Source organism: Lineus longissimus, chromosome 7 (assembly GCF_910592395.1).
Source record: "Lineus longissimus chromosome 7, tnLinLong1.2, whole genome shotgun sequence".
Taxonomy (NCBI): domain Eukaryota; kingdom Metazoa; phylum Nemertea; class Pilidiophora; order Heteronemertea; family Lineidae; genus Lineus; species Lineus longissimus.
Genome location: NC_088314.1, coordinates 17,003,570 through 17,291,927, shown reverse-complemented (window position 1 = coordinate 17,291,927; position 288,358 = coordinate 17,003,570). Strand labels below are relative to the sequence as shown.

General features: G+C 40.8%; 21 protein-coding genes and 1 long non-coding RNA gene across 37 annotated transcripts; 6 read left to right on the top strand and 16 right to left on the bottom strand.

The window, feature by feature from the left end:
* Positions 1–8,564: 8,564 nt before the first annotated feature.
* Positions 8,565–12,697, bottom strand: LOC135491256 (uncharacterized). The gene is made up of 6 exons (XM_064776996.1): positions 12,485–12,697; positions 11,968–11,989; positions 11,468–11,623; positions 10,766–10,999; positions 9,935–9,998; positions 8,565–9,392 (listed from the first exon to the last, which is right to left on the bottom strand). The coding sequence occupies exons 1-5, from the start codon at positions 12,590–12,592 to the stop codon at positions 9,940–9,942; spliced, it is 579 nt and encodes a 192-aa protein (XP_064633066.1). The 5' UTR covers positions 12,593–12,697; the 3' UTR covers positions 8,565–9,392; positions 9,935–9,939.
* A 6,817-nt stretch (positions 12,698–19,514) lies between these two features.
* On the bottom strand, positions 19,515–20,564 carry LOC135491627 (tigger transposable element-derived protein 6-like). The gene has a single exon (XM_064777599.1). The coding sequence runs from the start codon at positions 20,562–20,564 to the stop codon at positions 19,515–19,517; it is 1,050 nt and encodes a 349-aa protein (XP_064633669.1).
* Positions 20,565–29,867: 9,303 nt separating this feature from the next.
* Positions 29,868–40,230, bottom strand: LOC135491517 (serine/threonine-protein phosphatase 6 regulatory ankyrin repeat subunit B-like). Its single transcript, XM_064777459.1, has 10 exons — positions 40,086–40,230; positions 39,114–39,312; positions 37,564–38,836; positions 36,693–36,875; positions 36,101–36,229; positions 34,305–34,620; positions 32,663–33,630; positions 31,761–32,065; positions 31,071–31,310; positions 29,868–30,710 (listed from the first exon to the last, which is right to left on the bottom strand). The coding sequence occupies exons 2-10, from the start codon at positions 39,303–39,305 to the stop codon at positions 30,498–30,500; spliced, it is 3,819 nt and encodes a 1,272-aa protein (XP_064633529.1). The 5' UTR covers positions 39,306–39,312; positions 40,086–40,230; the 3' UTR covers positions 29,868–30,497.
* Positions 40,231–43,595: 3,365 nt separating this feature from the next.
* On the bottom strand, positions 43,596–47,073 carry LOC135491704 (putative deoxyribonuclease TATDN2). The gene is made up of 5 exons (XM_064777727.1): positions 46,928–47,073; positions 46,418–46,586; positions 45,518–45,647; positions 44,760–44,972; positions 43,596–44,007 (listed from the first exon to the last, which is right to left on the bottom strand). Exons 1-5 carry the CDS (start codon positions 47,016–47,018, stop codon positions 43,867–43,869), a joined length of 744 nt encoding a protein of 247 aa, XP_064633797.1. The 5' UTR covers positions 47,019–47,073; the 3' UTR covers positions 43,596–43,866.
* Positions 47,074–59,224: 12,151 nt separating this feature from the next.
* Positions 59,225–71,333, bottom strand: LOC135491174 (caveolin-3-like). 2 transcript variants are annotated; one of them, XM_064776875.1, is made up of 3 exons: positions 71,102–71,333; positions 63,119–63,196; positions 59,225–59,862 (listed from the first exon to the last, which is right to left on the bottom strand). In XM_064776875.1, the coding sequence occupies exons 1-3, from the start codon at positions 71,222–71,224 to the stop codon at positions 59,599–59,601; spliced, it is 465 nt and encodes a 154-aa protein (XP_064632945.1). In that variant the 5' UTR covers positions 71,225–71,333; the 3' UTR covers positions 59,225–59,598. The 2 variants fall into 2 exon arrangements, with proteins under 2 accessions (XP_064632945.1, XP_064632944.1); XM_064776874.1 differs by having other exon boundaries at positions 59,729–62,492.
* LOC135491175 (caveolin-3-like) lies at positions 68,288–77,144 on the bottom strand. Of its 2 annotated transcripts, XR_010447784.1 has the most exons (4): positions 76,934–77,144; positions 74,477–74,554; positions 72,983–73,792; positions 68,288–68,398 (listed from the first exon to the last, which is right to left on the bottom strand). XR_010447784.1 is itself a non-coding variant. In XM_064776876.1 (3 exons), the coding sequence occupies exons 1-3, from the start codon at positions 77,045–77,047 to the stop codon at positions 73,529–73,531; spliced, it is 456 nt and encodes a 151-aa protein (XP_064632946.1). In that variant the 5' UTR covers positions 77,048–77,144; the 3' UTR covers positions 72,139–73,528. The 2 variants fall into 2 exon arrangements, 1 of the variants encoding a protein (XP_064632946.1); XM_064776876.1 differs by lacking the exon at positions 68,288–68,398 and having other exon boundaries at positions 72,139–73,792.
* A 1,782-nt stretch (positions 77,145–78,926) lies between these two features.
* On the top strand, positions 78,927–81,343 carry LOC135491064 (uncharacterized). The gene is made up of 3 exons (XR_010447772.1): positions 78,927–79,085; positions 79,915–80,011; positions 80,512–81,343. It is a non-coding gene; the product is annotated as an uncharacterized LOC135491064 (long non-coding RNA).
* Positions 81,316–85,402, bottom strand: LOC135491063 (uncharacterized). Its single transcript, XM_064776710.1, has 2 exons — positions 85,311–85,402; positions 81,316–84,044 (listed from the first exon to the last, which is right to left on the bottom strand). Exon 2 carries the CDS (start codon positions 84,025–84,027, stop codon positions 82,072–82,074), a length of 1,956 nt encoding a protein of 651 aa, XP_064632780.1. The 5' UTR covers positions 84,028–84,044; positions 85,311–85,402; the 3' UTR covers positions 81,316–82,071.
* Positions 85,403–86,809: 1,407 nt separating this feature from the next.
* LOC135491135 (large ribosomal subunit protein uL2m-like) lies at positions 86,810–92,073 on the top strand. The gene is made up of 5 exons (XM_064776809.1): positions 86,810–86,904; positions 87,312–87,432; positions 88,409–88,521; positions 90,088–90,333; positions 90,998–92,073. Exons 2-5 carry the CDS (start codon positions 87,323–87,325, stop codon positions 91,444–91,446), a joined length of 918 nt encoding a protein of 305 aa, XP_064632879.1. The 5' UTR covers positions 86,810–86,904; positions 87,312–87,322; the 3' UTR covers positions 91,447–92,073.
* Positions 92,074–92,892: 819 nt separating this feature from the next.
* Positions 92,893–100,492, bottom strand: LOC135490997 (U3 small nucleolar ribonucleoprotein protein IMP4-like). The gene is made up of 9 exons (XM_064776611.1): positions 100,226–100,492; positions 99,106–99,214; positions 98,570–98,653; positions 97,956–98,059; positions 97,360–97,492; positions 96,527–96,681; positions 94,872–94,966; positions 94,250–94,326; positions 92,893–93,749 (listed from the first exon to the last, which is right to left on the bottom strand). The coding sequence occupies exons 1-9, from the start codon at positions 100,226–100,228 to the stop codon at positions 93,637–93,639; spliced, it is 873 nt and encodes a 290-aa protein (XP_064632681.1). The 5' UTR covers positions 100,229–100,492; the 3' UTR covers positions 92,893–93,636.
* Positions 100,493–103,398: 2,906 nt separating this feature from the next.
* On the bottom strand, positions 103,399–186,101 carry LOC135491447 (uncharacterized). Of its 2 annotated transcripts, none has more exons than XM_064777339.1 (4): positions 186,010–186,101; positions 111,171–111,357; positions 109,822–110,097; positions 103,399–108,495 (listed from the first exon to the last, which is right to left on the bottom strand). In XM_064777339.1, exons 2-4 carry the CDS (start codon positions 111,313–111,315, stop codon positions 108,449–108,451), a joined length of 468 nt encoding a protein of 155 aa, XP_064633409.1. In that variant the 5' UTR covers positions 111,316–111,357; positions 186,010–186,101; the 3' UTR covers positions 103,399–108,448. The 2 variants fall into 2 exon arrangements, with proteins under 2 accessions (XP_064633409.1, XP_064633410.1); XM_064777340.1 differs by having other exon boundaries at positions 111,171–111,354; positions 186,010–186,051.
* LOC135491626 (uncharacterized) lies at positions 143,165–145,891 on the bottom strand. The gene has a single exon (XM_064777598.1). It carries the CDS (start codon positions 145,889–145,891, stop codon positions 143,165–143,167), a length of 2,727 nt encoding a protein of 908 aa, XP_064633668.1.
* LOC135491625 (uncharacterized) lies at positions 146,965–149,787 on the bottom strand. The gene has a single exon (XM_064777597.1). The coding sequence runs from the start codon at positions 149,785–149,787 to the stop codon at positions 146,965–146,967; it is 2,823 nt and encodes a 940-aa protein (XP_064633667.1).
* Positions 150,542–151,453, top strand: LOC135491624 (uncharacterized). The gene has a single exon (XM_064777596.1). It carries the CDS (start codon positions 150,542–150,544, stop codon positions 151,451–151,453), a length of 912 nt encoding a protein of 303 aa, XP_064633666.1.
* Positions 151,487–155,302, top strand: LOC135491623 (uncharacterized). Its single transcript, XM_064777595.1, has one exon. It carries the CDS (start codon positions 151,487–151,489, stop codon positions 155,300–155,302), a length of 3,816 nt encoding a protein of 1,271 aa, XP_064633665.1.
* A 4,247-nt stretch (positions 186,102–190,348) lies between the features above and the next one.
* Positions 190,349–193,259, top strand: LOC135491622 (uncharacterized). The gene is made up of 4 exons (XM_064777593.1): positions 190,349–190,392; positions 191,452–191,724; positions 191,896–192,138; positions 192,515–193,259. Exons 2-4 carry the CDS (start codon positions 191,459–191,461, stop codon positions 193,257–193,259), a joined length of 1,254 nt encoding a protein of 417 aa, XP_064633663.1. The 5' UTR covers positions 190,349–190,392; positions 191,452–191,458.
* Positions 193,260–203,982: 10,723 nt separating this feature from the next.
* Positions 203,983–222,976, bottom strand: LOC135490750 (uncharacterized). Of its 5 annotated transcripts, none has more exons than XM_064776192.1 (5): positions 222,891–222,976; positions 221,562–221,748; positions 208,301–208,543; positions 206,770–206,949; positions 203,983–206,411 (listed from the first exon to the last, which is right to left on the bottom strand). In XM_064776192.1, exons 2-5 carry the CDS (start codon positions 221,704–221,706, stop codon positions 206,068–206,070), a joined length of 912 nt encoding a protein of 303 aa, XP_064632262.1. In that variant the 5' UTR covers positions 221,707–221,748; positions 222,891–222,976; the 3' UTR covers positions 203,983–206,067. The 5 variants fall into 5 exon arrangements, with proteins under 5 accessions (XP_064632262.1, XP_064632264.1, XP_064632263.1 ...); XM_064776194.1 differs by having other exon boundaries at positions 221,562–221,714; positions 222,891–222,954; XM_064776190.1 differs by lacking the exons at positions 221,562–221,748; positions 222,891–222,976 and adding exons at positions 209,347–209,533; positions 210,659–210,734 and having other exon boundaries at positions 203,986–206,411.
* Positions 222,977–226,467: 3,491 nt separating this feature from the next.
* On the bottom strand, positions 226,468–237,427 carry LOC135490751 (uncharacterized). Of its 4 annotated transcripts, none has more exons than XM_064776197.1 (5): positions 237,302–237,427; positions 234,128–234,284; positions 232,361–232,627; positions 228,158–228,322; positions 226,468–227,810 (listed from the first exon to the last, which is right to left on the bottom strand). In XM_064776197.1, exons 2-5 carry the CDS (start codon positions 234,240–234,242, stop codon positions 227,749–227,751), a joined length of 609 nt encoding a protein of 202 aa, XP_064632267.1. In that variant the 5' UTR covers positions 234,243–234,284; positions 237,302–237,427; the 3' UTR covers positions 226,468–227,748. The 4 variants fall into 4 exon arrangements, with proteins under 4 accessions (XP_064632267.1, XP_064632268.1, XP_064632266.1 ...); XM_064776198.1 differs by having other exon boundaries at positions 237,314–237,427; XM_064776196.1 differs by lacking the exon at positions 237,302–237,427 and adding an exon at positions 237,193–237,285.
* A 2,481-nt stretch (positions 237,428–239,908) lies between these two features.
* LOC135491029 (uncharacterized) lies at positions 239,909–256,121 on the bottom strand. Of its 5 annotated transcripts, none has more exons than XM_064776662.1 (5): positions 256,028–256,121; positions 249,348–249,504; positions 247,575–247,850; positions 241,623–241,787; positions 239,909–241,276 (listed from the first exon to the last, which is right to left on the bottom strand). In XM_064776662.1, exons 2-5 carry the CDS (start codon positions 249,460–249,462, stop codon positions 241,110–241,112), a joined length of 723 nt encoding a protein of 240 aa, XP_064632732.1. In that variant the 5' UTR covers positions 249,463–249,504; positions 256,028–256,121; the 3' UTR covers positions 239,909–241,109. The 5 variants fall into 5 exon arrangements, with proteins under 5 accessions (XP_064632732.1, XP_064632730.1, XP_064632729.1 ...); XM_064776660.1 differs by having other exon boundaries at positions 256,016–256,117; XM_064776659.1 differs by lacking the exon at positions 256,028–256,121 and adding an exon at positions 255,907–255,988.
* A 2,612-nt stretch (positions 256,122–258,733) lies between these two features.
* On the bottom strand, positions 258,734–264,557 carry LOC135491544 (uncharacterized). 2 transcript variants are annotated; one of them, XM_064777516.1, is made up of 5 exons: positions 264,446–264,557; positions 263,117–263,269; positions 261,801–262,055; positions 260,429–260,593; positions 258,734–260,082 (listed from the first exon to the last, which is right to left on the bottom strand). In XM_064777516.1, the coding sequence occupies exons 2-5, from the start codon at positions 263,259–263,261 to the stop codon at positions 260,021–260,023; spliced, it is 627 nt and encodes a 208-aa protein (XP_064633586.1). In that variant the 5' UTR covers positions 263,262–263,269; positions 264,446–264,557; the 3' UTR covers positions 258,734–260,020. The 2 variants fall into 2 exon arrangements, with proteins under 2 accessions (XP_064633586.1, XP_064633585.1); XM_064777515.1 differs by having other exon boundaries at positions 263,117–263,303; positions 264,446–264,531.
* Positions 264,558–269,219: 4,662 nt separating this feature from the next.
* LOC135491354 (dnaJ homolog subfamily C member 2-like) lies at positions 269,220–278,829 on the bottom strand. The gene is made up of 17 exons (XM_064777161.1): positions 278,682–278,829; positions 277,554–277,741; positions 277,064–277,139; positions 276,487–276,585; positions 276,027–276,171; positions 275,424–275,504; positions 275,126–275,191; positions 274,911–275,002; positions 274,216–274,337; positions 273,640–273,708; positions 273,158–273,238; positions 272,455–272,613; positions 272,044–272,213; positions 271,170–271,264; positions 270,876–270,998; positions 270,524–270,702; positions 269,220–270,172 (listed from the first exon to the last, which is right to left on the bottom strand). Exons 1-17 carry the CDS (start codon positions 278,722–278,724, stop codon positions 270,104–270,106), a joined length of 1,857 nt encoding a protein of 618 aa, XP_064633231.1. The 5' UTR covers positions 278,725–278,829; the 3' UTR covers positions 269,220–270,103.
* A 260-nt stretch (positions 278,830–279,089) lies between these two features.
* LOC135491096 (RNA polymerase II-associated protein 3-like) lies at positions 279,090–285,651 on the top strand. The gene is made up of 10 exons (XM_064776751.1): positions 279,090–279,364; positions 279,766–279,936; positions 280,227–280,352; positions 280,857–280,984; positions 281,187–281,379; positions 281,860–281,952; positions 282,359–282,787; positions 283,677–283,774; positions 284,378–284,472; positions 285,001–285,651. Exons 1-10 carry the CDS (start codon positions 279,209–279,211, stop codon positions 285,090–285,092), a joined length of 1,581 nt encoding a protein of 526 aa, XP_064632821.1. The 5' UTR covers positions 279,090–279,208; the 3' UTR covers positions 285,093–285,651.
* The last annotated feature ends 2,707 nt before the right edge of the window (positions 285,652–288,358 follow it).

Here is a 288,358-nt window from a genome sequence, read left to right as displayed (position 1 = left end):
GTATAAAACATAGCTCGTTGTTGTCGGACTCGTGTTGCAAAAGCATTGGTCTGTGTTTCCTATTCGTAACTTGTCGAACAGATGGTGACGTACACTGACCCTGTTCTGCCCGCTCCGGAGTCTAAAGGCGGTAACTTGCTATTATAACTCTTCCGTCGGTCATGGTACGGTCCGGTTGAATCTGCTTCCATGCCTTTGTATGGTGCTTAGGTACATTTGGCTTTCTTAAAAGACAGGGTATGCTTACCTCATGATAGAGCATGCTTACCACATTGGATAAGGTATGTTTACCTCATAAGATAACATATAAGATAGGGTATGTTTACCTCATATGATAGCGTATGTTTTCCTCATAAGATAGAATATGCTTACCTCATATGATAGAATTTGTTAACCTCATGGGATACGGCATGCTTACCACAGTCATGTCACTCATCGGATAGGATATGTTTACCTCATATGATAGGGTATGTTTACCTCAAAAGATCATAGCGCATGTTTACTAGAATTCATATCATGCCAGGCCAGAATAAGACTCACCTACACAGTGCGCCTCGACTCGACAGCGGGCGCAGTTCTTCACCTGGCATTCAGTGGTGCCATCAGGAAGAGTTGATAGAACAACATCAGACGTAGGATATACACTTCTCCAACTGAAATAACGAAATGACCAACTGCTCCTGAAACATGTCAGATGAAAAGAAGACGCTGCTGATGCCATTTTTTATTCCTCATGGGATGTGAGGGAAGAAACTGCATATCATCGTCTTTGTTAAAGGAATGGATACTGTATTTGCCTTGTGCATATTGTGGTTGTGGGATCCGGGAACGAGCCAAAGCTGGTAGCTTGTGGATAAAATGGCGTTAATAATGACAATGGTCCTTTAAGAAAAAACGAACTTTGAAGATACCACTCCACGTAGCTTTGTCACCGCGGCTCAAAAGGACGTGGATATTACTTCTAAAAAAGCCTATGGGTCTATCTTATTCAAGCATTATCCTTCTGAGATTCATTAAAAATAAGCACAAAGAAAAACTTTGCCTCAAATACCTCAAAACTGCTAACTAGGACTTTAACATGTACATGTTGCAATCTACCAGTCATTTACTGCATTATCAAGGCGCTTACAGTGAATACAGGTTACATCCGAACATTTGAGTCCCGGATGGACATCTCGCGACTGGATTCGCCACGTCAGAATTCTCCCCAGTTGTGGGGTGACTCGAGTTTAGTTTTCCGTCTGTGAAGATGCAAAAGGTACGGCTCTATGAAATGAGACAAAATGTAATACGATTATCAATGTGTAGTTTCATTTGTAATTTTCACAATGTATAGTATTATCATCATAAAGAGTTACTCAAATATTTTGTAAACAGGATGCTATGGCTACTAAGTTAGTAATAGTGTAAAATATGCTGTAAGCTCACAATATGTAGTACATTCTTTGAAAAAGCTGTAGAGCTAAAACGAAACAGAGGCTTCTTTTTTGTCGTCGTCAGCGTTCGCTCTGCACTGGGCGGTGATTTTCTCCAGGGAGTATATTCCTCTTCCAAGGCGGGATGAGCGTTATGCGTGAGACTACACGTATGCGCCAATCGGGTTAATTGGCCTCATGAATCCGACTTCAGTGAGAGGTTGAGTCCACGCAAGCTACTCATTTTTCTCACTTGGTGGGGTCTGTAACCTGCGCTGGGATAGAAACCAGATACAAGGAACCTCGGTTTTAAGTCTCATTCTAAGGACTGTGAAGAGCCAGGAATTTTAGTTCCTTGACAGCCACGCCGGTTCATCCAGAAATAATATTTTGAGTTCGCCCCGGGATCGGCCCTTTTGTGTGGTAGCCAGCAGTATTAACTAGGCTATGAAACTCCCTACGCTGATGCTACCAATCTCGGTCTCCTCGTATTGCATATACACATATTTAACGGAAATTAAACATGACATACATTAACAGTTCCAGTTGCCCCGCCTTTTTTCTTGGCGACGCATCTTCCATCCGTCAGTAGATAGGATCCATCTGCATGGCCTAGGTATAGACAATGAACTAGTGTATATTTCGGCGGGCATTGTGGCGAGATTGAGGGAGAGTCATCAGCTGTGCCTGAGTCTGGGCCAGTCAGGACATGGAAGGCCGGAATACCTAGAGACAGGATGCATCATGAATAGCTTAAAATCTACAGTCCCCGATCGGAAATGACGTAGTCTGATCGCAGTTAACTATAAATTCTCTAAACAATGGCACTTAATATTTCGTCAATTGATGACCTTTTTGGGGTGTGACCGCCGATTATGAACTCGCTTCGTGAATATCGTGTATGACCATCTAAATTAGTCTTCACATGTGAACTTTAAAAGACTTTGTTTTCATAATATAAAGAGATTTTGATTCAAAATCTACTTTTATTGTTTTGAAGTACCGTGTGCAAAGAGGTGCGCATGCGCACAACATTGAAAAGAGTAAAGGTGGCCATAAAGTGCCTCAGGTATATTCAGTAAAGGTTACAATTCACTAATTAAGCGTGTGAGACTACAAGACTGGGTTGTGTAGAAAAAATTGAATTTGAATTTCTGAAACATGGTCTCAGTCACCAGTATGGATGTATTTCCAAAAAAAGATATTTTATGAATGGTGACATTCCTCTGTCTAAAAGGAAGAAATGATGATGTTTTATTTCAGTAGCCCAAACAAATCGGTCTCAGGTGTCAAATTAACCCGTCGCAGCCGAAAAGTCGATTCACCGGTCAAAAAATGGTCCAAAATGACACCCAAACCCAGATGATATCGCGGTCAACCCACAACGATAATTATATGGTTTAAAGAACTACCATAGGTTTATTAGACCTCCGGGTATAACTACATTCGAATGTCTGGGTAAGAAGTATGACCGGCAAGATGACGCCAATTTAACAGGTCAATGCATTGGCGGGCGGGCCTGGTCCTTCAATGCAAGATACGCCGAGTGCACATATACCTTAAGTACAATTTACCTAAAGAAATCCACTTACTTGCAACTTTCCAACTGTATCTAGATAAAATGATAAAACAGAATATAATAACCGATAGAAAGAGACGTGTCTCCATGCTTGATACTCCGGACATTAAAAATCTACTGACCAACGATAACTATATCTCATTTATTATTAGTGTGTTTTTCTGCTGTTTCTAAGGAAACCAAAATAAAAATGGCAATCGTTTACTGATTTCAATAGCAACAAATGAGTGTTTTCTTTACTGCAAGTCAATAAATGTTGCACTGGAATTAGGAATAACGCTCCATGTAATTTACGATGGGTTGAGGGCATCGAAGACCTACTTCGTCCTTGGGAAAGATTAAAGGCACACTCCGTTCATTCAAATGTTGGAAAATTGTACTTAAATTAGAAAGTTTCCAATTGTGTAAATACGTACTAAACAGCAGTTGTTTCGACTAGTTATATGTACTATAAATCCTAAGTTTTAGTAAGTCGCATGCAAAATAATAAACCATGTTACAGTCCGTAACGAATGGCTCTTTTACTATGCATTGCCCATGTGATAGTAAATCAAGGCTGATTGGATTATATTTTAACCAACTTTATCAAGTAATGATATTTACCAGAAAGCTTTCATTTCCTCCTGGGAATTTCATCAGTCCGGTGGGTTCCAACCAGTGATCAATTGATGACTTTGAAGAGCATGTTGCCCAGGGCTGAGTTTCCGCACCACGTCCATCGTAATAATAAACATATTCCAGCGCAGTGATAGTAGTGTGATGAGGCGGTCCTACTTTAGACCGGCCTGGCCCGTCCCACTGCAGGAGTACAGCGGATCGGAGTAGAGGTCATTGAAATTTCAAGTCGTGGTAAATACATGGTTGGGATCGATCAGAGTGGAATAAATTCTCACTCTGTGGTTGAGCCTAAATCTACAGAGTCAGGCCATCACAGAAATATGCCTTTTTATAATATATATACCGGTCGATTTAGAACTTGTATTTTAATCGGGCCATATCAATGCACGAGTGACGATTTGACGGATATGCTGTACAGAAGTATTTTTTCTCAAGCATTTGGTATCGGAATCTTGTAAAATTCTATCATGATATTGGTAAAGGGTTCTTCTTAACACATTTGAGACTTGGTGAGGATTGATTGGCCTGTATAGTACCCCCAGGTATATGGCACGGCTTAACCCGCCGACCATGAGGGAATTCCTTTATGGCCCAGTGGTTGGTGCGTTGGCCCCCAGAGCGGAAGTTAAGCAACGCTGAGCGCGGTCAACCTTTGGATCGGTGACCGGCGCGTACAATACATCTGGCGACCTATGTGCAGCAATGTACACATAATGTACACAGTGTCTAATGCAGCCTACTGCTTGAATTGGCCGCCCGTGATTGAATCCGAATGTACTGAAATCGCTTATCAACGTAACTATTGAATTTGCTGTGCCTTTTTTCATTTCAAAAATTCATAAAAGGTTGTCATAATTATTGCATTTCAAGTCCGTCTCCGAAATACTTTCTCCTAAGTGATTTGTGGTGGTTTTATGAGGACTATTTTTGTAGCATATGGAATATTGCGGTGTGATATGGATTCTTCGTGCAGACAAAGATTTGAAGCAAGGTGTGTTTTGGCCCTTGAACAATTTTGATCGGCTCAAAACAATAACAAATAGGGTTACATTACAGTAAACTCGAATATTTTTTATACTATCGTCACTTTTGCGCCTTTCGTTCGAGCATTCTTGCTGCGTACATTTGTGCACATCATACATCCGCATTGAATACAGTGTAATGGACGCAAATACTTAAACAGAGAATATGCCTGAATATTATGCTTGGCGAGTTGATTAATCATAGGTCCACTCATCACAGCATTCAGGATGTCATTTTGTCCTCAAAAGCGCAATATGAACAAATGGATATTATTTTAGCACCACGGAATCTCTTTCCGTCCAACATAGTATGATTTGTTATGTCTTTTCATTACAACAATTATTGGTCATTGTGCTCAGCTAGACCTGTTCCTACTGGAAACGGGAATCAGTTTGGCACAGCCCACGAAAACTCTTCTTTGAGGACCATTTGAATCGGGCAGCGGGAATTTCATACCCTTACGCGGTATTACTGTAAACGTGTTGGTTAATTAATAATTGTTACGGTTTTATCATTACAGAATAAAGTTTAAAGTACGTTATTTCAAAAATTATTCGCCACCATGAAACGCATTTAAAATCAGCACCAACATTATTAAATTTGCACAATACATGATAAATATTAGAGTAGGCGAGTCTCCGTAATTGGTGCCACGGTATACGTCCGTCCCTAGGGCTCATGGTGAAGGACGCCTGATAGAATCAACCATGGCTTACATGATGACAGCAAGGACCATCATCGGACTTATCTCTTTGGCAATGACTTCTGTTGAATTCACCTCGACGACAATGACATGTTGCAAACGAATGGCATTCTACGGTGTCACTAAGTACGGGTTCGAAAACTATGGCGGGAGAAAGGATCCACATGATAACATGGGGATAGTCTTCCTCGGCAAGAACTACACCATTTCTCTGCCGGGATGCCTGGTTGGCTGGTACTATTACACCATTAAACGAAACGCCAAGTTTTACCTTGACGTGTTTCGTTCGAACTCCGACAACACACAATTGATGTTGGTGAACAAAACGCTAGTACACCAGCCTTTTGCAGGCGAATGGAAGCTGTGGCAGTTTGGGGACCCAATACAGGTAAGACACGTGGGTCAGTATCGAGGAATTTTGACCAAAACCTTTTCTTCTCAATATAATACGTAATGCATTTTATACCATAGTTTTATACACGTAGTGATCCAGCACATGCCAGGTTCGTAAAAGGGATGTGTAACCCAAGGCCCACGACCAATGACATGCTTTTCTACAAAGACTGAAAATTGATGTTCCAGGTGAAAGCTAACGATGCACTCGGAGTTCACGCAGTATCAAAAAAATCGCATATCCAGATTGCATACAAACCTGTCGTGCCCGTGACCGGCTGGAAAATAGCCTTATTGGACACATTCGACCAAGGCCTGATTGATAACGGAAATCAAGTCACAAATCAACCCACCTCTCGAGGTCGAATGGAGGTATTTGGAGCGTATGTTATGACGAATTTCAGAAAATTAGGTAGGCGAATGTTGTAAATGACCTCTCTAAATCAGGGTGTGAGGAGAGTTAGGAAAATAGAAATTGCAAATCAAGTCTTACTTTGGGGTCGAATCTAAAAATTGGCTCAATAATTATCTTGCACTTGGCTGTGAGAAGCCTCAGAGACACAGGATTGGTCTCGGACCGAAAACCAAGTTTCCGAGAATGACATTTTTTGTGTATGACGTCATCAGTTTAAGGGCTAGTCAGCGGACACCGTGAATCAGGCCGGAGAACCTGTTGGCTCTATGGTCTGAATGCAATAGGGAGTTTTCGCAAAGACCCGAAACGCCCAGGTGAACGCTTATCCCATTGTTCAACTTCCTCACCACGATTCCGAAGAATGTGGTAGGCGTTGGGGTTTCGGAGGCTTTGCGAAAACTCCCTATCAACCTATCCTTGAACTCTAGTGTATATACAATAATCGAAAACTGTATTATTTGTGCGAGACCAACAACACATGTCTGCTATTCACACAACGCTCAAGACTGTTCGATACAATCTCAGCCATTCACAAATCTTGGCACTGCACATACATACAGCGTATACACCTTTCCAGAAATGGGGCGCTGAGTGTCCGAAATAGTGATGTCATAAGGGGAAACTAGGCCTTATAATGGAGGGACAAAAGAGATAGTCATTGTTGACCAACACACTTGAATGCCTTTAATGACGGACAAGGGGGAAAAGTTAGTTCCAATGCAAGCACATGCTTCCCGAAATTGGTGGCTTGCGTTGTACATGCCTCCCGAAATTGGTGGCTTGCATTGGAACTAACTTTTTCCCCCTTGTCCGTCATTAAAGGCATTCAAGTGTGTTGGTCAACCATGACTATCTCCTTGTCCCTCCACCATAAGGCCTAGTTTCCCCTTATGACATCACTATTTTGGACACTCAGCGCCCCATTTCTGGAAAGGTGTATAGGGGATACGCTGCAGGCCATGCGTACTGGTCATTTGAATTTAGTAAGTGCTGACATCTGGCGTTTTCAAAAGTTATCTTTAACTTGCCAGGCTACGGCTTGGTTTGTCCAATAGTATCGCTTTAAGTAACATTGTTATTGGGACTAGATTCACTCCGGTAATAATTGTATGATTTCTGGCGTGGAGCTTCACGTGACCGTCTACGCAACATGCTAATTACTTGTTTCGCTAATTGCTTCAGCATCAGTGGGACATAGTGAAATTGATGCCTGCTTACTTTAGTTTTTAGGGGCTTCGATCAGGACGTCAATAAGCTTCTACCAAATTACATTGTGTTCCAAAGAAACACGACAAAGCGCCGGTGTAGAAGTTTAAAATGTCCTAGGATAAAATGTCCGGGAACAAAGGATTCTATTATGCGCTTCAATCTCTGAGCTATTGACGGTCAGGGTCTCTATAGAACCATAGAACTATAGAACCATATTGCAGAATACAATAGGGCCGGACACTTTTTCCAGGGGGACACTTTTTACTTTTACACCGGTGTGACAGCGGATATAGTCCCCCTGGAGTCATAGTCCGGTAGCATTGTATTTGACCAATTGAGCAGTATGATCTATTATACCGCTAACCCTAACCAAAACATTTAGCAATGCGGGCTATTGTTACACGGACTATCAGCCCTAGGACTACTATCCCTTGCACACCGGACCAACTCACACTGCGTAGTCTGTCGCAGATGTCCTCATACTGATCTTATGAAAACGGAACATTTTAATCTACTTTTCAGTTGACTGTTCGGGTTGTTCCATCACCTTCGAACAGCACACGGCGCTTGTCAAATTTCGGGCGTTCTACTCGGAAACGCGCACTGGAACAACGGACATGGAATGTGGAAGATTCTGCCTGAGACATGACACGTGCACGACATACACTTTCAAATCAACAGGAGGAGAATGCAAACTGTACTCGGAGCCGACAGTCGTCGATATTTCGGTTATTCCCGAAGTCACCCTCGGCACCGACAGCAAACTCTACAAATGCATTGCAGTTGCTAATTAGTGGGAAGGTTCCGATGTGGTTTCATCAGTCAGTCGTTGTAATCGGAGCCGACAGTCGTCAATGTTTTACTTGTCATGGGCGATATAAGTTAACTAAAAGCATTTGCTCTATCATCGCTTGCCCTCTCATTGGCACTATAACTAAATTCATGTCCACGAATTATGGATTGCACTAATCATAGGCACTTATATTTTGTATCATGGGCACTGTTACTACATGTACCAAATGCGTGTGCACCAATTATAGATTGCACTAATCATCGTCGCTGCACCTAAACAGATGTGCCGCCATTTTTAGTTGCATTAGTCGGGGAATCGTGTCTGAAGCACCTAAAATTATGTTATCATATCCGTAACAACTTCTGTTAGTATCAGTCATTAACAGATCCAATACAAAACAACACAAAGATGGAATATGATGCTACATTTCGTCGATGATTTAACAAAGTGACCAGTCCACAATATTTCTGAAATTGAGATAACAGCGCCATCTGAGATGTACTAGCCATGTCGACTTTCACACCAATTATCATGGTGATATTCAAAGTCATGTCAATTCTATGTGTATACCTTTCTACCCTCTATTCATGCATTTTGTGCCATTATACTCTTGCATATGTAATGCACAGAGTCATTCAAACGATACGGAATTTTTGAGTGAGTTTTCTCAAAATGCAAAGTTTGTTGATTGTTTACTTGGTAAAATCATTGACGATTTATCAAACAGGGATGTGTACAAGGTTGCCTTTGCCACAGGGCTAATAGGATCGTTTAAGTATTAGAATAGTAGGCGTAAACGTTGATGTTAATTTAGGACTGTGTAACGATGTCACTGAAACTCGTTCCAGCTCAGAAGAAGGACTTTTTTACGCGAATCGTAGTTGCAGCATCCTGAAAGTGGGATAGTAAACGTTGCATCCAGGTGTTTTTACTTGTTTTAACAGGCCTGAACAAATTAATGCAATCGTCATCAATTGGACATGATAGGATTTCAATGGTTTTGAAATGACCCAATTGATATTGTAGTATAGTTCTATCGTTCAATTATTTTAGTTGTGACTATGAGTTTCTGTAACTGACAAAACAAGTTGACAATATTTTCAGGTATTTTGAAGCTTTAAAAATCAAATTAACCATTGGCATCGCCAGCCCACATTCGACAACAGGTTCAGGGTCGTCTGCCATCAAGGTCAAGGTCGTCGAGCCAAGGTCATCCATATTAGATATTGTTGCTATCAAGATGTCTGAAAATAGCAAAATGAGATTTATTACAATATCAGTTGGTTCTACGTGATTAATTTGTGAATCCTTTATACTGGTCAAAGAAAGTTTTTTACTGGGTAAGTTCCACTGTATGACAACTCCTTACTTTCTGGCCCCAATGGGACAACTTGGACAACGTGGGATTGAGGTGGCCAGGAGGATAATGCGCATAATTGCCACCATGTGCCACCACCTGTACCGTCATACTAGGAGACGAGGACATATGTCATTATGCTCTAGTGCGCAGTAATTTTAATTCCTAATGATGATCTTTACCAGTGTCGCCAGGAGTTTCTGGACATGGCTTGCAAATTTCAGGTAAACCTAGTTTTATTCTGTTCAACTTATAGCTGTTTGATGATCTTTCAATGATCTGGTTCGGAGAAGTCACGGTCCAGCAGGAAGCCATTTCTGGAAGCCAATAATCTCATGTCCAAGTTGTCCCCGTGCAGTTGTGAGCACATGAGAACGCCATAATCGTTAGATAGGCAGCTACAAATCGACTTAAGAGCTGATGACTCACACTAATTATTGTGGAGCTGTTGGTAGGTTTAGGGAAGTGGTCAGGAGAAATCTCAAAAAGATTTCTGAAATAGAAAATACAAATATATCATTTCGTTATATTCAGAGGTACATGTGAGCGAATTTCAAAAAGTGAATTGAATTTGACATTTTTCTTTCAACACTTAAATGAATCTGTTCCACTGAAATCTTTGAATGTTGTGTTATATGTAATTTATGCGTTAGAACAGACACAAATGTTTTGATCCTATTGTACCTGTTATAATTTTAACTCTTACAATTATACCTTCAGATATAGCAACCCTCTCTCTTCATGTGTCATGCCTAAAGGTGTAACTCGATCAACTTTTCTGTGCAATAATTCATTTCAAATAACTGTACATGTGTATAGTCGTCATGCCTAATTCGGCAAAACATATTTGTGTCATTTCTCATTTCATTTTAATCATTTATTTCATTTCATTTTAATCATTTATTGAATTTCATTTTTGCTTTTCATTTCCTACTTTCATTTCATTTTATTTTGCATTTCGTTACGTTTCAATTCAGTTCATTTCTTTTTATGTTACGTAGAGCTTTACAACAAACTTTTGGTTGGTTGGAACAGAACAACAGAATTTCCCGAAAACATGAGGACTTTTTAAAAAATCATTGGTTTTCGCAAGAGCAACGCACAATCATTGAAATTACATGTACTTGAATTTTTTTTGGGGGGGGGCAAATTTTTGATGTTGTCGGCCATGTGCGTGACAACACATCAGAAAAATATGTCAGCTTTTGAAAATGACTCTGGTTTTCTCTGTACCATCGCCGGTTTCTAATGTATATTTACCGTGTCGCTTAAGTTTTTCTCCCTCAGAGGCAGCATCAATAGCCTCCTTTAGCCACTGAGGTGTTTCAACCTTGTGATCTTCGATTTCCTTAGCAGAAATTGCTTCGTCATCGTTTGTATCAATATCTTTGAACATGCCATCCATCTTGGTCCATTGGTCGTGAAAATAGCCCATTTTCTTCACGAAATTTTCCTTCGTTATTTGTTGCTCATTGCCGGCAACACGTCCGTCACCTTGAATACAAAACGTATACAAAATTTGACCATAGCTTTAACGGGAGTCTATAGGCAGGATCTGGTACACGCAGAGCAGGTAAAGTTACACAAAGTATGCGAAACTATTCATAATGCAGAATCTAACACAACCCACCCACTATCTGTGCTCATCAGATGACCAATTTGATCGATGCCGTAGCTCCTGCCACGGCTGTATGTAGTCTCCATTGCATTCAAAAGAGGCAATTTCTTTTTTGACTTTTAACCAGAGCTGGTCGCCTCTTAAGATTATTTCTTGATATAAGTGCCACCACACTATTCCAGTGTATCGGCGGACTGCCCGCCCTGCTAGAAGTAGGACGGGAAGTGGCCTCGAACGGTTGCGTTACATTAGCCAGGCCGAAAGTAAACAACATCATCACGTCAATTATTTCGACTAGACGCCTAACAAAGACCGGCGCTGGCAGTGGGCAGTGGCGGACATACCATCGGCATCCATCAGATATTTTCCAATATTTGACAGGGTATTCATCGCATCTGCCGATGTTGCAAATTTCAAAAATGCATTGAAAAGTTCACCAGATGTCACGACCCCTCCATCATTTTTATCAGTGTCGATCATGTCGAAGAGTCTGCCGAGTGCTGTAGAAAGAAAACAGTTTCCGTTAAAGGGAATTTCGCACAACAAACGCTTTAACCAACTTTTTATCTTTTCACCGCCCGAAAAAATTTCAATAGGGTGGATAAAAAGTCCAGCGTGAGAATGTCATCTGCTCAATACCATGTCTCTTAATTTGTCATGCCTCAGTCTGTGCTAAAAATAGGATGAATGAAACAGTCCCAAATTGATGCATGAGTCATCGCTATGAAATTCCACAGTTTTTTTCCTATTCAGTTTCTATATTCGGCCAATAGACCTTGCTTCACAATATCGGCTCAGAGGCCAATTTCACATGTCATAGAAGAGGACTATGGTCAGTACTCACAGTTGTTCATTCTTTCGTCCGCCTGAAAAAAAGTCACTCCATCATTGTACACTCATATACAGGTTATGCTTGCCTATAACGTCTTCTGTACCTTCTTGTACAACTGAAGATGTACATGTACCATGCATTTAATTAGGCCCACAAAGGGGTATCACTAGGAGTGGGTGTGAATACTCAAGAAATCGCCAAGAGAATGATTTTCCCCGTCTACAGACCGTGCAAGTCTGGCGTAAGAACATTTGACCAATATCGTTGGTTTTCATAACCATGTGACACGACATAGTCAGGCCTACACATAATCAGTTTTAATTGCTTTATGATCACAAGTTCTAGCCAAAATGGCGGTACCTATGGTTAACCCTTAACAAGGGTGTGGTCCAAACTGGCGGAAACCTAAGTAAGTCTGCAAAAAATCAAAATATTTCTTGCCAGCATCCACACCATATAAGTACATGTATGCATTTGGCTGGATCATGGACAGGTGACTGAGATTTTCTGTCGAAGGAGATCTACTCACCATTTTATCTTCACGGTCTTTATTGGTCTTGCGCTGGGTAGGTGGTCTGTTCTCCTGGAAGGTCAGGGTGTGATGTGCTTCGCAAAGAATGCGGTGAAGTGAACCCATGAACTGATTACGTTTTTAATGCCCATTGGACAAAATGTTGAACGTAATTCTAACAATTTTGATCGTCCTTGGTTCATGCCAGTTTAATCGTCCTATTGAATATCATTCGTGCGTGAGGCTCATATCTTGACCTTTACATGGATCAACCAAGGACAAGCTGTTCTTGGTGTAGAAGTTTCACCAGTGCCTTGTCGCTCTTAAACCATTCGGGGGGGGGGGGTCAGTCATGCCACGCTCTGCTCTACCTGTATTCACCCATTTATTGCATGGGCTGTGTTGTGAAGCATGTAGAATAGGAAGATTTGATTATAAGCGCTTGGCTCAAAGTATTCAATAAAGTGACTTAAAATGCAAAAATATACGGCAGACTGTCCGCTATGGTTACCTCTGTGCACCTGTGTGACAGTCCGCTATGGTTTCACCACAAACATGGCGGACAGTCATGACAGTGTCCATACGTAACCATAGTGGACAGTATACCAGCTATATAGCTGCATTTTAAGTCACGTTATGAACTACTTGAGCCAAGTGATTGTTATCACATCTTCCTATTCTGGTTTACACGCTACACAACACAGCACGTGCGATGATAATCACAACTTAGTTCTGAACAATTCTACATTTTAAACTGTGTCGGTCCACTACTTGCAGATGCACAGAAAGATGTTGTGATTGAAAATTCTTTGAATACAATTTCTATGACATAATCCCTGCGTCAATTCCATTGGCCAAATAATTACCAATAAAGGGTTCGACAAATTCATTCAATCATAATGGCCAATTGAAATCAAAATAACATTCCCCCCTTCTTAACTTTCTTGCCCCACCCATTTCAAAAAGATTACTCCCTCCCTGGCCAACAACCAAAGCTTTTGATTGAACTAAGATGCACCAGAACTCAAGATTGCCATGATTGACACATCACAACTAGATTCTTTGGTAAACAAGGGTAATATGAAGGTCCTCCCAGGCACTATTTACTTACTTTGGCACACAATTAGAGAAACTTTGAATTTTAACAGAAGTCCAACATGTTTAAAATTTTGCCTATTACTGTAAAACAATACAGTGTACAAAGTTTTGAATAATATTTTAGGAAGTGACTATTTGGCAAGCCCGGCTCACCAAACAGCGCCTTTTTTCTGCCCCAGATGGAGAGCCGAACTCATGCATATTCAACCATCCAGGAGCTCATTATCATTCGTGGCAACACGGTCAGCAACACTGGAGTTACAGTGAAACGCCTTTAGAAATGCACACTAATGCATTTAACATGCTTATCAGTTAAATCACGTTTATGACTTTTATGGAAATCCATACAGTCATGTACATGTACATGCTTCTTCATGGATTATTGACCAAAACCCGAGTTTAGTAACAGAAATTGAATCGAGAGCGGGAGGTCGGCCATTGTTAAATATGCGCATATAAATTCGAATATGACGTCACTGCTCTCTGATTGGCCAACATGTTGTAACCTCTCCGGCTCGCCAAAGAGGGTAGTATTTTTGCCCTGTTTGGCAAGCCCGGCTTGCCGAACAGGGTGGCTTTTTAGTGTGTTTGGCAAGCGGCTCTCCAAACACGACAAAAAAAGATGCCTGTTCGGCGAGCAATTGTTTGGTGAGCCGGGCTTGCCAAATAGTCACTTCCTAAAATATTATTCAAAACTTTGTACACTGTATTGTTTTACAGTAATTAGCAAAATTTTAAACATGTTGGACTTCTGTTAAAATTCAAAGTTTCTCTAATTGTGTGCCAAAGTAAGTAAATAGTGCCTGGGAGGACCTTCATATTACCCTTGTTTACCAAAGAATCTAGTTGTGATGTGTCAATAATCATGGCAATCTTGAGTTCTGGTGCATCTTAGTTCAATCAAAAGCTTTGCTAATTACTCCAAAACAATAGAATGTACAAAGTTTTGAATGATATTTTTTATACCTACCACATGCATAGATTCCCATGCTGCATGAATTTCGCCCCCAAATCATGTACTTTTTTAATTGCAGCACCGGTCGATTCATTGGCCAAGTCACTTTACTTTCCCCTTAAACCCAGGCGTTATATTTCAGAATTTCCTACTCCATCACGTGGTCTTCCTAGTTTACTTGAATCCCGAAAATGGCAGGTGAGAATGGAAAGTGATACTATGGTGTGATTTACAACTTTGCGGAAATACGTCCGTTTTTAATTGTTGATCACAAATGTAAAGCTCAAATTTTCCATTTTTGATTAGATTTATTATAAAATCGCTGAATGTAAACCACCGCGACCGCGAAAATGTTCATGTGTGACGTCATCAACGAAAACGTCGTCGAAGTGAGCCGTCCGGGTCGGATTAAACCATCAATTTCTAGAAAATGTGCATTTCGATTCGAAAACTTTACCGATTTATGAGAAAGTGACGTAGTCATTTGTCAAAAACAGCTAAAACATTATGTGGTGAAATTTGACACGAGTTACCCTTTAAAAGTGCAGTGAATGTGCCAATCGGAAAAATGTCATATCTTATTTGATATAATATTTGATCAAATCATTAGCGCTTAAAGTGAATAGCGCTCCATAAAATGTCCCATTTTTGTCTTTTGATTATGAAAAATATTTGAAAGGACATTTATGCTTGGAAATGGTTCGAAGGAGTTGTTATTTCAGCAATAACACAATCTACCTTGTTTTTGTACAGTTTATTAATTGTTAGCTTGAATTGTTTACATTTCATTTAAATAATTTAAAGACGTCTTTCAATCCGCGAACTCGAACGACATCAATGACGCTGATGATTACGCGACATTTGCTCAGCTAGTGAACAACTATGAAGAATACGGCGACAAGAGGCTCCAGAAGTTCTCCGAGAGGAAGTATGTGTCTGATCACAGCCCCGAGATGGTGAAGTGCCTATTCCACGGTAAGGTCGGAACCGATCGTATAAGAATTTTGTGCCGTATTCGACCAGTTGTTGTTCACGAACGTGCTAAGAATAGGACTGTTTGCACGGGACAGAAACCAAACCAGACCATATCGGATCAGATCACATCACTCACCATAATTATCGGATCAGACCACATCGCTCACGACGTCATGAATGACGTTATTCAGCGAACCAGACCAGAACACATTCGTGCGCAATTACACGGCAGACTAACCTAGCCCGATCCGGATCGATCGAGATCTGTTTGGTCCCGAGTAAACGGCCCTATTAAATGGGAACCATTCCATAGATCTCAACGCAAAATCCGTGCTCTCCCGGAATGAGCGTTTTCACAAAACCTCTGAAACGTATTGAAATATTTAGGCCAGTGTGATCGACTTTCTACGTGTAAGTAGATCAAGGTCACAACATCCTCTTTGTGGGATATATGAAGAAAAGCTTCAATACGTGATATTCAAATATGTCATTGATTACTCTGAACAAGCTTAAGACTGTGCTAGAAGTATTTTGACCTTGACTTAATTTCACAGGGCACAGAGGTCAAACTCAAATATTTCAGAGATAGTGCACGATTCGTCATATTTTGTTCTCAACTCTTTAAATTTATGCAGCCACCTATTAGGAATGCATTAAGGCATCTCTACATGTTGGCCGAGATATTACTTTTCAGGAATAAATGGGTCAACATCACAAAATCCTAGGCGAAGCGTCGTAAAAGGTTGGCAGGTTGCAACTGCTTTCTTGCTGATATGAGTAAAACATGCTTGTCACGGTCGTAAAGTGTACTCTGTAATCTTTATCAGGCAAATACATGATGCGGTGGTGTGACGTGCCGATATTGAAGGGACCCACCGAGTTGATTACATACCAACAGATGCTACGGGATATCCGCCCCTGCACTATCATTGAGACTGGCTCGTGGCTTGGGGCCAGTGCTGCTTGGTTTGGTGACATGGCGAAGGTAAGGTAGACGGCCGGCCTGGCCTGTCTCACAGTCAGCTCATTTCGTCAGCCTCGGCGGACTAAAGACAAGAGAACCCAGAAGAATCAGCACCACATTTCCCGAGGTCGTGACTCGGTTCGGCTAGGTTCGAGGTAGCATTTCATGGAAATCTCTGCACCAAAATCAGCCGTCAGAAAATGAGAAAATACTTTATTACTTTTGAGATTTTGTTTCTGCCGCTTCACAGTAACCATACCAGTTAACCTGATGAAAATTGACAGACAGGGTATATTGGTGAAGGCTACACATCCGCACAGTAAAAACATATTCAATGTGTTTTTCAAAAATCTTAAATGCCAAAAATTTCAGATTTTAAGCGAACGGCGTACATGTAGGTTAAACGCCCGTAACTCGCTTTTTGTCAAGGGGCAGCACCTCTTTTCCTCCCTTGGGTCAGCCAACATCTGCGTGAAAAACACGTTTTTAGTGACACTACGGCCCGCTATAGGCCCAACCTAACGTAATGAATTAGCTGTATTTTTTCGTCAGATTTTCGGACTTAATTGCCGTGTTTATTCGATTGACATCATGAACCCAGATGCCGTAGACAAGAAGTCTCATCGCGATAATGTCATATTTCTACATGGAGATAGCAATAAGTTGGAAGACACACTAGCACCAGAGCTGATGAAGGTTAGTTAATTGTTTAATTATTCTGGTTCAAAATGTAATCTACAAGACCTTTGGGGGAATTTGTTTATTTGGTATTATGTACACATAGACGTAATTGAATAAGATCTTTACTAATTTCTTCCAAAATATAAGAATCTTACCGGGTATTTCGATCTGGGGTATTGTTAACAGTAGGCCTACACTTCATGAGTTCTACAAATTTAAGCTTCATCGAGCCTCTGATGTTGAAACAGGGAACGCGTGTGACTATGGTCAGTTTGGTCTATCTCTGGATCTCTGCGGTCGTCATCTTTAGCAGTGGCCGCAAGTGTCACCATGCATCACGAGGTAACACCACTGTCGAGAATATCTACCGGATAGACCAAACTGTTCGATAAACTTTGTTGAGGTTGGTAGAGCTACGGGATATATAGTTCTTCAATTTGTACTTAGACGGCGCTGGAAATATCCGGAAGTATAGTCCAAATGTCCAGTTGTGGGTATAGACTTTATCAGGGGGTGTATATCAAGATGAAGAAAAATTTTAAACAAAAACGTAAACAATAGAAAACCCGGCCTCACCATTGTTCCTTTAGAAGTATTCTATTGTGATCTCTAATGCCAGAGTGATGTTTTTTATTTAAGACCTTTTCATGCAGCATCCTAATACTGTATCCGTACTCTCTGGCTCGGACAGAAAATTCTTGTCAGTCTATGACGACACTTAAGCGCAATCTTAGTAAGAACCTGGCTCCTAGCTCTACCAATTAACATGAATCAGAAGCTCACTTCACTTTGAAGTAATGAGTTTTTGCAGGAATCGACAAAGTTCCCCGACAAGATGAGGTGCTCCATCTTTGCAGTCTCTTCCCCACCCTTGGCTCGTCGTTGAAGATGCGCACGTGAACGTCGTTGCAATCATGGAACATTTTACCGCTTACATGCTCCCCGGCGACTACCTAGTGATGGAAGACGTTACTCCCGACATGCCCAACAAGTGTGGTATGGGGTTGATAAAGGACAGAGGGTGGCAGCCGACCAGATTTAATCCCCACAAAAACCTAGAAGAGTTCATGAAGCGGAATGATGACAAATATCTGGTTGATCGCTATTATTGCGATATGTTCGGGTAGGTTTGTCTCGCTGTTTAAAGTGATACTATGATGTGATTTACAACTTTGCGGAAATACCGTTTTTAATTGTTGATCACAAATGTAAAGCTCAAATTTTCCATTTTTGATTAGATTTATTACAAAATCGCTGAATGTAAACCACCGCGACCGCGAAAATGTTCATGTTGTGACGTCATCAACGAAAACGGCATCGAAGCGAGCCGTCCGGGCGGGATTAAACCATCAATTTCTAGAAAATGTGCATTTCGATTCGAAAACCTTACCGATTTATGAGAAAGTGACGTAGTCATTTGTCAAAAACAGCTAAAACATTATATGGTGAAATTTGACACGAGTTACCCTTTTAAAAGTATTATATAAGTACATTTGTTGGCGCCGTTTCCACTGGAAAAAAAATTAAGAGCTCACCAACCCCCGCGTTGACAGTTGATTACGTGAAACGTCTGAGCGCTTAGATCATTTCGTTAACGAAAACAGAAGCTCTGAAATCTTGGCGTGGAGATTTCCAAGTTCAATTATCTGTGGAAAGACTTATTAGGTACTAACGCAGTTCATGAGGCCACAGACAATTTTGTGGGCAATTTTTGAATTGTGAATCCGTAATATAGAATCTGTATAGGACGGAGTTGCACTCTCTGTATTCTACCATCAATTGTCCCTTTTGGTAATAATTTCTGTGTCAGTTATTGAATAAGTTTGAATGTTATTTCCTAGCTGAAATATATTGATGCCATTGCATGAACATACAAATGTATATGTACAGTACAACCTCTCTATTGCGGACACCCATGGGACTGGGCCCAGGTGTCCTTAATAGAGAGGTATCCTTAATAGGGAGGTTATGCCATAATCGACCAACAGGTGGAGTCCTTCGAGTACTGAAGTATTGAACTCATTTCCATTCAGGAGGGAATGTTTTTATAGAGAGAATGAAATAAAATATGACAAACAAATATATTGGAACAATTCGTGTTTTATTTCAAACATTATTGTACGTGTTTATTTTACATGGACAGTGTAGAGCCTTAATTACTTACATTAATTACACTAGACTTTATTAGCACAATGGGACAAACAACTCAAATTGCAATTAATGTCATAACATAGCTTTGCATTGTGTAGTTTAATTAAGCACATGCACATTAAGGCCCAGTCATGCATAGGCCTAGGCACTCTAAATACATTGAATATCATTCAACATCATGTAACCTGTACCGGTAGATGATTGCAAAGTTTATGTCTAAAGCACTAATGCCGAAAGAAACTGTCCAATGTTGTCTGCTTAGCATTCCGTTTCGAATCTAAAATGCGTTCTTGTAGTGAGGTCTCAGATTTCAGAATGTTCTCTAACACGTCACCATAGTCCCGATCTAAGCAGAATAGGCGAAGTTGCGATGCATAGTGAAGAGCCATTGCGTTGGAGTTGATCTCGCATTCTGGCTCAGCCGTTTTATTTTCGTCATCGTCAGCGATTTCGGCAGTGCGTACTTGATCGTCAACAAATGCGTTTGCAGTTGCGGCTGGCGTGCGAAGCTGCTCGTATCCTTCCTTGTTGTGTTCCCATGCGATTGGCAGGTGGCGCTTGGAAAGATTTCGAAAACATCTCGGGTTGGCCGACTTTCCAATGATGAGAGTCTGTTCAAAATCACCCTCGAGGTTGACGCATAATGACGCTTTGATGCGGTCTTTAGATTTCTTGCCTCCCTTGCATTCGTCACCCCGTACCCTCAGCGTTTTACAGGGCAAGGCGCGGTAGAATAGGCCACTCTCGTCCATGTTAAGAATGTCTTTCGGGTCGTAGCCGGCAACCAGTTCAGGCAGTTTCTTCTTCCATTCATCAACCACATTGTCGTCGACACTCTCACTTTCGCCGCAAATTGTCGCTTGGTTTATGTTGTGCCGGATCTTCCACTTTTCTAGCCAACCATTCGATGCCTTGAAGTCTTTCTTGTCTAAACCAAGGGCGAACTGTCTGGCTTTCTCTTGGATCATCGGGCCGGATACTGGGAGGCTGTGGGACCTTGCTTGCTGGAACCATTTCCAAGTCAGATCGTCAACACCTTGCAACTCTGATGACACCTTGAGCCTCTTCCTCTCTGTTGGTGCATTTTCTTCATATGCATCGAGATATTCGGCCTTCCTCTTCAAGATTGTCGAAACTTGGGTCTTCCCGATGTCAAACATCTCAGCAAGTTGACGACATGACTTCCCCTCGCTGTCCATGGCCTTTATCAACTTGATCTTGTCTTGCAGTTGAAGTTCCCGTCTTGCTTGCCTTGGTTTGCTCTGTGTCGGCATCTTGCGTTGAAATTTCGAACTTGTAAACTGATCGGTGTTGCGTTGAATGACGTGACTTCTTTGGTATTCGGAGAGTGAATGATTTCTAGAGTAAAATGCGCCCTTTTTATTGCAAAATCTCAACAGTACGCCACGATGTGTGAAAAAACCGTGCAATTTTAGTTCATCAGCCACCTTTGATCAACAATTAATATTTTTGAAATTTCTCTACTCACGCTTATTCGCCGCAGCAATGACAACACCGCGTGGATTTGTGAGCCGACACTGTCAGGTGACAATGAGTGATAAGCTGAGAAGATGAGTAAACAAATGCCGCGGCTTGATTAGGATACAAAAGCAAGGTGTCACGGGGTAATTACCTTGATTAATTGCGCAAACATCTCACCTGTCAGGCCTATCTGATTATCCACGCGCACACAGGAAGCTATTGATTTTGCCGACTGTCCGTAATTGGGAGGGAATCGGGCCAAAAAATGACCGTCGCCCTGTCCGCAATTCGGAATAGAGGTGTCCGCCCTACAGAGGTTTTTGTTATTGGAAATGACTTAGTAAAAATCGGGACTGGGCGTAATGTAGAGGTCTCCGCCTGGCAGAGGTCTCCGCAGGGGGAGGTTGTAGGTAGTAAGCGCGCAGCGCCTTTAGGTTGGGGGGAAACCCCCCCAAACCCCCTGGTTGGGAACCTGCTATAGTTCCTTCCGCCATTTTTTTTGATAGACAGTTTTCTCCGTGTATCTCTTTAGAAGTAACTCAACTCCATCATCATTAATAGCCGGCAAAGAAATGGAAAATGTCCCCCCCCCCCGAAAGGTGTCCGGACTAGATAGTCTGGCACTCTGGCAGATTCTAATGTAAAGTGCAAGCTCTATTGAACTCACGCAACTGTCGACGTGGAGTTTATTGGATTTATTGAAATCTCAAAATAATTTTTTTTTCTCGAAACGCCTGCCCGTCTTTTGCTTCATTATTTCGGGATTATATCCATTTTAAGCATCTTTTGGATAATATTATCAGTGCAGTGCCCTAGTAAGCGCGCAGCGCCTTTAGGTTGGGGGGAAACTCAACTCCATCGTCATAATAGCCGGCAAAGAAATGGAAAATGTCCCCCCCCCCCCCGAAAGGTGTCCAGACTATTCTGGGACTCTGGCAGATTCTAATGTAAAGTGCAAGCTCTATTGAACTCGCGCAACTGTCGCCATGGAGAGCCCCTCCCCCCCAACCCCCGTCCTTCTGACATGTTTTAGCCAGTGCATTGGGGGGAAGGCCCCTCAAACCCCCTATTGGCCTCTCAATAAGTCCTTTCGAGCTGCTTACCCTGGGACGCTCGAGTGGAACCCCCAAACCTCCATGATGGTGCAGTCCTTTGACAGGTTTAACCCAGAGCGAGGAAGAGGTACTCCTTCGATGGTACCCTAACTGCAACCCTCAACCATCATTACCCTTCCTTTTCACTGGCATGATATTGGCAAGACTACCAAGAGGTCGTACTGGTGGCTTCCTTGAGACAATTGCTTGTGGTCGTACCTGGGCAACCAATTCAAGGGGTCAGGGATCAGGTTTTTCCCCACCAACATGTTGCCGAATGGTTAATGCATAAAATATTGGTTGGAAAGGGTTTTTGCAGGCCAAGAGACTGGAAGACACTTGACTCTTGAGGAACACCAGACTGATGAACAAAGAACCTGAGGAACATAGAACCCTCTTCATACCTGGGAGCATAAAAAGCCTGCTAGCGAATATTGATTATTCTTTAGAAAAAACCAGAAGATCTGTAAAACCAATGGTACCCCATAAAAACATACATTCCTCCTTAAGGTGTCTTCGAATCCCACCACGGCCCATGTGGAATTCGTTCAAAAGGTTTATTGAAATCTCAAAATAAAATTTTTTTTTCTCGAACGCCTGCCCGTCTTTTGCTTCATTATTTTGGGATTATATCCATTTTAGGCCTAAGCATCTTTTGGATACTGTTACTAAAGTATCAAAAATCAAAACACATATGTCGGGGGTTAAACCCCCAGAAATTGAAGTTTGATTAAAAAACAGTGAGAATAATCGTGTGGTTCTCTCTCGGAGCTCAGAATAGTCGAGTTGCTACTTTCGCGCGTTTATCTCTTCTGGCGGCCATTTTAAGTCAAATTTAAGCCATTTGAAACGAATCCATGGACTTGAGAAACATTTAAATTGTTTACATTGGATACGTCGTATGCACGTTAACCACAGTAGCGCTTATCAACTTACTGCTCCGAGAGAGAACCACATGAATATTCACACTGTTTTTTAATCACACTTCAATTCCAGGGGGTTTACCCCTCGACATATGTGTTTTGGTTTTTGATACTTTAGTGATAATATCCAAAAGATGCTTAAAATGGATATAATCCCGAAATAATGAAGCAAAAGACGGGCAGGCGTTTCGAGAAAAAAAATATTTTGATATTTCAATAAACCTTTTGAACGAATTCCACATGGGCCGTGGTGGGATCCGAAGACACCTTAAGGAGGAATGTATGTTTTTTTGGGGTACCATTGGTTTTACAGATCTTCTGGTTTTTTCTAAAGAATAATCAATATTCGCTAGCAGAATTTTTATGCTCCCAGGTGTGAAGAGGGTTCTATGTTCCTCAGGTTCTTTGTTCATCAGTCTGGTGTTCCTCAAGAGTCAAGTGTCTTCAAGTCTCTTGGCCTGCAAAAACCCTTGCCAACCAATTTTTTATGCATTAACCATTCGGCAACATGTTGGTGGGGAAAAACCTGATCCCTGACCCCTTGAATTGGTTGCCCAGGTACGACCACAAGCATTTGTCTTAAGGAAGCCACCAGTACGACCTCTTGGTAGTCTTGCCAATATCATGCCAGTGAAAAGGAAGCCTTGGTTGAGGGTTGCAGTAAGGGTACCATCAAAGGAGTACCTCTTCCTCGCTCTGGGTTAAACGTGTCAAAGGACTGCACCATCATGAAGGTTTGGAGGTTCCACTCAAGCACCCCGGGGTAAGCAGCTCAGAAGGACTTATTGAGAGGCCAATAGAGGGGTTGAGGGGCCTTTCCCCCAATGCACTAGCTAAAACATGTCAGAAGGACGGGGGTTGGGGGGGGGGGGGGGCTCTCCATATCGACAGTTGCGTGAGTTCAATAGAGCTTGCACTTTACATTAGAATCTGCCAGAGTGCCAGACTACGATAGTCCGGACACCTTTCGGGGGGGGGACATTTTCCATTTCTTTGCCGGCTATTATGATGATGGAGTTGAGTTACTGCTAAAGCGATACACAGAGAAAACTGTCTATCAGAACAAAAAATTGGCAGAAGGAACTATAGCAGGTTCCCAACCAGGGGGTTTGGGGGTTCCCCCCCCCCCCAACCTAAAGGCGCTGCGCGCTAGGCACTGCACTGATAATATTAAAGCTTCGTTAGGATTATACCATAAATTAACCAATCTAACAGAATATGAATTTTGAAGAATGAAATCAATGTGAGATTTTTCTCTTTCAGCTACAACGGCAACAGTAATTGGAATGCATACCTCAAGAGAATCTGATGTTGACCCAGCATCGTTTCCCCTAATATGGACCAGCTGTTTGTTATTGATGAAAAACTGCCAGAAGGTTCCTGAAAAAGTCCATGCAGGCTACTAAGAACTCTCTCATGAACAGTATTACATTTGCTCTGATAAAGCAATTACAATTTATCAGATGGAAAACCGCTCCGAGTCCAGTCTAGAGTAGTTGCACGTGACGTCATCAACGGCCATGTCGGAGGGACAGACAAAAGAAAGCAAGCCCAATGACAGCATTTGATTCAGTTACTGTTAGGTCAGGCATGACAAATCATTGTTCTGCCCTCCAACATGGCTGACTGTGAAGCACTCTATTCATAGGTTAATTACGACCCTCCCTTCGACTTCCAGCTTTGTGAGTAATGACCAATTTGAGTCATCTTAAGAGGCGAACGTTTCACAATAGGGAGTTATTGCTAATCCCCGAACCACCAACGTAAATGCCTGTCCTATTGTTCGACATCGTTATCATAGCTCGAACAATGAGTAGACGTTGACGTTTCGGGGCCTTTGCGAAAACTCCCTATTGATAAACTCTGTACCAGCACAATTATTGAAATTACGGATCGGACCTGTGCATCAGGCGGGAATGTTGAAGTTGTTTTCAGTTACCCCAACCGGTGATTTGACCTCGTTACCTTCATCTGCGCAATAGGAAAATAAATATAAGGACAAACATATTTAACTCCAGAATATTTAAAACTTCCTAATTTATAATGAACCGCAGTTTAAAGTGTAAATGCACTATGCGCCTACGAAGACTCGTTTTGAATTCAGGGGTTATTGTTAGGCAACCGAAACCGCTTGGGTTGGATCAAAATACGGAAGCAGTCAAAAAACATTGAAAATCGAATTTTGAGATCTTACAATAGAAATGTATGCCGAACTGGAGGTATTCCGCGAGGGTGGAGCTAAAATTTTGGTCAAAACCTCTGCTCCGGCTCGGTTTTGGTCGACTTGCTCCACCCTTGCGGTTTTAGTGAGACAACCAATACCTCCAGTCCGGTATCAATTCCTAAAAGTCAAATCATGACTTTAAAGTAAACAGGAGAGGCCCATTCATAACCATGGAAACGGCCCGGGTCAGAAGAACTCGTTTCAAAGAAGACCAGGGAGAACTAATGATCAAATAAAAACACAGCGCCACAAGTTCAGAACAGCATGGATACGCAGCCTAACAGCGCGCTCGGATCAACGACACTTTAAAAGTTAACGTCAACGACCATGAACAAATGATACGAGTTTCATACTGTTTGTAAAGCACTAACACTAACATGACTAAGGAGACACGGTAATTACACAATCATTATCCTTTTAATAATATTTGAGTTCGTAATAATATTTGAATTTGTTTAGCCCGTGCTTCGTTTGCGTGTTTACTGAGAAAATGGTGTGAATGTACTGGCATTATGTAATAATGACTTCAACATGCCAACTGCACCGCTCAAACATTATCGCATGAATGACAACACAATGATAAAAAGGCCCTTGTTCAACACCAAAGCTTTGCTTGTTTTCACTTGGACATAAATGTTTATCAAAAACTTAACAATATGGATATATGCCCAAACTCGGGCAAAGCCCTATCAATGAGCAGACGTGGTTTCATACCGTGAGGAAGGCCAGGATTGGAATGACGTGAGGAAGACCACCAATACAGCCATTTTGGAATCATATATGGAACACTTCAGTCTACGTTCACAATGCATTTAAATCAAGTTTTCGGCAATGCATCAAGTCAGGAATTCTCAAACGGATCAAGTGCGGCTTCCGACGTGTTCCTGGACGCCGCAAACGGCTTGCTCAACTTGGTAAATGCCGGCAGGATAGGCTTCGGGCTATCTCTGTGTTTGGGCAATATCTACCTCTTTCGTCGGCTGCGACAACATGGCCATAACAGCTGCCATTACTGCAGTCTCGTCACCAGCACAACCGGAGCAAACATCATCTACTCATTTCTGCTGACGATTCAAGTTATATCCAACATCATCCAAATCGCCTCGACGGAACCTTGGACATGTTACTTGCAGCTTAATGTTTTAAGTCTTTTATCGTTTGTACACCTTCTTCATCTCGTGTACCTAATGAGCCAGCAGCTCAACTCCGGAGATAAACTCAAAAAGGCGATATCAAACTGGAAAACTCCTTTGCTGTGTGCGTCGATTTTGTATCACGCCATCATCAGCTTCTTCGCTCATTTGAAGACCGTATCAGTTCGGAATTCCACGAAGACGTTGAAGATACCTGGACGTGATGTGATCTATGCAATACATTTTGAGAACAACATATGCCAGGAGGACCTGAGGACCAACCTGAAGTACCTCTTGTGCCAGTACGGCCTGGTTGTGGTGCCGTGTGCGGTCCTTCTCCTCACATTGAGTTGCCTTCATTTCTATAGCGAACAGATAAGAAAGCAAACAAGAGGTAAGAATTTGTGAAAATATGCAGTTCTTCGAAAGGGGCCTGAAGAAAGGCGCTAACCGGAGTCCATTTAAGTGATGGAGCGACCGTCGCACCAACTAAATATCTCCTTTGTTCCTAAATGTTGCATAAACGTTTGTGATGAGGCGACGTTTTAAAAAAAGGCTGGAACTTTTGTCGGTGCGAGAATCGGCCCGTCTTGTCTTGGGAGCCCGTGTGCGCCGGCCTTTCAATCAGTTGTGATTTCCTTTAAATGAGTTCCAATTCAGCGCATCGGCTGCCTGACGTTCTCGCTCGTATTCTCGCCCAATCATGCCAACAAAATTGACACTTTTTGTTTTGGCCAAAATCATGGTCAAAACACATCTTTGGATAACCTCTGTCCGGATGAGGGGGCAAACGAGCGATTTAAATCGCAGCTCCCTGCAATTATAGTAGCTGCAAAATGATCTCTCAATGAGCAATCATCGCCGCACGTGATATAAATCACAGGTAGCAGCGATTTCGATCGCTCGTTTGCAAGGCGATTTATATTTTCGGGGGGACGGGATTGAAAATAATGGGCATCGCAACCCCATTTGCCAATAACCTCACATTGACCGTTGTTATATCCATTTCAGGGACAGCTGTGAAACAGCCTCTCGTGGAAGTAGGTGCCGAAATGCCCGAAGATTTGCCGAGCACTCAAACCAAGGGGAAAAAAGCAGTTGGCTGTGCGGCGCTGCCAATGGAGACGATGTGGGAGCCAGCAAAATGCGTTCACTTCTGTACCTACGACGACATAAAGAGGAGCCTTTTCATCCTATTCTCAATTAACTTTCTGTGGCAAGTGTTGTTTCGGCCAGCGGTTATATATTTGACGTCTTCTAGCCACTACTATAACGAAATCGGTACAGAGATTCTGCTGGGAACATTAGCCATTATGCTGCCTTTTGCATACATATTCAGCACTGGTTAGAACAATGTCGTTTTGCCATGTTCGCCATCACTCATTGCAGCGGACGGGGAAGAAAATATTTTCCAGGACTGTAAACCACCAAATTCTGCAAGCGCTTAATCGTTTACTTTATTAGAGATGCGAAAATAATTTGTCGTAATTCCTGAGTTTTTTCCTCATTCAAACATATTCTCTCGCTGCGATTATCAGCTTCCATGCTGTTTTGGTCAATGTACTTCCACGTAGTGTAATCGGACTGAAAATGGCCGCGACCACAGATTCGTATTCTGAGGATACAAAAATGTACGTCGTTTAGAACAAAACTGTGTAAATCAATTGTTTCAATGTATCATTATTTGTACCATGAAACAGACTTTCGAGTGACCAGAGGCCCTAAAGGCCTTACAGTCATAAAAATGGCCGAGTCGACGAGGCCATTTGGAAATGGCGCAGTCGAGGCCATCCGAAGGTATTGGCGGCCAATTCAAGCAAGGGCAGAACGAAATCTTCTCCCCACTGGTCGAAACTATTCTAGTTTCATCGCTCCAAGACCGGTGGACTCATTATCCTGCGAAATGGAAACAAAGGCCAAGCCACAACATGACTTAGTTTCGCGGACACATTAGCTATCATAACTAAACATGTGAAATGTCATCGAACAACCATAATCATGCATAATATATCTAGCTTGAGTTAGTTCAGAACTGAATTTTTCGGTGAAATTTGAGCATATACAGGGTAAAGGGACAAATTGGGTGTGGGATTTACCTGGCCAGGAGGATAATGTGCCAATTTAATACCATGCGCCGCCACTCGTAGAATTACTGACTGATGCCGCTCTCCTATAATGATGTTCACCAGTGTTGGAAGGCATTTTGGGCATAGCTTGCGAATTTCAGGCAGGCCTAAGGTTACACCCCGTCCATGTGCATTGTTTAGTGCAGTTCAAAGAGTTTTCATTTATCCTGTTTGGAGAAGTTGCGGTCCTGCTGAAAGCCGTTTTTGAACAAAGACCCAACTTATCTTATGGCCAGAGACCTCTATTAGCCAGCGTGTACATTCTGTGTACATTTTAATGAATATAGGTTGGTGAAAAAAAATACACCAAGGGTGCTTTAATTCCCACCAAATTTTATATGTGTTTTGAAGAGGCTTTTATCGAAATAATAGTAAAAATTCAAAACATTCCAATACCGATTGCCTGAGAAAAATTGATTTGTGTACAGCATTGCCATCAAATCGTAACTCGCGGACTGATATGGGCCTATTAGAATACAAGTTCTAAACTGGCCAGTGAGACAATATTTCCTTAAATTAATTATCAAAAAGTATATCCCTGTTATGGCCTGGCTCTGTAGATTAAGAATCCACCAAAGATTGAAGAATAAATCCACTTTCACCCATCACAGTCATGTATTTACCACAGCTTCACAGTTCAGCAGTACGGACTATGTGACTATGTGTCAAGTCGGCTCTTTAAGTGATTTTTGTATTGCCCTGATTGGGATAGTTTGTCACATATGTATTGAAAGCATTTTGTTCTACATACATGGTATCATAACAATTGTGTTGTATAACTGTGTTGTGTTGAATTTTTAGGTCTTACTCCCCTGTGGTTTGAGCTTTTGATGCGTTTTTCTGCGTTTAATATGGACTATTCAGAAACGGTTATTACCCACGCATAAAAAAATGATTTTTCAAGTTTTCTAAGGAATTTTTCAAATGAATCATCAAAAGTGATTTTATCATTGGAAACACTGCCGATGAATCATTGCAAAATACCATGCATGTCCAGATAACCAACATCTATGCCTCCAATGTCTCACTGTTATAGAGATAGGCCGTGGGCCAAACCCAACAAGTGGCTTCTTTGAAATCGGGAATTTGGGGAGGATAAAAATTTAACATTTGAATTGAATTCAGTTTAAATATTAAGGGGTCAGAATTTAAAAGCTCCTTTCGTGATAAATAAGTAAGGTGCTTACTTCACACACATGAAACAAAAGTTCCCCGCCAAAATATTTGCTCCTAAACCAAATAAATTGATATTAGTAGTCGTGCAGTAATTTAAACTGCTCGGAACTCAAAAGATGGATTATAGTTCATGATTTGCCTTCCAGATGGCAGGTCAGAAGAAAGCAGTTGAGGCCACCAAGCAGCTAACTGATGAACTAATGTTTACTGCTCTTGTCACGGGTATTCTCATGATTAAAGTAATTATATCTGGTTAATGTGCAAATATTTTTGCGGGAACTTTTCGTCTTAGACACAAGAGCACAAGTCATTTAGCCCAAGATATCGTTATGAAAGAGACGTTTTTGGATTTGGCCAATGGCCTATAAAGAATGTAAAGAAAACATATTTTTATGACAAAGTATTTATTAAAAACCCTTCCTTCTAACATTGTATAAATACATACAGTGGAACCTCCCTTAGCGGACACCTCTCTATTAAGGACAACCTCTCTATAAAGGACACTATGTTTGGTCCCAAATTGGTTGTTTGCATTCAATTTGACCTCTCTAATCAGGACACCTCTCTATTAAGGACATCACTTGTCAGTCCCGAGGGTGTCCATAATAGAGAGGTTCTACTGTATATAAAAGTGTACACTACAGTGCCTGCCCAGAGTACATTTTGATGGAATACAAAAGAATATACATGCTGATCGATTTCAAAATCATAGAATTTTTCAGCTGTCAAAGTATTAACCCATATCGGGAGAAAAAAAAATCCTCCCAAAAATCATACATCCCTGATATACAACAGGGCCGAAATTGACACCCATCATTAGTTCGTATGCTTTCAGTTTCAGTGCAGACTAACAAGAAATAGATGACAAAGACGTGACATAAAGTAGTACCTACAATTATAGACTTTGTGTGCATTTATATGTAGGCCTACTGCCAGCTGATTTCTACACTAAAGGGGCTATAATCGTATCATGGCTTTAATAGTACAACTTTACATATATGGATAAAAAATCAAATAAAGAACCTGAGAATTTGAGAATCCCACCACCTTCATGATCCTCCTTCTTCATCTTGGTCTCCTCGCGCAGTGAAACTTTGTGGTGTAAATGCTTCGATTTTCTGCATGCTCAACCTCTGCTGAAGACTGAACCGTTTGCGTTGCAGCGTCGGTCTGCGGTGTTTAAGATCCCAGGCAGCCTCGTACGCCAAAAGGAGACGCCCAATTGTGGGGAACAAGGAAAAGTTGGAGGCAATCTTGCCGTCCTGAAAGAAAACATGGATGATTAAGTAAATGAAATTCAAGTCCTCATAAAACGCCGAATTTCCCTGGATTTCTCAGAAGGGGGACGCATGTCTTCAACCCAAGGCGAACTGTCTCCATGAGGGCCCCCATCAATAGCCCCATCACTATGCAAACGACTGCAGAAGATTGTTTACAATGAATTGGAATAAGACTGATTCCGTGAGAGCCGTTGCCTGTTGAGCTACGATCACCTGCGCGCGAAATTTAAAAACTGCGCGTGAAAGTTACGCGCGGTTGGCCATTTAAGGGTTAAATGCCTACCATCGTCATTAAAATTTGAAATTCGTCATTGAATTCGAAAATTTCCAATTCGGTTTTACCTTGGTCTTAAGCTTAGGATTGACTTCTAAATCCATGAGTTTTTTGGCAACATCCATCGAGCCATTGTCAGCTGCCATGTGCAGTGCCGTGAAGCCGTCGGATGTCTGGGCGTTAATCTTACACCCAGCATTCACAAGGATCGGGATGATCTCAACGTGACCTTTCAATACCGCGCAGTGAAGTGGTGTAAAACCGTCTTGACCATCGTGAGATTCTGTGACGTCAACCGTTGCACCAGCCTGGACAAATAAACCAAATAATGATCTGGGAATATAATTTCAGTAAATTCGTATGCATAATAACTGCACTATGGCATTGTACATAAATGGGACCCGTCACAGCAAAAGCAGGCGCATGTCGCTCTGAGCTTGGCAGGTTGAGACGGACTGTTTGTTCATTTCTCTATTGTCTGCCTATTGTGAAATATGAGCACATCAATTTCTTCCATTATCTCCTGGTGTCATTTAGGCTCATCTTCTGTGCGACATGCGCCTGGTTTTGCTGTGATGGGTCACAAATGTATTACTATTTTCCTGGACCACCAGTAATTACTAACAGAGTAACGCTTAAGAGCAGTGTTCTTCTAATCACCTCGGACTGAAATGACATACTGCGTCTCTTCAAACTCCTTCGAATAAGACTTTCGACCACAATTTCTTCAGGAAGAACCCCCAATTTCTATCACGTACCTCAGTCAACCTCTTAACTATCTTGATGTTCCCAAGGGATGCTGCAAAGTGTAGCGCTGTCCTGCCAACCGTTCCTGGGTCTCCATCAGTAGCCTCCAATGTTTTTGCTGCAGCATTTATACCAACTCCGCGACTGATCAGCTGAAAAGACATATCCAACTCCCGATGCTTTACTGCAGCCATAAGTGGAGTCAGTCCAGTTTTTGTTGCGATGTCGACATTGGGGCATCCGAGCATAAGATCTTTGAAGAAGTGCTGCTTCAGGAACATGGGCAACTGGATGACAATGTGGAGAGCAGTTTCTCCTGTAAGTGTAAATGGACAAAAACATCAATGATAAAAACTTTTATCTTCAAAGTTTAAAGTTTTGGGATTATCTTCTTGATTATCTGTTTCATCTAGTATGGAGGAGGTTATCATCTGACTTCACACTTTAACCTTGGGCTAACCTGAAACCTTTCAAATTCAATAAACATCAAATGAGCTGCTCAATCAGGGCTTCAACCTCAGCACTTCTGACCAGTACCCATTGACAAACCTAAGGTAGAGTCAGGCAGGCCTCAAAACTCGTTCAAAAGGGCACAGCAGTTTTGGCTGAAAATAGAAGACTCTTGACAGTGTCGAGAAAAAGGTCCAACTTCAAATGGAAAATAAAGAAGAACACATGACACCGATAGCGACCACCAGTTAGCCATCACAAATCAAATGATGAACAACAACAACTATATTCCAAAATGGCAAGATGCAAAAATGGTTGCCAAGGAAACAACATCAGAAATCACACTTCTCTTAAACTTTTTACATTCCGGCCAGAGTCAGTCGTATGCTCCTCCCCTCGTACAGGTTACTGAGCTCGGTCGGTCGTTATTGCCGAGTAATCTAGGAGGCCTACATAAACCTACCTGCTGAATTCTGTTTGTTGACATCACAGCCATATCCAAAGCAGATGATCCACATGGATTTGTAACATTCGCTATAACAGGCAACCATAAGAGGAGTAACTCCCGACAGACTCCCAAGGGAACAGCGGGCACTGATGTCAGCTCCAGCAACAATGATGGCGTCCGTCACATCGGTATCATTAGACATGACAGCAGCGTGTAGTGGTGTGGCGTGGTCGTAACCATTTAGCGATCCCAAAGCTGTCACGCTGGCACCAAGTCTGATCAGATACTTGACACAGGGTAGATGGCGGCGGACAGATGCCCAGTGGAGTGCCGTCAAGCCTTTTCCATCCTGATTATTGACGCCAACACCCGATTTTACCAGCATCTTCAACATGTCGAGATGGCCAAGACGTGCTGCCGAGATGAATATAGCTGGTCCAGAAGCCGTCTCAGTGAAAAGATCACTGGGAAAACCCAAGTCCAATCCACTCTGGATGAACAGAGATAGAATAGCTGTGTCAGAACTCTCACCCAGGGCATGGTAAAGGTCAGCCTTCGACTTTGAAACATCCACACCGTGCTGGAGTAACATTCTTATCGTGTTCGAATCTGAATCGAGCAACAAGGGTAGCAAGTTCTGATTGGACCGCAGACCGTGAAAAAGAAGTTTTTTCACCACTTTCCGAGACTTTGAGCGGCTCAGAAAGTTCGGCAATTCCGCATCTGAGAAATATGGTGAGAATATATGACATCCGAAATCCACAAGAGTACCTATAACTAAATCTGGTTCAGGTAGTCCAACAGCTGATGGAAACACTTCTGAATGATTCCTCCATTCAAATGGTTGCAATTTCTTTAATTTATGATTGACCTTCGCGCCTTTCTGGATTAAGAACAGGGCCGCGTTTTCTTGACCTTTGTCGATTGCTTCATGAAGGGGAGTGAGGCCGTTCTCCAGCTCACCATCCAACTTGGCCCCATGTCTGAAAAAAACAATGAACACATCATCATCACAGCTATGTATATTACTTGTGATATTTTGCATATTATAAAGTAACCTTTTTTTGTTTTTGCGATCAAGATCGAGAAGCTTTTTGAATGTGAAACACTGAGCAGTAATTACACTTTTGTCAATCACCCTGTAGAATCCATCCTGACACAACAGGCCATTACACTCGACACATTCTTTACTCCCTCAAGGAAACATGCGTAAGGAGGAGTATTGTGGTAGGCCCTGTTTGCAACAGGATATGGAGTATCGGTTCTCCAACTGACCAAGAATCTGGTATCTCACCTTTGTATATTCTGGGAGGCCTTCCAACTTACTGAGCTGCCTACCCTGTATCATGCCAGTAAATTCAGGCATTACAAGAAAAACAGCCCAATGAAGAACCTTATCATCAGATGTAAACAACGTCGTTCTGTTGAATAACTCATACGACACATTTGTTCCAACATTTGTCTTCTTTCCCAAGACAGGGCGACTCGGCAAGTTGGAAGGCCTTTTTTATTCTCGGCAAGCTGGGGAATTGATTTTTCTTTATTTTGAAGGTTTTGTCAGGAAATTACCGATGACCGGAAACTAAAAAAGTATTTTTTTCTCTGCCATAATTAACCCTACACTATAGCTTTTTTCAGAAAAGCAAGGCTCACTTACTTCAGTAAGACTTTCATCATGTCAATCTTTCCTAGCAACGAAGCTAAATGCAGGGGCATAATTTTGGTATCGCCAGTTGAAATCTCGCCATCTTCTTGTTCGCCATCTTCAACACGAAGAGATGAGGATATCTCATTGGGATCAGCACCCTTCTCGAGTAGTCTTTCGACGAGGCGGGTATCAGCATGTCGTATGGCGAGGGCAAGGGAGGTCTGGCCAGCAGCAGAGCATTTATTGATGTTGCATCCATGGTCAATCAGAAGATGGGCCGCTACAAGGTACTCGGACAGAATAGCAAGCTGAAGTGCAGTATAACCTGAAAGAAAAATAAGCCTGTTGGGATGCCATGTAGAATCATGAGCACCAGAAAACCACCCTACCTTCAGAAAACCCTGTGGAGAACACTGTAAACCTGTGCCAGGGCTTTCCAACTAATATGAGCAGCCTGTTGGGATGCCATGTAGAATCATGAGCACCAGAAACAAACCCTACCTTCAGAAAACCCTGTGGAGAACACTGTAAACCTGTGCCAGGGCTTTCCAACTAATATGAGCAGCCTGTTGGGATGCCATGTAGAATCATGAGCACCAGAAACAAACCCTACCTTCAGAAAACCCTGTGGAGAACACTGTAAACCTGTGCCAGGACTTTCCAACTAATATGAGCAGCCTGTTGGGATGCCATGTAGAATCATGAGCACCAGAAACAAACCCTACCTTCAGAAAACCCTGTGGAGAACACTGTAAACCTGTGCCAGGGCTTTCCAACTTGGCAGCCTGTTGGGATGCCATGTAGAATCATGAGCACCAGAAAACCACCCTACCTTCAGAAAACCCTGTGGAGAGCACTGTAAACCTGTGCCAGGACTTTCCAACTAATATGAGCAGCCTGTTGGGATGCCATGTAGAATCCTGAGTACCAGAAAACCACCCTACCTTCAGAAAACCCTGTGGAGAACACTGTAAACCTGTGCCAGAACTTTCCAACTAATATGAGCAGCCTGTTGGGATGCCATGTAGAATCCTGAGTACCAGAAAACCACCCTACCTTCAGAAAACCCTGTGGAGGACACTGTAAACATGTGCCAGGACTTTCCAACTAATATGAGCAGCCTGTTGGGATGCCATGTAGAATCATGAGCACCAGAAACAAACCCTACCTTCAGAAAACACTGTGGAGAACACTGTAAACCTGTGCCAGGACTTTCCAACTAATATGAGCAGCCTGTTGGGATGCCATGTAGAATCATGAGCACCAGAAACAAACCCTACCTTCAGAAAACCCTGTGGAGAACACTGTAAACCTGTGCCAGGACTTTCCAACTAATATGAGCAGCCTGTTGGGATGCCATGTAGAATCATGAGCACCAGAAAACCACCCTACTTCAGAAAACCCTGTGGAGAGCACTGTAAACCTCTGCCAGGGCTTTCCAACTAATATGAGCAGCCTGTTGGGATGCCATGTAGAATCATGAGCACCAGAAACAAACCCTACCTTCAGAAAACCCTGTGGAGAGCACTGTAAACCTGTGCCAGGACTTTCCAACTAATATGAGCAGCCTGTTGGAATGCCATGTAGAATCATGAGCACCGGAAGAACTTCCGGCTGCCCCAGGGGGCACCAGGCTGACGTCTCTAGCAGTTGGCTTCTGTGACAACATACGAGGTGGCAACTTAGGAATTTGCACAGTTTTCTGCCCAGTTTTCTTTCCTAAAATAGACAGCCCGTCTCCCAAGACAGTCTGGATTCTGCACACCAAATGAGGAAAACCAGGAGCTACGTTTTCCAAAACCTACCAGTCATCAGATTCCTCCTATTCAGATCACAACCTTTCCGTATGAGTTTCTGCATCACTGGTATGTCGTTCTGTTCCGCAGCGACCATCAGAGCAGTCACTTCTCCATCTCCTCCATTAGGGTCTGCACCTTAAGGAAAAAATATTCTGCAAATTATTTATCAGGACAGTCTCCACATCCATTCCAAATGGCACCTTGGGTTCATGTTTCAGGTGCTACCATCAATTTGATTTTTGGGCCTGATCATCTTCATACAATTTGGAGGGAATGTCGAAAAAAGTCTTTACTTTTTGTTAAAACCACTTCAGCACCATAATAATAATGATAACAAAACAATGCAAGAGACCAATTAAGAAGTAAGGAGTTAAACTCATAGCGGTTAACGATCCTGGGTGTCTGGGTTTACTGACAATCAGAGGAGAACACAAAACAATGATTACTAGATTTGGTACCCAATTCCAAATATCGTCACCAAGCATTGAGACTGCAGGCGTGGGCTAAAGACCCACCTTTTCAGATGATGCTTTTGGACCGCATTATAGCAAATATTTTAGATTTATTGTAAATTTCATTCATTCAACTGGGCACCTACCTTGATCAAGGAAGAATCCAATGAGCTTGTCGAATCCCAAAATGACAGCCATCAGCAGTGGGGTAACACCCGTAGATGTATGCAAGTCCAACGGAGCGCCAGCCTTGTGGAGGTAATCCATGAGATGATTATAGCCCTGGGTTGCCACAGTATGCATCAGACTCACACCAGACGTGTGGGAATCTGTCAGGATAGAATAAATCAAAGGTAACTAACCATAAACATACTATCAATCATGAGTCCATTAGGCATATTACTTGAGCTAGCTATAAAGTGAAATAAAAGTTTTTAATAAAATCATGAAAAGTTAAATTTCATTGGCGGCCGCTTAAATTCTTGGTGCCCAGTTGTAATATTTGGTATAAACCATGGCTCTTTACTCCGAAGTCGAACTTACATGTATAGTATACTGTGTAGGCGCTATTTAGCCAGTTTTGGTGTGTCTGTTTCACATTATTGGCCTATTAGGCCTACATATATTATAGGCCTTTCGAACGGGTGCCCTTCAACCCGCGAAATATCGTCTAGTATTTCTCGACAGATTTATACTCATTTATCCTATTGTGTTTGGCGGTTCTCAAATGTGATTGGAAAGTCAAGAACAAAAATAGATATTGTTGCACCAAAGTAGTCAGGTGCTCCTAGTCCCAGGTGGCATGGCGGTTTTGTGATGCCCCTGGCCTCCCAACAGGGTGCTTCTACATTTTCCCCTGCCAGGGCTGGGTTGTTCGAAACAAACTTTAGTGCAAACGTGACGTTAACTTTAACGTTGGCGTTAAATCAAATGGACTTAACTGCAGGAGATAACGCCATGTTAGATTTAACACCACCTTAGTGCCTGCGTTAGTTTTGAGCAGGAGTCTCAACTTACGAGGAAATGACATGGTGGTGTTGACGCTAGCACCTCTTTCCACCAGCAACTCCGTCAGTTCCTTGTTACCTTTGTGGACAGCCAGATGAAGCACGGTGACATCATGACGATGCATGAGCACAAATCGTTGTTCCAGATCTATGCTTGGATTCTCCAGAATCAAGCGAGTCATTTCCATATCCTTTGAATTTGTTATGGAGTCATCCTTGAGAAGCAATATTATTGCCACGAGAGGGGAAAATGAAGTTGCCACGTGACCAAGATTCACATCAACATCCTTCTGCTGTAATAAAAACTTGAAAACCTCCAGATTGCCTTCAATGATACTACCCATTAAAGGGGTGAAGCCTTCAGCACATCTTGCATTAATTTCAGCACCATGTTCCAACAAGATTTCACATAAACACTGCGACTGTTGTCGGACTGCAAAGTGAAGAGGGCTGACGTCTTGACCAGCACATTCACTATCACAGCACGAGTTAGGATCTGCACCATACTTCAGGAGCATTTTGAGACAGGTTACACTCTTAGCACCAATCGCTGCGTGGAGTGGAATGGCTTCGTGCAAATGATCTTTTTCTTCCATATTTCTTAGCCGGACTTGGTATTTCTCGCAAGTAACATTAACGTCTGCACCAGCTTCACACAGAACATGCACAGCTTCTGCTTTACCAGATGCAGCAGCTGCATGTAAAGCACTTATTCCATTTTGGTTTGTGACATTGACATCAAAACCTCGATCTATCAACATTGAAAGTGGTTTATGAGCACCGTTAGCCGCGGCAACAAAAAGCAAAGTTGCACCATCTTTTGATATGGCGTTTTCAAAATTTTTACTATCCTGGAGTAGATACTGAAAGACATCATCATAGTTCAACATGGCCGCCAAATGAAGTGAGGTATACCCGTTAACAGTCGTTGCGCCCACTGATGCTTTGTATTTCGCCAGAATTTTCAAAGTGTCCAAATCATGGCCGAATATCGCATAGTGAAAAGGAGTCATCCCGTTTAATTTCGAATACTTTTTCCTCATTTTGCTATAGAACTGCAAGTAGTGTTCAGTGTAGGCACCACGCATAAGGAGACATTCCAACACATGTTTATGACAGAACAAGGCCGCCACATGCAGGCAGGACAGATTGCTGTAACTTTTGGCATCTTTGCAGTTTGTGTAAGCCGTGTTGTTGGGGTCAGTTCCATTTTCCAAAAGAAATCTCAGAATGTCGAGGTTTCCTGTCATCACAGCCAGATGGAGGTACGTGAGGCCATATTCCTGAAGGTAGAAGAAGACCTAATCAGGATGACGTGACAGTTGATATTACTCCTCACTGGCAGTGGTTCTTCAGTTTCGTTGCATTTAAAAAAGAGTGGGCAACATCAGTCGTGATTTGAAATAAAAATGCCTTATAAAAAATTAGTAGTTGGATTGGAAAGCCCTGCATTCCACACAAATTGTCACACTTTTATAATCTTATTTTTATTTAGGCTATAGACTATAGCTTCTTAATTTTGGACTAGCAATTCAACTTCATGACTGCGCAAACACAAACCTTTTGGCGATAATGGACCATGGATGGTTCCCAACATGCCTTAACTGCATCTTCATCCTGCTTGAATATGGCCCCGGCAAGTTTCCCTTCAATAGTTTTGGCGCTTAACTGAAGCTCCTTCATGAAGTAGTAAGCTTGTTCCAGCATCTTGCACCCTTGAGTCTTGGGCATGAGTTCAACTGAATCAGCCATGCTGGAACTAAAAAAAGCCAATTTAAAACATGGTTTAAAAAAAGAGTACAACTGCAAGCACTCAGCTGCAGGGTAGAGTTCATTCCCTTTCTACTTCTTCTTAGGTATGGACGGAAGCTGTAGTACAGTGTAACGATACCGGTAACACTTAAAGTGTAACGGACATGCACGTTATTTTTTTCACCATGACGTGACAAGTGTCTGCGTTATAACTTATTATCACCACTTTTCTTTTCATGGGAATTAACGTCATGATGTGTAGTAAATGGCGATACAATGCATGAGTTAGTGGCAATACAATATTGCGCAATGTTACTGTAAACCACCAAATTCCAGCACCTCTAGTCTACTTTAATTTTGCTATTCACAAATATTTCTCAAGAAAAATAAAACTTAACGATTTTCATATTTTGGTCAACGACAACATTTCTTTCTGCTCTGCAGTCTTTCGCACTCGTCACAATGACACAATCAATGAATCATGACAGCCGCAGATGCCAGGTACAGAAGTCAGGAAGGCGATCGAGGGCACCTTCCTTTTTTAGCCACACACATGACACAGTACATACAGCAAGGGGCTTGACATCTCGACATCTGTCTCAACAACTGTCAAGTAGTCAGCCGTCAGTGTCACTTTTTCATTTTTGCACTGCGGTGCCGTTTGATGTGCACTGCATGCACTTGCATAATGTTTGGTCTGGTGCCTTGGTCTGGAGTGTCGATGACAGATAGGAGTTTTAAGTCCGTGGAGAAAACGGAGTCAAAACTCAATCAAATCACCTAAAGTCTTTATTTCGTCCACTTTCCCGATTCTTTAGTTTATCATAATGTCTTTTACGCTTTTAAGCGCACATTGAACGTAGGTAAATCGGTGTTTTAGGTCATTTTGTTTGGATAATTCAGCTTTATTTGTTGACATTAGTGATTGATCCTCGCGCAACACCTTCTACCGTGCAGTACAATATTGTTCCAAGCATTCCCAAGAGAGGCGCGTCAGACTGATAAGCGCGAGAGACGATCAAAACTGATTGGTCGAAAGATTCCATCCAGAAGAGCGGGAAAATTCGAAGTCGGTGTCGGCCACGTGCGTGGGTGTGGTACACTCCGGACGCAGTGGACCGGCCTCGTTCCTCCCCCTGTCCAGGTGATGTGGCGTAGGAAGTTCAGTTAGGGGTCCTCAGGGTCCTAAATGGACCGGAAGAGGGAGCAAGACTCACATTAGGCTAATAGGCCAACAGACAATCACATGACAGACAGCCAAAGTGTCACTAATAGTGGCAGCACTATATGATAAAGCCAGGACTGAACTCAACTGTCACTGTCAGCATTGCAGCCAGGGTTGAAATTGTGGTGCCGGGTCGGGTCGGAGGGGATGAATGACCCCCTCTTTTAGTCCCCAAGATCGACCCTCAAACGGCTCAATGCAGAAAGAAAGATCACATTATAAATGTCTCATGAGGGCTAAAGGGCCACTCTTTAGCAAGTAAATACGTTTAGACCATCCTTGCACCCGAGTTTTTGATAGACCCCTGGGCTTATTTCAAGGCTTCGCTGGAAGATGGGGGACTATGGCCCTGAGAGGGTCGCACTTTGCAAAGCAGCGCCTCACGTACAAGGACAGCTACACGTCTCTACAATGTCATTGGAGGAGAGTCGGAGCTCTTCAATAGAATCAGAATCCACAGTAGATGTCTGCTTGATGTTGATATTGGGGCAATCTTATTTTGATTGCCAATGATATGTAAATAGTCATAATGATAAGATACATACATGTATAGCGAAACTCAGATGCCGTTCAATTCAATGCTCAAAGTGTACCTTCACATTATGATTATTACCCCCAGCTATTTTCCAGGTCCAAGCTCAACTCCCTGGGAAGTGCTAGTATCACATGTCCAACTACCCTAGCTATTTTCCAGGTCCAAGCTCAACTCCCTGGGAAGTGCTTGTATCACATGTCCAACTACCCTAGCTATTTTCCAGGTCCCAAGCTCAACTCCCTGGGAAGTGCTAGTATCACATGTCCAACTACCCAAGCTATTTTCCAGGTCCAAGCTCAAGACTCCCTGGAAAGTACTAGTATCACATGTCCAACTACCCTAGCTATTTTCCAGGTCCAAGCTCAACTCCCTGGGAAGTACTAGTATCACATGTCCAACTCCAAGCTGCATACATCAGCACTCAGGACTGGCAGACACATAAGGCCATCTCTGTCAGCCGAGTATCCATGCCCTTTCCACTGGGTGGAGAGAAACAAGAAGGGTTAAGAACCCTGCTCAAAGACACAAAGACAAAACAGCACAGATATTCGAAAGAATATATTTACAAAGTTACAAACTTTTGTTGTTGTCAGAGACAGAATAAATTTGTTACAAAAATATGAAAAACCAGTACATCATTTTGGCAGTGGAAAATTAGAAGTAGAAAACTAAACTAAACTTTCTTTTTGTTTTTGTACATCTTGTCATCATCGTGAACTGGTGAATGGCCTCTTCACCACTCCAACAAATCAAAACATTACACAATCAAGGATGAAAATCAGAAACAAATCTTTCATAACCAGACAACAGAAATATTTTTCTCAAAATTGTACTTTCATCTACTTCCTGCCAAAGTCTTTGAACTCTAATTGGCATGCATGAAATATCAAGTAAGGGTGTTTCATTCTTATCTCACTTCTGTCTGTGTTTACAGAATTACATACCGTCACATGGGGTGAATTGAACAGCGGGGTAACTTTGAACACCTGGTTACAGTTGTTTCTCATCTAATAACAAATCTTTCTTGGGGGAAGGGGGGTAGTGTTCAAAATTACCCCATGGTTCAAAGTCACAGCACTAAAATGGATATTATGTCCAGTTGGTAGACTGACACTACTTTAACTTGCAGCCTATATCACTTTTTACTACTGTGGCCAATATGGCATTGATTCCTTTATAATCCCAGGTATTTTTTAACCAATTTCACGAAACAAGTGCCGCGGTAATAGATGATTCCTTTGCAAGGAAAACATGCCTGTACTTTTGTATGTTTACATTGTTCAAAAATTGCAACCATACACATGTATGCCAGCATTCCAATTTGCATTGCTTTACTCACTGCACAGCTGAGCAACAAAATCATTACTGTGCTTAAGCCTAACACAGATGTTTTATGACGTCATAAAATTGGCTGGCCAAGCCAATTGTGCCTTATAGGTTCATACGCAGCGTAAAAATAACATTTTGTGGCCTTTGAGCATATAAGTGACAAAATGTATAGGTAATGTACATATGGCTTGGAATGGAAATTTAGCTATCACTAAACACTTTGTTTTGTCAAATTTGGTTAGAAATACAGAAATAAATACCATTTTGCTCCTTGTAATATGCAGTGTATGGTAAGATTCTAGCAGTTCAGTTAAACATCATATACTCATGTCATGGTACAATATTTTCTAACTAGTAAATCAAAATTGTCTATCAAATACATGTAACCTAACTTCATCTACAATTTAATCGAACATATGAAAAAAACATGATGAACATATTTCCACAGGCAATAAACATGTATGCATTCAAACAAGCTCACGAGTATACAAAGTGTTACAAAAATATTAAATGCACAAAGTCTGCAGTTACAATATCAAATGCATAAATTCTTAAGAAATGCAGCAGTATTATAAGTACCATCAATTCAAATTCAAAGTTCAACAATTTCCATAAAACTTATTGTAATTCCAGAAATACTCAGGCAATTTTTTTCAGTTTTGGCAAACTTTTCCTTGACAATCCTGAGATAGTAATTTCAATCAGATCTTCTTTTTCGCCAACAACTATTTTTCCGATAATCGGTAAACGCAAAAATAAAAGGCACGCAACATTTCTGTATTTACAGTATTTAGATTATTCACTGGAATTACACAAGGTAACATAATTACAGCAGTCACTAATTTTGTGGTTTTCTACGCAGTTTTCAGAAGGGCAAGTGCTCTTGTTGTCCCAAACAACAGTTCAATTGCCAAGAAATAGGTTTTATATAAAACCATTTGATCTTTTAAAATTTCTACTTGTCCACAGGACAACTATTTATCGAACTGACTTGTCTGTCATTCGCAAGTGGGAAAGTGGGAAATTAAACCCTGTTCTCCAGCTAAATGTTCAAGAGTTCAATGGAAATCATACAGGCCTCATGTCAAAACTTACCCTCACACTGTGGAATCGGTAACCACCTCACCAAGGGTTTCCCATCTCTCCGAGTCGAGGGTAACCACCTCTCCGAGTGAATCAAGCCTCAAATGGGAGGCTTCCACTACACCTTTTATCGGCTGTGTATTGACTTTATATTCCCGCTGTTACTGTCACTAAATTATCTTACAATGTCTAAATCAGATCTTTGTGCGACCATTTACTTGCCACACCTAAAGCACATGTCGGTCAATCAGTACGCTTGTGCTCAGAGAATCTTTCTTTCTTTTTTTCACAAGCCACATTTATTGGTGGTTAAATCTTAGAGAAAGAGTCTGCCCTCTGAACCTCACAGTAAAATTCTAAAAACTGAACAAGTCCTTTACACTTTTTCGTTACACTCCGTACATTGCCAAAGTATTACTTCGAGCTTTCAAAAGCACATCATCCATTGGTATACCACGTAGCCTAGCCACCTCGTGAGCGACACAGATAGCCATCCCGGGAGTCGAGTAGTTCATGTCATCCTTGTCCACCTGAAATCGACAAGAGGGGGTCTAAAAGTCGAGAGACGTCAGAGAATGTGGAAGATTCTACAGCGAATTATGGAGAATGCAGAGTTCAAAACCTACGACATAAACAGATCAGCAATATCGTTTTTTCTTGCTACAGTGGAACCTCCCTTAGCAGACACCTCTCTATTAAGGACACTAGTTTTGGTCCCAAATTGGCTGTTTCCATTCAATTTGACCTCTCTAATCAGGACACGCCTCTATTGAGGACAGCATATGACAGTCCCAGGGGTGTCCTTATTAGGGAGTTTCAACTGTATTTTTGCATTGTCTCTTAGTCCTTTGCAGTTACAGGTGTTGCTAAAACTCTGTGGCATCACACCTATCAGATTCACATTCTCAAACCTTGCTGCAAACACAAACTTATTACTTCAAACCTGAATAGAATCACAACTTGTATATTTCTGTGGATTCATGACATTTTCTTTACAATTATAATATGCATCTTATTGACTTATTTTCGGAAATTACTGAGTGTCATTCAGTTGGTGAAAGGTGGTTGGAAAATCTTACGACTCACTTGGAAAAAGGATTTCAATTTACTCCTTTGGTGTCATTGTCTTGACTTGCCCCACTCCAACCAGTATAAATGGGTACCAGCTGTAACACTGTGCAGCCCATCTCAACTTATACTGCAGTTGATGTCAGACCTTCAAATCAAAACTTCAACTTTTAACTTTTAAAGCAAGTTTCCATCCAAGAAAGTTCATACTTACATATGGCGGCCTGAAGTAAGGTGCATCCGTTTCTAGTAATAATCGTTCTAGCGGCAGCCGCCTCGCCACATCATGGACACATTCTGCCGACCGGAAAGTAACCAGCGGAGTCAGACCGACGTAACATTTACTGAAGTAGGCCAACCACGGCTCCAGTTCGTACCAGTGGCCAGTGAAGCAGTGGCGATGAATCAGATGATCTTGTGGCACATGCTGAAAAATAAGGTGGAGGAGTTAGAAATATAACTCTGAATCTGATGGCTATCTGTTTACAAAATGACGTTTTTTTTATGTCATAACCGTTGGCTGCGCGCGCATACTCAACTCATATCTTAACAGAGGGGATGACGTGACGTAACATGCCACCCACTCTGGCCAAATAAGGCACTTTGGTTAAGTGCAGATATTGAGGTATTACTATTAGCATGAGCTGTTTATGCATAATGATATCTGACTCATGTTGGTCGACTGAGAATCGTTTGAGATACAGACAGCTGAACACATCATCAAAAATTTTCTTCTTCAGAAATTTTCAAGACCCTCCCAGGGAAATTTTTTTAAACCAATATACAATGCATCCAGATGACACAGAAACCCCTCAAAACACATTCAAAATTATAAAATCTATAAAACTATGAAAAAAATATAATTTTTTTAAAAGTGCAAAATTGGCATCGACATGAAAAATGTAATAAAACTGAAGTAGGTCAAACTCCTTCAAATCAAAAGCTGCGGAAAACATCGAGTCACGTACTAACCTCCATCATCAATGATAAGCAGTCCTCCTCAGCTTCCCGACAGTGAATCACCAGAGGCATTTTGTTCTGTACTGCAATCTTCAACTGACGAACAAACACTTCTTTTTGGCACTCCCTGTGCTCATCAAACCTGCAATTAATATAACAAAAAAAATTTATCTTTTACTTCTTCAGCATTGGCTCTACACTTTTAAAAAAAGACGTTTTTCTCCACATAATAATCCTCCTCCAAGGCAGAGGGAGCATTTTTGTGTTCCACTACGGTTAGGCATCAATTGGGTTTACTAGCAAAGCGACCGCATCTTGGGACAGAGGTACAGTCCATTGCTGATTGCAAGCTACATGTACTCATGGTCTTGCTTCCGTGGCAAAGAAACCATCTCCAAGGTGCCGGTTTTTCTTCTTATTCGAAGCAATTAAGGGTAGAGTGTCTTGCTCAAGGACACCGGGACAAAACTAATAACGCCAGTCCTACTAACAGTGGCAATCCTTAGAAGATTTGAACCCACAACCTCCTGATTATGAGCCTGGGGCTCTAAACACTATGCCACTGGTCAATTTACATGTAAGTGTCAATTTACTTAAAAGTTCTTGGTAAAATGACTCTGCTTGAAATGTACCGATTTATATTTTTCCATAAGGATAATCAAACAATTTGCATGCATAGCAAGGAAAGGTGCTCAGCTCTGGAGTCTGACAGTTATTAAGTATTTCCAGAACCACATCATGAAATATTGATTCCAAAACATTGAAACCATGCAATTTTTACAATTAAAGAACTTATACCCTATTATCTGTCCATAATTATGCATAAAAAACAACAACATATGCTAATCTTAGCGTCTTTTTTCTTCTTTCATGTGAATGTGGTTCTGTGATCAGTGTATTTGAGATACTCACCCTCTTGAATAATCCAACCCAATCTCTCCCAGGGAAACGACTTTAGAATGATGGATGATATGCTTGAGGAACTCCTCCTTCTCATCTGTGTAATCAGTGGCCGATTTCGGATGACATCCAAACGAACCATAGACGCCGTCCTCGGGAAGAATCTGCTTCCACATGCCATCTGAAATGATGTTTTTAAAGTTTTTCATACAAATTCAGATACATGGTTCCCTGGTTTGCCCTCAGTTTCAACTAATATCCAGACATCTTTTTTCCTTCCTGCCACTTTAACTCTTTCACTGGCGAAGGTCAATGTAGCAATGACCAAACCAGACGTTAATTGGCAGTGAATATGCTACCTAAAATAAGCGTCAACACTCCAGGATTCTACTCAGGAATGACATGCTATTTAACCTTAAAAACCTTGAAGTTTTAACCTTGCCCAATGCCTGTAGGCAGGTACTAATGGACAATGGTTAAGCTTTATAAATCAAATTTGTTATAAACAGAAACCAGACTTACTATCTCTGAAACTATTCGGGTCACAGAAGTTCGTAACGCAGGCATAGTAGTTATGCATGAATGTGTCGGCATACATCATCTGGAACTTCATCCACGAGCCTCGATAGTTGATTCTCTTATACAGGAAGTCAATATGACAGTGCGAGTCCACGTACGGTACATTGCTGTTATCGAGTTTCTCACGAAATTTGGTCTTCCAACTCCTCGCTGGGGAATCAGTCAAACCAGAGAGGCTGAAAAGACATTTTAAAACAGATTAAAGTATCTTCACATACAGTGGAGCCTCTCTTAAGCGGATACCTATCTTGTAGGAACACGTGTGTGCATTAGTATCCTTCCTTCACCAAAGGCAGAGACTAAAGAATTGATGCACAACGCTGATAAATCGGCATGCTAGCCAACACATTTCAACATTCAGATTCTTTTCTCAAGCAAAGTCTATTCCATCAGGAGCAATGAGACGTGTTCAAGATTCAGAATCAACCATCTGTTATCAAATCAATCAAGCATGTATTCATTTTAAACTCAACCAATGCACTATGAGTCAAATCAAGGAACTAAGGCAGAAAGGTGCAAGGTGCACTTGAGAAAATTACATATAGACTCAAATTCGAGCCCGAGCTGTTAAAAATCTAAGAGCATTTCCAATTTAATTTTCAATCATGATGCAATAAAAGTTTAATCATCAATCTCTATAGTGGGTATCACCAATTTTGGGGCAAAGTGTCCTTATCACCTTTCTGCATAAGACCCTTGAATGGTAAAAGCCAGAACTTACGCCTCCTCTGATAGGTCATTCAATGATCCCCAGGAGAATGTCCGAGAACCCATCTGGCCAGCCTTGTTTGCTGCCGACTTCGGTTCCGGCATGTAGAGGTACGTCTTCGGTCCAAGGGAAGACGACCACGAGTTCCTTTTCGGTTTACCGCTGGCTGCCGAGGGTAACGAACCGGTAGACCGCCGCCAACCGAACTTCTTGGCATCCTTTGCCTTTTCCTTCTGTTGCTCCCCCTTTTTGTGTCTACTCCAAAGATTAGGAAGCGGGGCAGACATTCGCTTTTCTGCAGCGTCCAACATCGGTCCCATACCCGCATTTATCAGACCAGGGTAAAAGACGCTTGTTGCAATGCTGTCCTTGACAGCAGCCGCTCCAGACTCTTGCTGACTGTCATACTGTGAAAGCCACGGATCGAATACAGGCGCAGATGTGGTTTGAGACCACCTTGTTCGAGCATTGTGCATTAAAGCTTCCTTGTTTGAAAAAGAGTCGCCTTGAATCTGTTGAGGTGATCCTTCCTCAAACCAGTCAACTGGGTTCGATTTCTCAACCTTTTTCTCAGGTTTTGCTATTTTCTCCTCCGACACCTCGACTTTAGAAATATCCAATTTTGCTTTTAAGTTCTCTTTAGCTATCATAACCTCTTGCGTCAATTTATTCCCCCCATGCAAACTGAGTTTATCATGTTCACAACGAATGCCATCGACCCTGTCACCAGAGTTTTCTTCTACCCCTGGTTCAGATTTTGGAAACAAGGTCTTCCTGTTCATTGACACGATACTGTGTCCCTGCTCTTCCTTAATTTCCTTCAATCTGCCCAATTCTCCCCTCGAAGGTTTAATATCCTCTGGGATCGCCTCGCCCCTCCGCAGTACTTTCACAGGAGTACTGTCATCTTGCATTTTATTCTTGTTGCGAACTTGACAATGTTTATCAAATGTGAGTGGAGAAATACCTCGCCCTTTTGGTAAAGGGGAATACGAACTATATGGACTATCAGCACCTCTGCTCTCAGATGTTTCAAATGGTGACCCCTGAACCAACGGTGATGCCTCAGTCTTCCTCCATCTGAGAAACGGCTGCGGGTGGTGGTAGCTCGACTTCGTCACGGGCTTTCCATTCCTGGCTTCAGCGTCAGAGCACTCGGGGTCAGACTCAGTGAACAAACCACGATCATCCACGACAAACTTCTGGCCGTCAGTCGATTCAGATTCCATTGATGCATTTAAGTCCGAATTTTCACCTACCAACCCAAAACTTTCATCAGTATCATCACTCTGAGAGCACAAAGCTATCTTCCCGATACTCTCATTACTTTTACTCCCGGATACAGATGAGTATGACTCACTCAGAGCTGCAGGAGATCGAATACGATTCATGCTACCCGCGACGAATTTGCCCTCCGTCTCTTTCTCTGCCGTGGAAACACATTCAAGTGCTTTAGTTCTCTCAACACCATTTTCCTCCAGACTTTCATTTCCTTTGCAATGAGTGTCCTTTTGGATTCGTGTCGCTTCATCAGGCTCTTGTTTAATTCCATCAGAAATCAACGTCTTTGGCAATGAAGACATTGAAATACTGTCACAAGATTTTGACATCACAGGAACAGTGGCCACTGCTTGCAACGTATATGAACCAGATCCTGGTCGATTGGTCAAACATGTTGCAGATGCAGACTGTACCGCAGTCCCTCTTCCTCGACCTCTGTACGCACGCTGCCTGACCTTCAACTGTTCTATCCCTTCCTTATCAGGCATTTTGAAAACACCCATATGTCTTTTCTTTGTTTGAATTTCACTGCTGGAGAACACTTGTTCAGTATCCCTTGATTTTCTATCACCTACGTCCTGGGCTTTGACCAACTCTTCTAAAGTCCTCTGGTGAAAAGATGACGGAACATGGCGAACGTCGACAACACACACATTATCAGTCTCCACTGAACAAGGAGAACCATGAGATGCTGCCATTTGGGTATTCTGATGACTTGGTCCAACAGAACTTGCACATGAAGAAACAGGACTTCTCGACCTATCCAGGAATCCAGGACCAGCCAATCTTGGACTGATAGTTCTTGGGTGCTTATCTAACCCTCTACTATTGTTGTGAGTTCCGAAACCCGGAGGGGGCGGAGGAGGCAATCGACAGCGAGCAAGGGTCTCTGGAGAATACTGGGCTGGAATGTTCACGTCATGACGTGGAGAAAGTTCTGTTGGGCTTCTGTTTGCGTCTAGACACCATCCCTGGGGACGTCCTACATCTTGGGGTTTATTCGGTGATGGAAAAGACCCAAAACTGTAGGGCTGGGCTTCATTGGGCGGTGACTGGAAATAACCACTTTGATGATGTCCTCCGCCCATGTACGGATTCCTTCCCATCATCCCAGGGGGTGGACCACGAAAATTGAAACCTCTACTCCGATTGTCAAACTGTTGCCTAGGTGGATCATTCCTACTGCCAAATGGACTACGGCGGCGATTAACCATCCCTCGGGCCATTTTATTCTGTTTATTTTCCTCCGGGGAAACCTTTCGTTTATCTTTCCTCCCTCTCTCGCTAGGCATTGTCGAGCCAGATACTTGGGAACCCGATTTTGCAGAGAAGAAATCTTCACAAGACGCGGGACTTGGGCCCCTGGACCTGGACGAGTCGTCACTGCTTTTACAGTCAACCACACAAACAGAACCTTCAGATTTGTCTGGATTCTGAGACTTCATGTCGACAATATTTGCATTCTCATCCACCACACTGTTATTTTTCACTGGCGCCTGCATCTTTATATCACTTTCTCTGCTCATTTTCTCACCCAGAAAATGTGTAGTTTGCTGGTTATGATTGGCGTCTTTCACAAATGGACTAACCAGTTGCGTCTCTTCAAAACTTGTGACAACGTCGTAGCTGTATCGGACTTCAGTAAGAGACTCGACCCAGCTTGCCGTTCGATGTAACACACCTGCAAAGATATCAGCAAAAAATCAGCAGGAGCAACACACGTCCATAGTCCAGCGGCTGGGGGCTGAAAAAAGACACCATACCCCGAGTACCGTGGAATAACAAGTTGAATTTGGTACCAAAATGTTCGTATGGATGTCTAGCCCGGGAGCTGAGCGACATTTATTTAACATGTAAGCTACAAATGATTTGAATGTGTTGAGGGATAGACTACCCCACCTGTCCATAGAAACCAATTCTTAAGTTTTTTCAGTGGTGGGTGTAGGAGATAGAGGGGTTAGATTGTTTTTTTTAATTGTTTCATCATTGGACCCCGAATGAGAGCTCTGTGCAGGAGCACAAGTATCAAAGTACACGCAAATCTTGAACAGTCAGATTTAGACCCTATTAATGTATTACATGCAGATAGAAATATAGCCTTGGAGTCAGATTAGCATTATTTCCCACGTTTTGGGAGCTGAAGAATGAAATGTTACCACTTCAGCCAAAACGAAGCACACTGGGTGGGTCATCCTGAGAGTATCAGGTGTTCTTAGCACTAGATCCTACGTCCTGCACACAGAGAGAGAGCAACAAATCATAAAATTTCTGATATTCTCTGGATGGGGTGCATAGTGCACTTTTGTGAAACTGTTGTTCATTGTGATCAAGGTGTTTTAGAATATGTGCATTAGCAGGGCTGAAATTTAACCACTGCCACCACTGCCATGGTAGTCATTGCCCTTCAAATTGGCATTCGGGCCCGCTCAATCTTCTAAATCACATTTTCCAATACCCTAGGCCAAAATGGCACTAACTTAGGTGCCCTAATAAATTTTGAATTCAAGGCCTGCAACAGAGAAAGTGTAATCAACATTGTAATCTCACCTGCTTTATCTCCTACTGAGGGTATTGCTTCCGCACTTGCTGGTGGTAGTGGACTAGATCTGGCCACTGCCACTGGAGCTCCAGCCGAAAGGTCGTCGGATAAAGACGACAACACCTTTTGTCCGAGTACAGGTAGAGGGATGGAATCTTCACTCCACTCTTCCTCGCTTCCTTCTAACACAAATGGTACCTCTGTTCGCCAAGGTGCTGGCCTCGCAACAGAACTATTCGACGACCTGAAATGAACAGTGCAGAGTAATTAAATAACGAAGATTTCAATCTTCAAATTATTAATGATCAGAGTCAGACAAATCTAAGCCAAGTACATGTAAAGCAGTAGACCCTCTCCAAGCACACCCTTATGACTGACAAATGATGACCTTAATTTTGCTCCATAACAGTAACTACGTTTTCTTTTTCACACCATATACAGTAGAACCTCCCTAAGAGGACACCTCTCTATTAGGGACAACCTCTCTATTAAGGACACTAGTTTTGGTCCCAAATTAGTTGTTTCCATTAAATTTGACCTCTGTAATCAGGACACCTCTCTGTTAAGAATAGCACTAGCCAGTCCCAAGGGTGTCCTTGATAGGGACGCTCTACTGTATGTAAATGCAACCTTTCACAATTATCTGTAAATGCAAAAACCAAAAAGGCGTCCGAATATTTCTGCGATTACAGAAAAGTATTATCAAGATCTTTTTTTCTTGGCATTACAATAGTCACCTGGTTTTCTTTCTGTCTTCACCAGGAGTCTTAACACACCCGTGCAGGTTCAGCTTCTCCACGAGGTTGTCCGTCAGGCGCTTGATTTCAGGATTCAGGACTCTTCTACCACGCCCCAACTTTCCCGAATCAAATTTTTTCGAGAACACGTTCTGTGTCAAGGCGTCCCGACGCTCTTCTGCGTGACAACTTGAATTTCTCACAGAGAAATGTTCCTCAACGTGTCTATGACCTTCAGAAGTAGAATTTTCAAACTCTTTTCGCTCCTGAAGTTTGCGAAAACGCGGTGGCAGATTTTTCTCAAATTCACTCAAAGATCTTCCAAATGAAATTGTATGAACAAGTTTTTTCCCTTTGTTCCTATCAACAGAACTACAGCTATTGTCCCACTCAGGAACTTTATCAGTTTTTTTATCAATTTCAATGTTTTTATAACTACCACCTCTACAACTACTCTTCTGACTAGTTCCACTGTCTAGCTTTGCCCCACGTGCCAAAGCGCCCTTACACGTACGGTTTTCACTTTCCCAGCTATTGCCACTTCTATTCCTATTCTGCTCAGCCCTGCCAGGCCCGAAACCGCTCTGTCCACGACTCACCAAGTTAGGCTTCCTGCAAGTATTCCCGCCACTTTTTTCACTCTCCAAGCTATTTGCACTTTTGTTTCTTCCGCCGTTTTGCTCAAAAACAGCACTTCCCACCTGACCCTTAGGCTCAAAGTCTGACCGCCCAAGATTCGCCAAGTCACCTCTACCACAAGAATTCCTACTGCTATTTTCGCTACCCAAGCTTTGTCCACTTTGATTACTTGATCGATTCAACTGCCAAGGGTTACTAACCCTGCTAGAACTAGAGGTGAATACGTCTCTGTGTCTCCGACTCTCTTTCCCACCAGAGTTGGCACTCCCCCAGCTATTTCCACTCTCCCTTCTGGAACCAACGATATCACCACTCGTGCCACTACACTGACCAGAACTCCGTCTCTTCTCTCTTTTACTCTTCTTCTTCTTCTTTTTTGCACTTCCCTCCTCTTTTAAATTTGTCTCTTTGTCACCCACATCTTTTTTTATATCCTCATTGCCAATATCATTTATATTTTCAATCTTACTCTTAGTCTTAACCTCACTACTACTTGTATTTTCTTCAGTTATTTTATCCGCATTTCTGGAACCCTTACCTCCGTACTTATATCTAGTACCAGCAGAAAATGGCCGCTTCCCAACAGCGCCAGAGTTCCTTTGAATATCTTGTGCACCACGTCTTTCACGTGTACCAACAGCATCAACTGATGCCACCTTTGTCGACTTAAATTCACAGACTTCAGAAAGGCATTTGTCTTTTGACTGGTCCTGTCGCTTCTCAATGCATTCTACCACGGAAGTCTTTGCAGCAACACCCTTGTCACTCACATTCAACCCCTCAAACTGTTTCACCAACCCTTTCTTCTTCGTACCTCGGTCATAAAACCTGGATTTCCTACCACCTTGAAACCACGCTTTCCCAATTTCTTTGGAAGTATTTCCGGTAATATTTCTTTCTGGAACCTGATCGTGCCGTTCTCGAATCTTCCCACCGGCAACGATATTAGACGAGAACTTTTGTTCAACAGTGGTATCAGTATTTTCTTCCACAGATTTCAACTCTCTCTCAACTTTTTCTAAATAGCCCGTCTTTTTTACAAAACTGTCATGAGTCTGTTCACCAGCAAGTTTCCTACTCTCACTCTTCACATCAGAAACGGAATCAGTTTTGCTCGCTCTATCGGTTTCTACCACAGCAGATTCTTGCCGACACTTACTATCCTTGCCTAACTCTTGTTTGGAATTACTTTTGTTACTGGTGTCGCTGTCCCAACATTCAGTCGATGGATAAACAAACACTTCCGGTGATTTTTGACACAAAGTCTGGCTCTCTTGCTTTGTTTCTAGCTTTCTATGGGCAGGCTTAGTGTCAGGCTTTCTACAAGTCGACTTGATTTCTGGCTTAGGACGACTACACACAGTTTCCTGCTTCTTGCGAGTGGCCTTAGTTTCTGACTTACTAGACCAAGGCTTAATTTCTGGCTTACGACACAAAGGCTTAATTTCTGGCTTACGACACGAAGGCTTAGTTTCTTGTTTACAAAATGCAGGTTTCGTGACTGTCTTACTAACTTCACAATCCTTTTCTCTGTCAATAGGTTTTTCACTTTGACATTTTACATTTTGGTCACAAGTCTTTCTGTCTTCGAAACTTCTACGACCATACTCCTTGGAACAAATATTTTTATTGGTATTGTCTACACTCGTAGCCCCAGGCTGCTGAGCTAAATTCGCCGTAATATCTATCTGTTTTGTATACCTCTGAGAGAACCCTCGCCCACGACTGACCGGAGTCTTCTTCACGAATGGTTCACCTCGATTACCCTTTCCTTTGACTACAGACTTCCTCTCAGACACACTATCTTTCTCGGGAGGTTTCACATCGGCTGACCTATTTGCATTACAATCAGAAGCTGGTGAAAAAATTGGTAAATTTTCACTAGAATTACCTGTTAACGACTTTTCTTTCGGCAGGTCTAAATGCTGCACAACTGGGGTTGATTTACTCGAGTCTAATATAGCACCCTGCTTGTCTGTTCCCTCTGTCAGAGACTGCCTACTATTCAACGGTAACTCAGCATCATGCCGTCCAGGCAAACCAGAAACTTCCGGGCCAGACTTTTTACCGTGACCACTTCCAACGGTTTGCTTGGATCTAAAATTCCCACCACTACTGCGCGTTCTCCTGAACTTGGAATCTTCACCGTTACCACACTTTGTCGTAAAATGTGAATTTTCACCACTACTATGTGTTGTCCTGAGCCTTGGATCTTCACCACTACGTTTCGTCCTAACCTTTGGATTTTTACCTCTATTCTGATTAGACGTTGGCCTTGTAGTAGTACCGTCACTACTTGTCTGTTTTTGTCTTGACTCAAAATTCTCAACACTATTCCCTTTCTCTCCTGCACCAGCCCCCTTATCTGTCACAGGTGGCAAATTATCAAAATCGCTCGCACCCTCTTTCACTTTCTCTCCTGCACCAGCCCCCTTATCTTCCACAGGTGGCAAATTATCAAAATCGCTTGCACCCTCTTTCACTTTCTGAATAGTACTAGTGAAAACTCTTGATAAATTTAAACTTCCCCTCTTGGTATCATCCATTGAAGTGCCTTAGAGAACATCACCACTGCTCCTCCGTAGAGACCACGGGATGGCATAGGCTTAAAATCTGTAACGATATTATCATCAATGATGGAAAGATGTTTGTCATTCGACTACAACTAATGAGCTACAACTTTACAAGGCATACGATCGGCGCTGAAAGATGGACTTGGAACAAACTTCTTGTGAAAATATAGGCAGTGGGACGGGGACATGTTTTGAAATTTTGTGAAAGAAGAACAAATGGAACAAGTACAACCTGAAAACATTTCCGTGACTGCTCGTTGAACTGTTGCATAAAACCTTCTTTATGCTCTTTGTTGAGACCTTGGATCGAATAGTGGGAGAGTGAGGTTGAAAAATAAGTGCTCTTTTTGAATCGAAAATACTAACAAAAGTCAGGGATCAAAGTTTAGCCTCATTTCATTGCATGTAATAAGCGACTTCAATTCTGCCTTTGTGCGACTAAAAAAGTTGTCTTCAATACTGATTTCTCCGACGTAAATGACGTCACTTGACACTACGCAGTACAAGCTAACAGAGCCAGCCAATGATGTCAGAACAACTCGTCATTGAATATAGCACGACATCACTGGTTAGTGGTTTTGCCGTTTCACAGAAGGGTAGAGATATGAAAGTATGGAGACCATCATGGGCACGATTTTTAAACTTACATTGCAGATTTTAAGTTTTAGGGCTGTGTCATTTCAGATACCCTCAAAAGGCAGCTCGCCAAATCAGGTCCTCCTTGACTCGAGACAGAGTCAGAAAAGAAATCTCAAATTATAGAGGTTTACATCGATCTTGTATCAGACCGGTGTGAATATTTTTTGTCAATCTTCATAACATTCAAGTATTGATGAGAGCTATATTCATCACATATTTTTTTCTTTTTTAACTCTTTCCGCCCGCAAGCTACCATCCACCATGTTTGATTTGCCGCAGACCGTAAGACTAAGAGGTTCTTCACGTGACGTCACAACGTGATGTTTTGACAGCCACCTCCCAATGCATTCCATTACGTGACCATGTGCGACGGCCAATATGGCAGTGCAAAACAATTTGCAACGTCATCGTGTGACGCCAGTGAAGAAACTCTTTGGACTAGGCCTAGGCCTATAGGCCGAAGCCTACTCACGGTTTTTCAAATTCAATTTCCCGCACTGTCACTGTCAGTGTCACATGATGCCTTTGCCTTTGTGGTGACTCAAGCAACATATGACAATATATGACGGTATTTTGACCTCAAGACCATGAGTCTAAACCAGCCATAACACCCACGCGGGGTTTTCCTTTATCACTTTCACTCATGGCCCTGACCTCTGGGCATGCAGTGCAATTCATTTTGCATGCATCGCTCAAATTCATTTCCATGAAAAAGTTTACTCGTCTACGTGTACGTACTGTGCTTGATAAAAATTGATGAAGTTCGCCTGAACAAGATAACTATCGACTAGAACGGCAGGTTATCGGCTTTCTGAATCGAAATACTTACAAAAATTGGCAAAATTGATGAAGCAACGCTCTGTCTGGCAGATGGCAGCTCCCAAAATCGAAATCGAAACCTCCGCGTGCATCGAAAGCACAATGAGGTCACGGCTAGCTGGCGCCATCTGTCCTAAGTCAGTATAACTAAACGAAAATCGAGACAGGTTGTGACAAAACAGAAATGTGTGGTCCAGGTGTCCTATGATAGAATGTGCGGAGTATATGCGATTTGATTGTTCCCACTTTGAGGTATTGACGGTCATGTTCACTATAAAACCATATGCCACAATCTGTGTGGTTTCAATGGGCCTGGACACTGTTTCGAGACTGACACATGCAGTTTGTAATTACGCCACTAGGTGGGGTCCCATTGCATTTCCACTCCTTCAGGATTATGTGGTGTCCCCGGACCAGTGGATTCTATTCGATTTTAACTCTACGGTATCGAAGGTCATTGATCTGCATAGAACCATACAATAGGGAAGGAAGCATTGTCGTGATTGTGCAGGGTCTGTTGGTACAGCGGGGGCAGAGGAGACTGTGATAAAAATGTGCAATTAGTCACATAAAGATGAAGAACTCAACGCCCACCTTTCGGATAAAATGGTTCATTGCAGAAGCTCTATGCACAGCAACCCTATCCCTATCGACGAGCCGCACAACCTACCCTGGGCCCAGGGAGTCTACTTCCTTCATAGCAGCAAATGCGAGTCAGACATCGAGATTAAAACGCATAGAAAGTCATCGTTATCTCTATGAACAATTAAACGAGTCAGACATACCAAACTATACAGACAGGGAGAACACCCCAATGGCTGCGTCCTCTGTCAAATTATTATCTAAGGGTGGACAAGTGCATATTTTAATGCTGCTTGTGTTTAGCCAATAAAAACCGTACCCGAATGGTACCTAGATGCCTGGGCAGCCCATTGCGTCATCCTAATTTGGTCTCCTTTTCAGTATTAAGGGTGAGGAAGGGGGCCGGTCCACTGCGTCCGGAGTGTAATGGTACCCTGCATATCAATGGACTTTTCTCCTTAGTTGTATAGCCCGGTGTAGAAGTTTAAAATGTCCTTGGATAAAATGCCCGGGAAACAAAGGATTCTATTATGCGCTTCAATCTCTGAGCTATTGACGTCATGGTCTCTATAGAACCATATTGCAGAATACAATAGGGCCGGACACTTTTTCCAGGGGGGCATTTGTTACTGTTACACCGGTAGGCCTGTACCCGGTGCTTATCCACAGAGCGGATTCCGTCAGTTGAGCAGCATAACTTCAGCTTTCGACGACAAGTGTGCATGGCTCGGGATCCGTTTATTTAAAAATTTAAAAGGACTGCTGCAGCCAAACCTAACCTCCTGTTGCACACGAACTGGGTCGGAGAATTTTCTGAGCGTGCACCGCACGCGGACTGCATATGGGGACCGTAGCTGTTCTATCTGCGGTTCAAGACTATGGAATGCCTTGCCATGTTCATTGCGAACAGTAACAGACATTGAGAAATTCAAGGCAGAGATTCCAACGGATCTATGGAGTGGTGACGCCTTGAGCGTGGTATACGTATTGAAGTATTAAGTCACAACAGGAATGGTGGGATAGGCCTCGCTGACAATGGCTACAATGGCGACGAGCGATGAGTAAAAGATCGCTACAGTCTGCGGGAAAAAACTACCATCACTCCAACTGTGCATTAAAAACCGATCGAACCGGTGTAATGTTTTTGAGTGTTTCTGTTTTTGAGTGTTTCCCCTCATTGTTTGGTAACGCTCAAAAATAGATTGACAAGTTTTTCTGTGTATCCCCCCTATTGAAAAGTCGTGGTCTCTCTAGCTGCCTATTTGTTTGGAAACACTGACACATGGGGAACAACCACAGATGTTACACCGGTTTCAATCGCACGTCGACGCGATTATCAATCCATGACGCAGGCATCTGCGATGACCTCCGCTGACAAGCGATTTTTCTCGCACTCAGCGATGTCTGTGCTAAAAATCCCGTGTCTGCGGCGCCCATAAGAATCTCTTCAAGCAGATATCAATATGATGTGACTAAATTAAATCAATCCAACGCGTGAATATTCTATACATTGTTTATTTATTTACATACAATAATTATTTGACTTAAATTTGCAGCTATGAGAAAATGATGCAGCAGATAAAGTCCCAGAGATTTCCTCGAAATTGTAAATTACTAAAAAGTTTTTAACATGAAAAGTCACAATTATTAAGTGCAGTAAAATTTACCACAAAATGTACATCATGCAAGGTCTTGGTATGGCATTCTTAAATGCCCCCCCCCCCCCCACCCGGAATATGACCAAGAAATTGCCAAAAAATATTTGGTCGAGTTCACCGTACACAGATACAAAATACTAAGTCGGGGTAGTTCGTGTCCGAGTTCGGCAGAAATCAGTTACAGTATTCTAGAGTCATATTTACACTAAGTTAGTTCTACAGTTCTTTTGATTTTCGTTCAAAACAGGAGATGTCGCCGAACGATGGTTTCGGGATGCATCAGCACGGCGAACAACTCACAGCCTACAAAACTATATTTCAGTACAGAACAGGGTAGCAATATAGCTATGTATACGTTTATCTTTCTTGATCAAGTCGAAGCAAATTTAGATATATACCCGTAAAACCTAAGTCCCATGAAACCTCGATCCTGATAATTTACTCTCTGAGTAAAGTAACTCGTATACTGGACCAGTACTTCCCAGCAGCGACCCAACAGGGCTCGTAGAAGGCACCCAATACGGTCTGGAAGACTTTCTTGGCGCAGTGCAGCTCAATGTCGAAGGCTTTGTAGCAGGGGACGCAACACCAGATCGTACAGAAAGCAAGGCATGCGAAGTAAATACCCCAGAAGATCATAGCAGGGATGGCGCAGAGCAAGGAGGTGATTCGGTAGCACCACAGCTTGGTGCTGGTGAAAACCTGCAAGAGGGAAGAGCAAACAAAACTAAGCGAAGACCAAAAAGCGAAGCAAAGCTAAACTAAAAGCAACCCAGGCCATGCATCCGGTGATAGACCAGCCTGGTCCGTGCCACTGACAGCGGATCGGGGCCCTATTTCAATCGGCCAATCCGGTGATCGAAACATCACTGGAGGCCCAATCAGTACTCGATACTCTAACACTGATAAAAATTAATTTTTCGTTTCCCCTTTCGTGGAAAATAGACACCCTTACGTTTTTGAGCTTCTAAAAGAACAGTTTTTCATTTCCCAAATAATACGGACTGCATTTGTGCCCACCGAAAAATCGGCCAAGTTTAAAACACGTGTATGACAGCGGCAAACCCATGGTCAGGAATATTGAAACAACGCGATCTCTGACCCAAGCTGAGGTTTAGCGTCATGGCTACCTCCTTTTCCATACACACTCCCCTCTTATTGGCGCGCTGAACTGGCCGACACTCTTCGACAAATAAAACTTATCAATATTGAAAAATCTTTCATGATTTTTCGGTCATCACAAATACGCTCCCCGTAGAGGTTTTTCAGTGGGTTTTTCACGATCTCAAAAACAATTTGGGCTTTTTCATTTTACCAATTAAAGCAATTCGGCCAAACGCAATCACAATTGTACGCGTCCCGTATAGAGGGTTTTTGGTTAAATGAAAAAACCCACATTGGACCATGAAACCTTTTATTTTCACTCCAGTTACAGGTTACTGACTGTCAGTCGAGTGTAGAGGAACTCTAGAGTCGAAACCTTCGGGGTACATGTATAAATGCAGAATTCTAGATGGCGCTTCCGACTGTCATTGCTGCTCTCTGGAATCCGCGTTTAGACATAGGGACAGCAAATTCAGCTACTTGCCGCGCCCATGCACTGTGCTGTCTATCATACATATACACCACTGCCGCAACAACGAACCCGCCACCAACTGAAAGAAAATTGATTGGCTGAAAAGAAATACAGGCGCTCGCCTGCTTATAAGATAAGCTAAGTATCACAGTTGGGGTGTATCACAGTCAAGCCATTCCGAAACTCTGCCTGGAAAGTGCAAAAGAAATCAATAATTAGGGTATATTCCCCGAGATGCTTAAGGCTCGCCAGAGCAGCACAACCGCAACCACTGGACCCCTCTTGCAGTAGGAACTGCCACCCATGCACCAGCCACCGGGAGTATACCTGAAATGTATATAAGCCTAATTCTAAAACATCTTGGTTACAATGTACCATGCACTGCATGCAGTGTACAATGCAGCCTGCGTCGTTTTGGCGGAAGTGGTTGTGGTATATGCAGCAATAACTGCTTGGGTTGATGCAAAATATGGAAGCCGAAAAATGCGGTCGAAATCAAAGTTGAGGTGTTTTAGAATAGAAATTGATACATCGCTGTCCGTGTTGGTTGTCTTACCAAACAGCGTTGAGCGGGACGTCATTTCCCACAGAATCTCGGGGCGGCGCCGCGGCCGGTTTTAGCCCGATTTTAGCTCCAATCTCGTTTAGTGAGACCAATCAATACCTCCAGTTCAGTATCAATTCAAGATTGGTTCCAAGTAGACTCAAAGACAAGAGCAGCCATGCTTGTTCAGGTGACGTAATGTTCGCTCTCTGCCGCAACAAAAACAAAATATTATGCCAAGCCACATCACTGAATTATTCAGACACCACTTAGTGACTTATTCATCAAACCATAACCAAAAGCAGAAGGGGATCTAAGCAAGAGTTTGAACTGCTCTGTCCAGGCATGCCAGGGGTTCTAGGGTCGTGGTCTGCGGCGGATACATATCCAAGATGTCTCGCTATTTGACTGCAACAGAATGAATTCATGGGTGCCTCTTCCTAAGGAGGGCCAGTCAGTACCCCAGTCGGACCCAACCCGCGGTTTGACGTGAAAGATTCTCATACCCCTAGACAGAAGGGAGGCCGCAATCATGTATGCCTGAGCACTGGATGTCAACGAGCCCATTGAGAGGTGAGGCAATGTGAACACAGAACTGTGCCAGTGCCGGAGTGCCAACCAAACTCCAGCCAACCACTACAGGGTTACCTCGGCATCTCCGCCCAACGACGCGCGATGTAGCCAGAGAGAGGAGAACTGAAGGTCAGGCTGTGGGGATCGCTAAATGAACTTGCCCGTCCCGCCGCTTTTTGTGACAGCCACATAATTGAGAGCATGATGACCGATATCAAATGCAGATAAGAAGGTGACAGATCAGCGATCGACCATTTCGAAGGTTCAGTCTTCGGAGTCCTCTTGCTTTCTTTACCATTGCAAAACTCACAGAAATGTGCAGTTAGCATGTTTGGCGAAAGGTTTAAAACAAGCACAACAAAGACTTTTCTATTCTGGTTTGTTTTCTCTGGTTATTCTAATATTGTAGAATATCTTTCCAACAGCTAAGTAACAAGGTTCACAGAATGCTGTGATAAGCGTCGTCCAAATCGTTTGGAAGAATCTGAGTTGGATTTCAAAACTTTTCATGCAAGGACGACAACACCACACTGTGCAGAATGATAAGCAGGCAAAGTTGCACCCCCAGAGCACCATGGCTGGGATGGCGCAAATGAGACTGAGAATCCGGTAGCACCAGATGTTCACGGAGTTGAAAACCTGAAGAAAAAAAAAGTTGCATCAGGAAGTCTATACAGGAAGTCAATACTATGGCGAGAACTTGGGACGTCATCATTATTAAAAGGGACGTCAGCGAGGCAATCTGGGGAATTCATTCTCCAGGGTGGTCCGGCAGGAGCTGAATGAGTTACTTTATTACCGGCAGAAGACAGAGGATAGTGGTCCAATACACAATCATCCTGGCACCAGTTTTCAATATACCCCCGCCTCTCGATATTTCAAACGAGGTAGGAGTAAAAAAGCCTGATCTCAGGATGATACACCATAGATGTTTAGCCCAAGTCAATTTCATCCACAAAATGTTCTATAATGTATTGTACTGCTAACTACCACTGCAACCAATAATATCAGCAATAAAGTCCCTCATTTCTAGTTGGTGAAATGTGTTTATGCATTTCAATGCCATTTCATCATACTGTACATCAGGAATTATAAACTCGCCAGATTCCACCAAATCCATTCAATTCATCAATTTGCTACCTGTGCATGAATGTTACAAATCGACTTACACAGGCAAAAGTTCCCGTCCACGAATAGTTGATGGGATAAATCATGAACGTTCCATCCATGGGCAATCCATGGATAGTTGACGTTGACCATCTTACCTTATAACTGAGCACCCAGACTTTGTCAAAACTGTACGTTGTCGGTTCAGGCTCAGCGATGATGTCCTCAAATGTAACCTGGAAATATATAAAGAAATAAAAGAAATAAGGAATAGTATCTGAGGAGAAATGATATTCCATAAAAAATGAGCCCAGGGCTGGAATTGTTTATTTAAGCGTTAACTTTTACCAAATGCGTTATCTCATTCAGGCGTCTTCTTCTTCTTCTCTTCTTCTTCCTTCTTCGATGCCATTCACTTGAGATCTTGGTGCGGCTGCCGCCTCGGTTTTGGTCTACATTTTAGCTCCAGCCTCACGGTGCTTGAGAGGCAGACATAAAACACCTCCAGTTCGGTATCACTGTCTTTAGCTAATGCATTATATTTTTATTGTCTTTGTGTTTATGACATGGCCACTGCCAGGGGGAAAATACGTTATTTCCTCTTGCCACGGCACAAAGATTCCTAGGATTGTAATGTTGATGTAGCTGCTTTGTATTTATAGCAAGATGGTCGAGTTGAAGAAAGTCATTTGATGTATCCGTGCTTGGGCAAGAAAGTGAAGTGTTTCTCCACTTCGTCTGTGATCCTGATCGCGCTCTCGCTTTCGGCCTATACCCCGCGGTCTGTGGAGAGAGGCTATTTCCATCTCTGTGAGCTCTTAGACATATCAAACCTGTAAAATGCCTTTTAAAGGGGTGTATGCCTTTCGCAATTACTGGAGGTGGTCGAGGAAAAAAGTAATGCAATTATACACAATGTTTTAGTGCAGTTATTATGCATACGACTTTGCTGAAACTTGGTATGTATGATATTTGTATAATCAGTCTACGCAACCGCAATGCTGAAATTAATATTTAGTACGTATTGATGCAAATGGACTATTTTCAAATCTTATTACAAGTATCAAATTTTTAACGAATGGCGTAGGCCTTAAAGAGCGTATATAGGGTGTTGACGATACGTTCCACGATGTCAAGCAGGTGCAACGGTAAATACCAAACGTAGTAAGTCCCGTATATGGTCCGCAAGGTAAATATTGCATAGCCATTGTTCTTTTAACTCCCAAAATCAATGTTTGTGGTTGGACTGGAAGACTTAGAGGAATGATTGCACTTGTTCTCAAAACGAGGAGCAATACTGTTGAAAATACATGTATAAAGGCAAGGCCGCAGGAGGGCTTGAATTCCAGCTGAAATGTTATTGGGGCTGAGTATTCTGGTGGTTACTTGGCCTCTGTGCTCGTTATAATAAAAACAGAGCGATACGCCTTCATTAGGAACCCACTTTACTTCCGTACGGCGGTAAAGTATCAGTTGAAGCGACCAAAAATAACAAGCCAAAATAAACGAACCTAATAAACGTTCCAAATATAAAATTGATCAGGTTTGGATGTGATATAATTGCAAGCGTTAGGTTTATGTTTGCATGAAATAAGAAATGCAATATCATTCACATGGGACCTCTTGATTTTGCTCGTTTCAAGTTTTCAAGAAGCCAAAATAAACGAAACGTTCCATGCATCATGCAAAGCTTGAAATAAACTAAATTGAATGGGACTTTGTTGATAATGTTATATATACATGTGCTTAATCATGGATATTAAGTGTATTATAGTTGATCTTTCATTTCAGGTTTAAAAAGAAGAGCTTATTTGGCTCGATTAACTGATTTGACCTTTAGGGACAACTTGGGCGTTGGATTTATCTTGCCAGGAGGATAGTATCCCTGCTTGACACCATGCGCCGCCACGTGTAGTATCGCACCAATGCTGATCTCTAATAATGATTTTCGCCAGTGTTACGAGGCAGTTTTGGACATGGCTTGTGAATTTCAGGCAGGCGTTTGGTTACACCCCGTTCTGCATCGTTTATTGCAGTTCAACGATTTTTCAATGATCCTGTTTGGTGACGTTGCGGTCCTGCTGGAACCAATTTTTGTATGAAAAACCAACATATCTCATGCCCAAGTTGTCCCTTTAAGTTCATTACATGTATGTGCTTTGCGAGAATACTAGTAGACTATCAATGAATACATGCCAATGTAGGCAGGTATCAAATGCCAATGTACATGTATGTATAAAGTATGTCATTAATTCAATAAATGGCCAATCATCGCGGGACTTGTTAGAGATGATGGCATCATTTGGTCATTGTACATGCAGATGAGCACACCACAACATAACAATTGCACCATTTACACCCATTACTACACAAGGGGCAATCTCAAAACACTCTGTGATGCCAAAATAACTGTCTTACCTCCAATAATACATTTTTAAAGGGTCTCTATATAGGCAGCCGCTAGGTGGGCAAGATAAAGTTACACGAAGTCGCCAATAGAGGTCTCTCCTATCTCACCCGTCCACAATCTTGGGATGGTACTTCTTGTACGGTTACATTCTGTTCTGGTGCACTGTTCAAATTTGGGATTTCAAAGATTCTGTTCGGAGAAGTCACTGTCCATCCGAGGTCCTTTTTCGTATGAAGAAGCAACATATCTCATGCCCCAACTAGACGTTGTCCGTTCAAGGGCATTGGCGATATACATGTATAATGTGTTTTTATCTCTAAGCAAATGACGGTTACGGCCTCTGTAGAACCGCATACCGGCCATAATCCGTCAAAATACAATAAGGCCGGACACTCTTTCCTCGGCTGATTTTGAGAGTAACATGAGTACATGGCATTGGGAACCGAGCACATCAGGCTTCACATTATGCAAAGCATGTCTGATTAATGTGTTTTTACCTGGTGAACATATATGCATAATGGTTGTCACTTGGCCTCTGTGCTCGTGATGTTGTTACACCGGCCGGCTGTTGCAAATACAACGCGAACACATAGATACTGAAGTATCAAATTCATATCCAAATGGAACGTGTACTATAGTAAGCGAACGCGACCATACATTTTTGAAAATCTCTTCAGAATTAAGCATTTGCTGGTGGTTGAAATTATCAATTTAGGACTGTCCCTTAATACCTTCTACATCATGGCCAACACCGAGACCAGGGTAGTACCAACTACTACATCCTGAGATCAGGCTTTTTTACTCTTACGACGTATCGAGAGGTGGAGTATATTCAAAACAACTGGTGCCAGGATGCAACTACCAACGATTATTGGATAACCTGATACGAGCACGTGACTACCCCATCTATTGGTAGACCGACGAAGTGCCCAGGAGCGAACGAGAGCTTTCGGTCATGATGATTTCCAAACCGAATTGTAATTTGCGGCGTTCTAAAAGTTTTAAATTCTCATCTTATTAACACTAAACCTACAAAGATGAATATTCATCGTGTGGTGGGAAAACCTTGTTGGTCAAGATGATATTTGACGTCATCCAATAAATTTCGCTAAAATATCATTTGTACAATGTAGGCTGCAGACACACACACACACCCGGCGAAGTTTTTTGGTTTTTTTTCTTTGAAGTATTCATTGAAAGAAAGTTTACTGAAATTCATGAAATACAAACAGCCAATAGGCCGATGAAATTGACAGATATAAAAAGTATGTACCAGATCGGTTGGATTTAATTTAATTTAATTTAATTGAATGTTGATATTGTTAAAAGTAAATGTACCTTTTATGAACGTTTAATGGGACGTGGGTTGATGCAGTTAACGACGTACAATGAATAAAGACATCATTATTCCAAAAGTGGATGATTGTGTTCTATCAATGAAAAAAGCTAATCAGGTTTTTATGCATGCTTTATTACATTTAAAGTCCGTTTAAAATTTCGATTTGAATTTGAATTTGAAATTACATCTATAAACATGTAAAAACGTGTACCTAGACGCACAGAGCCCTGTACATGTTGAATTAGACCTATGGGCAATACCAAGCTCTTCCCAATATGCAGTCAGACCCACATTTCATCGCATCGGCTCGGCATGCATAATTACTTCACCACGGCCATGTTTACCCAAAATTTCCACTAGTGGGCCACCAGCCAACAGAGGCGACGGATCAGGCGAGCCTTTAATAACTGAAACAGCAATACAATTAGGCCTACTCCCATTGGTGTGGTGGCAGCTTGTCAACAACTGCTAACTGAAAATAGAGCCAAAATGATCGAAATAAACAGACTGTTAACAATCGATTGAGAAACCAGGTCGTGTTGAATTCTACATCAGCAGCAGCTGGGGCGAACATGGACTATTTGTGAGGAAGTACTGGCCACTAGATTAAACCGAGGTCGACGTATTTTCTGGCCCGTATAAACGTCAGGCACAATATCTCTTTTCCTCGGACCAGAAAAATCCCTATCGCCCTCGGGATCCTTTAACTTAGATTTGATGTTATCCCATTAAAATGGTGATCGTTCGTCTTTTTCTTTTTCTTTGATATTAGCAGAGTCTTTCAAATAAAGAGTCAGGTAACGGAAAGTTGAGGTTCTGCTTAGGAGAAATCTCGTCAGGAGCAGAACCTCATCTTCACTGCCCAATGGCACCCATCCTTGCAACAAAACCAGATGCAAGTTATGTGTCCACATCCACAGAAGTGATATTCTGATTCCTATAACTCCAAGTGACATTTTCACTCCTGGAGGCCATTTCAGTTGTTTTACCCTAATGTGATTTACATGCTTAGGTGTCGCAAATGTCCCCATGTATACATAGGTGAAACGCCAAAGACTCAACGGACACAAACAATCTATCAGAAATGATAATAGTCACCTCCCCATTGGGGAACATTTCAACCTCGGTGGACATCGTCTTGAAGATTTAAGAGTAAATGTGTTAAGGTTTACTGTCTGATACCGGACAAAGACGTTTCTGCGAACAGAAGCTCATCCGCACTTTTAATCCTATAAACCGTTTTCTTTATCGGGTTCTAGGTTATTCTGTTGTTTTGACACTTTTTCTCTTTGTATAATCCATTCCTGTCAACTTCATTTTCTCTTGCCCCATTCGGATTACTTGTCTGAGTGGGGCTTTTCCCCTTATGTCAATTAGTTAAAACTGTTTGTGAGTATATATCGTTGTGAACGCCTTTACTTCCCATACCATGTGTCTAGCCGTAAGCGATCTAAATGATGATCTTGGCTGTGTCCCTGGCCGTTATTTCCACTGTTAAAAATCTCATACATGTACAGTGGAACCTTCCTTTGCGGACACCTCTCTATTAAGGATAACCTCCTTATTAAGGACACTAGTTTTGGTCCCAAATTGGTTGTTTCCATTCAATTTGACCTCTCCAATCAGGACAACTCTCTATTAAGGACAGCATTTGTCAGTCCCAACGGTGTCCTTAATAGAGAGGTTCTACTGTACTTTAATTATTATGTTGGCCAAATAAATTACAAATTACAAATTACCGGATGAAGACACAGTTAGTGTCGAAAGCTAGTATCAAATATACTCTAGTTGATCTTGATAAAGGCGTTATCCTCTCTTCTTCCTTGTTTTACTCCTTCTTTTATTCTGAACTTCAGGGCAACACTCGGCACTAGTGGCCGAGCTTTATGTGAAGTGTGCGAGGGGAGGAGCATACGACCGCCTCTGGCATTCGAGGATGACAGTAGTCGAAGTGCGGTTTTCACTACAATATCGCATAAGGTGTAAAGTTTTGAAATGTCCTCATGGTCCCGGTGTAAAAGAAATGCAAGTCCCCCCGGAATCTAAGTCCGGTCATTTTGCTAAAGTGAATAGAGTCGCCGAGTTCCTTTGTTGAAGATTATGTAGCTAACCCTAACCAAACCATTAACCACATTCGTTGACAATACACATATATTTTATGGGGTCCTGCATTCCTAGGACGTCCATTCCTTTTACACCGGGAGAGAGTGGCCTTGGAACAAAAGATTCAATAATTCGTTGTTAATATCTGCCGGGCTTTTGCCTTGAAAGGAATTATTACTTCTACAACAAGCGCGAGTGATTAACAGTATCTGTGAATGCATCGTTGGAGGAACTGTTCACCTAATTACTTCAGTGTTTGAAATCATAAAATGATCAAGATTTGAGAAAAGACATTGGCGGCAACGAAATCAGCGCCTCTAATGTCAAGATTGTGGCGGCAAAGGGGTACATGTAACTTTTGTTGGATTCTTATCTCTTGTGCAACAAGCACAATGCAATGTCCAAAGACTATATCAATATAATGAATGTTAACACGGTGGGGGTTTAAAGCCCTCGTATTATAAAACAAATATTTGAAATCTGGAACGTAAAAGGACAACTTACAATGCTTGTGTTAAGGCGCTTTGTTGTTACGGAGCAAATTATTATGGTATACCACATATTGAATGGTATGTTGTCACCCCACACCCCAATGAACCTTCTTTAATCGATCATATAGTACATGTATCTTAATCTGAATTTGTTCTTTTTTTAGTTCATCCAAGTTTTAGAGTTACATACATGAGCCTAGAACTACAAAAGAAAAAATATAAATATTAGCAAGTATTTCAAAACTAAGGTTGGGTAAAATTTCACAAGTTTATTAGATGTGCGATATAGATAACACTTTAGAGGTAATCATCCTACCAAAACGCGTTATGCGACACAACACCGTTTGGCCGAAACGTGAACCCGCAGAAAATTCATTTGAAAATATTTCTCAGACATGACTGTTTCTTTGACATTTGAATACACTATCAACAATGTCAGTGGGTTCCTAATTGTATGATGAACGGTTAGCTTCGAGGTCAGTGTGATATGACCCAAGACGTTTTTGTCCATCTTTTCTATCATCTGCCAATCTACCTAGGAAGAAGTCACCGACCCCTCCTGGGAGTCTGTTCTCTCGAAAACAAACAACTGACTCCCCCCCCCCTTATAATTTGCATTCACTTAGTTTTGAAAGAGTTCTAAACGCTTTAGGATGTTAAGTTACGGTTACAATGGTGGTGCCTATGTTCAACTCTTAACAGCCTCCAGCCGCTTTGAAATACACATGCTTTTCCTCCTAATCCATACCAGTTACGTTTCGTACAGTCCTAGATATAGGCCTATTGTCACGGACAAAAGGAATCTTGATCAGAAACAAACAAAAACACTATTTTCAGGCTAGAAGTTAGTTATTTTAGACTGCAGGCTTGTTTACATTGTTTTGTTATCGTCAATTTACCTAACGGCACCAAAGGACTATACCTCATGTTTTGGCGACGTGTTGACTGTACGACAATGCATCCATCACTGCACATGCATATCACCAGAACAGTGAATTTCGCGTGAGTAACTGTTCAATGCCCGTCTATTTCACGCACCTCAGTTGCATCAAAGCAATTTATGCATAGAGTCATTACTATGGAATTTCCAAACGCGAGTTTCAGTATGAATGGAAACATTGTACATATATTCAGCCACAGATATATACATGAAGATCATCAGCTCCATCCCACCTGACAACACTCATAAAATACTAGTTAATGAGTGTTGTCATTTGGGGTTGTAGTTTTGATGTTCATGTAACTGTGTCTGTGGTTGAGCACGCCAAATCATGGAAGTTTTAAAATAGAACCTTCTTGGCCAAATCAAGCGTTGGCCTAGTTTTTTCATGAGCGGTTAAAAATGTAGGCTTAAACGCATCCTCGAAAACCAGCCTCAGTCGTATGCTCCTCCGCTCGCACACCTTACATAGGAGCCGCTGTGGTGTAGTGGCTTGGACTCTCGACCAGCGGTCAAGAGGTCCCGGGTCGGACTATCAGACTATAAACCCTCAAACTTTAACTTAACATAAGGTCGGTCATTGGCGTAGAGTGTTGTGAAAAGTCCCAGATGGCTAAAAAAGGCTGATCGTGCAAAATTTACTGGTATTTCTAAGGTCTTGTATCCTGGGGGAAATAGGGGTATGCTTTGCTGCTTCTCGGCCCTTTCAAGCGCACTACCCACGATTAAGTGACTTCCTAATCAGGATGAGATTCTTGGAGATCGAACTAGGATGCATCCTCGTACACGAGGATTTTCAACATAATACTTAACATAATACTTTTCAACATAATACTAGTGATTATCGATGAAGCTTACCTTGATGTGTTCGTTGATATGCTGAGGATCCCTCTCATTCACATCGATATTTCTTTCATCAAGGGCCGGGTTACCCGTGTTTTCTCCCTGAATTTGCAAATTAATTCCTTTGTCTTCTGCCATTGTTCCGGTTACAATACGGTCGAAACTGACAATAATAAGAGTACTAAAGACTTCTTGAGTTTGTGACCTTCCTTAATAGCTCAACTGAATTCGCCTCAATGGCGCGCTATTGATAAATCACCCTGTGAAAAAAACCAACGCCCATTGTCATAAATAGGCTCGACCGTGTTCTCATTATATAATTGACTTTTGGATCGGGTCATTTTTTGTGGGGGTGTGCTAGGACGACAGCTGGGCTTCCCGCGTGAATGTCGCTTTAACTAGTTTAAATAACAAACGATGTGTCGTTTGTGTGTTTGTTTGGTGTCGGTGTGTCCCAATGAACCAGAATTGTTTCTATTTTCTCCCCAACACGAACATCAGCAACTAATGGCGCCTCGATGTGGTCACAATCAATATCCTTAAAATAAGTCCAACTGACCCGTCTCTATACCAGTAGGCCTACAGAGCAGATTTCTTTGGAAGTGAGTAAGTGATATACACGTACATGTATAATTTTATCAGACAAACCAAAATATGCAAATACGCGCACGTTGTTTTTATTTTGTCTACCGGGATCTGGCGCCGTATATGTAAAAGGACCAATTGATGTTTACGGCATCGAAGCCACCATTTCGTCTACAACTTGAAATCCTTCAGCAGTTAGAACTCTTTCACCTCATCAAAACTAATGTGGACATCCCCCGAAATGACTCCGACGAGCACACTTCATCTCCGCCACAGGCATGATCATGACAGGACCGAATATAGGTCTTGGTAATCAGGCCTATACATGGCATAATGCACGGTACATTGCGGTATGATAAAAACCGTAGCCACATTGGACCTACATTGCGATCTATCACCTGCATCAGAACTACCTTCCTTGGGCGCAACGAAACAATGATTAAATCCAAGTCCCGAATTTTCATGTATAACAGTGGAGTTTATTCAACAACATTTGACACAATATTACAATTGTATACAGACATGCAGGAGCACAACCATGCACGACATTCAACCCAATTTCCCGGGGAGAGAATCGGGATGATTGCCACCTGGCATGGCGAGGGTGTACGTACAGTAGTGTGATGAGGCGGTATCCTAATATGCTTGAATATTATCGCCGCTTTGGAGAATGAATTAAATCAAGAAGGTAGATTAGAGCGCGAAGGATCATTTGACAATGCATATTTAGCATTTGATTTTACCCAATTCAGACAATGGGTTGGGTTGATTAAATTGGAGGTTGATTGTCCAATGCAATCGTTTGGTTACGTTTCTGAAAATTACGGCGAACTTCTTAAGTCTTAGTGAATATAATGTAAAGATAATTGAAGTGAAGATGAACCGATATATCAATGAACATCCTATTAGGGTCCCAGTATTCTTGCTTGAAGTCGAAATAAAAAGCAAGTAAAATCCTATAAAGGCCGGCTAACAGTTTTTTTCTTTTAGAAAGGGTGACGGAAAAGAACAGCTAACAAAACAATGCAATTACACCTAAAAGCTGGTGGAAGCCGACAGCGAGGTACACTTTCATGCGTTGTACAATAGTAGTCGTATGTGCGGTTATACACAGGACATTTCAATTGGTTGAAAAGACACTCCCGAACCAGTGGAACCAGTGGACTTTTCCCCATCATTATTTGTTGAATTTTTCAATCTTCAGGAGAAGTACGGCGGAGGAGTGGTAAAAATGCAAAGAGGGGGTAGCGCGAGATGATGCCGGGCCAGCACTAAGAGTTGGTGTATAGTTCGGTGCTCCGATGGAATTACATGTACATAGTAAAGGTGTGCACAAAAAAGGTTTGCGGACATCGGATTTACCTCTTTCAAGAGCATATAGGCCCGATTTCACTGCAGCGAGTACCGCCGCGGTTTACCGCTGAAGTGGAATACGGGTCATAGACTACGCATTGCAAGTTGCTCCGCTTGGTTCGACTTTGGTTGGCACAATCGAATCGAAAATTTGTTAAGAAGGACTGCAGGCCCTCGCTTCACCGATATCGCGGCAAGATGCACGGCCTTCCATGAGTGGGTTCCGATGAAGAAGAACCATGCGGAACAACCGGCAATGTTTTATAGTCTGTCACGTGAATCGCCACACTTTTCCTCAGTTGCGCCAGTCCTGGACTTGACCAATCACTCACCAACTGAGATCAATTGTGGTTAGGAAGGTAGGGAATCGAAAGGCTCCCGGTTGTATCCTACCGGCAAAGGATAAGTTACATAGACTTGTGATATGAAACCTGTATTTAATAAATCTATACCCCCTCAAAAGAAAACATCCTTCGTTAATCTTCTGCAGACATCTCGGTGGATTTACTCTTTGACCATTGTCACCCGGATGTTTGACCAGCATTTTCCAATGGCAGCCCAACATGGCTCGTAGAAGGCACCCAATACGGTCTGGAAGATTTTCTTGGCGCAGTGCAGCTCAATGCCGAAGGCCTTGTAGCAGGGGACGCAACACCAGATCGTGCAGAAAGCAAGGCATGCGAAGTAAATACCCCAGAAGATCATAGCGGGGATGGCGCAGAGCAGAGAGGTGATTCGGTAGCACCACAGCTTGGTGCTGGTGAAAACCTGCAAGAGAAAAGCAACAAAATCTATTTTTTGCAGCCACATGGCTCCGATCCGAACGTTACATGACGATGGGTATAGTAGTTCATCATCAGTGGAACAAAAGCGGGAAAGGGCGGTGGGTATGGGAGGGTTTGGCGGTCGTTTTCCAAAAATTCAATGTCAAGTCCCGGTCTATAAAAGGGACAACTTAGGCGTGGGATTTACCTTGCCAGGAGGATAGTACCCCTGCTTAACACCATGTGCCGCCACGTATAGTATCACACCAATGCTGATCTCTGATAATGGTTTTCGCCAGTATATTGCGAGGCAGTTTTGGACATGGCTTGTGAATTTTATTAGGCAGCCCTATAGTTGCACTCCGTTCTTGTGTATTGTTTATTGCAGCTCAATTATTTTTTCAATGTATTTTTTGGAGAAGTCACGGTCCTACTGGAAGCCATTTTTGTATGAAAAACCAACATATCTCATGCCTAAAGTTGTCCCTTTTAAACAGGATTTTCAGCTCAAGGGCTTTTCTCGGTCAAGTGAAATTCATTTTACAAGGGAGTTCTCATCTTGAACCAAGCATGCGCATTTGATCAGAGGGGAGATTACGGACGGAGTACCTCTGATGGTTCAGAATGAGGAGTTCTCGGCCCGACATCCTCCTTGGCGGCACCTATAAAGTGTGTGCAGGGATCTTACCTTATAACTGAGAATCCAGACTTTGTCGAAACTGTATGTGGTCTGCTCTGGCTCAGCAATGATATCTTCGAAGGTAACCTACAAATATAACAAAAATTAACAGTGAACCTGGAACACATAGTATGGCGCTCCGATGTGGTCACAATAAACCAAATACAAGTTGAAATTCTGTTCAACTGAACTTTACGGTAGTCGGGCCGTATGTGTCATACATTTTTTGTCTACTTTTGATTTTTTTTCTCGAATTACCAAGACTGAAAATAAAAAGGACTGAAAATAAAAAGAACTGACAATAATTTCAGGAGGATGGCTCTGAAGGTCATCAGATATTGGTTATGATGGTATCCTGGGATGGTTATTCATCAAGATATACCATTTGTAAATACTGGTAATGTTTACCAGCACAATACTAATTATTTATACCTACATGTACATCATGACATGTAGGGTAATGACATGACTATAACATACTACACGTAATGGGTAATGGGTAATGAAATGCAATTTTCACAACTGAACACACTTGCCAAATGGCATTATGTCATATTATTATATTATCCGGGTGTTGGGTAAGTTGCTTCTCTAGACACAAATAAAATGGCTCATCATCACTTCATCACCGACGGTAGCTGTCCGGACGCATAGTTTATACAGGGTGTTAATAAAAACGTGTTAACCCCATTGATTTGGTACTCATGTCGTTCCAGTTCAATTAAAGCAAAAAATAACGATATAGAGTGGTTTCACGTGACGTCATCACCTGCCATGCCAGAGGGATAGACAAAGAAGGAAAGCCCAAATGACCATGACAGCATTTGATTCAGTTACTGTTAAGTCAGGCAAGACAAAAAATTGTTCTGCCCTCCAACATGGCTGACCGTGAAAACACTCTATTGCTTGAAAACTACTCCTAAGATCATGGGATGTCCTCTTAGATTGCCGAGTTAGGGCTTATTACACATCTCTTAGACCAAAGTGGCCTACTTTCTGGTGTAAATAGGTCAAAGGTTATAAAATCCTATGAGAGTCATATCTCAAGAAACATTCATTGTATGATATTCGAATGGATGTCAGTGATTAATCTGATCAAGCTGAACATTTAAAGAATTGAAACAATTTGACCTTGACCTTGACCTAATTTCCAAGGTCGCAGCGATCAAATTCTTTTTAACCATAACGGTAACCATATATACGCACACTCAAGAGGATCTTGCTGACCTGATACGATACACTGTTTAGTCAGCATGTGCATCTGGCATAATACCTGATACAAAACACTGGGTAGTCAGCATAATACACAAAACATTCTGGTTAGACAGCATGAGGACTTGGCTTAATAGCTGATACCAACACTGGTTTGTCAGCATGAGAATCGGGCTAACCTGATACAAAACACTGGTTTGTCAGCATGAGAATCGGGCTAACCTGATACAAAACACTGGTTTGTCAGCATGAGAATCGGGCTAACCTGATACAAAACACTGGTTGGTCAGCATGAGAATCGGGCTAACCTGATACAAAACACTGGTTTGTCAGCATGAGAATCGGGCTAACCTGATACAAAACACTGGTTTGTCAGCATGAGAATCGGGCTAACCTGATACAAAACACTGGTTGGTCAGCATGAGAATCGGGCTAACCTGATACAAAACACTGGTTGGTCAGCATGAGAATCGGACTAACCTGATACAAAACACTGGTTTGTCAGCATGAGAATCGGACTAACCTGATACAAAACACTGGTTGGTCAGCATGAGAATCGGACTAACCTGATACAAAACACTGGTTGGTCAGCATGAGAATCGGACTAACCTGATACAAAACACTGGTTTGTCAGCATGAGAATCGGACTAACCTGATACAAAACACTGGTTGGTCAGCATGAGAATCGGACTAACCTGATACAAAACACTGGTTTGTCAGCATGAGAATCGGACTAACCTGATACAAAACACTGGTTGGTCAGCATGAGAATCGGACTAACCTGATACAAAACACTGGTTTGTCAGCATGAGAATCGGACTAACCTGATACAAAACACTGGTTGGTCAGCATGAGAATCGGGCTAACCTGATACAAAACACTGGTTGGTCAGCATGAGAATCGGGCTGACCTGATACAAAACACTGGTTGGTCAGCATGAGAATCGGGCTAACCTGATACAAAACACTGGTTGGTCAGCATGAGAATCGGACTAACCTGATACAAAACACTGGTTGGTCAGCATGAGAATCGGACTAACCTGATACAAAACACTGGTTGGTCAGCATGAGAATCGGGCTAACCTGATACAAAACACTGGTTGGTCAGCATGAGAATCGGGCTAACCTGATACAAAACACTGGTTGGTCAGCATGAGAATCGGGCTAACCTGATACAAAACACTGGTTGGTCAGCATGAGAATCGGGCTAACCTGATACAAAACACTGGTTGGTCAGCATGAGAATCGGGCTTACCTTCAAATGGTCATTGATATTGAGGGGATCTCGCTGGCCGACATCGATATTTCTAGACTCAAACGCTGGGCTGGTGCTTTCTCCTTCCACGGTTAGCTTGATGTCTTCGCCCATTTTTAACAGTCAGGTTTGAGGAAGATTTTAGAAAAGAGGGAAAGCGGGTCTAAGCAGAAAGCTGGCGTTGTGCCGAATGTAACGTGGTATGGAGAGAATACGCCTTGATCAGATGTATGTAATTATATGTTACAAACGGGTGGTTATGACACCGCATGGTGGGATTACCTCATACGCGGGTCATTTCACACTGTGGGTACGCCATAGCAGATGAGTGGTGAGTTACACCTGTTTTCCCCCCAAATGAGGCATTGTGATTATGTCAATACATGTACATGTCAAAAACACTAAAGTTCCACAATGTGCGATGATTGATTTTTGTTGCATTATAGAGTATCTGCTGCTTGTTTAAGTCAAAATTGCTTTAATTTGGATTAAAATAGTGCAATATTCTATAGCTGAACTTTTTGCTCAAAAAAGGTCTTTGCCATTATATAGATGACAAAATAAAAAATTAAATATAACACACTTTTGAAATTTATATGATAACATAACGTTTACTATGTTCAACAGGAACTTATGTGTGTTGGAGGTGTGTGTTGGAAGTTCCTTTCGAAAATCGACGTGATCAAAGATTCAATATGGCCGCCACGACAGCCATGTCGATTTCTCACCAAGCCAGTTTCTTTTTCGGTCTTGGAAGTCTAGGGGTAAGTTTCCTTTCAAAATGTGGCCACTATAAATGCTTAGCCAATTCCAACATTTATGCCTTATCAGCAGTTCCGTAGTTCCTAAAATAGCTCTGTGCAATGATTGAGCTCATCAGAATTTGGATGTTTTGGGTTTTTTGGAAGAACACAAATAAATAACTTTTTTCAGATATTTCACAGAGAAAATGCCTTTGTTTCGGTTTCATATCAATAAAAGAAGCGGTCTTATATCGGTGATTCTAAAAGGCCTTAGTCACAGTATATCATTGTTTCTAATACAAAATACATTACGCCTCGTTTTGATCGGAGCGGTCTTGGTATCGTAACCAATGACCGCCTGGGTAGGTATAAAATGCGTGACGTCATCTTCACAAGCAACAATATGGCGGAGTTCCGGACACCAGGCTGGATCATTCTTTGACGAAAACGGCACATATATACCTTTCAAATCGTATTTAATTTGTTTAATTTTGAAACCTTTTAGAATAGAAATTAATACCTCGCTGTCGGCCATTGGTTGTATAATCAAGACCGCTCGGGTAGACCTCAAATTACGTCCAAAACCCTCGGCGAAGCGCCTCGGGTTTTGGACTGCATTTTCGGTCTACCCGACCGGTCTTGATTATACAACCAATGACCGCCAGCTCGGTATTAATTCCTTAAACCTAGAGAAAGTTTAGAAATTAATTAAAATCATATGCAATCAAACTTCAATTTACTCATTTTGAGCAAACATCGATTCATTTTATTTACGACTTGTTGAGACAGGTGGGAATTAAAGGCAAATGTGACCGTCCATGCACTTAAAGTCATCACTTCACATCACAGCAAATTGTGCCAATAAATGATGTGCTGCGAAAAATAGTCACATTATGTCAGACAACACCCTGTATACGTCTTATTTCTCTACTTACTCCACTCACATCGGAAATGCTAAAAAGACACTGATAACATTATAGAGATCAGTTGGTGCGCCGAGACACCGATGAAGTCCAATTCGCCATCCTGGTTGTCTTTGTATACACCAGGCGACAAGACGAGCCCACTGCGTCCGGAGTGTAGGCGCGCCGTGTTCGTAATCATGGGAGGCTCAAGTTACGATGGGCGAGACCAGTCTCGATAGATATCGTCGCGGGAGCCTGGACCAGTCTACGCGAACCTCGACCTGTCATGGCTTTGTTCTGAACTTATTACTAACGTGGCTTAGGTTCCTCCATTGAAATGTTCATTTCATTAGTTGCTATTCAATGGCACGCATGTTTCTTGGTCGCTCCTTCACAATGTCGCCTCTCCTCTTGCTCTTCCTAGCTCTTTGTACTTTCGACTTGGTTTTCTCCGCGCATATCACTCATGACATATCGAAAAGAGGAAACCAGATGCATTCACACGTAAGTAACCTTTATATTTTAAACTGACATGAAATAAAATAGTGCGCGGATTTTCCCTCCAATACATGGACAATATATGTTTGTTCGTCTCCTGAATCATTAGAAAACCATTTTTCTAAACGGGTTTGAAGTTTTTCAATATTCGCTTTTTTAGCGCACTAGTGGTCGGACCCTTTGTAGTACACACGCCGGTCACCCATCCAATTGACGACCGCGCTTTTGACACTCCTAAACATCGAGAGGCGGAGTATATTGAAAATCACTGGTTATGTCAAGATGCGCGACGCTGCTTAATAACTTCTACGCGCAATGGCCGGTACAGTGCACTCACTATACGACTGAACGACAGGCGCTGAAGCTCCGCTCTAACGAGCAATACCTGTAATCATAATCGCTGCTCACCGATCATTAGGAGCAATATCATTTTTAATGATATTATGTACCAGTGGAGAAACCAGTTAACTTTCTTATACTGTACGAAAGGGTAAAACCTCTAAGTCTTTACCTGTCAACTCAGTCCCGCTGTTCGACCAATTGCAAAGCATCAGATGGCCAATTTTATCAATTCCGACATGTTTTATTGATAAAAATTGTAAATTTTATACTCTAGAACGGTTCTTCCGGTTCTCTCATTGAAAGTCTGAGAGACCAAAGTCCCAAAATCTCGTTACCATTGCATGAAGCCCCTCAAAGTCAGAACGGAATTCGCGAGTGTTCGATTCGAGGACGGGGAGTCGAATACAGCCTATTAGATTGATTAAACAGACAATTTGCTGGCGAGTGGCAAGCATAAATGCGTGAAAAGTATGCGCTCTGATTGTCGTTTCAGCGTGTCTGCGAGCGTTCCTACAATTCGCAGTGGGAGCGGGCCTGCATCCGTTACGAATGTACCAGTAGTAATGAAATGCGTCCACTTTTCTCAATGGGTGAGTTATTATTGATTCACTTGAAGTGATCCTTTAATCGTGCAGGCGAGCATCGAACGTAATATTTTAGGGTCATATAATTGACACGTTCAAGCCCACGTTGTTTTGACTCTCGGCCACGGTTTTTGTTGATTTGGTCTGGTCGCAAAAGTTCCTTTGCCGACTTGAACCCTCATTCTTAAACAAAAGATATCAAACTAATTGAAGTGTATCGAGTTAAAGGCGAACGCCCGACATTTCCCAAACCTCAAACCACGCATAAAGCTCCAGGCGTTTTCGTCGGCGTCAAAAGAGGCCATGTACATAATGTATCTCTGACGACTTGAGTTTCGCAGTGGTTGTGCGTTGCCGCCGAGGGTCCATGCCGACTAATACCGGCGGTGAACTTCAATCCTACAGTTACCGTCTTTCTCCTGAAGCATGGATGATATACGCGCAACGCCGATAGATCGGCAAAGGATGTTTCTACTTCGGTTTACTATATCGCGTTGTCTTTTCAGGGTGTATGAAGAACCAGGTATGTGAAGATAGAATATCCTACCTCTTCGGTACTGGCCCATGCGAGTGTCAAAGGAAAGGCACTTGCTATGCGGACGGGAGTCAAGATTACGAATGTCAAATGGTGAATGGGTTCCATCAGTGGGTGAAAGTGACCAGCTGCGAAGCTGATGAGTGGTGGAAGTGGCTTTAAAGGGACAACATGGGGGTAGTAAGGTGGCCAGGAGGATATAAAGTACCTAATCGCCGGTACATGTAGCTTTACGGCACAATGCTCATCTCCGATATGGATTTTCGTGGCCATGCTACGTCAAAACGGACTACAGAGGTAACAGAGAACTGAGCTCAGGCTTTGTCTGCAGCCGATGTCTGTGACATCATGTGATAACTAAAGTGGAAATCCCCAAACAAGTATGTTACTTTACCCATCCGCTGTGAGCAAAATACGTGTTCATTTGGTGTTTAAATTAAATTACAATTTAAAAAATAGTACGGCATAAAAACATACTGCAAGCATTGTAATGTACATAATATCATGTTCGACTACGACGATAAATACGCAATGATAACCAATTTTTGCCCTTTCCTTTTTCCTTTTTTCCTTTCTTTCCACTCTTTCCTTTGTTTCGCTCGACGTGGCCGACTTTCGCCAGTGTTGCAAGCAGTTTTTGGTCATGGCTTCTTGCGAAGTTTCCCGTAAGTCGACGAGTAAGCTACATTCCGTTCTCGTGAATCGACAGTGTTTATTGCAGTTAAACGATTTACAATAATTCTGCCTCCTGCTGAAAGCCATTTTTGTATGAGAAATCAACAATATATTTCAGACCGGCCCTACATGTACTTGTCTCTTTAATAATTCACAACACGTATTTAGTCGACAAGTTCGTCAGAATCGGGACGAAGTTCCCAGGTACGATTATTACGATATTTATACTGTGCAACCTCGCTGTAACGAACTCCTTGGGATCCAAGCAAAATGTTCGTTTATGTTTTACGGATACCGACTTGGTTGATCATTCAGCTTTGATTTACCAAAGTGCCGATTCTCGAGAAACAATATTTGGGTCTATAGGGTAGTGTTCGTCATAGGGGGAATTCGTTATAGCGAGGTTCGTTACAGCGGGGTTGTACTATACCAAAAAGTAATCGGCGCCACAAAGCGCATGCATCCATGTGAGCACCAACAGGGGTTATAGAAAGACGAATTCAATTTTCTGCCACCAGATGGCTCTTGTATCGGGCGAGAATAAAACGTCCCAAATCCCTTGAATCAGTCCAGAATACAATGGCGGAATGGTTGACAGTCCAACCAAGTGAACAATAAGATTTATCTATGGATGTTAACATACATGCTCTCGAATTACATTCAGTAGTTTTTAAAAATTCTTGAATAAATACAGAATTGTACCAGTATCACATCATTTTGTTAAACTAAGTCACCGGGGACTCTGACTCCTATGACTCACAGTACATGTACATCGACACGTTTGTACAAGAAATGTATCTATCGCCGAATTACATACAACCCTGTCCTATTAATGGAAATCTCAAAAATTATTTCCTTATGATATCTTCAACCTTCCCATGGAATGGTATCGGTATGCCTTTATCAAATCCCCACGCTCGTCCGCTACGATGACGTCACCATTTTTGGTGCACGTGACAGCCTTGGGTAACCTCAACCCATCTCTTTCAGTTAGGACGACCTTCCTGTAGTTTCCGCTGGGAGAAACCTCGTGAACCGCGCAGTTCTCCTTCTCTGTGATCAGAACATTCCCGTTGGGAAGGCAGCATAAGCCAGAGGGGCACTTCAGTCCGGCGCGCCCCGGGTAGACGAATCGTCGCTTCAGTTTCGCGGACAGAAAATAGACCGAGTGTGAGATAGAATCGCTGACAGCGTAACCCCCGTCGTCTAGGGGGCAGATGTAACGCGGGCTGAAATCAAGACTTCTACTTTTGGTAACCTTGAACGTATCCCAGTCCATGGTGTGGATTGAGAACGCCTTCTTGGACGTGACGCCGCACGTACCGATGAAGGTGATCGCGACTTCGTTCCGTTTATTGATACAGATACCGAGAGGGTTCCATGTCGACTTTGGCATGTTGAGACAAAACTGCTTGACTATCTTTCCGGTGAGAGTGACCTCCAGTACCACGCCAACAGGGAAGTTGGTGACAAGTAGATTACCGTTAGGGCGAAATGCGACGTCTTGTATTTCTGTCTGGACGTTGGGGACAACAGAGGGGACACGAACGCCGTGGATGTGATTTATGTGTCCGCCGATGCCATAAAGAGAAATGACTCCAGTGTAACGATCCGATATAGCAATCTGTTCATCATCGTTGGTAGCCATCCCCGTAACCTGCGCCTGAGTCTCAGATGTGATGTCCAAAGAGGCGACTTCTTCAAGCGTCCGCCGTTTGCAAACTTCGCCGAAGATGTTCGTCTTCCTGTTCGATAGTTCCTCCAACATCGCCTGGTTCCCTGGGTTTGGCTTGTAAAGCCAGTTGTAGGGCTGGTGAGCGTGGAGCTGAGACAGAACAGAATCTGTCTTATTGGCGCCGCCGGTGAGATCATTCTCCGTGATGAACCCAAATGCACTGACCGTTCTCAAGGGACTGGGCTCGCTTTCGGTCAATTTGCAATGGATTTGCTCAAGAAGCTCGAATCGATCGACGTTTATGTCAATGTCCTGTAGGACAGCTTCAAACATGGCCGCACTAGTGTCTTTTATGTCCGTGATTTTTTGACAAAGTTCATCTTCGTCTCTATCAATGATGCTACGCATCCTATTCGCCGCATCGCGGACCCTCGCGATAATGCGATCTGCCTCTTGACCGAAGTCCGACTTCAAGGACTTAATACCTCCAACCCTCAGTCTGAGAGAGTCTCCCCGGCGTCGCATCTCTGCTCGGTGCTTCTCAATGCTCTCCTCAAGGAACCTCACGGCGACATTAAGCGGCATAACCTTGTGATCTTCATGGCCAAGACGAAAACAAGGTCCACATAGCGACTTCTTGCAATCTTGATTTAGACAGTAATGTGTGGCATCGTCTGGACAACCCGAACATCTCATGACCGCAATCTTGGAATCTGCTTCCTTGATTGAAAACAGACGATGTTTAGCAGCGTCTCGAGTCGTAGGAATATGGGCATCAATGCAAGATTCACACAGGTGGATATCACAATCGGAACAGTGATATTCGGCCGGTTTTTCTTGCTCATGTCCATCTTTGACCTGACAAAACGCCCCGCGATCTGGCGTCACGAACTGCAAGATGTCAGCAAACCGTTTGAACGGCTCAACGAACGTAAACTCTGTCAGTTCTGGTTTCAAGGTGATCTGTTGACATATGGTGCATTCAGACTTCTTCAACGTTTCGGCTTTTCCTTCTACGGACTTCCTCACACATCGTCGGCAGATCGCGTGGTTGAGTTCACACTGAAGAGCGACCTCTTCCGGAATCTTTTTGCAGATGGTACATTTTGACAACACTGCGCCAGTGGCTGAGCTCATTGTCGTGTGATTTCTTTCTGAAATGACAAAGCCAACTGAATGAGAAAAAAACTCTGTTTCTGTTCTGAACCTTTTAGTCTAGATACAATATAATCTTTAAAAAGAAGCATATACATCTAGGAGAAGGAGACTTTGAAATCAGCATCAGCCAACGAAGACAACAGGAACCAGCCAGTTTTGCGTGGCATCAAAATCTGGTCCCAGCTGCGATCGAAACACGCTTGAACACGGAATGAAATCCAATAGAATGCAACAAACGTAACGAGCTCCGAAGAAAAAGAACTATGCATCTACAGGCTGAGATAAGTTCACCAATAGTGGCGGGTGGCAGAAGTGATTTCACCTGAATTATCAGCAGCTTTAGAATAAAGGCTAATATGTGGATTAATCAGCTCGGTTATTTGGTTATTTGACCTAATGGCCACGGCCATCAAATCCACCACCGATCAGACTAATTGCATGCCGCCAGAATAATGCCGAAACTTTATACACGGTCGCCCAAGCCCCTGCATCAACTTCGGAATGTATCATCACGGATGTATACATGTATATAGCACAATTCGTGATATCATAGATAGCCCAGTTTCAACTGATTAAGTTCACTCCCAAAGCAGTGGTGACGTTTAAAATTACGCCTTTTCTCACGATAAAATGACACCTTGAAATGTATTTTAACCAATGCGTAGGAAAGTATGTACAAGTAACATAACATTGTGAACATTGTCGCCGAAAGGCTCACTTGCTATGAATGCGCCATTCAAGACAAACGGGTCAACCGAGAAAACGCTATAATTTACCAGACAACTGATCAACCTAGAAAACGCAAATAGACCTACCGGACAAACTGATCAACCGAGCCGAGAAAACTTACTGAGACTTACCAGACAACACGTTCAACCAAGAAAACTTAGATTTACCACACAAACTGATCCAACCGAGAAAACTTACATAGATTTATCACACCAACTGATCAACCGAGAAAACTTACATAGATTTACCACACCAACTGATTAACCTGGAAAGTTTTCAAAGACTTACCAGACAAACTGAACAACCGATAAAACGTACATATATATAGACTTACCAGACAAACTGATTAAACTTGAAAACTTACATAGACTAATACCAGACAAACTGATCAACCGAGAAAACTTACTGAAACTTACCAGACAACCCGTCCAACTTTGAAAACTTATAGATTTACCAAACAAACTGATCAACAGAGAAAACAGACTAACCAGATAAACCGAACAACCGAGAAAGCGTATTCAAACTTGACTTACCCGACAAACTAATCAACGGAGAAAACTTATATTAGATATTAACCAAACAAACTGATCAACCGGCGAGGGATCTTCTGGACAGAGCAGGGAGGCTCGATCAGCAGTATTCGCTTCCTTATACAATATATTCTTGTGAAATCGATCATCAAGCCCGATATCGTGCTCACGAGTGTGGTACACGAGACACGCATAATGAATTAGGCCTGCAAGGAAACTGTTAATGAGGCTACCGGAATTTACGCATCCGTCAATTACAAGTGAAAATCACTCTCCGTGTATAGACGAAGTTATGATTTTGACCGAAAATTTCCGACGCCTTCCGGATACCAGTGAGGACTCTCCTTTGAGACTACTAAGTATATTTTCGAGTCATCTAATTGTGATTTTGCAAACTATTTGCATTTTTTCTGTGGGTTAGCGAGATTACTTCTGGATTTGAGCCATTTCCTAGAACTCCCATGCCGATCCACCGTCGTTTTGCGTATATCCATCCTTCAAGGAAAGGAGGAGATTTGGGACTGATATTCACCGCCGATAAGTCGGCATGAGAACTCCGAGCTGAATCGAAAATGCCCCACGAACAAAGTGGTGTTGATTTTCAAAGTACATAAGTAAGGTATGAAGGGGAAAGCTGCCCCCCCCCCCCCCCCCCTATCCATGACCCATCAATGAATAGACAAGACACTTGCCCAGGTTCACACTCTCATACTGATCCATCGATAGACCAAGTCGTTACTTTCCCTAGGCCACACAGCCTACACTCCGGGGAGGACGATCGACTGCATATAGGAATCTATGGCCATTGAATAATACAGACAAGTGGCTTGCCAAAGATTACACTCATGACAACCATGCCGCAAAAAGACTGTACTCTTGAAATATTCTCATACCGGTAACCATGGAAACTGGTGTCCAGGTGATTTATCAACCCCCATCGAAAAGCATATAAGTGACCCGAGTCCTCGATCTCACTGATTCCAGATTGATGCACATACAAGTGACTTGCCCATGATCACACCCACCTATAGATGACCAACCAATACGATAGACAATCATACTGAACTTCCAGCGGTGGGCCTATTGCCTCTGTAGCCTCCGCCCCGTAGACTCCTTGGGCAGCCCATTGCGTCATCCTATTTTCGTCTCTCCGGAGTGTAGCCTACCACCCCGTTGTCTGGAAGCTGAGGCCTACATGTACATTGAAGGTCAAGATATAGAAACTAATTGACTTGATCTTGACCAAGGTCTGCCTGCAATAGGTAACAACCCAGGCAGAACGGTGATCATTTCCAGGTTGACTATTTTCAAGGCCAAGGGTCTCGATATTTCAAGTCCATGGGAATTTTTTAATTTCTTGTAATTAGCACTTTTTGCCTCAAATTCCTGTGTACCGTGGGCGAAAAGGCTGGGTACTTTTTAGCCTGGCAAGTGTCTTGACCAAGGTCGCGACGCGGATCGGCGCTCGGACAACGAGGGCATTCGGCTGATGGAACAGCCAGACAAGATGGCTGCGCCCATGACCTCGTAAAATTTTCTCCTTCGCAATATATCGTCATTTTCTGGTGTTTGGTCAAATCTAAGTATATATATTAAGGTGGGAAACGTTTGTTCAGACTAACATATTATTTTGAGTGTAAGAAATAGCTTCCAATTTGCTGGGACTCTATGAATTCTAATGATTTATGATGTACATGAATGCGTGTAAAATGTACAGGAGGATGCATTTCACAGTAGAAACAGGGTGTCTCATAAAACAACTGGGGTAACTATTTGAGCAAAAATGTGTCATTCTCCTGGTACATGACTCGTTTTGATCTGTCAGTTTTGGTAAGGGTTAGCTATAGAAAGAACCTTTTGGTAGTGATGACATTTTTTGGAATTTGTCACTAATGTCACTTGTCAGGGATTCTGCAATGAAATTAATAATTACCTTTCATGATGTAAATTGTGCAGATTGGACAATAATGATGATTGACATGCAAACGCCTTTCCTTTTTACAGAGTCTGTCAAAATGGCTGTCCAAATGTTGTCAAAATGCCTGCAGAGGATGTCCTTATCAACTCTGGGTCAAGTTCAGCACCAGGCTAGAATGATCTCTTCTACTGCTGTGCTTCAGAAACGGTAATTCCAATCTCCCAGGTTTCTGTCAGCCTATTGTATTGTAGTTGTACGTGCATCAGGCTGTCCTTTTGATAGTATCACTATCAGTATCATATCATTCGTGTTACCGGTGTCGTAACCCTATTAGATTTTTTCAGAGGTATGGAGTCCACTATAGGCTACTGTCCACCTATGTGGGATCTTTTACTTGTCCTGCCATAGACACCCTGTTACAAAGAAGCACAGCTTTAAGTATCATCCCTCATTAATTTTTCTCATAGTGAGTCTCAAACTTGTAATGAAGAGCCAGGAATTTTATTTCCTTGAAAACCACACCAATTTCATCCAGAAGTACATGTTCAATCCTGTGTTCTCCCAAGTATCGAACATAGGCCCTATTGCGTGGTAACCAGCGGTGTTATGAGGCACCTCGATTAAGATGTTTTTGTTTGATGTAACGTATGAGGAGCCTCATAACATAGTGTTTTTACACTGCTGGGTACCACACAATTGCGCCCGGGTTGGACTCTGGGGAGATCCCGGAATTGTCTTCCTGGATGTTTGGATGAACAGGCATGACTTTCAAGGACTAAAATACTCGGCTCTTCACAGTCCTTCAAATGAGATAGAGATTTCTTGTGTCCTGTGTCTATGCCAGAGCTTGCAAACGTCCCGCCCTAGTGAGAAGCATGAGTAGTTTGCGTGGACTCTACTTCTAGTTCTAGGCTCATAAACTAAACTGGTCCAAACCGTAGTGGCACGTAAGAAGACCTCCATCCAATCTTGGAGGAGGAATACTCTCAGATTATAGAGCAAATGCTGAAGAAGAAGAAGATGTAAACTATATATCAAGTTTCCACAAAATTTATGGAGCAATGGCCTTTCTCAGGGTACAAACATCCTCTACACCTGTATTTAACAGTGCCCCCCAGACATTGTTCAATACGTAACTGACTATTAACTTTAATCTTGATAACTTTATAAATGTTTATTTCAGGCCTCCGATGTGGTATAAAACTCCTCCAATACGAATCACTAAATTAGTAGAGGAGGAAAAGTACACAGTTCAACCAATTAAAATGAATCGATTTGCTGGGAGGGATGAACATGGTAAGACAAGTGGATCAAGAAACTTAGCTGTCTCACTTGCTAACCAATGTAGTCTTGGCATCAGTCGTACCAGCCCTGACTAGGGAGAAATCCCGTAGAGCCCAGTTGGTGGAGTGATGGCCTTATAAGCCAAGGGTCCCGGGTTCAATCCCTGACATGACCTTGGTGTTTTTCCTCTGTGACATTTGCCATGACGTCTGCCATCCTGTATGGCTCAGGCTCCCTGGTCCAGGTGGTCTGCCATACAATATGGCCAAGGTTCTTATTCCTGCCGTACAATATGGTGAAGAATCACTGGTCGAAGTGGTCTGCCATACTCAAGGAGGATACCGCGGTGACGTCACGGCTTTTCCAAGATGGCGCTGCATATTGTAAACAAACTCGATCCACGGCCAAGGGAAAATCAAGTCATCAAAAAAGTTAGATTTTTCGCATCAAATCAGAGTTATTAGTACTTTTCTGCTATGAAATAGGTCTTCAGACAATAAGCTATCATTTGAATAATGAAAAGTGCTGTTTTGATGGGGAAAAATAGGGTTTTTTAAACCAAATAGCCGGCACCGATCTTCCAAAATTAGCGATGGTTTCAAAACAGTCTCCCAGATATGGGGCAATCTCTTCATTATCATAATGGGATTTGGAGGCATGTTTACAGATTTTACAAGTTCGAGACCTGTAATACCTAAAACTCGCATAGATCCCCATAGATCCCCTCTATTTGTCGAGTTAGCGCCCCTGTAAGATCATGCATTTTCGGACACTAGAACGAAATCTTCCTGCGGATATCGCGGTTTCGGTGATGATTTAAGGAGAAATTGACTGTTCTTAGAGTTGTATGGGACAGAAATGAGTTCATAATTCATGAATACATGAATATATTATGATATGGGCGGGCTTCTAAGTCAAAACAATAACAAACTCAACTGCATCTCTACCGTGTATCGCGTAGTGCATTGCCTAGTGTATTTCGTAGTGTATTTTAGCGGAGACATTATTTCCCATAATTTCCGCACTTTGGCCACGCCAAACGTCTTTTTTATTCGTGGAAGTTGCTCTGTAAATTTTATTCTACACAGGAAGAATCCATACCAGGTATTGCAATATTTCATATCTATTGGTGTTTTTGTGTACAGGAGCGCACCAGACAGTGAGACGTGGAGATGTGTTCAGCGCTGGTGCTGTCAGTAGACTGAATCTGATTGGCCATAGCGATCACTAATATGGGTCGGGATCACGTGATGTGACGTCACCGCGGTATCCTCCTTGTGCCATACTGATACAATATGCACAAGGTTCGTACCTGGGGAGATCCAAGTTATCCTGCCATACAATATGTCAAAGGAACCCTGGTCCAGGCAGTGCTACCATACAATGTGGCCAAGGTACAACCTGAGGAGATCCCAGGTATCCTGTCATACAATATGGCAAAGGAACCCGCCATACAATATGGCCCAGGTTTTCCTTAGTGGATCCCAGGTGTTCTGCAATACAATATACATGTAGAAAAGGAACCCAGGTGGGTTCTGAAGATCTCTAGCAATATATTGGTTACTTCTTGTTCAACAGGGCACAGAATCACGAGACGAGGTGGTGGAAACAAGCGGAGATATCGCCTCATCGACTGGAAGAGGCGCGGCAACGACGATGGATCCAAAATGGTGGAGAAAGTGATCGAGATTTGTTACGACCCAAATCGATCGGCGAACATTGCCTTGGTTGCGCAAGGCGAGGATAAACGTTACATCATAGCAACGGAGAATATGAAGAAGGGAGATTTGATAAAGTCATCATCGGATATCCCTCGGATGGCAGGTGAGTAGTGCTTCTTCCCCTCAAACCTAGGCCCTTTTGCCCAAGGGGAGGGATGGTGTATCACACTGTGTCGAAATTGGTCACTTTTCTTAAGAAGGGGTGTGGGACTTCCACTCGGGTATTGACCGTATCAGGAGCCTTGTAAGCCCCATGGCCTCTGTCTTCTAAGCCAAACTACCGGTAGTATGTTAGATGCCTTCTGATTGGTCGATACCTGATCAGAAGTCCCAAATTCCTGCTGAAGGAAAGTATAATTGAAAAGGGCTGTCCTTGTAATCACTTGAACTTGACACTCCGTGTTCTCAACTCCATATCCTTTTGGTAAAGGGGTAAGCTTGGTTTTTCTTCATGTTGAAGTTTTCCTCAGCTTAAAAGCAGCCTGTTGCGAAATGTTTAAAATGGGGAGTTTTGAACGGCCTGGTAAAAACCTAGGGCAGGAAGAGGTTTTCATTCATTAATCTGAGCAGTTTCAAGGACACCAGACTTACTTCTTGTTGCTAAATGGTGATCAGTGACAAATTTGACTTTTCAAGCTGGTATTAGGATGTTATGTAATAATGCATATGAAAAGGTTTTAGTCCATTTTGAGATTTGAGAAAATCAGTCCTGCAGTTAGTTACAGGGGCAGTTTTGCTGGAAATAATCCTTTTTTCTATTTTTTCAGTGAAAGCCTTTGAAGGTGATTCTCATCCACTTGGAGCCCTTCCAATTGGCACACTTGTTAACTCAGTGGAGAGGTGGCCAGGGACGGGTGGCCGTGTTGTTGTTAGTGCCGGAGTGTCAGCCATTTTGATCCGGAAAGTGGATGGTCGTTGTATTGTAAAACTCCCATCAAAGCAGGAGATAAACGTTGACGAAAAATGTGCAGCGACGGTCGGAAGAGTTGGAAATGTTGATCATAATAAGATACATTATGGAAAAGCTGGAGCGAAACGATGGGCAGGTTTTCGTCCGCGAAGTGGACTTTGGCAGCGGAAAGATGCACGTTATGGTCGCCGAAATCATGGACCAAAACCTGTGAAAGTTTATGATAAGATGCCTGAACCTCCCGTTCCAAAACTCAGATTTACTGGCGTTAAACGTATAAAAACAGAAAGAGAATATTATGCATAGAAGTATGAAATTGTGAAATAGGAAGAAATTTTATCTGTGAAGAGAATAGATATGGTGCATTTTACTACATGCACATGTATCTCCCAGATGCCATTGCAAGTGGGAAGTACGGAACAGTAGGAAATTATGATTGACGATTTGTGGAAAGGGTTAATGAGGACATGCAGGTGACGTCATCGCAAAAAAGATGCCATTTTGGGGAACGAATTTATGTCACTAATCAATGTGGCAAACGTTGTCGTCAACCCAATATTGCAAAAGTAAAGTTTTGCGACGTCAACTGAGATGTTATCCCCGCATGGTACACCTTGGAGGCAACGTCAGCAGGGTCAAGGTCACTAATTGACGTCCAAAATGGATGTCCTAGTGATGTCACTTTAGAGTGCCTGTACAGAGTGGTAGTGTGATGAATCAGATGTGATTTTACACCAATCAATAAATGAAGATGAGTCAGATATGCGGTTTACTTCTAGGCCCTTCTTTTGCCCTTTTCTGGTATGTAGAACAGGGCTTGGAAGAAAAATTGTGGTTTCTCGAAAGTTAATCTTTTACGGTCATGGCAAATCGTAAATATTGTCCTGTTCGTGATAATTTACGTCCTAATAAAGTTCAAATATTTCGTAAATATTCATGTTTTCTGATCTGTTTTTTGAGGGGATAGTGCCGGCTTGTCACCAGGAGGTCGTAAGGTTCGACACTCGGATGGATCAGCACTGTTCATCTTTGTGTCCTTGAGCAACACACTAAGCCCTACTTGCTTCTCTCCACCCAGGAGTAAATGGGTACCAGGCTAAATGGCCTTGGAAGTTCACCTGTGATAGACCAGCATCCTCATTAACGGAGTGTCCTCGGAACTCTGAAATCTTGAAAGCGAAATCCTCTAAGGCAATTTTTTTACCTTCAGGGCCCAGCTGTCTGAAAGCACATAGCCTCGTTGCAGCATATGGACATATCATTTCATGTACTGGAACCTCCCTTAGCGGACACACCTCTCTATCAAGGACAGCTTCTCTATAAAGGACATGCATTGCATTTGGTCCCAAATTGGTATTTTATATCAAAGACACCCTCGCCAATAGAAACTGCACTTGGCGCCGAACATCAGTAATTTCCATTGGGACACCTCTCTATTAAGGACCGAATTTGTTGTTTCTCGAGGGTGTACTTATTATAGAGGTTCTACTGAACATGTGTTTAAAACGAAACATGACTTCTTTCTACAACCAGGCCCAGAAGGTTACAAAGACACCCTCGCCAATAGAAACTGCAATTGGCGCCGAACATCAGTAATGTCCATTGAAATTTTCATTGGGACACCTCTCTATTAAGGACCGAATTTGTTGTTCTCGAGGGTGTACTTATTATAGAGGTTCTACTGAACATGTGTTTAAAAACAAACATGCCTTCTTTCTACAACCAGGCCCAGAAGGTTACATTGTTGATTAAACATCTCCGGAAATTTGATGTTATTTGCAAAATAGTGTCCCATTATTCACTCCTATCTTGCCCAGTTGTGACATCGTCCTTTGCTCGCTGGATCTTTCCTCATCAGCTTAGGATATCACTTGAAGAACTTCAAAACACCTCCACATTTTTACTTACAATCCTGGCTTACAATCTCCGTCACAAATTTCTAACATCCCTACACAGACCTACATGTACGCCAACAATGACACAAGCACTCATGGATTGGCTCTGTTACAGCATGGCACTACTGAAAAGTCCACGAGTATCCCATTAAACACAAACAGAAGAAGACTTTCATTTCTTTATAATGTAGCCATGTATTTACAATTGTTTTCTATTTACAAATTGGACTGCATCACTCAGGTATTTCCTTGTGTTTGGCCGAGAGGGTTTCAAGTTTTTCAGAATGAGGTATTTTGTGCAACCTTGATTTTGTCCTATGCGACCCAAAAATGTCTTTCCTACACGTAGTTTAAATGACCAAAATAGGTTTCTTCAGAAGTTGCCTTTGATCCAAGACCGATAAGTAGTCCCATAGGACAGTTTCATAGGCTAAATTGTAGGTGTGATGATTTTGGCCCTTTTGGGACGACAAGTTGTGTTCAATTAGAGGAGAACTCCACTTCAGCAGCAACAACTAATAACAACATAAACTCGGTAAATTCACGATTGTATTCCACAGGAAACATCATCTATTCCTTGAGAAAGTCTGCCAACTCCTCGCTACATATCGCTGAGATAACGTCTCTTCTTGGCTGTTCGCATGTACGGCTTATAGACCCATTCGACATCTGATGAACTGGCATTGTCAATCGTCCCAAGGATAAGCTGGTACACTGAAGAAGACAAAGACAATTTCATTTCAAGGGACTTGTTACATCAGTTACGAACACTGTCACACAGCACATGCCATCGTCTGCTTGAACAATTTGTAAAAAGATTTCGAAGTTGGGGGGTTTGAACAGACTTGGAAAAAAAACAGAAATAGAAGACTGATTTTTGGCTTGAAGAAGCCTCTTCAGTTTCACCAATATTTTCTGAAATATTGAAAATCATGTTGCTTTTTAAACCTGTTTAACTAACATTTTTCTATGCTTCGCGACAACATCCCAATGGTACATGTACACTTAAGGGCAGTGTGAAGTGGGAGTGGTTATCTTTATAAATGTCTGAACCTCTCTTTGTGGACACCTCTGTAAGTAGGATATCCTCTCAATAAAGGACACTGAATTTGGTCGCAAATTGGTAATTTTCATTCAAGTTGACCAGTTTATAAAGTACAGCAAATCTCAGTCCCAAGGTTGTCCCTCTTAGAGAGGTTCTACTTATTACTTACACTTCATTTCAAATCTCGGTCCAACCTCCGTCAACTCGACATCTCTACCATTCTCCGTCTTCTTATAAACGTGATGCCTACAATGACAGAATGAATGAAATGTAACTTGTTATATTGCGCTTTTTACTGTACAACTGTCTCCAAGTACCTAACATCTATTCCCAGCCTAACCCAGAGAGATCTGTGGCATATAGGCTGAGTACCAGGCTCACAATCGGGAGGTCAAGGGTTACATTCTTGAAAGGATCAATTGAGGGAGATCGGTGGCAAAGTGGCTGAAGCTCACGGCTCATAATCAGTAGGTCACGGGTTCCACTCTTGAAAGAATCAACAGAGGGAGATCAGTGGCATAGTGGTAAGAGTCCCAGGCTCACAATCATGAGGTGATGGTTTCCACTCTTAAAGGAATCAACAGAGGGCGATCAGTGGCATAGTGGTCAGAATGTTGGGCTTATAATCAGGAGGTCGTCGGTTGGACTCTCGAAACAATCAACAGAGAGAGATCAGTAGATCTTTGGATAAGTAGTTACATCATTAGTTAAAACATTTTGACGGTGATTTTACAAGACATAGGACGGCACGATAATCACCTCAGATGAACTTGTAACATGAAAAAACATACCTGAATGAGATATAATCCTCGTCGTTAGCGAATGTGATAACTCGTTTACTGTCTTCTTTGGGCACAGGAAATAAATACTTTAAAACATTCGTGACCTGAAAAAACATGAACCACGAGTATATTTTACTTGAGAAATTTTTCTTTGTTTTCAACAAGAGCTGGAAGGCAATGTTCTGAGTAGCCTGGTCCTAACATCTCCCAGAGAAGACTACAAAGACCAAGTGCATTGGTCCTAACATCTCCCCGAGAAGACTTCACAGACCAAGTGCATTGGTCCTAACATCACCCAGAGAAGACTACAAAGACCAAGTGCATTGGTCCTAACATCTCCCAGAGAAGACTACAAAGACCAAGTGCATTGGTCCTAACATCACCCAGAGAAGACTACAAAGACCAAGTGCATTGGTCATAACATCTCCCAGAGAAGACTACAAAGACCAAGTGCATTGGTCATAACATCTCCCCGAGAAGACTACACAGACCAAGTGCATTGGTCCTAACATCTCCCAGAGAAGACTACAAAGACCAAGTGCATTGGTCCTAACATCTCCCAGAGAAGACTACAAAGACCAAGTGCATTGGTCCTAACATCACCCAGAGAAGACTACAAAGACCAAGTGCATTGGTCATAACATCACCCAGAGAAGACTACAAAGACCAAGTGCATTGGTCATAACATCACCCAGAGAAGACTACAAAGACCAAGTGCATTGGTCATAACATCACCCAGAGAAGACTACAAAGACCAAGTGCATTGGTCATAACATCACCCAGAGAAGACTACAAAGACCAAGTGCATTGGTCATAACATCACCCAGAGAAGACTACAAAGACCAAGTGCATTGGTCATAACATCTCCCCGAGAAGACTACACAGACCAAGTGCATTGGTCCTAACATCTCCCAGAGAAGACTACAAAGACCAAGTGCATTGGTCCTAACATCTCCCAGAGAAGACTACAAAGACCAAGTGCATTGGTCATAACATCACCCAGAGAAGACTACAAAGACCAAGTGCATTGGTCATAACATCACCCAGAGAAGACTACAAAGACCAAGTGCATTGGTCCTAACATCTCCCAGAGAAGACTACAAAGACCACGTGCATTCAGCCAGGACCTCCTCCTTGGCATGGGTCACATAAGAAAACAAACTTTTGAACTTCACACTACACACCCCACGTAGCATTAATTAAGTACTATACACAATGACCATTATAGTACATGTATTGGAAAGACGTATCAAATTATTGCCATTGCTGTGCTGCATAGAAAGAGATTCTGCGAGGTTGAAATACACTTTGAATTATTATTTCCACTCTTCCAAAATTGGTATTTAGAGGACAAAGTTACAACTGGAATGCAGGGAAGGGAACATTTCAATACCGCTTTGAGGCCTTTGAGTGAACATGACAGTCTTCAGAAGTTGGGACAAAATATTTAGATTTTGCATCCAGTTTTGCAAGTGCATTGATAAGTAACTTAGTTAACCAAGCCATACATGTAGCCAATGGATACTTATTCATGCACATGCGTAACTGGATTGCAAAATCTGGAAGTTTGTTTGAATTTCTGCCGACAGTGATGCTGATTCAAAGTCTTCAAAGGATTACAACATATGTATAAGGCTGATCGCACCGGCGGACATTCTACTTACCCTAGCGCCCAGTTTTGACTTCAAGTTATTGAAGATTAGATGTGGATACTGTTCAGACATCTTGCCCACGTCTGGGATGTCGTGTCGCATCACTGTATTGGAAAGTGTGAAGTAAGCCGAGGGACCATAAGGAAAGTGACACACTGTCAGGCCATCTGAAAAATACAAAATTAAAAAGTTTCAGTACTGTAATCATTCTGAATAGAAGAGAAGTCAGAATCTCGGAAAAAAAGGATAAAAATATCTGGCAGGGCATCAATTAAGGCATTCTGAACATGTAGAGGGATCCTCCCGGTAGCTCTCTTCCAACGACAAAGTCTGAGGTTGGGCAAAGTGGAGTCCAAAGAGTGTGGGAGAAGATCAGAGATGCCAAAGACCTGTGCCTGGGGCAGAGTCTGAAAATTATCTGTTGTAAAAATCTTGTCATTTGATCAGCTCCCACTTGCACAAAAATGCTTCTAAAATGTCTATTCTTGGTCCAATTCTGATAATTCAAAGATCCACAGACAATTGAGACAGGGATCTTTCCACTCCAGCTATCGAAATAAACATTTAGGTCTGAAATCTCCTAAAATCTCCTGAAATCTGACACCCCTGAAAGATGAATTTCAGGCTGGTTTGTTTGGATTATGGCAAAACAAAATATTTCAAAGGAACGCCCCGCCCCGTAACAAGGGATTTGTATTTCATATTGATTTCCTGGTTGCGGTACCGTCAATTCTTGTCGCAGGCACCTATGACGACCACCACAAACAATGTTTTAGTCACATCATACAATCATAAGAGCAGATCACAGCGACTAAACTTGCCTGCATGCAGGTGAAAACACTGACCTGGCTCTCCGCGGTGTTCTTGCAACATGATGAGGTCGGTGACATCATTAGCCCGGCACGCTTCCACCAGCTGCTTTATCTCATAATTACCGCGGTTGATTCTCTGAGAGTTTGGAAAGATCAGTCGCACCTCCTGAAATTAACATCATGGTCATCAACATTTCGCACTTGTGAATTCAGCACTTAAGAACTGCGGTTACCAGTCCAGTCAATCTTTCTTCGGTAACTCAAAGAGCAGCAGTTTATGACAAACTACACTTGTTTGTCACAAGGAAATTTTTTACGTTTGCTGATGCAAAAGTACAGGTAACAAAACATTTTGAAATCTAATTTGAAGCGACAATGAAAAAACAAAGTGACTTGCCCAAAGTTATAAACAATGGGACCTATTAGCAAGAATAGATAAAGACTAGTCGTTGTATTCTTGGAATCAGATATTGAAACCAACGCAATTAGATCAATCAAGAGTTTTTAATCATTCAATAATATGGAGCGGCATTTCTTCTAATGGTAAGTTTCTTTGCTTTTCAACAACTGACACAAAAACTCCTTTAATTTTCCAAAAGAATTTCCAGCAATTTTAAACAACTCGTTACCTTTGCAAACATCTTTAACCTTGAACTTGGATCCCTGGATGTTGTTATCATAATCTTTGGATCTTCTACACCTGCCCACTTGTACTCATCATCAACATTGTCACCTGAAATGGACACTTTTTAATACAGCGACTTGGTTTACAAACTCTCCCTAATCTATCTAGTAATTTCATCAAGAAGGGCATTCACTCGAAGTGATTTTCCCAGGATAATTTAAGAGAATTCGAATTTCTACTGATTAGGCTATGGTGAAAGTAGAAACCTATTTTTTACACAGTTTCATGAAACTTTCATGATTTGAAATCTCTGTTTGGCTTTCTAAGGTTGGAGAAAATCAACTAGTGTGATCTGGTGACTGATATCAGACATTTGGCCAGAATTTCTTTTTGAATTTCTTGATCGTCTTCATCAAGGTCCTGATTTCCTAATCAATTTTAAATCGACTGATTTCCCTTGTCAGTTGATTTCCAAATCAATCCTCTGATATAAGTACAGTTGATTTCCTAATCAGCTGATTTCCCAATCAACTACTTTGATATAATTAACAACTTATTTCCTTATCAGTTGGTTTCCCAATCAGTCGGTTTCCTAATCACTTCCTTTCATATACTCACCAAGGGCCTCTTCCACTTCCCAGTCAAGTTTTCTCTGAAGAGATACAGCATTTTTCCGCAGATCAGTCGGTAAGATTTTATTTTCTGAAAAAAAGTAAAGAGGCGATGAAAAGAATTGTAGTCAATAACAAAAAATCCAAATTGAAAATAACTACACACTGGGCCATAATATAACTTTTTCATCTCAGATACATGGATTGATGATCTCTGAAAGCTAAATGAGCTTTAACTCACAAATGTTTTTCACATACCAGATCTCTTGGAAGGACAATTCTTTCCAACTCTACATTCTGTATATATCCGAGTCTATACTGCCACATGGCCCTACACTGATGTGATGGATAGCTATCGGGCGCACCAGCGGCCGAGGACGCGCTCGCTGAAAGCCCCTGTCACAGCGGCATTCTGCACAACTGATATCCTAGGGCCAAGGAGCCATGGCAGTGGCACCTTTAACCCAAATGATCTGAACTCATGCAATAAAATGTGAATAATAAACAGCCGATGGAAGGATTTATCATTCAAATATTGCTCACCGTCTAAAGCATTCTTTAGCTTCTGTTTCTTTTCAGCGATAGCTCGGTCCTTCTCCTCCACAGATTTACGGTAGATATATTCGCGCCTGAGACGTGCCTGTCGACGCAACTGCAAAAGAAATGTCAAGTAAGTCAGGCTATATCACAGCAATGTTAAGTCCATACTCCTCTATGGCTCGAATGTTGGAGAACCACCGTAGAAAACATGGGGAAGATAGCATCCTTCCATAACAGATGCCTACACAAGATCTGCAGGATATTCTTGCGAAGAAAGATCACCAACAAGGCTCTCTATGAGAAGACTCAGATTGTATCGGGAACGAGATCAGGCGGAGGAGATTCCGATGGCCAAGTCATGTGATGAGAATGCAACCAGATTGCATACCAAAGGTGGCTCTCTCAGATGGACCCCACAAGAAGGACGGAAACGTGGACGGCCAGAGAACACCTGGCGCCGCACGATGATGAAACAGCTGGAAACCTTTGGCCTGTCTTGGGACACAGCAATAAGAGTGGCCAAGGACAAGGGAAGATGGCAAGAAGGCTTTATGCCCCAGCACCAGGGACGAAGAGGGCTAAATAAATAGTAAGTAAGTGTGTAAAAGTGTGCCATGGCAACTGACAGGCCATAATTGGTGGGGGCACGAGGATTTTTTCATGCAGATTTTTGCTGCCTGTGAAAACTCCTTCTCAAAATGGCCTAAATTTATTTTCGCAAGCTGTCTAGGCTGCCCATGGCCATGGCATCCCATGGGCATAGCCCAGCCCCACAGGGAGTTCAAACAGTACCATCCTGACACAACCAGTGGTTTTCAATAAACTCCGCCTCCCATATTTTTTGTATACGAAGTAGGAGTATCAAAACAAAAAATTGTATCTCGGATGAACAGTTACACTACAGTAGGCCCTTGTCAATGATTGTCGGCCTGGCCTTATACACTATTATATTACAAATGCATGAATGTACAGCGGTTTACACTGCAAAGATAGAGATAATGAAATGTAGTTTTTTCACCACACATTTAACCAACGTAAATGAACAGAACTATAAAATATACATATATTTTACGCTCCCACTCAAAGATTTGGTAAATCGACGCTAAAACGCAGAGAAACCTACCATTTCGAACACGTTTTCCCCACGGCTTAAAACGGAAGTTCTACAGTACGCACGCGCAGTTCAATTTTCGTGGCGCCACCGTCCTGTCAAATTTCCACTTTTTGCATATTCATCCCATCATCTTCTTCTTCTCGTTTGCTAGACAGTCAACTTCGATCTGATGATCAACCCAGGGGTTATCTGGAGCTGTTCTTTGTCTCCGTAAATCTGGTTCTGCAGGCAGGTCCTAAGGGTTGTCCGGCAATCTGGTACATCACCCACAGGGCCAGGACCAGGATGTGCTCCACGGCTTACTGGACTTTGCGCAACGAAACGAAACGAGCGAAATGGGGGAGCGACCATTATGTTTTACCCCGGTACGTCAAGTTCGATACATGGTGTCAGTCACCAGTATGGATTTGTTTCCATTATGAATACGTGTTTTTAAAAATCAAAATCATGAATTTCCTTTCCATTAGAAGAAAACGATGACGACGTTTCAGTTTAGGAGCCTAAGTTTTGTGGTCCCAATGGCCAAGTTAAGCCCTCGTTGGCTGAAAAGTCGATTCACCGGTCACAGATGGTCGAAAATGACCCCCAAAATTTCTCAGACCCCCAACCCGGTAATTATCATGGTCAGCCCACAACAAAATTTGTATTGTTTGAAGATCCAACCCCGGGCTGTATTATCTGCCGGAAATTGATTTTCATCGGCACGTCGGGGAAAAATCTATGGGGTGCTAAACTTGACCAATTCAACTTTTTAATGCATTAGCAATTTGATGATAAATGTAATGTTTACACGTAACCGCTTGAGGTGTCGACTTAAAACTTTGTTTACAAATTCACACCAAATTTCGTTTCAAAATTATTCTTTGTTTGGCACCAGGGGGCGTAATGCAAAAAAACATGAAACAGACGATACAGCCCATAGTTTTGTTGATACGAATCGTTTCCTGTAGGCCGTTATAAGCCGTTGTCTGAATATGATGTGAACCTGTTTACCGTTCAATGCTGCTCCCTGTGACGCTGACCCCGCAAATGTTCAATGAAAAAAATGCTGATAATGACTTACACGGCTTGTTCCAACGTAAACAAAGTGGTACCCGGGTTAACTGTCTGCGTTTGGCCTAATTTTACAACGATTACTCCCCATGTAACCACGATCTAGGATGGACAGGATGTGTATTATGAATAGGAAAAGTCACCTAGGGACCGTTGCGTAGAATACTTTTTTGGCGAAATATTGCGCAAAGTCCAGTAAGCCGTGCTCCACGGTCATATGGTCATGGGAGACAAGACCACCATTGATTTTTTAAGCCTTTTAGCAGTTAAATTGTCAATGTTTGACCGCGACGCATCAAATACTGCGTGGGGTTGTGAATCTGAAATTTTGATGATATTCCGGACAGTCGGGCAAGTAAATGGTGAAAAATAAACTGGTAGTTGACCACGGAAATTTTTTGATAATCGACAAATTAGACAGACATTGTTATTTCCACTCTTTTTTCAGCCAACTTGCAGAAAAATCTCAAAACACGCCCCCTATTACCAAATTAACAAAATTCGAAATTAATTTTTTCATCAAATAAATTCTTTATATCTGTAGACTTGCCACAACAAATATTTTTTCAATACCTCTCCAAATATGTACTTGAGAGTTAAAAACATGCACTCGTCTAATTGATAGGCCTCGACCTTCCAACCTATGAATATTCATTAGTGGTCTTGTCTCATGGGCTCCATGCTCCATGGGCAGACTGTAAACAGGTGATATCGTAACCTGTCGTGGCCGGTACACTGTCTGAATATGGTCACCTGCTCCCTTCTTGTCAGTTTGTTGCAGCTGGCGTTTGGAGCACGATATCCCTGGTGCTCATCCTTCCACTTGTTCCAATACTATAGCAGGCAGTTCTGATGTTCGTTTTTGCCTCCTTACAGGTAAGGGACAGGTCGCTTTGCTGTTTCTTGCTTCCTTCCTTGGCTAGGTGGTCGGCCTTCTCATTCCCCTTGATATCGCAGTGAGCTGGGATCAACTGTAGAACAACCTTGTTCCTTCATATGCATAGGGATGTGGTGAGGTTATGCATTTCGTCTTTCCTTGGATCTTGCAGAGCTTTTAGAACAGAGAGGGCATCAGTGAAGATGACTATTCGTTGTCTGGTCTTATTTCTCTTCTGCTTCAGTCTCTTCGTTACCTCTTCAGTTGCGACAGCTTCAGCTCCTGTAGGGCCTAGATGCTGGAGCATCTACCTGTAGATATTGCGATTGATCTCTTCCTCGTCTTTGTACTTGATAAGGATGCCTCCACCTCCATCACAGGTTGCATCACTGCCACCAGCTGCTGAACTATCAGAATAGACGTGGGTCCACTTCTGGTTTGGGAGATGTGCTCCATCGTCAGAGCCTTCCGTGCCTCATCTGTTTGGAGTTGTTTGCTGAGGATACCAGGGATTGTGTCCTTGATCTCCGGTGACATTCGGGGGTCGAGTGTTGGTTTGGGTCTGCTAGATGATATATCCCTTGGTGTGCTGATTTTCAGTTCAGGGTGATTACTTTCCAGTGCCTTGCTTTGACTGATGAACTGCCTTGTTTCAGCCTTTTTTCAAGCTCCTTTTTGGACTCTCTGGTACATTGGTTGGTTCGTCACCCTTTTGGACCTCTCTGCCTGTGTAATCACCTTCACTTCCCTCCGATCTTCTGGTGGTTGGAGCTTGGTTATGTTCTCCATTGCAGTGATTGGCGTAGATTTTATGCTCCCGATGATAATTCGTGCGGCTTGGTTCTGCACACGGATGAGCTTTGCAGTATTGGACTTGGCTGCACTGATCAATGATTACATCTCATACACATGTTGACATATTACTTTATTTATCTTTAAATATTCTTTATGATCATATTGTATGTGATATGCTGTGTTTCTTTTGATTTTTGTTATTGCAAAATTTTCAGTCTTGTCATACAGCTCAGTCCCAAAAAAGCGAGATAGGCCTCACAGAGACTTTCAACACTGCGGCCAATTTACATGGGACGAAGCTGATCAAGTCCGATTCAGATTGATTCAATTGGTCTGCTGTGTAAACGCGCCCGAAAAAAAAGATTTTTGATTGCTCAGTCACTGAGTCGGCAAAAGCCATGGGTTGAATTTGCTCTCCTTATACGAAGGGGCTATGTACACAGCAGACTACTGTGTACGCAGGAACAAGTTGGTTGCATGCACAGCAGAGGCGAATTAACATAATCGCGTCATCAATGGCGTCAGCTGGAGAAAAATAGCGGTGGCGGTGGCGGTGGAGGTGGAAGAACTCCCCGATTCCCTTCAAGGTGGGGCCAAATTCTCATCCTTTCCCGCCTTCCAAATAGCTCTCTTTCGGTATCAGGAGCAACACAACATTGCCTTTGTAATACGGCACTCTAGAACCATCGACAAACAAGAAAGAGTCTTTAAAAATGATGGGAAAATTCCACAGCACTTGAAGTACGCGTATGTCAAGTATCACTGCAAGCATGGTGGAAAACACGTAAGCCGAAGTCCCGGTTTTTGGATGGCATGTGTGTCATGACCGAAACAGTTTTCTCCAGCCAGCGAAGTCTGTTGTGTACTCTAGACAATGCGCGCACCTGTACATTGTATACACAGCATGTTGTGTATGCCTGTTCAAGAGAAATGTTGCAAGGATTCACAGCAGGTAGCATAAAATCGGAGGCGGGGCTTTATAATGAGCCTAATGAATATTAATATAAAACGCTGCGAACATAAAACTACTGTCCTGTGTACGCAAGCGATGCTTGCTTGCGTACACAGCATGCTGTGTATGCAACAATGATTGTTCTGTTGCATACACATCATGCTGTGTCAACTGGCTGTGTACATATCCTCTTCCAAACAAAAAACGTTTCACAAATTTGAGCATATTCTCATCATCAATTTATTGATTTGAACCCACACAACTTAAAAAAAACGCTTGCATCAACTCTGACCATTTCACTGTTCGTTATCACATTGGTCATGTTGGTTAGCTAACAAATAATACATACAGGGGCAGCGGTAGCGCAGTGGAAGAGAGTCGGCCTCATGATCAGGAGTTCGTGGGTTCGACTCCCGGCCGAGTCACTGCTTAGTTCCCCTACTGGTCGAGTTAAAGTGAGCGCCTTGCGGTTGCTCCTTGGAACCCCTGATGATTGATTTCTGTGGAGACCAGGGTAATAATATGATATCCCAAAGCGCTTTAAGCGAGAACTATAGTGTCACGGAATTGCGCTATATAAAAGACTCATTATTATTATTATTATTATTATTATACATTAATCGCAATAAGTTGTAAAAAAGCATTTTTACATAAATATTAGCATATTCTCAATAAGCTGTACTGTACTGTAAATCATGAATAAATTTACTGATTCGAAATCGAACCCTCACAAATATTATATATATGTTTATTCGTACTACTTTCCGTTGTACAGATAACAAAATTAAGGTGCAATAAGACAATACAGAGTTGGGTGCAAATACAAGTTTACGATAAGGCAAACAAAGTAAAAGGTAAGACTGAGAGTCGAACCCGAAAACCTCTCATTCTTGGAGATGATCCTGAATAAGTTACATTAGTATCTTGAACTATCACAATAAAACTAACACCAAAAACAATACTCCATCAAATCAACCTGTACACAAAAAGTTAATTATCACGTCTATTTCCTCTTTTGTGAGAATATCATTCCCTGCCTCCCGCATTTCAAGCAATTCCCTAACTTGGATGGCAACCCTATTATGCCCCAATCCCCAAAATTCCCTATTGATGTCCCTTAGCATTATACATTCATCAGGCAGCTGATCCCTATTCCAGTTGTACTTTTGTAACACCATAGTTAGACTTTTCCCCACTGATGAGACGCTCCCGGCAAATAATAATCCAACTGTAACCTTTACAAGTGTATTTCCTGATTTCCGCAGTCCTTTGATGAATTTTACGAACCTTTTCTCCAATTGAGTTTGAACGCTACAGTCCTTTATAATGGCTGGTAACAGGTCATTATGAGTGCGATATGGCAAACACAAAATCTGACGAATACATTTACGCCATGCAATATACAATTCTTCCATGTATGGTTTTGAACAATCTAGCAACTGGTAACCATACAGCGGCATACAAAAACTTTTGAATAACTTATATCTGATTTCAAAGTTGGCGTACCTAAACTGAGCCATAAGCATGTTGGTCCGTTTGTACAGATCATTAACTAAAACCTGAACCCTCCTCCGACGAACATCAGGACCAAGAAGAATGCCCAAATGAATTTCTTCATTAGAAATTTGAACCCTTGTACCCTCAAATACAATCTCCCCTGGCGGGTCATGTGACCCGAAGACTAAATATCTACTCTTAGATGCGTTGAAGGATATTCTGAATTCAATAGAAAATTGACGAGCCGTGTTTAGCATCTTATTTAACCCATAGAACGATGGTGCTAAGAGAATAACATCATCGGCATATGCAAATACACCGCAAAAAATGTTGCCAACATGGCAGCCGAAACCGTCAGTTTTTATACTCGTAATAAGCTCATCCAGATAAATTCCAAAAAGAACGGGGGAGAGCACCCCACCCTGCTTAACTCCATTGGATACAGTAAATTCACCAGACATATGCTTCCCCCACTGAACCTGTACACGTTGTTGTGTGTAGATGTTGGCTAATAGCCTAGCCGCTAATGGACATAGCCCTTTTTTGATCAAAATTCGAAATAGCTTCACAAAATGAACACAATCAAATGCTTTGCTTGCATCAAGCATTACGCAATACACTGCGGTGTTGCAACCGTTATAATAATTAATTACTTCATTTATAGCCGTGCTACACGTAGCTGTGGAGAGACCTGCCTTGAACCCAAACTGGGCATCAGATGTACTTAGCTCATTCTCGTACTTTTTTAGGAATATATTATCCATTATTTTGCCAATAACGCTACTTAGCGAAATACCTCTATAATTATCGGACGTATTCAAAGACTTTCTACTGTTTTTTGGAATTGGAACTACTTTAGTTCGAACAAACCCCATCGGGCAATATCCGTGACTCATATTAGCTCTGAGGTGTGGACGAAAGTTTTATATCATGAAAAAAGCCTCTTCTCTTCTTAACCCGTACTGAAGGGCAAATGTACTTGGACGCATATGGCCATTTAGTAGAGGGATTTCATTTCTGACCTGATTTGGCTGATTTATCCCGACTAATCAGATCTCCATGCTGACGATGGAGGGGGGCAGAATTGGCATCCTGCCGATTTTGCCAGAGCCATTATTTACATACTTTATATTGATAATTGTATGAAGTCTCGGAGGTATGAGCCCAATTTGATTTACAAAAAAATCATGCGCTTATATTTCATAACTGGAGTCAAATTTCGAACATTTTCAGGTGTGCAAAATTGATAAACCTACAAGATATCTCCTACCAAAGCATGTTATGCCTCTCTCTTCTTCCTTAGAAATTGTACCTTTTAATCTTCTTTGTTCCAGCTGACAAGCATGACTTCTAACGTCATTTCGACATTCTGTGAAAGATATGTTTCAACATCACAAGTCATTCAATGGGACCACTATTTCATGTCAGTGAGTGCTCTGGGTAGCCAAAGTGTAACTGATATCCAAAGTGACCCAGTTGCTGGCAGATTATAGCCTCGGTTTAGTATACCTGGTTAGCATAAACTTGGCCGCCCACTGACATAGATTCATGCATAATATGTCCTAGTTTACCTATATTAGGAATGTAAACAATAATAGTGCCATGCATGGAAAGTGGAGTTTGTCCATCTGAAATGTGCATTGAATTCACTATTGCAGTACAATAAATAAAATCACCCTCTCAACATCCCTAATCCATTGAATCAAGAATATCCAAATATCCAAACAATTATTTCATTCCATATTCCTTTTTTGGTCGAAAAATATAAATCAAAGTAAGGGTCACTGAATGAATATAGGCCTACAAAGGTGAAACATTGATAATCCAAAAGAAGTAAGAATATAATCCACCAAAGGAACAACAAAATACGTTTAACCTGTTCAGAAGAACTGGAACCAGGAAAGATGTAACAAAATTGACAAGGCAGGAAGCACTTGATCTTCACCACCACGTGTTTCATCATGGTTACTGTGGTCAATATGCTAATGAGCGGCTGATAATGAGCTGGACAAGCAACATCAAAAATGTGATAGCCACTTCGTTGATGACCAGAAAGGGTGTAAATTGTACTCATTCACTACAGTAAGACATGGTCAACACCATGGAATTGACCTTCTGCACTTGAAGTATCAGAAACAAAATCTATCCCTATTACAAGATCAAAGGAATATGCCGCCTTGCAAACAAGCAGCCTGCTGAGTTTGAGAGATTATAGCAGACAAGTGTATAAACAAATTAACCCAAATGTGTGTAATTAATCAAGCAGAAAGGTCCCTGTACCAGGCTGTATCATGATACTATACACAAGTTGACCACCAAGAATGTTATTGACAGTTTAGTTGAGGGGGAGGGGGCTGTGCTGGGTGGACTCCAGCCATTCATAAGCCTCATACATCAAGGGGTGTGCATATTCATTGAGAAAAGTGGTTGAATTCCACAGCCAAGATGTCAATCAAAGGTCTCCCATCAATGGTCTCTTGTTTTAGACATAGAAACTTTTTCTATCCCAATTAGAAGTTGGGGGTGGGGTGTGTGTTGGACAGTACTCACAATGAAATGCATTTTATGCTCTCAAAAGTGCTTAAATGGAATACATGTTGCATTAGGATTGTAGTGTGGTATGTATCTAACAATATTAAGTATGTTTATAGATTTGGGCTGTGTCAGAGTCATTTCAAATAATGACCCCAGCTATCAAAGCACTATCTGAGATCATAGTGCATTGAAACTGGAATGCACTAGATAGTACACAAACTAGGTCAATCCAGAACGAGGCTGACTTTGGCCTATTTTTTATAAGTTTTGACCCAGGTTGTACACTTTGTATGTATTTGAGTGATATAACTATCTGTGCAGTCTGTGTCCTCCCCACTGACACCAGCGCCTCCATTTGGAGCCTTGATTTTAGTCACCTTACCGGAATCGGGCACTCCTCTCTCCGAGGCTTCACTCTGACTCTGTTGTGCGCCCTGCTCTTCAGGCACATCACGGTCCTGTTCTCGTTCTTGACCGCGATCGATAAGAGGAGTGGCTTCTTCTCCATCATCTTTTTTTTCTTTTAAAGGTATTTGTGTATAACCATTTGAGGGTGTGGTTGTTTAATACCTGGAATAAAAGTCAGAAACCTAAATATACATTGATGTTCAGTTTGGTTGTATAGGTTTGATATTTTGTTCGTGAAAAGTCAGTCAAACAGATCCATCCGGCAAGCTATTTATGATATAATACAGGTTATTGAAGAATTTGTGCGCACTTTGGTGGTACTGTAAAACTAGCTAATTTCGACTGCTGGGGGTAATTTTGCCACCTCTTCAGTATCTGAAAAGACAGCTGAGGAGTTCAGCGGAACTGCACTCGGTGATCACCTCTGTAAGCATGATACCCCCTATATTAAGGACAGATTTTGGACCAAAATCGCTGTGACCATTCCAAAATTTTGTATAAATTCTTGAAGAGAATCGACTGAAACTTTCGTCCCATCCCGTCCTTGATGACATTCAAAATATTAAAATCCGCTGCAAGCAATATTAAGCATTGTTTATCAACTTTATACTAGCTATATGAATATGATATACATGTATCAGGTTATTCAGAAAAAAATGCATACAATGTATATATCTTTTTAAGTTGTATATCTGAAGGATGGATGCAAAATAAGAATAGTTCACCAGTTCTTATATAAATTCTTTGATGGCCTGCAAAAATTCATCCCCTTTATAGATACATGAATGGACACTTTTGCCTATGTTATTGGTGGCCTGTGTCGGCGACACCGTCTCCCATCGCAAGGATGTACACAAGTTCAACTGGATTTCGCCAAACGGGCTTGACATCAGGTAGACCATGTGACGGAAAACAACAAGAGGAAGATATCCCTACGCGATCTTCAGAGGTGCCGATGCTCACAGCAACCACCACTTATGCTACTTACTAATTCCTTTATGCCATGGCATGTAATACTGTGATATCTATTCCCTCGATATATTGTGTGTTCTATGCCCTGTAGTACTTCAACAGATGGGAGACTAATACTTAGTCATATCATATACAGTATTGCACAATCTTTTCCTTACTTTTCTTGTTATTTTCAGTAAACAAAACTTTCCTCACTTCTGACTTATGAAATGTAGCCCTATCTCAAGGGAATTCTCTCAAAATGCAAAACTAACAAAAATGTTCCTCCATTATCACTCCAAGTTAAAAAATTAAACCCCTCAAGCACATAATCGATATCAATCTTAACCACAGGAAAAGTGTCGTTGTCATACCCTCTAAACTGACGGAGGAGTTAAATAACAAAGTATTACACCTCGTCTACGGCCAGTATAATAGTGATCACGTCTTGTCCCCGAATCTTTTCCCCCAGCAGCCCTCTGAGAATCGTTGTGCTTCAGAATTACTCATTACTGGCCTAGGGGGCACTCGACTTACCTAACAACGTCTTCCAAAAGTTCTGAACGCGCTCATTGTATTTCCGGCTAGCTACTATCAGACCGAAGATGACAATGAAAGCAATGGCCATTATAATAATTATAGGAATCAGAACTGATATCATCACTGTAAGTGTGGTTTTATCACATGGAGGAAATAGTGCAGTAGTTGTGTCGACTGCTGTAGTTGGGTTGGTTACTGCTGTAGATGGGGATGTAAAAGCAGGTGGAGCAGTTGTTTCAGTGTCCGCCTTGGTGGAGTAGTATGCGTAGCAACCTGGGGAAGAAAATTGGTGAAAAAATCACACTTTGCCTACTACAATATAGACGCCATATTGCACTGACCTCAGCCAGGCTGGACTTGGGTCCCTTCACACCTTGCAATAGCTGTCCAACCTTGGGCAACTTACACCAAGGCAAGATGGTCAAACATGATATGGAATGCAGGTTTTCTCCAACTCACACCGCTTCATGACGCAGTTGCCATACGTGTCTGACTAGTAGCTGAGAAGAGCATGCACAATCCAATTTTCATGACTTGTTTACAAATGACAGTACTGTTTTATCACAAAATGTTGTAGTCGTTAGGACTTCGAATGAATAAACAATCCCATTGTGCACATTAATCTGAACTAATGAATGTTAGGATCAGGGATGTCATATTTCCGGTTTCAGGCGGATTTGATATTTTTAACTCTTCTAAATGCTTAATTTAACAACTGGAATGGAAAGATCTCTGTCTGAACTCACTGTGGATCTTTGAATTTTTAAAATTGGACCAAAAAAAATTGGTGATCAAAGGACAAGAATTTTACAACAAAAATTTCGAATGTCTAGAAAACTAAGATCTAAGACCCACCATGAAACTAAGACCCTGGATACTATGAAACTAAGACCCACTAGGAAAATGATGACATTTAGGAGGTACCTATAATTCCTTCTTCTTAGATCTGTATAGATGCACCAAGGTTGAGATGAACCCTTCCACTGATGCTTGGTCAAATAATTAACCAAAGTTGAGATGGTGGTGGTTGGGTTGGGGGGGGGGGGGCTGGGAGGGGGTAGTATTGCCCCTTAGCCATACCTAAACACTGCCACTACTAGTTTAAAAATGATGGAGAATCCATCCATAAGATTAATTTGCTGGAAATCCATGAGTTGTACAGGGTCTTAGTTTCATAGTATCCAGGGTCTTAGGTCTTAGTTTCATAGTGGGTCTTAGGTCTTAGTTTTCTAGACACCCCAAAAATTTCAGACTTTTTACCCTTGCTTATATTTTGGCATCCGTGTAGGATTGACTCTGACCCCCCCCCCCCTTCCATCTGTATGTCGTCTGTAATGTACACTCACCTCCACAAAATTTCTTGCAGTTTGAATTGCGAGGGCTGTCTTTGTCACCGCCGCTTATGAGATTGATACATGCAACACTGCATTTTTCTAAAATTCCAGCGGCACTCGTGTATTCCTCATTATCACAGATATTTGCTCTGGACATCTTTTCAGCTGATCAGACTTGGACAGATTGTTATAAAGACTGCTGAAAGGGAAAATAATTTTGAATTTATCCGCCCTTTGGGTGCCTGACGTGCACACTCATTCATAACATTACTGAATATGCCCCCACCTCTACAAAAAAAGCCTTCAAACGAGCAAGGACGATCGAAGAAGTCACCAATATTAATGTGGAGTCGCATGAGCTGAACAAGTATATGACTTGCCAAAAACACATCACTTCAGAGTGTCTTTTAGTATAACAAGTATTGAGGAACTTTGGTATTGAACAAATCAATAGATTTATTGATTGATAAGTTTTTGTGGGCTAGTGATAAACTAGGCCAACACAAATTCAATACTTTTTAACAATGAAGGTATTTACGTACATGGAAACCTCACTTTCTCGGACCAGATAAAGCGTTCATAGTCCATCAAACAACTCATGAAGTACAAAAGTAGGCCCATCCTTTTATAGCGACATGACGTTATGGGCACTCGGTCGTCAACTATTCTCTTTCAGTTTTGGAACTATATCGTTGGAGATTGGAGGAGATAGAGGCGCAGAGTCTTAGCATACCTGCATAAATCCCAAAGCCCACGGCACTGTGCCACTAAGTGTTCTTAAAAAAACCAAAACCCCGCCCCTCCCCCCTTTCACATGTAGTTGGCTGTGACATTCTGTGTGCCGATACGCATCTGATGGTTCCCAGTAATTTATCCCATCTCTTGATATCGACAGAGTGGGCACATTATTTTATACCGCTAAGGATACTTTGTGAACTAGCAGGCCTGACCTATCAATTCACTGGGTGCACCTGCTAAATTTGTCCAACCTAGCCAAATAGGAAATGCATTGGAATTATCAGTAAGTTGGCTTTTCGGTCGTGACATATGCCCATTCCTGACACAATTCTAAATACATGTCTGTGCTTTCTAATGGGTGTACCAAATGGAAGGGGCAGGCGGGAAATGCCCCCCCAGTACAGACATCAGAAGTCAATAAAAATGTGCTTTGGACAATGATTTTGGTCGAAAAATTTCCAAAACTCATTTTGCCACACACACACCCCTTGAGAGCATTTGGCTCCCGATACCACAAAAGAATAGTAGTATTGTGGTGATAGGAACTAGGTTAGGTTTTAGGCCCTTTTGACCAAAGACCTTACAGGTCTTTTGCCCCAAATTAGCCTACAACCCCAAAGAACCATCCACCACAATACTACTATTCTTCAATGAAATGGTGAGGGAATACTAGAGCTCAATGGGTTAATTTAATCATGACTTACTGTATTCCAACAGAAAGTACACGTCAATAGCTTTCCAAGGATACCTCATTTGCAAATATCCGTTAAAAAATAGCAGAGAAATGAACCCTTGAAGTTCGCACATCTTGACAGTCCCAGCGTATTCCAATAAATGCTGTAGGCCTACAAGACAGCTGATACATTGATGCATTGATGCTTGAATCGAAAATTGTGGACAGAGTCATATGCTGCAATACATATGGTAACATATGCTGACCAAAACAATGGTCGTATCCCAAAACCATTACATGTATTAAACAATACACAACAGTGATTAATCATTGTTGCTTGAATCTATTGAAAATATTGTTGACAGAGTCTGCATGTACATGGTAACATATGCTGACCAAACAATACTCACGTCCCAAAGTATTACAAAGGTCTATTGTTCGTTAATGCGTTTATCCGACAGAATTTCGAGAAATTATTTTAGCGTCGCAAAAATATTTTTCAGCGCCGAAAATATTTTCGAAAATTCTGTCGGATAAACCCATTAAGACACAATAGGCCTTTTCATGTCTTTGGCAAGCAAAAATAATTAATGACTGCAACATCTGATATGGCCATTGTAATTTGCAAGCACAAATAATTAATGACTGCAAGATCTGATATGGCCATTGTACAACTGAATATCACTATGGTTTAAAGGCAAATGTTATTCTGATGAAATATTTTAAAGGGATTAGATGCGGTGGTTTATCTGTGTAGTAAGGGGAATGATGTACCAGTTTGACACCATGTGGCGCCACCTGTAGTATTTCTATTTACTGTGGAACCAAGTGGTTTTTAGAGGCCTTAATTTTGCCTGGAAAATGTAACATAATTTTACTAGTAAATAAATAGAAAATGGCAACAGGATATTTATTAAATACCGAAAGGGCACATAAGATTCCACTTGGTTTGAAAGCTGAGAGGCAGCATCATATCATTACTCATAACCCCTCATCTGCTAACCCCAAAGAAACACTGTATGTTAGAATACCGGCATTGCGGGAGAATACATTCTTTGTACCTAAATCTCTTTATCTGTCTGCTCATGTAACCATTTCTGGTGATTCTAAAAATAGTGTTGTAAATAATCTTGGTAGAAACCTAATCTCAAAGATAGTGGTTAAGTGGGGAACAGAGCAGATATTTGACCTTGACGAATACAGTCATTATTCTACATTCAAGGACTTGTGGTTGACAGAGGAGGAAAGAAAAGATAGAGTTTTTCAGGGTATTCAGTCAAAAAATCTTAGAGAATTAAGATCAGGAGTCGCTGAAGCTGATGTCACTGGAGAAACAGCTAATGAAAAGACATTAAAGAAAGTGTTTGACAAGAAGTACAAAATACCGTTAGATTTTGAACTATTCCATCATCATGCTCCATTTTACAAGTTTCCAATTCAAGAAGATGTTATCATTGAAATCACATTAGCACCAAAGGAAGAGATCATAGTTACCGCAACCACAGCAAGTATGGGCTACAAACTAGAGAATATTTGTTTTGAATATGACACCGTAACCAACAAGATGATTGCTAGTCAATTGAGTAACAAGTACAATTCTGGATTCTCAATATTTTATGATTGGGTAGACCATTTTAAGACAGCCAATGTTACTGCTAATGAAACACTAATTAATGAGAACATCAACTTTCCAAGAATGTCTATTAAAGGATTATTGTTACTATTTGTGTCTGACTATGTAGATGGAGCTAGAGATTCAGAGAAGTTTGAAAACCCTAACATAAGTAAAGTGCAGATCACAATAGAGGGTGTTGCCAATCAGGTGTTCCCAGAAGGAATGAGAATGATGGATCAATGGGAGGAGATCAAGAAACATTTTATGTCTGAAGATTTGAAGAAAACTTATGACTGTTACATGACAATGGAGAAATACTATGGTGATTCTAATCAATATGGTTTATGGTTGGATTTGAGAACCACAGAAGACAACCGCTTACACGGATCAGGAAAGAAGCGTCAGAACACAAAAGATGGTATTCAATTATCTGTTACAAAGAAATCTGGAAAGGGACCATACAAAATGCACATATTCGTGGTTTCTGACGCCCAGGTTAACATTCAGAATTCTCAGATTGCTTCACTCCAGCACTGAGGTGCTGCAAGAACAAAGTTCGCTCCAGCACTGAGGTGCTGCAAGAACAAAGTTCACTACAACATTAGTTGCAGAACAAAGTTCGTACAACACTAAATTAAATACTAAATACTAGATAATGAGTTTTACTAGTGATTTTCTAAGTAATTAAATGGATACACCAGGAAAGAAAGATATCATAAATACACTGTATCAAAGTTTACTGTTGGCATCAACAACAATTGGTTACTCTATGCTACTGAAAAGGTTCTTGAGAATCAATATTGGTCCCCCAAGTCAGGCCAACCTAGAGGAAATTCTTAAACTGGGCGGAACTGTAGCTATTAGTAATGGAACATTAGAGTACCTTTACGATCAAGGGATCATACCCAGAAATATTATGAAGTAAGAATAATTTACTTATTTGATAAAAGGTAAATTTGAAAACGAAAATTTACTTAACTAAATGGTTACTGTAATGAACATAGATTCAAGTGACTATCCAGATCAGAGTTCAAGTGATTTAACAGTCAATCTCAAGACTGAAATTCAGGATGCATGTAGCATCACTTTAACTTTTGCAGTAATACCTTGTACATTTTACAACATCAGTGTGGCCAGGGAGAATAACCGAATCAAAGTTAAGGGGTTTGATGTGGCAGAGATTACGCTACCAGATGGTCTCTATGACCTACAGAGCTTTTCAAAAGTATTTGCGGATAAGTTGAAAGAAAATAGTATGAGTCGAGGTGCTGTCAGATTTGACCTTGAAGAACCAACAGGTAAGGCCATCTTACACTTCCTAAAGAGAAAAAATTAGGTGCATTATCAGATCTATTTTATTGGTAAAAGCAATGAGTTATTTGGCATGAAAACAGAATGGCCTTACCCTTTAGACAATAAAAGTAAGGATGATGTTGTAAGCGAGAAACCCATCAATTTTAGACCAATTAACCATTTTGTTTTTCACTGTGACATAATCGAATCTACTAGTGTATTAAGTAATGGTGAAGCATCTGGTGTGCTAACCACAAGACCAATAAAGGAAGCTAATTTTGGAGATTTAATAGCATACACATTTGAGAAACCAATAGCAATTCCCAGTAAACCAAGATTCAATAAGCTGAATATTCGCTTAACTGATGAAAAAGGTGACATCATCGATCTTAATGGTCATAATGTACAGTACCAATTGGTATTAACTCGAGCTATGCTCTCAGGACAAAGTCCGACACATCATTAAATTCACTGGAATAAACATTTTCACTGGAATTAAATGGCTGTCATTGGTATGTTATTTGGATCTGCAATAATCAATGGATTAGCATTCACTGGATCCGGTTACCTTTTCAAGTCACTAGACAAAAACGGTTACGAAGCTGAAGTGAAAAGACATGATTTGGCTCAGGAGCAATTACAGAAGGCCTCCACAGAATGGGAGGAGCATAGAAAGAGTACTATTGACTTTGTTAATCTTGAATTAAAGAGAGAAAGAGACGCTTCTATTGATTTTTAACAATACTGATTCAGCACTTACTGTTTACAATCATTTACATCCAGAAAGAACTATTATACTACCTCAGCGACCACAATTAAGTGATTACTACCAACCTAGTGATGAAATGAAGAAATACGAGTACCTATGGATTATCCTAGGACTTAGTGGTTTAGGGTTAATAATTTATTATTTTACTAGGGTTAGAAAGACTAAGACCACTGATCGGACACAGTCCTGAGAGCATAGCACGATCAGAAGCGGGACTAAGATTTTTGATGGGAAAGAGTAAATCCAAATGGATGTTGTAGTCTAATGATCAGTTTTGATCCTTTTTTCATCTTAAGTTCTTCTATGTAGTACTGTCTTTTCTCCTTAGGAATAACACTGTTTTCTTCTAAGGCATCTTTCATGGCTGATTCATCCTTGTTAAAGAACAGGACTAAAATTCTTATGTTCTCTCTGTAGTCCTTAACAACAGAGTTGTACTTCTGAACTAGTAACCAAACAGTGAGATTGTAGTGCCTGCCGGAAAAGGCAAGATTACATAACTCGGACACCTTCTTTTTTGTGTCTCTCAAATTAGCACAGTCATCAATGAGGAATAATGTGTTAGAACCAGCAAAGGTCAGAGTAGCAAACTGAAGCACAAGGTCCAAATTACTGGCCACAGCTTCGGGATTAACTATGTAGACGTTCTTGTCTTGGTAAATCCATTTCCTTTCATATGTCTTATTGTTGAAATATGTTGGACAGAAAATGACTATGTTCTGGAACTTGTGCCGATACTCCTTTTCTAAGAGGTCAAGGGCAAAATATGTCTTACCACAATTGGTAACACCAGAAATTAACATATTGTGTGGCTCGTAAATAAATACTTCACTCATTTAAATGAATGTAAAAGATGGTACACAGCAGTATCTAAGGGATTTGTACTATGACCCCGAGAGTCCCGTGGCTTACAGTTCTTTGAGTAAAATCTGGAAACAGGTCAAGGAAGATATGACTTCGTCACGAGAGCAGAGCTCAGGAAAACTTATTAAACAAAAAGAAGTGAAAGAATTTCTAGAAACACTACCAACTCACCAACTACACAAACCGGCCATTAAGAAATTCACCTTCAGGAAGACAATGGTATCGTACATCGATCAACAGTGGCAAGCTGATCTGGTTGACATGCAGAAATTCGAGAGTAAGAATAAGGGTTTCAGATTCATTTTAACAGTCATAGATCTATTTAGTCGTTTTTCTTGGGCTCCAGCAGTTAAGAGTAAGAGGGGAGAAGAAATCAGAGATGCATTCAAATTGATTTTCAGAGAAGCAAAACCAGAAAAGATCCAGTTTGATGACGGTACAGAATTTTACAAAAAACACTTCAAGGAACTCTTAACAGAAAATGACATAGAATGGTTCTCCACAAAATCTGATAAGAAGGCAGCAGTAGTAGAGAGATTCAATAGAACCCTTAAAGAAAAAATGTGGCGTTATTTCACCGCTAAGGAGACTGACAAGTGGATTGACGTTCTGGATGACCTGGTCAGCGGCTACAATAACACATTTCACTCATCAATAGGTATGAAACCTGTAGACGCCAGAAAGATGGAAAACGAAGGAACAGTGTGGTACAATCTTTACGGTCTTCACCTCAAAGAGAGATTTGGTAATCCAAAGTACAAAGTAGGTGACAGTGTAAGAATTTCAAAGTACAAGTCCATTTTCGGTAAAGGTTACATGCCCAACTACACTGAGGAGGTGTTCCAAATCAAACAGATCATCTTTACTCACCCTATCGTCTACAAGCTTGAGGATTACCACAAAGAAGAAATTCAAGGATATTTCTATGAAGAGGAATTGAGCTATGTTCCTAATCCTGACCAGCTAGAGTACAAGATCAAGAAAATCCTAAGGTACAAGACCAGTAAAGGCAAGAAATACGGATTAGTGAAGTGGAAGGGTTACAGTGATAAGTTCAATGAATGGTTACCAGTTTCTGAAATAAAGTCTCTAAAAACGTAATTTAAAAAAAAAAGTCCTACTAAATAAAGAAAGAAATGGAGGGAGCAATATTTGATAATCAAAATGGTATGATGAATCAGAATAATATGATGAATCAAAATGGTATGATGAATCAGAATAATATGATGAATCATGATAATATGATGAATCAAAATATTCAGAAGTTTTTGTATTATTTGCATCAAAATAATATGTTAAATCAAAATATGATAAATCAGATTATGTTAAATCAAAATATGATAAATCAGTTTATCTTAAATCAGATTATGTTAAATCAAAACATGGAAAATCAGAATAATATGATGAATCAAAACATGGAAAATCAACCTACATTTTATTGTGTTAAGTGCTGTGAAAAGAAACCTGAAATTAATTTTGAAAAGAACAGGCGTAATAAACTACTTGATTACTGTAAAGAATGTGGTTCAAGTAAAATCAAGGGATGTAATAAATGTTATGAAATTAAATTACTGAGTGATGGTCAATTTGGTAAAGACGGAAATAGAGGTAACTGCAGATCATGTTTTAATTCATATTACAAAAAGGATTACCTTGACCAAAATGGTAATAGAGACAGACACAAAATTAGAGTTGGTCTAAACCGCATTTCTAAGGGAGAGTGTACCGGTAATTCCTCATTTAATCTAGGATGTACAGACAGTTTCTTCCATCAGTGGTTAGAGTACCAGAGGAGTCTATCTCCAATAGGACAAAGTCCCGAGAACAGAGTTCGAATAGAAGAAGAAGAGTTGGATCATGTCTTACCAATCAAGGAATTCAAAGATAAACCTGAACTGTGCTTTGCTTGGTTTAACATGAGACCAATGGAAAAGACAGAAAACAGACAGAAGAGTGCTACAATAGACTACACACTATTTAAGGATCAATTGGATAGGTCAATGGATTTCATGGCAAAGATGAGAAGTGAAAACTGGTTTGTCTTTCGAGACCAGAATGTAATACCAGATTGGAAAATAGTGATATCACAGCATTTCGGGGATTATCTTCGTGATGAAAATATGATTCTGCTTGATAGATTATCGAATTTAAATAATAACATGAGAATGAACCAGAACATTAACATATGTAGTCAGACAGAAATCATAAACGAGATGATTAAGTTGAATAATAGACCTGAAAGAAATTTACTCTTTGCAGTGAATTGATTTTATTCTACTTAATTAAATGAATAGAACTTGGGGTTACACAAAACGACCACGTAATTGGAAAGAAAGATTAGAACGATTTCATAGAGAATTAGAGGCAGAAGTAGAGTCAAAGTTGGAGCCTGGTCCCGAAAAACCTTTAAAACCTGCTGGGCCTGCTGGGTCAGAAAAACCTTTAAAATTTAATGTACTTCAAAAACCTGTAGTGTCTGCAAGATCAACACTAAACACTAGAAATGACAGAACAACTGATTCTAGTTATTCCCACTAATTAAATGGATGGAGACAACAAGGTTTATCCAGATTTAAGTAATTTAAACTCTGAAAGTCAATTAAACTATGAAAGGTCTGAAAAGCATACAGAAAGTAACCCTCAGTCTTTCAGGCTTAATTCAATTAGTGATGTCAAGAGGTTTTTTGAGGGCGAGATTGAATGCAGGAGAAAGATATCTTTAAAATACAAAAAAGCTTTTGATGTGATTACTGGCATTAGCCATTTCCTTAATTTTGCCAGCGTTGCAGCTGGCTCTGTTGGTGTTTCCGCTTTAGCTGGTGTCATCACGGCACCGATAGGCTTAGCTTTGGGTGGCGTAACAATAGGTAGTGCCATATCACAACTGGCCATTTCCAAACTTAACACAATCAATGATTTGGTCAGTAAAGCCTTAACCGATTCTCACATATCTACAGAGGAATTCGGTTTAATACTCAAGGAGAAGGAGAAGTACATTTCCATGAAAAATGCCATTAGGAAAAAACAAAGGGAGACCAATTCCAATGTCGATGTAGAGTCCCTTAAAAAGACTTTTTTAGAAGAAGGAAAAAAACTAGCACAGACAGAGATGCTAGAAAAACTAAAAGTTCAGTAAATCATACAGGACTCGAGCTATGCTCTCAGGACGAAGTCCGACTAAATAGTCCTAATCCTGATGTGGTTTATCACTATCACTATTATCATGACTTTGGTGTTAGGGATGAATTTCACCAAGTAGCACTACCATCAGCACCACCCTATTCATTAGTTTAAGAATGATTTTGCAACTCAAGCGAAGTTTGAATCGCTGTAATCCATGTAGCCTTCATAATACATTCCAAATGGTAAGGTGCTTATTCCATCTTCAAGTATGAACCTCTTGTCATCAAAAGGACTGAGGCTTTTTTTGTCAACTTCTTCCAAATAGATTTGGTGTTTATCTGATCTTAAGTGTCTCATCTTGTGGTAAAATGACCTACTCTTTTCAAGACAATCAACATAGTCATCAAATGAGATATTTCTCCTTACTACATTCTTGGCAATACCCTTCAATTTCTTAGAATCGTAATCTTTTGTCCTGTAAGCGTACATCTTACTTCTCAGGGCAAAGAATTCAGTCATCTCTACTCCTCCTAGCTCATCCTTAAAGTAGCCTGGTACCTTCTTTTTACTGGTATCATAGAGTGTATGATCTTTTGGATAATTACTGAAATCAAAATAGTGTCTCAACTCCTTTAAGTCTTTAGTTAAGTCATCAGTATTAATGTTAACTACGAAAGAATCTGTATCTAGATACAGTAGTTCAATATTTTTCTCACCAAAATATGGTTGAAGAACTTCATAATAGAACTCATACATTAATAATTTAGACAATTCAAGTACGGCAGCTCCTATGTAGATTGGTTTGTTGAATTTCATTGATGTTTTCCTCATGCTAATAGCAGCATTATGTTCGTCAAATACGCATATCGATGAAAACCTGGGATTGGCCATTACATTCCTGGCTCTCTCCCCGTCCGATACCAATTCAATTTCAACCCTGTTCCTAACATTCTCACAAGTCTTTCCGTAGAACGCATTATTCATGAGCTTAAAATAGTCTTTCTCAAAATCAGTCTTAGAATCCATACGTCATTTAGTGTTAAAATCAATGTATGGTGCTAACCACTTTGATTGTTTAAAGCTTATCACTGAATGAACCCTCTTAAGTACCATTCCGTGCTTTAGGTAAAACTGTAGCATTCTGTAATGCACTATGTAATTAGTTTTATCCTTTTGTGTTAGTATTAGTTTCTCTACATTTGATCTTTTATCATCACCCAGTAACTCCCTCTGGTAAGGACTTAATTCATCATCTTCAATAAAGAGAGATTCAGGACAGAATGGAAAGTTCCTCGACTTAAATTTAATATTTCCTGGATACTCCAAATCCACCTCTAAGAAATACCCTACCTCACTATCACTTGGAATTGCCATAATCTGCTCTTTACTAATAGCATTCATGTTAAGTCGGACTTCGTCCTGAGAGCATAGCTCGAGTGGATCAATATCTATCATTTCAAAACTACCATAGGGTTGAGGTTCCATCATGGCCCATCCGTAAAGATTATTAGCATCGATGTACAGCAATTTATGACTCTCATCGGCCTTGATATGTCTTGTGCCCATAACATCCGATATTCAACCTCTTATTGCCTTTTCAAAAGTAAGTAATATGTTGGTATCAGTCAGTAGTTCTAGGTTTATTCCTGTGTATTTCAAACCAGCTTGCCAGGTTAGGCCTGGTGCCGAGTAACAGTGACATGGATCTATCTGAAAGTAGTTCAAATTGACATCCCTGAATTTCTCAAATAAATCAGCTAGAAGGATCACATCAGTTTTGAGGTAGAGGTCAATGAACTCACCGTGATTCCTGATCTTGAAATGATCCCATATTACCTTAGCTTCATCATAGGCAGAATCAGGTGCCATTTCATTTTTCAATTCGTCAAAAAACATAGACTTTTCTAGGTAAGTAACATTGTAGCTTTCATGTGATGTGTAAAAAGAGTAAGGTACTGAACCCTTCTTCCTCAATAGCTTAAAGTCAGTGGTATTTGGGAACAGCTGTCTGGTAATTTTAAAATCATCATCCAACATTGATTTGGTTATGTTGTCTAAACTGGACTGCAGGAATCTGTACGAGTCCAAAAACCTGAAACAACCGAACTGAAATGAAATGTATTCCTCTGATGTTTTGGCAAGTATTTTCAGTTTCTTGTACTTCGGTAGCTTAGTCATTAATTCTTTAATAAATAAGTGAGAATCGTAGTTACTGAGATTGTGAAAAAACACTGGAACAAACATAGCTTTCTTTTCATTCAAATTACACGAGTTGTGAGCAGCACCTCGATATCTACCACAGTAGTGATCATGATCCTTGACCTTGTCATATCCCAAAGGTTGATTACAGTAGTAACAATGTGTTTCTAATTGATATTTATGCCAGTCTTCATCTGTCATTGTTAGAGGAAAGTTACAGTTCAATAAATTAGAGAATTGTTCTTCCATCCTGATTAACCAATTACAGAAATCATCTACAACATCAGCACCCCTGTGAGACACATACTGGCTACTGTAAAGGTGTGTGTAGTCTGAGTGAACATAAACACCAACAGCTGATGCATTTTGTTTAAAAAGTTTCTTAAAATTCTGTTCTTTCACCATAGGTGGCTCTACTGACACTACTGGTATGTTGCCTTCGGCAGAAGAACAAGGTTCGCTTATTGATTCAAAATCAGCATAGATCACAAACGGAACTCTATTTTTGAATGAGTGTTTTTCAAATTTAATTTGTGACCATTTACTGTTAGGTGGAGGCAAAGTAATCTTACAGTAATCGTGTTCTCCACATTTCTTTTTATGATTATCTAGTGTTGACTTCCTGTAAAAGTAATTCATGCATCTCCTGCAAAGATACACTCTATGAGCTAGTGTCCTGAAGAAAAGATTGATGTCTCTTATGTACATGAAATGGTCCTTGAAATACAGCAGATCGATGACATCATCATCATCATAATTCTTGGACAGGTAGAGAGGTTCTAGTTTTGCCTCACAGGTGCTCTTAGCCGATTCATTCTGCAATTTAAACACATTAATTTTGAGATTATTATCACTCTCTATCTTAGGAATATCCTTTTGAATACATACAGGAAATGAGTCTATTCGTACTCCGTACTGAGAGCTAGGCTCGATTACGACATCAGTAGTTTTCGAACTCTGTTCTCGTGACGAAGTCATTTCTAGCATATCGGTAGTAATATTTAATGTACTCTCTGGATTTTCTTTCAGATATTTAGCGGCCAATAAAGACCAGAGAAAACATTTATTGTCATTTGATTCCACATTTATTACTGCTTTTGTTTTAAATGGTAATTTAGTGTAATGACCACCTTTACACCTCTTGTAAGAACAGATGGTCATGTTACAAGACTCTATTTTATTTAAAGTAAGTCCAGAACCTTGAAAGTACCTTTCCTCAATCTGTGTCTTAATGTAGTTTAACTGGTTGGTTATGGCATAAATTGCCTGGTTCCTTGAAATTATGCTTTCCATTGGGGACTGAATGGGGTGTGTTACACTTTCACCCTGACGATCAAACTGAGCAAATACTGATATGCTAATTTTGTGATGGTAATCATTGAGTTGAAATAATACCTCCTCTAATTTATCTCTGTATTCATACACTTGTTTAGCTTCTCTGTCAATCTTCAAACTAATGGTGACTACAGGCTTGCCAAATTGTTTTACTATTTCTATTCCACTCACTTTCTTTATGCCATCTAGCTCATTTTCCTCAAAAGCGAGTTTCTTATCCATACTTTTAGTGATCAGTGATGGGGCTCGAGGTTGAGCAATAGGGACATAATCCGGGTTTAATTTACTTAAGTGACCTTTGGTTCTCCTGTGAATGGCCATATTATTGTAGGATATGTACTTGTCACATGTAGTGCAAAGTATTTTCTGATTCTTATCAGTCATTCTATTTATTAGATTAAAATTTATTAAATTCAATAAATCTCTTGAATTAAATAGAAATGGACTTCATAATCAATGAACAAGAATGTAATGAAGCCAAATTTGAGTACTACTTAACAGACCAATTAGACATAAAATCCATTACTTTGAAATCGATAACCTTTTACAATTCATGGTGGACAGGTGATTTTCTACCAGAGGGAGTCAGGATTTTCTCATTTCTAGTCGAAATAACCAGAATTACAACAAATGAACCCTTAGATAAACAATTATGGTGTATGGATGAATTTAGGACATTATTTGCTCCTGGACTTGAAACAGATACACTTGAAAAGGAAGTCATGAAAATTTGCGAACGGCATTTGGAACATGAATCTACCACAACTAAAGACACCATTACTCAATACACATTTCCATACTCTCGACATTTTAGTTTAAGTGAGTTTTGTGAGGTATGGCAAAAATACATAAAAGAAATTGGAATTAGCCACGTTAAGGTCAACTGTGATAACAATAATTACATAACCCTTGAACTTACAGAGGATAAAGAGTACCCTCTGAAAGTAGACAAGTTAGATAAAAATGAAAAAATCAAGATTGAGAGAAACACAGAAGGTTTTCAAATAAGCAAAACCATAAGAGAGGTGATAGAAAAACAGCTCACAGTGGTGAATGAGTGGTTTGGCTTTTAGCAAACTAAATTCACCAAGAAAGGAAAATACTACTCCACAAGACCATTCAACTTTTACAGGAAATATCTATTCCTGCAAGCTAATTTGGTTGACAAAGCTAAGACCCTCTACAACAATAAACCATCTGACATTTTCTGCATCATACCTGTAGAAGATGGTGACCAAATAAAAATGCAGCGATACGAACCGAATTGTAAGAAAACGATAAATAAGTGTACTAATCACATAAAATTCGAAATCACTGATGAGAATGGTAAGCTAGTTAATTTCAGAGGAACAGAGGTTTCTTTAGAGTTAAGAATCGAGCTATGCTCTCAGGACAAAGTCCGAATAGAGTTAAACTCTTGTGGTGGAGACAAGCACCTCGGACTCGAGCTATGCTCTCAGGACGAAGTCTGACCACCTGATGAGATCATTCCATTAAAGGAATAGTACATTTCTTCTCTTTAACTACAGGTTTAACAAGAGGGTTAATTGATCCCTTCATGACTGCTTCATTCGGACTTTGTCCTGAGAGCATAGCTCGATTCAAGCCTGATCGCTGCTCTTTACTTACTTTTTTAGGAAGTTTCTTAAACATAATGAATGCTGCTAAAATAACGGCACCTAAACCTAGTACATAGACATAAGTATTACTACTAGATTCACGCAGTGATACATCAGTATTTTGAGATTGTGGTTCTTCTTCCTCTACTTCTTCTTCCTCCTTTTCCACAACTCTGTTGTTTGGTGAGGAGTACTCTACTTTAAATGTCGTCTTATCCTTTTTTATCCTCTTAAATTCCTGAGATCTTCTACCCAGTTCTCTAGACCATGCTAATTGTTTCTCTGATCGAGGTTTCTTAGACACTGAAACTTTAGTAGTATCAGTTACAGTTTCAAGTTCCATTTATCTTGGCCGAATTTAATTCGAACTATGTTCTCATAACCAGGTTAATTTAGTCTTCTTTATCATCACTACCTGTAATATCTAGACTTTCATCTATTGGTTTGTCACATTCAGAGACAGTCATATTTGGTGTATTCATATTTGATGCAGTCATACTCGATGTATTCATAGATGATTCCTCATGACAATGACCTAAAGTAATAAGTGTTGTTGAGGCAAGTGCCGTTAATGGACCCATCTTGATACTAAACCATCCAAGCCATTTATCCAACTCGTTAGTTATCAAATAATCATTTCTGAGGTCATGGTAAAGATCATCTTCATCATCTATTGGTAATAACCACCTTGATAATTTAGTGTAAGCTTTAAGTACTGTCTTACCCAAAGAATCATTAAGTCTGGCAGCCATCTTTGTTTCATACATTCTATGGTGTTTTAAGATTTCTTTTTCAGTCATATTATCTAAGTCATTAAAAGTTATTTGTTTATTAAGGAAATCCTTGCTTTTACCAGTTGCAACTAGAATCTCTAAGTCTTGTTTGGCTTTAAGGCCACTATCAGTCAAATAGTTCAAATTTTGTTGATTGCTAGTTGAGCCTAGTTGATTGCTAGTTGAGCCTAGTTGCCAACTAGAATTGACTATTCCTTGACTGGGATTAACTATCCTGACTAGGAGTAACTAAATTTGAACTATTCAACTGCTTGTTTGAAACTTGTTGATTTGTAGAGCAGTTCTGTTGAAAGTTAGTTCTGTTCTGTTGGTAACTACCAGTGTTCTGTTGGTAACTACCAGTGTTCTGAACTGGGTTTGGAATGATAACACCAATATTTTTCATTTGCTGTTCAGTCGCTGCAGATGTCTGACTGTTCATTTGCTGATTATTCATTTAAAATTATGGAAAAATGACTGTTAAGTGCAAAATGCTGTTTTCACAACTTTATTGCATCTTAACACTAGCTCGAGCTATGCTCTCAGGACAAAGTCCGGCTGGTGTAAACCTAATACTACTGATGCAGTTATTGTCTCTACCTGCACTGGCACTCAGTAAAACGTCAAACTGCTTGTCAATATCCTGGTCATATACCTTCTCAAATTTGTAATTTTGGAAGAAAATACTTTGAGTGAAATCATACCATAATCTCTCCAAATCATTTACTCGCTCCTTGTAGGTTAAAAAAGGTGTAAATATTACATAATCAATTTTCAGCGTTTTAAAGGCTTGGTGTAAAAATACCTTGTAGTTAATGGTGACCTTGACACCACAGTAATGCAGAAATCTTAGGAAGGCAAAGTAAACTAGTCTAAGGTCAGTGATATTCTCATCGGTTAATTGCGGTTTACCAATTGCCCTGTTAATAAATTCTATTGCAAGAAACCAATCATATTCCCCACAGTGAAATTTAAAAAGCATGGATTCACCATGTAACCCTTGGTTACATAATTTAGAGGGGAAAATAGCAATACCCATTTTTAGGGCTGACTGAAGAGTACTTTCATATCTCTGCTTACTAAGACATTTTCTGTGACTTGAAAAGCAACCCTGTAAATACCATTCCACAAAGTCCTTTAAATACTTAACTGCCGATTCGGACAGCCGCCTCTGTAGCAACCATTGGACTCAACAACCTGTCTACAGTCTCAACCCCTGCTCGAGCATATCTGGCATCATTTTTGTGCATGCTATCTAGCTGACCTCAAGTACCACAGAATGTAAACAAGAGCTAGGCCTTTTTTCTTGGAGACAAGCACACTGAGAAATACTGTACCTATTTTCCTACAATTTGTATCTATTAAAATCTAAGGCATCATGTGAAATTCTAGAGGCAAAACATGGTATGTACAATTATCAATATTTATAGATTCTATAGATTATCTTATTTCCAAAAGATGATGGTTAACATCAGAGTTTTGAGGGTTTAAAGAGCTCACCTTTCCTAATTCTCTTAACCATGCTGGGTTTCCTTTGTCTCTGTTAGATTGTGAACTTATCATATGATACACACATACATATCCATATATATTTCCTGCAGCTATATGCTGTTCTGTATTAACAGTTTCCTCAACTAGTGAGGTTATAATACATGCATGGTATGTATTCCAATGTTTATGTTTGATGAGGATTTAGAGGTACATTTGTGCCTTTGTGATGCCTGTGTTGCTACTGTTGCATGCATTCATGTATGCATTATATGTGTGTGCTTGGTACTCCTAAAATCACAACCAGGCTGAGTCATCATGTTTCTAATACTGTGTTTTCAATAGTTCATATATGTAATTGTACTGAGGATACTTTCATCTTGTATATTTTCAGTCTTTTACGGTGTTAATAAACATCAGTTTATCACATAAAGAATATTTTCGTCTCGTGTTACATGATGCGCTTACAGTAAAAGACATCTGCATGAAGAGAACAAGCCATCCCTATAGTCCATTGTTGATATAGCAGATGGTTCCCCACAGATGTAAAGGAGCCTACTAGACGACTCCACGATATCAAAGCCAAGGAGCTTGCAGTATACGGTACCTCAAAGAGTCCCAAGAGTCAGCGAGATATACATGATATCAACGACCTCCGCCAAATGTTGTGTGTGTCCGATTAGTGATTATCAGCTTGCCGGAATTTCTTACGAAACCAAGAAGCTAGGTGCTTCATCACGAACCGCATTAAGTGAAAACTTTGTGAAACTGAGAGAGAATTGCCAATAGATTAATTCAAGAGACTGGTAAAGAAACAACTAACTGAAACCAACTGTGACCGTTTGAAAACTCTGGCTGCCAAATGAACATTCTGCAATATTCCAATTGACTTTAATACAGAGAGACATTATTCAATGAAATGAACTTTATGAACTTATTATAAACTTTCGTGGTTACAGTATGCACATTCAGAACAGCATACTCACCTTTATATGCCCCATGTATCATAAATGCTTTGTTTTCAGGTCATGTTTTCTTTGTCGTGACAGTAGGCCTATCCTTATGTCGGTTTAACCTTGCCTTCCAGACGGTTACAATCTTGGTACTTGGTAGACACTCATTATTAGAGTATCCTCTCATTTAAAGAGTCAATTTTTGAGCTCCAATGATTGCTGCACTTCGTATGTTTTGTTTTAGAGGGGGGTTTTGAATATTGTGGTACATGTGTGCTGATTTGACTTGACCAAAGAAGAGTTCAGAGAAATTCCCTTAACGTTAGCGAATTTAGAGTTTAGAGTATCTATTGGTTCATTTTCTTATCACTTGCCACTAATTCTTTACCCTTAAGTCTAATTGCAGACGGACGAAGCAAACAATCATGAGTTCAGAGAAGGAAGAGCCTCCTCAAGCAGAGGTCATAATCGAGGCAGAGGTTCATACTCCACCTGTTGGTGAGACTGGTGAAAATGTCCCGACCGAGCAAGAGAATGAGGCCAAGGAAGCAGACCAAGACGAACCAAAATGGGCAAGCAATGAAGTGAAAAACCCAGAGAAAGAGAAAAAGAAAGAGAAAGAGGAAGAAAAAAGAGCTGTCGATGTTAATGAGGACACAGCAAGGCAGCAGCCTAGGAGATCAGAGAGACTGACTGATAAGGCCAAGCAGAGGGAAACAGAAGATCTCATTGATCATTTTTGGGAAAAGGCCAAGGAATGCAAGGTGGCTTCACAGTCTGCTGAAGACCTGGCAGCAAAAACTGCCCTACATAAGTTACCAGATTTCCAGCGGTCGTTAGAAGAGGACCTAAAAGAGCGTATAAGTGAGGTCAACACAATCTATAACAAGGTTAGGAGAGTGAGCAGTGGTTCCCCTCCCTCCGAAGTCAGGAGAGCTGTCGATGCTCTAAATGCATTGACAGCTGGTGCCATTGACTCAGTAAAGGGTGAGATTCCAGAGAGGCCTATCAGCCAATCAGGGTTGTCAATCTTTTCTAGCCATCACTCGCGCGCGTCTACCAAATCTTCACTCCGAAGAGAATCTGCTGCACAAGCAGCTGCCCTGCAAGCGGAATTAGACGCACAGCGAGAAGAAGCTGAGAAGGAAGATGAACTAATCAAACTCCAGCTCGAAGAAGCCAAGCGCCGTGCCCTTGAAGAAGCTGAACAAGCAGCCCAAACTGCCCGAAGAGAAGCAGCTGAGAAGGCCAGGCGGCTGGAAATAGATGCTGAAATTGCACGAAAACGTCGTGAAATAGAGCAACAGAAAACAGCGAAGAAACTAAGAATTGAAGAAGCCAAACTTAGGGTCTTTGAAGAGGAAGAGAGAGAAAGTAGAGGGAGTAAAGCCAGAAGCAGACAGAGTCTGAAGATACATAACACAGTCAACTTTAGGAAAGAACAGAATGAGAGAAGAGCAGACACAAGCTTGTCGAAGAATGGTAAGTATGTAGGCGTACCATCAGTGTCACAGTCCAAGATAGAGACTGCATTTCAGTTTCAGGAGCAAAAGGTTCCCGAAATTCCTGTTCGGCCTATTGCGGGTTTATCATATATAGTCCACGTGGTCCAGAGTATAGTCCATGCAAGACATGCAGAGAGATGTTACAACGACGATATACTTATGCTAACTAACTTTATTCATCACAGGCTTTACAGGTAGAAAAGTCCGAAAAGGGGAAGTAAACACGATTGGTTAAGAAAGTACCGGAAGGAGTCAATCCAAATATGGCCTGACAGGAGGCGGAGCTTATATGCTCAGTAATTAAGTGTATGATGGAAGGTGCGTCGGCACATCCTCCCCAGGGCAGGAAAATGTGTCTGGCATTGAAACCAAAATGACTTGTACGCTATCAAAGGGACCAATCCCTTGTAAAAACAAGCTGTCAAGGTAGCCACCTATGGGCGGTTATTACCGCAAATAAAGACAAACCAAAGCAAAGACACTTGTGTAGCATATCAAGGACACGTAGATTGATACTCCTGGGTGGTTATTACCGCAAATAAAGACAAACCAAAGCAAAGACACTTGTGTAGCATATCAAGGACACGTAGATTGATACTCCTGGGCGGTTATTACCGCAAATAAAGACAAACCAAAGCAAAGACACTTGTGTAGCATATCAAGGACACGTAGAATGATACTCCTATGTGTGCCACATCAAAGACATCTGGACCATACATCACGTCAAAGATAACGATGCGAAGTCAACAGGCGGCGCCACCGTCTTGGGAATCGACATCTTCAGGTTTTTGTTGATTTAAGCGACCAGCGGGAAAATGCACGTGTTGTTTTATGTCACTATTGCAACTGTCGTATTTTGACATCCCCTTTCTTTTCAACATAATCAAACAAACATACTAGTATATCACAACCATGGATAGAGATAAGTTAGAAAACTGTGTTAACCTCCTTCAACAAGTTGTTGGAATAATGGGGAGAGAGGTGGCGAATAACATTAACAACAACGTCAACAGGCATGATAATGCCAACATTGTAAATGTCATTGACACTGCTGCTGACCAGGCTCGTGCAACTGACACTGTGGCAGCTATGACAGGTGCTGTGAACTCCATGACGGGGAGTCTCGATGCTGCTGCCCGACCTCCGCTTGCTGCTAGGCCTAGGCCTAGGGTTCCAACGGCTGCTGCTGGCAGTTCTACCCAGACTACCGGCACGACGACGAGGCCTACAACAGCTGGTCTAGGAGCTGGGATAGGTAAGAGAGGCTTTGAATATAGGCCTGGGGCCCCGTGGTCTCATGGCATATAGGGGACCTAGGTCTACCTACAGTTTACCTATAGCTATTGCCAGGCCTAGGGTCAGTATAGTACAGTACAATAACGCACTCTGTCTCAAAATAGATGGCCGTATAATAATGCCAAGACTTGGACAGAAATCATATGTCAGTCACCACAGGGCAAATCACGGAGACGTATTGCCCCAGAAGTAGACAGGCCGGCCTAGGTCTATATAACCTAGGCATTTTCATCCATCACTAAAATAGGCTAGGCCTAGGTCTGCTATGACCTACCATATTACCATACAGGGGCTATTGCCAAGGCCTAAAATGTGATAGTGAGGATGCAGTAGAATGTTCTTATCAGCCACAAATTGATTTCCTCTAAGATGATAGTCATATTACCAGCAGTATAGCATGTTAGTATGCATGCCTTTTAACCCACAATTCAATATTTGTTTAAAAGAAAGTTAATTTCCACTTTCAGGATCCTACGCCAGTGTAATGGCAGAACACAGAAATCTGTTTCGCCCCTATCAGAGGCCTTCATCTCGAAGAAATGTACGTATTGGCTTTCTCTTCAAAACATTCATGTCTTCTAATGTAGGGCCTAGTCCTGTGGGAATGTTCATGCCACATATATTACATATATCCAATGAAATCCTTCTTACAATTTCTATCAAACAGCAGTAAATAAGGCCGATGACAAAATACTGACTGAAGAAACAAATTATGATTTAACTGGTACAAGCTTTTCAATGTTTTTTTCCGTTGTTGACACTCTAGGTAAATGCCCAGTCTTCTGCAGCAGCAAGAGGGAGCAGGCAGTTCAGCAAGGGGTCAGGTTTGTAGGCAGTCTTCTTCAGAATTTGTCTGCTTGAAGTTTTCAGCCAGGCTTCTCATTTATACCACATGATGTGAATGTAAAACTAGATGGCAGGATGATTCAATTAGAACAGTGACACCTTCTCCTACTATAAATGATACATTTCTAGATCTCACCTCTTGTTAATAGTAATACATGTACATGAACACAATGTCGAGGGCTTTTTAAGTTTCTTAAGATTCACTAAGACATGAAGGTGCAAGCCCTTTTTCAAATTATATGTACTTTTTTGTCTCTTTCAGAGAGGTATTATACGGTGACACGCACTTTTGTGTGTTTGTCATCACCAGACAATGAAGCAGTGCCTTCTTCTTCCACCAAATCCCGCTTATATGACATGGGTTTGGGGGAGAAGAAGATTGCATTCCATACTACGGATGATGTTGCAGATGTTAAGAGGAAGATCTTTAGGTTTGTCAAGCTAATATAATGATCATAATAGCACAAGTCTTTTACAAGAGTGCTATCCATGGATTAAAGTCTCATGAAAATGTCAATAGTCTCTGCCTCACGGATGTGAACCCGCAAATGGTTACTCAACCTTGTGCCACACACAGCAAAGCTGTGGTCCCCAAAACCACTCTTCGCCCTTTTCACAAGTTCTGGAAAACTGTAGGATCTACTTGTATTGGTGGGAGGAAGGGGCGGGGGGGGGGGGGGACTTCTGAAATTAGAACCTGATATTGTCATTATTTCTAAATGAAGAATTATTGGGAGCTACATGTAATCTTTAGGCAGAATTTAAATAATTAGGGCTGAAGCAGTGAAATGGTGTTATAATTTTTTTAATGCTGACAATTTCTTCTTTCCAGTGTATTTCCCCTCCTAGAAAGTGGCGGTGGTTTTGAAGTGTTGAAACCCCGTGAAGGAAGTAGGACCATATTAGAAGTCATTCATACTGGTTCATTCTCCATTCAAAAAATGACGGCCATGGCAGCGAGTACCAATAGCCGGTTGTACCTGCGACCAATGCAGGAGGAGATTAGTTTTCTCCACGAGGCCGAGCAACATGAAGAAGACCAGGAAATCTGTCGAACATGTGGCGTATTGGTCAATGTTACTGCCATACGTGACCACATGATTTCATGCACGGTGAGAATCATATCTCTTGGTGTTGGGACTCTTGACTTTTAGGCTGCATTTAAAGAATCATTTGTGAACAATCATTTGTGAACAATTGAAGATTCCCTCAGTAGGTTACATAATAATGAACTCAATTATTAGCGTTATTATCAACTCAAAGCTCTTTTATAATTTTACTTGGTGGAAGCTAGCTTGCTGACTGTTTCTTGTCTTATTTGCTTAAAAACATTCTGATAATAGGTGTATTGGAGATTATTACACTATTTTACTATTTATTTAGGACTTTGATGACATGAACACTGACCCCACCCCACCATTGAATACCCCCGAGGAGACTGAGATTGAAAGTGTGCCTGATGTACCCGAAGAATGGTCAGTGAAGACCATCATAGATGGCATGTAAGTGAACAATAAATAATTCAGCAAAATGTATGACAATTAAACGTGGGTGGGGGGGGGTGATGATAGCAGTGTGTAGGGGTAAAGAAATTTCTTCATTCCTACATAATCATTGACTTTTTATACTTCAGTGAAGCTTCAGAAAATAAGGAAACTATCCTTGAAATGTTCAGGGACAAGTTTATTGTTGGTAGACCCCTCGATGTTGATGAGGACAGGACAATGGCCATGGACGGAGAGGTGTTGGACATTTTTGTCTCGAGGAATGATGTCATGAAGTCGGCCTACGATGAGTTGATGGATTCCAAGATTAATCGTCGCCTACCAATGAAAGTAAACTTCATATCTGAGTTAGCTGCAGATCTCGGAGGTCCACGGCGGGAATTTTTGACCCTTCTCCTCCAGGGCATCAAGCTCGTAATCTTTGGTTCAGGGGAGAGCCTGGTTATTAACGAGCTGTTCTTAGAACAAAGCAAATACAAATTCGCTGGGATTGCAGCAGGTGAGAGTCATCGATCTTCCATCATTTCACTGCAGTCTTTGCCCATCAAACAGTATATAGTACCAGGCTAGCTAAATAGTGCTATACCTCTGTAACCATGGGCTTGATCATCACAAAATCTTCATCATAGATACATTTAATGATGATACATGACATATCACTAAGTGTTTTTTGATTTGACCTGCTTGTCAAGGTAACATAGGTCAAATAGCATAAATCGGCTTATGTTTTGACTGACATCTTGATTGAATTTGACCTTATATTGACCAGTTATACTCCCTTTGCATGCCACTATTGGCATTAATTGGTTAGATAGTACTGTAAGATAGCTAGCCATTTCCGATCTATCTTTTCTAATAACCTGTCTTTGGGAGATGTGAGTACAATGACACTGCCCAACCGTCGACCAAATATACAGTATTTTCATTTCTTTTCTTCAGCTCTTTCACTTCTGCAGGGTGGGCCACCTCCTGCATTCTTCTCAGATGAAGAAATAGAGAAAATGAAGGGAATCGGAGAAATTGGCCCAGAACTACAGCAGTTCTTGGAAGGCTTTGACCTATATGGTCTGAAGCAGGTATGTATATGGTGAATAATTCTGAAGTTTCTTACCATTAGTACTGTACCCAATGCAAGGCAGGGCTCCAGCTAGGCCTGTTTACGGAGCCAATGGCTACAAAACATTGGCTGCGATAAATATGGCATTGGCTAAAAATTTCTCAGTTTTTTATCTGCCTCATAAAAGTATTACTATTGTCAAAAACATCCAAACTGGCTACAGTTCTTTAACCGTCAAGTCGGAGCCCTGCAGGAGTAACATGAAAACTGGAAAATTGGCACCTGGAAAGTTTGTACCCATACAATTGGTACCTAGGTCATACTCAGTATTAAATACCGGGTATTATATTTATGAAGAATCATTTCTAGGACGTTTTATCATGAATTTTTGTCTTCTTGATTAGTGAAGTTTCCTGAATTGCATTGAGCCAGGTGATTGCTGTACAGTGCATGTCATCTTTGTCTTTGCAGTTGATGGATGCAAAGCCTGTTGTGGCAAATTTCCTCAGCACCAAAGTTTCTCCACCAAAACTGAAAGTGGCCACATTCATTGATATATTTCGTCCAATATATTCGGAGGAAGGGACGAACATGAAAACAAGAGAAGTAGCAACATTTGCTACCTTTGTAAAATACTTGAGGGATGTGGCGGGTTAGTGTCCACAATATTTCTTCTAATATTTTGTTTTTAAATTGACAATCATTCCATGTCTTTGAATGTTGAAATAACGTAAGTTTGTTTAACAGAGGTTGTCACCTTTTAAACACTATGTGCCATGTGCCACCTACGATATCTGACCTGGGAGTATTGATTCCTGCGAACAAAATGGACGTTACTCAATCATGGAGAAGAGTGTTTAAATGAAAGAGAAGAGGAAATGGAAATCATTATAAAGCTTTGATCTTTACTTTCAGCTGGAGAAAGAAGGCCAATCACGTTAGAGAGAATTCTTCAGTACACAACGGGTTGCCCACAGATGCCTGTGTTTGGATTTGCTCCAACACCATCGATTGTGTTTGTCAATTCTAATTCAATGCTGTGCACATCTTCAACATGTGCAAATATCCTCAAGCTGCCAATTCCAAGGGCCACTGACCTAACTGTCAGGAATTATGAAGACATGGCTCAGCTCTTTGACTTGAGCTTTGTGTCTGACACTTTTATTCAAGATTAACTACCAGGGTTTAGTGATGTGGACAAAATATCTTGAAAAAAATATCATAATTTCAAAAATACCATGAAGAACCTGTAACTATTCAATGACTAGACTACATCCCAAAATTATCTGTCGCAAAAGTTTTGGCCTCTGCTGTCAAAACTACTAGGCCAATTTCATTGAAGTTTGAATTTTATTCACCTATAAAACCTGGCCAATTATGATGCTGAGTTTCAGCAGCGTAGATAAAGTATTCACAGATCTGTCTCAGTAACTTTCAGTAAAAATTCCCACTCCGTTGAGCCAGTTTGTATGCATTGAATGTACACAAAATTGCTGCCGGGATGGGAATTTTTACTGAAAGTTACTTGGCCAAGTAGTTTTGACAGCAGAAGCCAAAACGTTTGCGACAGATAATTTTGGGATGTAGTATAATCCTAAGAGCTCCTGTTGTGAAACAGTACTGTAAAGAAGCTTTTTGGCCACCTGTTTTAGTTTTGAGTCCTCAAATAATTATCAATTCAATAATTCAACATGTTCAGTTAGATACCTTACTTTGCAGAGCTACTGCTGCCTAGGGATCACTTTATCCATGCAAAGTAAGGTTTCTTTCTTTCTTTAATATGAGAGTACTTAGTTGGTGGACTCAAAATTTAAACTTGTATTTCTGACCTGATGACTTCAGTCAGTCATCTGGCCAAGAAACTTTTTTCCAGGTCTGTATATGATAGCCTTTATACCATTGAAATTCCAACCAAATTTCGAAATTGTGATATTTTTGACATCACTGAATTTCTGTATACATCATCTTATTCATTTACGGGTAGTAGAGTTCAAATTTTATCAGTACCGGTAGACTTGTTAGTGAAGTGGTGACTGTTGCACCGGTAGTACTTCTGTTCTGTCTACCGGTACTTGGCTTTTATATATTTTTGATAAAAGTATTGTTGTTCATGTGTTCAAATTATATATTCATTGTCGGGCTGATAGTCAAGTTCGAATTTCATATGTAGTCTATTTTCTCAATTTTATTTGTGTGTACATGTAAGCTCACCTCAGAGGAGGCGAGTATATCTTATACCGAAGCATCTGTCATCGTCATAATAGTCTGTTAGCAGGGCACGTTTCGTAGCCTACTGGTACTGTGGACCTGAAAATTGGTACATTAACACTTGGGATACCAAATTTAGGTCCGGTATAAAACTAAGAGCAGAAAAAGTGCTACAGAACAACATCACCAAGCTTTATCATCAGTTACATCTAATAATGATACATGACATATCACACAGTTATGTTTTTGATTTGATCAACTTTTCAAGGTCACAGTTTCTCTTTAATATGAGAGGTGAGCACAATGGCCCTGGCCATTTCGTTTTAGGTTATAACTTTAGAGGGAACTTTAGAAAGTGTAAAGTAGATGCTTTTCCACCAATGTATAGGATTAGAAGGGAAAAAAACTCAAACAATGACAAAACTGAAACATAGATATCAGAGACATAAGCCTATCTGGAATATCTTTAAAATGTGTATCATCAGGAGTAGATAAGTACTCCTTGTATCATGTACGTGTCTGCAAAACAATGTTCACTCTCCAGTGGATAAGTGATGTGTAACATGCATCTTTAAATGATGGTATGTGTCAATACCACATGAATCATGCGGATCCAGAGGATCAAACAGTTCCTGAAGTCCCGTCCTCTCTTCGTCAGAAAGTGGCAAATCCACCGCATCAACATGAACTGCATTTGATACGTCATCCTCAGGCTCAGTTGGAATAGGTGCATTCATATCCAATCCATAGTGGGGGATAGATTCCTGTAAGGAAAAAGCACAGTACATCAATGTATGACATCATCAAAAATAGATAAGCTCGCTCGCCTTATCTATTTTTGACTACATATAATAGATATTTATCTATTTTTGATAGGCACTTTACAAGTATCTATTAATTTGATCAAGGAATAGCATCAATACTAATTTTTCATTGCAACTTACCTGATCAAGGGTTTCAAAGTACTCCTTTGCAATGTGGTACCGATCACCACGAATATTTGTGAGGCCTCTGATGAACAGTTGCCTGGGTGTTCGGTTCTCTGCAGTCCTTATCTTGTGGTTATTCCAAACATCTTGAAACCTTTCTAATGTTCGATTTATTCTAGGCAGAAACACAAAGTGCAGGCAAAACATGTCAATTCTATTGTCAGGACAAAGCAAGGTCCTCCAAATGATGAAATAGGTTGTAGAACAATGAAACCACCGTTGCATACACATCCCTCCACAATCTTTCTATCCTGCTGTTATGGACACTTCTGCCAGAAATGAAAGATCCACGATTAGGGCCTCTCAGTGGGTGGGAAAGCATGCAGAAGGCAACATCCCGATTTTCAACACCCTTGTCTGCTCGTACTCGGGATGGTAATCCCCACCTTTCCACTGCCTCTTCAAAGACTTTGAGAACACTTGCAGATTTGTTGTCAGTGTGGCATCTCAAATACACGATTAGGCGACTGTACCCATCAATGCCTCCATGAATGACAAACTTCCATCTGAAATAAGAAAAGGAATGACTGGGGTATGTTTATTTCTTATAAGGTACTCATCTTCTGTATTACATGTACCAGTACATTATCTTTAATATCTTACCGAATGAGCTTGTGATGTCCATCTATATGCCACAAAGACAGCGGTGCTTTGACACTGTATTTTCTCCTTCGAATGTTGCGTATTCTACGTACAGTACCACCATTGGGATCTACCCTCCACATCGATGCACGCAGACGGTATTGCTGCACTCGAATGCCTTGCCTTCGAAGGTCCCCTTCAACGGTTCGGTAACCTGATGTAACATAAATAAATAAACATTTTAATACTCTATAATCTTACTGCACCTTCTTCTTTTAAATCATTTCATTACTTCATTGTTACATGTACATGTAACAGGATAACTATGGCCAAATTACTATTGAATAGATTTGTCTACACACGTCCTAGTGAGCGTAGCCAGTTGAGCAGGAAATAGAATACATGTAGGTCCTAAATAGCCTATGATGAATGCAATTTCAAGGGGAAGCATGAAAGTTACCTGCATTTGGAAAGAGTGACAACACTGAAAAAACCTTTGTATCAAGAAGGTCATCATCTATGTCTGTGTACTGGGACCGAACGGAAAGGCCATATTCATTCATTCGATATTCAATTGTGCGCTTTGATGTGTTTAGCATTGTTGCTACATCCCCAACTTTGAAGCCCTCATCTGGAAGTGAAAAATAGAAAACTGTATGCTGCATTCATGTAGGATTTTTTATTATAAAATAGTAATTATTTCTGTAGGCCTACTTGTATATAAGATAATACGCGTTTGGGACTCTTAAAACATAGATACCGCACCAATACTGTTTGCTGGTAGGTCAAGACACCTACAATTGTAATAGTACCAGACTGTGACTGTCCCATCGCATACTCTAAAGGTTGATTCTAGCACCTCCATGGTGCTAGGGCTACAAGTCAAGTCTGGGAACGTCTCACTAGATCGAAGGTTCATTAGGCTGAAGGTTCACTAGACCGAAGGTTCAATAAGGTTCACTAGTCAAGTCCAAATGTTCGTAGCGAAGCTAGAAATAAATGAAATAGCTTTTTTTCTTTCTTGAACGACCTGTAAGGGTTAGGGTTAGGGTTAAGGTTAGAGTTAGGCTTAGCCTTGAAACGTATTGGTATTGAATCGTATCAGACTAGTGAACATTCGGACTAGTGGACCTCCAGACTAGTGAACCCTAACCAACCTTCGGACTAGGCTAGTGAACAGTTCTCACAAGTAGGGCCTAATCATGCCAATGTTTGGTTTCGAACATTAGGTGCCTAACACAAACAGGGCTTGAATGACAGACTGGAATGACAGACGACTTACTCAAAAGATACTCTATCTGTTCCCGTGGAAGGTCAAACCGCGGTCTTCCACGCCCACGGTTGTTGCAAGGCAGAACACCAGGACCATTCTTCTCCAATTCACCATTAATTTCTTGTTGATTATCAACCACAGCCCGAATTTCCTGCAGCGCACTAGCTAGAAGGGTTGATATCCTTTCTACCGACTCATCACCGATACAAATATCTATGCTGTCACGTAATAGGCTTTCTAGTTGAAAAACCACCGATTCTTCAACAGCACAGTCCTGTTCTAGAGACATCCTGACCTCACCTAGGGCTCTAGCAACGCGATCGCCCAGAAATAATGCTACCTCCTCCATCCCAAATCTATATGACTAGGCCTAAAGCCCAGTTATATCATCACTATCAGATTCCAAAATAGCCTTATTATGCCCTATTCGCTTTTACAATTTATAAACAAATTCATCAGGTTCATTTCTATTTTCATGTAAAACACGTTGCTTACAACAATGAAAATAAGTGCGTTGTTTTGCCTATATTAAATAATAGGCTAACAGAATTCTTGTCTGTAAATAGAATTATAAACCCAGCTCAAATTGGCTTCTCCAAGAAGTCGCGTACTTCCGACCATATGTTTGTGTTAAAAACCCTGATTGAGAAGTATACTAATTCTAACAAGGGTAAACTATACACCTGTTTCGTCGATTTTAAACAAGCTTTTGACTCTGTTCTCCATCCGGCACTTTTCTTAAAACTAAAGCAAAGTGGGGTAAATGGTAAATTTTATGATAGCATAAAATCAATGTATAAAAAAGTCAATCTGTGTGCCAAATCCTCAAACAAGTTATCTAACTCTTTCCCTTCTGCTATAGGGGTACACCAAGGAGATGTCCTTAGTCCAAATCTTTTTAAGATTTTCATAAATGACCTAGAAAGTCTACTTGATGACTCTAGTGATCCTGTCTCCTTAAAAGATCTCAAGCTGCACTGCCTTATGTATGCTGACGATATTGTTATACTCTCAGAAACTGCCAGCGGTCTCCAAAAAGCTTTGAATGGCTTGAATAATTTCTGCTCCTCTTGGGGTATGACTATAAATGTTAAGAAGACAAAAGTTCTCATATTTAATAAGGCAGGAAGAATTGATAAATCTGTCTTCATGATTGGTCAACACCAGCTGGAAAATGTTGGTAAATACAAATATCTTGGTATTACTTTTCAAGCCTCCGGCGTTTTTGCTGAGGCAAAGCGTGATCTTCATAACAAAGCCCTTAAAGCTTTTTTTAAATTAAGGCGTATCTTTAGCTCTCAGCTTCCAAATGTCTCAACCTTACTCCATATATTTGACCACACTATACAGCCAATACTTTTATATGGCAGTGATATTTGGGGATGTTTTAACCCTATGTCCTCAAAAGTTAAAAGAGAGAGAGAATTTAAGATTGATAAGGGATTCGAAAATCTCCCCTGTGAGAACCTTCACATGAAGTTCTGTAAATATGTACTGGGTGTTAACACAAATGCCACAAATCTGGCCGTGTATGGCGAGTTGGGCAGACATCCACTGTATTTAATGATAGCCAAATCTATGTTCTCTTTCTGGCTAAGGCTTGAATCCTTGTCTCTCAACACAGTGGATGGGGAAATTAGTTCGAAGTCTATTTTAACCAGTGCCTTACAAGTTAGTAAGGATCTAGACAACAAAGGAAAACAGTCTTGGTTTTCTTGTATAAAATTTATTTGTGGTTGTCTGAATCTGGATGCAAACAATGCTGAAAGTGTTTCAACCTCCAGTCTTGTTCATAAATTAGGTGAAGAATTTTACAGAAAGTGGAAGCTAGAAATTTGGGATGATTCTCGGAATCCAAATGCTAAAAACAAATTACGCACTTATAGGTCCTTCAAAACGCAACTCTGCTGTGAGAAATATCTGACTTCAATTTCAAGTTTTTCTTTAAGAAGATCCCTTTGTTGTTTCCGCATTAGCTGTCACGATCTAGCCATTGAAAGAGGTAGATACAAAAAACTTAAAGTTGAAGAGAGGGTGTGTTCTTGTGATGGGACTTCAATAGAAGACGAGGTTCACTTTCTAACTGTCTGCCCAAAATATGATGCTTCAAGGAACGATCTTTTCTCAGTTATCAATGAGAACAACATCAACTTTTCAGGTCTCTCACCAGGAAATAAGTTTATCTGGCTTCTTTCAAATGAGGACCCTGGAATTTGTCAGAAGCTATCATCATTTTTACAGAAATGCTTTTCTGATCGCATAAAATAAGGACCTCCTCTCTCCCACCTACTAGTATCTACTCCAGGTTTGACCCCGGTAGTAGACTTTATATTGTTACTTTTGTCATGTATCCTTTGTATGTCTTATGTACTTTCAATCAAAATCATTGTATTTCTATTGTACCATGTGTACCTTTGCCCTCCGGGCCTTTTGATTAATAAACTAATTTGAATTTGAATTTGTCGTTGAAGATAAACTTTATTGATCTAACAGCAATTACAGTGGCGCCGCCTGTTGACTTCGCATCGTTATCTTTGACGTGATGTATGGTCCAGATGTCTTTGATGTGGCACACATAGGAGTATCATTCTACGTGTCCTTGATATGCTACACAAGTGTCTTTGCTTTGGTTTGTCTTTATTTGCGGTAATAACCGCCCAGGAGTATCAATCTACGTGTCCTTGATATGCTACACAAGTGTCTTTGCTTTGGTTTGTCTTTATTTGCGGTAATAACCACCCAGGAGTATCAATCTACGTGTCCTTGATATGCTACACAAGTGTCTTTGCTTTGGTTTGTCTTTATTTGCGGTAATAACCGCCCATAGCCACCTTTACTTTAAAGTCCTAGAGTAAACAATCATAAACTAGAAAGATTACACCGTAGTTATGCCAAGATCAATTAACTTGAATTCTAAAGTGTCCTGTATTCAAACCGGATCTCTAAATTGCTCTGTGGAGATTGCGAAAACTACAAAGTATATATGAGACTTGCAGACTTGTACTAATTCGAAGTACAATGTATATGTAGTCAAATTTCTAAAGTCCTATTTCAATCAGCTAAAGGCACAGAATATAGTGTGCATGAGACAGTTCGAATGACAATAATGAGTTTGTAGTATGATCTACTATAGAGTCCTATATAACGCACTAATATGAATTCTTGTGACGCGTTCACACGGATATTCATTACATTGTTATTACATGTATATTGTCCTATGGATCAGTTTTCTCGTTGTGCCACACCCTAAATAACATGTCCTGAACTGCAACTTCGTCACTCGTACTAAATAACACGTATCATTTAATCGTCTTTGCCATTAAGTACGTTTGCCCATTGCATTATCTTATTTCTGGCGTTCTTGCTAGCATTGCGTGTTGGTGGCCTGTTGTTTACAGGTGCCTGTTGCATTGTGTTTTGCTGGGCTTCATTGTGTTTCTCGTGAACCTGGGCAGCGATCGGCGCAGTTTCAGCGGCAGTGACTTCAAGAGGATAAAGGCGCGCTATTGGGCGGTTAGTCACTCCCGATGATGTTTTTATTTGTGCGGCACGTGCGATACCATCTTGACCATAGATCAGGCGTTCAATTTTAGCGATCTTCCAATTGACCCTTTTGGTTTCATCACTGTGGACTAGGACGATTTCACCAACTTTTACGCGGGTTTCGCGATGACCGCGCTTCGATCGAATATGTCTCTCCCTTAACGAAGGGATATATTCCGATGACCACTGTTGCCAAAAGTGATCAATCAGTACCGCCAGTCGTTTAGCGCGTTTGTTAAGACTATCTCCAAAGTTCGGATCAGCAAGTTCATCCAAGTCGGTAGCTTCGTACGGAAGTCCTGTTATCTGTCTCCCGTGGAGAAGGTGTGCTGGCGTCAGAGGGGCAGTGATGTCCATGTCACCAATGTACGTGAGGGGTCGGTCATTTAGTATGCCTTCTACTTGGGTGACAAGGGTTGTCAGTTCATCCAGTGTTACTCGCGCTCTTCTTAGAGTTTTAATGATGGCCATCTTCGTCATTCCAATCATGCGCTCAAAGAACCCTCCCCACCACGGCGCGCGTTTGGGGTTGAAGGTCCAAGTGCAGCGTTGGTCGGCCATGTGGGCCTGGATGTCCGGTGATTGCATTAGCTGCTTAATCTCATTGGCGGCGGCGATGAAAGTTGTGCCATTGTCAGAAATCATTTGTGAAGGAGTGGAGCGGCGGGCGCAGAATCGTCGAAAGGCATTCAGAAAGGTCTGTGACGTCATATCGGGAACAACTTCAAGGTGTACCGCTCTTGTTATGGCACAGGTGAATAGGGCAATGTAGACTTTTGCCTCGGGACCACCCTCCTTGGGTCTGACATTTAGTGCACCGGTAAAGTCGCAACCGGAAACAGTGAAAGGGGGTGCTTGCTGGATGCGGCTGGCCTGAAGGGGCGGAGTTTCTGGTTTGCTATAGGGCTTTCCCATAATCAGCTTGCAGGTGACGCATCGTCGGAGTTGTGAGTTGACGGCTTCCCGGATTCTCGGAATCCAAAATCGCTGGCGGAGCCATGCCACGGTAGATCGCATTCCCGAGTGTAATTGGGCGGCATGGGCCCTGCCTATGAGAAGGTCGGTGAACGGATGCTTCCGTGGTACCAGATACGGGAACTTGGTGTCGAGGTTGATGCTGGCATTGTTGAGTCGGCCATCTAGTCGAATCAGGCCTGACTCATCGAGGTATAGGCGAAGTTGATTGACAAGTGTTTTGCTGCGACCAGCTAGGGGTCCTGTGGCGGTCTTTCCTTTGAGGATTTCTATCTCATTGTGATAGCAGTCCGTTTGTATGGCTTTAATCCACAGTGTCTCAGCGGCAGAAGTTTCCTGTGCAGTGGCTTGGATCAGGGTCTTGAGATTGGTCTTATCCTTTGTTATCCAGACTTTGGCGATTTTCTGGACAAGTGCGGTGATTCTGAGAAGCTTGCGGTACGAACTGAAACGTGTGACGTCAATGACCTTGGCGATACCCGGGTGTTGCAGCGGTGTTGTAGCGGGGTGATGGGTCTGGTCTCTGACATCTTGGGCGTGGTCGCTAGTGTCGTCTCGTACCTGGTCTGGTACGTCATCAGTAGTGGCGGCTTGCTGTAAGAGTACATTATGAAGAAGTTGTGTTGGCGTGGGTGGGTACCTCCCGGTACTCAACCAGCTGGGGCCTGTCCACCACAGTGGGGAGTCGCGCAGTTCCTGTGCAGTGATGCCTCGAGTTAGGAGGTCAGCGGGGTTATCTTTTGATTGCACATAGCGAAATTCACCTGGGAATTTCCTCAGCTCATTCACACGATTCTGAACAAACACAGGAAGTTTCTTATCGCTTGTAATCCAATGTAGGACGATCTGAGAATCGATCCAAATGACTTGTTTTTTGATTGGACTTAACCCTTGGAGTGCTTCTAGCGTATACTTGGCTAGTCTGTAGCCGGTGAGTGCTGCAATTAATTCCATGCGAGGAATGGTAGTGGCTTTTAGCGGTTTGACTCTGGTTTTGGCTATGAGGAGAGATGCCTGGGTTCCACTCTTTAGGTAGATGGCGCATCCGTAGGCTGCTGGGGATGCATCGCTAAATGCATGTAGTTCACAATTTTGCGGGTCAATGTTGTCCAATATTTTCCGAGGGGCAGTGATGTTCATGGCTTCTTCCAATTCGATGGTGATTTTGCGCCACCTTTCAGACAGTTCTGTTGTAAGGGGTTCGTCCCAGTGTAGTCCGTGTTGCCATAGTTCTTGCAGGAAGGCCTTGGCTTTAATGTGCGTGGGGGCAATATATCCGAGTGGGTCGAAAATGCTAGAGCTGTGACTTATGACTGCGCGTTTGGTCAGAAGAATATCTGGGGATGGAGCAGCTTTCTTTGCATATGATAGTTGGTCACTACCGGTGTCCCATTTCATGCCTAGGACACTGACGTTCGTCTTTGTTTCGTTGATGTCATCAGCCTGAGCTTGGTCGCGTACTGTAGCATCATTTGAGGTCCATGCGCGGAGTTTGAAGCCACAGTCACTCATTATGGCGTTTGCGGTGTTGTAATATTCCATGGCGGTGTCTGTAGTGGCGACACCTGTCACATTACCAGCAATTCCCAACCTTTTAGCTACGCATGCGCCAAACTCCCTTCCAGAGCCAAGCATACGTTTTCTATAGCAGATCGAGGTGAGAGACATCTCACGGCTTTCTGTGTAACTAAAGCCTAGTTGCCGATAGCGTATGTGATTCTATGACTATCAAGGCATTTGCAGGCCAAATTTTGAGTTGATTGGTGAAAATTTTTCAATGTCCACCTATGGGTTGAAAATACCACGTGAATTGCAATTTTTCCTAATGTAAATTCTAAGAAAACATGAAAATTGGCCGACTTCTGTGGCCTTTTTGAATCACATAGAGTTTGCAAATTTAGTTTGCCGATAGCTCCTGCAGAAGGCAGCATCATACTGAGTATACTGAAACACATGCCATTGGGAAAATTGAAAATTTTTCCATGTCCACAGGGGGGTCCAAATTGGCGTCCCAAGTGGATTTGAGGAGAGAATATATGTCCAAACATCAACATACATGAAAAGCTGGACCTCAAGTGATCTTTGAAGATATGAGAATGACTGCCCTTTGATAACTTCTTGCTTTATTTGTCCACTTTATGGCCTAAGATCCCTAGCTTTGGATGGTTCAATTAAGGACACTAGGGCTGGGAAGGGTCATGTCAGGGGGGGGGGGGGTAGGCGGGTGACCAAGCCCGAAATATTATATTGCATCCTTCTCTTCAGCATATTTGCCAAAGCTTTTGCTGTTGCATGGATTCCTCAGATGTTTGGGCTCTCTCAGCTCTGTCATTTGGTAACCTCTGTCTGGGTGTTGGCTAGGTAGATAGGATGGGGGGGGGGGGGTTCCTGACAGTGTTGACAAGGAGAAACTCGGAAAACCGTGATTCTAGACAAAACCCTGTTCTTTTGATGAGCTGGAACACATTCAAAATTGTAAACCCACAACTTGAAGGCATAAAACTGACAAAAGGCATTGATTTCTTGTACTAAAAATATATTTTATTATTCGATGAACGCTCCGATTGGCTAAATTGGGTCACGTGTCAAACTCGATCGTAGCGCCTGCATTTAGCAGCGGCATAATAAAGTTGGGGATTGCTGGTAATGACCACGTTGTCAACGTATATGTTGTTCTTGACGTCTGCTGCGATACGGGATGAGGTTGCGGCGTCAAGGTGGGTGTGCAGTACGGCTTGCAGAATGAACGGCGATGACACTGTTCCAAATAAGACCGCTTCAAACTGGTACGTGTGGAAATCACTCTCGGGGTCACTGGGATCACTGAGCCATAAAAATTTCGTAAAGCATCTGTCTTCTTCGTTGAGCCTGATATTGAGAAACGCTTTCTCAATATCACTCGAAAGGCCTATGGGGTGCATTCTAAAACGGAGAAGTATGGCGTTGAGCTCGTTGAGGCAGTTTGGACCGGGGTCCAGGCAATCATTCAGGCTTGGGTGATCATTTGACTTCTTGCAGGACGCGTCATATACTACCCGGATTGGGGTGCTGGCAGATGAATCTTTAAGAACCGCATGGTGGGGCAAGTAGTGGCCAATGTTGATGTTGTCGTTTGCTACTCTGCCGATGAAATGTCGTTGGAGTTGAGTGGTAATAATATCTTGGTACTTACTCAGGAGGTCAGGCGATAATTTCCGTACCATCGATCTTGTCCTTGCTTTGGCGACGTGGTAGTTCGTGGGTAAAATTGGGTGGTTGTCCAACCATGGTAGTCTGGCTACGTATTTTCCGTTGTCGTCTCGTTCAAGGCAGGTGTCGCGGTAATTGAGTAGAAAGTCACTTTCTTTTTCTTCAGTGTCGTCTTTAATCCCTATGGTTTCCAAGTCCCAGTAAGATTGTGCTATTTTGTCTTCAAGGGTGTGGCTTGCTAGGACGTTTAGAACGGTCGTCAGGAGTGCGGGCGTGTATTCATCGCGTTGACCTTCGATATTGGCGGGAGTCGGGCCTGATAGGAGATATCCGAATTTCGATGAGACCGCTACTGGTCCGAGGGTGTTTTCTGCGGGACGGACGATTTTGTCTCCAACTATTGACCAATAGTAGTCCGCACCAATCAGGATGTCAATTTCCATAAAGTCCCCGGAGCTGGTTTCCGCAAACTTGAGGTTCTTCAGATGTGGTAAGGCGAAGATTGCTTGGGGGCAGGTGCTAATCGGTGCTGAAATCTTCGGGACGATGAGCATTTTCATGGGAACGTTTTCTACTCGAGAAGCGGTTTCGATTTGGACGATGACGTTATCCAACGCACGTACGGCTTTGGCGTTAGCCCCAAAGGGTGCTATTTTTATCATCTCTCGAGATTGCGGTTTGAGTTCGAGATTGCTGGCGCATTTTGCGGTGATGAAGGAGCGCTGGCTCCCTTCATCTAGAATGATGTTGACCTTAGTTGAGCGGGTCGGAGATTTTGCGGTTGCGACGGCGGATTTCAGAATTGCGGGACCCAACATAAGGGGTTTGGTGTTAACCAACTTCTGGTGAACAGTTGTGGCGGTTTTAGCTTGTTCCCGTTCATTGTAGGGATTTGCGGTTGAACTAGGGTTTGAGGATCTATTTGAGGCCTGTCGGGATGAATCGCACAGTGCGGTATGATGGCGTCGCCTACATTTGTGGCATTTGGTGGTTGAATTGCAAAACTTTGCCCGATGGTTGCCAAGGCAGTTAAAACACAAATCGGCCCTTTTTACGATTTCCCATCTGCGCTTTGGATCAGTAACACTTTTACAATGGACGCTGGGATGATTATCAGTAGAACAAAATACACATTTCGCGCGTTTTTTCTCACTCATACTAGTATTCCTGGTGGCGTTAACACTAAATGCGGCAGTGGGTGTGGCATATCCAATGTTTGAATCATTACACAGATCCAGAATGGCGTCTCCTTGAATTGAAATGTCAATTTCTCTCTTGATCGCTTCGCGGACTTCTTGTAGTTGCCAGTCTCTCGCTCCATGGTCACGGGTGATGAGTTGTCTCAGTCGGCGTGGAAGTTTCTCCATGATGAGGGGCACTAGTAGGTCGCCGTAGGAACTCTCCTCCATTCCTATAGCGCGTAGGCCACGGATGTGACTTTCAAGTTGATCATAAAAGCTCTTCACGTTGTCAATTTCATCGCTTGGTTTGGGAAGGTCCCAGAGGGCTTTCATGAGGGCTGCTTTTAGTTTGTGGTTCTGTCCATATCGTTCTCTCAAAAGTTCAATCGCACTCGCATAGTTAGCGTCGGTTAGTTGCAATCCTGCGATTGCCAAAGACGCTTCCCCCTGTAACTGGGCGCGTAAATATTGGAATTTCTGTACGTTTCCGAGTGCGTTGTTATTATGGATGGCTGCCGTAAATCCGTCGAAAAATGTCGTCCACTCTAAGATGTTACCGGAGAAGGTGGAAAGTTGGAGTTTAGGAAGATGAACGTTTTTTGTTACCGGTACCGTTGGCGTTGTGCTCGTGTTTGTGGGAGCTGGAGTCCGGGCTAGAGTCGCGGGTTTGGGCTGCTTAGGGCTCGCTAACCTGTCGTAGATTTTCTTCAGAATGATGTGTTTCTCTTCCACGTTTGACGTATAGTCCTCGGCTTCCGTCACCGCGTGGTCTACGGTGTCGGTTGGGGTGGCCTTGATGATATCTTTATCAAGAGCCACAATCTCTGCCAGTTTTGTAGGGACCAGTGCAAGTTTCGCAAATACTTGATCCAGTTTCGTGACGTCTAGTGTTGTGTCTACTGCTGCTTCGGCGTTAAGTTCCTTCACCACGTCCTCCATCTTGTTGATGAGTCTGGTCATCGTCGCTCGTTTCGAGCCTCTCTCGTGAACCATGCGTTTAAGCTTGTCTGCTGCTACTTCCTCTGGTGTTGGAGCCATATTTAAGCGTGATATCGAGTAAAACGTGAGGATAGATAGACCGAGTTCGTATTGAGAAAATCCTGGTCACATGCACCAAATGTTCGGCCTATTGCGGGTTTATCATATATAGTCCACGTGGTCCAGAGTATAGTCCATGCAAGACATGCAGAGAGATGTTACAACGACGATATACTTATGCTAACTAACTTTATTCATCACAGGCTTTACAGGTAGAAAAGTCCGAAAAGGGGAAGTAAACACGATTGGTTAAGAAAGTACCGGAAGGAGTCAATCCAAATATGGCCTGACAGGAGGCGGAGCTTATATGCTCAGTAATTAAGTGTATGATGGAAGGTGCGTCGGCACAATTCCCACACAACAAATGAAGATAGAAAGTATTCCGAGAGTTGACGACAGGCTGACGACGTCTCCTTCCATGAACCCCACCGCTCCTGTATGGCACCCGCCAGCAACTGGGAATGACATAAGGATGATTGCTGAAGCCCTTGCAGCCTCTGTTACGTTAAGTCGCTTACCAGTCCCAGAGCCACCAGTCTTCAACGGGGATGCCTTATTATACCCAGATTGGAGAGCTTCATTTTCAGCTTTGATAGAGAGTAGAGGTATTCCAGGTCAGGAAAGAATACATTACTTGAAGAAGTATGTCGGCGGCCCTGCCAAGGAAGCTGTAAACGGGTATTTTCTCCTAAATACAGAAAATGCATTTGAGAAAGCCAAAGAGACACTTGAAGATCGATATGGCAACCCGTTTATGATCACTGAAGCGTTTCGAGACAAATTAGACGCCTGGCCAAAGATTGGTCCTAAGGACAGCAAAGGTCTCAGACAGTTTGCTGATTTTCTTCAACAATGTCAAGCAGCTATGACAGACATAAGAGGACTTGAGGTTCTAAATGATTGTCGAGAAAACAGAAGACTCCTGCAAAAACTTCCCGACTGGCTTGCTGGGAGATGGGGCCGTGTAGTTGCAAGATTGAAGGGCCCGACCGACTCGTTCCCACGCTTTAGCGAATTTGTGAAGTTTGTCAAGGATGAGGCAACCATTGCTTGTGACCCTATCACCTCCCTCACTTCCCTACGAGGCAACTCCGAGAAAGAACGAGACAAGCCGACCAGAAGCGCTGGGGCGAGAACTTTCACAACGGGTGGGCGAGAGGAAGGCACTGGTAAGGCAAAGTGTGCCTTTTGCAGAAGAGATAATCATCAGGTTCAAGAATGCAAGACACTGGCAGGAAAACCCCTCATGGAGAGGCAAGAATTTGTCAAGAGCAAGGAACTCTGTTTTGGTTGCCTAGGCCACGGCCACCAGGCAAAATTTTGCAAGCAGAGGAGTGTGTGCAAATCATGCAAGGGCAAACACCCTACCAGCCTCCATGAAGAAAGAAACTTCAAAAGGCCGAATTCAACTCCAACCAAAGATGGTACAACTAAGAAATCTCCTAACCCATTTACAACTGAGGCGACAGCAAGAAGTTTTTGTGGACTTTCAAGTAACAACATAGATTCCATGTCATCCATGGTAGTGCCAGTGTGGATCGCCGACCGGTCTTCCCCAGATGAGGAGCATCTGGTTTATGCTCTTTTGGATTCACAATCTGACACGACGTTTGTCCTTGGTGACACAGCAGACTCCCTTTACAAAAGCCAAGAAGTGGTTCGCTGACACTCTACCCCAGTGGAGTTAAAGCTGACCACTATGACGTCAAAGGACAAAACAATTCCATGCAGAAAGTTTCGGGGTCTTGTTGTAAGGGGATATGAATCCAGCATTAGGATAAACCTACCTCCTACGTATTCCCGGGACTTCATCCCAATGGAAAGGTCCCACATTCCGACCAGAGAAACCGCCAGACGGTGGCCTCACATGGGAGAGATTCAGGACAGAATCCCGCCACTGTTCGACTGCGAGGTTGGTCTATTGATCGGCTACAACTGCCCACAGGCGTTAGCACCAAGACGAGCCATCACAGGTAAGGGATCCGAACCCTTCGCAATTCAGACTGATTTGGGATGGAGCATTGTGGGTGGTGTCACCCCGAGAGAGGATTCAGGAGATGCCATAGGTCTGACCTGCCTCACTGTTTCAAGAAAAGTTCCAACAAACCTTCAAATACCCATTGGCTTACCCACAGAAGCACATTTTGTTCTCAGGACAAATGTCAAAGAAGAAAAATTGAAGGCCCAAGAAATAAGAGACATTTTGGAGTCAGACTTCCATGAGAAGAAGGATGATGGGAAGAAAGTATCACAAGAAGATATTCGATTCTTAGACATCCTAAACTCAACGACGCACCAATCGGAGGATGGTTACGTTACGATGCCACTGCCATTCAAGAAGGACAAGCCAAATATTCCTGACAACAAGTCGGTGGCAAAAATCCGTCTTGAACACCTCCGCAGGAAGTTTATGAAGGATTCCAAATATTTCAAGGATTACCAAACATTCATGGAAGACATCATTTTGAAGGGGGAGGCCGAAAAAGTTCTAAATATTCAAGACAATGACGTTAAGTGGTATATCCCACACCATGGGGTGTACCACCCAAAGAAGCCAGAGAAGATACGAGTTGTCTTTGACTGTGCAGCAAAATTCCGTGGCACGAGTCTTAACGATCATCTGCTCCAAGGCCCTGACCAAATGAACACTCTCGTTGGGGTTTTGTGCCGCTTCCGGAAAGGACGCATCGCTGCCATGTGCGATATTGAGCGGATGTTTCATTCCTTCAGAGTTCGCCAAGAGGATAGAAATTATCTCCATTTCTTATGGTGGGAAGGAGGAAACCTCAACACAGAACCGTCAGAGTATAGGATGAATGTACACCTATTTGGTGCTGCATCATCACCAGGCTGCGCCATATATGGCCTAAAGTACATCGCCAATATATACCAAGACATCCGACTTGAGGCTTCAAAGTTCATATCGCAAGATTTCTATATGGACGATGGCCTGACAAGCTTTGAAGAGACAACAGCTGCCATCAAAGTAGTTGATCAGGCAAGAGAGATCTGCGCCAAGGGTAAGCTCAGGCTGCACAAGTTCACGTCTAACAGCCGGGAAGTGCTGGATTCCATCCCTGTTTCGGAACGAGCAAAAGGCCTGATGAACCTTGACCTAACATTAGATCCATTGCCCATTGAGCGAGCCCTAGGAATCCAGTGGAGTGCCGAATCCGATGCCTTCCAGTTCAGAATCACAATTCAAGATCAACCCCTTACACGTCGTGGGATCTTGTCAATGGTTTCATCTGTATTCGACCCCCTGGGATTTCTGGCGCCACTGATTCTGCGAGGAAAAATGATCCTTCAGCAACTTTGCAGAAACAACACCGACTGGGACCAGCCACTACCCGATGAATTAAGACCACAGTGGGAGGACTGGAGGCAGGACCTTCACAACCTCAGCAACCTCAAGATCCAAAGATGCTACAAGCCCTCTGAATTTGGTACGGTCAAATCTGCTGAGCTACATCACTTTTCAGACGCATCCCTCACAGGATACGGACAGTGCTCATACTTGAGGCAAGTAGACATGCAGGGCAAGGTTTACTGCTCCTTGGTGATGGCGAAAGCTCGTGTAGCCCCACTAAAACCGGTTACAATACCTAGGTTAGAGCTGCAGGCTGCAGTGGTGTCAGTGAAGATCTGTGATCTTCTGAACCATGAACTGGCCAACTCTGGGCTGAAGAACATTTTTTGGACAGACTCCAAGGTTGTCCTCGGATATATAAAAAATGAAGCCCGTAGATTTCACATCTTTGTGGCAAATAGAATCCAGCGGATCCATGAATCATCCAGCCCAGACCAATGGAGGTATGTGTCGACAAACGAGAATCCGGCAGATTTTGCTTCCAGAGGCTTAAAAGCCAATGAGCTGACGACCTCCAATTGGTTCCAAGGACCACCATTTCTGTGGAAAGAAGAGATCCCTGCTGAAAGTACCAGTCCACTGCTGGTCAAAAGGGTCCAGGTCATGGCCACTGGAGCGATAGAGAAAACTGCCCTCCTAGATAAATTCACCAAGTACTCTGATTGGTCTAGACTGCAGTCCGCAGTCTCTGTACTCCTAAAGTGCTGTGCAAGGAAATCTCAGGAAGCTGAGATTAAACCCCAACAAGCTCGCGACAGAGCGACAAGAACAATCATGCGCATGGTCCAAAGAGACTCTTTTAGAGAAGACATTGAAGACATTGAGCAAGACGGAAGGCTTAAGAAAGGCAGCAAGTTATCCAACGTGGACCCCTTCTTAGATAAAGAGGGCCTCCTGCGAGTAGGCGGCAGAATGAGACGATCATCCTGCCCTCAAGAGATAAAGCATCCGCTGATCCTGCCAAAGAAATGTCATGTCACACTACTGATCATCAGAGATAGCCATGACAAGATAGCACACCAAGGGCGTGGGATGACAATGAATCAGCTCAGATCACAAGGAATCTGGATTATTGGCTGCAGTGCAGCAGTTTCCTCCTACCTTTTCAAATGTGTAACTTGCAAACGGATCAGAGGAACAGCTCAATCTCAGAAAATGGCTGATCTACCAGAAGACAGAATAGAACCTTCGCCACCATTCACCCATTGTGGTGTCGATTGCTTCGGGCCATTTCTCGTCAAGGAGCGCACTAAGGAAATAAAGCGATATGGTCTTTTGTGCACATGTTTATCATCACGTGCAGTACATCTCGAACTCTTGGATGACATGACCACCGATGCTTTCATCAATGCTTTGCGCTGCTTGATAGCCATCAGAGGGAAGGTCAGCACGATAAGATGTGATCAAGGCACTAACTTTGTTGGCGCAAGCCATGAGTTGAAGAAGGCCCTGCAGGAAATTGACAATGAGAAGGTGAAATTGATGCTACGTGATCAATGTGAGTTTACCATGAACCCCCCAGAAGCAAGTCACATGGGAGGCGTGTGGGAGCGACAGATACGGACAGTAAGAAATGTCCTGAATACTGTGCTAGCAAGAGCACATTCTCGTATTGATACTTCATCACTGCGTACCTTTTTCTACGAAGTCATGGCCATAGTCAATAGCAGACCGCTTTCTACACTCACTATTGGAGATCCAACAGAACCATGTCCAATCACACCTAATCATCTCCTGACGATGAAGTCCAGTGTAGTGTTGCCGCCACCTGGCAACTTTCAGCCGGAGGACCTCTATGCTCGCAAACGATGGCGAAGAGTTCAAACCCTAGCGAATGAGTTCTGGACTCGTTGGAAGAACGAATATCTGAGAAATATACAACAACGCCAAAAGTGGCAGAAAACTCAACGGTCTGTTCAGATCGGAGACATCGTCATTGTCCACGACAGTGACCAACCCCGTTGTCACTGGAGCCTGGCAATGGTAGACGAGACAACTAAAGACAAGGATGGCCTGGTCAGAAAGGTAAAGCTTCGCATCGGAACGACTGATGTCACAAAGGATGGCAGACGTCTGGGGAAAGCTAAATACCTTGATCGACCAATTCACAAATTGACTGTGCTGGTAGAAGCTGCACAGCAATAGTGACAGAGGTAAGCGATTCAGTACAAAATTATTTCGCTTAATAATTGATCTACCAATTTCTTCTTAATCAGAAGATTTGCTGCGATCACAGGATTCGATTATATCTATCCAGGTATATATGGGTCCAGTTTTTTCATAGTTTAATCATTAGCAAGTAGCGTTAGAGATATTTCTCCCACCACTTTTCTTAGTCAGGTCGTTGGGGTGAATTGTCGGATTTATTTTCATGGGTCAAATCATGGGTGATTTTGGGCGGGAGTGTAGCAACCATTGGACTCAACAACCTGTTTACAGTCTCAACCCCTGCTCGAGCATATCTGGCATCATTTTTGTGCATGCTATCTAGCTGACCTCAAGTACCACAGAATGTAAACAAGAGCTAGGCCTTTTTTCTTGGAGACAAGCACACTGAGAAATACTGTACCTATTTTCCTACAATTTGTATCTATTAAAATCTAAGGCATCATGTGAAATTCTAGAGGCAAAACATGGTATGTACAATTATCAATATTTATAGATTCTATAGATTATCTTATTTCAAATAGATGATGGTTAACATCAGAGTTTTGAGGGTTTAAAGAGCTCACCTTTCCTAATTCTCTTAACCATGCTGGGTTTCCTTTGTCTCTGTTAGATTGTGAACTTATCATATGATACACACATACATATCCATATATATTTCCTGCAGCTATATGCTGTTCTGTATTAACAGTTTCCTCAACTAGTGAGGTTATAATACATGCATGGTATGTATTCCAATGTTTATGTTTGATGAGGATTTAGAGGTACATTTGTGCCTTTGTGATGCCTGTGTTGCTACTGTTGCATGCATTCATGTATGCATTATATGTGTGTGCTTGGTACTCCTAAAATCACAACCAGGCTGAGTCATCATGTTTCTAATACTGTGTTTTCAATAGTTCATATATGTAATTGTACTGAGGATACTTTCATCTTGTTTATTTTCAGTATTTTACGGTGTTAATAAACATCAGTTTATCACATAAAGAATATTTTCGTCTCGTGTTACATGATGCGCTTACAGCCTCCATCCAAGTTTCCTTAGAATACTGTCAAAGTAACGTGTCTTGTTGTCAATATTGATCTCAAGAGTTTTAAAATCATCATCGTAAGTAGTCGAATTGCAATTGGTGCAGAATTGATACCTGACAGTTTTAGCTGCGTACCTTGCTGAATTCAAGTTTTTTCGGTACTCACATAGTGTCCACCTTTTACAATTTCTACATAATTCCGCTTTGGCGATGGTACTGGTGTCATACTCTTTCATTTTTGGCATACCTTTGGTATTAACAGCAGAGCTGTGCACAAGAAAGTTGTTTTCATCTTAGCCTGTCTCAGTCAGACTTCGTCTTGAGAGCATAGCTCGAGTAGGCTTATCATCTTCTCCACTGTCATCTTTTTTATTGAATGTAGAATTTCCATCCATAACCCTAGGACGAAGGAATCCAGTAAGATTTTCATTGCTACATTTACTAAAATAGTCTTTTAATGAAATCATCCTATTCACTTCTATTTACATAATAATTATTTTTTAAACATTGTTTTGATAGAAGGTCACCTAAGACCTTTTATGTGTTTTTTACTGTTTTAACACCCTCTATTAAACCATAAATTATGGAACTAACAATAATCATAACTGCTATCACTAAGTGTTCGGCTAAAAATCCAACAGCAGCACCTACTGATTTCAATAAAAATGAAACTAAAGACCCTATTATTCCAGGTAAAGCTGCAGCTGATTTCTTGGCTAGTTCTTTCAACCATTCAGCCAACTTCTTGAGACCTTCTTTTACTTTATCTGGTATTGATGGTTTTGGTCCAGGTTCTGGTGTAGGTCCTGGAGTTGGGTCTGGTCCTGGAGTTGGGTCTGGTCCTGGAGTTGGTTTTACCGATTTAGTGGCACCACTTAAAGCACTACTGATACTAAGACCTAGAGTTGTAATTGTCATAACAACAGCTGTTATTATGGCGCTAATAGTTACACCATACGTCTTAAAAAGTAACTTTATTCTGTCCTTTAGAGGAATAGTTGAATCTGGTTTCTTTAGAACATCAACAATTAAACGTTTAATTCTTCTAGTTTGTGACTCCCTGTCATTGTCTAACCTCCATACCTTTGACTGTTCCTCATGCAATTTGTCATTTAGTTCATCTATTTGCTTTTTCAACTCCCCCGTATCTTCAGAACCTTCTTCTACATACTTTACATAGTCTCTTGTTAAATTATGAAGTTTATTTTCTAATTCCTCTATTTGCATGTCCTTATCCATCCTTACTGCAGCTAGATCATCACCAGCGTGTTTTAACCCTCTAAGTTCTCTCAAAGCGTATTCTGTAAAACCAAATGCCCTTAATTCTTCATCATTAGCATCTATCAGTTGATCTATTGGTTGGTTTGAACTGTTTACCTCATTAATTAATATGTCTGTTTGAGTGGATGCAGATTTAGGTTCCCTTACTGGTGGGTCAGGTGCAATCATACCTTTTATATGATTAACAAAATTAGTACCAAACTTAACCTTTAAAGTGTTTTCAGCATAGAAGCTTCCATTATCCTTAGTTAAAGGAATTAACTTTATGTCTTCTCTACCCTTATTACGCCAGTCAAATAAATTTTCGTTTCCTAGTTTATCTTTTATCAAATCAAATTCATACTGTGTTTTCGGCCAATAATAAAGTTTGTTTCCATCGTAAAGAATGTGTGGTGCAAGATTACTCAATTTTTTCTTGTCATACTTCCAGTTTGATCCTCCCAATGCTGTATCAAGTTTACCCTCTACTTCAGCGTAATTAAACTCCTTTTCCATCAATTCAGGGACAATACCTCTTACTATTTCTGGAGTTGTAGTGAATGAAGTTTCAGTAGTAAGATTTGTATTACCTGTGTTGTATGTTGTGCCGTCATCTTGATAAATTCTACTATTTCTCCAATCAGGAGGATCATCCACATTACGATTGTAATTAGGATCGTAATCACTCATTTCATAATCTTCTCCTCCTTCAGCCATAATTACTTATTTATCTAACCATAAAAACAATCAATGTACCAACAACTGAGTAAAGCATGAATTTAATTGTTTCATGAGTATCATCCACCTTCTCAACTTTGGTGTCAAGTTTAGTAGTAGTAGGAGTATTCTTTGAGGTTTCAGTTGTTTTTGGTGTATCAACATTACTCTTTGGTGTATGACTGGTCACGAGCTCTGCTCTCAGGACGAAGTCCGTCATTGATGTACCAACGCTACTCTTAACTCTTATTTTCTTAGAACTATTTCCTTCCATCAGTGGTGGTGGTAAGGTCTTTTTGTGGTTAATGTCATTCTTACCGGGTTTAGCATTTTTTGGTGCTATTAAAATGTTATTATTGTAGTTATCCAGCTTACCAATAACGAGTACCATATTTGATCCTATGACATACAATCCTGGTGCTATTACATAATCTAGTCTTGTATGAGTGTCACTCACTGCTTTTTGGTATCTTTGAATTGAAGTGGGAATATCAGGATGTTGATTAATCGAGTCCTTTAATAGTTTGTTAAATTCCTTCTGAGCATCCAATTCTGTACCCGGTACTCCAATTATTGGTGTTCTGGTCAACGCCTGAGCACCCAGAATACAGTAAACATATGTTCTTATTGTGTCATTCAACCTCTCTATTCCAGGATTAGAGAAACCTCTTGTTTTAAATATCATGAATTGTTGATAGGTTTGAACTTGCATGAGGAAGAAATTGATTTTATAATCATTGATGTAATATCCGGGATCAGTTATGTTCGGGTTGTAATCCGGTACACTCCATGACCTCCAACCACCGTTATTTTCAAACACTGAGAAATCATATTCGTCTTTTAAACCAAATTCACTCAATAACCCTCCTAGTTTCCTACGGTTAATGTTATTGTTTGTCTCATTAAAATCACTTTCACCTGGAATTGGTATCTCTAGATTCTTCATGATCTTCAATATTTGATAGTAAACATGAAACCTGTAAATTGACCTTATCAATGGGTCACTGTGATTCAAGTGATCGTCTATTGAAATACCACAACCTGTTGTAGCAAACCAAACAGCCATGTTAAATTGGTTTTGGTAAAACGATAATGGATTCTTTTCCAGTCGCAGACAGTCTTTCTTATTTTTCAGGCTCAAAAACCCAGGTGTTATCTTAGTTTCTTGTTGTCTGAAGAAATTGTTACTGTTAACAGTTACTTCTAAATTAAAGAAGTCATAGGTGAATTTACTTTTATGTTGATTTCCTATTGGATAATACATTTAATTTACTTGAATTTTTCCTTGAATTTTGGATAATGAAGACATTAAAAAAGCCATTTATTTTAATGGAATAACCCATTGAGCTCTAGTATTCCCTCACCATTTCATTGAAGAATAGTAGTATTGTGGTGGATGGTTCTTTGGGGTTGTAGGCTAATTTGGGGCAAAAGACCTGTAAGGTCTTTGGTCAAAAGGGCCTAAAACCTAACCTAGTTCCTACCACCACAATACTACTATTCTCACAAAGCTAGCGACAGGTCGGATTAGAATATATGTATTGCGGTGGTAGGAACTAGGTTATGTTTTAGGCCCTTTTGACCAAAGACCTTACAGGTCTTTTGCCCCAAATTAGCCTACAATCCCAAAGAACCATCCACCGCAATACATATATTCTATCATTCATGAGATTCCCAGTGAAGCGTTGCAATGAAATGGTAAGGGAATACTAGAGCTCAATGGGTTAATTCCATTAAAATAAATGGCCTTTTTACTGTCTTTATTATCCAAAATTCAAGGAAAAAATTCAAGTAAATTAAATGTATTATCCAATAGCAAATCAACATAAAAGTAAATTCACCTATGACTTCTTTAATTTAGAAGTAACTGTTAACACTAACAATTTCTTCAGACTACAAGAAACTAAGATAACACCTGGGTTTTTGAGTCTGAAAAATAAGAAAGACTGTCTGCGACTGGAAAAGAATCCATTATCGTTTTACCAGAACGAATTTAACATGGCTGTTTGGTTTGCTACAACAGGTTGTGGTATTTCAATAGACGATCACTTGAATCACAGTGACCCATTGATAAGGTCAATTTACAGGTTTCATGTTTACTATCAAATATTGAAGATCATGAAGAATCTAGAGATATCAATTCCAGGTGAAAGTGATTTTAATGAGACAAACAATAACATTAACCGTAGGAAACTAGGAGGGTTATTGAGTGAATTTGGTTTAAAAGACGAGTACGATTTCTCGGTGTTTGAAAATAACGGTGGTTGGAGGTCATGGAGTGTACCGGATTACAACCCGAACATAACTGATCCCGGATATTACATCAATGATTCTAAAATCAATTTCTTCCTCATGCAAGTTCATGAAAATAGAATGCCACCGATGTTCAGTAAAGACTGGGATGCTGGAATGGCTAATTTCAAATATCCAGATACTTTCATTAAGTATCATGTGAAACAACACAAGAATGTATTTGATGTAATTACACAAAATGAATGTCAAACCTATCAACAATTCATGATATTTAAAACAAATGGTTTCTCTAATCCTGGAATAGAGAGGTTGAATGACACAATAAGAACATATGTTTACTGTATTCTGGGTGCTCAGGCGTTGACCAGAACACCAATAATTGGAGTACCGGGTACAGAATTGGATGCTCAGAAGGAATTTAACAAACTATTAAAGGACTCGATTAATCAACATCCTGATATTCCCACTTCAATTCAAAGATACCAAAAAGCAGTGAGTGACACTCATACAAGACTAGATTATGTAATAGCACCAGGATTGTATGTCATAGGATCAAATATGGTACTCGTTATTGGTAAGCTGGATAACTACAATAATAACATTTTAATAGCACCAAAAAATGCTAAACCCGGTAAGAATGACATTAACCACAAAAAGACCTTACCACCACCACTGATGGAAGGAAATAGTTCTAAGAAAATAAGAGTTAAGAGTAGTGTTGGTACTGTCAAGACGGACTTCGTCCTGAGAGCAGAGCTCGAGACCAGTCATAAACCAAAGAGTAATGTTGATACACCAAAAACAACTGAAACCTCAAAGAATACTCCCACTACTACTAAACTTGACACCAAAGTTGAGAAGGTGGATGATACTCATGAAACAATTAAATTCATGCTTTACTCAGTTGTTGGTACATTGATTGTTTTTATGGTTAGATAAATAAGTAATTATGGCTGAAGGAAGAGAACTTTATGAAATGAGTGATTACGATCCTGATGAATACAAACCTGAGGATTATTCTGATATCTTTGGTATTAATCCAAAGCCTCGAGATGATGGCACAACTTACAACACAGGAGGTGAAAATCCTACTGATGAAACTTCATTCAGTATACCTCCAGAAAGGCCAGGCACTACATACAACACAGGAGGTGAAAATCTTACTGATGAAACTTCATTCAGTATACCTCCAGAAAGAGCAAGAGGTATTGTCCCTGAATTGATGGAAAAGGAGTTTAATTACGATAAAATAGAGGATAAACTTGATACAGCATTGGGAGGATCAAACTGGAAGTATGACAAGAAAAAATTGAGTAATCTTGCACCACAAATTGTTTACAAAGGTAACAAACTTTATTTACATTGGAAATCAAATTCTGAATTTGATTTGATAACGGATAAACTAGAAAACAAAAATTTATTTAGCACGGAATATACTAATAATAATGGAGAAAAGATAAAGTTAATTCCTTTAACTAAGGATAATGGAAGCTTCTATGCTGAAAACACTTTAAAGACTAAGTTTGGTACTAGATTTGCTAACATGATTAGAGGTATGATTGCACCTGACCCACCAGTAAGGGAACCTAAATCTGCATCCACTCAAACAGATATATTAATTAATGAGGTATACAGTTCAAACCAACCAATAGATCAACTGATAGATGCTACTGATGATGAACTTAAAACACTGGGTTTTACTGAATATGCCTTGAGAGAACTTAGAGGGTTAAAACAGGCTGGTGATGAACTAGCTGCAGTAAAGATGGATAAGGACATGCAAATAGAGGAATTAAAAGATCAGCTTCATAATTTAACAAGAGACTATGTAAAGTCTGTAGAAGAAGATACTAAAGATAAAGGAGAGTTGAAAAAGCAAATAGATGAACTAAATGACAAATTGTATGAGGAACAGTCAAAGGTATGGAGGTTAGACAATGACAGGGAGTCACAAACTAGTAGAATTAAACGTTTAATTGTTGATGTTCTAAAGAAACCAGATTCAACTATTCCTCTAAAGGACAGAATAAAGTTACTTTTTAAGACGTATGGTGTAACCATTAGCGCCATAATAACAGCTGTTGTAATGACATTTACAACTCTAGGTCTTAGTATCAGTAGTGTTTTAAGTGGTGCCACTAAATCTGTAAAACCAACTCCAGGACCAGACCCAACTCCAGGACCAGAACCAACTCCAGGACCTACACCAGAACCTGGGCCAGGACCAAAACCATCAATACCAGATAAAGTAAAAGAAGGTCTCAAGAAGTTTGCTGAATGGCTAAAAGAACTAGCCAAGAAATCAGCTGCGGCTTTACCGGGGATAATAGGGTCTTTAGTTTCATTTCTCCTGAAAACAGTTGGTGCAGTTGTTGGCTTTCTAGCTGAACATCTGATCATAGCAGTTATTGCTATTGTTAGTTCCATAATTTATGGTTTAATAGAGGGTGTTCAAGCCTTAAAATCATGTAAAGCCTTAAAATCACGTAAAAGGTCTTAGGTGACCTTCTATCAAAACAATGTTTAAAAAATAATTATTATGTAAATAGAAGTGAATAGGATGATTTCATTAAAAGACTATTTTAGTAAATGTAGCAATGAAAATCTTACTGGATTCCTTCGTCCTAGGGTTATGGATCGAGCTATGCTCTCAGGACTGCGTCCGACTAGAAATTTTAGTGAAGAAAATGACAGCAAGAATTATGACAGTGGGAAATTTGATAAGCCTACTCGAGCTATGCTCTCAAGACGAAGTCTGACTGAGACAGGCAAAGATGAAAACAACTTTCTTGTGCACAGCTCTGCTGTTAATACCAAAGGTATGCCAAAAATGAAAGAGTATGACACCAGTACCATCGCCAAAGCGGAATTATGTAGAAATTGTAAAAGGTGGACCCTTTTGAGTATCAAAAAAACTTGAATTCAGCAAGGTACGCAGCTAAAACTGTCAGGTATCAATTCTGCACCAATTGCAATTCGACTACTTACGATGATGATTTTAAAACTCTTGAGATCAATATTGACAACAAGACACGTTACTTTGACATTATTCTTAGAAAGCTTGGATGGAGACGTTTGTCTGAATCGGTTCTCAAATATTTAAAGGACTTTGTGGAAGGGTATTTACAGTGCTACTTTTCAAGTCACAGAAAATGTCTTAGTAAGCAGAGATATGAAAGTACAGTCCACTTAGCTTTAAAAATGGGTATTAACACTCTCCCCTCTAAGTTATGTAACCAAGGGTTACATGGTGAAGCCATGCTTTTTAAATTTCACTGTGGGGAATATGACTGGTTTCTTGCCATTGAATTTATCAACAGGGTTATTGGTAAACCCCAATTAACCGATGAGAATATCACTGACCTTAGACTAGTGTACTATGCTTTCCTTAGATTTCTGCATTACTGTGGTGTGAAGGTCACCATTAACTACAAGGTATTTTTACACCAAGCCTTTAAAACGCTGAAAATTGATTATGTAATATTTACACCTTTTTTTAACCAACAAGGAGCGAGTTAATGATTTGGAGAGATTATGGTATGATTTCACTCAAAGTATTTTCTTCCAGAATTACAAGGTTGAGAAGGAATATGACCAGGATATTGACAAGCAGTTTGACGTTTTATTGAGTGCTAGTGCAGGTCGAGACATTAACTGCATCAGTAGTATTAAGTTTACACCAGCCGGACTTCGTCCTGAGAGCATAGCTCGAGCCGGACTTCGTAGGACTTCGTCCTGAGAGCATAGCTCGAGCTAGTGTTAAGATGCAATAAAGTTGTGAAGACAGCATTTTGCACTTAACAGTCATTTTTCCATAATTTTAAATGAATAATCAGCAAATGAATAGTCAGACATCATCTGTAATTGAACAACCAATGAAACATATTGGTGTTATCCATCAAAACCCAGTCGGACGCAGTCCTGAGAGCATAGCTCGAGTTGGGGCTTCTAACCAACAGAACACTGGTAGTTACCAACAGAACAGTACTAACTTTCAACAGAACTGCACTACAAATCAACAACTTTCAAACAAGCAGTTGAATAGTTCAAATTTAGTTAATCCCAGTCAGGGAATAGTCAATTCTAGTTGCCAACTAGGATCAACTAGCAATCAACTAGGATCAACTAGCAATCAACAAAATTTGAACTATTTGACTGATAGTGGCCTTAAAGCCAAACAAGACTTAGAGATTCTAGTTGCAACTGGTAAAAGCAAGGATTTCCTTGATAAACAAATAACTTTTAATGACTTAGATAATATGACTGAAAAAGAAATCTTAAAACACCACAGAATGTATGAAACAAAGATGGCTGCCAGATTTAATGATTCTTTGGGTAAGACAGTACTTAAAGCTTACACTAAATTATCAAGGTGGTTATTACCAATAGATGATGAAGATAATCTTTACCATGACCTCAGAAATGATTATTTGATAACTAACGAGTTGGATAAATGGCTTGGATGGTTGAGTTTGAGAATGGGTGCACTAACGGCACTTGCCTCAACAACACTTATTACTTTAGGTCATTGTCATGAGGAATCATCTATGAATACATCGAGTATGACTACATCAAATATGAATACACCAAATATGACTGTCTCTGAATGTGACAAACCAATAGATGAAAGTCTAGATATCACAGGTAGTGATGATAAAGAAGACTAAATTAACCTGGTTATGAGAACATAGTTCCAATTAATTTGAGCAAGATAAATGGAACTTGAAACTGTAACTGATACTACTCGAGCTATGCTCTCAGGACAAAGTCCGACTAAAGTTTCAGTGTCTAAGAAACCTCGATCAGAGAAACAATTAGCATGGTCTAAGAACTGGGTAGAAGATCTAAGGAATTTAAGAGAATAAAAAAGGATAAGACGACATTTAAAGTACAGGACTCCTCACCAAAAAACAGAATTGTGGAAAAGGAGGAAGAAGAAGTAGAGGAAGAAGAACCACAATCTCAAAATACTGATGTATCACTGCGTGAATCTAGTAGTAATACCTATGTCTATGTACTAGGTTTAGGTGCCGTTATTTTAGCAGCATTTATCATGTTTAAGAAACTTCCTAAAAAAGTAAGTAAAGAGCAGCGATCAGGCTTGAATCGAGCTATGCTCTCAGGACAAAGTCCGAATGAAGCAGTCATGAAGGGATCAATTAGCCCTCTTGTTAAACCTGTAGTTAAAGAGAAGAAATGTACTATTCCTTTAATGGAATGATCTCATCAGGTGGTCGAACTCTGTTCTCGGGACCTTGTCCTAGTCAGACTTCGTCCTGAGAGCATAGCTCGAGTCCGAGGTGCTTGTCTTCACCACAAGAGTTTAACTCTATTCGGACTTTGTCCTGAGAGTTTAACTCTATTCGGACTTCGGCCTGAGAGCATAGCTCGATTCTTAACTCTAAAGAAACCTCTGTTCCTCTGAAATTAACTAGCTTACCATTCTCATCAGTGATTTCGAAATTTATGTGATTAGTACACTTATTTATCGTTTTCTTACAATTCGGTTCGTATCGCTGCATTTTTATTTGGTCACCATCTTCTACAGGTATGATGCAGAAAATGTCAGATGGTTTATTGTTGTAGAGGGTCTTAGCTTTGTCAACCAAATTAGCTTGCAGGAATAGATATTTCCTGTAAAAGTTGAGTGGTCTTGTGGAGTAGTATTTTCCTTTCTTGGTGAATTTAGTTTGCTTAAAGCCAAACCACTCATTCACCACTGTGAGCTGTTTTTCTATCACCTCTCTTATGGTTTTTCTTATTTGAAAACCTTCTGTGTTTCACTCAATCTTGATTTTTTCATTTTTATCTAACTTGTATACTTTCAGAGGGTACTCTTTATCCTCTGTAAGTTCAAGGGTTATGTAATTATTGTTATCACAGTAAATTTTCACATGGCTTATTCCAATTTCTTTTATGTATTTTTGCCATACCTCACAAAACGAACTTAAACTAAAATGTCGAGAGTATGGAAATGTGTATTGAGTAATGGTGTCTTTAGTTGTGGTAGATTCATTTTCCAAATACCGTTCGCAAACTTTCATGACTTCCTTTTCAAGTGTATCTGTTTCAAGTCCAGGAGCAAATAATGTCCTAAATTCATCCATACACCATAATTGTTTATCTAAGGGCTCATTTGTTGTAATTCTGGTTATTTCGACTAGAAATGAGAAAATCCTTACTCCCTCTGGTAGAAAATCACCTGTCCACCATGAATTGTAAAAGGTTATCGATTTCAAAGTAATGGATTTTATGTCTAATTGGTCTGTTAAGTAGTACTCAAATTTGGCTTCATTACATTCTTGTTCATTGATTATGAAGTCCATTTCTATTTAATTCAAGAGATTTATTGAATTTAATAAATTTTAATCTAATAAATAGAATGACTGATAAGAATCAGAAAATACTTTGCACTACATGTGACAAGTACATATCATACAATAATATGGCCATTCACAGGAGAACCAAAGGTCACCTGACCAAATTAAATCCGGATTATGTCCCTATTGCTCAACCCCGAGCCCCATCACTGATCACTAAAAGTATGGATAAGAAACTTGCATTTGAGGAAAATGAGCTAGATGGCATAAAGAAAGTGAGTGGAATAGAAATTGTAAAACAATTTGGAAAGCCTGTAGTCACCATTAGTTTGAAGATTGACAGAGAAGCTAAACAAGTGTATGAATACAGAGATAAATTAGAGGAGGTATTATTTCAACTCAATGATTACCATCACAAAATTAGCATATCAGTATTTGCTCAGTTTTATCGACCTTTGGTCGAAGAGCAGAGCATTGATCGTCAGGGTGAAAGTGTAACCCGGACTACGTCCAGAGAGCATAGCTCGACTAGGACAAGGTCCCGAGAACAAAGCTCGACACACCCCATACAGTCTCCAATGGAAAGCATAATTTCAAGGAACCAGGCAATTGATGCCATAACCAACCAGTTAAACTACATTAAGACACAGATTGAGGAAAGGTACTTTCAAGGTTCTGGACTTACTTTAAATAAAATAGAGTCTTGTAACATGACCATCTGTTCTTACAAGAGGTGTAAAGGTGGTCATTACACTAAATTACCATTTAAAACAAAAGCAGTAATAAATGTGGAATCAAATGACAATAAATGTTTTCTCTGGTCTTTATTGGCCGCTAAATATCTGAAAGAAAATCCAGAGACGGACTTTGTCCTGAGAGCAGAGCTCGAGAGTACATTCAATATCACTACTGATATGCTAGAAATGACTTCGTCACGAGAACAGTTCGAAAACTACTAATATCAAAATCAAATCATTTCCTGTATGTATTCAAAAGGATATTCCTAAGATAGAGAGTGATAATAATCTCAAAATTAATGTGTTTAAATTGCAGAATGAATCGGCTAAGAGCACCTGTGAGGCAAAACTAGAACCTCTCTACCTGTCCAAGAATTATGATGATGATGATGTCATCGATCTGCTGTATTTCAAGGACCATTTCATGTACATAAGAGACATCAATCTTTTCTTCAGGACACTAGCTCATAGAGTGTATCTTTGCAGGAGATGCATGAATTACTTTTACAGGAAGTCAACACTTGATAAGCATAAAAAGAAATGTGGAGAACACGATTCCTGTAAGATTACTTTGCCTCCACCTAACAGTAAATGGTCACAAATTAAATTTGAAAAACACTCATTCAAAAATAGAGTTCCGTTTGTGATCTATGCTGATTTCGAAGCGATAAGCACAACAGTCAATGATAACACAACTCAGACAGATACCACTGTTACCACTAAAAAACTATTCAAACAAAATGCATCAGCTGTTGGTGTTTATGTTCACTCAGACTACACACACCTTTACAGTAGCCAGTATGTGTCTCACAGGGGTGCTGATGTTGTAGATGTGTTCTGTAATTGGTTAATCAGGATGGAAGAACAATTCTCTAATTTATTGAACTGTAACTTTCCTCTAACAATGACAGATGAAGACTGGCATAAATATCAATTAGAAACACATTGTTACTATTGTAATCAACCTTTGGGATATGACAAGGTCAAGGATCATGATCACTACTGTGGTAGATATCGAGGTGCTGCTCACAACTCGTGTAATTTGAATGAAAAGAAAGCTATGTTTGTTCCAGTGTTTTTTCACAATCTCAGTAATTACGATTCTCACTTATTTATTAAAGAATTAATGACTAAGCTACCGAAGTACAAGAAACTGAAAATACTTGCCAAAACATCAGAGGAATACATTTCATTTCAGTTCGGTTGTTTCAGGTTTTTGGACTCGTACAGATTCCTGCAGTCCAGTTTAGACAACATAACCAAATCAATGTTGGATGATGATTTTAAAATTACCAGACAGCTGTTCCCAAATACCACTGACTTTAAGCTATTGAGGAAGAAGGGTTCAGTACCTTACTCTTTTTACACATCACATGAAAGCTACAATGTTACTTACCTAGAAAAGTCTATGTTTTTTGACGAATTGAAAAATGAAATGGCACCTGATTCTGCCTATGATGAAGCTAAGGTAATATGGGATCAATTCAAGATCAGGAATCACGGTGAGTTCATTGACCTGAAGATGATGAATTAAGTCCTTACCAGAGGGAGTTACTGGGTGATGATAAAAGATCAAATGTAGAGAAACTAATACTAACACAAAAGGATAAAACTAATTACATAGTGCATTACAGAATGCTACAGTTTTACCTAAAGCACGGAATGGTACTTAAGAGGGTTCATTCAGTGATAAGCTTTAAACAATCAAAGTGGTTAGCACCATACATTGATTTTAACACTAAAAGACGTATGGATTCTAAGACTGATTTTGAGAAAGACTATTTTAAGCTCATGAATAATGCGTTCTACGGAAAGACTTGTGAGAATGTAAGGAACAGGGTTGAAATTGAATTGGTATCGGACGGGGAGAGAGCCAGGAATGTAATGGCCAATCCCAGGTTTTCATCGATATGCGTATTTGACGAACATAATGCTGCTATTAGCATGAGGAAAACATCAATGAAATTCAACAAACCAATCTACATAGGAGCTGCCGTACTTGAATTGTCTAAATTATTAATGTATGAGTTCTATTATGAAGTTCTTCAACCATATTTTGGTGAGAAAAATATTGAACTACTGTATCTAGATACAGATTCTTTCGTAGTTAACATTAATACTGATGACTTAACTAAAGACTTAAAGGAGTTGAGACACTATTTTGATTTCAGTAATTATCCAAAAGATCATACACTCTATGATACTATGACGCAAATAATCTCTACGGCTGGTCCATGATGGAACCTCAACCCTATGGTAGTTTTGAAATGATAGATATTGATCCACTCGAGCTATGCTCTCAGGACAAAGTCCGACTTAACATGAATGCTATTAGTAAAGAGCAGATTATGGCAATTCCAAGTGATAGTGAGGTAGGGTATTTCTTAGAGGTGGATTTGGAGTATCCAGGAAATATTAAATTTAAGTCAAGGAACTTTCCATTCTGTCCCGAATCTCTCTTTATTGAAGATGATGAATTAAGTCCTTACCAGAGAGAGTTACTGGGCGATGATAAAAGATCAAATGTAGAGAAACTAATACTAACACAAAAGGATAAAACTAATTACATAGTGCATTACAGAATGCTACAATTTTACCTCAAGCACGGTGTCACAACCTCGGGGCTAAAAGTGCCAGTGGTGACCTCCAGGTCAGAGCCTCTGGCCAAACTTACTGATCCTCCTTGTCATAAATTATCTCGGCCAAAATGACGCCCCCTGATATACACTGACATCAGGCGGGTAATCCAATTAAATAAAGTCCAGGCCAACAGTTAAAATATACGGCATCTATTCTCAATAATCACCCCACCCACACCCGGTTACAACATTAATATATACAGGTACATCACAATAGTCAACACAATCGCACATAAATGGTCCCTCATAAAACATCAGGGAGACAGACCACTCATCCGTGGCATACAATAACTTCAGAGATACATCGTCAGGGCAACAGTTAGCAACTGTTGCAAATCAAGGCAGAATGGCAAGGGGTTAATCCTCAGGAGACCGGCATGGAAAAGTATTAAAAAAAAAACCTCTTGGAATAAAACTATTCCAAGAAGAATCAACCGACACCTCAATTCCAGGTGTATACAAGTTTGCCCCAGCAAAACAGAAAGATTCCCGCAATTGAAGTTACCCGATACAAGAGATTCTGGGCCCGTTTACCAGTCCAACCTGGTGAGCTCGCCAGAAGCAAAAAAACTGGTCCAAAGAAAATAACGCGAGCTCAACACGCATATCGGGAGGTCTAGCGATTTCGAAATGGTCTGCAGTGACCGCAAGGCCCCAGTGATCCACCAGCAGCACGAGGGGTATGCAGAAAAAAAAAGAATTTATATAAGTCAGAGACTTGAGCAAGTCACTGGCCTCTCCACAGACAGAGGAATAAAAAGGGTACCCTCAACTCCTGAAGAAAGGAGGAGATAAAAAAACGTACCAATGCTCGACTCTTGGCAAGAGGAGAAAATCGTCTGCGTCTAATCGCATCTGAGCCGGTCTGCTCGGAAACCCACGCTATCCCATTAAATACCCGAAGTCCACGTGACCACATGATAATTCAACTGACATTCCGATCCACAATGCACTGCGCACACAAAGACACCCCCAATTAAAATATGAAAAGATCACCAAGCAACCCGATACAAAAGCCTTCGTTTCCTGGCAGAGATCGCACTGAATATAACTTAAAACACCGTAGTTCGAGGCACATGCTAAGGAATGATTAAATAAGCTTACGATTAATCGAGATAAATTCCAAATTTGCAAGATAACAGAAGTTTTCGTCAGAGAGGTAACAATGAAATTTTGACTTTTAGCGGTGCTGTAGGAAAGGGATCATTCGGCATTCTTCAGCCACTCACGTGATAGGAAGAACCAATAAAAATACGAGAAAATTGTAAACAGTGATGGCCGCCGTCCAGGTCACATGACCGATAAAATGGCGACGCATCCAGGAAATTGATAGAAAGAGTTGTTGACAATTTGTCCGAAAATAAACGAAATAAACCGTTGTGCCTGGAACTAGGTTTACATAAAAGGTTACGAAAATGAGAAGGTAATTTTGGTGACAGTTTCAACGGAATGGTACTTAAGAGGGTTCATTCAGTGATAAGCTTTAAACAATCAAAGTGGTTAGCACCATACATTGATTTTAACACTAAAAGACGTATGGATTCTAAGACTGATTTTGAGAAAGACTATTTTAAGCTCATGAATAATGCGTTCTACGGAAAGACTTGTGAGAATGTAAGGAACAGGGTTGAAATTGAATTTGTATCGGACGGGGAGAGAGCCAGGAATGTAATGGCCAATCCCAGGTTTTCATCGATATGCGTATTTGACGAACATAATGCTGCTATTAGCATGAGGAAAACATCAATGAAATTCAACAAACCAATCTACATAGGAGCTTCAGTACTTGAATTGTCTAAATTATTAATGTATGAATTCTATTATGAAGTTCTTCAACCGTACTTTGGTGAGAAAAATATTGAACTACTGTATCTAGATACAGATTCCTTTGTACTTAACATTAATACTGATGACTTAACTAAAGACTTAAAGGAGTTGAAACACTATTTTGACTTCAGTAATTATCCAAAAGATCATACACTCTATGACACCAGTAAGAAGAAGGTACCAGGCTACTTTAAGGATGAGCTAGGAGGAGTAGAGATGACTGAATTCATTGCCCTGAGAAGTAAGATGTACGCTTACAGAACAAAAGATTACGATTCTAAGAAATTGAAGGGTATTGCCAAGAATGTAGTAAGGAGAAATATCTCATTTGATGACTATGTTGATTGTCTTGAAAAGAGTAGGTCATTTTACCACAAGATGAGACACTTAAGATCAGATAAACACCAAATCTATTTGGAAGAAGTTGACAAAAAAAGCCTCAGTCCTTTTGATGACAAGAGGTTCATACTTGAAGATGGAATAAGCACCTTACCATTTGGAATGTATTATGAAGGCTACATAGATTACAGCGATTCAAACTTCGCTTGAGTCCGACTTCGTCTTGAGAGCATAGCTCGAGTTGCAAAAATCATTATTCGGACTTTGTCCTAGTCGAGCTTTGACCTGAGAGCAGAGCTCGATTAAACTAATGAATAGGGTGGTGCTGATGGTAGTGCTACTTGGTGAAATTCATCCCTAACACCTAAGTAATGATAATAGTGATAGTGATACACCACATTAGGATTAGGACTATTTAGTCGGACTTCGTCCTCGGGACCTTGTCCTAGTCCGACTTCGTCTTGAGAGCATAGCTCGAGTCGAACTTTGTTCTCTGGACTTAGTCCGGGTCCTGTTTGATTTACTGAACTTTTAGTTTTTCTAGCATCTCTGTCTGTGCTAGTTTTTTTCCTTCTTCTAAAAAAGTCTTCTTTAAAGACTCTACATCAACAGCTGAACTTGCCTCCCTTTGTTTTTTCCTAATGGCATTTTTCATCGAAATGTATTTCTCCTTCTCCTTGAGAATCAAAGTAAACTCATCTGTAGATATGTGAGAATCCGTTAAGGCTTTACTAACCAAATCATTGATTGTGTTCAGTTTTGAAATTGCCATTATTCTGATATTCTCATGTTTTTCAATTTTCCTTAGAATATTCTTTTTCTCCCAGCCTAAGGCTGATGAAATAATGGCACTACCTATTGTTACGCCACCCAAAGCTAAGCCTATCGGTGCCGTGATGACACCAGCTAGAGCGGAAACACCAACAGAGCCGGCTGCTACGCTAGTTAAATTAAGGAAATGGCTAATGCCAGTAATTACGCTAAATGCTTTTTTGTACTTTGAAAATATCTTTCTTCTAAATTCAATCTCGCTTTCTAAGAAACTCTTAACCTCACATATTTGTTGTAGTCTGAAAGCCTGAGGGTTACTTTCTGTATGCTTTTCAGACCTTTCATAGTTCAATTGACTTTCAGAGTTTAAATTACTTAAATCTGGATAAACCTTATTGTCTCCATCCATTTAATTAGTGGGAATAACTAGAATCAGTTGTTCTGTCATTTCTAGTGTTTAGTGTTGATCCTACAGACACTACAGGTTTTTGAAGTACATTAAATTTTAAAGGTTTTTCTGTCCCAGCAGGCACAGCAGGTTTTAAAGGTTTTTCGGGACCAGACTCCAACTTTGACTCTACTTCTGCCTCTAATTCTCTATGAAATCGTTCTAATCTTTCTTTCCAATTACGTGGTCGTTTTGTGTAACCCCAAGTTCTATTCATTTAATTAAGTAAAATAAAATCAATTCACTGCATAGAGTAAATTTCTTTCATGTCTATTATTCAACTTAATCATCTCGTTTATGATTTCTGTCTGACTACATATGTTAATGTTCTGGTTCATTCTCATGTTATTATTTAAATTCGATAATCTATCAAGCAGAATCATATTTTCATCACGAAGATAATCCCCGAAATGCTGTGATATCACTATTTTCCAATCTGGTATTACATCCTGGTCTCGAAAGACAAACCAGTTTTCACTTCTCATCTTTACCATGAAATCCATTGACCTATCCAATTGATCCTTAAATAGTGTGTAGTCTACTTTAGCACTCTTCTGTCTGTTTTCTGTCTTTTCCATTGGTCTAATGTTAAACCAAGCAAAGCACAGTTCAGGTTTATCTTTGAATTCCTTGATTGGTAAGACATGATCCAACTCTTCTTCTACTATTCGAACTCTGTTCTTGGGACTTTGTCCTATTGGAGATAGACTCCTCTGGTACTCTAACCACTGTGAGAAGAAACTGTCTGTACATCCTAGATTGAATGATGAATTACCGGTCGGACTTCGTCCTGAGAGCAGAGCTCGATTACACTCTCCCTTAGAAATGCGGTTTAGACCAACTCTAATTTTGTGTCTGTCTCTATTACCATTTTGGTCAAGGTAATCCTTTTTGTAATATGAATTAAAACATGATCTGCAGTTACCTCTATTTCCGTCTTTACCAAATTCACCATCACTTAGTAATTTATTTTCATAACATTTATTACATCCCTTGATTTTACTTGAACCACATTCTTTACAGTAATCAAGTAGTTTATTACGCCTGTTCTTTTCAAAATTAATTTCAGGTTTCTTTTCACAGCACTTAACACAATAAATTGTAGGTTGATTTTCCATGTTTTGATTCATCATATTATTCTGATTTTCCATATTTTGATTTTCCATGTTTTGATTTAAGATAAACTGATTTATCATATTTTGATTTAACATAATCTGATTTATCATATTTTGATTTAACATATTATTTTGATGCAAATAATACAAAAACTTCTGAATATTCTGATTCATCATATTATCATAATTCATCATATTATTCTGATTCATCATACCATTTTGATTCATCATACCTTTTTGATTATCAAATATTGCTCCATCCATTTCTTTCTTTATTTAGTAGGACATTTTTTTTTTTAATTACGTTTTTCGAACTTGTTCTTGTGACTTAAGTCACTTTAGAGACTTTATTTCATTTCAATGATTTGATATCAGAAACTGGTAACCATTCATTGAACTTATCACTGTAACCCTTCCACTTCACTAATCCGTATTTCTTGCCTTTACTGGTCTTGTACCTTAGGATTTTCTCGATCTTGTACTCTAGCTGGTCAGGATTAGGAACATAGCTCAATTCCTCTTCATAGAAATATCCTTGAATTTCTTCTTTGTGGTAATCCTCAAGCTGGTAGACGATAGGGTGAGTAAAGATGATCTGTTTGATTTTGAACACCTCCTCAGTGTAGTTGGGCATGTAACCTTTACCGAAAATGGACTTGTACTTTGAAATTCTTACACTGTCACCTACTTTGTACTTTGGATCACCAAATGTCTCTTTGAGGTGAAGACCGTAAAGATTGTACCACACTGTTCCTTCGTTTTCCATCTTTCTGGCGTCTACAGGTACATTTTCTGTTAAGAGTTCCTTGAAGTGTTTGTTGTAAAATTCTGTACCGTCATCAAACTGGATCTTTTCTGGTTTTGCTTCTCTGAAAATCAATTTGAATGCATCTCTGATTTCTTCTCCCCTCTTACTCTTAACTGCTGGAGCCCAAGAAAAACGACTAAATAGATCTATGACTGTTTAAATGAATCTGTTGCCTTTATTCTTACTCTCGAATTTCTGCATGTCAACCAGATCTGCTTGCCATTGTTGATCGATGTACGATACCATTGTCTTCCTGAAGGTGAATTTCTTAATGGCCGGTTTGTGTAGTTGGTGAGTTGGTAGTGTTTCTAGAAATTCTTTCACTTCTTTTTGTTTAATAAGTTTTCCTGAGCTCTGCTCTCGTGACGAAGTCATATCTTCCTTGACCTGTTTCCAGATTTTACTCAAAGAACTGTAAGCCACGGGACTCTCGGGGTTGTAGTACAAATCCCTTAGATACTGCTGTGTGTCATCCTTTACATTCATTTAAATGAGTGAAGTATTTATTTACGAGCCACACAATATGTTAATTTCTGGTGTTACCAATTGTGGTAAGACATATTTTGCCCTTGACCTCTTAGAAAAGGAGTATCGGCACAAGTTCCAGAACATAGTCATTTTCTGTCCAACATATTTCAACAATAAGACATATGAAAGGAAATGGATTTACCAAGACAAGAACGTCTACATAGTTAATCCCGAAGCTGTGGCCAGTAATTTGGACCTTGTGCTTCAGTTTGCTACTCTGACCTTTGCTGGTTCTAACACATTATTCCTCATTGATGACTGTGCTAATTTGAGAGACACAAAAAAGAAGGTGTCCGAGTTATGTAATCTTGCCTTTTCCGGCAGGCACTACAATCTCACTGTTTGGTTACTAGTTCAGAAGTACAATTCAGTTGTTAAGGACTACAGAGAGAACATAAGAATTTTAGTATTATTTTTTAATAAGGATGAATCAGCCATGAAAGATGCCTTAGAAGAAAACAGTGTTATTCCTAAGGAGAAAAGACAGTACTACATAGAAGAACTTAAGATGAAAAAAGGATCAAAACTGATCATTAGACTACAACATCCATTTGGATTTACTCTTTCCCATCAAAAATCTTAGTCCCGCTTCTGATCATCAGGACTGTGTCCGATCATCAGGACTGTGTCCGATCAGTGGTCTAAGTCTTTCTAACCCTAGTAAAATAATAAATTATTAACCCTAAACCACTAAGTCCTAGGATAATCCATAGGTACTCGTATTTCTTCATTTCATCACTAGGTTGGTAGTAATCACTTAATTGTGGTCGCTGAGGTAGTACAATAGTTCTTTCTGGATGTAAATGATTGTAAACAGTGTTGCGTGTTGTGTCTTCGGCTGGCCGCACGGCGAGCCTGGAAGTTGTGTTTTGAGGTCAATAAAACTTATAGAGTTCTTCCAGTTTTCGTCCAGATTAATGCACAATTACTCATTGTGGAGGACCAGAAGTCGGCTCCGCAACATGGTGGCAGCGAGGTGAACAGACTCAAGCTTCCCGAGAAATGATAGACTGTATAATTATTGCGTTAATCTAAAGTAGTCTGGGTTGAAACCGGTCTCGGAAATCCTGCCGGTAAACTACACGTGTGTGACTGTACTGTGTAGCGTGTACATTGACTCTGTACGATACTGTACACTCGGGTGTACACTGCCGCTCAAACGACGTTTGTAACTAGAACTTTGAAATGGCACGTCCTGTCCAGGGGATAAGGCCCCCAAACCCTCCTGATTTTAAAGATGTATCTAGCATCGCAGAGAACTGGAGAATTTTTAGGCAGAAATGGACAAATTATGCCATAATTACAAACTTGGCTGCTCAGGACAGGCCCTATCGTGTTGCCCTGCTACTACACACGATCGGGGACGATGGTCTTCGTATCCACAATGGATTCAAGTTCGATACCCCGGATAATGAGCGGACTGTGGCAGAAATTCTTACGAAATTCAACGTTTATGCTATTGGCGAAGTGAATGAAACCTATGAACGTTTCCTATTCAACCAACGGATGCAAACGGGGGATGAAACATTCGAGTCATTCCTATCTGACATACGGAATAAAATCAAAACCTGTAACTATCATGCTGACTCTGTCGATTCAATTCTCCGGGACCGTATTGTGCTTGGCATACATGACCGCGAGACACAGAAACTCCTGCTGAGGGAGAGGAATTTAACATTGGAAACGTCTATCAATATCTGCAAGGCGGCAGAAAATGCAACGGTGCAGGGGAAAGCCCTCGGCACAGACTTAGATGGTACTAGCGCTGCAAGTGTCAAGCGTGTTAAGGACAGAAACTCGTGGCCTAAAAAGCCTCTAGGTGGGGCTACCTCAAAAGTGCCAAAGGCCCAATATGGGGCAGCTGCAGTTCCGACTAGGGAATGCAAGTTCTGTGGTCGGGAACACCCTATGCGAAAAACGGATTGCCCTGCCTGGGGCAAAACGTGCAGTCAGTGTCATGGCGAGAATCACTTCCGGGCAAAATGCAAAAAACCTGGTGTGGTCAAAATGGTTAGTGCTGATGCTGATGATGATGATGAAAATGACGATTATTGGATGGCCAATGTCATGACTGGTAAACGCAAACGAGATATTCTTACCGCCAAAATGGAGGTCAATGGAACTCACCTCCACTTTCAACTGGATAGTGGGGCTGAAGTTAACACCATTTGCCAGAGGTTCGTAAAAAAGGAACAGGTAAAAGACACCCCCCAGCGGCTCGTGATGTGGAACAACACGAAGGTACAGCCACTAGGGGAAGCCACACTACCGGTCATAAACGTTCGCAATAAGCTACGATATCTGGTGAAATTTGTGGTGGTGCCTAACAGTCTCAGTTGTTTGTTAGGCCTCGATACCATTCGCGCGATGGAACTCATTACCGTCAATGCTGACAAATTTATTGCACAAGTAAAGAAACAGGAACTTGGTGATCTAGGTGAGGCACATCTGTGTGTGGACACGGACGTCAAGCCACGTGCTTTGCCTTGCAAGAACGTACCCGTCGCTATAAATGGGGATGTAAAGCTTGAACTTGAGCGTTTAGTGGAGATGGGTGTCCTCCAGGGGGTTACTGAACCTACGCCATGGGTTAGTCAAATGGCAGTTGTTCGGAAACCCAATGGAAAACTTAGAATCTGTATTGACCCTCAGGCATTGAACGTTGCCCTAATGAGGGAACATTACAAGTTACCTACTGTTGATGATGTGTTACCCATGCTTCATGACGCAAAAGTGTTCAGCAAATTAGATGTCAAAAATGCATTCTGGCACATTAGGTTAGATGAGGCGTCTAGCTTACTAACTACGATGATTACTCCATTTGGACGTTTCCGCTGGACTCGTCTTCCTTTTGGGCTCAAAGTATCCAGTGAAATCTTCCAGCGCAAACTTACAGAAGCTCTCAGCGGACTTGACGGTGTTTTTACGATTGCGGATGATATCATAGCTGCTGGGTGTGGCAAAACGAAGAGTGCTGCACTCGAGGACAATGACTCTAAGCTTGAAAAGTTGTATCAGAGATGTGATGAGCGTCACATCATCTTGAATAATGATAAAAAGGAAGTAGGCAAACCAGAAATTAGATTTCATGGACACCTTTTTACAGAGGAGGGTGTTAAAGCAGATGACTCAAAAGTGGAGGCAATCATGAGGATGCCTAACCCCACTGATCTTCCAGGTGTAAAACGTTTCTGTGGCATGGTTCAGTACATGGCACGATTTTTACCTAACTTATCCGCTGATCTTGAACCTATACGCGCCCTCACCCGCAAAGAGACCGCGTGGAACTGGTCGGGTGATTGTGACAAGGCTATGGACACTGTAAAGAAGAAACTGTCAGAGACTCCAGTTTTAGCCTATTTCGATACCAACAAGGATGTCATGCTACAGGTTGATAGTAGCAAGGATGGTGTTGGTGCGGTACTCCTACAGGATGGCCGACCTGTGGAGTATGCGTCACGCTCGCTGTCCTCGGCAGAGCGAAACTGGGCGCAAATCGAAAAGGAGCTGCTTGCCGTGGTGTATGGTCTGGAAAGATTCGATCAATATACTTATGGGACCAAGGTGGTCGTAGAAAATGATCACAAACCTCTCTATTCGATTCTTCGCAAGCCACTCAGCCAAGCCCCAAAGCGTCTGCAAGCGCTGATGATGCGAATTCATCGATATGACGTTGATTTTCGTTTTCTGAAAGGTTCCGAGTTGATAATTGCAGACACGCTGAGCCGAGCATATCTGGATGTGCCAGATACCACAACCCGCATATTAAACGTGAAATCTGCCTATACCATGTCTGATGCCAGACTTGAGGAAGTTCGCAAAGCTACAGACAATGACAATGCTCTAAAAACCCTTGAATCCCTGATTCTGAAGGGGTGGCCAGAGTATAAACACTTGGTACCTTCAGACGTGAGGGTATACTTTGACTTCAGAGACACTCTTAGTTGTGACAACGGGATCATCTTAAAAGGCGAGGCTATTCTCATTCCTAGTTCACTCAGGCAGGATATCAAACAGCGTTTGCATTCAGCACATCTTGGCTATAATAGCATGGTAAGGCGTGCTCGTCGTCTCGTATTCTGGCCTGGTCTCGCTCAGGACATAAAACAGTTGGTGGCCTCATGTGAGCCGTGTCAGGCGCTGAGGGCCAGAAACCCCAAGGAACCGTTGTTACCTCAAGATGATGGACGAGGCCCCTGGGATAAAGTGGCCAGTGACATCTTTGAAATCGAAGGACAGCGATATCTGGTCACCATTGACTGTTACTCCAACTTTTTGGAAGTTGATCCTTTGCCGTCTATGACTAGTGGTCGTGTGATTGCGATACTAAAGAAACATTTCTCGCGCTACGGCATTCCGAGGATTCTCATAACTGATCCTGGATCTCAACTTACGTCCGGTGATTTTCGAGAGTTTACCAAGAACTGGGGAATCACTCATGTGGAAAGTTCACCGGGGCACCATAGTGCTAATGGCAAGGCGGAGGCGGCCGTTAAAGTCGCCAAACACCTGTTGATCAAAACTCGCAAAAGTGGGACTGACCCAAATTTGGCATTACTCGAGTTGCGCAATACTCCTAGGGAAGACACCGGTCGTAGTCCTGCGGAGATGTTATTTGGGCATTCTACTCGTTCAGTGATTCCGTATATTCAGCAAAAGCCTAGTGGTGGAGATTCAGTTTCTCTAAATCCGAGGAGGGAAAGACGGAAGGAGCGAATGAGACAGTCTCATGATAAAAAAGCATGTGAATTACGTAGGCTCCCAGTTGGGCAAGTCGTGTATTTTGAGTACAGGGAAAGAGAGCGTTGGATTCTGGGTACAATAGTGGGCGTACTTGGGAATCGCACTTATGAAGTTGAGGGGAGAACCGGTGGTAAATATCGGAGAAATAGGGTACAAATGCGGCCTACTGCGGTAAAATTGCCATTACGACCAAGTGGTCTTCACAATCCAAATGTTCTTTTTCCTAATGCTCCACAACAGGTGTTGGATTTGCCAGAGAGCACTCCTGATAATTTGCCTCAAAATCAAAGTGTCAATCATGCTCCACAAAATGCCACTCCGCCGGTTGTTGAAAACTCTTCTCTAGACTATAATCATGGCCAATTGTCTGGTCCGAAGCCGACGGACACTGTGCCTACTCCTCCAAGACGCACAAGCACTAGAATCCATGTTGCGCCACAATATTTGAAAGACTATGTGAGAAAATAGACCATGTTCAGGATTATGATGTTTGAATCTGACTCCAAAACATACCTGTCTTTATGAACAGTCTGGAGTTGACATTGTCTCTATTATTGTTGTGTCACTGTGTTTGTGAGCTTGGAGGCAAGTGCGTCAAAAGTTTTCATAGTTATATTTGCAGTTTACAGCATATAAGTGTAATTAGCCCGTTAGTTTTAGAGGATTCATCAAAGTTGTATTTTGGTAGCGTTTTAAGTTTATAGTTAACACAAGTTGGTTTTGGTTGCTAATAAGTTGTACCTGTCGAGTGTTTGTGTAATCGCGTTCGAGATTATTCTTATTATCTTAAGAAGGGGGATGTTGCGTGTTGTGTCTTCGGCTGGCCGCACGGCGAGCCTGGAAGTTGTGTTTTGAGGTCAATAAAACTTATAGAGTTCTTCCAGTTTTCGTCCAGATTAATGCACAATTACTCATTGTGGAGGACCAGAAGTCGGCTCCGCAACAAACAGTAAGTGCTGAATCAGTATTGTTAAAATCAATAGAAGCGTCTCTTTCTCTCTTTAATTCAAGGTTAACGAAGTCAATGGTACTTTTCCTATGCTCATCCCATTCTGTGGAGGCCTTCTGTAATTGCTCCTGAGCCAAATCATGTCTTTTCACTTCAGTCTCATAACCGTTTTTGTCTAGTTTTTTAAAAAGGTAACCGGATCCAGTGAATGCTAATCCATTGATTATTGCAGATCCAAATAACATACCAATGCCAGCCATTTAATTTCAACGAATTTTAATTTCAATGATGTGTCGGACTTTGTCCTGAGAGCATAGCTCGAGTTAATACCAATTGGTACTGTACATTATGACCATTAAGATCGATGATGTCACCTTTTTCATCAGTTAAGCGAATATTCAGCTTATTGAATCTTGGTTTACAGGGAATTGCTATTGGTTTCTCAAATGTGTATGCTATTAAATCCCCAAAATTAGCTTCCTTTATTGGTATTGTGGTTAGCACATCAGATGCTTCACCATTACTTAATACACTATTAGATTCGATTATGTCACAGTGAAAAACAAAATGGTTAATTGGTCTAAAATTGATGGGTTTCTCGCTTACAACATCATCCTTACTTTTATTGTCTAAAGGGTAAGGCCATTCTGATTTCATGCCAAATAATTCATTACTTTTACCAAGAAAATAGATCTGATAATGCGCCTCATTTTTTCTCTTTAGGAAGTGTAAGATGGCCTTACCTGTTGGTTCTTCAAGGTCAAATCTGACAGCACCTCTACTCATACTATTTTCTTTCAGCTTATCCGCAAATACTTTTGAAAAGCTCTGTAGGTCATAGAGACCATCTGGTAGCGTAATCTCTGCCACATCAAACCCCTTAACTTTGATTCGGTTATTCTCCCTGGCTGCACTTATGTTGTAGAATGTACAAGGTATTACTGCAAAAGTTAAAGTGATGCTACATGCATCTTGAATTTCAGTCTTGAGATTGACTGTTAAATCACTTGAACTCTGATCTGGATAGTCACTTGAATCTATGTTCATTACAGTAACCATTTACTTAAGCAAATTTTCGTTTTCAAATTTACCTTTTATCAAATAAGTAAATTATTCTTACTTCATAATATTTCTGGGTAGGATTCCTTGATCGTAAAGGTACTCTAATGTTCCATTACTAATAGCTACAGTTCCGCCCAGTTTAAGAATTTCCTCTAGGTTGGCCTGACTTGGGGGACCAATATTGATTCTCAAGAACCTTTTCAGTAACATAGAGTAACCAATTGTTGTTGATGCCAACAGTAAACTTTGATACAGTGTATTTATGATATCTTTCTTTCCTGGTGTATCCATTTAATTACTTAGAAAATCACTAGTAAAACTCATTTATCTAGTATTCAGTGCTGGAGTGAACTTTTGTTCTTGCAACACCTTAGTGTTGGAGTGAAGCAATCTGAGAATTCTGGATGTTTACCTGGGCGTCAGAAACCACGAATATGTGCATTTTGTATGGTCCCTTTCCAGATTTCTTTGTAATAGATAATTGAATACCATCTTTTGTGTTCTGGAGCTTCTTTCCTGATCCGTGTAGACGATTATCTTCAGAAGTTCTCAGGTCCAACCATAAACCATAGTGATTAGAATCACCATAGTATTTCTCCATGGTCATGTTACAGTCATGAGTTTTCTTCAAATCTTCAGACATAAAATGTTTCTTGATCTCCTCCCATTGATCCATCATTCTCATTCCTTCTGGGAACACCTGATTGGCAATACCCTCTATTGTGATCTGCACTTTACTTATGTTAGGGTTTTCAAACTTCTCTGAATCTCTAGCTCCATCTACATAGTCAGACACAAATAGTAATAATAATCCTTTAATAGACATTCTTGGAAAGTTGATGTTCTCATTAATTAGTGTTTCATTAGCAGTAACATTGACTGTCTTAAAATGGTCTACCCAATCATAAAATATTGAGAATCCAGAATTGTACTTGTTACTCAATTGACTAGCAATCATTTTGTTGGTTACGGTATCATATTCAAAACAAATATTCTCTAGTTTGTAGCCCATACTTGCTGTGGTTGCGGTAACTATGATCTCTTCCTTTGGTGCTAATGTGATTTCAATGATAACATCTTCTTGAATTGGAAACTTGTAAAATGGAGCATGATGATGGAATAGTTCAAAATCTAATGGTATTTTGTACTTCTTGTCAAACACTTTCTTTAAAGTCTTTTCATTAGCTGTTTCTCCAGTGACATCAGCTTCAGCGACTCCTGATCTTAATTCTCTAAGATTTTCTGATTGAATACCCTGAAAAACTCTATCATTTCTTTCTTCTCCAGTTAGCCACAGATCTTTAAATGTAGAATAATGACTGTATTCGTCAAGGTCAAATATCTGCTCTGTTCCCCACTTAACCACCATCTTTGAAATCAGGTTTCTACCAAGATTATTTACAACACTATTTTTAGAATCACCAGAAATGGTTACATCAGCAGACAGATAAAGAGATTTAGGTACAAAGAATGTATTCTCTCGCAATGCCGGTATTCTAACATACAAAGTTTCTTTGGGGTTAGCAGATGATGGGTTATGAGTAATGATATGATGCTGCCTCTCAGCTTTTAAACCAAGTGGAATCTTATGTGCCCTTTCGGTATTTAATAAATATCCTGTTGCCATTTTCTATTTATTTACTAGTAAAATTATGTGGACTTTGAAGATCACTCATTTCGCAAACGTAGTAATCAATAAGATTCTCTTAGAAGAGAATAACTAGGTCATTGGATTCTCTTCTAAGAGAATATCTAGGTCAGATTGATTGGATTCTCTTAGAAGAGAATCACTTACTGCGAAATGACTTAATTGGATTTTCCTCGTATTGGCTGGTTTACGAGGTAGCGTTTTCCCCGTAATACGATCGATATTTTGTTAAAGCTGACAGATTTCTACAGTATATTCCCTCACCATTTCATTGCAACGCTTCACTGGGAATCTCATGAATGATAGAATATATGTATTGCGATGGATTGGTTCTTTGGGGTTGTAGGCTTATTTGGGGCAAAAGACCTGTAAGGTCTTTGGTCAAAAGGGCCTAAAGCATAACCTAGTTCCTACCATCGCAATACATATATTCTAGACCTGTAAGGTCTTTGGTCAAAAGGGCCTAAAACATAACCTAGTTCCTACCACCGCAATACATATATTCTCGGATTCCAAAGCTTGGCTAAAGATTTTGAAAGATAACACCAGAATCTGGCATTAGACTGACTGTCGGCACTTACCGCCCAGATAGACTGAGATCTTGAAGAATATTTCCGCTCAGCTAATGGATCCACCCCAAAACGGGTAATTTTGTAATACTATGAGACACAAAAAAGACAATATACTTTTGATTTTGAATAACTCCAAATAGCAATCGAATATTATCAAAGATCAATCCTGTCTCAAGTTGTTTGATCTGAATACCTGTATTAGTTATTGTGTCATCAGCATTTATATTTTTTACCACTTCTGCACCCAAACCGATTTAATTGAGTGTGATCATGAGGTCATCAAACCTGTGAAAAGAAGTATTGATCGCTGCATGTTGTCGACGTTTCTTAACCTATTCAAAATCAAAAGTTAACAATCTTTTTTGTATCACCCATGGCTGAAAGTGAAACGACCTAGTTCGTGACCGTGCGATAATTGTTACTTTTGTATGGCATTACTCTATGATGACGTCATGGAACGAAAATGGCAGTGTGAAGTTTGCAGTTCTGGCCGTATATCAAATCAACGTAATGATTAGTATGACAAAATAAATATCACACTTCAAGCCACGAAATAGTAAAAATTATTCAACGGTGAACAAATTATTCCATGAGGCCAATATATGACCATTTCCAGTGGAAGATAGTAACTATTACTGTCGCCAATGGAAGGTTGCGACTATTGCTGTCTCCAGTGGAAGGTTGTGACTATTACTGTCGCCATTGGAAGGTTGTGACTATTACTGTCGCCAATGGAAGGTTGCGACTATTGCTGTCTCCAGTGGAAGGTTGTGACTATTACTGTCGCCATAGGAAGGTTGCAACTATTACTGTATCTAGTGGAAGGTTGTGGATATTGCCATCTCCAGTGGAAGATTCTCTTCTAAGAGAGTCACAACTAGAAAGTAGAGTATGATACTAAAAAATATCCTGTACTAACCTGTAAATTTGAGTCGCTAACCTGTAAAATCTGTGTAGTCACACGCAAGTTATTCCAAAGAATGTGGCAACAGCGATGATGCCATTTCGCAGTGAGTCACTTACTGCGTAATGACTTAATAGGATTTTCCTCGTATTGGCTGGTTTACGAGGTAGTGTTTTCCCCGTAATACGATCGATATTTTGTTAAAGCTGACATGATGTATTCCCTCACCATTTCATTGAAGAATATATGTATTGTGGTGGATGGTTCTTTGGGATTGTAGGCTAATTTGGGGCAAAAGACCTGTAAGGTCTTTGGTCAAAAGGGCCTAAAACATAACCTAGTTCCTACCACCGCAATACATATATTCTCGGATTCCAAAGCTTGGCTAAAGATTTTGAAAGATAACACCAGAATCTGGCATTAGACTGACTGTCGGCACTAACCGCCCAGATAGACTGAGATCTTGAAGAATATTTCCGCTCAGCTAATGGATCCACCCCAAAACGGGTAATTTTGTAATACTATGAGACACAAAAAAGACAATATACTTTTGATTTTGAATAACTCCAAATAGCAATCGAATATTATCAAAGATCAATCCTGTCTCAAGTTGTTTGATCTGAATACCTGTATTAGTTATTGTGTCATCAGCATTTATATTTTTTACCACTTCTGCACCCAAACCGATTTAATTGAGTGTGATCATGAGGTCATCAAACCTGTGAAAAGAAGTATTGATTGCTGCATGTTGTCGACGTTTCTTAACCTATTCAAAATCAAAAGTTAACAATCTTTTTTGTATCACCCATGGCTGAAAGTGAAACGACCTAGTTCGTGACCGTGCGATAATTGTTACTTTTGTATGGCATTACTCTATGATGACGTCATGGAACGAAAATGGCAGTGTGAAGTTTGCAGTTCTGGCCGTATATCAAATCAACGTAATGATTAGTATGACAAAATAAATATCACACTTCAAGCCACGAAATAGTAAAAATTATTCAACGGTGAACAAATTATTCCATGACGCCAATATATGACCATTTCTAGTGGAAGATAGTAACTATTACTGTCGCCAATGGAAGGTTGCGACTATTGCAGTCTCCAGTGGAAGGTTGTGACTATTACTGTCGCCATTGGAAGGTTGTGACTATTACTGTCGCCAATGGAAGGTTGCGACTATTGCTGTCTCCAGTGGAAGGTTGTGACTATTACTGTCGCCATAGGAAGGTTGCAACTATTACTGTATCTAGTGGAAGGTTGTGGATATTGCCATCTCCAGTGGAAGATTCTCTTCTAAGAGAGTCACAACTAGAAAGTAGAGTATGATACTAAAAAATATCCTGTACTAACCTGTAAATTTGAGTCGCTAACCTGTAAAATCTGTGTAGTCACACGCAAGTTATTCCAAAGAATGTGGCAACAGCGATGATGCCATTTCGCAGTGAGTCACTTACTGCGTAATGACTTAATAGGATTTTCCTCGTATTGGCTGGTTTACGAGGTAGTGTTTTCCCCGTAATACGATCGATATTTTGTTAAAGCTGACATGATGTATTCCCTCACCATTTCATTGAAGAATATATGTATTGTGGTGGATGGTTCTTTGGGATTGTAGGCTAATTTGGGGCAAAAGACCTGTAAGGTCTTTGGTCAAAAGGGCCTAAAACATAACCTAGTTCCTACCACCGCAATACATATATTCTCGGATTCCAAAGCTTGGCTAAAGATTTTGAAAGATAACACCAGAATCTGGCATTAGACTGACTGTCGGCACTTACCGCCCAGATAGACTGAGATCTTGAAGAATATTTCCGCTCAGCTAATGGATCCACCCCAAAACGGGTAATTTTGTAATACTATGAGACACAAAAAAGACAATATACTTTTGATTTTGAATAACTCCAAATAGCAATCGAATATTATCAAAGATCAATCCTGTCTCAAGTTGTTTGATCTGAATACCTGTATTAGTTATTGTGTCATCAGCATTTATATTTTTTACCACTTCTGCACCCAAACCGATTTAATTGAGTGTGATCATGAGGTCATCAAACCTGTGAAAAGAAGTATTGATCGCTGCATGTTGTCGACGTTTCTTAACCTATTCAAAATCAAAAGTTAACAATCTTTTTTGTATCACCCATGGCTGAAAGTGAAACGACCTAGTTCTGATAGTGAGACATTGAAGTATTTTGGTAAATTATTCTAAACCTACTGACAGTGTTGATCTACACAGTGAAATGGCCAGGCGCCATGTGCTCACCTGTGGTCAAAGAAAGGAATATGGTTAACGTTTGTTTTTACGAATTTCACCTCTCTGACCTTGGAAATTAGGTCACGGTCTAAATCTTTCAACGACTATGTTTAGCCTGTAGGTTGTGACTACTATTGTCACCAATGGAGGTTGTAACTATTATACTACTGTCTCCAGTGGAAGGTTGTGATTATTACCGTCTCTAGTGAGAGGTTGTGACTATTTCCATCCCCAGTGGAAGGTTGTGACTATTACTGACACCAATGGAGGTTGTAACTATTATACTACCGTCTCCAGTGGAAGGTTGTGGTTATTACTGTTGTATTCTGTACCACGTGACCGTGCGATAATTGTTACTTTTGTATGGCATTACTCTATGATGACGTCATGGAACGAAAATGGCAGTGTGAAGTTTGCAGTTCTGGCCGTATATCAAATCAACGTAATGATTAGTATGACAAAATAAATATCACACTTCAAGCCACGAAATAGTAAAAATTATTCAACGGTGAACAAATTATTCCATGAGGCCAATATATGACCATTTCCAGTGGAAGATAGTAACTATTACTGTCGCCAATGGAAGGTTGCGACTATTGCTGTCTCCAGTGGAAGGTTGTGACTATTACTGTCGCCATTGGAAGGTTGTGACTATTACTGTCGCCAATGGAAGGTTGCGACTATTGCTGTCTCCAGTGGAAGGTTGTGACTATTACTGTCGCCATAGGAAGGTTGCAACTATTACTGTATCTAGTGGAAGGTTGTGGATATTGCCATCTCCAGTGGAAGGTTGTGACTATTGCCATATCCAGTGGAAGGTTGTGATTATTGCCATCTCCAGTGGAAGGTTCCCGCAAATCGAAGAAAAAACTCGATATTCCAGCTACCTGGAAATCATCCTACTTGCCATTAGTTCTGGTTTGTACAGATTTCCGTCCTTTGTCCAAAAATAGTAAGCAAAAACACTATATATATTGAAAAGATTTATAGTCATGACCGGCCACCATGTGATCCAAAACCTCTGATCTGAGACACCCTACCTCCGATCTGAGACATCCTACCTCCGATCTGAGAAACAATGCACGCTAGGCCTACTTCTGATCTGAGACACCATGTACCCCAAACCTCCCATCTGAGACACCAAGCACCCTACCTCTGATCTGAGGCACCATGTGACCCAAACCTCCCATCTGAGACACCATGTAAATCAATTGAATAATGTGGTGCCTAAGTCAAGCTTGGGATCTTTTAGGCAGAAGATCAATGGAATAACTGCCTAAGTCGAGGTTGGGACATAGGCAGATTTACCTTATGCCTAAATCAAACAAATGTTAGGCCTACTTGTTCGCTGAAGTTTTACATCAAGCAATATGGCAGCTAGAAACAGCACACTCACGACAAACCTCTCAATAAATGCACTAGTTATTTCTTTGATAGGAGACAAAAACTCTCAAGTTGTAAGTTGGAATACATATCGTCACCCTTAAAACTAAAAGTTCAGGAAAAGATAAGTAAAGAAAATACCGGGAAATCCTATCAGCTTGAGCGGTAAACAATATGTTTTTCTTGTGTCAGATCTAGGTCAGACCCAGTATAATACCTGGGAATCATCCTACTTGCCAATAGTTCTGGTTTGTACAGGTTTCCGCCCTTTGTCCAAAAATAGTAAGCAAAAACACTATATATATTGAAAAGATTTATAGCCATGACCCGGCCACCCGAGACTTACTTTCTTTAATGCCTTTTCACTAAGTGAAATTAGAGTCTGTGATTGAAAATATGGTCGTTCCACCAGCTGGTTACCTACAAGATGCAGGCGGAGAAAAGTGTTTCGTATCAATTCATTCGGACAATTCCTTGAAACTGCCGCGGATAGCTATTCTAAAACCAATAACAAGATGCATGGGTTTTTCCAAGCGGTTTCCCGGTAAATTAAGTGCATTGTAACACTCTTACTGGGTAGGCCTACGCTATCGTGTGGTGCCCGTCATAAAGGTTTAAAATACGTTAATCAACCCCGTCACAAGGGGCCTGAGAACGAGTCTATGCGTATATATATATATATATGTTTATTTCGTGTTGTTTATAAAATCTCTATTCGGTATCTGAGGCGCATTCCTTTGCTTGGACGCAACATTACGGTGAGTTTGTACATAGGCCCTACAATTTGTTGGTCGGGATACCCGCTTTTTTCCAATATATATATGTTTATTCGTACTACTTTCCGTTGTACCGATAACTAAAAATAAGGTGCAATAAGACAATACTGAGTTGGGTGCAAATACAAGTTTACGATAAGGCAAACAAAGTACAAGGTTAGACTGAGAGTCGAACCCGAAAACCTCTCATTCTTGGAGATGATCCTGAATAAGTTACATCAGTATCTTGAACTATCACAATAAAACTAACACCAAAAACAATACTCCATCAAGTCAACATGTACACAAAAAGTTAATTATCATGTCTATTTCCTCTTTTGTGAGAATATGATTCCCTGCCTCCCTGCATTTCAAGCAATTCCCTACCTTGGATGGCAACCCTATTATGCCCCAATACCCAAATTTCCCTATTGATGTCCCTTAGCATTATACATTCATCAGGCATCTGATCCCTATTCCAGTTGTACTTTTGTAACACCATAGTTACATTTTTCCCCACTGATGAGACGCTCCCGGCAAATAATAATCCAACTGTAACCTTTACGAGTGTATTTCCTGATTTCCGCAGTCCGTTGATGAATTTTACGAACCTTTTCTCCAATTGAGTCCTTTATAATGGCTGGTAGCAGGTCATTATTAGTGCGATAAGGCAAACACAAAATCTGAAGAATACATTTACGCCATGCAATATACAATTCTTCCATGTATGGTTTTGAACAATCTAGCAACTGGTAACCATACAGCGGCCTCCATCAGCCTGCCAACCGGCCATAATATGCATCAAAAAGACTTGTTTGTGAACTTGGAGGGGGCATTTGGTCCCCCCCCCCCCCCACTGGGTACATCCCGAGATCCGGATTTTTTACTCGTTCATCATATACAATTTGAAATATCGAGAGGCAGGGTATATTGAAAACCAGGATGCCCTAGGTACGACCGTGCATGGTTACACCGAAACGCGGCAGTATACTCGCTCTCTCCCACTCAGAGTTTGAATGAGCAACATGCTGAGAATCCTTGTAATCATTTTCCCTTATTCAGCAATACAATGAGTGGAGACAAGCATGTGAAAGTTATCTTCAACGGTGAAGACAAGAGGCGAATCAAGTTACCTCGCCCAGATATTGTTGATGTCAAGGGAGTAATATGCAGCCGATTTGGTGTCCAGTCTGACGTATCGATTGTTGCCATTGTACCTGAAGGGGCTCGCCAGGAAGAGTACGTGATCTCATCTAGCGATGACCTTCAGGATCTATGGGAGGATTTCACAGAACTCCACATCACTGACAAACGGACTGATTCGGGTGAAATAACGTAAGTTTAAATGACGTCAAGAACATTCTTCATTCTGTGGGAAACCAAGAATAGATAAACGACGATTTTATCGTACATGTAAATTGTCCGCGGCTCAGTCAACATACTTCCGGTTATGTACGTTGCAAAGAGTAGGGGTCCATAGTCTAAGATGATGCATTTACCATTTAGGTTGACCGAAGGCTTGCCGGTGATATTCAACAACGACCGTGAAGACGTGAAACGTATCACGTTCACTTGCAATGACATTGAGGACATCAAGAAGGTCATCTGCGAGCGGTTCTTTGCCGAGAAGGTTTCTTTGCTTGCCATCATCAAGGGAGACAACGACAAGTATTCTATTTCAACCAACGACGACGTCAAGGAAATGTGGAAGAGCATCGTTGAATTGCATGTCACTGGCAAAAAGAAAAGGTATTTATGTCTGCTGTACATCTGATGGTGATGCCTACTGGAGGGCGTTGGCTGTCGGACCAGTGATTGCCCACCAATCCCCTAGTCCCGACCTTTTCGTGATCATTTAACCATAACGGTTCTTAGGATGATGGGATACGACTAAATCGTTTGGATGCATGACGGCGTGGACAGTGGTGAATGTAACCCGTTTTGGTAAAGTCTCTTCCCAAACATTTTCATTCCCAGGGATCGTGTCTGACCTACACCATTAGTTTCGCATGACATATTTTGTTGATTATCTTCTTTGTCCCTCTCATGCATGTTTCGCCTTCCAAATTTAAAGATTATTGGAACTGAGTGCGCGCGTTGATTTTGCCATGCCATCTCGTTTTAGAATGGACATCGATATGACTGTGGCGATCAATAGGGAACGGCATTCCATTGATGTAGTTCCTAACCCACGTGCTGCTGTCGTCCTAAAGGCGCGGCAAGAGTTGGGAATCATCGACGACTTGGTGCAGATTGACAGGAACTTCGGGAGAATGGGTGCCATCGCTAACATCTCCTACTTTGCTGCCGTTGCCACTGGGAATCAGGATTTGCAGTTGGAGACAAAAAATCTTGGATTCAGCGCCATCGAAATTTGCCATGCCGCCGAAAATACGGTTCAGAGTTATGTCATTACTTGTGGGACTGTGAATGAGACGTTCCACACCGCTATCATTTACCTGTTGGAGAACGACTACGACAGAGCACTCAGAATGATTTCTTCTTTGGAAGGTGCGGCTCAAGAATGTTCAGACAAGACAGAGACGCTGATTGCCAAGATCGATAAAGTCTCTCAGAGCAAGATCCTCTCCGATGAAACGAGACGAAAGATAATGGAAGAAAGAGAAAAGGCCGAGGTGTTCGAGAAAGAACAGGAGAAGAAACGATTAGAGTTAGAGCACGTTCAGTCAGAGATCAGGGAATTGACTAAACCAGGAGCAGTCAAGCCATATCTGCATGTGTTAGTGTCAAACCTCTTTGGTGCTGCGAATGTTGTTGTTGGAGCTGTGACAAGTTCTGGAGATGGCAATAATCACAACCTTCCACTGGAGATGGCAATAATCACAACCTTCCACTGGAGATGGCAATAATCACAACCTTCCACTGGATATGGCAATAGTCACAACCTTCCATTGGAGATGGCAATATCCAAAACCTTCCATTGGAGAGGGCAATAATCACAACCTTCCACTGAATATTGCAATAATCACAACCTTCCACTGGAGATGGCAATAGCGTGCATTGTTTCTCAGATCGGAGGTAGGATGTCTCAGATCGGAGGAAGTAGGGCTGGCGTGCATTGTTTCAGATCGGAGGTAGGGTGTCTCAGATCGGAGGTAGGGTGTCTCAGATCAGAGGTTTTGGATCACATGGTGGCCGGTCATGACTATAAATCCTTTCAATATATATAGTGTTTTTGCTTACTATTTTTGGACAAAGGACGGAAACCTGTACAGACCAGAACTATTGGCAAGTAGGATGATTTCCAGGTAGCTGGAATGTCTTGTTTTTTCTTCGATTTGCGGGAAATCGCCAGAGGGATATACGTACATACTAGGCCTAATCTCCTATGAAAGCAGTTCAAATGCAAGTAAACTGTACTTTTTTCACCAAAACCTATGAACAGGAGTAATATGCAGCCGATTTGGTGTCCAGTCTGACGTATCGATAGTTGCCATTGTACCTGTGGGAGATCGCCAGGAAGCGGCTGTTATAAAACGCGGATTCCGCGGAAATCCGCGGAAAAATCACGAAGCCGCCAGTAAATACGCGCATAATATTTAATGATAATTATATTATACAAATAACAACATAAATCATAAATCGGAGGCAAGAACTACCAGTTATCTGCACATTTCATCGGTCAGATTTTAATCCTCTGGAGCGCCATTCATGCCATTCCGATCGACTCTTTCCTCTTGCTTTTTTTCTTGGTGTTGATAAACTTTGCATGTTATCTCGACACCACCGTGGTTCCTTCCCTATAACGGAACACATTACGAGGCTGCTTTCAAGTGTGACTGTTGCCCGGATTGATGTACGTTACGGTATATGCCTCCTTCAAATATAAGTCGATGATGAACTGAATTCTGGTCTAACCAACCGAACCTAACCAACCATATGCGACTGCACATTGGAGTCTATCTTAAGCAATCACAAAAACTTACTTCGCGGCCCGTCTAGAGTATATAAGTTTATTTCAAACTACAAGGTGCTTGTGATTTACGGCGCATACAGCGCACCATATAACGGGGATTCCCAAAGACCTTGTCACCAGGAGTACTTCATGCGCACAACAATGCACACTACTAATATGAAAAACTCTCACCTGCGGTTCAGGTAGCCACCTTGTAGCCAAGTTAGATTTTTCCGCGGATTTCCGCGGAATCCGCAATTTATAACAGCCGGCCAGGAAGAGTACGTGATCTCATCTAGCGTTGACCACTGCCTATGACTGAAAGACCACTGATTTCCACTTCTCCAACTCTGATCGAAACCCGTGGCATTTTCAACATGACTGAAAACCACTGCTTTATGACTGTTGAGATTAAGACTTGATGGCAGTGTAAAGCAGTGGTAATTGCAGTCAAATTCAGTGTTAAATATCACCCATAATGCAACCTGAGACAGGAAGCTAGCAAGTTTGAATTTGATAGTCAAACATTCAAGAAATCATGGTAGCTCTTCATATTTCTCGATATTTACCCAAATTTCAATATGAGAAGAGGGGAGTTTTAGTCAGTTTGAATTGGAACACATAAGGAGCCAATGAATGCAAAAAGGGTAATCTAGACAGACACTGAAGTTGTATTTTCAGCAAATCAAGAAGGCTGTAGGCCCTATAGGTGTTGTAATGTATGCATACACTGCAAGATATCTGCATGTATCTTCATGCATCTACTGTAGGCCCTATAGGTGTTAATTGTAATGTATGCATACACTGCAAGATATCTGCATAGGAGCTCCATACACATCAATCAGTCTGTTAGATCATTATTCTACAGGCCGCGTGCAGTTACTTTATTTGGACATCAATTTGATCTATCTTCAATCCCTGACATCACCACTGACAGTAGCTATGTGCCATGTGTTGTTTCAATTGTCTATAGTAACCCCATCTGACCACTGTCATTATGACAAAGTTTGCAATGACGTAGGTCAAGGACGTGAATTTGTCATCTTTTTACTGTGTCACGTCATCATGCAATGGCGATGTCCTCTATTTGTGCAGATGACGTCATCACTGCCATATTGGACGCAAACACACCGTCTAAAATAGGACAGCAAAAGTAACAGTTCGCTAGAAGTTTTTGCTTTTTCGAACAATTTCTTTGGTTGTCATCAGCACAGGGGGGTCACGTCCCCCAAACCTCTCTCGGCATCCGTGCCTGCATGCCATTGAATAAATTATTCATATTAACACTGAAAATGACTGCTCCCTCCAGGAGGTTTTGGAAATGGCAGTCAAAATCAGTGGTGTTTCAGTGTGGATTCAGTGTGCTGCGAAATATTTAAATTAACACTGAACCCCACTGCCAGCCCTGTGCATGATGCATAGTGGGGAGTCATTTTCAGTGTCAAAAGCAGTGGAAATCAGTCAGCCTAAATATTTAAATGAGCACTGCTTTTGACTGCCTTACCACTGATTTTGACTGTCTTACCACTGCTTATGACTCCCTAACCTCTATTTTTGATTGCTGTATAACTGTATGCTTTGGTAACGCGTGACTGAAAAACACTCCCTATGACTGCTTTACACTGATTTCAACACTGCCATAAAAATGTGAGGTAACACTGCAACCTGACTGAATCCTGACTGATATCACACTGCTTTTCGGTGAGGGATATTTCAGAAAATGTGAGCTCACTACTCAGTTTAGAACTCGTATTTTGAAAGGGCCAATATCAATTCGTGACGATTTGACAGATATGCTATGCTGAGGTCATTTTTCCCAGGCATTTGAGTAGTATAATAATGACAGTTCTAACTCAAGCTCAAATCCCAGTCAAAATCTCCAAGTCAAATCCCAGTCAACACGTTTCAAAACTTATCTCAGTCAAATCCTAGTCTAAATAGTTTCCAGTCAAACTTCAGTCAAGTCACTAAATCATCCAAATCATCCAAATTTTCAAAATTTCAAAAAAATAAAAATTTCAAAAATTAAAAATTTCAAAATTTTCAAAAATTTCAAAAAAGACAAAACGTGAACTTAACAAAAATTATTTTCTTGTAAATAAAATGAACTTTCCGTCAAACGAAGAACTTGAATCAAGAGTCACCGAGTCAACAGATTATCTAAAATTTAAAGATCTTCCAGTGAACACATGGTATAGAATTAACTCATTCAGAACTATAAGCACAAAAATAGGAGAATCAACACTGCTTGAACTTGTTGACTCAGAATCGAAAGAAGTCACCGTGTGGGCGACGAGTGTCATCAAACAAAAGATAAATCTTGATCACAATTATATAAGATTCACAGGAGTCAAGGAGACCAAACAGGGTAAAAAGTTTTATGGATTTAACCTCTTGGACTAAACCTATATCTAAAGAAAATAAAAACATCATAAATGAGAGAAGTATATGTCAATTGGAGAAATCTTCCTGATAATACTTGGTATAAGATTGATAGATTGGATTATTTATCAATAACAGATAAGTATGATTTTTTACTATTTGTATATCCCAGAGATGATAAAATAACTTTGTATATTGTAAGACTGACAAAACGAATTAAGGATAAAATTTTAGACCTGGGTGATATAAGCCCTCTTCTAGACGATGATGTCTTCATTTACAAAAAAGACAATGATATGAGTCAACATTGGATTTTTTAAATAAAAAAGAACAACTTGATTAATTTACAAAACGTCTACTTAACATAAATTATTTTCTTGTAAATAAATGGAAGAAGTATATGTCAATTGGAGAAATCTTCCTGATAATACCTGGTATAAAATTGAAAAAATAGATTTATTATCATCAAACGATAAGTATGCTTTTTTACTATCGTTAATACCCAGAGATAAAAAAACCTTGTACAGTGTAGTATTACCAAAAGAAATAAAAGAAAATATTTTAGATCTGGGTAATATAGAACCTCATGATGAAGATGAGGTCTTCATTTACAAAAAAGACAATGATATCTCTCAACATTGGATTTTTTAAATAAAAAAGAACAACTTGATTAATTGACAAAACCTATATCTAATACAAATTATTTTATTGGAAATGGAGTCCCTTGTTAGAGAATGTAAAAATTGTTCTCAAGAGAAATTATTGGATGATTTTGTAAGAGTTGAACAATGTAAATATGGTAGAAGTTATAGTTGTAAACCATGTTCAAACAATTATAAAAACAATTATCAACTAGACAAAAAGTCAAATGACGAATCTTTTAAAATATCGAGTAATCTTACATCAATATTATCCCAATGTCTTCATAAAAAATATAAAAAATCCAAACTTGAGAAAGTTATGGACTGTTCTCTAGATGGTCTGTACAAGTGGATTGAGTTTCAATTTGATGAAAATATGACATGGGAAAACTATGGTGATTATTGGCATATTGATCATATTCTTCCACAATCACATTTTGACCATACTGTTGAAGAAGAACTTATGCTTTGTTGGAACTGGCGTAACTTGAGACCTGTTTCAAAGGAGGAAAACAGGACAAAGGGAAAGAAAATTGATTACGAACTATACTATCAAAATGTATCACTAGCTTCTGAATTTCTAGAAGATGAAATTTAAAAACTTTATTTATAATAAATATGACCACCTCATGATGATTTTCACAAATTCTCATAGGTGTGGTGAGCCTTGAATTCTAGATTTTCGCTCAAGTGAGGATTAACTAGAATTTTAAATTTCACTAGAGTTCTTTCAACTTCTCAATCTTGGGAAAATTTGAAAACTCCTATGACCAAGAGCCTTGACTTTTGTAATATAGTTTTTATTTTCCGTTGTATACATGTCTTTATTTGGAATCTTATAATCAAAAACTTGATTATAAAATGACTTATTGAAACCGAAACTAAAAAAAGGGGAATCCCCTAAACCTATATCTAATACAAATTATTTTCTTGTAAATAAAGATATGACAACGGCATCGAAAAATAAAAAACTTTTTTATATAAATAAAGACATGAATCCAACTACAAATCCAACTACAAACATCCCAACAGGCCTGGCTTTTCCAGCTGAGGGATTGTCGACTGACGAATTGAAAATTCTCGCCTTTAGACACAAAATTAAAAACTATGGATCTCTTTCAAGAGAAAAGTTAATTGAATGACTTCAACAAATTCCGAATAGTTTCAACGACATCGAAGTGAAAATTGACAAGCCAGTGTCACAACTCTCTCAAATTGAGAAACGTGTTCTAGCTCAAAGACTAGGTATAAATCCTAGAAAATTCAAAAAAGGACAGCTAGAAAATATCATTGAAGAAAAAATTTCACAGGAAAATTTGATTGACATCAAGCCTAAACCTGTGAAAGCAAAAATTTCAATCAGAAAACCTCTTTTACAGAAAGTAAAAGAACTTGGCCATAAAAATTTTCAGAATCTCAATATTGAGAAATTGAAAGAACTCTTGACCAAGGAACCAGTCAAAAGACTATTAAAATCAGATCTTTTTAAACAAGCGAAGGAACTTGACATCAATGTTAAAAGTTCCATGACAAAAAAAGTCATCCAGGAGTTGATTGAAAAACATACAGAGTTAAAAACATTCAAAACATTCAACTCCGCTTTCAGAGGATATGTTAATCATTTCCAAATGGAAGGTTTGCCTCATATTGACATTGAAAACTATCTCAATAAAATTAAATCAGTTTTACAAGATAAAATTAATGAGGAAAATAAAGAAGGATTAAAAATTTCAATCATTCTACATATTCTAATGCAAAGGAAGAATGACATTAAAGAATTTCAACTTCGTTCTAGACACATCATTTATGTGGGTCAAGAACTTAATTATGACACTCTCATCGAAGACTTCCTTAAAGAACTGGAAAATTTAGTTCAGGAAGGTTCAGGTTGGAAATTTTTAGAAGTCATCAAGATTGAGTTACACACTGTAAAATATACGCCACTTTCAGGATCAAGCTATATTCCTTTACCAGATAAGATTCAAAATAAAAGAGCAGTGATTAATGTGCAAAATTCTGATCAAAAATGCTTCAGATACTCAGTTGAATCTTATCTTTTAAACTTAGAGAAAAACACAGAGCGAGTTTCAAATTACAACAAAACTGAATTTGACCACATGTTTAAAGATTTAGAATATCCTGTCAAAATCAAGGATATTGAGAAATTTGAGAAGAATAATCCTGACTTAGCAGTCAATGTATTTACATTTATCCCTAGACAGAAAGTATGCTTTGGAAATGAAACTACAGATTACCCAATTTCCCCAGTTAGACTATCTGAGAGAATTCTAGCAGAAGATAAGTATATTAATCTTTTACACTACAAAGATGAGAACGATTTTCCAGAAGGTGAAAAGGTTGAAAATGTCAAAGACAATGCAAATTATCATTATGCTTGGATCAAAAATTTCTCAAGGCTTGTATCTACATCTCATTCTAAACACGATGGGCAAGTCAAAGTATGTTTCAGATGTATGAAAGTTATTTCAGCATCGACAAGCGAACTTCTAAATAAAAGATACAATCAACATTTTGAGAACTGTAAGCAGTTTGAATGTGTCAGAGTTAGCATGCCTAAGGATCATGAAAAAATCCTACAATTCAATCAGAAAAAATTCGAACAAAAACATCCTGTCTTTATCGTCGCTGACTTTGAATCATCTTTGAAAACTATTGACAAATCCTTAGGCGAAAAAACTGTTCAAATTCAAGAACATATTCCTAACTCATTCAGCTTCTATGTTTGTTTTGACAAGGATCAAATCAAGGCTAAAAATCTCTTCACAGAATATAGTGTCAACGATCATAATGAAGATATCGGAGAAAGATTCTGTGAAGAGATTGAAAAAGCTGTCTATAACATCCATGACAAGCATTTCAAACCTAAAGCTATGTTAGCCTTAACACAAGTCCAACAGAAAGAATATTCCTTAGCTAAAAAATGTCATGTCTGTGACAAGGAATTTACAGAAAAAAATTATAAAGTTCGTGATCACAACCATTTTAATGGAAAATACAGAGGAGCAGCCTGTAATAAGTGTAACCTTCAATTACAAGCTCCAAACTTCATACCAGTCTATTTTCATAATCTTTCAGGCTATGATGCACATCTGTTTGTGAAAAATTTAAAAGGGAGATTGAATGTCATCGCGAAAAATTCTGAAAACTATATTTCATTCAGCAAGGAGTTACAGGTTGACGAGCATAAGACTCTATCGATCAGATTTCTTGACTCATATAGACTCATGCAGTCATCTCTAGCAAATCTTGCAAATAATTTGCCCAATTCTGAAAAGAAAAACCTTGCTAAAAAGTTCACAGGTGAACAATTTGACCTCGTGACAAGAAAAGGAATATATCCTTATGAATGGGTAGATTCACACAATAAATTTGAACAGACTGAATTACCTCCGATTGAAGCATTTGACTCAAAATTTAATGATACAAAAATTTCAGTTGAAGACTATTCCCATGCAAAGAATGTATGGGAAAAATTTGGATGCAAAACCTTTAGAGATTACCATGAAATTTATTTGAGAACTGATGTTCTTTTACTAGCAGACATTCTGGAAAATTTCAGACAGACATGCATGGAGATTTATAATTTAGATCCAGTCTGGGCTTATTCGGCCTCAGGATTGTCTTGGCAAGCCATGTTGAAAAAGACTGACGTTAAAATTGAACTTTTAACAGATGTAGACCATTACAACTTCTTTGAATGTGGCATTCGAGGAGGAATCTGTCAAGCAAGTCATAGATATGCAAAAGCAAATAATCCCTATTTGAAAGATTTTGACAAGGGTCAACCTACAAGTTATATCTCTTATCTTGATGCGAATAATTTGTATGGATTATCCATGAGTGAAAAATTACCACATTCTAATTTTAAATGGATGACTCAATCAGAATTATTAAAGTGGCAAAGCATTCCATGCACACTTGAAGTTGACTTAGAATATCCTCAAGAATTACATGACTTACACAATGCCTATCCATTAGCACCTGAACATTTGAATGATAAGTTGATTCCTAATTTACAAGACAAGAAAAAATATATTGTGCATCACAAGGCCTTGAAGTTCTATTTGAGTCAAGGTTTAAAATTGACTAAGATTCATAGAGGAATTTCTTATACAGAATCATACTTTTTGAAAGAGTACATTGACTTAAACACAAGTCAACGTGCCAAAGCGAAAAATGACTTTGAAAAGGACTTCTTCAAATTGATGAACAATTCATGCTTTGGAAAGACAATGGAATCAGTCAGAGATAGAAAAAATATAAAATTGACTACAAATGTCCCTCAGCTTCGAAAATTAGTCAATTCGAACAACTATAAAGATCACAAAATTTTCAGTGAAGATCTTGTCATGGTTGAATCTCAAAAAGTAGAAGTTTGTCTCAATAAACCAATATTTATGGGTCAAGCGATTCTAGACCTGTCAAAAATACACATGTATGATTTCCATTATAATCATATGATGAAAAAGTACTCAGACAAAGCACAACTGTTGTACACTGATACTGACTCATTAGTCTATCACATTCAAACTGATGATATTTATAAGGATATGAAACAAGATGCTGAATTATTTGACTTTTCAAATTTTCCAAAAGATCATCCATTGTTTGATGAAACGAACAAGAAAGTCATTGGCAAGTTCAAAGACGAAGAAGCTGGTCATGTCATCACTGAGTTCATCGCTTTACGTTCTAAATTATATGCCTATACAACTGATAAAGATGATGAGTTAAAAAATGTAAAGGTGTTAAGAAGAACGTAGTCAAAAATGAAATCACTATTGAAGATTACAAGTCTGTGCTCTTGGAAAAAATTCCAATTGAAAAACAGATGAATGTGTTTAGGTCAAGAAATCATCAAATTTACACTGAGCAAGTGACTAAATGTGCGTTGAATGCGAATGATGATAAACGTACAATATTGGAAGATGGAATCTCAACTAAAGCTCTTGGATTTAAAAAATAAAACAGGGCTAGCAGTTTGCTAGCCCTGTTAATGGCAACAGGGCTACCAATTTGGTAGCCCTGATTAAAAAAAATAAAAAATATAGAAATAAAAATAAAAATAAATGGACTTTCCATCCTATCTTAAATATAATGCTAATGTAAATTATCCTGTCACTTATAAGAATAATTCTTTAACCAAGAATCCTTTCATTCATCAAAAAATTTATGTCACACCAAATGAATTTTTTTATTTCAATACAATTGATATTTTCCCAAATAAAGTGAATCCACGAAATTTTTCAACGTATGCACAAGTACAAGATTATATTAAAAATGCAACCATGGATAACTGGGAAAACCAATTTAAATTTGCACTATACTGCGCAACATCAGGTTCAGGTGTAAGCTGGCACAATCATATTAACCATGCTGATCCTTTAGTACAAAGTATTTTTAGATTCCACGTGTACTTCACCATCAGAAAGATATTACACCAGCTAAAAATTCCTTTACCAGGAAATCCTGACTTTAATCCATCAAAAAATCCTTACAATAAACAAGCCTATGAAAATTTGAAACTTGAATTTGGCTCCGTTGACTTCAACTATTTTCACAAAGGGAAAATACAAGCGCTAGACATTGTCATGGACAATGGTAACTATTATTTGAATGATCCTAGTAAGTTTCCGTTTAATGCAGACAAAAAAGGATATGTCTATGCAGACCATCATAGACTTTATATTGACACTTTATCGTTCATTTACTCAGACGATTGGACAAATTTTATCGCCTTAGACAGTCAAGGATTGACTAAAGCAGGCATGAGTAGAATCAATGAATCGATTAGAACCTATGTTTATTGTATTCTAGGTTCACAAACCATGATTCGACAGGATATTCTTGATTCATTGGACACGCAAAAGCAATTTAGAATTTTAGTGGAAGATGCGATTCAAGGTCAAACGTTAGTCGATTCCATCAAAACATTTCAGTCAGCGAGCGTACTCATTCACTCAAAACAAGCGCTTGCATACGCTTTAGAAAAAGCAGGTTCACGATTAGATTTCGCTGTAGGTTTAGGATTACAACTTGTTCCAAGTCATATGCGATTACATATTGGCATAATTGAAGGGTATAATAACTCTCTGTTAACCGCTACAGAAAATACAACTTTTGGCATCAATTCACATATCAATGTCAGAAAAAAGCGACAAGTGACTCGCTCATCAAATTTGATGAGAGAACAACCACAAACTAATTCATCAAATTTGATGAATGAACAAACTACTTCTACGAGCGAAGCGAGTAGTGAAACAAGCGTCAGCGAAGCGAGTCATTTACCTTTTACAATGGGATTAATTGTTGTAGGTCTTTTAGTTCAAACTATTCTCTAAAATAAACAGACCATGAACGGCGTGAGTGTGCAAGAAGCATATGCAAGGTACAAATATCCTTCTGCTTTAAAATTTTATAAAATCATGAAAAAGAAGGATCCTAGTATAAAATTTGATGACATTGATCAATTTGTAAAATCTCAGAAAAGCTATCAGCTTCACAAAAAGCAGTCCAATAAAATCCAAGGTCACATTATAGCTTATCGTGAAAATGCTCTTTGGTTCATGGATTTGTTGGACATGAGTAATTACTCAAGACAAAATAAAGGGTATAAATGGATTTTACTTGCTATTGATACATTTACAAGAAAAGCTTATGCTGAAGCATTAAAAAATAAAACTAAGTTTGAAGTGAAAAATGGCTTTGAAAAAATTTATAATGATACTGGAAGTATTACACTTATTATTACAGATTCAGGCAATGAATTTTTAAACAAACCACTACAAGATTTATTCAAAGAATTGAACATTAGACATGGAACAGTGGATATTGGTGATCATCATGCATTAGGCTTAATTGATAGACTATCTAGAACTATTAAAGAAATGGTCTTCAAAGATTTCACAGAGAAAAATACAGTCAAATGGGTTGATCATTTGCAAGATTACATTAGTGCATACAATGAAAGACCTCATTCTGGCATTTTAGACTATAGTCCAAATGAAGCTAACCTTCATGCTACTGAATTAGTTGAATTAAATGTAGAAAAATCTATGCCCGTTGTACACAAGTTTAACATTGGAGAATTAGTTAGAAAAAAATTGAAGAGACCTATATTTACAAAGGGTTACAAACAGATTTGGAGCAATAGAACTTACACTATCAAAAATATTGAAGGTGTTCATGCTATCTTAAATAATGACGAAAGAGTTAGACTTGATGCTTTGCAGCAAGTGCTAGCTACAATTGATGAAGAAGCTGATTCTTCTGAGGTTGATCGCGTTGAAAAAGAAGCTAAAATTGAGTCAACAATTAAACACAAAGAAGGCTTAGATTCTAAAAATATTATTGATTCAATCAGCCGGGTATATCTTTTTTATTTTGGGTCCATTTTAAATCTCAAAATCAAACTATCAAACCCTGCAACATTAAAAAAGCCAATAGGGAAATAATAGACAATCCCAACCATATGCCGCAATCGGAATCAAAATCAGTCCATCTAATGCAGAGTCACAAATTATTTTAGATGTTGATATTAAGTCGAAAGGCACACATAAAATGCTTACATGCCATCCCCTATTTAAAGTGAAACTAACGCTCCTTGTGGTATGTGGTTTGGGACAAAGGCCAAATGCCCAGCTAACAACTAACAAAATCTTAGTTGACAACTACCTGGCAATGTTCTTAGCAGGGTTTCATGAATAGGAAAATAGCAGCGTACTATGGAGCAGCCAACTAGGCATTTGGCAGTCTGCTATGGCCTAGTTGGCTGCTAGTTCAGCAGGGTTTTATGAATATGGGCCTTGTTCTATAGCGGTAGCGCAGTGGAAGAGAGTCGGCCTCATGATCAGGAGTTCGTGGGTTCGACTCCCGGCCGAGTCACTGCTTAGTTCCCCTACTGGTCGAGTTCAAGTGAGCGCCTTGCGGTTGCTCCTTGGAACCCCTGATGATTGATTTCTGTGGAGACCGGGGTAATGATATGATATCCCAAAGCGCTTTGAGCGAGAACTATAGTGTCACGGAATTGCGCTATATAAAAGACTCATTATTATTATTATTATTATTATTATACATTAATCGCAATAAGTTGTAAAAAAGCATTTTTACATAAATTTTAGCATATTTTCAATAAGCTGTACTGTACTGTAAATCATGAATAAATTTACTGATTCGAAATCGAACCCTCACAAATATGAGCTCTGAGGTGTGGACGAAAGTTTTATATCATGAAAAAAGCCTCTTCTCTTCTTAACCCGTACTGAAGGGCAAATGTACTTGGACGCATAAGGCCATTTAGTAGAGGGATTTCATTTCTGACCTGATTTGGCTGATTTATCCCGACTAATCAGATCTCCATGCTGACGATGGGGGGGGGGCAGAATTGGCACCCTGCCGATTTTGCCAGAGCCATTATTTACATACTTTATATTGATAATTGTATGAAGTCTCGGAGGTATGAGCCCAATTTGATTTACAAAAAAATCATGCGCTTATATTTCATAACTGGAGTCAAATTTCGAACATTTTCAGGTGTGCAAAATTGATAAACCTACAAGATATCTCCTACCAAAGCATGTTATGCCTCTCTCTTCTTCCTTAGAAATTGTACCTTTTAATCTTCTTTGTTCCAGCTGACAAGCATGACTTCTAACGTCATTTCGACATTCTGTGAAAGATATGTTTCAACATCACAAGTCATTCAATGGGACCACTATTTCATGTCTGTGTTTGAGCGATAAAACTATCTGTGCAGTCTTTCCTATAGGAAGCACCTGCTTCTTCGCAAGGTCCAGCACCCAAATTTCTGCCGGTTTCTTGTGGAACTGCTCCGCCCTCACAGATACCACCATCACCGTGTGGAGCCTTGATTTCAGTCTCCTCACCAGATTTGTGCACTTCTCTCTCCAAGGTTCTATTATGTGGAGTAGTTGATGGTTGGGAATCAGTTGATGGTGTGGGTGGCCCTGGCACATCTATATTACCCGGTTTTGGGTCCGCTTCACCGGGTGTGTCTGCATGAACTTCGGCTGATGGATCTTCAGGGTTTTGTTGTGGGCGACCTGGAATGAAAGTGAGAAACCAGACTAACCTAAACATTACATTGAATTGATGTTCGATTTGGCTGTGTTGGTTAGAAATTATCCCATTGAAAAGTCAGTCAAACCGCCCCATCTGGAATTATATTCTATGGTAGGAAACAGGTTATTGGAGAACTTCGGTTGTCCTAATGCACTGATAAAACTGATGTGCACTATTTTGTAAAGGAACTGTCTACTGCTTCTTTGGCCAGTTTCTTTGAACAGTTTCTTCGGTAGGTAATTCCATACATCATTGCAGCACCACCAGTGTTATCTGGAGCTGTGTCCTCCCCACTGACACCAGCGCCTCCATTTGGAGCCTTGATTTTAGTCTCCTTACCGGAATCGGGCACTCCTCTCTCCGAGGCTTCACTCTGACTCTGTTGTGCGCCCTGCTCTTCAGGCACATCACGGTCCTGTTCTCGTTCTTGACCGCGACCCATAAGAGGACTGGCTTCTTCTCCATCATCTTTTTTTTCTTTTAAAGGTATTTGTGTATTTGGGTGTGGTTGTTTAATATCTGGAATAAAAGTCAGAAACCTAGACATACATTGATGTTCAGTTTGGTTGTATAGGTTTGATATTTTGTTCGTGAAAAGTCAATCAAACAGATCCATCCGGCAAGCTATTTATGTTATAATACAGGTTATTGAAGAATTTGTGCGCACTTTGGTGGTACTGTAAAACTAGCTAATTTCGACTGCTGGGGGTAACTTTGCCACCTCTTCAGTATCTGAAAAGACAGCTGAGGAGTACAGCGGAACTGCACTCGGTGATCACCTCTGTAAGCATGATACCCCCTATATTAAGGACAGATTTTGGACCAAAATCGCTGTGACCATTCCAAAATTTTGTATGAATTCTTGAAGAGAATCGACTGAAACTTTCGTCCCATCCCGTCCTTGATGACATTCAAAATATTAAAATCCGCTGCAAGCAATATTAAGCATTGTTTATCAACTTTATACTAGCTATATAAATATGATATACATGTATCAGGTTATTCAGAAAAAAATGCATACAATGTATATATCTTTTTAAGTTGTATATCTGAAGGATGGATGCAAAATAAGAATAGTTCACCAGTTCTTATATAAATTCTTTGATAGCCTGCAAAAATTCATCCCCTTTATAGATACATGAATGGAAACTTTTGCCTATGTTATTGGTGGCCTGTGTCGGCGACACCGTCTCCCATCGCAAGGATGTACACAAGTTCAACTGGATTTCGCCAAACGGGCTTGACATCAGGTAGATCATGTGACGGAAAACAACAAGTGGAAGATATCCCTACGCGATCTTCAGGGGTGCCGATGCTCACAGCAACCACCACTTATGCTACTTACTAACCCCTTTATGCCATGGCATGTAATACTGTGATATATATTCCCTCGATATATTGTGTGTTCTATGCCCTGTAGCACTTTAACAGATGAGAGACTTATAGTTAGTCATATCATATACAGTGTATTGCACAATCTTTTCCTTACTTTTCTTGTTATTTTCAGTAAACATGGTAAACTTTCCTCACTTCTGACTGATGAAATGTAGCCCTATCTCAAGGGAATTCCCTCAAAATGCAAAACTAACAAAAATATTTCTCCATAATCACTCCAAGTTAAAAAATTAAACCCCTCAAGCACATAGGGCCTACTCGATTTCAATCTTAACCATCAGGAAAATTTTCGCTGTCATACCCTCTAAACTGACGGAGGAGTTAAATAACAAAGTATTACACCTCTACGGCCAGTATAGTAGTGATCACGTCTTGTCCCCGAATCTTTCCCCCATTAGCCCATCTTATATTAGGGCTCTGAGAATCGTTGTGCTTCAGAACTACTCATTACTGGCCTAGGGGGCACGCGACTTACCTAACAATTTCCTCCAAAAGTTCTGAACGGGCTTGAATATACAGCTTGCTACAATGACCACAATAATAATTAGAGGAATCAGAACTACCAGCACTGTAAGTGTGGTTTCATAACATGGAGGACATGGTGCAGTAGTTGCGTCGATTGCTGTAGTTGGGTTGGTTACTGCTGTAGATGGGGATGTAAAATCAGGTAAAGCAGTTGTTTCAGTGTCCGCCTTGGTGGAGTAGTATGCGTAACAACCTGGGGAAGAAAATTGGTGAAAATCACACTTAGCTTACTACAATGAAGACGCCATATTGCACTGACCTCAGCCAGGCTGGACTTGGGTCCCTTCACACCTTGCAATAGCTGTTCAACCTTGGGCAACTTACACCAAGGCAAGATGGTCAAACATGATATGGAATGCAGGTTTTCTCTAACTCACACCGCTTCATGACACAGTTGCCATACGTGTCTGACTAGTAGCTGAGAAGAGCATGCACAATCCAATTTTCATGACTTGTTTACAAATGACAGTACTGTTTTATCACAAAATGTTGTAGTCGTTAGGACTTCGAATGAATAAACAATCCCATTGTGCACATTAATCTGAACTAATGAATGTTAGGATCAGGGATGTCATATTTCCGGTTTCAGGCGGATTTGATATTTTTAACTCTTCTAAATGCTTAATTTAACAACTGGAATGGAAAGATCTCTGTCTTAACCAAAGTTGAGATGGTGGTGGTTGGGTGGGGGGGGGGGGGGGGTGGGAGGGGGTAGTATTGCCCCTTAGCCATACCTAAACTCTGCCACTACTAGTTGAAAAATGATGGAGAATCCATCCATAAGATAAATTTGCTGGAAATCCATGAGTTGTACAGGGTCTTAGTTTCATAGTATCCAGGGTCTTAGGTCTTAGTTTCATAGTGGGTCTTAGGTCTTAGTTTTCTAGACACCCCAAAAATTACAGACTTTTTACCTTTGCTTATATTTTGGCATCCGTGTAGGATTGACTCTGACCCCCCCCCTCCCTCTGTATGTCGTCTGTAATGTACACTCACCTCCACAAAATTTCTTGCAGTTTAAATTCTGAAGGCTGTCTTTGTCACCGCCGAGAATGAGATTGATACATTCAACGCTGCATTTTTTAAAAATTCCAGCGGCACTCTTGTATTCCTCAGTATCACAGATATTTGCTCCGGACATCTTTTCAGCTGATCAGACAAGGACAGATTGTTATAAAGATTGCTGAAAGGGAAGAGTCTTTCGAATTTATCCGCCCTTTGGGTGCCTGACGTGCACACTCATTCATAACATTACTGAATATGTCCCCACCTCTACAAAAAAGCCTTCATACGAGCCAGGGCGATCGAAGAAGACACCAATATTAATGTGGAGTCGCATGAGCTGAACAAATATATACCTTACCAAAAACACATTACTTCAAAGTGTATTTTAGTATAACAAGTATTGGGGAACTTTGGTATTGAACAAATCAATAGATTTATTGATTGATAAGTTTTTGTGGTCTAGTGATAAACTAGGCCAACACAAATTCAATACTTTTTAACAATAACCGTATTTACGTACATGGAAACCTCACTTTCTCGGACCAGATAAAGCGTTCATAGTCCATCAAACAACTCACGAAGTACAAAGGTAGGCCCATCCTTTTATAGCGACATGACGTTATGGGCACTCGGTCGTCAACTATTCTCTTTCAGTTTTGGAACTATCGTTGGAGATTGGAGGAGATAGAGGCGCAGACTCTTAGCTTACCTGCATAAATCCCAAAGCCCACGGCACTGTGCCACTAAGTGTTCTTTAAAAAAAACCAAAACCCCGCCCCTCCCCCCTTTCACATGTAGTTGGCTGTGACATTCTGTGTACCGATACGCATCTGATGGTTCCAAGTAATTTATCCCATCTCTTGATATCGACAGAGTGGGCACATTATTTTATACCGCTAAGGATACTTTGTAAACTAGCAGGCCTGACCTATCAATTCACTGGGTGCACCTGCTAAATTTGTCCAACCTAGCCAAATAGGAAATGCATTGGAATTATCAGTAAGTTGGCTTTTCGGTCGTGACATATGCCCATTCCTGACACAATTCTAGATACATGTCTGTGCTTTCTAATGGGTGTACCAAATGGAAGGGGCAGGCGAGACATCAGAAGTCAATAAAAATGTGCTTTGGACAATGATTTTGGTCGAAAAATTTCCAAAACTCATTTTGCCACACACACACCCCTTGAGAGCATTTGGCTCCCGATACCACAAAGCTAGCGACAGGTCGGATTCCAAAGCTTGGCTAAAGATTTTGAAAGATAACACCAGAATCTGGCATTAGACTGACTGTCGGCACTTACCGCCCAGATAGACTGAGATCTTGAAGAATATTTCCGCTCAGCTAATGGATCCACCCCAAAACGGATAATTTTGTAATACTATGAGACACAAAAAAGACAATATACTTTTGATTTTGAATAACTCCAAATAGCAATCGAATATTATCAAAGATAAATCCTGTCTCAAGTTGTTTGATCTGAATACCTGTATTAGTTATTGTGTCATCAGCATTTATATTTTTTACCACTTCTGCACCCAAACCGATTTAATTGAATCATGAGGTCATCAAACCTGTGAAAAGAAGTATTGATCGCTGCATGTTGTCGACGTTTCTTAACCTATTCAAAATCAAAAGTTAACAATCTTTTTTGTATCACCCATGGCTGAAAGTGAAACGACCTAGTTCTGATAGTGAGACATTGAAGTATTTTGGTAAATTATTCTAAACCTACTGACAGTGTTGATCTACACAGAGAAATGGCCAGGCGCCATGTTCTCATCTGTGGTCAAAGAAAGGAATATGGTGAACGTTTGTTTTTACGAATTTCACCTCTCTGACCTTGGAAATTAGGTCACGGTCTAAATCTTTCAACGACTATGTTTAGCCTGTAGGTTGTGACTACTATTGTCACCAATGGAGGTTGTAACTATTATACTACTGTCTCCAGTGGAAGGTTGTGATTATTACCGTCTCTAGTGAGAGGTTGTAACTATTTCCATCCCCAGTGGAAGGTTGTGACTATTACTGACACCAATGGAGGTTGTAACTATTATACTACCGTCTCCAGTAGAAGGTTGTGGTTATTACTGTTGTATTCTGTACCACGTGACCGTGCGATAATTGTTACTTTTGTATGGCATTACTCTATGATGACGTCATGGAACGAAAATGGCAGTGTGAAGTTTGCAGTTCTGGCCGTATATCAAATCAACGTAATGATTAGTATGATAAAATAAATATCACACTTCAAGCCACGAAATAGTAAAAATTATTCAACGGTGAACAAATTATTCCATGAGGCCAATATATGACCATCTCCAGTGGAAGATAGTAACTATTACTGTCGCCAATGGAAGGTTGCGACTATTGCTGTCTCCAGTGGAAGGTTGTGACTATTACTGTCGCCATTGGAAGGTTGTGACTATTACTGTCGCCAATGGAAGGTTGCGACTATTGCTGTCTCCAGTGGAAGGTTGTGACTATTACTGTCGCCATAGGAAGGTTGCAACTATTACTGTATCTAGTGGAAGGTTGTGGATATTGCCATCTCCAGTGGAAGGTTGTGACTATTGCCATATCCAGTGGAAGGTTGTGATTATTGCAATATCCAGTGGAAGGTTGTGATTATTGCCATCTCCAGTGGAAGGTTGTGGATATTACCATCTCCAATGGAAGGTTGTGACTATTGCCATATCCAGTGGAAGGTTGTGATTATTGCCATCTCCAGTGGAAGGTTGTGATTATTGCCATCTCCAGTGGAAGGTTGTGATTATTGCAATATCCAGTGGAAGGTTGTGGCTATTGCAATATCCAGTGGAAGGTTGTGGCTATTACCGTCTCAAGTGGAAGGTTGTGACTATTACTGTCGCCATAGGAAGGTTGCAACTATTACTGTATCTAGTGGAAGGTTGTGGATATTGCCATCTCCAGTGGAAGGTTGTGACTATTGCCATCTCTAGTGGAAGGTTGTGGCTATTGCCATCTCCAGTGGAAGGTTGTGGCTATTGCCATCTCCAGTGGAAGGTTGTGATTATTGCAATATCCAGTGGAAGGTTGTGATTATTGCCATCTCCAGTGGAAGGTTGTGGATATTACCATCTCCAATGGAAGGTTGTGACTATTGCCATATCCAGTGGAAGGTTGTGATTATTGCCATCTCCAGTGGAAGGTTGTGATTATTGCCATCTCCAGTGGAAGGTTGTGGCTATTGCAATATCCAGTGGAAGGTTGTGGCTATTACCGTCTCAAGTGGAAGGTTGTGACTATCATCGTATCCAGTGGTAGGTTGTGACTATTATCGTTTCCAGTGGAAGGTTGTGACTATTGCCCTCTCCATGGTAGGGCATGACTATTGCCTTCTCGAATGGGAGGTGCAGAATTGAAGATCAAGCTGTGGGATCAATTTTTTGATTGGCACAAAACGGTGACAGCCAATATCAGATGCAGATGAAGAAATGGCATCAAGCAGTTTGGTCCCTTAACAAACCCTCCAAACAAATGGCCTTTACATGTAGTGTAATGCGGGTGATCTACCCGCTTCCCGTCAAGTTCCCACAAAACTATGAAATAAAATGGCTACAAATGTTTCAAGGGCAGAGACATCTATTCATCCACGACCAGAAGTGGGGCACAGTCAATAGAGCTTATTAAAATGTCAAGATGTGGTAAATACATGGCTGTGGTGGATCTAAGTGGAATTTATTCTCTATCTGTGGGAAATTCTAAATCTTCATCATGCTTTTTGACAACATATTTCAGAAAATGTGAGCTCACTGCTCAGTTTAGAACTCGTACTTTGATACGGCCAATATCAATTCGTGACGATTTGACAGATATGCTGTGCTGAGGTCATTTTTCTCAGGCATTTGGTATTGGAATGTTGTAATATTTTATTATGATATTGGTAAAGGGTTCTTCTAAACACATATAAAATTTGGTGAAGATTGACTGGCTCCAGCGGTACTTTTTTCACCAAAACCTATAAACAGAAATGTACACGTAAGGTACACCGTGTCTAATACAGGGTTCTGGCCTCCACGTTGATAGTAACCAGCACCCGGCCCCCTCACTCAAAATTTTTTGTGACCGCATGCGCGTACGGGAAATGTACGGAAAATGGTCACTTTTTCAGGTTTGAGGTACGGAGAAAACCCCGTTCAAACCATGAAGAAAGGGTCAATTTTGCCGATCAGTTCCGTTCAATTTCTGTAAAAAGGGTATGCTGAGAGTCCCATTAATGTGCGCCCCGTATTTTAGGGTCCACACCCCGTATTTAAGGGTATCCTTTTTGTTCGGTAAACGACCACGCCGCAGACACGTGCTTTCTCCCGGTTTTTCTCCATCAACGAGGACCCCTACTTAAGGGGTCTATCATTTTCTGTGTTCCCTACCAAAGGGGGTCACTCTGAAATTCTGGTACAAGCATAGGTACCCCCTAAATTAATGGAGTGAGGGGGCCGGGAACCAGCACACATGACTGACGATAAAAGACAACATATTTTCACTCAAATTCACCTGAAAATGTTTACAGCTTCATATACCAGTCTTTTATTTGTACATATACAGTAGAACCGGTGGTGCCAAGATATTCAGTTTTGTCAGCACTGCATGTGCAGTAGAACCCCTCTATTAAGGACACCCTCGGAACTGACTAGTGCTGTCCTTAATAGAGAGGTGTCCTGATTAGAGAGGTCAAATTGAATTGAAACAACCAATTTTGGACCAAAACTAGTGTCCTTAATAGAGAGGCTGTCCTTAATAGAGAGGTGTCCGCTAAGGGAGGTTTTACCGTACATGGAGATTAGTTTTTATTCATTTAAGATTTCTTTGTACACATGTATGTAGATTAGAGACCCAATGCACATATACATATGTATCGAAACAGTACCATGCTTGGAAGTCATACATGTAGCAGAGGGTTTTGATTAATTGTTCAATATTGGTCAACATCCATCAAATTTTAATAAGAATTCATTAAATGAGAATTTCTTTTCACTAAAAGTATTAGAAAAAGGCCTAACTCTAGTTTCCAGCAAAACTCAAAAATGTGGACAAAACAAAATTTAATCAACCGGGTATATCTTTTTTATTTTGGGGCCATTTTAAATCTCAAAATCAAACTATCAAACCCTGCAACATTAAAAAAGCCAATAGGGAAATAATAGACAACAAGAGGCCCAAGGGCCTGGCGCTCAGCTGGATGACCTAATAACATCTCTCCATGGACAACTGTGGTATGTCCAGGCTGGGTTGTACAGCACAAGGATACAAAATGCTTCTGTAATTGAGAGGTATCCTGATTTAACAGAGTTCAAAATAAATAGAAATGACCAGCTTGGGACCAACACCACTGTTTTTTTTTTTTAATAAGGTAGATATTACAGGAGTCAACAAAATTAATTTTATTGAGAGAAATTGACCTGTCCTGCAGGTGATTGGAATTTACAATACAAAGGGTCGTTTTTCATGACGTGCTCTACTGCGTATCACTAGTGAGTCGATCGGGAACCAATCTATCCTTGGCGCAGACAGGTTCAAATTGGCTATATCTTGAATAAATTGAATTGCGATGAAAATCTAATGCAATAAAGGAGCAATATCGAAGAGACAAATTAATCAAACCAATTTTCCACAGACTCAGACCCTGCAATGGCGTGATGTATGCCTGCATATAAAAGTATATCAATTGGTCCGATAGAGATGATGAGGCAATGTCAATATGCCTCGTTCCTTAGTCAGCAATATGCCCCTTTTTATACGGAGAAGAAGGAGAACCCAGATAGGCCTTCACACGTCGGCTTCCAAATGGCTCGAACCAACTGTACTATCACTACTATAACTTTAAAATGCGTGCTCCTCCTACATGTAGCAATGTCTCGGCCAAAAAGACACTAAGTCGACAGGCAAGCTAGAAGTTCAGCACCGTGAGCAGCTCCTTGGTAAGGCCATGTCAGGTTCCGCGCGCCTCTTCAGATACATCAAGTATTGAAAGCCGTGGTGAGCATATAAAAAGACCATGGTCATCTTAATTTGAAGATCCCTTCATAATCAAGGGCTACCTCTGACTACAGCACCCATAAACAATAGACCACCAATTTGACCCCAGCTCCTAACTGCGGGAAAACCCAAGTCCAGCAACCAAAAGTACCAAAAATACATTTTTGTTTACATTTGAACTGCACACATGCGTTTGTTTACAATTTCATTTCCCGCGAAATCTCGAAAATCAGGTGACCTGCAATCGTGGATTGAAAATAACATCAACCTGGTTCAGCAGGTCAGCAGGTATACCGGCTGTTCCAATCATCCCCCTATAGCAGATAGTAGATTCCAACCATATGCAGCAAACGGAATCAAAATCACTCTAGCACATCAAAATATACCGAAATCGGGTCCGCTTCTCCGTGTGCGTCTGCGTGAACTTCTGCTGATGTATCTCCAGGGTTTTGTTGTGGGCGACCTGGAATGAAAGTGAGAAACCTTAACATTACATTCATGTTCACTTTGGCTGTGTTGGTTAAAAATTCAGTCAAACAGCCCCACCTGGCAAGTTATCTATATTCTGGGGTAGGAAACAGGTTTTATTAGAGAATTTTTACACGTATTGGTGATGCTAATGCATTGATAAAACTAATGTGCACAATTTACTGCTACCTTGGACAGTTTCTTCGATAGGTCTAGCACCTTTTAAAAGTCCATCCAGCATTGCATCACCACCAGTATTATCTGGAGCTATCTCCTCCACACCAAAACCAGCACCACCATGTGGAGCCTTTGATTTTAATCTCCTCACCAGGCACTGCTCGTCTCTCCAAGCTCCCACTCTGTGTAGTAGGTGGCTGTTGGGAATCTGAATGTGTGCCCTGCCCCTCAGACCCTTGACTATCCTGTTCTTGGTTTTCATTAGTCAAACGACGCATCTCTTCAGGATTCGGTCCTCTTGCATCATGTTTAATACCTGGAATAAAAGTCGGAAACCTAGACACATACATTGATGTTCAGTTTGGCTGTATTGGTTTGGTATTTTGTTCGTGAAAAGTCAGTCAAATAGCTCCATCCAGCAAGCCGTCAGTGGCATGTAACAGATTATTGATGAATTTGTGCTCCGTAAAACAGGCCATTTTTGCCAGCTGTGAGTAACTTTGCTACCTCTTCAGTAATCAATAAAGACAGCTAAAGAGTACAGTGGAACCGCGCTCAGTGATCACCTCTGGAAGGAGGATACCCTCTATAATTATGAACGATTTTGGTCCCAAATTTGCATTAAGTTTGATCTTTTGTGACCATTTCAAAATTTTGTATAAATTCCTGAAGAGAATCGACATAAAACTTTAGTCCTAACCTATGGCTGGCAAGAGTGGACAAAATTCAGAATTATGCCACGGCATAAATAGGAATTGTGATGCACCATAAATCAACCAATCAAAACATCGGATCTCGTGAATTATGCCACTGCAGAATTCAGAATTATGCCAAGGCATAAATAGGAATTGTGGTGTGGAATAATTCGACCAATCAGAAAGTGGCAATCGTTTTATTTATGGGGCGGCATAAATCGCACTTCCGTCCCCAATTCCTGTTTATGCCGTGGCATAATTCACGAGATCCGATGATTTGATTGGTTGATATATGGTGCACCACAATGCCGATCTACTTCCGTCCTGCATAAATGACACTTCCGTCTATGGCTGGCGCGAGTGGACAGAATTCAGAATTATGCCACGGCATCAATCGGAATTGTGGTGCACCATAAAATCGACCAATCGAAACCTCGGATCTCGTGAATTATGCCGCGGCATAAATAGGAATTGTGGACGGAAGTGTCATGATTTATGGAGGACGGAAGTAGATCGTAATTGTGGTGCACCATAAATCAACCAATCAAAACATCGGATCTCGTTTATTATGCCGCGGCATAAATAGGAATTACTAACCCGCCATTGATGACATTCAAAATATTAAAATCAGCTACAAGCGATAAGCATTGTTTATCAACTTTATACTAAGCACTATCAATGATTTATACATGTATCAGGCTATTCTGGAAAAAAATGCATGCATATCTTTTAAAGTTGTATATCTGAGGGATGGATGCAAATTAAGAAAAGTTCACCAGTTCTTATGTAAATTCTTTGATGGCCTGCAAAAATTCATCCCCTTTATAGATCCATGGATTGACACTTTTGCCTGTGTTATTGGTGGCTTGTGTCGGCGGCACCGTCTCCCATCACAAGGATGTATACAAGTTCAACTGGATTTCGCCAAACGGGCTTGACATCAACCAGGTAGACTATGTGACGGTAAACAACAAGTGGAAGAGATCCCTACGCGATCTTCAGGGGTGCCGATGCTCACAGCAACTGTTGTATAGTAATTGTAAAACCTTTCTTATGAGTAGCACTGTAATGTGTAATTCTTGGGAATTAAGTGTGCAGGATTATTGGAATTGGGTTCAGATAAGATACCGGTGGATAATCGTGGAAAATTCCCACGGTCTACTTATAATCCTCCATTCTCCCCAGCGTGATCAATTACGTCATCAATTACGTCAGCATTGATGCGGCTCCTCATTGGATGGAGATGCATCAACGTTGCCCCCTGATTGGTGCAGACAAAGCTGCGCGTGAATACAAAACAGCTGTCCGCACGCTCTCGGCAGAGAGAGATAGAGAGAGAGCGAGAGAGAGTTAGTCCAGTCTCCCGAGTATTTCTAGTCACGTGCACGAATCGTCATCCCGACGAACTACTTTATCAATTATGACTTTGGTGTGTATAATTTTGTGAAGCAGTGTTAGAATAAAGGATCCGGAGGTTAGAAGGCAAATTCAGGACTTCTTACTTTTGTAACCTGTGGAAATACAAAGCTCTGCATGCTGCTTATGCTTTGGATTTCACTGATGAGACAGGTTCTGCTCATGAATCCACCACCTATAGAGGCGACATCTATGCCTCACAGACTGAACTTTAATTGTGATTTCAATATTCATTTGTCTCATGCCGAGGGTAACCATGGCATGATTGCCCCCTCTGTGTTGTCCACTAAGCAACAGGATGATTTGTCTAGGCTCACTTGGCAATCTCCCTCAGAGTTTGATTTGTTTTTAAACATCTCAAGTGACTTCTTGTTGTCGTTGTTATGGTAATGATGTCATTTGGTGTTTGCAACAAGACGTTGCTATATTGCTTATCAAAAACAAATCTTTACGAGAATAATTATTTCACCCTCATTGCTATTTTTATAAAAGCTAGTGAGTTGTTAGTTGGATAATTGTAGAAACATCTATTAGCTATAGATGTGATATTTTTTACTACTTGTCTTCATTGAAGCTTTGTGCAACAGTATTCAGTCTATTGAACAGTTCTCCAGTTTGAATATTTTATTTTAAATACATGTACTTCATTTTATTGGATGTTTGTACGGCTACATTTTAGCAAAGCCAACTCTCATCAGTCTTGGGACTGATTTATTTTCGTGATGGGTTTCTGTCTCCAAGCAGTGCTTGTGGCAATTGCTGTTTCGAGACACCTCACACAATAGTGTATGATTTAAGCAATTTGAATACTTTTGCGCCAACAATATTTTTTTCGTTGAGGTTTTGTAAATACGCGTGTCATCCAGAAGTTCTTCGAGTTAAACTTTAATTTTCACAGTTTTCAGATGCCTCGTCGACCGGTCCAGTCATTTTCGCAATATTCCCAGCAGAGGTTCCGACACTTCATTGTATCATTGCATATTTTAACATGCTGTTTTGCATGAGATAAATGATTCAATGTATAATTATATTGCAACCTTATGATCATACTTTGTCATGAATGAAGTGGTCATTCATTAGTAAGTGGAACAAAATACAAATATTGTAACTAAGTTCGGCCGCTGGCTGAACACTGTTGGGAACCCCGAACCATATGATGTAATTTAAGTTCATTCGCTGAATGAACACCTCGTTTAAAGCCTTATTATCATTGATTGTACCCCATTCAACAATACTATGTGTTAAGCCAAAGTCATATTCCTCTAATTGTTATTAAAAAATATATATATATATTTTAACTTCGTAAAATATTTTACCAGTTCCGCGGAATGTTGCATAGTAATTGTAAAACCTTTCTTATGAGTAGCACAGACTGTAATGTGTAATTCTTGGGAATTAAGTGTGCAGGATTATTGGAATTGGGTTCAGATAAGATACCGGTGGATAATCGTGGAAAATTCCCACGGTCTACTTATAATCCTCCATTCTCCCCAGCGTGATCAATTACGTCATCAATTACGTCAGCATTGATGCGGCTCCTCATTGGATGGAGACGCATCAACGTTGCCCCCTGATTGGTGCGGACAAAGCTGTGCGTGAATACAAAACAGCTGCCCGCACGCTCTCGGCAGAGAGAGATAGAGAGAGAGCGAGAGAGAGTTATTCCAGTCTCCCGAGTATTTCTAGTCACGTGCACGAATCGTCATCCTGACGAACTATTTTATCAATTATGACTTTGGTGTGTATAAATTTGTGAAGCAGTGTTAGAATAAAGGATCCGGACGTTAGAAGGCAAATTCAGGACTTCTTACTTTTGTAACCTGTGGAAATACAACACAACCACCACTTATGCTACTTACTAACCCCTTTATGCCATGGCATGTAATACTGTGATATATATTCCTCGATATATTGTGTGTTCTATGCCCTGTAGCACTTTAACAGATGAGAGACTAATAGTTAGTCATATCATATACAGTATTTCACAATGTTTTCCTTACTTTTCTTGTTATTTTCAGTAAACATGGTAAACTTTCCTCACTTCTGACTGATGAAATGTAGCCCTATCTCAAGGGAATTCCCTCAAAATGCAAAACTAACAAAAATGTCTCCATAATCACTCCAAGTTAAAAAATTAAACCCCTCAAGCACATACTCGATATCAATCTTAACCACAGGAAAATTTTCGCTTGCATACCCTCTAAACTGACGGAGGAGTTAAATAACAAAGTACTACACCTCTACGGCCAGTATAGTAGTGAACACGTCTTGTCCCAGAATCTTTCCCCCAGTAGCCCATCTTATATTAGGGCTTTGAGAATCGTTGTGCTTCAGAATTTCTCATTACTGGCCTAGGGGGCACTCGACTTACCTAACAACTTCTTCCAAAAGTTCTGAACGCGCTCGTATTTCCGGCTAGCTAGTATCAGACCGACGATGACAACAATGGCAAGGAACAGTATACATATTATAGGAATCAGAACTGATTCCAGCACTATAAGTGTGGTATCATCACATGGAGGACATAGTGCAGTAGTTGTGTCGACTGCTGTAGTTGGGTTGGTTACTGCTGTAGATGGGGATGTAAAAGCAGGTAGAGCAGTTGTTTCAGTGTCCGCCTTGGCGTAGAGGTATTCATAGCAACCTGGGGGAAAAAAATTGGTGAAAATCACGCTTAGCCTACGACAATATAGGCGCCATATTGCACTGACCTCAGCCAGGCTGGACTTGGGTCCCTTCTCACCTTGGAATAGCTGCCCAACCTTGGGCAACTTACACCAAGGCAAGATGGTCAAACATGATATGGAATGCAGGTTTTCTCCAACTCACACCGCTTCATGACGCAGTTGCCATACGTGTCTGACTAGTAGCTGACAAGAGCATGCACAATCCAATCTTTATGACTTGTTTACAAATGACAGTACTGTTTTATCACAGAATTTTGTCGTCGTTAGGACTTTGAAGGAATAAAAAATCCCATTGTGCACATTAATCTGAACAATGAATGTTAGGATCAGGGATGTCATATTTCCGGTTTCAGGCGGATTTGATATTTTTAACTCTTCTAAATGCTTAATTTAACAACTGGAATGGAAAGATCTCTGTCTTAACCAAAGTTGAGATGGTGGTGGTTGGGTGGGGGGGGGGGGGGGCTGGGAGGGGGTAGTATTGCTCCTTAGCCATACCTAAACACTGCCACTACTAGTTGAAAAATGATGGAGAATCCATCCATAAGATAAATTTGCTGGAAATCCATGAATTGTACAGGGTCTTAGTTTCATAGTATCCAGGGTCTTAGGTCTTAGTTTCATAGTGGGTCTTAGGTCTTAGTTTTCTAGACACCCCAAAGATTTCAGACTTTTTACCTTTGCTTATATTTTGGCATCCGTGTAGGATTGACTCTGCCCCCCCCCCCCCTCCCTCTGTATGTCGTCTGTAATGTACACTCACCTCTACAAAATGTCTTGCAGTTTAAATTGTGAGGGCTGTCTTTGTCACCGCCGCGTATGAGATTGATACATGCAACGCTGCATTTTTTTAAAATTCCAGCGGCACTCTTGTATTCCTCAGTTTCACAGATATTTGCTCCGGACATCTTTTCAGCTGATCAGACAAGGACAGATTGTTATAAAGATTGCTGAAAGGGAAAAGTCTTTCGAATTCATCCGCCCTTTGGGTGCCTGACGTGCACACTCGTTCATAACATTACTGAATATGTCCCCACCTCTACAAAAAAGCCTTCATACGAGCCAGGGCGATCGAAGAAGACACCAATATTAATGTGAAGTCGCATGAGCTGAACAAATGTATGACTTGCCAAAAACACATTACTTCAAAGTGTCTTTTAATATAACAAGTATTTGGGAACTTTGGTATTGAACAAATTAATAGATTTATTGATTGATATAAGTTTTTGTGGGCTAGTGATAAACTAGGCCAACACAAATTCAATACTTTTTAACACTAACGGTATTTACGTACATAGAAACCTCACTTTCTCGGACCAGATAAAGCGTTCATAGTCCATCAAACAACTCACGAAGTACAAAGGTAGGCCCATCCTTTTATAGCGACATGACGTTATGGGCACTCGGTCGTCAACTATTCTCTTTCAGTTTTGGAACTATCGTTGGAGATTGGAGGAGATAGAGGCGCAGAGTCTTAGCATACCTGCATAAATCCCAAAGCCCACGGCTCTGTGCCACTAAGTGTTCTTTAAAAAACAAAAAAAACGCCCCTCCCCCTTTCACATGTAGTTAGCTGTGACATTCTGTGTACCGATACGCATCTGATGGTTCCCAGTAATTTATCCCATCTCTTGATATCGACAGAGTGGGCACATTATTTTATACCGCTAAGGATACTTTGTGAGCTAGCAGGCTTGACCTATCAATTCACTGGGTGCACCTGCTAAATTTGTCCAACCCAGCCAAATAGGAAATGCATTGGAATTATCAGTAAGTTGGCTTTTCGGTCGTGACATATGCCCATTCCTGACACAATTCTAAATACATGTCTGTGCTTTCTAATGGGTGTACCAAATGGAAGGGGCAGGTGGGAAATGCCCCCCAGTACAGACATCAGAAGTCAATAAAAATGTGCTTTGAACAATGATTTTGGTCGAAAAATTTCCAAAACTCATTTTGCCACACACACACCCCTTGAGAGCATTTGGCTCCCGATACCACAAAGCTAGCGACAGGTCGGATTCCAAAGCTTGGCTAAAGATTTTGAAAGATAACACCAGAATCTGGCATTAGACTGACTGTCGGCACTTACCGCCCAGATAGACTGAAATCTTGAAGAATATTTCCGCTCAGCTAATGGATCCACCCCAAAACGGATTGTATTTGTAATACTATGGGACACAAAAAAGACAAATATACTTTTGATTTTGAATAAGTCCAAATAGCAATCGAATATTATCAAAGATCAATCCTGTCTCAAGTTGTTTGATCTGAATACCTGTATTAGTTATTGTGTCAAACTCAAACTACCGGACTTACACAAATTAATTGAAATAAAATCTCTCTATAGATTTTTAAAAAAGGATTTACCAGTGTACTTCATGCACAATTTTTTCTCATTTAACAGTGATGTTCATAACTATCCCACAAGAATTAATGATAAATTTAAAATACCAAATGTAAGACACGAATATGCCAAAATGACACCACGATACAGTTTAACTAAATTATATAATTCTCTCTCAAAACAAACTCTAAACAAACTCCACTCAAATTTTAGCTTAAAATCCTTTTCAACATACTACAAAAATGAAATTTTGGGTTCCTATAATAAAAAGTGCCAAATTCGCAACTGCTATGTTTGCGACATTCGTTAAACTTTTTTCGTTTTATAACTGTTATTACTCACTCCTTCACTGTAAAATAGAACTGTCTTGTAAATTAAATTGTAAATCCTGTATATAATAATTAACATTGTACTACATGTAATTCATAAGGGAGCAGGCATTAAGCGGCCAATCTGGTCTTGTTCTGCTCCCGACCACAATCAATATCATGTATTTCATTAATGCACCTTGTAAATTTTGTTGGTCGAATAAATATTCATATTCATATTCATATTCATCAGCATTTATATTTTTTACCACTTCTGCACCCAAACCGATTTAATTGAGTGTGATCATGAGGTCATCAAACCTGTGAAAAGAAGTATTGATCGCTGCATGTTGTCGACGTTTCTTAACCTATTCAAAATCAAAAGTTAACAATCTTTTTTGTATCACCCATGGCTGAAAGTGAAACGACCTAGTTCTGATAGTGAGACATTGAAGTAGTTTGACAAACTATTCTAAACCTTCTGGCAGTGTTGATCTACACAGGAAATGGTCAGGCGCAATGTGCTCACCTGTGGTCAAAGAAAGGAGAGAGGTTGTGACTATTACTGACACCGATGGAGGTTGTAAGTATTATACTACCGTCTCCAGTGGAAGGTTGTGGTTATTACTGTTGTATTCTGTACCACGTGACCGTGCGATAATTGTTACTTTTGTATGGCATTACTCTATGATGACGTCATGGAACAAAAATGGCAGTGTGAAGTTTGCAGTTCTGGCCGTATATCAAATCAACGTAATGATTAGTATGATAAAATAAATATCACACTTCAAGCCACGAAATAGTAAAAATTATTCAACGGTGAACAAATTATTCCATGAGGCCAATATATGACCATCTCCAGTGGAAGATAGTAACTATTACTGTCGCCAATGGAAGGTTGCGACTATTGCTGTCTCCAGTGGAAGGTTGTGACTATTACTGTCGCCATTGGAAGGTTGTGACTATTACTGTCGCCAATGGAAGGTTGCGACTATTGCTGTCTCCAGTGGAAGGTTGTGACTATTACTGTCGCCATAGGAAGGTTGCAACTATTACTGTATCTATAGATTCATGCACTTGATTGGGAACAACGTTTACATGACATAGTGTTGGCCGTCGTCACGTCACCATGCATTTTACATTAGTGTAACGTGACGTGACGTGACGTTTTCGTGGAAGGTTGTGGATATTGCCATCTCCAGTGGAAGGTTGTGACTATTGCCATATCCAGTGGAAGGTTGTGATTATTGCTATCTCCAGTGGAAGGTTGTGGCTATTGCCATCTCCAGTGGAAGGTTGTGGCTATTGCCATCTCCAGTGGAAGGTTGTGATTATTGCAATATCCAGTGGAAGGTTGTGATTATTGCCATCTCCAGTGGAAGGTTGTGGCTATTGCCATCTCCAATGGAAGGTTGTGGATATTGCCATCTCCAATGGAAGGTTGTGATTATTGCCATCTCCAGTGGAAAGTTGTGGCTATTGCCATCTCCAGTGGAAGGTTGTGATTATTGCAATATCCAGTGGAAGGTTGTGATTATTGCCATCTCCAGTGGAAGGTTGTGGCTATTGCCATCTCCAATGGAAGGTTGTGGATATTGCCATCTCCAATGGAAGGTTGTGACTATTGCCATATCCAGTGGAAGGTTGTGATTATTGCCATCTCCAGTGGAAGGTTGTGATTATTGCCATCTCCAGTGCATGGTTGTGGCTATTGCAATATCCAGTGGAAGGTTGTGGCTATTACCGTCTCAAGTGGAAGGTTGTGACTATCATCGTATCCAGTGGTAGGTTGTGACTATTATCGTTTCCAGTGGAAGGTTGTGACTATTGCCCTCTCCATGGTAGGGCATGACTATTGCCTTCTCGAATGGGAGGTGCAGAATTGAAGATAAAGCTGTGGGATCAATTTTTTGATTGGCACAAAACGGTGACAGCCAATATCAGATGCAGATGAAGAAATGGCATCAAGCAGTTTGGTCCCTTAACAAACCCTCCAAACAAATGGCCTTTACATGTAGTGTAATGCGGGTGATCTACCCGCTTCCCGTCAAGTTCCCACAAAACTATGAAATAAAATGGCTACAAATGTTTCCAGGGCAGAGACATCTATTCATCCACGACCAGAAGTGGGGCACAGTCAATAGAGCTTATTAAAATGTCAAGATGTGGTAAATACATGGCTGTGGTGGATCTAAGTGGAATTTATTCTCTATCTGTGGGAAATTCTAAATCTTCATCATGCTTTTTGACAACATATTTCAGAAAATGTGAGCTCACTGCTCAGTTTAGAACTCGTACTTTGATACGGCCAATATCAATTCGTGACGATTTGACAGATATGCTGTGCTGAGGTCATTTTTCTCAGGCATTTGGTATTGGAATGTTGTAATATTTTATTATGATATTGGTAAAGGGTTCTTCTAAACACATATAAAATTTGGTGAAGATTGACTGGCTCCAGCGGTACTTTTTTCACCAAAACCTATAAACAGAAATGTACACGTAAGGTACACCGTGTCTAATACAGGGTTCTGGCCTCCACGTTGATAGTAACCAGCACCCGGCCCCCTCACTCAAAATTTTTTGTGACCGCATGCGCGTACGGGAAATGTACGGAAAAGGGTCACTTTTTCAGGTTTGAGGTACGGAGAAAACCCCGTTCAAACCATGAAGAAAGGGTCAATTTTGCCGATCAGTTCCGTTCAATTTCTGTAAAAAGGGTATGCTGAGAGTCCCATTAATGTGCGCCCCGTATTTTAGGGTCCACACCCCGTATTTAAGGGTATCCTTTTTGTTCGGTAAACGACCACGCCGCAGACACGTGCTTTCTCCCGGTTTTTCTCACTCAACGAGGACCCCTACTTAAGGGGTCTATCATTTTCTGTGTTCCCTACCAAAGGGGGTCACTCTGAAATTCTGGTACAATTCTGGCATAGGTACCCTCTAAATTAATGGAGTGAGGGGGCCGGGAACCAGCACACATGACTGACGATAAAAGACAACATATTTTCACTCAAAATCATTGTTTAATTCACCTGAAAATGTTTACAGCTTCATATACCAGTCTTTTATTTGTACACATACAGTAGAACCGGTGGTGCCAAGATATTCAGTTTTGACAGCACTGCATATGTGCAGTAGAACCCCTCTATTAAGGACACCTTCGGAACTGACTAGTGCTGTCCTTAATAGAGAGGTGTCCTGAATAGAGAGGTCAAATTGAATTGAAACAACCAATTTTTGACCAAAACTAGTGTCCTTAATAGAGAGGCTGTCCTTAATAGAGAGGTGTCCGCTAAGGGAGGTTCTACTGTACATGGAGATTAGTTTTTATTCATTTAAGATCTCTTTGTACACATGTATGTAGATTAAAGACCCAATGCACATATCTATCTGTATCGAAACAGTACCATGCTTGGAAGTCATGCATGTAGCAGAGGGTGTTGATTGATTGTTCAATAGTGGTAAACATCCATCAAGTTTTAATAAGAATTCATTAAATGAGAATTTCTTTTCACTAAAAGTATTAGAAAAAGGCCTAACTCTAGTTTCCAGTGAAACTCAAAAACGTGGACAAAACAAAATTCAATCAGCCGGGTATATCTTTTTTATTTTGGGGCCATTTTAAATCTCAAAATCAAACTATCAAACCCGGCAACATTAAAAAAGCCAATAGGGAAATAATAGACAATTCCAACCATATGCAGCAAACGGAATCAAAATCGGTCCATCTAATGCAGAGTCACAAATTATTTTAGATGTTGATATTAAGTCGAAAGGCACACATAAAATGCTTACATGCCATCCCCTATTTAAAGTGAAACTAACGCTCCTTGTGGTATGTGGTTTGGGACAAAGGCCAAATGCCTAGCTAACAACTAACAAAATCTTAGTTGACAACTCCCTGGCAATGTTCTTAGCAGGGTTTTATGAATAGGAAAATAGCAGCATACTATGGAGCAGCCAACTAGGCATTTGGCAGTCTGCTATGGCCTAGTTGGCTGCTAGTTTAGCAGGGTTTTATGAATATGGGCCCTGTTCTATAGGACCACTATTTCATGTATATATTTGAGCGATATAACTATCTGTGCAGTCTTTCCAAAAGGAAGCACCTGCTTCTTCGCAAGGTCTAGTCAAATTTCGGCCGGTGTCGTGGAGCTGCTCCGCCCTCACAAATACCACCACCACCGTGTTGAGCCTTGATTTCAGTCTGCTCACCATATTCGTGCACTCCGTGGAGTAGTTGATGGTTGGGAATCAGTTGATGGTGTGGGTGGCACGTCTATATTACCCGATTACAGTTCCCTTTCTCCGAGTTCGTCTGCTGATGGATCTCCAGGGTTTTGTTGTGGGCAACCTGGAATGAAAGTGAGAAACCTTAACATTACATTCATGTTCACTTTGGCTGTGTTGGTTAGAAATTATCTTGTTGAAAAGTCAGTCAAACAGCCCCACCTGGCAAGTTATCTATATTCTGGGGTAGGAAACAGGTTTTATTAGAGAATTTGTACATGTTTTGGTGATGCTAATGCATTGATAAAACTAATGTGCACAATTTACTGCTACCTTGGACAGTTTCTTCGATAGGTCTAGCACCTTTTAAAATTCCATTCAGCATTGCATCACCATAGTGTTATCTGGAGCTATCTCCTTCTCACCAAAACCAGCACCACCATGTGGAGCCTTTGATTTTAGTCTCCTCACCAGGCACTGCTCGTCTCTCCGAGGTCCCACTCTGTGTAGTAGGTGGCTGTTGGGAATCTGAATGTGTGCCCTGCCCTTCAGGCCCTTGACTATCCTGTTCTTGGTTTTCATTAGTCAAACGACGCATCTCTTCAGGATTCGGTCCTCTTGCATCATGTTCAATACCTGGAATAAAAGTCGGAAATCTAGGCACATACATTGATGTTCAGTTTGGTTGTATTGGTTTGATATTTTGTTCGTGAAAAGTCAGTCAAATAGCTCCATCCAGCAAGCCGTCAGTGGCATGTAACAGATTATTGAAGAATTTGTGCTCCGTAAAACAGGCCATTTTTGCCAGCTGTGAGTAACTTTGCTACCTCTTCAGTAATCAATAAAGACAGCTAAAGAGTACAGTGGAACCGCGCTCAGTGATCACCTCTGGAAGGAGGATACCCTCTATAATTATGAACGATTTTGGTCCCAAATTTGCATTAAGTTTGATCTTTTGTGACCATTTCAAAATTTTGTATAAATTCCTGAAGAGAATCGACATAAAACTTTAGTCCTAATGGCTGGCAAGAGTGGACAAAATTCAGAATTATGCCACGGCATAAATAGGAATTGTGATGCACCATAAATCAACCAATCAAAACATCGGATCTCGTGAATTATGCCACTGCAGAATTCAGAATTATGCCAAGGCATAAATAGGAATTGTGGTGTGGAATAATTCGACCAATCAGAAAGTGGCAATCGTTTTATTTATGGGGCGGCATAAATCGCACTTCCGTCCCCAATTCCTGTTTATGCCGTGGCATAATTCACGAGATCCGATGATTTGAATGGTTGATATATGGTGCACCACAATGCCGATCTACTTCCGTCCTGCATAAATGACACTTCCGTCTATGGCTGGCGCGAGTGGACAGAATTCAGAATTATGCCACGGCATCAATCGGAATTGTGGTGCACCATAAAATCGACCAATCGAAACCTCGGATCTCGTGAATTATGCCGCGGCATAAATAGGAATTACTAACCCGCCATTGATGACATTCAAAATATTAAAATCAGCTACAAGCGATAAGCATTGTTTATCAACTTTATACTAAGCACTATCAATGATTTATACATGTATCAGGCTATTCTGGAAAAAAATGCATGCATATCTTTTAAAGTTGTATATCTGAGGGATGGATGCAAATTAAGAAAAGTTCACCAGTTCTTATGTAAATTCTTTGATGGCCTGCAAAAATTCATCCCCTTTATAGATCCATGGATTGACACTTTTGCCTGTGTTATTGGTGGCTTGTGTCGGCGGCACCGTCTCCCATCACAAGGATGTATACAAGTTCAACTGGATTTCGCCAAACGGGCTTGACATCAACCAGGTAGACTATGCGGTAAACAACAAGTGGAAGAGATCCCTACGCGATCTTCAGGGGTGCCGATGCTCACAGCAACTGTTGTATAGTAATTGTAAAACCTTTCTTATGAGTAGCACTGTAATGTGTAATTCTTGGGAATAAAGTGTGCAGGATTATTGGAATTGGGTTCAGATAAGATACCGGTGGATAATCGTGGAAAATTCCCACGGTCTACTTATAATCCTCCATTCTCCCCAGCGTGATCAATTACGTCATCAATTACGTCAGCATTGATGCGGCTCCTCATTGGATGGAGACGCATCAACGTTGCCCCCTGATTGGTGCAGACAAAGCTGCGCGTGAATACAAAACAGCTGTCCGCACGCTCTCGGCAGAGAGAGATAGAGAGAGAGAGAGAGTTAGTCCAGTCTCCCGAGTATTTCTAGTCACGTGCACGAATCGTCATCCCGACGAACTACTTTATCAATTATGACTTTGGTGTGTATAATTTTGTGAAGCAGTGTTAGAATAAAGGATCCGGAGGTTAGAAGGCAAATTCAGGACTTCTTACTTTTGTAACCTGTGGAAATACAAAGCTCTGCATGCTGCTTATGCTTTGGATTTCACTGATGAGACAGGTTCTGCTCATGAATCCACCACCTATAGAGGCGACATCTATGCCTCACAGACTGAACTTTAATTGTGATTTCAATATTCATTTGTCTCATGCCGAGGGTAACCATGGCATGATTGCCCCGTCTGTGTTGTCCACTAAGCAACAGGATGATTTGTCTAGGCTCACTTGGCAATCTCACTCAGAGTTTGATTTGTTTTTAAACATCTCAAGTGACTTCTTGTTGTCGTTGTTATGGTAATGATGTCATTTGGTGTTTGCAACAAGACGTTGCTATATTGCTTATCAAAAACAAATCTTTACGAGAATAATTATTTCACCCTCATTGCTATTTTTATAAAAGCTAGTGAGTTGTTAGTTGGATAATTGTAGAAACATCTATTAGCTATAGATGTGATATTTTTTACTACTTGTCTTCATTGAAGCTTTGTGCAACAGTATTCATTCTATTGAACAGTTCTCCAGTTTGAATATTTTATTTTAAATACATGTACTTCATTTTATTGGATGTTTGTACGGCTACATTTTAGCAAAGCCAACTCTCATCAGTCTTGGGACTGATTTATTTTCGTGATGGGTTTCTGTCTCCAAGCAGTGCTTGTGGCAATTGCTGTTTCGAGACACCTCACACAATAGTGTATGATTTAAGCAATTTGGATACTTTTGCGCCAACAATATTTTTTTTCGTTGAGGTTTTGTAAATACGCGTGTCATCCAGAAGTTCTTCGAGTTAAACTTTAATTTTCACAGTTTTCAGATGCCTCGTCGACCGGTCCAGTCATTTTCGCAATATTCCCAGCAGAGGTTCCGACACTTCATTGTATCATTGCATATTTTAACATGCTGTTTTGCATGAGATAAATGATTCAATGTATAATTATATTGTAACCTTATGATCATACTTTGTCATGAATGAAGTGGTCATTCATTAGTAAGTGGAACAAAATACAAATATTGTAACTAAGTTCGGCCGCTGGCTGAACACTGTTGGGAACCCCGAACCATATGATGTAATTTAAGTTCATTCGCTGAATGAACACCTCGTTTAAAGCCTTATTATCATTGATTGTACCCCATTCAACAATACTATGTGTTAAGCCAAATTCATATTCCTCTAATTGTTATTAAAAAATATATATATATATTTTAACTTCGTAAAATATTTTACCAGTTCCGCGGAATGTTGCATAGTAATTGTAAAACCTTTCTTATGAGTAGCACAGACTGTAATGTGTAATTCTTGGGAATTAAGTGTGCGGGCCTATTGGAATTGGGTTCAGATAAGATACCGGTGGATAATCGTGGAAAATTCCCACGGTCTACTTATAATCCTCCATTCTCCCCAGCGTGATCAATTACGTGATCAATTACGTCAGCATTGATGCGGCTCCTCATTGGATGGAGACGCATCAACGTTGCCCCCTGATTGGTGCGGACAAAGCTGTGCGTGAATACAAAACAGCTGCCCGCACGCTCTCGGCAGAGAGAGATAGAGAGAGAGCGAGAGAGAGTTATTCCAGTCTCCCGAGTATTTCTAGTCACGTGCACGAATCGTCATCCTGACGAACTATTTTATCAATTATGACTTTGGTGTGTATAAATTTGTGAAGCAGTGTTAGAATAAAGGATCCGGACGTTAGAAGGCAAATTCAGGACTTCTTACTTTTGTAACCTGTGGAAATACAACACAACCACCACTTATGCTACTTACTAACCCCTTTATGCCATGGCATGTAATACTGTGATATATATTCCTCGATATATTGTGTGTTCTATGCCCCGTAGCACTTTAACAGATGAGAGACTAATAGTTAGTCATATCATATACAGTATTTCACAATGTTTTCCTTACTTTTCTTGTTATTTTCAGTAAACATGGTAAACTTCCCTCACTTCTGACTGATGAAATGTAGCCCTATCTCAAGGGAATTCCCTCAAAATGCAAAACTAACAAAAATGTTTCTCCATAATCACTCCAAGTTAAAAAATTAAACCCCTCAAGCACATACTCGATATCAATCTTAACCACATAAAATTTTCGCTTGCATACCCTCTAAACTGAAGGAGGAGTTAAATAACAAAGTATTACACCACTACGGCCAGTATAGTAGTGAACACGTCTTGTCCCAGAATCTTTCCCCAGTAGCCCATCTTATATTAGGGCTTTGAGAATCGTTGTGCTTCAGAATTTCTCATTACTGGCCTAGGGGGCACTCGACTTACCTAACAACTTCTTCCAAAAGTTCTGAACGCGCTCGTATTTCCGGCTAGCTAGTATCAGACCGACGATGACGGCAACAATGGCAAGGAAAATTATAGGAATCAGAACTGATTCCAGCACTATAAGTGTGGTTTCATCACATGGAGGACATAGTGCAGTAGTTGTGTCGACTGCTGTAGTTGGGTTGGTTACTGCTGTAGATGGGGATGTAAAAGCAGGTAGAGCAGTTGTTTCAGTGTCCGCCTTGGCGTAGAGGTATTCATAGCAACCTGGGGGAAAAAAATTGGTGAAAATCACGCTTAGCCTACTACAATATAGGCGCCATATTGCACTGACCTCAGCCAGGCTGGACTTGGGTCCCTTCTCACCTTGGAATAGCTCCCCAACCTTGGGCAACTTACACCAAGGCAAGATGGTCAAACATGATATGGAATGCAGGTTTTCTCCAACTCACACCGCTTCATGACGCAGTTACCATACGTGTCTGACTAGTAGCTGAGAAGAGCATGCACAATCCAATTTTCATGACTTGTTTACAAATGACAGTACTGTTTTATCACAAAATATTGTAGTCGTTAGGACTTTGAGGGAATAAAAAATCCCATTGTGCACATTAAAATCTGAACAATGAATGCTAGGATCAGGGATGTCAACTCTTCTAAATGCTTAATTTAACAACTGGAATGGAAAGATCTCTGTCTGAACTCACTGTGGATTTTTGAATTTTTAAAATTGGATTAAAAAAAATATTGGTGATCAAAGGACAATAATTTTACAACAAAAATTTCGGGTGTCTAGAAAACTAAGATCTAAGACCCACTATGAAACTTAGACCCTGGATACTATGAAACTGAGACCCACTAGGAAAATGATGACATTTAGGAGGTACCTATAATTCCTTCTTCTCAGATCTGCATAGATGTACCAAGTGTTGTATTTGCACAGGTTACAAACGTAATAAGTCCTGAATTTGCCTTCTAACGTCCGGATCCTTTATTCTAACACTGCTTCACAAAATTATACACACCAAAGTCATAATTGATAAAATAGTTCGTCGGGATGACGATTCGTGCACGTGATTATAAAATACTCGGGAGACTGGAATAACTCTCTATCGCTCTCTTTCTATCTCTCTCTCTGCCGAGAGCGTGCGGACAGCTGTTTTGTATTCAAGCGCAGCTTTGTCTGCACCAATCAGGGGGCAACGTTGATGCGTCTCCATCCAATGAGGAGCCGCATCAATGCTGACGTAATTGATCACGCTGGGGAGAATGGAGGATTAAAAGTAGACCGTGGGAATTTTCACAGGTATCTTATCTGAACCCAATTCCAATAATCCCGCACACTTAATTCCAAGAATTACACATTACAGTGCTACTCATAAGAAAGGTTTTACAATTACTATACAACACAAGGTTGAGATGAACCCTTCCACTGCTGCCACCACTGCTAATCAACCAAAGTTGAGATGGTGGTGGTTGGGTGGGTGGGGGGGGGGGGGGGGGGGTAGTATTGCCCCTATACCTAAACACTTCCACTACTGGTTGAAAAATGATGGAGAATCCATCCATAAGATTGAAATTTGCTGGAAATCCACAAATTGTACAGGGTCTTAGGTCTTAGTTTCGTAGTGAGTCTTAGGTCTTAGGTCTTAGTTTTCTAGACACCCCAAAATTTTCAGACTTTTTACCTTTGCTTATATTTTGGTACCGTGCAGGATTGACTCTGTCCCCCCTTCCCTCTGTATGTCGTCTGTAATGTACACTCACCTTTACAAAATGTCTTGCAGTTTTCATTTTTAGTGCCACATGAATTGCTGCATGTTTCAAAAAGTCCAGAGGCACTCTTGTATTTCTCAGTATCACAGATATTTGCTCCGGACATCTTTTCAGCTGATCAGACAAGGACAGATTGTTATAAAGATTGCTGAAAGGGAAAAGAATTTTGAATTTATCCGCCCTTTGGGTGCCTGACGTGCACACTCATTCATAACATTACTGAATATGCCCACACCTCTACAAAAAAGCCTTCACACGAGCAAGGACGATTGAAGAAGTCACCAATATTAATGTGGAGTCGCATGAGCTGAACAAATATATGACCTGCAAAAAAACACATTACTTCAAAGTGTCTTTTAGTATAACAAGTATTGCGGAAATTTTGTTATTGAACAAATCAATCGATTTATTGATTGATAAGTTTTTGTGGGCTTGTGATAAACTAGGCCAACACAAATTCAATACTTTTTGGCTCACCGTAGGGGAGTCTATGTAATTCCGCAGTGTCCGTCGTCCGTCGTCGTCGTCCGTCGTCCGTCGTCCGTCGTCCGTCGTCCGTCGTCCGTCGTCCGTCGTCCGTCGTCCGTCGTCGTATCCTATTTCAAAAACAGTGGCACGTTTCTTAACCGCTAGGGCTATGAACTTGAAACTTTGTACACAGCACCCCCTAGGTCAGGTGACCTCTGAGACTGAATTTCGGTCCGATCTGATTCTCAACTTGGCCACCAGGTGGCCAAATGTCGATATCTAAAAAGTGTGATATCTCGCTTATTAGTGACTTGTTTTCGATGAAACTTGTGTTGTAGGTACTCATAGCAAATATACATCTTATATCATACGGGTTTTTAATTTGACCTACTTTTCAAGTTCACAGAGGTCATATGGCGTAAATTGGCCGTTAGAGTGTAAACTATGGCACGTTTCTTAACCACTAAAGCTATGAACTAGAAACTTAGTACATATAACCCCCTATATCACATAGCCTCTGGTGCTGAATTTCAGTTTGATCTGATCCTCAACTTTGCCACCAGGGGCCAAAAGTGGAAATCTAAAAAGTGTTATATCTCACTTATAAGTGACTTGTTTTCGATAAAATTTTTATGGTAGGTACTCTCAGGAAGAATACATCACATATCATACGGGTTCTCAATTTGACCTACTTTTCAAGGTCACAGAGGTCATATGGCGTAAATTGGCCGTTAGAGTGTAAACTATGGCACGTTTCTTAACCACTAAAGCTATGAACTTGAAACTTGGTACATATAACCCCCTATATCACATAGCCTCTGGTGCTGAATTTCAGTTTGATCTGATTCTCAACTTTGCCACCAGGGGGCCAAAAGTGGATATCTAAAAAGTGTGATATCTCGCTTATAAGTGACTTGTTTTCGATACAATTTTTATGGTAGGTACTCTTAGGAAGAATACATCACATGTCTTACGGGTTTTCAATTTGACCTACTTTTCAAGGTCACAGAGGTCATGTGGCGTAAATTGGCCGTTAGAGTGTAAACTATGGCACGTTTCTTAACCAGTAAAGCTATGAACTTGAAACTTGGTGCATATAACCCCCTACATCAGATAACCTTTGATGGCGAATTTTGGCCTGATCTGATTCTTTATTCGGCCACCAGGGGGCCATAATGGAAAAAGGAAGAAGTGCAATATCTTGCTTATTTGAGTGAATTGTTTTCGATAAAATTTTTATGGCAGGGACTTCTAGCAAGGATACACCACATGTCCTACGATTTTTGGATTTGACCTCCTTTTCTAGGTCACAGAGGTCAAATGGCGTAAATTGGCCATTAGAGTGTAACTATGGCACGTTTCTTAACTGCTGAAGCTATGAACTTGAAAGTTGGTACATGTAACCCCCTACATCAGATAATCTCTGACACCGAATTTTGGCCTGATCTGATTCTTGATTTGGCCACCAGGGGGTCAAAACTGAAAAAGTAGGACGTGCAATATCTCGCTTATTAATGACTTTTTTTCGATGAATTTTTTATTGCAGGGACTCTTAGCAATCACACGATATTGATCTTGTTGATTTCATAGACAATTATTGGTTGGATCATAAACTTATATATACTGCCCTGTCTTATTACTTGACATCAATACACATCTAAAAAAAGGCTTCATGCCTGATTGTGTTCACCATATTCACCTCTAAACTAAGCATGATCCTGCCTACTAAAAGATGTATACGGTGAGCACAATGGCCCCTGGCCGTTTCATTAACAATAACGGTGTTTACGTACATGGAAACCTCACTTTCTCGGACCAGATAATGCGTTCATAGTCCATCAAACAACTCACGAAGTACAAAAGTAGGCCCATCCTTTTATAGCGGCATGACGTTATGGGCACTCGGTCGTCAACTATTCTCTTTCAGTTTTGGAACTATCGTTGGAGATTGGAGGAGATAGAGGCGCAGAGTCTTAGCATACCAGCATAAATCCCAAAGCCCACGGCTCTGTGCCACTAAGTATTATTTAAAAAACCAAAAAAAACGCCCCTCCCCCCTTTCACATGTAGTTGGCTGTGACATTCTGTGTACCGATACGCATCTGATGGTTCCCAGTAATTTATCCCATCTTGATATCGACAGAGTGGGCACATTACTTTATACCGCTAAGGATACTTTGTGAGCTAGCAGGCTTGACCTATCAATTCACTGGGTGCACCTGCTAAATTTGTCCAACCTAGCCAAATAGGAAATGCATTGGAATTATTAGTAAGTTGGCTTTTCGGTCGTGACATATGCCCATTCCTGACACAATTCTAGATACATGTCTGGGCTTTCTCATGGGTGTACCAAATGGAAGGGGCAGGCGGGAAATGCCCCCCAGACATCAGAAGTCAATAAAAATGTGCTTTGGACAATGATTTTGGTCGAAAAATTTCCAAAACTCTCATTTTGCCACACACACACCCCTTGAGAGCATTTGGCTCCCAATACCACAAAGCTAGCGACAGGTCAGATTCCAAAGCTTGGCTAAAGATTTTGAAAGATAACACCACAATCTGGCATTAGACTGACTGTCGGCACTTACCGCCCAGATAGACTGAGATCTTGAAGAATATTTCCACTCGGCTGATGGATCCGCCCCAAAACTGGTTGTATTTGTAATACTATGGACAGAAAAAAGACAATATACTTACTTACATACTTACAATATACTATAATGATTTTGAATAACTCCAAATAGCAATCGAATATTATCAAAGATCAATCCTGTCTCAAGTTGTTTGATCTGAATACCTGCATTAGTTATTGTGTCATCACTTCTGCACGCACCCAAACCGATTTAATTGAGTGTGATCATTGGGTCACCCAATCTGTGAAAAAAAGTATTGTCGACGTTTCTTAACCTAGAAGTAATATTACAGGTTATTCAAAATCAAAGTTAATAATCTTTTTATGTCGCCCATGGCCGAAAGTGAAACGACCTAGTTCTGATAGTGAGACATTGAAGTATTTTGGCAAACTATTCTAAACCTTCTGGCAGTGTTGATCTACACAGTGAAATGGCCAGGCGCCATGTGCTCACCTGTGGTCAAAGAAAGGAATATGGTTAACGTTTGTTTTTACGAATTTGACCTCTCTGACCTTGGAAATTAGGTCACGGTCTAAATCTTTCAACGACTATGTTTAGCCTGTAGGTTGTGACTACTATTGTCACCAATGGAAGGTTGTAACTATTATACTACTGTCTCCAGTGGAAGGTTGTGATTATTACCATCTCTAGTGAGAGGTTGTGACTATTTCCATCCCCAGTGGAAGGTTGTGACTATTACTGTCACCAATGGAGGTTGTAACTATTATACTACCGTCTCCAGTGGAATGCTGTGATTATTACTGTGGTATTCAGTACCACGTGACCGTGTGATAATTGTTATTTTGTATGGCATTATTCTATGATGACGTCATGGAACGAAAATGACAGTGTTAAGTTTGCAGTTCTGGCCGTATATCAAATCAACGCAGTGATTTAGTATGATAAAATAAATATCACCCTTCAAGCCACGAAATAGTAAAAATTATTCAACGGTGAAAAAAATATTCCATTAGGCCAATATATGACCATCTCCAGTGGAAGGTTGTAACTATTACTGTCGCCAATGGAAGGTTGTGACTATTGCTGTCTCCAGTGGAAGGTTGTGACTATTACTGTCTCTAGTGGAAAGGTTATGACTATTACCGTCGCCATTGGAAGGTTGCAACTATTACTGTATCTAGTGGAAGGTTGTGGATATTGCCATCTCCAGTGGAAGGTTTTGACTATTGCCATATCCAGTGGAAGGTTGTGATTATTGCCATCTCCAGCGGAAGGTTGTGACTATTGCCATCTCCAGTGAAAAGTTGTGGCTATTGCCATCTCCAGTGGAAGGTTGTGGCTATTACTGTATCTAGTGGAAGGCTGTGGCTATTACCGTCTTAAGGAGAAGGTTGTGACTATCATCGTATCCAGTTGAAGGTGGAGACTATTACTGTTTCCAGTGGCGAGTTGTGACCATTACAATCTTCAGTGGAAGGTTGTGACTATTGCCATCTCCAGTGGAAGGTTGTGGCTATTACTGTATCTAGTGGAAGGCTGTGGCTATTACCGTCTCAAGGGGAAGGTTGTGACTATCATCGTATCCAGTGGAAGGTTGAGGCTATTAATGTATCCAGTGGCAAGTTGTGACCATTACCATCTTCAGTGAAGGTTGTGGCTATTACTGTTGTGACTGTTACCGTCTCAAGTGGAGGATTATGGCTATCACAGTCTCCAATGCAAAGTTGTGACTATTACTGTCGCCAATCGAAGGTTGTGACTGACTATTACTGTATCTAGTGGAAGGATGTAACTAATACCGTCTCCAGTGGAAGGATGTAACTACTACTGTCTCCACTGGAAGGTTGTGACTATTACCGTCTCCAGTGGAATGGTGTAACTATTACTGTCTCCAGTGGTAGGTTGTGACTATTATCGTTTCCAGTGGAAGGTTGTGACTACTGCCCTCGCCATGGTAGGGCATGACTATTGCCTTCTCGAATGGGAGGTGCAGAACTGAACATCAAGCTGTGGGATCAATTTTTTGACTGGCACAAATCGGTGACAGCCAATATCAGATGCAGATGAAGAAATCGCATCCAGCAGTTTGGTCCCTTAACAAACCCTCCAAACAAATGGCCTTTACATGTAGTGTAATGCGGGTGATCTACCCGCTTCCCGTCAAGTTCCCACAAAACTATGAAATAAAATGGCTACAAATGTTTCAAGGGCAGAGACATCTATTCATCCACGACCAGAAGTGGGGCACAGTCAATAGAGCTTATTAAAATGTCAAGATGTGGTAAATACATGGCTGTGGTGGATCTAAAAGGAATTTATTCTCTATCTGTGGGAAATTCTAAATCTTCATCATGCTTTTTGACAACATATTTCAAAAAATGTGAGCTCACTGCTCAGTTTAGAACTCGTACTTTGATACGGCCAATATCAATTCGTGACGATTTGACAGATATGCTGTGCTGAGGTCATTTTACTCAGGCATTTGGTATTGGAATGTTGTAATATTTTATTATGATATTGGTAAAGGGTTCTTCTAAACACATATAAAATTTGGTGAAGATTGACTGGCTCCAGGGGTACTTTTTTCACCAAAACCTATAAACAGAAATGTACACGTAAGGTACACCGTGTCTAATACAGGGTTCTGGCCTCCACGTTGATAGTAACCAGCACACATGACTGACGATAAAAGACAACATATTTTCACTCAAAATCATTGTTTATTTCACCTGAAAATGTTTACAGCTTCATATACCAGTCTTTTATTTGTACATATACAGTAGAACCGGTGGTGCCAAGATATTCAGTTTTGACAGAACTTCATGTGCAGTAGAACCCCTCTATTAAGGACACCCTCGGGACTGACTAGTGCTGTCCGCAATAGAGAGGTGTCCTGATTAGAGAGGTCAAATTGAATTGAAACAACCAATTTTTGACCAAAACTAGTGTCCTTAATAGAGAGGCTGTCCTTAATAGAGAGGTGTCCGCTAAGGGAGGTTCTACTGTACATGGAGATTAGTTTTTATTCATTTAAGATTTCTTTGTACGCATGTATGTAGATTAGAGACCCAATGCACATATACATATGTATCGAAACAGTACCATGCTTGGAAGTCATGCATGTAGCAGAGGGTGTTGATTAATTGTTCAATAGTGGTAAACATCCATCAAATTTTATTAAGAATTCATTAAATGAGAATTTCTTTTCACTGAAAGTACATGTATTAGAAAAAGGCCTAACTCTAGTTTCCAGCAAAACTCAAAAACGTGGACAAAACAAAATTTAATCAACCGGGTATATCTTTTTTATTTTGGGTCCATTTTAAATCTCAAAATCAAACTATCAAACCCTGCAACATTAAAAAAGCCAATAGGGAAATAATAGACAATCCCAACCATATGCCGCAATCGGAATCAAAATCGGTCCATGTAATGCGGAGTCACAAATTATTTTAGATGTTGATATTAAGTCGAAAGGCACACATAAAATGCTTACATGCCATCCCCTATTTAAAGTGAAACTAACGCTCCTTGTGGTATGTGGTTTGGGACAAAGGCCAAATGCCTAGCTAACAACTAACAAAATCTCAGTTGACAACTCCCTGGCAATGTTCTTAGCAGGGTTTTATGAATAGGAAAATAGCAGCATACTATGGAGCAGCCAACTAGGCATTTGGCAGTCTGCTATGGCCTAGTTGGCTGCTAGTTTAGCAGGGTTTTATGAATATGGGCCCTGTTCTATAGGACCACTATTTCATGTATATATTTGAGCGATATAACTATCTGTGCAGTCTTTCCAAAAGGAAGCACCTGCTTCTTCGCAAGGTCTAGTCAAATTTCGGTCGGTGTCGTGGAGCTGCTCCGCCCTCACAAATACCACCACCACCGTGTGGAGCCTTGATTTCAGTCTTCTAACCATATTCGTGCACTTCTCCTCTCTCCAAGGTTCCACTCTGTGGAGTAGTTGATGGTTGGGCATCAGTTGATGGTGTGGGTGGCACCTCTATATTACCCGGATACGGGTCCCCTTCTCCGAGTTCGTCTGCTGATGGATCTCCAGGGTTTTGTTGTGGGCAACCTGGAATGAAAGTGAGAAACCTTAACATTACATTCATGTTCACTTTGGCTGTGTTGGTTAGAAATTATCTTGTTGAAAAGTCAGTCAAACAGCCCCACCTGGCAAGTTATCTATATTTTGGGGTAGGAACAGGTTTTATTGGAGAATTTGTACATGTTTTGGTGATGCTAATGCATTGATAAAATTAATGTGCACAATTTACTGCTACCTTGGACAGTTTCTTCGATAGGTCTAGCACCTTTTAAAATTCCATTCAGCATTGCATCACCATAGTGTTATCTGGAGCTATCTCCTTCTCACCAAAACCAGCACCACCATGTGGAGCCTTTGATTTTAATCTCCTCACCAGGCACTGCTCGTCTCTCCGAGCTCCCACTCTGTGTAGTAGGTGGCTGTTGGGAATCTGAATGTGTGCCCTGCCCTTCAGGCCCTTGACTATCCTGTTCTTGGTTTTCATTAGTCAAACGACGCATCTCTTCAGGATTCGGTCCTCTTGCATCATGTTCAATACCTGGAATAAAAGTCGGAAATCTAGGCACATACATTGATGTTCAGTTTGGTTGTATTGGTTTGATATTTTGTTCGTGAAAAGTCAGTCAAATAGCTCCATCCAGCAAGCCGTCAGTGGCATGTAACAGATTATTGAAGAATTTGTGCTCCGTAAAACAGGCCATTTTTGCCAGCTGTGAGTAACTTTGCTACCTCTTCAGTAATCAATAAAGACAGCTAAAGAGTACAGTGGAACCGCGCTCAGTGATCACCTCTGGAAGGAGGATACCCTCTATAATTATGAACGATTTTGGTCCCAAATTTGCATTAAGTTTGATCTTTTGTGACCATTTCAAAATTTTGTATAAATTCCTGAAGAGAATCGACATAAAACTTTAGTCCTAATGGCTGGCAAGAGTGGACAAAATTCAGAATTATGCCACGGCATAAATAGGAATTGTGATGCACCATAAATCAACCAATCAAAACATCGGATCTCGTGAATTATGCCACTGCAGAATTCAGAATTATGCCAAGGCATAAATAGGAATTGTGGTGTGGAATAATTCGACCAATCAGAAAGTGGCAATCGTTTTATTTATGGGGCGGCATAAATCGCACTTCCGTCCCCAATTCCTGTTTATGCCGTGGCATAATTCACGAGATCCGATGATTTGATTGGTTGATATATGGTGCACCACAATGCCGATCTACTTCCGTCCTGCATAAATGACACTTCCGTCTATGGCTGGCGCGAGTGGACAGAATTCAGAATTATGCCACGGCATCAATCGGAATTGTGGTGCACCATAAAATCGACCAATCGAAACCTCGGATCTCGTGAATTATGCCGCGGCATAAATAGGAATTACTAACCCGCCATTGATGACATTCAAAATATTAAAATCAGCTACAAGCGATAAGCATTGTTTATCAACTTTATACTAAGCACTATCAATGATTTATACATGTATCAGGCTATTCTGGAAAAAAATGCATGCATATCTTTTAAAGTTGTATATCTGAGGGATGGATGCAAATTAAGAAAAGTTCACCAGTTCTTATGTAAATTCTTTGATGGCCTGCAAAAATTCATCCCCTTTATAGATCCATGGATTGACACTTTTGCCTGTGTTATTGGTGGCTTGTGTCGGCGGCACCGTCTCCCATCACAAGGATGTATACAAGTTCAACTGGATTTCGCCAAACGGGCTTGACATCAACCAGGTAGACTATGCGGTAAACAACAAGTGGAAGAGATCCCTACGCGATCTTCAGGGGTGCCGATGCTCACAGCAACTGTTGTATAGTAATTGTAAAACCTTTCTTAATATGTAAAGTCAAGGACTTAGTGAGCCCCCCTTTAGGTCGGGGACACCCTCCAAACCCCCCTCCGTCGACATAGGTTTTTACCAGTGCGTTGGGGGGAAGCTCCCCCCAAACCCCCCCCCCCTCCCCGGTGGACAGTCAACTAGCTCTTCTGTGTCATACTGCTGGAGGGGGGGGGGGTGCGATGGGACCATCCATATAGTTCCTTCCGACACATTTTTGTTTTGGTAATGTAATACATTGTGATTGTCCTTATTCACGGGAATCGGGCGTTTCCAGTGATATACGACACTTATTAAATGGATTGTCCTCATGCATTCACTTTGGAAACGCATTTTAAAATAGATGTTACGTCCTGTTAATGGGCACGTCATCATCGCGTACATTTGGGAAAAACTCCCTAACGAGACCGGAGCAGACGGCTGAAAGTAGTTTAATTATTGGCCGCTAGGGTGCAGTATGTCGCTCACCCGAATTTTTCACGCAACTTTTGCTAAATAGAGCTAGTTCTAGTTTGTGATTCATTTTGATACTTCAGATTTGGGTAGTAGACCAAAATAACTTAGTCGTCAGTGTGGTTTTAAGCTGAAAAACGTATTTGTTTTTCTTAAAGTGCCTTTTTGGACGGGTGTGTGCAATTGTTTTGTTTATGTCACGTGACCTCGACCATGTCGACACAAAATTGAAATAAACCACCCTTTTCTGTCATTATTTAGGACGGATATTTCTCTAATAAAAATATTAATATAATTGGCCAATTTCTTAGGCATATGATGTAGCGAATTCCCATGAAGATTTAAATTAATTTCAACCAATGGAATAGCAACCACCACCGGAAGATAGCGGAGAAATCGGTAAACTCAACGGAGTTAATTCAGAAAAATACCAAAAAAAATTGTTTGTAGGATATACAATAGTTACTCTCTTTATTTCTCATCATTCATTTACATTCTGTACTCCTGCACACACGTGTATCTTAAGAGCCCCTCCTAAAGGGGGGCTTATGAGTAACACTGTAATGTGTAATTCTTGGGAATAAAGTGTGCAGGATTATTGGAATTGGGTTCAGATAAGATACCGGTGGATAATCGTGGAAAATTCCCACGGTCTACTTATAATCCTCCATTCTCCCCAGCGTGATCAATTACGTCATCAATTACGTCAGCATTGATGCGGCTCCTCATTGGATGGAGACGCATCAACGTTGCCCCCTGATTGGTGCAGACAAAGCTGCGCGTGAATACAAAACAGCTGTCCGCACGCTCTCGGCAGAGAGAGATAGAGAGAGAGCGAGAGAGAGTTATTCCAGTCTCCCGAGTATTTCTAGTCACGTGCACGAATCGTCATCCCGACGAACTACTTTATCAATTATGACTTTGGTGTGTATAATTTTGTGAAGCAGTGTTAGAATAAAGGATCCGGAGGTTAGAAGGCAAATTCAGGACTTCTTACTTTTGTAACCTGTGGAAATACAAAGCTCTGCATGCTGCTTATGCTTTGGATTTCACTGATGAGACAGGTTCTGCTCATGAATCCACCACCTATAGAGGCGACATCTATGCCTCACAGACTGAACTTTAATTGTGATTTCAATATTCATTTGTCTCATGCCGAGGGTAACCATGGCATGATTGCCCCCTCTGTGTTGTCCACTAAGCAACAGGATGATTTGTCTAGGCTCACTTGGCAATCTCACTCGGAGTTTGATTTGTTTTTAAACATCTCAAGTGACTTCTTGTTGTCGTTGTTATGGTAATGATGTCATTTGGTGTTTGCAACAAGACGTTGCTATATTGCTTATCAAAAACAAATCTTTACGAGAATAATTATTTCACCCTCATTGCTATTTTTATAAAAGCTAGTGAGTTGTTAGTTGGATAATTGTAGAAACATCTATTAGCTATAGATGTGATATTTTTTACTACTTGTCTTCATTGAAGCTTTGTGCAACAGTATTCAGTCTATTGAACAGTTCTCCAGTTTGAATATTTTATTTTAAATACATGTACTTCATTTTATTGGATGTTTGTACGGCTACATTTTAGCAAAGCCAACTCTCATCAGTCTTGGGACTGATTTATTTTCGTGATGGGTTTCTGTCTCCAAGCAGTGCTTGTGGCAATTGCTGTTTCGAGACACCTCACACAATAGTGTATGATTTAAGCAATTTGGATACTTTTGCGCCAACAATATTTTTTTTCGTTGAGGTTTTGTAAATACGCGTGTCATCCAGAAGTTCTTCGAGTTAAACTTTAATTTTCACAGTTTTCAGATGCCTCGTCGACCGGTCCAGTCATTTTCGCAATATTCCCAGCAGAGGTTCCGACACTTCATTGTATCATTGCATATTTTAACATGCTGTTTTGCATGAGATAAATGATTCAATGTATAATTATATTGTAACCTTATGATCATACTTTGTCATGAATGAAGTGGTCATTCATTCGGAAGTGGAACAAAATACAAATATTGTAACTGAGTTCGGCCGCTGGCTGAACACTGTTGGGAACCCCGAACCATATGATGTAATTTAAGTTCATTCGCTGAATGAACACCTCGTTTAAAGCCTTATTATCATTGATTGTACCCCATTCAACAATACTATGTGTTAAGCCAAAGTCATATTCCTCTAATTGTTTTTTAAAAAAATATATATATATTTTAACTTCGTAAAATATTTTACCAGTTCCGCGGAATGTTGCATAGTAATTGTAAAACCTTTCTTATGAGTAGCACAGACTGTAATGTGTAATTCTTGGGAATTAAGTGTGCAGGATTATTGGAATTGGGTTCAGATAAGATACCGGTGGATAATCGTGGAAAATTCCCACGGTCTACTTATAATCCTCCATTCTCCCCAGCGTGATCAATTACGTGATCAATTACGTCAGCATTGATGCGGCTCCTCATTGGATGGAGACGCATCAACGTTGCCCCCTGATTGGTGCGGACAAAGCTGTGCGTGAATATAAAACAGCTGCCCGCACGCTCTCGGCAGAGAGAGATAGAGAGAGAGCGAGAGAGAGTTATTCCAGTCTCCCGAGTATTTCTAGTCACGTGCACGAATCGTCATCCTGACGAACTATTTTATCAATTATGACTTTGGTGTGTATAAATTTGTGAAGCAGTGTTAGAATAAAGGATCCGGGCGTTAGAAGGCAAATTCAGGACTTCTTACTTTTGTAACCTGTGGAAATACAACACAACCACCACTTATGCTACTTACTAACCCCTTTATGCCATGGCATGTAATACTGTGATATATATTCCTCGATATATTGTGTGTTCTATGCCCTGTAGCACTTTAACAGATGAGAGACTAATAGTTAGTCATATCATATACAGTATTTCACAATGTTTTCCTTACTTTTCTTGTTATTTTCAGTAAACATGGTAAACTTCCCTCACTTCTGACTGATGAAATGTAGCCCTATCTCAAGGGAATTCCCTCAAAATGCAAAACTAACAAAAATGATTCTCCATAATCACTCCAAGTTAAAAAATTAAACCCCTCAAGCACATACTCGATATCAATCTTAACCACAGAAAATTTTCGCTTGCATAACCTCTAAACTGAAGGAGGAGTTAAATAACAAAGTATTACACCACTACGGCCAGTATAGTAGTGAACACGTCTTGTCCCAGAATCTTTCCCCCAGTAGCCCATCTTATATTAGGGCTTTGAGAATCGTTGTGCTTCAGAATTTCTCATTACTGGCCTAGGGGGCACTCGACTTACCTAACAACTTCTTCCAAAAGTTCTGAACGCGCTCGTATTTCCGGCTAGCTAGTATCAGAACGACGATGACAACAATGGCAAGGAAAATTATAGGAATCAGAACTGATTCCAGCACTATAGGTGTGGTTTCATCACATGGAGGACATAGTGCAGTAGTTGTGTCGACTGCTGTAGTTGGGTTGGTTACTGCTGTAGGGGTGCCGATGCTCACAGCAACCACCACTTATGCTACTTACTGACCCCTTTATGCCATGGCATGTAATACTGTGATATCTATTCCCTCGATATATTGTGTGTTCTATGCCCTGTAGTACTTTAACAGATGAGAGACTAATAGTTAGTCATATCATATACAGTATTGCACAATCTTTTCCTTACTTTTCTTGTTATTTACAGTAAACATGGTGAACTTTCCTCACTTCTGACTGATGAAATGTAGCCCTATCTCAAGGGAATTCCCTCAAAATGCAAAACTAACAAAAATGTTTCTCCATAGTCACTCCAAGTTAAAAAATTAAACCCCTCAAGCACATAATCGATATCAATCTTAACCACAGGAAAAGTGTCGTTGTCATACCCTCTAAACTGACGGAGGAGTTAAATAACAAAGTATTACACCTCGTCTACGGCCAGTATAATAGTGATCACGTCTTGTCCCCGAATCTTTTCCCCCCAGCAGCCCTCTGAGAATCGTTGTGCTTCAGAATTACTCATTACTGGCGTAGGGGGCACTCGACTTACCTAACAACGTCTTCCAAAAGTTCTGAACGCGCTCATTGTATTTCCGGCTAGCTAGTATCAGCAGGAAGATGACAACGAAAGCAATGGTCATTATAGTAATTATAGGAATCAGAACTGATTTCATCACTGTAAGTGTGGTTTCATCACATGGAGGAAATAGTGCAGTAGTTGTGTCGACTGCTGTAGTTGGGTTGGTTACTGCTGTAGATGGGGATGTAAAAGCAGGTAGAGCAGTTGTTTCAGTGTCCGCCTTGGCGTAGAGGTATTCATAGCAACCTGGGGGAAAAAAATTGGTGAAAATCACGCTTAGCCTACTACAATATAGGCGCCATATTGCACTGACCTCAGCCAGGCTGGACTTGGGTCCCTTCTCACCTTGGAATAGCTCCCCAACCTTGGGCAACTTACACCAAGGCAAGATGGTCAAACATGATATGGAATGCAGGTTTTCTCCAACTCACACCGCTTCATGACGCAGTTACCATACGTGTCTGACTAGTAGCTGAGAAGAGCATGCACAATCCAATTTTCATGACTTGTTTACAAATGACAGTACTGTTTTATCACAAAATATTGTAGTCGTTAGGACTTTGAGGGAATAAAAAATCCCATTGTGCACATTAAAATCTGAACAATGAATGCTAGGATCAGGGATGTCAACTCTTCTAAATGCTTAATTTAACAACTGGAATGGAAAGATCTCTGTCTGAACTCACTGTGGATTTTTGAATTTTTAAAATTGGATTAAAAAAAACATTGGTGATCAAAGGACAATAATTTTACAACAAAAATTTCGGGTGTCTAGAAAACTAAGATCTAAGACCCACTATGAAACTTAGACCCTGGATACTATGAAACTGAGACCCACTAGGAAAATGATGACATTTAGGAGGTACCTATAATTCCTTCTTCTCAGATCTGCATAAATGTACCAAGTGTTGTATTTGCACAGGTTACAAACGTAATAAGTCCTGAATTTGCCTTCTAACGTCCGGATCCTTTATTCTAACACTGCTTCACAAAATTATACACACCAAAGTCATAATTGATAAAATAGTTCGTCGGGATGACGATTCGTGCACGTGATTATAAAATACTCGGGAGACTGGAATAACTCTCTATCGCTCTCTTTCTATCTCTCTCTCTGCCGAGAGCGTGCGGACAGCTGTTTTGTATTCAAGCGCAGCTTTGTCTGCACCAATCAGGGGGCAACGTTGATGCGTCTCCATCCAATGAGGAGCCGCATCAATGCTGACGTAATTGATCACGCTGGGGAGAATGGAGGATTAAAAGTAGACCGTGGGAATTTTCACAGGTATCTTATCTGAACCCAATTCCAATAATCCCGCACACTTAATTCCAAGAATTACACATTACAGTGCTACTCATAAGAAAGGTTTTACAATTACTATACAACACAAGGTTGAGATGAACCCTTCCACTGCTGCCACCACTGCTAATCAACCAAAGTTGAGATGGTGGTGGTTGGGTGGGTGGGGGGGGGGGGGGGGTAGTATTGCCCCTATACCTAAACACTTCCACTACTGGTTGAAAAATGATGGAGAATCCATCCATAAGATTGAAATTTGCTGGAAATTCACAAATTGTACAGGGTCTTAGGTCTTAGTTTCGTAGTGAGTCTTAGGTCTTAGGTCTTAGTTTTCTAGACACCCCAAAATTTTCAGACTTTTTACCTTTGCTTATATTTTGGTACCGTGCAGGATTGACTCTGTCCCCCCTTCCCTCTGTATGTCGTCTGTAATGTACACTCACCTTTACAAAATGTCTTGCAGTTTTCATTTTTAGTGCCACATGAATTGCTGCATGTTTCAAAAAGTCCAGAGGCACTCTTGTATTTCTCAGTATCACAGATATTTGCTCCGGACATCTTTTCAGCTGATCAGACAAGGACAGATTGTTATAAAGATTGCTGAAAGGGAAAAGAATTTTGAATTTATCCGCCCTTTGGGTGCCTGACGTGCACACTCATTCATAACATTACTGAATATGCCCACACCTCTACAAAAAAGCCTTCACACGAGCAAGGACGATTGAAGAAGTCACCAATATTAATGTGGAGTCGCATGAGCTGAACAAATATATGACCTGCAAAAAAACACATTACTTCAAAGTGTCTTTTAGTATAACAAGTATTGCGGAAATTTTGTTATTGAACAAATCAATCGATTTATTGATTGATAAGTTTTTGTGGGCTAGTGATAAACTAGGCCAACACAAATTCAATACTTTTTGGCTCACCGTAGGGGAGTCTATGTAATTCCGCAGTGTCCGTCGTCCGTCGTCGTCGTCCGTCGTCCGTCGTCCGTCGTCCGTCGTCCGTCGTCCGTCGTCCGTCGTCGTATCCTATTTCAAAAACAGTGGCACGTTTCTTAACCGCTAGGGCTATTGTAACAGGTTCAATTTGAACAGTTTGAAGAGTTTATTCCCCCTTTAAGTCTGCTATGACCAATGGTTTAGCTCAGGTTATTTTGGGCCTTCACGGTCCCTGAGCCTTATGTCATTTCATTGTATGTGCTTTATCAGCTATTATTGTTTGTATAGTTTTCCTGGTCTACTGAGTTTCCCTCCAAATTCAGTTAGCCTTGGGATCCCGAACTGTGTACATGCATGTTGTAGACCTGGTCAGATGAGTTTAATATAAACATTTCTATATATTTGATTTCTTCCTTTTTCATCAACAATGTCACAAGGATTGGAACAGTGAATCTGTGGACATGAAGACTGATATAATACAGTATTACATTTGGGGGCTCAGCCGGGATGACCAAGTCTCGGACAACTCCCTACCATCCAATGGGCAATGGGCTTTGCGAACGGTATAACCGCACCCTTTTGTCAATGTTGGGTACGTTGTCCGAGGACAAGAAGAGTAGTTGGTCGCTGTACCTCTCCACGTTGACGCATGCGTACAATTGTACGCGTCACGATTCTACTGGATTCAGTCCGCATTTTCTAATGTTTGGCCGTGAGCCACTTCTTCCTGTAGATATCAATTATGGTCTCGGTACTACTGATGTTGGCCCTAGTGAATCTTATAGTTCCTACATTAAATCTTTGCAGGAGCGTCTTGATTATGCATTCTCTATGGCTATGAAAAACCAGGATACCGCTTCATGTAAGAATAAAGGGAGATATGATCTCAAAGCGAAAGCTTCTGTTCTTCAGACTGGTGATTGTGTTCTTGTCCGCAATGTCCACTTACGCGGTAGACATAAATTGGCTGACAAGTGGTCGACCGATGTTTATACTGTTGTGGGTCAACCAAACCCCAATATTCCGGTATTTTCGGTTCGCTCCTCGAAAGGAGGTAATCCGCGTGTTTTACACCGTAATTTGTTGATGCCAGTTGGAGAGATTAGAGATGAGGAAGTTGTGAAGACTCCGGCCCGGTCCAGTCGTACTCGCCCTGAGAAGGAAGTTGTTGTACAGCCTGCGATGAGTGATGACGAGGATGTCGATGTGATGATTTTGCCACGTGTTGATGAAGTTCCTTCTTCTTTTGCATCCGCTTCAACCGCCGATGTTCCACATGGTGGTGACAAACTTCCATCTTTTACATCTGTCAGATCTGATGCTGCACCTCCTTCTGATATTGTTCCGTCTACTTTGTCTACCGATTCTACCCCACCATTATCCATTACAGATGTCGTTCCGGTCCAGCCCGCTGTTGTTGAGCCTGCGTCCCAGTCTTCGGTTGATGTTAGTGCGTCCGAGCATGCTGCTGTTGAGCCTGCGTCCCAGTCTTCGGTTGATGTCAGCGCGTCCCAGCCTGCCGTAGATGCCAGTTATCCTACTACAGATGTGACCGTTCCTCCTCCACTGATAGATGTCGATACGCCGTCAGGAATTGCGCTTGACGTGACTTCGATCGATGATGGTACTGTTCCGCCTCCAGTGGAATTTGTTGATGGTGGTACTGTTCCGCCTCCAGTGGAATTTTCAACCGTTGGTCCAGTGGATGAGACGGTCCCTGTAGATGTTCCCCCTGGTGAATCCTCTGCTGAATTCCACGCAGCCCAGGATGACGAGGAAGAGAGTGCTCCGGAGGACAGCCCTGTTGCAGCCCCGAGGAGATCTAAGAGGGAACATAAACCGCCTAACCGTTTCAAGCCATATCAGATGTATCAGCAACAGCCGCGCGCGCCGCCTGAGCCTTGGCGATCCAAGGTTGATTATTTTATGTCGCTTGCAAGCAAGCCTGAGTTTGCGCAAAATCCCGCTATTCTTGACAAAGTTCTGTCTTTAATGAAGGATTGAATGATAGTTGGTTTTCAATTTTGCTGTAGACTCGTGATTATTTTCTGGTTTGAAATATATATAACATTTTGATTGAATGCTGGCTGGTTTTGGCAGGCCATGTCAATCAAGAGATTGTTTTCTACTTGAGTGTGTGTTTTCTTCTTTTGTTTCGATATTTCGTGGAGATTTATATCAAGTAATTCTTGGTATTGATATTTTGTACTGTATGATTAGAGTCTGTATAGATTCCATAGATAATTCATCAGTACTTATTCTGTTGCATCTCTACTCATATCAGTTATTCAAGGTTTTGTTTGACAGTTTATCAATGTAAATCCCTTTTGGACTAAGGGTTTTTGTTCAAACAGTTACTAATTAATACCTTCCAGATGTTTTGTAAGTCATTTCCCTGCAATTTTCCTTTTTTCCCAATCTTATATCATCTTATTGATTGTTGTTTTGTGGTGTGATGGTAAGATTGAGGAGGTCATTACCCCTTCTCTTCTATTATATCTTCTTGCAATGATCTTCAGTAAATCAAACAATACTACAATAGTTCTTCACAGTACCGTATTCTGATAATGATTCTAAACTTATATATTTCAGTATCTTGTCTATTCGCCTTAATCTCGTTCTGATTCGTGCGATACAATTAATTTTCAGTGTGAACTCTAGAAGTTTACTGTTAATTTGTAAATACAATAATAATTCCATTTCTTGTAGCTCTTTACCTTATGGTGTTTTTCAGTTTTCAGGATGCTGGATTGAAATTTTCACTTTTCAGTCTTTGTCTTTAATGATTCTGAATTCTGCTCTTTGATGGTTCCATTCTTCCCTTCTTATTGTTTGAAGGTTTTGGTTTCGCATCTTTCTCAACTCGGTTTCGTTTTGAGTTTCACCTGGTATTTTGGGTTACATGTTTTGTATATATGGTGTACATTTCTTTTTATCTATGGTAAATGTCAGGAGCCATTTTCTCTTGACAGGGGAATGTGTAACAGGTTCAATTTGAACAGTTTGAAGAGTTTATTCCCCCTTTAAGTCTGCTATGACCAATGGTTTAGCTCAGGTTATTTTGGGCCTTCACGGTCCCTGAGCCTTATGTCATTTCATTGTATGTGCTTTATCAGCTATTATTGTTTGTATAGTTTTCCTGGTCTACTGAGTTTCCCTCCAAATTCAGTTAGCCTTGGGATCCCGAACTGTGTACATGCATGTTGTAGACCTGGTCAGATGAGTTTAATATAAACATTTCTATATATTTGATTTCTTCCTTTTTCATCAACAATGTCACAAGGATTGGAACAGTGAATCTGTGGACATGAAGACTGATATAATACAGTATTACACTATGAACTTGAAACTTTGTACACAGCACCCCCTAGGTCAGGTGACCTCTGAGACTGAATTTCGGTCCGATCTGATTCTCAACTTGGCCACCAGGTGGCCAATTGTCGATATCTAAAAAGTGTGATATCTCGCTTATTAGTGACTTGTTTTCGATGAAACTTGTGTTGTAGGTACTCATAGCAAATATACATCTTATATCATACGGGTTTTTAATTTGACCTACTTTTCAAGTTCACAGAGGTCATATGGCGTAAATTGGCCGTTAGAGTGTAAACTATGGCACGTTTCTTAACCACTAAAGCTATGAACTAGAAACTTAGTACATATAACCCCCTATATCACATAGTCTCTGGTGCTGAATTTCAGTTTGATCTGATCCTCAACTTTGCCACCAGGGGCCAAAAGTGGAAATCTAAAAAGTGTTATATCTCACTTATAAGTGACTTGTTTTCGATAAAATTTTTATGGTAGGTACTCTCAGGAAGAATACATCACATATCATACGGGTTTTCAATTTGACCTACTTTTCAAGGTCACAGAGGTCATATGGCGTAAATTGGCCGTTAGAGTGTAAACTATGGCACGTTTCTTAACCACTAAAGCTATGAACTTGAAACTTGGTACATATAACCCCCTATATCACATAGCCTCTGGTGCTGAATTTCAGTTTGATCTGATTCTCAACTTTGCCACCAGGGGGCCAAAAGTGGATATCTAAAAAGTGTGATATCTCGCTTATAAGTGACTTGTTTTCGATACAATTTTTATGGTAGGTACTCTTAGGAAGAATACATCACATGTCTTACGGGTTTTCAATTTGACCTACTTTTCAAGGTCACAGAGGTCATATGGCGTAAATTGGCCGTTAGAGTGTAAACTATGGCACGTTTCTTAACCACTAAAGCTATGAACTTGAAACTTGGTACATATAACCCCCTATATCACATAGCCTCTGGTGCTGAATTTCAGTTTGATCTGATTCTCAACTTTGCCACCAGGGGGCCAAAAGTGGATATCTAAAAAGTGTGATATCTCGCTTATAAGTGACTTGTTTTCGATACAATTTTTATGGTAGGTACTCTTAGGAAGAATACATCACATGTCTTACGGGTTTTCAATTTGACCTACTTTTCAAGGTCACAGAGGTCATGTGGCGTAAATTGGCCGTTAGAGTGTAAACTATGGCACGTTTCTTAACCAGTAAAGCTATGAACTTGAAACTTGGTGCATATAACCCCCTACATCAGATAACCTTTGATGGCGAATTTTGGCCTGATCTGATTCTTTATTCGGCCACCAGGGGGCCATAATGGAAAAAGGAAGAAGTGCAATATCTTGCTTATTTGAGTGAATTGTTTTCGATAAAATTTTTATGGCAGGGACTTCTAGCAAGGATACACCACATGTCCTACGATTTTTGGATTTGACCTCCTTTTCTAGGTCACAGAGGTCAAATGGCGTAAATTGGCCATTAGAGTGTAACTATGGCACGTTTCTTAACTGCTGAAGCTATGAACTTGAAAGTTGGTACATGTAACCCCCTACATCAGATAATCTCTGACACCGAATTTTGGCCTGATCTGATTCTTGATTTGGCCACCAGGGGGTCAAAACTGAAAAAGTAGGACGTGCAATATCTCGCTTATTAATGACTTTTTTTCGATGAATTTTTTATTGCAGGGACTCTTAGCAATCACACGATATTGATCTTGTTGATTTCATAGACAATTATTGGTTGGATCATAAACTTATATATACTGCCCTGTCTTATTACTTGACATCAATACACATCTAAAAAAAGGCTTCATGCCTGATTGTGTTCACCATATTCACCTCTAAACTAAGCATGATCCTGCCTACTAAAAGATGTATACGGTGAGCACAATGGCCCCTGGCCGTTTCATTAACAATAACGGTGTTTACGTACATGGAAACCTCACTTTCTCGGACCAGATAATGCGTTCATAGTCCATCAAACAAGTCACGAAGTACAAAAGTAGGCCCATCCTTTTATAGCGGCATGACGTTATGGGCACTCGGTCGTCAACTATTCTCTTTCAGTTTTGGAACTATCGTTGGAGATTGGAGGAGATAGAGGCGCAGAGTCTTAGCATACCAGCATAAATCCCAAAGCCCACGGCTCTGTGCCACTAAGTATTATTTAAAAAACCAAAAAAAACGCCCCTCCCCCCTTTCACATGTAGTTGGCTGTGACATTCTGTGTACCGATACGCATCTGATGGTTCCCAGTAATTTATCCCATCTTGATATCGACAGAGTGGGCACATTACTTTATACCGCTAAGGATACTTTGTGAGCTAGCAGGCTTGACCTATCAATTCACTGGGTGCACCTGCTAAATTTGTCCAACCTAGCCAAATAGGAAATGCATTGGAATTATTAGTAAGTTGGCTTTTCGGTCGTGACATATGCCCATTCCTGACACAATTCTAGATACATGTCTGGGCTTTCTCATGGGTGTACCAAATGGAAGGGGCAGGCGGGAAATGCCCCCCAGACATCAGAAGTCAATAAAAATGTGCTTTGGACAATGATTTTGGTCGAAAAATTTCCAAAACTCTCATTTTGCCACACACACACCCCTTGAGAGCATTTGGCTCCCAATACCACAAAGCTAGCGACAGGTCAGATTCCAAAGCTTGGCTAAAGATTTTGAAAGATAACACCACAATCTGGCATTAGACTGACTGTCGGCACTTACCGCCCAGATAGACTGAAATCTTGAAGAATATTTCCACTCGGCTGATGGATCCGCCCCAAAACTGGTTGTATTTGTAATACTATGGACAGAAAAAAGACAATATACTTACTTACATACTTACAATATACTATAATGATTTTGAATAACTCCAAATAGCAATCGAATATTATCAAAGATCAATCCTGTCTCAAGTTGTTTGATCTGAATACCTGCATTAGTTATTGTGTCATCACTTCTGCACGCACCCAAACCGATTTAATTGAGTGTGATCATTGGGTCACCCAATCTGTGAAAAAAAGTATTGTCGACGTTTCTTAACCTAGAAGTAATATTACAGGTTATTCAAAATCAAAGTTAATAATCTTTTTATGTCGCCCATGGCCGAAAGTGAAACGACCTAGTTCTGATAGTGAGACATTGAAGTAATTTGGCAAACTATTCTAAACCTTCTGGCAGTGTTGATCTACACAGTGAAATGGCCAGGCGCCATGTGCTCACCTGTGGTCAAAGAAAGGAATATGGTTAACGTTTGTTTTTACGAATTTGACCTCTCTGACCTTGGAAATTAGGTCACGGTCTAAATCTTTCAACGACTATGTTTAGCCTGTAGGTTGTGACTACTATTGTCACCAATGGAAGGTTGTAACTATTATACTACTGTCTCCAGTGGAAGGTTGTGATTATTACCATCTCTAGTGAGAGGTTGTGACTACATGTATTTCCATCCCCAGTGGAAGGTTGTGACTATTACTGTCACCAATGGAGGTTGTAACTATTATACTACCGTCTCCAGTGGAATGCTGTGATTATTACTGTGGTATTCAGTACCACGTGACCGTGTGATAATTGTTATTTTGTATGGCATTATTCTATGATGACGTCATGGAACGAAAATGACAGTGTTAAGTTTGCAGTTCTGGCCGTATATCAAATCAACGCAGTGATTTAGTATGATAAAATAAATATCACCCTTCAAGCCACGAAATAGTAAAAATTATTCAACGGTGAAAAAAATATTCCATTAGGCCAATATATGACCATCTCCAGTGGAAGGTAGTAACTATTACTGTCGCCAATGGAAGGTTGTGACTATTGCTGTCTCCAGTGGAAGGTTGTGACTATTACTGTCTCTAGTGGAAAGGTTATGACTATTACCGTCGCCATTGGAAGGTTGCAACTATTACTGTATCTAGTGGAAGGTTGTGGATATTGCCATCTCCAGTGGAAGGTTTTGACTATTGCCATATCCAGTGGAAGGTTGTGATTATTGCCATCTCAAGTGAAAAGTTGTGGCTATTGCCATCTCCAGTGGAAGGTTGTGGCTATTACTGTATCTAGTGGAAGGCTGTGGCTATTACCGTCTTAAGGAGAAGGTTGTGACTATCATCGTATCCAGTTGAAGGTGGAGACTATTACTGTTTCCAGTGGCGAGTTGTGACCATTACAATCTTCAGTGGAAGGTTGTGACTATTGCCATCTCCAGTGGAAGGTTGTGGCTATTACTGTATCTAGTGGAAGGCTGTGGCTATTACCGTCTCAAGGGGAAGGTTGTGACTATCATCGTATCCAGTTGAAGGTGGAGACTATTACTGTTTCCAGTGGCGAGTTCTGACCATTACAATCTTCAGTGGAAGGTTGTGACTATTGCCGTCTCCAGTGGAAGGTTGTGACTATTACCGTCTCCAGTGGAAGGTAATGGCTATCACAGTCTCCAATGCAGAGTTGTGACTATCACTGTCACCAATGGAAGGTTGTGACTAGACTGTTACTGTATCTAGTGGAAGGATGTAACTATTACTGTCTTCAGTGGAAGGTTGTGACCATTACCGTCTCCAGTGGCAGGTTATGGCTATCATAGTCGCCAATGCAAAGTTGTGACTATCACTGTCGCCATGGAAGGTTGTGACTAGACTATTACTGTATCTAGTGGAAGGATGTAACTAATACCGTCTCCAGTGGTAGGATGTAACTACTACCGTCTCCACTGGAAGGTTGTGACTATTACCGTCTCCAGTGGAATGGTGTAACTATTACTGTCTCTAGTGGTAGGTTGTGACTATTATCGTTTCCAGTGGAAGGTTGTGACTATTGCCCTCTCCATGGTAGGGCATGACTATTGCCTTCTCGAATGGGAGGTGCAGAATTGAAGATAAAGCTGTGGGATCAATATTTTGATTGGCACAAAACGGTGACAGCCAATATCAGATGCAGATGAAGAAATGGCATCAAGCAGTTTGGTTCCTTAACAAACCCTCCAAACAAATGGCCTTTACATGTAGTGTAATGCGGGTGATCTACCCGCTTCCCGTCAAGTTCCCACAAAACTATGAAATAAAATGGCTACAAATGTTTCCAGGGCAGAGACATCTAGTCATCCACGACCAGAAGTGGGGCACAGTCAATAGAGCTTATTAAAATGTCAAGATGTGGTAAATACATGGCTGTGGTGGATCTAAGTGGAATTTATTCTCTATCTGTGGGAAATTCTAAATCTTCATCATGCTTTTTGACAACATATTTCAGAAAATGTGAGCTCACTGCTCAGTTTAGAACTCGTACTTTGATACGGCCAATATCAATTCGTGACGATTTGACAGATATGCCGTGCTGAGGTAATTTTTCTCAGGCATTTGGTATTGGAATGTTGTAATATTTTATTATGATATTGGTAAAGGGTTCTTCTAAACACATATAAAATTTGGTGAAGATTGACTGGCTCCAGCGGTACTTTTTTCACCAAAACCTATAAACAGAAATGTACACGTAAGGTACACCGTGTCAGGTTGATAGTAACTAGCACACATGACTGACGATAAAAGACAACATATTTTCACTCAAAATCATTGTTTATTTCACCTGAAAATGTTTACAGCTTCATATACCAGTCTTTTATTTGTACATATACAGTAGAACCGGTGGTGCCAAGATATTCAGTTTTGACAGAACTTCATGTGCAGTAGAACCTCTCTATTAAGGACACCCTCGGAACTGACTAGTGCTGTCCTTAATAGAGAGGTGTCCTGATTAGAGAGGTCAAATTGAATTGAAACAACCAATTTTGGACCAAAACTAGTGTCCTTAATAGAGAGGCTGTCCTTAATAGAGAGGTGTCCGCTAAGGGAGGTTCTACTGTACAAGGAGATTAGTTTTTATTCATTTAAGATCTCTTTGTACACATGTATGTAGATTAGAGACCCAATGCACATATACATATGTATCGAAACAGTACCATGCTTGGAAGTCATACATGTAGCAGAGGGTGTTGATTAATTGTTCAATAGTGGTAAACATCCATCAAATTTTAATAAGAATTCATTAAATGAGAATTTCTTTTCACTAAAAGTATTAGAAAAAGGCCTAACTCTAGTTTCCAGCAAAACTCAAAAACGTGGACAAAACAAAATTTAATCAACCGGGTATATCTTTTTTATTTTGGGTCCATTTTAAATCTCAAAATCAAACTATCAAACCCTGCAACATCAAAAAAGCCAATAGGGAAATAATAGACAATCCCAACCATATGCCGCAATCGGAATCAAAATCGGTCCATGTAATGCGGAGTCACAAATTATTTTAGATGTTGATATTAAGTCGAAAGGCACACATAAAATGCTTACATGCCATCCCCTATTTAAAGTGAAACTAACGCTCCTTGTGGTATGTGGTTTGGGACAAAGGCCAAATGCCTAGCTAACAACTAACAAAATCTTAGTTGACAACTCCCTGGCAATGTTCTTAGCAGGGTTTTATGAATAGGAAAATAGCAGCATACTATGGAGCAGCCAACTAGGCATTTGGCAGTCTGCTATGGCCTAGTTGGCTGCTAGTTCAGCAGGGTTTTATGAATATGGGCCCTGTTCTATAGGACCACTATTTCATGTATATATTTGAGCGATATAACTATCTGTGCAGTCTTTCCAAAAGGAAGCACCTGCTTCTTCGCAAGGTCTAGTCAAATTTCGGCCGGTGTCGTGGAGCTGCTCCGCCCTCACAAATACCACCACCACCGTGTGGAGCCTTGATTTCAGTCTGCTCACCATATTCGTGCACTCTGTGGAGTAGTTGATGATTGGGAATCAGTTGATGGTGTGGGTGGCACGTCTATATTACCCGGTTACTGGTCCCCTTCTCCGAGTTCGTCTGCTGATGGATCTCCAGGGTTTTGTTGTGGGCAACCTGGAATGAAAGTGAGAAACCTTAACATTACATTCATGTTCACTTTGGCTGTGTTGGTTAGAAATTATCTTGTTGAAAAGTCAGTCAAACAGCCCCACCTGGCAAGTTATCTATATTTTGGGGTAGGAACAGGTTTTATTAGAGAATTTGTACATGTTTTGGTGATGCTAATGCATTGATAAAATTAGTGTGCACAATTTACTGCTTCCTTGGACAGTTTCTTCGATAGGTCTAGCACCTTTTAAAATTCCATTCAGCATTGCATCACCATAGTGTTATCTGGAGCTATCTCCTTCTCACCAAAACCAGCACCACCATGTGGAGCCTTTGATTTTAATCTCCTCACCAGGCACTGCTCGTCTCTCCGAGCTCCCACTCTGTGTAGTAGGTGGCTGTTGGGAATCTGAATGTGTGCCCTGCCCTTCAGGCCCTTGACTATCCTGTTCTTGGTTTTCATTAGTCAAACGACGCATCTCTTCAGGATTCGGTCCTCTTGCATCATGTTTAATACCTGGAATAAAAGTCGGAAACCTAGACACATACATTGATGTTCAGTTTGGCTGTATTGGTTTGGTATTTTGTTCGTGAAAAGTCAGTCAAATAGCTCCATCCAGCAAGCCGTCAGTGGCAGGTAACAGATTACTGAAGAATTTGTGCACCGTAAAACAGGCCAACTTTGTCAGCTGGGAGTAACTTTGCCACCTTTTCAATAATCTGAAAAGACAGCTAATGTGTACAGTGGAACCGCGCTCAGTGATCACCTCTGGAAGGAGGATACCCTCTATATTTATGAAAGATTTTGGTCCCAAATTTGCATTAAGTTTGATCTTTGTGACCATTCCAAAATTTTGTATGAATTCCTGAAGAGAATCGACATAAAACTTTAGTCCTAACCCGCCATTGATGACATTCAAAATATTAAAATCAGCTACAAGCAATAAGCATTGTCTATCAACTTTATACTAAGCTATATCAATAATATATACATGTTTCAGGTTATTCCGGGAAAACATGCATATATATCTTTTAAAGTTGTATATTTGAGGGATGGATGCAAAATAAGGATAGTTCACCAGTTCTTATATAAATTCTTTGACGGCCTGCAAAAATTGATCCCCTTAATAGATCCATGAATGGACACTTTCGCCTATGTTATTGATGGCCTGTGTCGGCGGCACCGTCTCCCATCACAAGGATGTACACAAGTTCAACTGGATTTCGCCAAACAGGCTTGACATCAACCAGGTAGACCATGTGACAGTAAACAACAAGTGGAAGATATCCCTACGCGATCTTCAGGGGTGCCGATGCTCACAGCAACCACCACTTATGCTACTTACTAACCCCTTTAGATGCCATGGCATGTAATACTGTGATATCTATTACCTCGATATATTGTGTGTTCTATGCCCTGTAGCACTTTAACAGATGAGAGACTAATAGTTAGTCATATTCTGCATAATCACTCCAAGTTAAAAAATTAAACCCCTCAAGCACATACTCGATTTCAATCTTAACCATCAGGAAAATTTTCGCTGTCATACCCTCTAAACTGACGGAGGTGTTAAATAACAAAGTATTACACCTCTACGGCCAGTATAGTAGTGATCACGTCTTGTCCCCGAATCTTTCCCCCAGTAGCCCATCTTATATTAGGGCTCTGAGAATCGTTGTGCTTCAGAACTACTCATTACTGGCCTAGGGGGCACGCGACTTACCTAACAATTTCTTCCAAAAGTTCTGAACGGGCTTGAATATCCAGCTTGCTATTATCATGATAACAATGACCACAATAGTAATTAGAGGAATCAGAACTACCAGCACTGTAAGTGTGGTTTCATAACATGGAGGACATAGTGCAGTAGTTGCGTCGATTGCTGTAGTTGGGTTGGTTACTGCTGTAGATGGGGATGTAAAATCAGGTAAAGCAGTTGTTTCAGTGTCCGCCTTGGTGGAGTAGTATGCGTAACAATCTGGGGAAGAAAATTGGTGAAAATCACACTTAGCTTACTACAATGAAGACGCCATATTGCACTGACCTCAGCCAGGCTGGACTTGGGTCCCTTCACACCTTGCAATAGCTGTTCAACCTTGGGCAACTTACACCAAGGCAAGATGGTCAAACATGATATGGAATGCAGGTTTTCTCTAACTCACACCGCTTCATGACACAGTTGCCATACGTGTCTGACTAGTAGCTAAGAAGAGCATGCACAATCCAATTTTCATGACTTGTTTACAAATGACAGTACTGTTTTATCACAAAATGTTGTCGTCGTTAGGACTTCGAATGAATAAACAATCCCATTGTGCACATTAATCTGAACTAATGAATGTTAGGATCAGGGATGTCATATTTCCGGTTTCAGGCGGATTTGATATTTTTAACTCTTCTAAATGCTTAATTTAACAACTGGAATGGAAAGATCTCTGTCTGAACTCACTGTGGATCTTTGAATTTTTAAAATTGGACCAAAAAAAATTGGTGATCAAAGGACAAGAATTTTACAACAAAAATTTCGAATGTCTAGAAAACTAAGATCTAAGACCCACCATGAAACTAAGACCCTGGATACTATGAAACTAAGACCCACTAGGAAATGATGACATTTAGGAGGTACCTATAATTCCTTCTTCTCAGATCTGCATAGATGCACCAAGGTTGAGATGAACCCTTCAACTGCTGCTACCACTGCTAATTAACCAAAGTTGAGATGGTGGTGGTTGGGTTGGGGGGGGGGGGGGCTGGGAGGGGGGTCCTTAGGCATACCTAAACACTTCCACTACTGGTTGCAAAATGATGGAGAATCCATCCATAAGATAAATTTGCTGGAAATCCATGAATTGTACAGGGTCTTAGTTCCATAGTATCCAGGGTCTTAGGTCTTAGTTTCATAGTGGGTCTTAGGTCTTAGTTTTCTAGACACCCCAAAAATTTCAGACTTTTTACCTTTGCTTATATTTTGGCATCCGTGTAGGATTGACTCTGCCCCCCCCCCCCTCCCTCTGTATGTCGTCTGTAATGTACACTCACCTCCACAAAATGTCTTGCAGTTTATATTCTGAAGGCTGTCTTTGTCACCGCCGCGTATGAGATTGATACATTCAACGCTGCATTTTTTTAAAATTCCAGCGGCACTCTTGTATTCCTCAGTTTCACAGATATTTGCCCCGGACATCTTTTCAGCTGATCAGACAAGGACAGATTGTTATAAAGATTGCTGAAAGGGAAAAGTCTTTCGAATTTATCCGCCCTTTGTGTGCCTGACGTGCACACTCATTCATAACATTACTGAATATGTCCCCATGCACCTCTACAAAAAAGCCTTCATACGAGCCAGGGCGATCGAAGAAGACACCAATATTAATGTGGAGTCGCATGAGCTGAACAATGTATGACTTGCCAAAAACACATTCTTCAAAGTGTCTTTTAGTATAACAAGTATTGAGGAACTTTGGTATTGAACAAATCAATAGATTTATTGATTGAGAAGTTTTTGTGGGCTAGTGATAAAGTAGGCCAACACAAATTCAATACTTTTTAACAATAACGGTATTTACGTACATGGAAACCTCACTTTCTCGGACCAGATAAAGCGTTCATAGTCCATCAAACAACTCACGAAGTACAAAAGTAGGCCCATCCTTTTATAGCGACATGACGTTATGGGCACTTGGTCGTCAATTATTCTCTTTCAGTTTTGGAACTATCGTTGGAGATTGGAGGAGATAGAGGCGCAGAGTCTTAGCATACCTGCATAAATCCCAAAGCCCACGGCAATGTGCCACTAAGTGTTCTTTAAAAAACAAAAAAACCGCCCCTCCCCCTTTCACATGTAGTTAGCTGTGACATTCTGTGTACCGATACGCATCTGATGGTTCCCAGTAATTTATCCCATCTCTTGATATCGACAGAGTGGGCACATTATTTTATACCGCTAAGGATACTTTGTGAGCTAGCAGGCTTGACCTATCAATTCACTGGGTGCACCTGCTAAATTTGTCCAACCTAGCCAAATAGGAAATGCATTGGAATTATCAGTAAGTTGGCTTTTCGGTCGTGACATATGCCCATTCCTGACACAATTCTAAATACATGTCTGTGCTTTCTAATGGGTGTACCAAATGGAAGGGGCAGGTGGGAAATGCCCCCCAGTACAGACATCAGAAGTCAATAAAAATGTGCTTTGAACAATGATTTTGGTCGAAAAATTTCCAAAACTCATTTTGCCACACACACACCCCTTGAGAGCATTTGGCTCCCGATACCACAAAGCTAGCGACAGGTCGGATTCCAAAGCTTGGCTAAAGATTTTGAAAGATAACACCAGAATCTGGCATTAGACTGACTGTCGGCACTTACCGCCCAGATAGACTGAAATCTTGAAGAATATTTCCGCTCAGCTAATGGATCCACCCCAAAACGGATTGTATTTGTAATACTATGGGACACAAAAAAGACAAATATACTTTTGATTTTGAATAAGTCCAAATAGCAATCGAATATTATCAAAGATCAATCCTGTCTCAAGTTGTTTGATCTGAATACCTGTATTAGTTATTGTGTCAAACTCAAACTACCGGACTTACACAAATTAATTGAAATAAAATTTCTCTATAGATTTTTAAAAAAGGATTTACCAGTGTACTTCATGCACAATTTTTTCTCATTTAACAGTGATGTTCATAACTATCCCACAAGAATTAATGATAAATTTAAAATACCAAATGTAAGACACGAATATGCCAAAATGACACCACGATACAGTTTAACTAAATTATATAATTCTCTCTCAAAACAAACTCTAAACAAACTCCACTCAAATTTTAGCTTAAAATCCTTTTCAACATACTACAAAAATGAAATTTTGGGTTCCTATAATAAAAAGTGCCAAATTCGCAACTGCTATGTTTGCGACATTCGTTAAACTTTTTTCGTCTTATAACTGTTATTACTCACTCCTTCACTGTAAAATAGAACTGTCTTGTAAATTAAATTGTAAATCCTGTATATAATAATTAACATTGTACTACATGTAATTCATAAGGGAGCAGGCATAAAGCGGCCAATCTGGTCTTGTTCTGCTCCCGACCACAATCAATATCATGTATTTCATTAATGCACCTTGTAAATTTTGTTGGTCTAATAAATATTCATAGTCATATTCATATTCATGAGCATTTATATTTTTTACCACTTCTGCACCCAAACCGATTTAATTGAGTGTGATCATAAGGTCATCAAACCTGTGAAAAGAAGTATTGATCGCTGCATGTTGTCGACGTTTCTTAACCTATTCAAAATCAAAAGTTAACAATCTTTTTTGTATCACCCATGGCTGAAAGTGAAACGACCTAGTTCTGATAGTGAGACATTGAAGTAGTTTGACAAACTATTCTAAACCTTCTGGCAGTGTTGATCTACACAGTGAAATGGTCAGGCGCCATGTGCTCACCTGTGGTCAAAGAAAGGAGAGAGGTTGTGACTATTACTGACACCGATGGAGGTTGTAACTACATGTATTATACTACCGTCTCCAGTGGAAGGTTGTGGTTATTACTGTTGTATTCTGTACCACGTGACCGTGCGATAATTGTTACTTTTGTATGGCATTACTCTATGATGACGTCATGGAACGAAAATGGCAGTGTGAAGTTTGCAGTTCTGGCCGTATATCAAATCAACGTAATGATTAGTATGATAAAATAAATATCACACTTCAAGCCACGAAATAGTAAAAATTATTCAACGGTGAACAAATTATTCCATGAGGCCAATATATGACCATCTCCAGTGGAAGATAGTAACTATTACTGTCGCCAATGGAAGGTTGCGACTATTGCTGTCTCCAGTGGAAGGTTGTGACTATTACTGTCGCCATTGGAAGGTTGTGACTATTACTGTCGCCAATGGAAGGTTGCGACTATTGCTGTCTCCAGTGGAAGGTTGTGACTATTACTGTCGCCATAGGAAGGTTGCAACTATTACTGTATCTATAGATTCATGCACTTGATTGGGAACAACGTTTACATGACATAGTGTTGGCCGTCGTCACGTCACCATGCATTTTACATTAGTGTGACGTGACGTGACGTGACGTTTTCGTGGAAGGTTGTGGATATTGCCATCTCCAGTGGAAGGTTGTGACTATTGCCATATCCAGTGGAAGGTTGTGATTATTGCTATCTCCAGTGGAAGGTTGTGGCTATTGCCATCTCCAGTGGAAGGTTGTGGCTATTGCCATCTCCAGTGGAAAGTTGTGATTATTGCAATATCCAGTGGAAGGTTGTGATTATTGCCATCTCCAGTGGAAGGTTGTGGCTATTGCCATCTCCAATGGAAGGTTGTGGATATTGCCATCTCCAATGGAAGGTTGTGATTATTGCCATCTCCAGTGGAAAGTTGTGGCTATTGCCATCTCCAGTGGAAGGTTGTGATTATTGCAATATCCAGTGGAAGGTTGTGATTATTGCCATCTCCAGTGGAAGGTTGTGGCTATTGCCATCTCCAATGGAAGGTTGTGGATATTGCCATCTCCAATGGAAGGTTGTGATTATTGCCATCTCCAGTGGAAGGTTGTGATTATTGCCATCTCCAGTGGAAGGTTGTGATTATTGTCATCTCCAGTGGAAGGTTGTGGATATTGCCATCTCCAATGGAAGGTTGTGACTATTGCCATATCCAGTGGAAGGTTGTGATTATTGCCATCTCCAGTGGAAGGTTGTGATTATTGCCATCTCCAGTGGAAGGTTGTGGCTATTGCCATCTCCAGTCGAAGGTTGTGATTATTGCCATCTCCAGTGGAAGGTTGTGATTATTGCCATCTCCAGTGGAAGGTTGTGATTATTGCCATCTCCAGTGGAAGGTTGTGGATATTGCCATCTCCAATGGAAGGTTGTGACTATTGCCATATCCAGTGGAAGGTTGTGATTATTGCCATCTCCAGTGGAAGGTTGTGATTATTGCCATCTCCAGTGGAAGGTTGTGGCTATTGCCATCTCCAGTAGAAGGTTGTGACTATTACTGTCTCCAGTGCATGGTTGTGGCTATTGCAATATCCAGTGGAAGGTTGTGATTATTGCCATATCCAGTGGAAGGTTGTGGCTATTACCGTCTCCAGTGGAAGGTTGTGACTATTACAGTCTCCAGTGGAAGGTTGTGACTATTACCGTCTCCAGTAGAAGGTTGTGACTATTACTGTCTCCAGTGCATGGTTGTGGCTATTGCAATATCCAGTGGAAGGTTGTGGCTATTACCGTCTCAAGTGGAAGGTTGTGACTATCATCGTATCCAGTGGTAGGTTGTGACTATTATCGTTTCCAGTGGAAGGTTGTGACTATTGCCCTCTCCATGGTAGGGCATGACTATTGCCTTCTCGAATGGGAGGTGCAGAATTGAAGATAAAGCTGTGGGATCAATTTTTTGATTGGCACAAAACGGTGACAGCCAATATCAGATGCAGATGAAGAAATGGCATCAAGCAGTTTGGTCCCTTAACAAACCCTCCAAACAAATGGCCTTTACATTTAGTGTAATGCGGGTGATCTACCCGCTTCCCGTCAAGTTCCCACAAAACTATGAAATAAAATGGCTACAAATGTTTCCACAGAAGTGGGGCACAGTCAATAGAGCTTATTAACATGTCAAGATGTGGTAAATACATGGCTGTGGTGGATCTAAAAGGAATTTATTCTCTATCTGTGGGAAATTCTAAATCTTCATCATGCTTTTTGACAACATATTTCAGAAAATGTGAGCTCACTGCTCAGTTTAGAACTCGTACTTTGATACGGCCAATATCAATTCGTGACGATTTGACAGATATGCTGTGCTGAGGTCATTTTTCTCAGGCATTTGGTATTGGAATGTTGTAATATTTTATTATGATATTGGTAAAGGGTTCTTCTAAACACATATAAAATTTGGTGAAGATTGACTGGCTCCAGCGGTACTTTTTTCACCAAAACCTATAAACAGAAATGTACACGTAAGGTACACCGTGTCTAATACAGGGTTCTGGCCTCCACGTTGATAGTAACCAGCACCCGGCCCCCTCACTCAAAATTTTTTGTGACCGCATGCGCGTACGGGAAATGTACGGAAAAGGGTCACTTTTTCAGGTTTGAGGTACGGAGAAAACCCCGTTCAAACCATGAAGAAAGGGTCAATTTTGCCGATCAGTTCCGTTCAATTTCTGTAAAAAGGGTATGCTGAGAGTCCCATTAATGTGCGCCCCGTATTTTAGGGTCCACACCCCGTATTTAAGGGTATCCTTTTTGTTCGGTAAACGACCACGCCGCAGACACGTGCTTTCTCCCGGTTTTTCTCCATCAACGAGGACTACTTAAGGGGTCTATCATTTTCTGTGTTCCCTACCAAAGGGGGTCACTCTGAAATTCTGGTACAAGCATAGGTACCCCCTAAATTCATGACTGACGATAAAAGACAACATATTTTCACTCAAAATCATTGTTTAATTCACCTGAAAATGTTTACAGCTTCATATACCAGTCTTTTATTTGTACACATACAGTAGAACCGGTGGTGCCAAGATATTCAGTTTTGACAGCACTTCATGTGCAGTAGAACCCCTCTATTAAGGACACCCTCGGAACTGACTAGTGCTGTCCTTAATAGAGAGGTGTCCTGATTAGAGAGGACAAATTGAATTGAAACAATAGAGAGGCTGTCCTTAATAGAGAGGTGTCCGCTAAGGGAGGTTCTACTGTACATGGAGATTAGTTTTTATTCATTTAAAAGATTTCTTTGTACACATGTATGTAGATAAGAGACCCAATGCACATATCTATCTGTATCGAAACAGTACCATGCTTGGAAGTCATGCATGTAGCAGAGGGTGTTGATTAATTGTTCAATAGTGGTAAACATCCATCAAATTTTATTAAGAATTCATTTTCAAATGGGCAGCATGGAAAACAAAAGGTCGTTCAAGTTGTCAGTACTAACTGCGCAAAGTAAAAGCCACCACACCATACACCTGCAACACAAGGGATGTTACTTTTGAGAACAGATTTTCAATTTGAAATGCAGAATATGGCGTGGCTGGACAAACTGTATTGACTTGTTAAGCCAAAGGCAAGTGAAATAAAGGGCTCAATAGCCCCCCCCCCCCCCCCACCCCCAATCGTCTGAGGTATTCATCTCGATCTTTGCAGACGCATTACTGATTAATCCACAAAATATTTTTCACAAGAACAGCAGTTAACAGAGGGATATAATATATCACCTTTTAATGAACATCCTATACAGCTTTTGTCCAGTTTGAAAACACATCAGCCGAAACAAGGACAAAGTTCAATGAGATATGTTACACTGCTATAGATGTGGGGGTCAGCGTATGATGCAGTGTATACATTGATACATTACTCAATATGAATGTACAACACATCCAGTAACTCCCATTCCCTCCCTACTTTAATCAAAGATGGCCGCCAGCTGGTGGATACTCACACATTTAATACAACAGCTCTCTCATCTTACACACAAATGTCATGATATCTTCAGGAAATGTGGCAAATATACTACTTATTTCATTCATGACCATTAGATTGTACTCTGATCAGTTTCATCCAGAGTCAATTGTATGCTCCTCCCCTCGCATAACGGTCATTAGTGCTAAGTCAAGTGTTGCCCTGAGGTTCAGAATGGATCAGTTTCAACTTGATAATAAACCTCACTGACAGCATAACTTCTGCGGTGTTTATATGCCTTACACATATGAATATAACATGGGCAGTGTATTTTACTTGTTCAAACGTACAGAGGTCCCCAAAAAAATGGAATCATGAAGCAAAGTATGGCGGTATTTTAGCCAAGGGTAGAAGTTAGAAATTGAGATGAAATAATGCAGTACCGCAGGTAGATCTGGATGCATTATAGACTCAAACCTCTTTTTCACAGGTGCATTGTCTAAATGCTTTTATGAATCTCTCAGTCCACTTTAACAAAAGGTCCCAACTGATTCGAAAGTAAATGTATGATGATCTGATCCATCCATTGCTATTTCTTGGTCTTAGCGGCTGCAGCGGCCTGTGCGAGTTTCTTTGCCCGAACTAATTCCACAAGCTCCTGAAAGTAGTATACGTCACAACATGAGCTCAGAGATGGCAACTTGAATAGATATACAATGTACATAAAAACGAAAATACTTCAAGGAAGAGGTGGATTATTCCTTTAATAATTTTATACTACTTGTCTCCTATTTATTTTGAAACTGTTTGATAAATTTCTTCTTCTTTGTGTATGACTGGATAAATGTCACAATGACACAACCCAAATTGGTTGTTTCTGTTCAATTTGACCTCTCTAATCGGGACACCTCTCTATTAAGAACAGCACTTGACAGTCCCAAGGGTGTCCTTAATAGAGAGGTCCTACTGCACATGAAGTGTTGTCAAAACTGAATATCTTGGCACCAACCTTGTATCTTTTCATACAATCCTTCTTTGATCTGCCAGGGATTGCAACAGAAATAACATCCCATCTGTCCTTGGTACTCGCCGGGTAGGTCTTCAGGGCTTGCTCGAGAAGTTTCTGCTCATCAGCGGTCCAAGGGGCCGGATTGCCACCAGTCTCCGCTATCTGCTGTACGGCGACACCTTTGAAGAAAGACAGATGTAGTGGTAGTTAGAATGGATCTTCAGAGCTTGCTAAAGAAGTATCTGCTCATCGGCTGTCTGATGATGTGGTCAAACTGGAGTTTTAAACCGAATTGTTTGCGCATTAAAGCCTTTTTAAATTAAATTAGAATACTAATATTTAATAGACTTACTGTCGTATCTTGCACTAATATCAGCTTCCTCTTTCGGAAGCCCTTCGGCTTTGTCAGGACGTTTTGACTCCTTATTGAAATGCTCAAATGCCTTCTGGTTGGCCGCCTGCTTCATTGTGGGATCTGAAAGACAAAGAGTAAGTATGTACAATGGAGCTTCACAGGCCTTGAGGGAATTCTGTAAATTACGTACGCACATAACGAATGATATACACTGAGACAATACTGCAAAGACGCTCAGCGCAAAATACTGATTCGTTAAAGGCGTTTAACTTCTCTATCCACCCTACTTACCCATCTTTTGAAGTGCCTTGGCCTTCGATAATGTATCTTTTGGTCCAAAGTTCGACCCGCAATGCTGGTTAATGAAGTTGGCCACAACTTCCCATCTACAGTGAAGGGAAAACAAGAGGTGAACAATTTAGGGCACCTTGTACAAGCAAAATGAAAACGTCCCGCTGAACCTCGGGTGGTGTGTCATTTGGGTTGGGCTGGGCTGGGCTGGGCTGGGCGCGATACCCTTCCTTTTCTAAATTTTCTCTCACTGCCCAGCCTTATTTGAGGTTTTATATAAGCAACTGATGCATTTTCATTTAAAGTAGGACGCAGCACCCTGCCATTTTTGACTACGCCCTTTTCTTCCCTCCCTTTCCGATTTTCAGCTGAAACACTACCTACCTGTTACCCCCAGGCAGTAACTGACCAGATTCATCGTGAGGAAGAGAGAATGGGAACAACACGAACTTACGAATATATGTACACAGCACTTTAACGTCACACACGTCCTTCTGTCCGATCGGTCAGTGCTGAACTACACCCAACTGGTGAACTGGGTGTGCAAACCTTACAATTAGGCCGCGTACAGAGTTACATGATATCTACAACACACATATATACACTTCAGGGGAAAACTTACATACAGTGGAACCTCCCTTAGCGGACACCTCTCTACTAAGGACACCCTCTCTATTAAGGACACCAGTTTTGGTCCCAAATAGGTCATTAACATTCATTTTGACCTCTCTAATCAGGACACCTCTCTATTAAAAAAAGACAGCACTTGTCAGTCCCGAGGATGTCCTTATTAGAGAGGTTCTACTGTACTATACATGTAAATAGGATTCCAGAACATGCCCGAGACTAATATAGAATACGACGGATTACACACCTCTGGTTTGTTCCGGCAGGGAATACATTGACAGCCTTGATAAGCGTCTGCATCTCGTCCTCACTCCATTGTTTCCCTCCGCCCCCTGATCCACCACCAGACGCCGACTTCTTGGACATCTCCAGCTGCTGTTGTTTCTCTTTCTCGATTTGGTCGTTTAACTCTTTGAGCTGAAAGTAGGAGGACTTCACCTCTTGAATCCCAAAACTTGAAAATCCCGGGATCCCAGGGTGGTCACGTGGTGGCGAAATTGGGTGTGACTTTCACAATGTATAGCGCCCATATACAACCGCCAAAGTCCGGTACCGAGGCGCCATCTACCCAGGCATGCTCTAACTGACCCTAGAGATTTTGGATGCATGTGACAATCATTACAGGTCGCAGGGATAAAAATCTCTTATTTAGACAAACCTTAGAGGAGAATGCCTCCTTTGCTTTATCTTCGTCTCCACTAGTAAGACCCTCATTCATTTCTCTTAGGCTTACGACGGACAACAGTTCAGCCAGTTTCTCGACGTCCTGCATGTTGGCCACTCTTTCAGTATCATCAGCACAAAAGTAGTCGAATTCCTTAAAAAGAAGGTTTTGGTTAAAACTTGTTAGAGAGGTTGAGTCCACATAAGCTACTCATGTTTCTCACTTGGTGGGGTCTTTTAATCTTGCTCTACCATAGACACCAGATACAAGGAATCTCGGCTTTAAGTTTCATTGAAGGACTGTGAAGAGCCAGGAATTTCAGTTCCTTGAAAGCCACGCCGGTTCATCCAGAAATACAATCCTCCCTGGGATCGATCCCGGGCCCTTTTGCGTGGTAGCCAGCAGTGTTAACCACTTGGTTATGAGGCTCCCCTTTTGATACTCAGTGACGAGTTTCAACCAAAAGGTGAAATGCCAATAGCAAAACCGATCACATCTGGGAAGATCCTCGCTGGCTGTTTTAGCCGATTGCGACAAAACGTTCTGCGTGACATCATGTGATGTCACTTGATATCAGTACCAACAGACAACATGACGTCATCAGCTGTTGGTGTCGTTGCTCGATGTTTGCACAAAAGTGCATGACTGGATGTGGGATTCACTGGGATTTATCAAAAAGCGAGGAAAAATAGCTCACTTTCATTTTAGAACGAAATGTCTTCCGCTCTTTTTTGATTGCTTTCTTCTGGGCGTCTTTTTCTTTTTTCTCCTTTTCTCGCTAAAATGAGAAAAAATGTTTGTCTAAAGAGTTCTTTTCTTGCCATTTGTTCCTCAAGTCTATTTTGGCTGTGATAATGCAAAATAACTATTTATTGTAAAAACCTTATCGAAAAACTATAACTGAATCGCTGTGCTACCTCCCCATCCTGGACGCATTCCCACTATGTGAGAAAGAGGACTGATTTTCAAAAGGATAATTTCAAAATAAATTCAGAGGGATTTTGTGCTCTTGTCCTATCACGAGAAAGCTCTAAGATGCTCAGATTGATAAAATCACACCACAGTGTTGTAAGCTTAGACACTCTTTGAAGGTTAGATCTATATTCAACCAAATTTTCAAAAGATCATTGGAAAACTTTATTTTATGCCAATACATGTACTTTACAAACAGACATTAACCTGAGCCTTAAGTTCCTCTTCCTCTTTTTCCTTCTTCTTTCTTTCCTCTTCTTCAACTTCTCTTTTTTTCTGAAGAAGAAACAAATGTCATTTTAAACTTTAAAATGAAATGGCCAGGGCCATTGTGCTCACACTACCCTCACAGACAGTTTTTTACATATGATAAGAAAATTTACCATACCAATGAACAAGCCCTAGTTTTCGATTTTAGCCACCTGGTGGCCAAACCAGGAATCAAACCAGACTGAAAGTTTAGGGATGGCCCAGAGGAAAGCATAAGACCCTAAAGAAACAATTTGGGCACGAGATATCTTGGTTTTCACACAAAACGGCTTCCAGCAGGACTGCGACTCCTCCAAACAGGAGAATTGAAAAATCATTGAACTGCAATAGACAATGCACTAGAATGGATTGTGACAATAGGCCTGCCTGAAATTCACAAGCCATGTCACAAAACTACCTCGGAACACTGACGAAATCATTATCAGAGACCACGTTTTATAAGTGATAGTGGCGTCACATGGTGGCAAGCAGGGGCACTATCCACTTAACCAGATAAATCCCTTTAAGACCTACCCTCTCCTCCTCCTCCACTTTTGCCCTCGCCGCTTCCTGGCGAGCACGTTTATGAGCTAACTTCTTCTCCTTCTCGTCATCTTTAAACTTTTGTATTCTTGGATCACAGTTATAAGCATTGTCTGAAAGAGCAGCAAAATACTCAAACAATGTTTAACTTGAGAGCTTCATCAAGTCAACTAGGCAAGTGTGGATCCACAAAGATTCATCGGCTTGGTTCGTTATAAATTTGAGAAGCGTTGCATATCGCTGTCATTTATCATATCATATCATTACCGGCATCATAACCCCATTGGATTTTTGCTGGACGTATGGAGTCCACTATAGGCTACTGTCAACCTGTGCTGGATCTTTCACTTGCCCTGGCATAGACACTCAGGTACAGGGGACCACAACTTTTAGTCTCATCCGACAGAGCCTCGAGTATTTCATACATTGCAATGTTGTGAAGAGCAAAATGAAAGTCACACCAGTTCATCCAGAAATACAATCCCGGGTTCTCCCCGGGCCCTTTTGCGTGGTAGCCAGCAGTGTTAACCACTCGGCTATGAGGCTCCTCTACAGGTTCAAAACCAATTTTTTCAAACCCACCCTCAACTGAATCTTCATGTTCTGTCCCACTGCATTTCATTCACACAACAAGGATTTTGTCAGTATTATGGCTGAGGATTAAAGAAATGTAGATTTCAACTTGCCTACTAAAGTTCGTAACCGCTGAACTTCTTCCTTTTTTAATTTCCCTCTCGCAGTTTTGTTTTGTCTTTCTATCCATTTTCTTTCTTCTCGGCTGAAGAGAAGAGTTGGTCCATTTAGTTGAATCGAAGTGGTCATTAGACGACCGTAAAATAGGGTCGTGAATAACGTGGAATCAGCGTAATGCATTTCAACCAAAAACTGGTACAATACCTACTTTTCTCCTTTTTCTTTTTCCTCTTCGTCGAGGTAGGAATACTCTCGCCAGGAATCAAAGTCGTACCTGAAAAGAACCGAAATATTCTTGAACCATCTCCACCTAGGCCACATCAATTCAATTGTTAGTTTAATAGATGTTTTGTCATGAAAAGGTGGATGATGAGGGCAAAATAAAAATGAAAATAAAACCAGTGTATACCCGGCTCTGTTGGGAGTGGTTAAACTACTAGGTACGTGTATTTGGTGCATATTCTTTATCATCAGATCAGAGAATAAAGAAACAATTCTCAACTCACCAATATGAATAGAAATGATTAACTTCATCAAATGTACTGTTCATGTTTCCTAAACCGGGCACATTCCTTTTCGTGGACCATCTGAAATTATGCAAAAGAATAGTCAGAATAGTTACAAAAATATTGTCGTTCTAGAACAAAAAATAAAGCATCGTCACAAAATAGAAATAAAGGTATATGGAGATCGGTTGAGTAATGACAAGTGCGCGAAGCTCATATCATTTGAACGTCATGGGTTCAACTCCCGGTTTACTTATGAAACTGATTACATATTTGAGCAACACACTCAACCATGCAGTTTCCCCTTGACAAGCGAGAATTATGTCGTTCTGATGTTGACATATAACATTGGTTTCTAAATAAAATAGAAGTATTTTGTCAGTGCAGTCAGTACAATCCACTTGCCGAAGTCAGATTCACTAGGCCATTAAACCCAATTGGCGCATAAACGTAGTGGCACGCATAAACGCTCATCCCACCTTGGAGGAGGACTACTCCCTGGAGAAAATCACCTCCAAGTGCAGAGCAAACGCTGAAGAAGAAGTACAACCCAGACAAAACATTGGCCATAAATTCAGACAACATCAAATATGTGAAAATTACCTTGCATTTCTTTCAAAAGCTGGCTTGAAAGTTGTGAGGAAGTTATCCTTGGCGACACCAGAGCCACTGGGCACCGCATTGTCAAACTCTGGGTCGACGCTATCATATGATCTCCGTTTCACCTTGTTGCCAAGGATATCAATGGCTGAAAGGTGTAGATGGAAAAAGCACGATCATGACTTAGGTGAGCAAAACAACAAGCAGACCTTCCGACGTGACGTGAACTCCGGATTGTAGTCAGTACAGAGATGCTAGTGTTGCTAAATGACTCGAGAACGAGTCATCTTTGTCCGCATGGGAAAAAGATATACATGTACTGCAAAGCCAGTTATGGCATAGCTTCACCGGCCGACCATGGATGGTCTAGTGGTTGACTCATTTGCCCCAGAGCTGAAGTTAAGCAAAGTTGAACGCGTTCATGAATTGGACGGGTGAACGGCGCATACCAAACAGATCTCACCTTTAGTGATACACGAGAAGTAGTCGTCATCTCCATCCTTCACCTGCAGGCCATGAGCACGCCTCTTGTCAGGATGATGTTTCAAGACTTTCTTTTTATCTGGAAAGAGAATCGAGACATACCGTACACATAAACATTTTCATAGAGAAATTGCAGAGAAATCTGTGAACTAAAACACTATTTTCTACCGCGAATATAGACATAGGCTTACCTTTTTTACACCGATATAGATGTAGGCCTACGCAGCATATTGCCGATGCCTCAATTGCCACAAAGATGATTGCTGCATGGACGACTTACTTGGGTCCAGTCGGGAACAAAATTGAAACAGCGCAAGATTCAGTCACTTTTTGTTTAATTGTATTGTATGTACAATTTGATGATGAGAACTATAATGTAGAGTGGAAAATATTACATGTAGGCAGTTGACAGCTTGGTAATAATGCCCATAATATTTCTGTTGGTCCTGACCTTTACCACAAATGCCCAGAATGAAATCAACATTTTTACCTAGGACAAACATGGTTTCAATTTCAGAAACCTAACACATATAGAAACATTTGAGGGACTAACTCACAAGCTCTTTTGATCTGGTCGTCTGTGGCTTTGTAACGGAGATTCTTCAATCCGAGCACTTGATAATGATCTTGGTGCTGTAAAAAAACATTGGAAATGTATTCTTTCATCGGTTTGTACAGTGGAACCTCCCTTAGCAGACACCCCTCTACTGAAGACTACCGGTACACTGCATTTGGTCCCAAACTGGTCGTTACCATTGCATTTGACCCCTGTAATCAGGACACCTCTCCATTAAGGACAGCCATTGTTAGTTTCAAGGGTGTCCTTTAAAATATAGAGATTCTACTGTATAAATATTTGCACAGTAAAATATCAAGTTTGGTTCCTAGTGACACTGCTTATGAAGGGCCAGTGAAAATTGGCTGAGGAAACACTCTTTTACTTCCAAACGTCTGATGCCAGGCTCCCAGGCTTCGTGATCAGTACTATGCGCTACAATTTCTGCATTATTCTTCAAATCGATAGATTTTCCACTGTAAAGTGCATACTTTCCAATCTGTTGGATCCAGCGACTGAAGGAATGCAACATCCTCCTCATCTTCACTGACGTCAGATTCCGTATCCTCGGAGCTGGAAGAATGAACCGAATTGGCAGACAATGTCTGCTTTCGTAAACGCCTCAAGCAGTACGCTTCAAACCAACGTCCAACTGGTTCCACTTGGATCGTTGAAAGACCTGAAAAAATGCATCTTGGATAGAATGGATGCTATTTAATGCACTAGCAAGATATCTGGCCTTGAATTAAAAATATTTTATCAAGGCGTCCATTTACAGTAGAGCCATTTTGGCCTAGGGTACTGAGAAATGTGAGAGAAGATATGAGAGGGCACAAAGGCCATTTCGGAGGGCAACAACTGCCATGGCAGTTGTTAAATTCGAGCCCTGATATATTATGTGACACTGTCGCCCGGGTGATTATTTGCTATCGGAACAAGTTAGAGAGCCAACTTCTGACCTGAGCCTTTTCGAAGAAGACGAATCAACGCCAAAATAAATCAACTGCGCACACTCAGAACACGTCGGAACGCCTCAGCAGACTTCGGACAATGCCTAGGGACACGTTCAAGGTGAAACGCATGACTGGTCAGCGCCAAGACGAACTTCTTCGAAACTGTCAACGCCATAAGTTACCATGGTAACTGTGACCCTTTCTTCCAGATGAAAGGCATGACTTGTCACTCTCACAAAAAATCGCGTCGAAATCGTCAATATTTTCTGTGAGTGTGACACAAAGACAAGGTAACGACAGCGCCACCATGACTGATGAGGTCATCATCGTATAGGCTGCCCGACTGCACGATATTCCAAAAGGAAGTTTTGCGGCCAGATCCACCCTGGCCATGGACATGAGAAGCTAAACTTTAGAATCCCCGATCGGAAATGACGTAGTTTGATCGCATTCAACTATAAATCCATTGAACAGTGGTGCTTGGTTAGTCAACCGATGACCTTTTTTGGGGTGTGATCGGGGATTGTAAACTCGTTCCGAATACACGAACATGACAAACAAGGCTCCAGCACAAAACTTGAGTCGACTTTTCACCACAGCAGCAGGAAGCGGAAGAAAGTCATGTCTCATGAAGCCGCGACCCGAAAGACACAAAATTTAACTGACCTGATAGAGTCCCAACAACCTCTGTTTTGCTAACTTCAACCATCCTTCACTTCTCACCAATCTGACAGAGCTTGAGCGTACAACTAGTGTGGGAAATGTTGCCTGATTTGACTATCAGTTTACAAGTTCATGTGTGTGCATGTGTGTATTCAACATGTACAGCAAGTACAGCATGTTGGATTTGGGGTCAAGGCCACTTGGAAGACTACAGGCCAAATTTTTGTAGATTTATTATCTAATTTGTCGCGAATGCCACAACAAAAAAGAGTAAAATGTATTTTGAAATCTATATTTATAAGAATAATTTATATTAATTTGATAAAAATTTTCAAATTTTACATTAGTTTTGAAATAAAGAAATGAATTCTACAAAAAAATCTGCAATTTATTCTAAATGCAAGATGGCAGCGCCCATGAAATAAAATTCCTAGAATTTTCTGGCAAAAATTGCTGAAATAAAGCGCTTAATGTTCTGTATATATGGAATGTTTCTGCGCTTGATATTGAAACTGAACTAAAAGAACAAAATGGAACCAAAAGTTGATAAATTCATTGAGTTACAACATCAAATTCGACACAGTCAGTCCGACTTGCAGGGCTTCTTGAAAGATTTGGACAGCTGGGAAGACGACATCAAGAAGAAGGATGAATCTCTGAAGACCACAAAGACAGTTGAAGCATCGGTTAGTTTTACTGGTTATATCATATTGCTTTTGATTCGTTCTGAGTTCTTGTTCTTATATTCTATAGAGTTGATTGATTGACAACGTCAATTTCTGCGAAGTTTGTTTGGGCGCTGAAAGCCAAGCCCAAGGCAAAGGGGCAAGGCGTGAAATTCATAATGCCTGGTGGCATTGGCTGATGCCATAGTCGAAAGTTTGCTTTGGCTTTCTGATGCGTTCTGAGTGTGCACATTAATTTTATTTTGGCTCTGGTTTGTCTATGTCTTTGTTGAATTGTCCATTGAATGAATATGGTACTTGGGAACTTCAGTCCTGGATATGACATGGGTGCGGTTTGCGGGTAATTGAAATTACCTCTTATGCAAGCCCCTGTCATTTTATTTCATTCCTCTCCTTTGCAGGAACTGCCACCGGTTAGGAATGCCTTCGAAAAGAAGCGAAAGAAGAAAAAGGTTAAGGTCAAAGACGGAAAAGAGACGAGCACCCCTGAAGGGGCAGCATCTTCTGCTGTTAGTGCTAAACCAAAGAGGATAAGTGGCTATGACTGGAAATCATGGGAAAAATTTGATGTGGTGAGTGAGGATGGAATCAAATTGGGTCACGCTCATTTTTGTCACGATTTCAATGTTTAGATAGCATTCTGATCAGACTCGCATACCTTTGATAGACAGCAGTGTTCTCCACATGGCCATTTGTCAGGGCGGTCCCACCCTACCTTAGGGGAGCCACCCTACAGCACTCTAGAATGTTGTAAAGGGTTTATATAGACCCATTCTACCTTTAGTTTCTTGTGTTGCAGACTGACAAAACTTCTTGATTATCAAGGGTACCACCCGTATTTATTGAATTTAATTCTCTTTAGGATGCTGCATGTGCTGCAGTTGATGGGAAAGAAGGCGTAAAGTCATCGTCAGGGTCAGATCTGGAGACCGATGAGGAGTGGGAAATTGAGCGCATGAAGCAGCAGGCTCTTTTGGAGAAAGATAGGGTGAGTCTTAACCTCTTGAATCCCAGCGACCGACCAGTCGGTCATTTTGAAATAACATTTTTTCCCAACGACCGACAGGCCGGTCTCAGTGATATTTTTATTCCCTTGAGCTGGGACACTAGTTTATTGCTTGTTTTTAGCGTGTTTGATGTACAGTAGGGTCAGTTAGAGCATGCCTGGGTAGATGGCGCCTCGGTACCATACTTTGGCAGTTGTATGCGGGTGCTATACATCGTGAAAGTCGGACCCAATTTCGCAACCACGTGACCACTCTGGGATCCCGGGATTTTCAAGTTTTGGGATTCAAGAGGTTAATAGTGCACTGAAGCTGAAAATTAAAGATGATTCCCGGGATGTATTAGAGGAACGACAAAGCATCAAACTCGGAGGTGGGTACAAGGTGGGGGATCAGACAGGCTCAGGTTCAGCCAACAACACCTCCTTGGATCCCCAGATGATGACTCTTGCAATTGTGTTGAATGAGTTCGTTTTCTTTCTTTTCAGGGAAATCAGTGCTTCAAGGCTGGGAAGTACAATGAAGCTGTTGAATGCTACACCAAAGGAATTCAATGTGACTCATACAATGCAGTATTACCAGCGAACAGGGCTATGGCACTACTCAAGCAGGAAAAGTATGTTCCGTGACAACATTTCTTTTCTGGTGAATACGAATACTTATGATAGATAAAGAAACCCGTTTCTTAGCCAGCGCCATCTTGTAGACGACAATAATGTAATAAAATTTGATACATTTTTGACTATCAGCACCTTTTCAGAGATTTTTTAATTGTATTTTGTGGTATCCCAGTGTAAAGTGCATTCATTGCTTTACAGATTCGGAGCTGCCGAGTTTGACTGCACGGAATCGTTATTATTGGATCCAACTTACGTCAAGGCCTATTCGAGGAGAGGGGCAGCCAGGTTAGCCCTGGGGAAGCTGCACAAGGCAAAAGAGGACTTTGAACAAGTCTTGAAATTGGAACCAAAGAATAAACAGGCAGAGAAAGAGCTGGAGAAAATAAACAAGGTAAGTTTGGTACATGTACATACAGTGGAACCTCCCTTAGCGGACACCTCTCTATCAAGGACAACCTCTCTGTTAAGGACACTAGTATTTGTTCCAAATTGGTTGTTTCCATTCAATTTGACCTCTCTAATCAGGACACCTCTCTATTAAGGACAGCATTTGTCAGTCCCGAGGGTGTCCTTAATAGAGAGGTTCTACTGTATTATACTTTAGTGCACGTACAGTAGAACCTCTCTATTGAGGTCACCCTCGGGACTGAAAAGTGCTGTCCTTAGTAGAGTGGTGTCCTGATTAGAGAGGTCGAATTGAATGGAAAGAACCAATTTGGGACCAAATCAAGAGTCCTTAATAGAGAGGTTTTGCTCAGGTCCATCTTCGCGGTTTTGGTAAGACGACCAGTACCTCTTGTTCAGTATCAATTCCTTATTTTTAAACATAAATGGAAAAAAATATTTTTTCACATGTGTGAATTATTTTCAGGAGTTGAATCCGAAGCCAGAGGCATCCAGTCTAAGTCACATGACCACAGGAATCGTTAAGCCAATCAGCAAACCTCCAGATAAAAGGTCAAAGGTCAGCTGTCAGCTATTATAGTAAATGATAAAATAAATAAATAACTGATAAAGACACAGCCCATTTGATGTAGGTCCGGGTTTGTTGGGCTAGATAAAAAGCCAAAGCATGGAGACCATTTCCTCCGGTGCCCTCCTTATTTGGCTGTGTGCCCTCAGGTTCCCATTATTGTTTCCAGAATGTCTTTTTTAATAAAAATGACATATTCTTCTTCTTCTTCTTCTGTGTTTTGGAATTTTTTAGATGCACGCTAGATCATCAGTCAGTAGCTTTTCAGTAACATAGTCAGCTGTCCTAAAGAGCTCTACCACAGAGCCCCAGAGCTTTGTGGTCGGGGTGGTGTGCTTGGCCAGTATTTCTCTCCATTCTTCATAAGCGATTGATTCCTTTTTTTGTTTTATTGCAGAAACCATTAGTAAGAATCAAGATTGAAGAAATTGGAAATGAACCAGAAAATAAAGCCAGGTTACCAGCAAAAAATACAAAGCCTGCAATCACACCATCTGAACGAAAACTTCTCGAAGCAGACGACGCAAAATTTCAAAGTTTCACGGAGGAAGTTTGCGCTTCAAAAAGTGATAACATTAAAAAGAAGGCACCTATCAGTATTGTGGAATTAGATGATACTTCTAACGATGTGAAAAAGTTAGATTTAAATGAGGTAGAAAAAACAGACACGACGAAAAGTTATTGTACAAAATCTGCTGAGTCATTGTCTCCTCGGGAATCGAGCGGGCCACCATCGCTTCCCCCTGTGCCAGCAACGTCCTACCAGTTTCAGGCGGATTGGAAAATAATAAAGAATCACACGGATTTGTTTGCTGAATATGTAAAGGTAAGACTGGTTAGGCAAAGAAAACAAGACCTCTGTTTCTGGCTTCATGGCACATAGAAATGGACACAGGCATGTTGTTCCTTATTTCTGGAACATTTTTTTCCGTACAGGCCTGTGTGGAGACATCTTATAACATGTTTTACTATCCACAGTACGTGTATTTTCTAACAAAACTCGGTACTGATATTAGACAGTTGTCTGTCAATGACGTCAAAGGCTGCTATGTTGACTCTTCAAATTGATTCCACACGGACTTATTAAGTGCCTTATGAATACCGCCACGCAGCACGTAATTGTCTGCTTGAAATTGGTGGGGGAAAAATGCTGCACAGAGTTTGGAACAAATGTGTGCAATGACCAGAAATAGAAGTGTTTTTTTGAGGTGTAACCTAAAAAACCTTATTAAGGAATGACCGATTTTATACAGTTGGGTTGAAAAGACTAATCTCCCTGTACATATGCTTCTCGAAATTGGTGGCTTGCATTGGAACTAACTTTTTCCCCCTTGTCTGTCATTAAAGGCATTTAAGTGTGTTGGTCAACCATGACTATCTCCTTTGTCCCTCCACCATAAGGCATAGTTTCCCCTTATGACATCACTATTTCGGACACTCAGCGCCCCATTTCTGAAAAGGTGTATAGGAAGCAGTGAGAATAGCACAGGCTTAAGTCTGAAACCGTAGCTCTGTGTCCATTACATGGTCTTTTCCTTTGAGACTTCCCATCGAAAATAAAGGTTTAACAAGTTTACCACCGGACCCACTTTTTATTTACCCCACTATTTGTCAGGTTTTGCTGCATTGCCACACCACAAGATTATTCTGTGAGCGGGATCCACCAGCTTCACCATTGGAAAGGGCTTACTCTAAATTGTGTGTTGTTTTTTCAGGCGATCAAACCACAAAACTATTCGAAGCTCTTTGGTCTCTCTCTCGATGCTGATGTACTCATCAAATTACTCCACGTTTACAGAGATAGCTATATTCCGTAAGTAGCAGACTACATCGTCACTTACAAGAAAATCTCACCTCGGACCACTCTATAAAAGCTGTCTGAAGTTCCTATCAACTAAGGTTAGAAACCTTTCAGTAGAACTCAGGTGACCTGCTCAATCAGTGCTTCAACCTTAGCATTTCTGACTGATACCCATTTACAGTAGAATCTCTCTATTAAAGACACCCTCGGGACTGACAAGTGCTGTCCTTGATAGAGAGGTGTCCTGATTAGAGAAGTAAAATTGAATGGAAATAACCAGTTTGGGACCAAATCTAGTGTCATTAATTTGGAGGTTGTCCTTAATAGAGAGGTGTCCACTAAGGGAGGTTTCACTGTATATACCTTGGTGAAGTCGGACAAATTAGCCTAGAGTCTCGCATTGACTTGGGAGTTCAAACCAGGGACCTCTCGACTACTAGCAGGGTGTCCGAGCCACTACAGTGTAGTCCACCTCAGCTCCGTGGTCTTCAAATGTCAAAACTTGTAATTCGTCAGTGCTAATTGTTCTGTGTACATGTGACGTGTATCATGACAAAGACGTTGTCTTATTCAACTTGTAGTTCATTAGTGCTAATTGCTGTGTGTACATTTCAGATCCAATCGTGACGTTTATGATGAACTGAGAGCTTTAAAAGATGTGAAGAGGTTTTCCATGACAGTTATGTTTTTCTCCAAGAAAGATAAGAAAGGTGAGAGCAGTGCCAGTGTTCTAACAATGCCTTTGGAAAAGGCACCCAACTATGTGCTGGAAATTTGTGGAGTGTTTCTTTAGGGCCACCCTATCTTGTGTCACACACTGGCAAAACTTCTTGAATATCGAGGGTACCACCATACCTGTGGAGAAGTTTTGCAAATTCTAACCTGAACGGACAATAATGTGGAAGGTACAAAGAAATAGAAAAAATTTAAAAAGGTTTGACAACATGAATTTTCAATCAATTGGGCCATTTCAAACTCGTCATGCTGTGTATTCTGCACAAGGCCTTGTTACAACCTTTTACTTACGGACCGAGGCCTGGTGCGGACTATGCAGCGTAAAATGAGAATGTGGAGAAGAGCCTTTAGGATATCCTGCATCGTGTCAGAGGAATATCAATGGTTACATGTTCTTCCTTCCAGGAATATGAACAGTACTTCAAAGGAATATTTACGGTTTCTTCAAGGAATATGAACGGTATTTTCCATTGATAGAAACTCTTTAATTCTAATCTTTTCAGTGATAGAAGACCTGTTTGACTTCCTTAGAAACCAAGCGAAACATTCAAGAGAGGAGATCAACGATTTGGCGGAAGACTACATGTTATCATAAAAATTGCAACTTTCTCAAATCATTGCACTTCCGACTCTGCAGGAACACACCCAGTATACAATCTAGACATTTCAATTGATTGCTGTTTATCTCTGAACATTTTTTTCATCGAGGAGGGTGATCCCCAAAGTGATAAAAATATCTGCATGGCACTGGAAATAATCTCGGAAGATGTGTGGTATAAAAAATAAATGCAAAATGACACTCATGTCTGGTCCTAGTCATCCAGATTGCACGCGATGATTTTCTCCGGCCTGAAAGCAGTCGGTCTGCAGTCTCGAGCTTTCAGGCAGAGAAAATCATCTCAGGCGTTCTGGTGACTCTGATCTGCCACTTATGCCATTTTCTTATTCTAACACAATGGCACTTATGATATTAAATATCTGCACCAAGACCCTGGGATAAGAAAACGTGCGGGTATATTTTTTAGGGAGGTAAGCATGAACAATGTTTTTTTCAGCCTGTATGGTTTAGCTGCTTTGCATATGTTTCAAGTATTGCAAGTATCATTTTGTCAAACATGTTCTGCAGCTTAATAAAGTCTTTGTATTTTGATAAATAGTTACTTTACCCTTACTTTGGTATCTTTGCAGCAATGATTGTGAAAGCAAACATGCGTGATTTCGGTACCAAGTCCAAATCAAATGAGGCCTTGGTACCAGCCTCATGCAACACAACAACCAGACACCAAGGCCTGGTTGCACGATAGTCAACACAGTAATGTTATCATCAATTCCAAATGCTGCAATTGTTGTAAATGAAATCTGCTGAAGGAAGTAATGCTTATTTGAACTAATTCTGCATTTGTCTCTTACGTCAATTGAGCTGCTGGGCACAGAGCACATCCAGGAAAGCCAGTCCTAGAGGAAAAGACCACTTGAAAAGGTGTTCGTGCCAGAAAACGCTCTGTGAATCATCATCGTTCTTCTAGCATCGTAACCCTATTGGATATTTGCTGGAGGTATGGAGTCCACTATATGGTCTACTGTCTGTCCACCTACGTACAGTACATCTCTTTTAAACGGGCCGCACTCACAAGTAGAAGTAGAAAAATATCCGCGACACCGTATAAAATAACATGAAATTTTTTCCTGGTAGATTCAGAGCAGACGGGAGATCCAATGTAACTGAGCAGTAGGCCTACATGTAGACCTACAAAATGTACATTTTTACATGTACCTTTGCAGGCCTGAATTACACAAACTGTGACTGGAGCCGAGATGCAACTCCGGTTCAAGACGTTTGGCCTACAAACCTACATGTAGTATACAAGCACATATCTTCTTTCTCAGATTTGTTTACAGTGGCCTAAATCTTAAGAGTACAAAGGTTCTTGGAATGGCTGGACTTGGTATAGGTAGGTAGACCACCAGAAAATAATCAGGTCGGGTCGAACTCGAGAACCCAGGTGCACTCTCAATATCGAGTGTAAGGTACCAAGATGCAATTCGTGAAAAATACTCGGAAAAGCAAGTGTACTCGCTTTCTCGAGTGTTATATCCCGTGAGTCACTGCGCCGATCGCACTTGAAATACCAGGTATACTCGCGTTATCGAGTTGTTATTAAAGAACACCTGCGGTGCTAATCGTGCACTCGACTGATCGAGTTTGGAAAACCTTGCGAATTCGAGTATTTTATCCCTCCATGCTTTGCAAGAGATAGTTACCTCCGTTCGATTCTCTTAGCAGACGACAAGCTCCGGTTAATTGGCATGCCAACACGAACAGTGACTGGGGCCTGATGAGACGTTTTTAAGTTTCCGTTTCGAGTGTTTTTAGTGCCTCAAACGTCTCAGGAGTTTTTTTTTTTTTCAATCAGAGACAACTATTGAACAACAATGTGTAACTTAATCTATTCATTTACTTGTATCAAATATCTATACAGGATAAGTTATATGGTTAACCTGCTCCTCACCAGACTTCATCTCATTCAGCAGTATCTACCAGTCATTACCAACTGCCCATTGTCTCGACACCTGAAAGAAATAAACAACTGACTGAGACAAATTTCACACAGGAAATACTTCCTGTCCTTTCTAGTGAACTTGTCGTCAACTGGCACCCCCTTTTGTATGGCTATTTTACGTAAGCGGTCTAGCTGACTAGAATTGAGATGTCGTTGACGGACCAGTTGGTTTCTGGCAGTTTCCAGCTCAAGAGGAGTTAAATTTCCCGACTGTGAAGCACTTAAACACCATTGTTCATGTAAAGCATTGTGACAAAACTGTTTAAAATGTCCACTCTGACTTCTTTTCATCATAATCACATGGCAAATACTCCAAGAATCATCAAAGGAATAGTCAATTATGGTGCCGACAAAATGCACAGGGAATGCACGTCAGTGCATAATGCATTATCACGTCCTTTGATGTCCGAACACGGTGCAAAAACAAACCAGGTATCAAAATCTTCAACAAAGCCCACTCAAAACACTTTGTCCTTCTACTTTATACACACACAATGATTCGTATGCTAATAGACAACTTATTTGATATACTTTGTAGCCGTAAAAACTCCTAAATATGGCGAAAAAACACGTTCTTCAAAGCAAAATATCTCGAGATTCCCACCGTCAATCCGAAATTCCCACGATCAAAATTTCGCGTTCTGCGTCTTCTTTGCGCAGGTAGAAGTACGTCATCGGGGAATAAACCAATGGAAAGGGGGCTCACAAAGAAGATTCGGCGGCAAAAACTTGCAAACCCAAGTGCAAATAATCAAACTGCGCATGCGCGAACTCGGAAAGTCGAGTTTAGATGGCGCCACCGCACAAAACCTGGGTTCTCGAGTTCGACCCGACCTGATAATGGTCATATTTTATCTCAAACTGCATGGTGATGTTGACATTCGATTCCTTAACATTTTCGATATATCAGTGTATATACACGTAAATGTAGGCCCAATAGGTAATAGGGAAAATAGTGGGTGTTTTACAGGCGGATATGGGGTTTTGGGAAAGGGGCAGCCTGCTACTTGACTTGCCAAACTAAGCTCGGCGCCAAAACTGCAGCGCCACTCGCGGACAAAGGTATAACAACTCGACATTTTTCACCGGTTTTCGCTGCGCATGCGTACCAGTGTCATCTTTTGTTGATTTTCGCTGGTACACATGCGCAGCGAGAAACCCGGTGAAAAAAATGTCGAGTTGTTCTATCTTTGTCCGCGAATGGCGCTGCATTTCGGCGTCGAGCTGAGTTCGGAAAGTCAATGGCCACGCCAAACGTCTTTTTTATTCGTGGAAGTTAATCTGCTCTGTAAATTTTATT

Excerpts from the sequence above, each read along its gene's own strand:
- LOC135491447 (XM_064777339.1), bottom strand. The coding sequence starts at position 111,315 with ATGTCCAGAGCAAATATCTGTGATAATGAGGAATACACGAGTGCCGCT. Across the intron at positions 110,098-111,170 it reads CTGCAAGAAATTTTGTGGAG|GTTGCTACGCATACTACTCC; the intron begins GTGAGTGTACAT and ends TTTCTTCCCCAG. Across the intron at positions 108,496-109,821 it reads CTTTTGGAAGACGTTGTTAG|GTATTAAACAACCACACCCT; the intron begins GTAAGTCGAGTG and ends CTTTTATTCCAG.
- LOC135491626 (XM_064777598.1), bottom strand. The coding sequence starts at position 145,891 with ATGAGTGACTGTGGCTTCAAACTCCGCGCATGGACCTCAAATGATGCT.
- LOC135491063 (XM_064776710.1), bottom strand. The coding sequence starts at position 84,027 with ATGAGCTCAGCCACTGGCGCAGTGTTGTCAAAATGTACCATCTGCAAA.
- LOC135490997 (XM_064776611.1), bottom strand. Across the intron at positions 96,682-97,359 it reads AGAACACCGCGGAGAGCCAG|ATGGCCTGACAGTGTGTCAC; the intron begins GTCAGTGTTTTC and ends TGTATTTTTCAG. Across the intron at positions 94,327-94,871 it reads GAGGATTATATCTCATTCAG|GCATCACGTTTATAAGAAGA; the intron begins GTATGTTTTTTC and ends CTGTCATTGTAG.
- LOC135491354 (XM_064777161.1), bottom strand. The coding sequence starts at position 278,724 with ATGGTTGAAGTTAGCAAAACAGAGGTTGTTGGGACTCTATCAG. Across the intron at positions 276,586-277,063 it reads CGACCAGATCAAAAGAGCTT|ATAAAAAGAAAGTCTTGAAA; the intron begins GTGAGTTAGTCC and ends TTCTCTTTCCAG. Across the intron at positions 276,172-276,486 it reads CTTCTCGTGTATCACTAAAG|CCATTGATATCCTTGGCAAC; the intron begins GTGAGATCTGTT and ends TACACCTTTCAG.
- LOC135491174 (XM_064776874.1), bottom strand. The coding sequence starts at position 71,224 with ATGGCAGAAGACAAAGGAATTAATTTGCAAATTCAGGGAGAAAACACG. Across the intron at positions 63,197-71,101 it reads ATATCAACGAACACATCAAG|GTTACATTTGAGGACATCAT; the intron begins GTAAGCTTCATC and ends ATATATTTCCAG. Across the intron at positions 62,493-63,118 it reads TCTGGGTGCTCAGTTATAAG|GTTTTCAACTCCGTGAACAT; the intron begins GTAAGATGGTCA and ends TTTTTTCTTCAG.
- LOC135491627 (XM_064777599.1), bottom strand. The coding sequence starts at position 20,564 with ATGCCGACACAGAGCAAACCAAGGCAAGCAAGACGGGAACTTCAACTG.
- LOC135491029 (XM_064776662.1), bottom strand. The coding sequence starts at position 249,462 with ATGTCCGGAGCAAATATCTGTGATACTGAGAAATACAAGAGTGCCTCT. Across the intron at positions 241,788-247,574 it reads CTTTTGGAAGACGTTGTTAG|GTATTGAACATGATGCAAGA; the intron begins GTAAGTCGAGTG and ends CTTTTATTCCAG. Across the intron at positions 241,277-241,622 it reads GGAGAGACGAGCAGTGCCTG|GTTGCCCACAACAAAACCCT; the intron begins GTGAGGAGATTA and ends CTTTCATTCCAG.
- LOC135491544 (XM_064777516.1), bottom strand. The coding sequence starts at position 263,261 with ATGTCCGGGGCAAATATCTGTGAAACTGAGGAATACAAGAGTGCCGCT. Across the intron at positions 262,056-263,116 it reads CTGCAAGACATTTTGTGGAG|ATTGTTACGCATACTACTCC; the intron begins GTGAGTGTACAT and ends TTTCTTCCCCAG. Across the intron at positions 260,083-260,428 it reads GGAGAGACGAGCAGTGCCTG|GTTGCCCACAACAAAACCCT; the intron begins GTGAGGAGATTA and ends CTTTCATTCCAG.
- LOC135491625 (XM_064777597.1), bottom strand. The coding sequence starts at position 149,787 with ATGGCTCCAACACCAGAGGAAGTAGCAGCAGACAAGCTTAAACGCATG.
- LOC135491175 (XM_064776876.1), bottom strand. The coding sequence starts at position 77,047 with ATGGGCGAAGACATCAAGCTAACCGTGGAAGGAGAAAGCACCAGCCCA. Across the intron at positions 74,555-76,933 it reads ATATCAATGACCATTTGAAG|GTTACCTTCGAAGATATCAT; the intron begins GTAAGCCCGATT and ends TTATATTTGTAG. Across the intron at positions 73,793-74,476 it reads TCTGGATTCTCAGTTATAAG|GTTTTCACCAGCACCAAGCT; the intron begins GTAAGATCCCTG and ends TTTCTCTTGCAG.
- LOC135491622 (XM_064777593.1), top strand. The coding sequence starts at position 191,459 with ATGAGTGGAGACAAGCATGTGAAAGTTATCTTCAACGGTGAAGACAAG. Across the intron at positions 191,725-191,895 it reads ACTGATTCGGGTGAAATAAC|GTTGACCGAAGGCTTGCCGG; the intron begins GTAAGTTTAAAT and ends TTTACCATTTAG. Across the intron at positions 192,139-192,514 it reads GTCACTGGCAAAAAGAAAAG|AATGGACATCGATATGACTG; the intron begins GTATTTATGTCT and ends ATCTCGTTTTAG.
- LOC135491517 (XM_064777459.1), bottom strand. The coding sequence starts at position 39,305 with ATGGCTGATTCAGTTGAACTCATGCCCAAGACTCAAGGGTGCAAGATG. Across the intron at positions 33,631-34,304 it reads ATGATGAAAGTCTTACTGAA|ACATGGGGCCAAGTTGGATG; the intron begins GTAAGTGAGCCT and ends TGTTTTTTTCAG. Across the intron at positions 32,066-32,662 it reads CAACAAACAGAATTCAGCAG|GAGAAACTGCTCTCCACATT; the intron begins GTAGGTTTATGT and ends TTACACTTACAG.
- LOC135491256 (XM_064776996.1), bottom strand. The coding sequence starts at position 12,592 with ATGGGTTCACTTCACCGCATTCTTTGCGAAGCACATCACACCCTGACC. Across the intron at positions 11,990-12,484 it reads AAGACCGTGAAGATAAAATG|GCGGACGAAAGAATGAACAA; the intron begins GTGAGTAGATCT and ends ACTTTTTTTCAG. Across the intron at positions 11,000-11,467 it reads ATATCTGATGGATGCCGATG|GTGACGGACGTGTTGCCGGC; the intron begins GTATGTCCGCCA and ends TTTGTATTCAAG.
- LOC135491624 (XM_064777596.1), top strand. The coding sequence starts at position 150,542 with ATGATCACTGAAGCGTTTCGAGACAAATTAGACGCCTGGCCAAAGATT.
- LOC135491704 (XM_064777727.1), bottom strand. The coding sequence starts at position 47,018 with ATGAAGTTCCAGATGATGTATGCCGACACATTCATGCATAACTACTAT. Across the intron at positions 45,648-46,417 it reads GGGTTGGATTATTCAAGAGG|GTTTGATGAGCACAGGGAGT; the intron begins GTGAGTATCTCA and ends TATTAATTGCAG. Across the intron at positions 44,008-44,759 it reads CTTACTTCAGGCCGCCATAT|GTGGACAAGGATGACATGAA; the intron begins GTAAGTATGAAC and ends TGTCGATTTCAG.
- LOC135491135 (XM_064776809.1), top strand. The coding sequence starts at position 87,323 with ATGGCTGTCCAAATGTTGTCAAAATGCCTGCAGAGGATGTCCTTATCA. Across the intron at positions 87,433-88,408 it reads ACTGCTGTGCTTCAGAAACG|GCCTCCGATGTGGTATAAAA; the intron begins GTAATTCCAATC and ends TGTTTATTTCAG. Across the intron at positions 90,334-90,997 it reads GGATATCCCTCGGATGGCAG|TGAAAGCCTTTGAAGGTGAT; the intron begins GTGAGTAGTGCT and ends CTATTTTTTCAG.
- LOC135490751 (XM_064776197.1), bottom strand. The coding sequence starts at position 234,242 with ATGTCCGGAGCAAATATCTGTGATACTGAGAAATACAAGAGTGCCTCT. Across the intron at positions 232,628-234,127 it reads CTGCAAGACATTTTGTAAAG|GTTGCTATGAATACCTCTAC; the intron begins GTGAGTGTACAT and ends TTTTTCCCCCAG. Across the intron at positions 227,811-228,157 it reads GGAGAGACGAGCAGTGCCTG|GTTGCCCACAACAAAACCCT; the intron begins GTGAGGAGACTA and ends CTTTCATTCCAG.
- LOC135491096 (XM_064776751.1), top strand. The coding sequence starts at position 279,209 with ATGGAACCAAAAGTTGATAAATTCATTGAGTTACAACATCAAATTCGA. Across the intron at positions 283,775-284,377 it reads TACAGAGATAGCTATATTCC|ATCCAATCGTGACGTTTATG; the intron begins GTAAGTAGCAGA and ends TGTACATTTCAG. Across the intron at positions 284,473-285,000 it reads CTCCAAGAAAGATAAGAAAG|TGATAGAAGACCTGTTTGAC; the intron begins GTGAGAGCAGTG and ends TAATCTTTTCAG.
- LOC135490750 (XM_064776192.1), bottom strand. The coding sequence starts at position 221,706 with ATGTCCGGAGCAAATATCTGTGAAACTGAGGAATACAAGAGTGCCGCT. Across the intron at positions 206,950-208,300 it reads CTTTTGGAGGAAATTGTTAG|ATATTAAACAACCACACCCA; the intron begins GTAAGTCGCGTG and ends CTTTTATTCCAG. Across the intron at positions 206,412-206,769 it reads GAGAGGAGTGCCCGATTCCG|GTCGCCCACAACAAAACCCT; the intron begins GTAAGGAGACTA and ends CTTTCATTCCAG.
- LOC135491623 (XM_064777595.1), top strand. The coding sequence starts at position 151,487 with ATGACGTCAAAGGACAAAACAATTCCATGCAGAAAGTTTCGGGGTCTT.